The 288,358-nt window shown below is 44.3% G+C and overlaps 2 protein-coding genes and 1 long non-coding RNA gene across 10 annotated transcripts; 2 read left to right on the top strand and 1 right to left on the bottom strand.

Annotated features, from left to right (window-relative positions):
• Positions 1 to 77,428: 77,428 nt before the first annotated feature.
• CTPS2 (CTP synthase 2) lies at positions 77,429 to 256,407 on the bottom strand. Of its 8 annotated transcripts, none has more exons than XM_075914163.1 (21): positions 256,319 to 256,407; positions 250,713 to 250,897; positions 250,069 to 250,107; positions 245,911 to 245,973; positions 244,452 to 244,657; positions 235,221 to 235,391; positions 231,879 to 231,979; positions 219,432 to 219,548; positions 218,041 to 218,124; positions 210,917 to 210,997; positions 205,834 to 205,985; positions 205,440 to 205,572; positions 183,612 to 183,700; positions 181,412 to 181,506; positions 180,664 to 180,726; positions 179,475 to 179,518; positions 105,629 to 105,725; positions 98,144 to 98,199; positions 95,131 to 95,227; positions 90,638 to 90,782; positions 77,429 to 77,540 (listed from the first exon to the last, which is right to left on the bottom strand). In XM_075914163.1, exons 4-21 carry the CDS (start codon positions 245,952 to 245,954, stop codon positions 77,471 to 77,473), a joined length of 1,845 nt encoding a protein of 614 aa, XP_075770278.1. In that variant the 5' UTR covers positions 245,955 to 245,973; positions 250,069 to 250,107; positions 250,713 to 250,897; positions 256,319 to 256,407; the 3' UTR covers positions 77,429 to 77,470. The 8 variants fall into 8 exon arrangements, with proteins under 8 accessions (XP_075770278.1, XP_075770286.1, XP_075770261.1 ...); XM_075914171.1 differs by lacking the exon at positions 256,319 to 256,407 and adding an exon at positions 254,930 to 254,950; XM_075914146.1 differs by lacking the exon at positions 256,319 to 256,407 and adding an exon at positions 254,632 to 254,870.
• LOC112545742 (uncharacterized) lies at positions 122,118 to 129,802 on the top strand. The gene is made up of 3 exons (XR_003089288.2): positions 122,118 to 122,200; positions 126,585 to 126,819; positions 129,527 to 129,802. It is a non-coding gene; the product is annotated as an uncharacterized LOC112545742 (long non-coding RNA).
• A 6-nt stretch (positions 256,408 to 256,413) lies between the features above and the next one.
• Positions 256,414 to 288,014, top strand: SYAP1 (synapse associated protein 1). The gene is made up of 9 exons (XM_075914210.1): positions 256,414 to 256,753; positions 261,417 to 261,535; positions 269,941 to 270,007; positions 272,083 to 272,156; positions 272,512 to 272,651; positions 277,701 to 277,846; positions 283,997 to 284,055; positions 285,152 to 285,299; positions 286,987 to 288,014. Exons 1-9 carry the CDS (start codon positions 256,555 to 256,557, stop codon positions 287,112 to 287,114), a joined length of 1,080 nt encoding a protein of 359 aa, XP_075770325.1. The 5' UTR covers positions 256,414 to 256,554; the 3' UTR covers positions 287,115 to 288,014.
• Positions 288,015 to 288,358: the final 344 nt, after the last annotated feature.

The raw sequence follows: 288,358 nt of genomic DNA, 5'->3' as shown, positions 1-288,358 counted from the left end.
TGCCCACTGTCAGAAGAAAGGATACCGGGCTAGATGGTCCTTTAGTCTGATCCAATATGGCTGTTCTTATGTTCTTATTCCTTCTTCATTAATATATCTATAATTGTGGCATCGGTTACCCCGTATTTTATTAAAGGGGAGCTTGATAACTTGTGAATGTTGTGGTCTCTTCTATCATTCTGCATGTGCACCTAGAGTTTCCAGACCAAATTATATTTCTAATGTGGATTCTCACTTGGATAGTACTAATACTGCAGCCTTTAGTGAGCACCAATCTTTGACCCAGGTCATTATGGTTTAAGATACCATTGGTAATATCAACCCATCATTTGTTCAAAATTACCCTTTTGAACAAATGTGATTTTTGTAGAAGGCTGATTTTCCCAGATCCTTAAGACTAGTCATTTACGCAACCGAGTTGGTCTGTTAAAATATGTCTTGCGTGAGGTACAAATGAGATGATCAAAGATGCATGATAGCATCATTTATCACATTGCACTGCAATTTATTGTGTAGCTATCACCAAAGAGGTTGACATTTTTAAATACACATAAAGGAATTGAGTGTCTCATTCCCATTCAAATTCCTAGGAACAGAGTATCCATATGAAATAGGTGGTTTGAAAACCTCAGCCACGGACTTCTCTCTCACACACACAAGCACACACACAAACACACATACACATGTGTATGCACTCTTGAATTCTCAAAGTACAAAAAAACAAAAGCATCTAAAACTAGTAATCATCTCTCTTTTTCACTTGCCTAATTTAACACATAGTTTCCCGATCTTTTTAAAATGCTGACCTTGTATACTACTTTTCTGCTAGAATTTTTATGGCTACATTATGTAACCTGGTGAAATAGGACTTTCTAATTAATAATCTGAATTTATTCAGATTTGCCCTGAATTTTTACATCCACAACATTTCCACATTCACTGGAGCCAGAATGTTAACCAAAGCAAAAACTCTGGCAACTCATTTCTGTACAGGTGATAAAAACATTGATGAAACTCTAAACTTGTGTGCAAGAATGCCCGTTCAGTCCACATGACCTTCTGTTATTGCATGCCAATATACTCTAGTAAAAGTCAAAAATCTTGCTTAGATCATTAGAAACGTAAGGAAAGAAAATATATTTGTAAAGATATACTGAACTTTATTTGCAAAATTTGCTCAATGACATAAGTGTGAACTCACATTCATATCACCCAACTATTTTTTGGAGATTCCTAGCATGTCAAAATTGGGAAAAAGTAAATGGTATGCATTTCAAACTGGTATTATTTTAACAAGTGAATTAAAAAAACTATGAACAAGTTAAAATATTCCTAGATTCAGAAGCACAATACATAGTACTTGATTTGGGTGGCACCTTATAGACTAAGGGTATGTCTACACAGCAAAGTTATTTTGAAATAACAGCCGTTATTTTGAAATAACTTTCCTAGAGTCTACACAGCCAAACCGCTATTTCAAAGTTAATTCAAAATAGCGGAGCACTTATTTTGAATTTGTAAACCTCATTCCACGAGGAATAATGCCAAATTCAAAATAGCTATTTCAAAATAAGTGCTGTGTAGACACTTATATCGAAATAGGGGGCCTACAGCCTTCCCAGGGTGCCCTGGTGGCCACTCCAGTCTCAACCAAGAACACTTCTCTTCTTCCCCCCTCCCTGGAGCCCTTAAAGGGATTGATTTTGGTCATAGTGCCTGTGCCAGATCCAGGCCTGCCAGCCCAGAGCCAGCAGTCACTGCCCCTGACCCAGTGGCCCCAAAACATGAGCCAGCAAGCCACTGACACCCAGCCCTCCACCACTCCCCAGGAGCAGTCTGCCAGCTCCCAGGAGCCTGCCAGGGCCCAGAGAAAGTGGGCGCCTTCCTGGTCCAGGGTGGAGATCATGGACCTTATTCAGGTTTGGGAGGGATGCCCCCAACATCCATGATCTCTGCACTAGACAGAGGAACGCAGCTGTCTATGGCAGGATAGCTGCCAGCCTGGCCACCAAAGACCACATGCGAACCCAGGAGCAGGTTTGCATGACAATCAAGTTGGTCTGGCGAGACCCCTAACCCTGAGCCCTGAGCTGCTCCTCCCCCTTCTTTCCCTTGCTTCCCCCTTCCAGCTCCTTCCTCCCAGGCTTCCCTCTCCCCTCTCCCACCTTCTTTTCTCCCCTTTCCCACCTCCTTTCCCCAGTGTCACTAGAGTTTCATTCTCCCCCCCCACACCCACAGTTTTGTTAAATAAAGAGAGTTTGAGTCCATGAAAATACATGTATTTTATTTGACATCAGGAAGGGGGGTTAGGGAGGCGTAAGTGAAAGGACGTGAGGGAGAAATGAGGCACAAGCCCCCAGTGGGGCGGACCAGGGAGGCTCTTAGTGCTCCTCAGGGTGGAAGCTCTCCTGCAGGGCCTTCTGGATACTGACAGCCCCCCAATGGACCTCCTTGATGGCAGTCTGCAGAATGTGCAGCCAGGCTCACAGCAACGCATCCACAAGAAGCACCAGAGTGCCCAGAGGCAGCTCTGGCTCCATGTTGCAGAGTGCTGTGGTGTCCCTAGTGAGGGCAACCAGAGCATGCAGAAACAAAATGCTTTGCTGTCCCTCATCGAGGTAGGCAAGCAAGCAGGGAAAGCTGACAACTGGGTATCCGGGTGGGTTCCATTAAGCACAGGTCTCAGATAGCCTCAGGCAGCAGCCACACAAAGTAACTCCTGGCCTGATACCCTGCCGGACCTGGTTCCAGCCGGCCTTAAATGTTATTCAGTGTCCACTCAGTGTGGACGTGCTATTTCAAAATAGCAAAACGCTATTTTGAAATGCATTTTGTGTGTAGACATGTTCTTTCGAAATAGTGCTGTAGTGTAGACATACCCTTACAGATTTATTGGAGCATAAGCTTTCGTGGGCAAAGACCCACTTCATCAGATATGGGTCTTTGCCCACGAAAGCTTATGCTTTGATAAATCTGTTAGTCTATAAGTTGCAACATGACTTCTCGTTCTTGCAGATTCAGACTAACATGGCTACCCCTCTGGTACAGAAACTATGATGGTAAAAACAATGCTGAAAGATTCATATAATCGTATCAACCATTGTCTTGAAATAAAAACAGTCTGATGCTGGAATACCAGTATCATTCATCTGGACTCCAACTGACCCTAGTATCTTTTGACTAACATTTTTCATTATACCAAAACTACAACAAGTATACAGACAAAACCAATGCTAACAGGTTGTTCTCATCATAGTTTGAGAACATTTAAAGAAAGAAGCAACAAATGGTTTGTTGATAATGTGTGATTTACATTTTTATATATATTTGGGTACAAGAGACACCCCCCAAAGACCTTGGAACTGTGCTTTCTTTTTCCCCACTGACTAACACTGAGGCATCTTCTGGGCCCATTACCTCTTTCGTGCCTTTTTTCTACACAAAACTCACAACAAGTAGAATGGTAAAGCTACTGCACAAAGATTGACCTCATCCTCGTCAGAGAACACAATGTATGAGGGTGCACAGGTTTGGCATGAAAAAATGTATTTACATTGTTATGAATGTTGGGGGTCAGATAGAAGGGTTACGCTAAGTTATTCCTGGTAGGACAAAATAGTCTGGACATAATTGCTCCATTCTCAGTTTGCATGTCTGGCTTTTGCAGCGACAATTGAAGTCTAAAGAAATGAGGGCAGATTTCCAGGTCCTGCTTGGTCTAGATCCAAGCAACTTTATTTACCAAGTGATAGCAATGTTCCTCATAGGGAGAAACATTTGACTTGCACCAGATGCAAACATTGATTAACAAAGTTGTTCATCCCACAGGGAATTTTTTCTGATTTTGGTGATACTTCAATGGAGATGAAAAAACTTTATTTAGCTTTATGCACAGCTATTTTTTTTTATTCTGCAGTCAGTCAGCTACATCCCTGCTTCCATCAATTTTGGAAGCTACCTAGTAATAAATAAATGTAAGATAAAAAACATTCTATTAAACCACAGATATCTCTACTATATGGAATTATTTCTTGGGACGCCACTTGGCAAAGTACCAAATTGATCTTTTATCTTTTCTGCACCTTCTACTATGCTTCAGAGCTTCTCTCTCTAATGCTAATGTATATTATAGGAAGCAGAACCATCATGTAAGCAGTTTTAAAGGGGAATTCATTCAACTATAAATAACCCCCCCAAAATCTGTTTTAAAGAGAATCATCTTTTGTCTGATAGCACGTTCTAAAATACTGTGATATGAAAACAAGCTTGCTTTAGAGTGGCCCTATCAATATATAGCCTTTTGCCTCTGATGTTATTTAACCTCTGTGGTGTTTTTGTTTGGAGCTGAAAAATCTCAAATTAAAAGTTTCAGAGAGGTAGCCAAGTTAGTCTGTAACAGTAAAAACTTAAAAACAAATAGACCAGTAGCACCTTGAAGACTAACAAAACATGTAGCTGGTATCATGAGCTTTCATGGGCACAGAAGTGGGATGTGCCAACAAAAGCTCAGGATGCCATCTAAATGTTTTGTTAGACTTTAAGGTGCTACTAGTCTATTTGTTGTTTTTAAAATTTTTCCCTCAGATTAGTGAGAGAAGAATAGTATTAAATATAGCACATTATCTTTTGTCCTACAGAAAAATATAAACATAAGAGTCCTTAAAATTTCAGTCCAGTGTTCCACTATACTACCAAATTCAAGATCAAAGCATCATCGTATTTCAGCGACAATGGACATTTAATCTGACGTGTGAGAAATAAAATTGAGCAAACATGATGAAGACACAAAAAGTTGCACAAAGGGAGAAATCAGCACTGTTTTTATTGAGATCCTCTGAGTCTCAGAATTAAAGTTTATCCTTCCCTTTAAGTTTTGTGTTTAAATATTCCTCAGAAATTTTTTGTCTCTTGAAATAGAAAGTCAGACTAGTAACTAACGGAGCAGGAAAGGATCATTCTTCTCGACAGTGGGGTGTCTCTATTCTCCAAAGAGATGGCACAGGTAGAGCTGCAAACCAGCAGGCAGGCCCACTTGAGCTGTGTGGATGAGATGCAAACTTTGTGCTTTGGCAATTGTCACCTATGCAGAGCCTGTGATAGGACGGGGGCCTCAGTGAGTTTAAGGAGAAATTTCAAAAGACATTAAAAGGCAGTTAGACACCTAATTCCTATTGCCTTTCGGCATGCCTTAGAAAATCTCCCCCACATTCTCCAGGCTGGCTGCGACAGAAGCTTTGAGGAGGCTGCATTTAAGTACAGTTATAAATAGGTACTGCACCCGTAGATTCCTGGGGTATGGTTAGGTTCAGGACATATTTTATATCTCTGTATTTGAATACTGAAGTAGCTGATGTTATAAGTATGCCTTATTGTGCTGTTTATAAAACTGGACCATGTAGGCATAGTATGATTCTACATTGGACTCAGGGGGCTATGCACACAGTAGTGACAGCTGCCCAGAAAGATGGTACAGGTTGAAAACTCCCAAATCCAGGACTCTTTGGTCCAGCAGGGCCATAGATGTTGTTTGACCAAAGAGCACTGGCTGGGGAGGTCAGGCTGGACCAGCAGTGGCTGCACCAGACAGCAGCTAGGGAGCCCTGACCTGGCCAGAGAATCCCTGACATCAACAGGATCAGGCATGACTGGGGTGCTCCCACCCTGGCAAGGGAATCCTCGGCATCCTATGGGCCAGGTGGCTGGGGAGTCCCGGCCCAACCGAGGAGCCGCTGGCTGCAGAGGGGCTGCTGGTGGTGGGAGGCCCAGCCAGAGAACCTCCGGCAGCACCATGGCCAGCGGCAGCCAGGCAGCCCCTGCCAGAGTCCTGGGAAACCCCAGTGGCAGCGAAGCCGGGGTGACTGGGCAGCACTGGTAGAGAACGCCCCCGCTGGGGAACCCCAGGGAATCGCCGGCCACAGCGGGATCAGCCCTAGCAGAGGGGTGGAGTGATCTGCGGCCCCTTGCAGGGAACCCCGGGAACACCCTGCAGCAGCGGGGCCACAGCAGCCAGGCAGTTCCAGCTGGGAACCCCAGGCAATACTGAGATACCGGGCAGCAGTGTAAGGAACCCCTCCCGGGCCGGCATTAGAGGGGTCAGGGCAGGAGAGGGAGACCCAAGGAGAGGAGCTTGGGAGTGGGCAGCCAGCAGGAGAGCACTGCCCTCCCCTAAATGGCATAATCCCTGGTTCAGGACAGCTCAGGTCACGAGTTTGCTGGACAAGGGAGGTCCAACCTATACTCAGTTAAGTCTTCTACCCAGAGGAAAAGTGTCACGGTCACAAACTCTACAATGGAAGGCAAACCAAATGTGTTATGTGAAAAGAAAGAAAGACAAAGTCATCTTTGCAGGCTGAAAACTCTTTGGTACAACACCTCACATACCAGGACCTCCCTGACAAGAGCAAGCAAAGTGAACTGTAATATTTTAGGGTGCAGGAATTGGCTAAAGGGGAATCATGGACTGAAGAGACTTTTTAGTGAAGTTCCTCAAGGATCAGTTTTGGAACCAATCTTATTCAATAGTTTCATGCATGACTTTAGCACAGCAGGAGTGTGCTGATGAAATTTGCTGATCATACAAAGTTGGGAGGCATCAGTGCAAAGGAGGGGAATATTACACAGGAAGATATGAGTGGTCTTGAAGAATGGAGTGACAGAAATTCAATAGTACCAAGTGCAAAATCATGCACCCAGGCCTACCGACAGAGAGGAAAAGGGGGCAATTGCCCCAGGGCCCAGCATTTCAAAAGGGCCTGAGGCTCCGGGCTGCTGCTACTGATAAACTCTCATTAGCCTGTGTCCAATAAAGACGGATTTAAAAATTGCAATCTATTCAAAGAAGAGCTACTGAGGTGATCAAAAGAATAGATAACTTATCTTAGGAAAGGAGCCTGGAGGGTCCTGACTTGTTTAGTCTCACCAAAAAAAAGAGGACTGAGAAGGACTATGAATGCTCCCTATAAATATATTAGGGTATGTCTACACTACAGTGCTAATTTGAACTAACTTATTTCAAATTAGTTCATTCGAAATAAGCTAATTCGAAATAACGCATCTAAACCCAAAAACTAATTCGAATTAGCGTTTTGCTAATTCGAACTAGCGCGTCCACACTGATTGGATGCAGGGTCGCATTTAAGGGCGGCTGAAACCGGTTCCAGCAGGGCATCGGGTCAGTAGTTTCTTTGTGTGGCTGCTGTCTGAGGCTATCTGAGGCTCGTGCTTAAAAGGACCCCCCGGACAGCCGGTTCTCAGCTTTTTCGCTTGCTTGCCTGCCTCGCCGAGGGACAGCAAAGCGTTTTCCTCCCTGCCTGCCTGTGTTGATGGTTCCCATTGGGGACACCGCCGCAGTTGGCAACATGGAGCCAGAGATCGCTCTGGGCATCCTGCTCCAGTTTTTGGACTTGCTGCTGCAAGCCTGCCAGCAATGGGTGGAGGTTGCCTTGCACCACCTGGTGTATGTCAGCCCCCTACCTCTCCCCCTGGCCTCCCCGGGGGCCGTGGAGAAGCTGCAGCAGTGCCCGGACACCAGTGTGTCCTACTACATCTGGCATCTGGACACCAGCAGCAACTCGTGGGACCGCATCATCCTGGAGCGCTGGGGAGACAGACAGTGGACCCAGAACTTCAGGATGAAGAAGGACACTTTCCTGGAGCTCTGCAAGTGGCTCGCCCCTGCTCTGCGGCGACAAGACACTGACGAGGCCCGTCATCCCCACACCGGACAGCTACCGATCCGTCAGGAACCAGTTCAGCGTAGGGAGATCCACTGTCGGAGCAGTGCTCATGCAGGTACAGCATTCACCAGCCACTGAGCCGGAGAGGGGAGGGGGGCTGCAATGAGGGGATGGGCTGCCCCAGGGAAAACGGACGGGGAGGAGGCGAAAGTGCCCCGCACGGGAGGGTTCGGTCTGTTCCGTCCATTTTACATGCTGCCCGCGGCGGCCAGGATCGCAGCGGGGATGGCTTCTGGGAGTGGGGCGTGGGGCAGTGCCAGGGAATGAACACTCCCAGCCACCCCAGTGATTCGTGGTTTGGTGTGTCTCTCTGCAGGTGGTAAAGGCCATCATCAGGGTGCTTCTCCGCAAGGTGGTCCACCTCACCAACCCAGACGCAGTCATCCAGGGGTTCGGCACCCTCGGCTTCCCCAACTGTGGTGGAGCCATCGACGGGACGCACATCCCCATCCGTGCCCCAGAACACCAGGCCTCCCAGTATATCAACCACAAAGGGTACTTCTCCGTCCTCCTGCAGGCCGTGCCTGACCACCGGGGCCAATTCCCAGACATTAATGTGGGCAGGTCCAGCAAGGCACATGATGCTAGGGTGTTCCGCAACTCCTCCGTGTGCCAGAGGCTGCAGGCCGGGACCTTCTTCCCTGACTGCCACATCAGAGTTGGGGACGTGGACATGCCCGTCTGCCTGGTGGGGGTTGTGGCCTACCCTCTACAGCCCTGGCTAATGAAGCCCTACACGGGACACCTCAACCCCTCCCACCAGGCCTTCAATGCCAGGCTCACCAGGGCCTGCATCGTGGTGGAGGGGGCCTTCAGACACCTGAAAGCACGGCTTAGGTGACTCTGCAACCTCGCCGAGCACAATATCCCTCCCGTGGTGGCAGCATGTTGTGTGCTGCACAATGTATGTGAGCAGAAGGGGGAAGCTTTCCTGCCAGCCTGGATGGTGGAGGTTGACCGTATAGCTGGCCAGTACGCGCAGCCCCACACCATTGCCATCCGGGAGACCCAGCGGAGAGCTTCCTGGTGGAGGAGGACTGAACTCTCCCTGAATGCCCCACTGGGGCCTTCTTCCACCCTCCCTTCCTTCTCCTTTCCCCTGCCTAACCCCCCTTCCTAATGTCAAATAAAGACACCTGTTTTGGCAAAAAAAAATCTCTTTTTATTTTACATAACGGGGTTGGGGAAAGGGAGGAATGAAGGTGGGAGAGGGGAGAGGGAAACCTGGGAGGAAGGAGCTGGAAAGGGGAGGAAGGGAAGAGAAGGGAAAGCTCAGGGTTCGGGTTCTTGCTGCCTCTCCCGTCTTGGGGGCGTCACGGGGGAGTGGGTGTGGAGGGCGGGGCAGGAGGGATGGGGGGTGTGGAGGAAGCAGGAGGGGGAGCAGGGGTGGGAGGAGGAGCGAGAGCTGGGGCGGCCGCAGGGGCTGGAGCAGGAGGAGGCAGGAACCTGTCCACCAGGGTCTGGAGGGGACCTCGGAGGGTACGGCCCTGCTCCTCCAATGCCTCCAAGCTCCACTCCTGCAGCCGCAGGTCCTTCTGGACCCAGTGCTCCTGGGTGCAGAGCTGCTGCCCCAGTAGCAGCCAGTGCCGCTGCTGGTAGTCCTCCAGGTTGTGGATGCGCCTGCTGGCCCGGATGCAGGTAGCTGTGGCAGGCAGGGTGATGAGCCCTGCAGGCCCAGGTGCTGTGGCTGTGGTGAAACAAGAACAGTGGCCAGTTCTCCCTGGGGACACAGTGGGTGAAACCCAGCCCCCCTCTGCAAGGCGAGGTCGGCGTGCGGTGAATGGGCCAAGGCCCCTGCATGACACCCAGCTGCTGATCCATGGTGGGCAATGCCCAGGCGCATGGTTCCTGGGCTCCCTCTCCACCCCTTCTCCCCCGCCATACACATAAGGGGAGCATGATGGCACTCACATGTGGAGCCCTCCCTGGCCTTGGACGGCACAGAAGATTTGCTCTGTGGGATGACTTGGGGGTCCTGGATCCTGGGCAGGCTCCCTGCAGCCTTCTGCGGCTCCTGGCTCTCGGCGTCCTCCTCTTCCTCTGTTTCTGCCCCGGGGTCGATCACCACCCGGCGGGCATGGACTGCGTGAGCCTCCAGGATGCGGTCCAGGGCCTCAAAGTGGGGGCCGGCCTCTGGGTCGGCCCCTGTCTGGGAGGCCCTGGAGTAGGCCTGCCACAGGTCCTTAATTTTGTAGCGGACCTGCCACTGGGTCCGCATGTGGCCTCTGGTGGCCAGGCTGGCAGCCATGCGGCTGTAGACAGCTGCATTCCTGTGGCTAGTGAGGAGTTTGTGGATGTTGGAGGCCTCCCCCCAAACCTCGATGAGGTCCACAATCTCCACACTAGACCAGGTGGGCACCCGCCTCTTGCGGCCCCGGGCAGGCTCCTGGGAGCAGCCAGCCTGGTCCTGGGAAGAGACGGAGAGCTGGGTGGCAGCGGGTGGCTGGCTCATTCTGTGCCAGGTGCAGGGTCTGCTGGCTGGACGCTGGTAGGCTTGCAACTGGCACAGGCACTATTGCCAGACCATGCCCTTTTAAGGGCTCCAGTGTTGGGAGGGGGGCAAAAGAGTTTCCCTGGTTTGGCCCAGAGTGGCCATCAGGGCAACCTGGGAAGGACTAGCCTCCAGCTAGTTCGAATTAAGTGGCTACGCAGACCTTAATTCAAACTACTTAATTCGAACTAGGCGTCGAATGAGGTTTACCTCGTAGAATGAGGTTTACCTACTTCAAATTAAGCGCTCCACTATTTCGAATTAAATTTGATATAGCGGTTTGCATGTATAGCCTCTATTAAAGATAATTCGAACTAACGGCTGTTAGTTCGAATTAACTTTGTAGTGTAGACATACCCTTAGAGGGTAAATACCAGGGAGGATAAAGAGCTTCACCTGCTAAAACAATGCTGGCACAAGAACAAAAGGATATAAACGGGTAAAGAACAAACTCAGGATGGAAATAAGAAAACATTTCTAACCATCAGCGGGGTGAGGTTTTGGAACATCCTGTTTAGGAGTTGCTAAGCAAACACCTTAATTAGTTTTCAGAGAGATCTGGATACATTTACAAGTGCAATTGTATGACAGGGTTTCTTTTAATATTAAGAGGCAGGGTTCAACAACACAAAAGCTCACTTCCAGTTTGTCTTCTTTTCCTAAAACTACATGCTTCCGGATTTCAGCTGGATTTCAGCTGGCCAGAGGTCAGGAAGGGAAACGATGTATTCTAGTTTCTTGTTTTTGTTTGGTTGGTTGGTTTTGTTTGTTTAGTTGATTGGTTGGTTGGTTGGTTTTATCAGAGCTTTTCTCTGGAGAATCAGGGATGGCTATGGCTGGAGATAGGGCAATGGACGGTGACGACTAGGGCTCTGAGTTAGTGCTAAGCAGGGTTTCCCTCTTAGGTGCTTGGCTGACTGGTTCTTGCTCACATGCTCAGTGTCACTATATGTGGTGTCAGGAAGGAAAGAATTTTCCCTTGGTTATACTGGCAGTGACACTGGAGTGTTTTTCACCTTCCTTTGCTGATAACTTGCCAGGATTAGCTACTTCGTTTTTCCTCTGTAGCTCTTCCGTTCAGGAAGCCCTGCATTTTATCAGCCACTACAGAGCAATACAAAACACATTATCTTCCTGAATGTGTGCCAGATTCAAGATGCTCCTTGTCTTTGCCAAATAGAGAAGCAAGAACCATAGCTCTGTGTAAGAAACTAGGTCAATTACCTGGCACTTAGAGATAATTCTGGGGCAACACTCAAGCTTGCATCTATAATTTGGTCCAGTGTGATGTATGTCCCATGCACATTGCTCTTGACAGCACATAAATAAAAGACCTCAGTGTTCAGTATTAGTAGTCCTTTAGAACAACTAGTAGATATAAATTCTGATGCTTAATAGCACTGAACTTTGGGGGAAATTGAGGCTTCAGCTGTATAAGCTCAGACCAATCTGTAATTTAAGAGAAAACTTCTTCACCTTTTTTTTTTTTTTGCTAAGTTTTTTTTTGGGGGGAGGGGTTCTCTAAGACACTAGAGCCTGAGATTTTTTTATGCTGTGTGAATTAGTATGCCATGTGGTACCTCCTGCCCAGAATACCTTAATTAGGTATTTGTTTTACTGTGTCATCATTATTATGACAGCAGTGCTAGCTGTGAAAGAAATCAGGCCTGGCTTCATTGCTGTAAGAAAAGTACAACATGAAGCCCAAGACTGCAGAACACTTTGACAGCCTTCATAGTACTGACACTACACACGCATATTCCAACCAGTGCCGTGATGAAGGGGGCGGGGCTCTTGGAGGCTCACATGAGACTCTAGTTAAAAACCCTTCATCAGGGCTTTGGAACTATTCCCCTGTCTCTGAAGGAGTCTATGCCATCTCTAAATTCTGTAAAAACATTCCTTGAAGAGATGCAGCCTCGTGTACTTAAGGACATTGGCACATATATATGGATTTTGAAGTACCCTACTTACCTCCAAGTCTTTAATATATTCTATATCTATGTACATTTTAAAGATACTTCAAGTGTTTGTAACTATTTTATATGCAAGCCCTTTTTTCAAAATAACTTTTCTGAAGCAATCACATCCATTCAACTGTCCTGGATTCTGTTTGGCCCCGGAACCCACTTTCCCAGCTTGTGAGCTCCAGGCTCTGACTGCTAGCTGGCAAGGCTTTTTTCTGTTGGCGCTGCTGTTCTGCCATCCAGAAAGGATAATGGCCGGACCCCCTTCACTCCTGATTTGTCACCATAACCCAGCAGCGGGGAGACTCATGAATAAGTCCCTACCAAAGTCATGACTGTTACAAAAACGGCATGAACCATTACATTTGGTCTACCTATAAAATGTGCAAGTGAGGGGCAGTGCTTGGGGCAACTGAACTAAGGCTTCTACTATGCACCAGGTTCCAGCTACTAGTGGGACAGCACTTCCTCCTCTTCCGCATGAGCTGCTCCTGGTCTGGGTAGAACCCACCTCCAGAAGTCTCCCCAGGATGCAGGAAGTGTTACACCCTGCCCCACTCTCTGCTCCATCTCTCCCCAGACACAGAAGAGGGGTCACTGCACAGGGAGCAGTCCAAGGGAATGTTCCTGGAGGTGGGTGTGACCTGGCCAAGGCAGCAGTGTCTGCAGGAGCAGAAGAAGACCTGTTCCTCCCAAGCCCAGCAGGCCTAGTAACTGAAGCCTGGCACATGATAGGAGTCCCTAGCTGCAGCATCTCCAGCCAATGGCACTGGTATAGGGGAGGCCAAATGGTCATAGTTTGGTGGAGGGGAGTAGAGGGTGGCATTGCCCCTCCAAAACTGCAAGCCTTGGGCAGACCTGGAGAAGCACCAGAAGGGCCCTGCATGTACTTCTAAAGAGGTTCTGGCACCTTTGCTCCCAGCCCAGTCCCAGCCTAGCAGCTATGGGACACTTGTTCATAGCCTCTGGGGAAATCACAAATTATAAGGCCCCCTGTTTAGATAATTTACTGCAGTAACAGCTCTGTTGTGGACCAATGCCCAACGAAAAGATAGATAAGCTAATTCTCATAATATAGGAATTGATAGTACTTGTAATTGCGCTTTAAGTTGCACCTACATGGCATGCCGTCACAGAAGTGAGTCCTTTTTATCAGTGCTTAGGCAATACTGTACAGATGACAACTTTTTTTTTCTATTGGAATGCATCAGATTGCACGAAATAGCAAGTCTTATTAAAAAAATCTAGAAGTGGGTTCCTAAGAAAATTCTCTCTTTTACACATACACTTACGTGAGTGGACTCAACTACATTCAAGCATAATGCTGTGCCAAATATTTCAATATGTGTAGCTCATACTTTGTTTCTGGAAAATATTAAAATGTCCATTAAGTGCATTTAATATAGGCTTGTTTGTCAAATAATTTCCTGGGTATAGATATGAGAAAATGTTTATATTTAAATAGGAAAACAAGGGCCTGATTCATAGCTGATTAAAGAAAAGCTGTTGACTTTTGTAGGCTGAGTATCAGGCCCCACTTGAGTAATCTCTTCAGTATCTCCTCTGGTGTACAGGTGAGAGGGGAGAAGAATGTTTGTCAGAACCCTACTGGCAGCACATCACAGAGTTTAATTGAGCCCTGTCAAAAATAAAAGCCTATCCAGATGTACAATGGCTTTTGTAAGAATTGGAAAAAAGAACAGCTGAAACTGTAAATAAAGCTGCAGTCATAAAAATTCAGAGTTGCTATGACTGAGTCTTTCATGAGGAAACAGAAAAATCATACCAAGTTGCAAGAGATTTAGTTTTAACATTCTGACATTTATTTGTGTGAATAAACCAATTTTCTTTTAAAAAAATAAAATATTTCTAAACTGGACATTGACTGCACTGACAATATATTGGTCATGCATTCTCACTGATTGTAGCCAGACAGCCCCCCCCCATCTCATCCATCTTATTTTGCCTCTCTGAGGTTCCTGAAGCATACAGGACAGAGAAGGAGTGATAAAATCAGCATAGTCTATGCTAGCTCATCTGATCCTGAGAAGCTGAAAACATAGATATGAGGAGAGAGCGATTAAGGCAATAAGCTGGCCTCGAGGCTGCGAGAAGTACCTGACTGGCACCCATGTTGATACAAACACACAGTCCCTGGGGGTATGTCTACACTACCCCGCTAGTTCGAACTAGCGGGGTAATGTAGGCATACCGCACTTGCTAATGAAGCCCGGGATTTGAATTTCCCGGGCTTCATTAGCATAAGCGGGGAGCCGCCATTTTTAAATCCCCGCTGCTTCGAACCCCGTGTAGCGTAGCTACACGGGGCTCGAACTAGGTAGTTCGGACTAGGTAGTTCACGAGGAGTAACGGTAGTTCGGAATAGGCACCCTAGTCCGAACTACCTAGTTCGAGCCCCGTGTAGCCACGCTACACGGGGTTCGAAGCAGCGGGGATTTAAAAATGGCGGCTCCCCGCTTATGCTAATGAAGCCCGGGAAATTCAAATCCCGGGCTTCATTAGCAAGTGCGGTATGCATACATTACCCTCCTAGTTCGAACTAGGAGGGTAGTGTAGACATACCCTGGGAGAGGAGTCCCCCACTGAGAAAAGAATGCCCAGTACTTCCAATTTAGTTATCTCTCTTACAAGTGTAAATTAAGTTCACAACTCCCTTGTAAGAACTGGTCTCACAAAAGACAGACCAGCATCATTTGGCATCACAGATAAAAAAGAGAAATACGTGACACAATGGGTATAAAGGTGGGTACAGCAGCACACTCACTTTTGAGTGTCATTCTACCCTCTACCTGCTGGTCGGGTTAGGTGTTTGACCTCCCGAGGATCTATGGGGACGCCCACCTCGTATTTTCGTCATTCCTAGGAATTGAGGGACCGGCCCTGGCCTGACACGCTGGAGTCGAGAGGCACAGAAGGGGGAAAAATTGTACCTGGATGTGGTCCTCTGTCTTAAGTGTACACAGACTTACAGCTCTTTAAAGATTAAGCTGTTACTTGGTACTATTATTTCTGTTTTTCCTATCCTTATCTTCTTTGTAACCATTTTTAAGATCTATATTTTGCTAGCAGTTAAGAAATAGAACAAGAGCCATTGCAACCATATGATTTATAAGCTTCCTCAATAAACCTGTAACTGTTTAAGCTTTAACCTGACTCCTTCAGTTGCTGTAACAGAACCAGGCAGAATTTAAAAGAACTTCAGCCGGTCTTAAGGGACAGATATAGGGAGAGCTTGGGCGTTTGGATTTGTGTCACTCCCAGGTGGCAGATCCGTTGGGGCACTTCTCAGCCTCACCCAGGCTGCCTGCTGCGAAGGAATCACAGATTTTAGCAGCTAAAATCTGAAGTGTAATAAGCTCTCCCTGCAAACTTATTGGGGCGCTCGTCAACCTCCTCCAGGTTGCCCGCTGCAAGGGACCCCGGTCTCAGCAGTTGAAGTCTCGGGTGTATAGCACACACACACACCACTCACTGCCCTGACCGTCAGCTGACACTGATGTTCAAAGGAGGCAAAGTTCAAAGCACGGGGCATTTAACTTGAACTAAAATCTAAAGCTACTTATGTGATATGAATGTATATTTTATCCTACTATAAGTGAATTGTGAAATAATGAGAGCGTATGACTTCCTCATGTATGGTACAGCTTGTGTTAATTCAAACTGTAATTTACAGTAGAAAAATTAGGTGCTTCATGGTTTACAATATGATTGACATAGAAATTGGTGGGAAATAAGAGAAACTTCAGCTTTAAGTACTCTGAGCTTTAATTAAGTCACACTACTATCTAAACTTTGCCTGGGAAGAAGCATTAGCTAACCAGCCCATGAGCAGTTGGAGACTAAAGAAATAACAGCTTAGGTAAATAATGGAATTGTATCCCAGTAGATTTTTCTTATAAGAAGAGAGTATCTTGCTAAATAAAGTAAGATATGTAAGAACTGAAGGAACAAAAGGTGCTTCGTAATGATGGCACCATTATTCATTCAACCTTGTGTTGCCTCATAACTTGGGAACACAGCTCTGATTACAAAGGATATTAAAGGCGCTTTCTGTCCCTGGTTATTCCCATTGTATCTCAGATGTTTTATTAGTGTACCTCAGGTTTTCATAAAGTTGTCACTGACCTTCGCAGTTTTGCATAGTTGCAGTTTTCACACACAGACAAATTGTCCTTGGGTGGTTTTTTTTCCCCAACAAGCACAGACATAGTTCAAATGTCAGAGTGCCATGTCTTTGCTTTCATTCTAGGAATTTTAAGCTTCAGTCCCCCTGGGTATGTCTACACTACAGCGCTAATTGAAACTAACTTAGTTCGAATTAGTTAATTTGAACTAAGCTAATTCGAACTAACGCATCCAGACTAAAAAACTAGTTCGAATTAGCGTTTTGCTAATTCGAACTAGCATGTCCACACAGAGAGGAACCTGAACCGGGGTTAAGGCTGGCCAGAAGCAGTGCCGGCAGGGCATCAGATGAGGACTTAGAGCATGGAGCTGCTATCTCAGGCTAGCCGAGGGCTGTGCTTAAAGGGACCCGACCCCCAGCCCAGACAGACAGTTCTCAGGGGTGCCCCACTTGCAAAGCAGTCCTGGCTTGGATTGCCCGGAGGACCCACACTGGGCACATCACAGCACTCGGCCATCAGACCGGCTGCACTTGCCGCAGGCTGCCATCTGGGGAAAGGGGGCAATTAGGAGGCTGCAGGAGAGGTTCCACCCCCAGAAGCCCTCAGAGCCAGCCCAGTCCTCCCCATCAGGGGCTCGTACCCCATTCCTCCCTCACCTCCTTCCACTTACCCTTCCCTAGCCCCCCTTCCTGATGTACAAAATAAAGGACAATTGTGTTCAAAAATAGAATCTCTCTTTATTGAACAAAACTGGGGGAGACTGGGAAAAGGAGGTGGGAGAGGGGAAGAGAGAGGGTGGGAGAGGGGAGGGCAACTACAATGATGAGGGGTTTGGAACAGGTCCCACATGAAGAGAGGCTAAAGAGACTGGGACTTTTCAGCTTAGAAAAGAGGAGATGGGGGGGTATGATAGAGGTCTATAAAAGCACAAGTGGGGTGGAGAGGGTGCATACAGAAAAGTTCTTCATTAGTTCCCATAATAGAAGGACTAGAGGACACTAAAGGAAAGGAATGGGTAGCAGGCTTCAAACTAACAACAGAAAGTTCTTCTTCACAAAGCAAAGAGTCAACCTGTGGAACTCCTTGCTGCAGGTGGCTGTGAAGGCTAGAACTAGAACAGAGTTTAAAGAGAAGTGAGATCAATTCATGGAGGTTGGGTCCATGGAGTGGTATTAGCCAGGGGGTAGGAGTGGTGTCCCTGCCCGAAGTTTGTGGAAGGCTGGAGAGAGATGGCACGAGACAAATGGCTTGGTCACTGTCTTTGGTCCATCCCCTCCAGGGTCCCTAGGGTTGGCCGCTGTCGGCAGTCAGGCTACTGGGCTAGATGGACCTTTGGTCTGACCCAGTACGGCCATTGTAAGCTCAGGGCTCAGGGTCGGGGGTCTCACTGGACCACCTTGATTTTCATGCAAACCTGCTCCTGGGTGGCCAGGCTGGCAGCTCTCCTGCCCTAGATGGCCGCTTTCCTGTGCCTAGTGCAGAGGTCGTGGACGAGGTCCACGATGTCTGCACTGGACCAGGCGGGTGCCCGCCTCTTGCAGTCCTGGGCAAGCTCCCGGAAACCGCCAGCCTGGTCCCGGGAAGAGGGGGAGGGCTGGGGGGCATCGGGTGGCTGGCTCGAGCCGTGCCAGGTACAGGGTCTGCTGGCTGGGTGCTGGCAGGCTTGCACCTGGCATGGGCACCGTAGCCAGCCCGTGCCCCTTTAAGTGGTCCGGGGCCGGGAGGGGGGCAATAGAGTTTCCCTGGTGTTGGCCAGAGTGGCCACCAGGGAAAGCTGGGGAGGGCTAGCCTCCCACTAGTTCGAATTAAGGGGCTACACAGCCCTTAATTCGAAATAGTAAGTTCAAACTAGGCTTAGTCCTCATACAATGAGGTTTACCTAGTTCGAACTAAGCGCTCCGCTAGTTCGAATTAAGTTTGAACTAGCGGAGCGCTAGTGTAGCGCCTATCAAAGTTAATTCGAACTAACGGACGTTAGTTCGAATTAACTTTGTAGTGTAGACATACCCTCTTTTCTTTATTTACAGGCTTATGATGAAATTTAGGGATTTGTTTCACAATCTCCCTTTTAGCTTTTGCTGTTTCCAAGCAGTTGGCAAAGTTTGCTGCTCTTCTGCATGAGTAGTTAATTTTTGCAGGAGTTGGGGAAATTCGGTTACTTTCATCCTGGCATGTACAGTTCCAGACTGTGTCAGCTGTCCCGAGAGTACAGAAGCCAAACATAAATTCAGGCATCAAAAGTGGCCGCAACAAGAATTTTAACTCATGTACAGTAGATGCTGCTTTTCCTTTTCCCTAGTGATTCTATGCATTAATCACAGCAGCAGACTGATTCGGTGGAAAAAAGTTGTGAGAAGTACACATTGTGCATTCAAATATTCAGTGTTCAATATAGTGATTAAAAAGTAAATTTGCTTTTCATGTGTGGTATCTCCATTCCATACACATCACCCAACACATCCTGGAAGTCAGTTTTTGCACAAGTGTGGTATTTTATTAATTCTTTGAGTTCTGATAAACCTGCTCTGCTATATACTTCAAAAACTTTCTTCCAAGTTATAGAACTCAGCTTTTAAGGATTGCAGAAAAAGATTAAAAAGCTCTTTTATCACCTCCAAATTGGTTAGAAATTACTCAGCAAGCCAGCCTTATACAGAATCGTACACAATATTTCAATAAAACATTCAGAATCTATGTAAAAAGTTAGAACTCGGAGAAGACACATTGCCAAGCTAAGCTGCTTAGATTGCTACATGATATACTGCTGCATGAAATTCCTCTAATCCTTTGGAAACTGCAGCTCTTACAGAATTATTTCTATACAAGTGTCTCACCTGTCATTTGGGAAAGCTCAATGTTTTGAAGATTAAAATTGATTAATAAGTTCCCTTGTACAAAAAATAGCCTCTATACAGAATGATATTGATTTCCACCATCTTCCAATAAACCCCTAAGCTTCAGAATCAAAACACTATAATGAAGGCCATGCTGTCATGGATTTTTTGCGTCACACACACACACACACACACACACACACACACGTACCTATCTTGTCATTTAGCTTTCCACGCATTATTAATGGCAACATATAGGCCATACGTAGGAAATTGAAATTTGCTTCAATATAATTTGGCAGTCACTCATCTAGAAAAGGGGAAAGCATAAGGGAATAGAAACAAATGATGCTTGGATTACCCTAAGCCACTGCAGGCCAGATCCTTGGAGCTATGGAATCTGGAGGATTTACACCCGCTGAAGATCCATATAAGGAAGTGTTGGGGTTTGATACACCAGCACAAAAGTGACATTACTGTTTGAGCAATAGCTGTAGTAGCTGCTGTCCTGTGTACCATATACACATCTCTGAACATCTTTCTGATCCAGATATCTTTTTAACGGTTAATTCATCTGATGAAATTTGAAATGCAGTTTATCACATTGAAAACTAAATGCAAAATCTCAGATTTTACCTGCTTGAGGACTGTGTAAAAACTGAGTAAGGGCATCAGGATGCAGCCCTTGGAGCTAAGTAGAACTATCAGCTGTGCCTCCAGGTATAATCCAACAGATTTCAATCAGGCTGTAACATCTGCCAATCACATCCCCTATGGAAGAGAGGGCAGGAAAGGCACATGGTCAGAGTGTATTTATGCTCTAAATACCTCTGGTGCTAGAATGGCCACACGGCATTGTGCCAATAGGGCATGAGGTACTGGAGTTCTGAAGCTGAACTGATTTACACTATGAATCAAATTGAGCCTCAGCTTGCCCCAGAGTTGTGGAGCCACAAAAGTGAAATCACCTTCCCCTTGGATTCCGTGCTAAATGCAGCTCAGTCCGACCCAAGAATCCAGCTCACTTGCTATTTTCTCTCCACACAAACACACCCTCCCAGAGAACATAAGGCTGAGGAGCAGGTGAGGAAAGTGTGCACAGTGATTCTCAACCAGAAAAGCTGGTGCCTAACTGAAGGTCTCTTCAGAGTGCTTGAGTGGGTGCTGGTGGGGACAAACCTTGCAGGTTGAACCTCTCTGGTCCAGCACCCTCAGGATCTGTCCTGTCCCAAATGAAGGAATTTGCCAGATATGGGGAGGTCCCCGGCTACTTGCCCTCCAGCCCACCTCCCTTTCCCTCTGCCAGCCCTAGCCACCACCCCGCACCCAGCTGCCGTGCTTCTGAGGCCCTGGAAGCCTGGACTGCTGCATCCCCAGCCTTGCTACCAGGGCTGCCGCAGCCCCAGCTGTGCTACCTGGGCCACCAGCTCTCTTGCCACTGGGCTCCCAGGCAGGACTCCCTGGTCCAGGAACATCTGTGGTCCTACTGGACCACGGATGTTGCCAGACGAGGGAGTCATGGTTTTTGGAAGTCCAACCTGTAAAACCACCCATGTCAGCTAACATGCCATGCTATGCTTTTAAAGAAAAACTGAAGCATTTTATTTAGCAGATCATCCCAAATGTTTTTGGCACTCTGTGTGATGATTAGCACTTGTCAGCATGCAGAAACTGTGATATGTAAAATTTCAGCTTTTAATTAAAACTGGCACTGATGAAAAGGTTTGGGTTTTTTTTCTGAAAGGTAGATTATGGCTTAGTAGTTCAGGAAGCCAGTGGTAAGCTACTGTTTATACATTTAAAATTTTGATACACACACGCACATACACACACATACATCACTTTGCCTGGGCCTTAATAAATAATCAGGAAATTAACCTTGTATAGATATATTTTGCCTGAAGATTGAAAGCAGTGAGGCACAGCTGTTTCTTTAAGAAATAAAAATGAATGTACCTGAACACAATATGCTGATCTGCACAACAGTATCTAGGGCTTGTTCCACAAACGGCAGTTGAGTTCCAATGAACATTTTCTGCGGTTCCAGTCCACAACATTTCGCTACTGCTGAGTCTAATTACAAGTTTGGGAGTTATTCAAACCAAAAATAGCACAGCTTTGAAACTTAGTGTAAAATGGGCATTTTGTAAGGCTACCATAATCTTTTTCTGTGTACTTATGAGTTTTCCCTAGATTTAAGTCACCTAAACACACAAACATGAAAAGTGGGACTAGACTAGAAGATGTGCGAACTGAATCCTCTTAGTGTTGCCACAAGGTTTGATGGTTCAGTGCAGCGCACACTGCCCATGCTTAACAGCAGAAGCTGAGAATTTTTTCTTCCCCTTCATTATTATTTACAGCACACAAGTTTGGCATCAGAGCTCAGTGACCCATAGTCAGACATTTCATCCGTTTATACAGGATTTAAGAGTCTTTAAACCCAAGCTTCTAGCCCATGTGATCGTGAAAAGAGAATTCTTGGGTCTTTAAGCCAACACTGAAATTGTAGCTCTAGTCTGGAAAGTGGCAAACAGCCACCACTCAGAATGTTAAAGTGGTGGTATTGCCTGATCTTTTCAGATATTAATAATATTTGCATTAAAAATAATTTTGCACTTGTTTGTGCAGTCATTTTCACCAGTGCAAACATGTAGTGCAGTGCAGAATCAACCTTGCATCACTCCATTAGCTCTGTAGCATTTGGTCTGCTAAGTTCTTCTAGCAGTAACAGTTCTAATTTTCATGCCAACTTCTGTTGCATGTTTGTATTTGTTTTTATATTTTTCTAATTAAAGAGCCTAACAGAGATCTATTGTTTTAGTGGCTGTGGCAGTAGGCAGAATAAATATTAATAAAATGAACTGAGTGGCAGGGGTATAAAAATGACGTAGAGACCCATTGAGAATAGAACTGGTAAAATGTGAGGTGGGTGTTTATAGACCTATTTCCTGTGCTAGAAACCATGGTAAGAGGCACAGAGGCTCAGATTGCTGCATCTTGCAGAGATTCCTATAATTGATAATTACCCTGACATCCTGAATTGGAGATGTGTGGGTGGACACAGTCAGCATGTGAAATCCAAAACAAAACAAAACCCAACCAATTATTCATAAATATTAAGCTTTAAAAATACCAGAAAGTAGAGCCAGTTAATGTGGGCTTTTCTCTTGTACAACTGTAATGTATTGGTTTTTTTCCTGAAGGATGGTACAACCTCAATACTCTGCTGGACTCATCCATTAAGAATAAACTTCCGTTGGTCCTGGAGCTAGAGGGCAAACTTGGGTACTCTAAAAGGCTTCCTATTAAAGATATTTTGACACCAGAAAAAAATGAATGGGCTGTTGATATCTCTTTCAGCCTGTATTTCACTGGAGATAAATAGTCCATGTCTAGTAAGACATCTGCACTGTAAACTTTGAGTAAAAATACATCAGCGTGCTTGTTTGTATTTGTGATGGTCTGTTGAGGACAATCAGCATCATGAGCCACAAGCTAAGTAAATTACAAGTTAGGGCCTCAGATTATGAGGGGCCTCTAAATACAAAAAAAATCTAAATTTTCATTTTTTGGGTAATGATATGGGGCCTCTTAAACTTGGCGTTGCTTAGGGTCTCAGCATACCTTAATCCAGCACGGCAATGAGTTCCTCTTCTTCCTCAGCAAGCTCAAGTTTTGTTGCTGCTCAGCTGTAGATCAGCTTCCTAACTCACCACCCTGTTTGTCTTCTCAGCAAACCCTTCAAGACTCTGCCAACTTCAACTCTATCTTTCAAGTAACAGTCAGTGAGCCCTAGTTCCTGAGGCTCCCCAGAGACATTAAGGCTGCGTCTATACTGCGGCGCTATTTCGGGATCCTGGAAGTATCCTGAAATAGCTATTCCACATATTTTGAGTGCTCCTGTTATTTCTATGCTATTCTGGCATCCCTGTAACCCTCGTTCCACAAAACCCTAAAAGCAAAGAAATGAAAAGCTAAGGCATCTAACAGGCTTTCCTCCCCCCAAAGACATCATGCCCCACCTGAACCAGACCATACTTCCCTTCTGCTATCCTTTCTACACAGGTCTGGGGAGGAAAAGCACACTTGCTCGTGTTTGAGGAACAAACAACCTAACAGCTGACATGAGGAATATGGCAGTAGCACAAAAAGCTCATTTGTCACAAATGTGTTTCACCTCACAACTTCCCTCTGGAAGGCCATTAAGTGCCTTCTCTGTTGAGCTTTAAGCACCCAAGAGCTAAGATTTCTTACAGGGTCGGACTAAGGGGTGGGCAAGTCGGGCAGCTGCCCAGGGCACCAACCGATGGGAGGCACCTGATGGCAGCTGTAAGGGGCATGCGGCGTCCCTTAGAGCTGCCATCAGGTGCTGTGTGCCCTGATCCCGCAGCGCCGGCCCCGCGGCACTGGCCAGCAGTGCCCTTCACCCATGGCCGCGGGGCCCTGCACGGCCCGGCACGCGCACCATTAGCAATGGCCGGACTGGGCTGGGCAGCGCATGTGCCATGAGCTCCGGGGGCAGGCCCATGCACTCTAGGGGGGGCGGGCCTGCATATCACGGGTGGGCCCACGCATGCGCCATACGCCATGCGCCCGGCGGGTGGTGCCACGTGTCAGGGCCCGGGGCGCCAAAATGGCTTGGTCCGGCCCTGATTTCTTCAATAGTCTCTCAATGCATACCCCTTCCCAACCCCACACACCCTAACTGAAGGGTCTCTGACTTTATATTTCAGACTTCTATATTCCTACTCTATAGGTCAGTGGGCATTTTTCTTACAGATATCTAAAGGAACTGCAGCAGCCCCTGTCCCTGCATCTTTCATATTAATGAGGTTAACACTGCTTTAATGCCTGCTTTGGAGGACAGCTTTTAGAATGGTCTCATTCTCAGAGATGTAAGTGGTTTGTAGGTGTCCTCACGTGCATAGCAGCAAGTTGGGCTGCATCATTTACCATCCAAGACATTCCGTGCATTTGATATAATTCTTTAATCCCCAAACAAAAACACTTGGGGCAATGATGGTATAGATCAGAAAGAGAGAGAGGCTACATCTAGACAGCAAACCTCTTTCAAAAGAGGCTTTTTTGATACTTTCGAAAAAGAGCATCTAGACTACAATCAGTACCTTCGAAAAAGCATGCCGCTAATTTAAGAGAGAGCACCCCGACAGTCTGGATGCTCTCTTTCGAAAAAGCACAGCTTGCATTACAGAGCGCCTTTTTTCGAAAGAGCACTTTCGAAAAAAAGCATTCTTCCTTGTAAAATGAGATTTTCCATGGTTGAAAAACCTGCCGCGTTCTTTCAATTTACTTTTGAAAAAACGCGGCAGCAGTCTAGACGCAGGGGAAGTTTTTTCAAAAAAATCCTGTAGTCTAGACACACCCAGCGAGAAAGAGAGAGAAAGAGACAGAGAGGGGGGGGGGGGGGGGAGCATGCACACCTGACCCCTAGGAAAGATTGGAATCAGCCAGGACTGGCAGCAGACTTACCAGGGCTCTGGACTATGTGTTGGTGGGAGAGGCGTAGGCAGAAGGGGCAGGGCTATGGGCTAGCCTCCCCCACCCAGCCCTCAGTGTCACATGGACCGTGCTGCCCAGGGCTTCAGCAGCAATTTAAAGGGCCTGGAGCTCCAGCTATTGCTCTCTTGCAGTATTTGTGGTGGCGGCCGGGATCCCTGGGCCTTAAGGCAGCTGCCTCTTTGACCCTCTCTTTCTAACCTGGTTAGAACTTTCATGTGAGCAGCCCTTCAGGTCCAGGCGCAGGAAAAATCAAAGCTGTCTCCCCTCTTTTGTGTATAAAGATTCTTTGTTACAGTTCACTTCAGATTACGCCATGGGTAAGGCCTCATCTACACTAGGATCCTGGCACCGGTGCTTGAAGTGTGCCTAGTTTAAAGAGGTCAGAGTCCCCTCCAGACAAATGAAATGTCCATAACTGGATAAGAGTGGCTATGGAGTGTGTATTTAAGCGCTGTCTGAGGAACCCTCCTATGACTGCCTGCAGTCTCCACCACCAGGGAAAAGTAGCCAATCAGGGCTCTATCCCATCCCTCAGGGGATTATACCATTCTCTCAGAAGGGCAAGAAGAAAATGGACCAGCATCTAATGGTGGCTCCATTTCCTCCATCTTTCCTATGAGTAATGGGTTGGCTCCTCTGCTCCTCCCCCACTGTCTTCCCTCTTCCTGCAGTATCCAGCTTGAAATGCCACTGCAGCCCCTCTAGGCCTGGCAGGGGTGAGATGAAGAACCCCTAGAACTGCAGAACAGCTGTTGGGGGAGAGCTTATGGAGAGTGCCTGGAAGAACAGATATGGGGCAGAAGTGACGTCACATCCACTTCTGTAGAAAGTGAGACATCCCCCACTCACTTAATTTCAGAGCATTTTAAGCACTGATTTGCATCACTGGGTCTTCACTGATGTAGCTGCACAGCTGTAAACTCCTAATGTATATGTTTTCCAGCTGTGTAAAATGTAATGAGTAGCACGGAGTGGGCAATAAGTGGTCAACGGGCCAGACACAGTTTGCCAAGGTTACCCTCTGGTGGGTCACTGGATGCTCTATTTACCTGTGCATCCACAGGAATGGCCTCTCTTAGCTCCCATGGTTCCCCGTTCTCAGCCAGTGGCAGCTACCGGAAGTGGTAACCCAGCCCACACTGCTTCTGCAGCTCCCAGTGACTGGCAACAGTGAACCTTAGCCAATGAGAGCTGTACCTTCAGAAACGTAGGTAAATAAAGTGTCCAGCAGCCCACCAGGGGCTAACCCAGGAAAACTACATCTGCTTATTGCACACCCCTGTTGTAGCAGCTTCAAACCAGGGTAAACTGCATTGGTGCAGTGTAACTGTATAGAGCAGGCATGTCCAAAGTCCGGCCCGCAGGCCAATTGCGGCCCGTGTTCCGGTTTAATACGTCCCCACAGGTAATTTGGCAATATCTATCTTTTATGGCCCCCAACGAATCCATATGTATTGAGATGAATACATTGTAAAATCTCAGTTAATGTCAGTTGGTCTAAATCAGTTATAAATATATTTGGACACAACATGTATACTTGGTGTTAAGTTCCTGTTCATATTTTTTGAACTTAAAAGTTGACAGACAACCTTTATTACCAATAATATGTAATGTACTTTACAATGTTCCTGACATATATTTCAGCTTCCGGGATTTTTTTTCATCTGGCCTTCAGATATGAAAGGCAGAGTGATTTAACACCTGTTTAGATTTGTCATCCATGTGACGAAATGAAAAGTATGCCGTTTGCAATAAACTTTGCATAAAATAGTTAATTTGCGTTTAATTTTAATGGTTCAAAGAATGTCAGGCAAAATGGTCGGCCCTCACGCATGTTCACTTCATAAAATCTGGCCCTCTTTGAAAAAAGTTTGGATGCCCCTGGTATAGAGGGTTGCACTGAGGCAAATACAGCTGTTTAAAATCTTCCAGTTTGGGCACAAAGGTTGTCCTGCTCTGATTCCACTGCCTTATGCAACTTGTTTTAGCAGAGTAATAAGATCTCAGTGGCTCAGGGGCCCTGTTACCGTTACCCAAAAGAGACACAGTAATGTGAATTAATTGCTTAATTTACTATAGTACTGTACATTTAAGCAGCATGACAAGGGAACTATTAGAAGGAATACTTGCTGATAATCTAAACAAACCTGGCTGATCACCACATGCTGGTTCTCTTTGTCTCTAGCTGCCAAATTGTGTTAAGAGGTAGAAAAGTGCTTTAGACATGCTTAGCTAATAATTTTCTATGTAAAACAATGGCAGTAGCTGTTCACTTTAATGTTACATGAACCACAGGTAGGAAAAGAGATCTAAGTTACCACAAATTGTAAGGGAGATAATCTCTTTATTAACATGTGGTCCAAACTACAAAAGAATGAGAACCACCTGCTTTATAGTCATAAGGTGTGTCTACATTGCATTTCTCCTTTGAGAGAGGAATACAAATGCAGACAAATGAAATTGCAGATGAAGCGTGGGAAATTCAAATTTGCGCTTCATTTGCAATTTCGTTTGTCTGCATTTGCATTCCTCTCTCAAAGGAAAAATGCATTGTAGACATACCCTTAATGAAACAGCCACCTTTACAGAAAAATATTTTAAAATGGGATTTTAGAAAAGAATGAAACCAAAAGAATTCAATAGACATGCAGCTGTGTTGTTTAGAAATACATAGATCTTATTATAGAACTTTATCCTTCCTCTAACTTCTTAAAATCATTGTACAGAATTGTATAGCAGAGAGATAATTCTCTACGATGTTGCTGTCTAATGGTTATAGCTTTCTATTCAACTGTCTAGGATTTTCCAAAGGGAATTCATGAACATTGAAATTTCAAATATGTCAATAGTAAAGATCTCTGTGCTTTATAGCCATGTATTAATATTCAAAACTAATGCTATGCTGGATTCCCAAAACAATTTGGCAAGAGAACCAACCAATTATTTTTCTCAACCAAATTTTTGTCTTCCCTTCAGGTAAAAGGAATTAATGTACTGTCAATATATATAACTAATTCCAGGGAAATACAGAATTTGAATTATTCTCTGTATTTTAATCACCAAAGTTTGTTAACACAAACACATTAATTTACAAAGAACCAAGGGAAATGGATTTAGCTACAAATGTTGCTTTGTAACTGGCAAGCACAGGACTGTTAATTTTCTTGGCTCAAGCCCCTGGACCACATATCTCTGTGCTGGACTGATGAATTTTTAATGAAGTGTCACAAAAGTTTGGGATGGATTATTTCATATTGCATATTGACTTTGTGAACCAACTCACTTAGTGGCCAAATAAGTATTATCTATGATTTATATTTCTCTACGGAATAATGAACTATTTATATTCCTGAATTACTGTTTTATGGTCAGTACTGTAAAATCTCGAGTATAATGCGCACCTATGTATAATGCGCATCTGCCTTTTAAAGGTCAAAATTCTTGAATAAACTAAACTCTTATCTATAATACGCACCCCCATTATACATGAGATTTTAAGGTATGCATAGGAAGGAAGGGGCTCGCGCCTGCCGCCAAACCCCCTGCCCAGCTGAGCTCGTGCCTGTCGGGGGAGCCTCCCCCGCCCAGCTGCTGGTGTGCCAAGCTCGCGCCTGCCGGCCCCCGCTGCCCCAGCCCCGCCCAGCTCGTGCCTGCCGAGGGTGAGTTTAAAACTTTTTTTAAAAACCTCTTATGGATAATGCACACCCCAACTTTGACGTTAAAAAAACGGGAAAAAGGTACGCACTATAATCGCGACTTTACGGTAATTTTTGGAGGCACTGATTTTCAATTGGTTAAGTTATTATTTAGGTTGTTCCAGCTTTGAAGCTTACACACCAAGAAAGAGAACCAAAAAAAAAAGATTCTCTTGTGTTATTGAAAACAGGTTGATATTTATTATATGGGTTGAGTTAGCTGCACAGTCTCATTTTAGAGAGTTCTTTCAACGTTTCCTTTAACTTCACCTTCCTTTCCCCTTATTTGTTTGGCCATCCTGTAACTCATCTGCAGCATCTGAGGATGTGCTGATTTTTGTTGGCTGTCACTTAGGCTATGTCTACACGACAAGGTTATTTTGAAATAATAACTCCTGAAATAACTATTTCGAAATAACAATTCCCCATCAAAATAGCACAGAGCTATACCGAAATAGTGTGTCCACACTCATTGGAGCCTGATTCACATTTAAAGCACTCCGGGCAGGGCATCTGGGCAGCAGTCACTTCCTGTAGCTGCTGCCTAAGGCTATCTGAGGCTTGAGCTTAAAGGGGCTCACTTCTACAGCCACGTCTCAGAATGTTTTCCTTTGCCTCCCTCCTTGAGAGATAGCAAACACCACACCGCATGCTCTGGTTGCCTTAGCAGATGCCACAGCACTGCCACCATGGAGCTGGACCTGCTTCAAAACACTGTCCGGCTCTTAGGCCTACTGCTGCAACTCCTGGTGCAGTTTATGCAGGCTGCCTCATGGCACTGCTTGAGGATGATGACCAGCCTGGACCAAGGGACCCCTCACCCAGGCCTGTGTGCTCCTAATACACCAAATTCCCTCCCATCCCACCCCACGGACACTGTGCACCGCCACTTCTGGCACCGGGACACCAGTTCCAACTGGAGGGACTGGATCGTCATGGAGCTGTGGGATGACTAGCAGTGGCTCCAGAACTTTCCCATGTGGAAGGACACCTTCCTGCATCTGTACGAGTGGCTCGCCCCTGCCTTCCAGTGATAGGACACCTGCATACGACCTGCCATCCCCCTCCAGAAGCTCGCTGCACCAGACAGCAACCGTTCTGTCGGGAACCAGTTTGGCATGAGGATATTGACTGCCAGGACCATGCTCATGCAGGTATAACTCTCTAGCTTTTGTGGAGGCTGGTGGAGAATCACTAAGGAAGGAGGAGTGGAATCACCCTCCTTGGAGGTTTTTCGTTCCCGGCTTCACAAAGCCCTGTCTGGGATGGGATAGTTGGGGTTGCTCCTGCTGTGGGAAGGGGTTTGGACTTGGGGAACTCTTGAGGGCTCTGTCAACCCTGTGATTCCATGATTCTATCATTCTATAGGTGGTGAGGGTCATCAATGCCATCCTACTGCAGAGGGTCATCCTCCTGGGAGATGTGGACTCCATCATCGCCAGCTTTGCCAGCATGGGCTTTCCCAACTGTGGGGAGACTATTGATGGCACCCACATCCCCATCTAGGCCCTCAATTAGAAGGGGTACTTTTTCATGGTCCTACAAGCCCATGTGAACCACCGAGACCACTTCACCAACATTAACATTGGGTGGTTGGGGAAGGTGCACAATACTCACAATCCAGCCTGTTCCAGAAAACACACACCAGCACTTTTTCCCCAGACTGCACCATCAGGGTCAAGGACACAGACATGCCCATGTGCATCATGGGTGGTGCAGTCTACCCCTTGTTCCACTGGCTTATGAAGCCCTACACAGGATACCTGGACACCATCAAGGAATGGTTCAATGCCAGGCTCAGCAGGAGCTGGTGGAGTGCTCCTTTGGCCACCTCAGAGAGGAGGTTCCGGTGTCTCCTCACCTGCCTGGCCCTCAGCACTGGAACATTGCCCGGATGGTGGTATCCTGCTGGATCTCCACAACCTTTGTGAGAACAATGTGAAGACCCCTTGCTAGGGTAGGGGGCAGAGGCCGAGCAGCTCACAAGGGCTTCTGAGCAGCCACACACCACTGCCATCTGGTAAGCCCACCGGGGGCTGTGTGCAGCCAAGAGGTCTTGAGGGAGATTTTCAGCCAAGGCCACCTGTGACACTCTTCCCCAGGCCTCCCCACAAGGAGCCTCTGCATAGCCCCTGTGTGCCTTTCCTCCACCACCCCTTCCTTCCCCTGCCCTCCCTTCCTACCTCCCCCACTCTCCTTCCCTGCAGATCAAATAAAAAAAGACTTTTGTTTGAAACAATAAACTCTGTTATATTTATTTGGGGAATATATAAGTGGGGTGGGACTGGAGAAAGAACCTGTGAGGGGAGGAAGAGGGAGCGGAGGGGCTCAAGGATGGGGCTGGGACTGGTGCCTGCCTCAGAGGTGTGAGGATGCTTCTGCTGCCCGAGAGGTCCCACCATCTTGTGTGCGCGGCCCTCAGAGGTTCCAGAAGGGGCTAGGAGGAGAAGCCATGGGGGGCTGGGGCAAGGGCACGTGTGGGTGTTGGAGGGTCTTGGAGAGGAGTGCGTGCTGGAGGGACTTGGAGGTGGCTGCTGAACCACTCAATGGTGGCTGCCAGGCACTTGATAGTGTTAGTATATGAAACGCATATCATCTTCTGGTGCTGGGACTTCCAAGCCTTTCAAGGCTGCAGGGGAAGGGAAACTATAGAGTTTTGAGGGGTATGGACAGAGTGGCCACCAGAGCAGCTGTGAGATGCCCTGAAGGCCAATTATTTCAAAATAAGCACGGCTGCGCCACCCATATTTCAAAATAGGTATTATTCCTCATGAAATGAGGGTTTATTATTTCAGAATAAGAAGCCCATTATTTCAAAATAATGTGCTTGCTGTGTGGATGCTTGCCTTGTTATTTTGAAATAATGTGAGTTATTTCAAAATAACTCTGTAGTGTAGACGTGTAGGCATTCAAACTTGCAAATGAAGCCCAGGAGGAATAATGGTAGTTCGAATTAGGCGCTTTAATTTGAGCTACCTAGTCCATGCCGCGTGTAACTGCGGGCAGGTAGTTCGAACTACAGGGCATTTAAAAATGGCGGCTCCCGGGAACATGAAAATGAAGCACAGGATATTTAAATCCTGGGCTTCATTTGCAAGTGAGAATGGAGAATGGAGAATAAAACAATGTGTCTACATCCTTTAAAAACCAGCCAAAGTAAAGTCAGTGGAGTTAGTCCGGATTTCCACCTTCAGGTGGCAGATCTGCGCATACGTTAGTTCATCAGGGATGGATATTTCACTACCTTTGGGTAAGATCATGCTTTGTAGGGTAAGCCCTGATTGGCGGTAGTGCCGAACTGTTCACAGTGTGTTCTAGAGCTCCCAGATCTGCAAGACCAGAGATATAACTACCTTTTTAGGAAGGTACTGCAAGTGGCTCTCTCCACAGCTGCTCAGTTCTGTTAGGGACAGTGCAGACAAAATATTGAACTATGGCTCCCCCTAATCCCAGACCTACCTGGTTGGTGGTGCCTAGTGTCACACAGCACTAACCACACATAGGCTGTGTCTACACTGGTGCAATCTTGCGCCAAAGCGGCCACTCTTGCGAAAAAACTTGCTGCCTGTCTACACTGGCCGTGTGTTCTTGCACAAGTAAATTGACGTTCTACTGTATAAAATCAGTGCTTCTTGCGCAAGAACTATGATGCTCCCGCTCAGGAATAAGCCCTCTTGTGCAACTGTTCTTGCACAAGAGGCCAGTGTAGACAGGCAACATGAATTTCTTGTGCAAGAAAACCCTATGGTTAAAATGGCCATCGGAGCTTTCTTGCGCAAGAAAGAGTCTACACTGCCATGGATGCTCTTGCGCAAAAGCACATGCCAGTGTAGACGCTCTCTTCTGGAAGAGTTTTTGCACAAGAACTCTTCCACAAAAGAGTTCTTGTGCAAGAAGCTGCCAGTGTAGACATAGCCATAGACCCTGTCCAAAACCTATTGAAATCAATGGGTGTTTTTATTCCACTGGGCTGTCAGGTGTATATTCCTTAAGCTCAGCTCACATCTATTGGTGTCAGCTGGGTCCGACCCCTTTCAAAGGGATGCAGTACTCTGGCACGCTCCCCATTGTGAACTCAGACAGAAGAAGATGGCAATATAGCCATTGTTGCTACTTGTCCTTTGGCTGATGTCATTGTTTCTCTCTGTCACTGGTAGAAGTATAGCTGAAATTAACACAGTCACTTTCCCTTCAAGGCAGTAAGCAATTCTGCTTTGATTGCATCAGTATACAGCATAATGTAAAGGTTTACATGTTAGATGAGTACATTCAGATGTAATATAAATCCTAACATTTTATATATATATATATATATATATATATATATATATATATTCTTCGCTAAGTGAGTACCATGAGATTTTTCTCCTAGATGGTACATTTTCCCCATACGCACCTGCTATGGTACTGGATGTGCAAACCACTATAAGCAGTTTTATTCTAGAAGTGAGTGTCTCATAACTCCATACAACAGCTGCGGTTGATTAACACAAAATAATAAACTGAACCTGCTAAATTGCATCCTGTTTACTTCCGTGCCGCACTCCTGGGAACACCAGTACATATCTGTTCTGTGACTTTAAACTAGTCTCCATTCACATCCAGCAGGGTGTCTGACCCTTGAAATATATTATTCATGCATACTAACACAAAGCATCCCTTTTGTTGCTTCTAGCATGTGAGAATAATAAATTGAATGTGCGGATTATATAGAAAAGTAATAATTACTCAGAAAACAACCCATGTTCCCTTGGTGATGGCATCTCATTAATTTGGCCAAATCCTCTCCCTAAATTATAGCAAAGAATGCTGCTGTCATTTTTTCTTTTATGAACAAATATTAATAAAAAATAAGAAGATAGATGCCCTGTTGCCTTTTTGGAACCTCTAAAGTGTTCATATGCAAAGGAGATGGGTACAGCAGAAGTACCGTGACTGACAGATTACACAGCAGTTGGATTTGCTACAGCTGCTATGAGAAGAATTGCCATTCAAAAACAATCCCAATCCTCCACATTTACAATATCATAAGCTTCCTGCCTCTCATCATCTCTTAGCATTAATTGGCTCAAATCAAAGGTTTAAATAATTTCATTACACTCTTCCCCCTTGTTTTTCAGTGTGGTTGTCTTTGCCATCCTAAGACCCTAGCATGTTAATACTCATCTTTTAAACAAACATCATGGAAGGAAATTTCTGGAGTTCTGACGTATCTGACTTATAGCACCTCACAGGTTTCATCAGATATAGAATAATGTTTTACATTTTTTGAAACAGCTTCTGCCTTATGTTTCCACTGTACAAGCAACTTTTGGAAGATACATTCAGAACTATCACAAAGAATAAAAAGTCTCATAGGGATAGATGTGTTAATCTGCAACTTCAGAAACAATGAGTAGTCCTGTGGCAACTTAAGGTACATCTACACAGCAGTGTTATTTCAGAATAACTGATGTTATTTCAAAATAACAAAAGAGCACATCTACACAGCAAGCCATTATTTCAAAATAATGGCGAGCTGAAGAACTTCTTACTCCTACTCCTGTAACCGTCATTTGATGAGGAGTAAGGGAAGTCGAAGAAAGTACACTCTTCCTTCAATTTCCTGCTGCATAGACAGCACCAAAAGCTGAATTCAGCTATTTTGACTTCAGCAACGCAATTGACATAACTCAAGTTGTGTAGCTTAATTCAGCTTTTGCCCTGCTGTATAGACATGCCCTTAGAGACTACCAAATATATATTTAACAAACTAATATATATTGTTTGTCTCTAAGGCTATGTCTACACTGCCTGCCTATTTCAAAATAAGCTATTTCAAAATAGGCGTTATTCCTTGTAAAACTCAGCAGTTTTGTCGACGTATGTAAACCTCATTCTACGAGGAATAACGCCTTTTGTCGACAGAGTTCTGTCGATAGAAGGCATTATTGCATCTACACTGTCCTTTGCGTCCACACTGTTATGTTGACAAAGTGGCTTGCTTTGTCAACAGACCTGGATGTAGTCTAGACGCTCTTTGTCGACAGAAGCTTTGTCGACAGTATCTGTCGACAAAACTTCTGTTGACAAAACTCTGTAGTCTAGACATACCCTATATGACTAGTTATTGTGCTCATTCATAGCAAGCTGAAGGTCACAGGAGCTCAATATTTTCACTTCCCCTTTAGTCTACTAGCTGAGGTGAACAGCTGTTGCTATGCAGCTATCATGAACATAAACTCCTGTCACCTGTCAATACATAGCTCTAACTGACATGATCTTTCATCCACATTCTTAGAAGATCATAGCCAAAGTTCAGCGAGAGATGAAGTTATAATAATTTCATTTGCAAAATCCTGGCTAATAAACTGCCCTGAAACAATGTACATGCTTGCTTAGGACAATTTTCAAATGTGGGTGGTCTACTATTCAGAGGTGCTAAGCACCCAGAACGTTAGGTTGGTAATTTTTCCAGATAATTTTTAGCATAGAACATTTTGCTACTGTAAATGACAAACTTTGAGTCCTGGATGGATCTTGAAGAGGAACTTTTACACTGAAGCAACTATGAAAAAAGACTCTTTATTAAAAAGTAATTTCCTTTGCCACATATTTGCTGAATTCCCATTTCTATTGTTTTAAGGTCTCCTTCATAAACCAGCTTCTACTTTCTCCTGCAGAGGTTATACACCTTTGCTTGTTCTGCTATTGTTTGTTGCTATGGGAATGACTGAGATGTGAAACATAGCATTATGATTTTTTTTTATTGCAGCAAATGTAATTTGTACAGTGCCATGCACGGAGCTTGAGACAAATCTGACAATAACCTTGCCCTTTAAGTGCTTACAACTGAAGTAATATACAGCAAAGAGAATGTGATGTGGGGGAAATGAGAACAGTATAAAGGTCACGAATTATGTGAAAGTGTAAAGTACTAATCTGTGGTCCACTTTATTAAAGCCAGCCTCCCCTTGAGTTTTGGAGAGCAGGAGGTTGCATCACCCACAGGATCAGAGCATTCACTGTAGGCTCAGTACATAGTGTAGGAGCAAGTGCAGAGGCCTTTGGGGAATAAGTACAAGAAAGGGGTAAAGGGCAGAGGCAGGTTGGGGCGTGATGAGAGATGAGCTGTATCAGCATAGGAATTAAAAGCATTAGATTAGATGAGGAGTACAGGCTTTGCCATGCGGTGCTTGAGACCTATGTATGGGAATCCCGGATGAGATGTGGGGAAAGGGTTGCAGATGTGAGACTGAGCAGAGCAGGGGAGGAGTCTAAGGAGGGGCATTCATTAAATAATCTAAGATGAGAGTCTCAAACTTCATTGCACCACAACCCCATTCTGACCCAAGGAGGGCGGGACTAAAGCCTGACCCTGCCCAAGTCCCACTGCCCCCGGGTGGGAGGCAAAGCCTGAGCCTCACTGGTGTGAGCAGGGGGTCTAAAACTGGAGCTCAAGGGTTTCAGCCCCAGGTAGGGGGCCTGCAACCTGATTCCTACCACTCAGGGTTCACGCTTTGGGTTCAGTCATGGGCAGTGGGACTTGGGCTTCAGACTGCAGGTCCCACCAAATCTAAGCCAGTCCTGGCAGCCCCATTCAAAAGGATCCTGACCCACAATTTGAGATCCACTGACTAAGATAATGATCAAATGCAGTGTCCCTAACTAGAAACATGTGATAATGAACAATGGCAGGAAGTAACAATAGATACGATAGAAGAATTATATCCCTATGATTGGTAAGATTTTTAAGTGTTCCCCAGCGAATATCTAGCTTCACTGAAGTCAGATAGCTTGTGTTAGATTATCAGCTGGTGTAAATCAGTTATTGAAGGCAATGGAACTTCATGATTTTATACCAGCTCATGATCTGGATTCTGGTTTCCACCTTCTCTTGAATACTGTAGAATCTACACTAACCATTCCATTCCTGATGAAAAACTTCTGCTCTAACTTTAATGTCCTACTCAGCAAATACTTAAGTATGGGGCCAGAAGTGTCCCTTCTAGGAGAGCGTATTCCTGATGGATGACATTACAGTATAGTCAGGTCAGTCAATAGACTTGTATTTGGGAGACATCTAAATCTTGAAGATCACAGACATCTTCTTTGAGGGGAGAACTATCACCTACCCTAGCATGACCACACAAGGGAATAAGGGACGCTTTCTAGCATGAACATGACACTTTCTAGCATGAAGCCTTTTAGAAGTTAGACAACTAGATCTAAAATGGTTTATTTGACTATTTTTTTAGTAAAGTATATGTGTAACCACCACCACCAGGTGGATTTGAACCTGGGACCTCTGGACCTTAGTAGAGGAGTGTAATGGGCTGGACTAGGCCCCAGCATCCCCTACAAGTGGTTAGCAGTCTTGCTGCACCCTATCCCAGCAAGAGGAGAGAAGAAGAGGTCCTCCAGACACTATAGAGTGGCTGTCTCTGCAGTAGCCAATCAAGACCCAACAGAGGGGTATAAAAGAGGCTGCGAGGCTAGAGCCTGGTAGGGTATGTCTACACTACAGCACTAATTCGAACTAACTTAATTTGAATTAGTTAATTCAAACTAAGCTAATTCGAGCTAGTGCATCTAGACCTAAAAACTAGTTTGAATTAGCGTTTTGCTAATTCGAACTAGCATGTCCACATTGAGAGGACCCTGAACCAGGGTTAAGGATGGCCAGAAGCAGTGCCGGCAGGGCATCAGATTAGGACTTAGAGCGTGGAGCTGCTATCTCAGGCTAGCCGAGGGCTGTGCTTAAAGGGACCCAACCCCCACCCCGGACAGACAGTTCTCAGGGGTTCCCCGCTTGCAAAGCAGTCCTGGCTTGGAGTGCCCTGAATGCCCAGACTCGGCACATCACAGCACTCAGCCATCAGCCCGGCTGCACTTGCCGCAGGCTGCCATCTGGGGAGAGGGTCAATCGGAGGGCTGCAGGAGAGCTTCCACCCCGAGTAGCCCGCAGAGCCACCCCAGTCCTCCCCATCAGGGGCTCGTACCCCATTCCTCACTCATCTCCTTCCACTTACCCCTTCCTAATCCCCCTTCCTGATGTACAAAATAAAGGACACGTGTTCAAAAATAGAAACTCTCTTTATTGAACAAAACTCGGGGAGACTGGGAAAAGGAGGTGGGAGAGGGGAAGAGAGAGGCTGGGAGAGGGGAGGGCAACTAAAATGATCAGGGGTTTGGAACAGGTCCCATATGAAGAGAGGCTAAAGAGACTGGGACTTTTCAGCTTAGAAAAGAGGAGACCGAGGGGGGATATGATAGAGGTCTATAAAAGCATGAGTGGTGTGGAGAGGGTGCATAAAGAAAAGTTCTTCATTAGTTCCCATAATAGAAGGACTAGAGGACACCAAATGAAATGAATTGGTAGCCGGCTTCAAACTAATAACAGATTGTTCTTCTTCACAAAGCAAATAGTCAACCTGTGGAACTCCTTGCTGCAGGAGGCTGTGACGGCTAGAACTAGAACAGAGTTTAAAGAGAAGTTAGATACATTCATGGAGGCTGGGTCCATAGAGTGGTATTAGCCAGGGGATAGAAACGGTGTCCCTGGCCTCTGTTTTGGAAGGCTAGCGATGGATGGCACGAGACAAATGGCTTGGTCATTGTCTTCGGTCCATCCCCTCCAGGGTACCTTGTGTTGGCCGCTGTCGGCAGACAGGCTACTGGGCTAGATGGACCTTTGGTCTGACCCAGGATGGCCGTTCTAAGCTCAGGGCTCAGGGTCGGGGGTCTCACTGGACCACCTTGATTTTCATGCAAACCTGCTCCCGGGTGGCCAGGCTGGCAGCTCTCCTGCCCTAGACGGCCACTTTCCTGTGCCTAGTGCGGAGGTCGTGGATGAGGTCCACGATGTCCGCACTAGACCAGGCGGGCGCCCACCTCTTGCGGCCCCGGGCAGGCTCCTGGGAGCCGCCAGCCTGGTCCCGGGAAGAGGCAGAGGGCTGGGTGGCAGCAGGTGGCTGGTTCGTGCCATGCCAGGTGCAGGGTCTGCTGGCTGGGTGCTGGCAGGCTTGCACCTGGCACGGGCACTGTAGCCAGACCGTGCCCCTTTAAGGTCTCCAGGGCCGGGAGGGGGGCAGAAGAGTTTCCCTGGTGCTGCCCAGAGTGGCCACCAGGGAAAGCTGGGAAGGGCTAGCCTCCCACTAGTTCGAATTGGCCCTTAATTCGAACTACTTAATTCGAACTAGGCGTTAGACCTCGTAGAATGAGGTTTACCTAGTTCGAATTAAGCGCTCTGCTAGTTCGAATTAAGTTCGAACTAGCGATTTGTATGTGTAGCGCCTATCAAAGTTAATTCGAACTAACATCTGTTAGTTCGAATTAACTTTGTAGTGTAGACATACCCGTAGTTCCTTTCAGGAGCTTGACCCAGCCAGGTCTATACCCTTACTGGGAGATCAGCACTATGGCCAGCTCCCAGTGTGAGCTGAACCTAGATCTGGGTAAGGCCCAAATCCAGTGGCTGAAGACTGGCCACAAGCACACTACAGAGACTCATTAGCACTGTGGACAAGGCTAGTCAGATCCTTGTTTCAGGACTTTGAAGGTGACTGGATGACCAGGCAAGGACCTTGCATGGAGCCACTTGACCGCAGCGGGGCACTCACCAGCGGGTGGACCCGTTTTAAGGAGCCTCTACCCTTTGAGCTAAAAGCCAGCTGGCTCTCAGTCCATGCTGTAGTGGTCTCTTGTTCTTATCTGTCGCTGAGGTCTAGGTGCCACTGCATGGGACAGTGAACCACACTAGGACTACATCTACACTGCAGAGTTTTTGCACAAAAACTCGCAGAGCGTCCACACTGCAAGCACGTTCTTGGGCAAGAAAAAGTACAGTTAATCGTAAGAACACAGGGCTTTTTGTGCAAGAGTTATTCCTCTTTCTACGATGAATAAGCCTTTTTGCACAAGAGCTCTTGTGCAAAAAGGCATGTGTGGACAGGCAACAGGGGTTTCTTGTGCAAGAAACTCCTATGGCTAAAATGGCCATCAGAGCTTTCTTGTGGAAGAGAGTGTTCACACTGCCATGGACGCTCTTGCGCAAAAGCACATCTCTTGCACAAAAGCACATGGCAGTGTGGATGCGCTCTTGCATAAGAACTTTTTGCACAAGAACTCGAGCAAAAAGTTCTTGCGCAAGAAGCCTGCAGTGTAGACGTAGGCTAGGTGTATGGATTACATATGCACTGCAAAGTTATCAAGTCCTCCAACCACCCCAGACCATTGCAATAAGATTCAAATAAAGATACACTGGGTCAGATTCCTCTCTCACACCTGAGAGACTCAGAAATGGCTACATCTAGCTCAGAAGAGTGAGAGTAGTGTATAATTGGTGTGAACAAGAGGTGACTCATGCCTTTCATCTTGGAATTAGACACAGCTACTCTCAGAAAGTTGCTTATCTATCTCCTTATGCATTACATTGAAAAGACACCTCATTGTGCTGATGTATAGAAAAAAGGAACAAAATAAAAGATATGGAATAATGAGAAGACTGTCACCACAATAGATGAGACAGGAGCTAGCTCCTATGGAACATTTTCAATTTATTTACTAATGCAATCTTACCAGCTATTACCTTTTCATTTCCATTTTTCTTCCTTCATTCCCTCCTCCATATTTTCTTGTTTGCTGTGATTACTTTTTGCCTACCATCACGCCCTTGCATTTCCCCCTAGCCACCCAAAAAATGAACCAGACAGGGGCTGGTTTTTAATTTGTATTTCCTTCTCTTTCTGAAAAAAAATTGATGCAGAATGCAATTTAACTAACAGAGAACAAACAGGTATAATTTTTTCCATTGACAAAAGTTAAAAAATATTGCTAGCTGTTTATCTCATGCATGAGGCAGTTCAGGGAAATGGCTTGCAAGATGAATATGTTCTCTGACAGACCATTTTTAATGGAACTGCTGGTCAGTGGACTCCTGGCTATTTATATTCAGCTAACTAAGAAAATGCATGCCTATATAAAGCTTTAGACTGGAGCTCTGTAGAGAAAACTAAACCCGTTCCATGAAGGATTTAAATATTTTACAATTAGGGGCTTTTTTCCAATTATGAACAATACCCAAACATTTATCTGAGAAAGAAGGTTCATGACACCTGGACAGCCTCTCAAACTGGCTCGCTGCCCTTGAGCCATGGACCCGGGAAGCACTGAGGACCCCAGCCCCATGACAGCCTGAGTGGCTGGCAGTTTTTATTAGAACCCTTCCTACTTCTTGAGGAACTTGAGCTAAAATTGAACCATCTGTGTGGAACTTTTCAATTTCAACATTTGTAAATTCCAACAAAAAAAATCTATTTTATTGGTATTTCTTCCCAGCTGTACATTAGGTGCCCTGGTACATAATTAATACTATAATGAAACCCCATTGGCTCCTTCATTGTCTTCCTTCAAACTCTTGTTTTGCCTGCAAAAATCTGACAATGGTTGGGCAGCTGATTGCTAGGAACAGTGAACCTCAAGACACAACAGTGTCTTGTCTTATTGTTCCATTGTGCTTATGGGTCTGTCTGTCATATCCACCTGTTGTCTCTTGGCTAATGCATAGACTGCAACATCTTTGGGTCAAGAACTGTCTTTTTGCTTTATGTTTCTATGGTGCCTACCACAACTCGGACCTGGTTTGTGACTGGGGATGAGAGGCACTACAATAATCTATACTTTCTACTATAAAAGTAAAGGCATCTGTCACGCTGTCTGTCACAGAGAACATTTGAGAAGACCTGAGAAGTTTCTAGGGGGAGGCAGGCCCCCAGCCCTACTTACACCCCCACCCTCTCCACTGAGGCCTTGCCCCCACCATGGGGAGGGGAAGAGGAGGAGCAGTGTATCAGGACAGCAGGAGGGAGGAGGCCATGTGTCTGTCTCCTGTCACAACAGGACAGATAATGCTAGTAAAAAGAATACATAGAATAAAAGCTAATCACCTACAAAAAAGCTTCTTTCACACTTTCTTTTAGGATGCTCTCTGAGAAACTTCAAATAGATGGCCATCATGGCATTCCCACATGTTCCCAAATTTGAGCTATTTTAGATCATGACAATTGAATTTAACCTAAGTCTTGTGTCCAGTTTTCATTCTCCATGGCAAGAGATAAGTAGCATCTCCCTCTTTAGTTTGCTGGACAAGTTTTATTATTGCATTTAATGCTGTTCAGACATGTTCCTGGATAGCTACTGTCAAGGTAATTTTCTGACTATAAAAATGATTAATTTTCAGCTCTCTTTATGTGCGTTGTATCTGCATACCATTCCCATCTTATACCGATTTCTTCTGTAGGAAGCATTTCTGTTAGAACACTATAGCTGTGTCTACATTGGCATGATTTTGCACAAAGGAGGCCGCTTTTGCACAAAAACATGCTGCCTGTCTACACTAGCGGGGAGTACTTGCACAAGGACACTGACGTTCTAATGTGTGAAATCAGAGCTTCTTGCACAAGAACTATGATGCTCCCGCTCAGGAATAAGCCCTCTTGTGCAACTGTTCTTGCACAAGAGGCCAGTGTAGACAGGAAACATGAATTTCTTGCGCAAGAAAGCCTGATGGCTAAAATGGCCATTGGAGCTTTCTTGCGCAAGAGAGCATCTACACTGGCACGATGCTTTTGTGCAAAAGCACATCTATGCGCAAAAGCACATGCCAGTGTAGACACTCTCTTGCACAAATACGTTGACGCAAAAACTCTTGCGTTAAAAGTATTTGTGCAAAATCTTGCCAATGTAGATGTAGCCTATAAGTATGAATCTTAGAGGCTTGGCAGCGGCCCAGTTCCTGAAGGCTTTAGCTCCTGCCTGGGACACTACATTACATTTGCTGTCTTCAGTGAGAGGGAGAAAAAGGCAAACAGCTATTTCAGTATTTGTTCCCCTGGATCAATGGAAACTCTTCCTCACCCTTGTTGAATTATGCAGCCATTAAACAACATCCTGCCCTCCAGAAAATCTTCAGAGATTGAATGAACAATGGCGCATACTCATTGCTCTGCAATCCCTAGGCAAACCGAAAAACTTGAAAGAAGAAATAACACCCACCACACCCTGAAGATTATTCAAGAGGGAGAAACTGTGTATGTTTGTGTCTTAATGTATAACACTAGCAGGAAGGAAAGTCCTGGAAAGTCTACCTTCCAACAGGAATACAGTTAAGATCAAGGGGATCCCAGAGCTTGTGGCTTCATTATTGTCCCAGACACCAAGCCTGACCTTGCCAACACAAAGGTTTATCTTTCCAATAATATTCCATATTGTATCATGGAAGCTGCACTCTCCCAACCTCCCCTGAGTTTAAGTTAACACTAAGATTAGGTCTACACTAGACCCGAAAGCTTGGCTTAAGGTACGCAACTCCGCTACGTAGAATACATGGACATTTACATTCTTTTCACATGGGAGTTTGGATCAACTGACCGAAAAAATCAGTGCGCTACAGAATATTTTTGAAGCAACAGGCACTCTGTTTTGTATTAACATTTTTGTTGGTTCATGCATTTTTAATAGTGCTAATCAATTCTCTCTCTCTAGCAATTTTTAAACCAAATTGGATACTTTTTAAAAAGATATATAGTAGAACATCAGAGTTATAGGACGATTTGTTTGTTTCTTTTTATAACTCTAAAATGTCCATAACTTTGAACAAAACATTAAGGGTGCATCTACACAGTACCCTAAACTTGAAATAAAATACGCAAATCTTTTTTGAAACAGCTTATTTTGAAATTTGGTGCGTCTTCACGGAGACAAATTTTGAAATAACGCGCTTTGAAGTGTCATTAGAGGAGGTTTTGGAACAAATAGAAAAACTTAATGTTAACAGATCTCCGGGACCAGATGGCATTCATCTAAGGGTGCTAAAAGAACTCAAATGGGAAATTGCTGAACTATTATCTGTGGTTTGTAACCTATCCTTTAAACCGGCTTCCGTACCTAATGACTGGAAGGTAGCCAACGGGACACCAATATTTTAAAAGGGCAATCCTGGCAATTACAGACCAGTAACTCTAACTTCAAATTAGTCGAAACAATAGTAAAGAATTAAATTGTGAGGCATGTAGAAGAACATAATTTGTTGGACAAAAGTCAGCATGGTTTCTGTAAAGGGAAATCCTGTCTTACTAATCTATTAGGGTATGTCTACACTACCCCGCTAGTTCGAACTAGCGGGGTAATGTAGGCATACCGCACTTGCTAATGAAGCCCGGGATTTGAATTTCCCGGGCTTCATTAGCATAAGCGGGGAGCCGCCATTTTTAAATCCCCGAAACGAGGAGTACCGGTAGTTCGGAATAGGCACCCTAGTCTGAACTACCTAGTTCGAGCCCCGTGTAGCCGCGCTACACGGGGTTCGAAGCAGCGGGGATTTAAAAATGGCGGCTCCCCGCTTATGCTAATGAAGCCCGGGAAATTCAAATCCCGGGCTTCATTAGCAAGTGCGGTATGCCTACATTACCCTCCTAGTTCGAACTAGGAGGGTAGTGTAGACATACCCTTAGAGTTCTTTGAAGGGGTTAACAAACATGTGGACAAGGGGGATCCAGTAGATATAGTATACTTAGATTTTCAGAAAGCCTTTGACAAGGTCCCTCACCAAAGACTCTTGTGTAAATTACATTGCCATGGGATAAGAGGGAAGGTCCTTTCTTGGACTGAGAACTGGTTAAAAGACAGGAAACAAAGGGTAGGAATAAATGGTAAATTTTCAGAATATAGAGGGGTTACTAGTGATGTCCCCCAAGGGTCAGTCCTGGGACCAATCCTTTTCAACTTATTCATAAACGATCTAGAGAAAGGGGTAAGCAGTGAGGTGGTAAAGTTTGCGGATGATACCAAACTGTTTAGGATAGTCAAGACAGAATCAGACTGTGAGGGACTCCAAAAAGATCTCACCAAACTGAGTGACTGGGCAACAAAATGGCAAATGAAATTTAATGTGGATAAGTGTAAAGTAATGCACATCGGGAAAAATAACCCCAACTATACGTACGGTATGATGGGGGCTAATTTGGCTATGACAAATCAGGAAAGAGATATTGGAGTATCGTGGATAGTTCTGTGAAAACTTCCACACAGTGTGCAGCGGCAGTCAAAAAGGCAAATAGGATGTTAGGAATTATTAAGAAAGGGATAGAAAATAAGACCCATAATATCTTACTGCCCTTGTATAAAACTATGTTACTGTGTACAGATGTGGTCTCCTCACCTCAAAAAAGATATTTTGGCCTTGGAAAGGGTTCAGAAAAGGGCAATTAAAATGATTAGGGGTTTGGAACGGGTCCTATATGAAGAGAGGTTAAAGCGACTGGGACTTTTTAGTTTAGAAAAGAGGAGACTGAGGGGGGATATGATAGAGGTCTATAAAATCATGAGTGGTGTGGAGAGGGCAGATAAAGAAAAGTTATTCATTAGTTCCCATAATAGAAGAACTAGAGGACACCAAATGAAATTAATGGGTAGCAGGTTTAGAACTAATAAAAGAAAGTTCTTCTTCACATAGCGTGTAGTCAACCTGTGGAACTCCTTGCCAGAGGAGGCTGTGAAGGCTAGGACTATAACAGAGTTTACAGAGAAGCTAGATAATTTCATGGAGGTTAGGTCCATAAAAGGCTATTAGCCAGGGGATAGAAGTTGTGTCCCTGGCCTCTGTTCATCAGAGGCTGGAGAAGGATGGCAGGAGACAAATTGCAGATCATTGTCTTCGGTCCACCCTCTCTGGGGTACCTGGTACTGGCCACTGTCGGCAGACAGGCTACTGGGCTAGATGGACCTTTGGTCTGACCCAGTACGGCCGTTCTTATGTACTTATTTTGAGCCATCTCTTATCCCTCGTGCAACAAGGTTTACCAGGATGTCAAAATAGCATGCCCGTTACTTCGAAAAATATTTCAAAATAATTGGTGGCTTGTGTGGATGCAGGATAGCTATTTCCGGATACCTCCAGTATCCCAAAGTAGCCGTGCAGTGTTGATGTACCCTAAGGTTGTTCTCTGAAAAGTTTGCAACTGGACATCGACTTAATACACCTTTGAATTTAAAAAAAATTTTTTAGTAGTTTACATTTAAGACAGTATTGTCCTTCACAGTGCTGCTTTTTGTTTGGTTTGGCTTGGTTTGGTTGTTGTCTCTGCTGCTGCCTGCTTGCAGTTTGTAACTCTGGTGTGCACAACTCTGAGTTCTGCTGTACTCTGGTTCAAATAGGAATTGACTCAGTGACGTCTATGGCCTGTGTTATACAAGAGCTCGGAACAGATGATCACAATAGTCATTTGCATTCATAAAATCAATGTACTCTTTCTTACAGAAGAAAGACTATTTAGATTAACTCATGTCTTGCAGTGAATGTAAAAAAGTGCATATTCAAATGGGAAGAAACTGTTGCCTTTCATGTTATGAAATGAAATCAGATATTCTCGTATGAGGTGCTACAAACATTGGATATTTTTTATTTTTCTTGAATTTAAAAATATTGTGATATTTTGTGAGAGCATTGTTCAGTGTGATCATTTCTTTTTGCACAAAGACATGTTAGAGTCGTAGTTCTTTTGAATCCATATACTGAGTCTTTGGAATTCATGCTAAGAGTCAGATTTTGAATTATCAGGTACAGTCTTTTTCAAGTTTTCTGATTCAGATACACCTGCATGGTTAAAAAGAAAGTTAGAAATGTTTTCACAATTTAATACTTGGTTTTTAAATGGTTAGGCTTTCTTAATCCATATATTATTCACTATAATTTTACACGCTATCTAGTTTCCTGGGGAACACTTAACTTGGAGGTTAAGAAAAGGAACATATTCATTATCAAAGCAAAAATCTGATTCAGGATTTTTTTCCCCCAAATACTACAAGAAGAGTAATTACTGATACAGATGATCATTCACATGGAACAGTTCTGTGACAGCTCTATTAAATATGGCTCCCTGAAGTATAATTAATTCTTTTGTTGTTCAATGTAGACTAATCGCTAATCATAATGTCTTCTTGATATTCATGTGGGTATAATATATAAATCTAGAGGAATGCAATTTAGCAATAATTGTCTACTTTAAGTAATGGCTGTTTGTCTTTTTGTGTTTATTTCCTGTCACTCTATTAAGTAAGGTTTTCATAATGCAGCTTTTGTTGTGATTCCAAGCCCATGGCAGAAATGACACAAAACCTCTTGTTGAGTGCTTAAGGACTGCAACAGCACCATGTACCTCGTAAGAGCCATTGCCATCAATAATGCTTAATAAATGAAAAGTCCTTTCCTTTCCTTTCATTGTGCCAGTATTTCATTTTGTAAACTATACAACTGTTCACAAGCAACCTTTCAAGAACAAGTGGCAGGTTCATAAACGAGCTGTTTTTAACAGAGCTTTTGTCAAGCACTGAGTAATAATAGCGTCATTGTATTTGCATCCTGCTGCTGTTTAGAAAAGCGACTATAATTCTTTTTGGCAATTAAGCAAACCTTTTGTATACTCACAAACATTTTGCTTATGAAGTGGCCCCATTGGCTCATTCATATTCTCCCACTGAATTTTGAAGATGTACTTCCTATTACAGAGCTTAATCCCTTTACAATCATTGCTGTTGCAAAAATGCGTCCCAACCAAAAAAAAAAAAAGGCATTACAAAAACCGGTGTTGACTCTTCATCCCATTGGCCAACATACACAGTCAGGATTTCCTAGAATGTATGCTGGATAGTCATACAACTCCAGCTCTGGTACAGATAATGTATAGGTTTGCTAAATTTAAAGTCTATTATGCTCCTTTCTTTGTACAGTAATAAAGAACAAAACATTATACTGTGAAAGCTTTGTTATACAGCACTCTATTAACCAGAAAACTTTCTTAACCAGCATTGCCCCCAGCCACAATACTGTCACATCTTCAGGTACACAGCTCTTGCTTGGTTTACCACAATTGGCTTAACAATTTTTTATTTAAGAAGTACTAATCATCTTTAACTCAAAATAGAAATGTGAGACCAACTGCCTCACACTACAAATCTACGAATATTAAAAACTTGAGTTTTACTATTATTGTCCATTGGGTTTTGGTAGGTTGATGGGACCCTCAGATAACTGGAATTTTTAGATAACCAGAACGCCCTAATCCCTGAGCATGCCAGATAACACTGGTTTTACTGTAAATTTAAACATACTTTGTTGATTGAAATGCATCAATTCAGACATACTTTGTTTATTGAAATGACTGAATATTCTCTATGCATTTCACATCAAATATATTCTGATTTCATTCTAGTTTGAAAATATTTAAGAATAAATGACCATGCTTGGATGTAAGATTTTTATGCCTCTAACATTAGCAATATTTTTCCTTTTCTTGTGGAAGATAATATGAGAGAGAACTGATTCTCCATTACTTGAAATCTCTCAGCAAGACTGGATGACTGAATCTAGACTGGCATGATTTTGCAGAAATACTTTTAAAGGAAAAGTTTTTCCGTTAAAAGTATTTCCACAAAAGCACATCTAGATTGGCATGGATACTTTTGCACAAAAAGTGCTTTTGCACAAAAGCATCCGTGACCAGTCTAGATGCGATTTTGTGCAAGAAAGCCCCGATCACCATTTTAGCCATCGGGGCTTTTTTGCGCAAAACAGTTCTTCCCTGTCTACACTGGCCCTCTTGAGCAAGTATTCTTGCGCAAGAGGGCTTTTTCCGGAGTGGGAGCATGAAAGTATTGCGCAAGAAGCACTGATTTTGAACATTACTAAGTCAGTGCTCTTGAGCAAATTCAAGTGGCCAATGTAGACAGTGGCAACTGCTTTTGCGCAAAATCTTGCCAGTCTAGATGCACTCGATATCTTTCTAAAAGTGCTACGGGTTGAACAAAAGTTATGCTTGAAGAGACATTACTGGTGAGGTTCTGTAGCCTGCAAGTATCAGATTTCATTATCTGAATGGTCCTATCTAGCCTTTAAGCCTATGAAATATTGAATTCAGTACTTTACCTAGCTTGCTAGTTTGTAAACTGGATTTTTTTCTCAGATTTTTGAGTGTTAACACATTTAAAATGTACTCAAGCTATGCAAGCAATGGGAAACACTTATCCCAAAGCCTGCCTGCAAATAATTTTGGGGTAAATCTGCACTGCATTATTGCATATTTGCTTTTGTATAGCAACTAAGTACAAGGTCATTTTTGCTATAGAAGTTTACTCTTTCTTACCAATATTTTCATGATCATTTCAACCTTGTGGGATTTACTGGTGTTTTCTGGTATGGCAAGACAACTCATATAAATAGATTGGTACATCTGGGCTGTGTCCAGACTCAGGGGTTTTTTCGAAAAAAGTAGCCTTTTTTCGAAAAAACTTCACCTGCGTCTAGACTGCAGCCACGTTCTTTCGAAATTAAATCGAAAGAACGCGGCTTTTCTTTCGACGGCGGTAAACCTCATTTCACGAGGAAGAACGCCTTCTTTCGAAAGTGCTTCTTTTGAAAGAAGGCGTTCTTGAATGTAAATAGGGCTTCTTCGAAAGAGAGCATCCAGACTCACTGGGTGCTTTCTTTCAAAAAAGCTGCTTGCTCTTTCGAAAGTTCCGCGTGCAGTCTAGACGCTCTCTTTCGAAAGAGGCTTGCAGTCTAGACATAGCCTTAGAGAGACCAAATACTGACAAAGAGGGGGATAGTGGAGGTCGTTGAGGACAGGTCATTTTCAGAGTTCTGGGAAGAAGTTTATACTATATTTATCTGCACCATGCTTGAATCATTCCAGTGCTGTCTCCCTTGCATAAGCACTGGAACTCACTTCAGTCATAAACATAGAATATGGAATTCTAATGACACTTCATCTCTTAAATATGCAGCTCATATACTATGAGTAATAAAAAAGCTAAACATTTTATCTGGCTTTCAACTCATTGTCTGTCTTACAAAGAGAGCTTTAAGTCTAAAAGCAATTACACTATTTCAATCAATGGAAGGAGGGGAACTTGTCTTTAATAAGTTAAACTGCATAGATGGTACAGTACTGCTCTCCTGCCATCTTTCAAGTCAGACTGAAAAAGTGCTGTCTGAGCCTTAATATTTCATAAGGCACAGAATAGAGTTTGGCTACTTTTCCACGAGATCTTTTAACTTTATAATGATCAGATTTACTACTCAGTTTCAACGAGATCAATACAGATACTTAGAGCAACGTACACAGGAAAACTGCTCAGGAGAAAATAGCTTTCAGTGTCACGCTTTGAACTGTGTAAAGCAGGATTTGCAAAACCCTTTTTATCCCAGCTCCAAATATTCTGAACTATACTCTGAAGGGGCAACATCTTTCACTGACAAAGAAAGAGAAACAGGAAAAAAGAAGGAAAAAATTCAGAGCATGATGGAGCAATATGCTATAAAAGATGTGACTCTCGGGGGAAAGCAGATAAATAGTTGACTCACAAGGATATCCTAGTCATATTAAAATTTTCATTGAAAATTAATCCTAAACCTAAGGGAAGGAGGTTATAGCTGACTGGATTCTGTCTTATGGCCAAACTCTGCTCATGCAGGAGAAAGTAGAAGGCATCAGAGAGCCAGTAACTGCTCCTCCATTATGAGGGTCAGTCTGTGTCACCTCTGGCATGAGTTAGAACAGTCAAAGTTGTGGATCACTGTAACCCAGCACACCTTGGTCCCAACCCTCCCCCACCCCTGATATGTCCTCTCCTTCAGCTCACCCCCTGTGCCGGGTAATGTCAATCACTGATGCAGGAATAAGCTTTATGTGCTAGTGGAGAGTTCCTCTCTGCAAAGGGAATTCTCTACTGGACAGCTATAGAACTAGTTGCCACGGAGTACACATTTCTTGAATGTTCTAGGTTTCTGCAGGACCAAGGAAAAGCCAACAATATTTGCTGACAAATGCCTTTGAATGCTGATAATTTAAAGCTTCCCACAAAAGGCACATGGTGTCAGAAATATAGGATAAAGTCCAGTGAGAAAACAGTGAACTACTAATTTGCTATTAGAATAGTCTCATGATCTGTCATTTTGTCTCATCATGGGTGGCTGGTGTGCTAGACTGTAGCCTGTATGGCTGTGTACCTCACAGGAAAGGTTACTTTTAGCTATTAAAGCAAAAGATTTGAAGAACAGCATGAAAAGGAGGACATGCTGTTTTAATAAAAACAAAAAAGGTGGTGCCAAAGGTATGAAATGTTGTGCTCTGAGACCTACGCAAGAAAGTTTAAGCCAGACCCTGACTATGATTCCACACAAAAAAATGGGTAGGGAGTAGCCATTGCCTAAACAGGTGTTACCTAAACTTTTGGAAAAAGGATTTAACAAACTTTTGCAGGACTTTCTCTTTTAAGATCCCCTACTGTTATACATCATGGATTCTGGATTGACTTCTGTCCTGTCTTGGTAAACCCAACTAGTTGTCTAAAACCCATAAAGCTCCCACCCTACAGGCACAGAGGGACAAAAGTTAGTTTTGTGGCCCAGCAGATAAGGCATAGCGATGGCAGGCAGAAAAATATGTTCCTTTGCAGGCTTTTCCAAAGATTCCTTGTACCACTTGGGCAAACCATTGAGTCTCTTGTTTTCCTAAGATTACGAGCCCTCTCTTTGTAAAGTTATATATTTTTAAACAGAAGTTTTCTTAAAAAAAGAGATATGGATGAATGGGTTTGGACAGAGTCCAGTTAATATCCCTCCTGTCTAAAAACACTCTTTATAAAAATTGTATCTTTAATAAACCCAAACTTGAACTTTTGTGGGATCCACTCAGTTCCCCAATGCCTTATTATAATCCACCTGATTTATATCACATCCCAAACTTTGCCTTACCTTTGTAAAGATACATAAGAAGTTCAGAATAACAAACCACTAAGGGTGTGTCTAGACTACAGAGTTTTGTCGACAAAACGATACCTGCGTCCACACTACCGCTGAGTTCTGTCGACATAACGTCGACAGAACTCAGCAGTTTTGTCGACGCTGGTAAACCTCATTTTACGAGGCATAACGCCTTCTGTCGACAAAGTTTCTGTCGACAGAAGGTGTTATTGCATGTAAACTGTCCTTTGCGTCTACACTACCATGTCGACAAAGCATTTTGCTTTGTCGACAGAACTCAATGTAGTCTAGACGCTCTTTGTCGACAGAAGTTTTGTCGACAGTATCTGTTGACAAAACTTCTGTCAACAGAAGCCTGTAGTCTAGACGTACCCTAAGAGATTATTACATATCATTACATATTCAAATTTGGGATTCACAGGACAGAAGCTTTTCTTTGACATATCTTATCAGGCCTACCTACACAGACTTTCCTTCTATGGTTCTCTGTATTTCTGCATACCTCCCAGTTTCCTTCATTTCCCATGATGTTCATAGGTTGTCCCAAATTCTGGTTGTCCCCAGAACCCATTGTCTCAGTTTGAAAGCTTCAGTGCCTGAAGCTGCCGGGGCTTCCCCTCTCCCCTCAGGCAATGTAGCCCTGATTCCAAGTCCAGGCAATATATTTCTGATTGTGTTTCAGGAGAAGAAAGGTGGACAGCCATACACAACTTCCTCTTGCATCTCATTTTATCTTTATCCTAAAGAGCCCCTCAGTCAAAACATTTTCCTGCCTACATATGTGTGAGTGCAACATTGTACACTATACAAAGGAATGAATCTAATTCAGTGCTGCCAACACACAAAAATACAGCAGTCATGAGTTCAATAATTGCATTAAAATGATGGTTTATGGACTGTCAGTCTGAATTGTCCACTCAAGATCATCTCATTTGAAGAAGTAGGTTTTGCCCACAAAAAGCTCATGATAATATATATATTTTAGTTAGTCTCTAAGTTGCCACAAGTCTACTCATTGTTTTTAAAAGTCTGAATTATTGTATTAGAGCTGAAGTATGTTCAAATGTTAAATGTCTATGCAATGTGAATGTGTTATAAAACTTAAACCCCATCCATCCGGATTGTTCTAGAATTTATCTTTGTATCCTTTGTCTTGTATAAACATCCTTTGTAGTCTCTTGGCTTGTTAGAATGAGTGCCTGGGTATTGTATGACCCCTACGCACTCTTAATACAATATGCAAAATATCATAATATGATCTTGTTGGTGAGTGCCTGCAAAAGAATAAATATATCTTTGCAAGTAATTCCCAGCACCAATCTTGGAAATAGTACAGTACACTACTTAGACATTGGCTTAGGTACAGAACTAAAATACCATCAAGCTATAAAAAGACAGGCCAGTTTGTGAGAACTTTAATTTCATAGTTAAATGGCATCTGGAGATGCACAAGGCTGCACTATCATAGGAAGTACTATCATAGACATGCACTACCATGGAAATACTATCATAGACAGGGCTTGACATACCCCGGTGAGAGCTACTCACCAGTCCCGCACCGCACATGCACCAGACTGACACAGAGCATGCATGAAGTGCCGGTGAATGGGGTGTATGGAACGACCAGCTGAAATCCACTCGCCACGGGCGAGTAGATTCAGCAGTTTGTCGAGCCCTGAACATAGACATGGATTATCATGGAAGTACTATCATAGACATGTATGCAGGATTCCTAACATATGGCATAGTCACCTTGACTAAGAGTGAGTTAACGTTCAGTTCCAGTAGGCAGCCAAATTGTCTTTCTACAACCAAACAAGATAATCTATAACATTGATTAACTTAATTAAGTCACAACAAATAATTTATACTTTTCCCAGTGTTGCTCAGGTTCTTATTTCAATTAATTTTTGGTTTTTGGAAAATAAAACAAAAATGTACATGCATCCTTTAAACCATTGCTCTGGGTTGGGGCTGGGGATGAGGGATTCAGTATTCAGGCTGCCCCAGGGAGAGAAGGCTACCCCAACCCTATCTTATCACAGCAGCTTGGGGCCAGGTGAGAAGTGCCTCTCCATGGCCACTGCAGCTCCAGCGGGCACAGCCAGGGCATGTCTGCCAGCTGGAGTAGGTCTGGGTTCATCTGCCACCTGAGCTCCCCACCGAGAGCAAGGGACGCAGGAAACTGTGCACTTTTCCCTCACTCCCTGATGAAGAGAGGCCCTTCCGCCCTTCCTGGAGCATGGGAGGCTCAGCATTGGGGCAGTCCTGGACACAATCAAACCTCTTATCAGAGAAAAGTTATCATACCAAATTGGGTGGTTCTTGCTCTTACCGTTTAGGAGTTCTTGAACAAACAGACAGATTGATGGACAGACAGACACTCACAGACAGACAAACTCTCTCTAAGGTATAGTGGATTTAAGGGAGTGCTGGTAGACTGGGGGAGGTGAGAAACTGGGATTTTTCAGAATAAGGAGAATGGGGTTGTGAGGTGGTGGGGCGGGGAAGCTGAAAATCGTTGGGCAAGGTGACTGAGCTGGTGAGGAGTACGGGAAGCCAGATGGCTGGGGTGGAAGGGTGGGGTGGAATATACATTAATTTCTGACAAGGACCTGGAAGAATGTGAGAAAACTTGGATTTGGAACCAGCAGGAAGGGAGAACTGTGGGAAAGGGAGAAGGGAGTTCTGACCAGGATCCAGGTTACGGGGGATGACTGGGCCTGGCTAGCTAAAGAGGTGGATATGAAGAGTCAGGTAGAGGAGACACTGGGACAAGGAGCTTTGAAGAGAGGAGGAAGATAACAGAGTGGATGAGGAGCCAAAGCGAGGAATTTAGGATGGGGAGCCAATGCAGAGGGGAGGTGAGACAGAGACAGATTGAATGTGGAGACTAACAGGGGAGACTAGGACAGGCTGTGCACAGTGACTCGGGGCGAGATAAGATGCCTGAGGAGTAGAAAGTGGGGCCGAGTAAGCAAGGAGAATGGGACAAGGACCCAGGGTTATGGGAAAAGCAGAACCCAGACAGGCTAGAGGGGGTGGGGCAGAAAGGTTCTAGCTTGGCGGGGAACTGGAAGAGTCGGTGCCAACTAGACTAAAGCACATTCCCCTCCAGAACCCAACATTCTTGAGCCTCATCATTCCACAGCGGCCATCAAGTGCCTCTGAAACCCACTGGCAGAGAGTGTGTGTCTCCTCCCTCTTTAGGGCTGGTCTACATAAAGGATTATTCCTTACTACTGCTAACAGTTACTCAGGGGCTACAATACTGAGCACTGTAGAAAGGACAGTGAGTAAATTCACAAACTTGTCTTCAGAGCAGAGTTTCAATGATGGGGTATATAAGACATGGGGCTGTACTTTGAACTCTGAGATAACAAAGTATTGCATAGCAGCTCATTAAGGGTGTGTCTAAACTATATGCCTCCGTCGACGGAGGCATGTAGATTAGACAGATCAGCAGAGGGAAATGAAGCCGCGATTAAAATAATCGCGGCTTCATTTAAATTTAAATGGCTGCCCCGCTCTGCCGATCAGCTGTTTGTCGGCAGATCAGGGCAGTCTGGACGCGCCGCGTCAACAAAGAAGCCTTTCTCGATCGGCACAGGTAAACCTGGTTTCACGAGGCATACCTGTGCCGATCAAGAAAGGTTTCTTTGTCGGCGCGGCGCATCCAGACTGCCCCGATCTGCTGACAAACAGCTGATCGGCAGAGCGGGGCAGCCATTTAAATTTAAATGAAGCCGCGGTTATTTTAATCGCGGCTTCATTTCCCTCTGCCGATCTGTCTAATCTACATGCCTCCGTCGACGGAGGCATGTAGTTTAGACACACCCTAAGTGTGCCCTGTCCATCCTGTGCACGGATTGAGAAGTTCTGCTGAAGGAATACTATGTGACCATGTAAGTAGGGACTATATCATAATGCATCTCCACAAGGGGGAGACACGAAGATTGCACAGGCAACTCTAATAACCCCTGAGCGCTTGACATTGCAACCATAACATTGTTAGTTGAATGTACCATTGTGTATAGGTAATGTTTTACATCCAGACACACACACTTACTTCCCTGGAACTGAAACTAGGGCCCTGATAACTATATGGCAGCTATCTGTAATAACAGCAAGAGTCATGACTTTCATGCTCTTGCGAGAGTTCAATAAAAGTGAAAAATAGAACAAACAAAAGCATCTACTGGAATTAATCACAGAAACTTTCCAATCACATTTCTAACAATACATCACCATTATTTCGGCTCTTGCGGGTGTTCTCAAATCTAATTCCAAATGTTGTTGTAAATCGACTAAGACAAAATCAGTCCTCTTACATGATAATGATGGAATATTCCTGAGAACAAAACAAATGTGCCAAAGTGCCTTGAGAAACATATTAGGTCATCATGAGAAAATTGCTGTGGCTAATCTTTATTAATCTTATTGCCCTTGCAATACATTTGCTGGTTACCCTGGTCTCCCAGGCATGATATAATAGCATGTGGCCGTTATTCTATTGCTGAATAGATTCATTACTCACTCCCTCGGTGAACGCTGGAAAGAATTCTTTACTGAACAGCATAATTCCCCAATGAATTTGGAGAAACATGTTGGAGCCCAGACAGCTGTGTGTGCTTTCATTCCTTTCATCCAGAATGGTCCAGTTGGGGAAAAAAATGGTCACCTATTGTTTCATAACTGTTGTTCTTTGAGTGTTCGCACAGATCCACTCTGATTTAGCTGTGTGAGTGCCCTGTGCACAGCTGTCAGAGATTTTCCCACCACCAAGCCCGCACTCATCAGAGTTTTTAACCAAGCTCTCCAAGAGAAGGGGCAGTGAACAGGTCTTGGAATAGGCATGTGCAACATGCATAGGTAACTGTTTTTTCTTCTTTGAGTGCTTGTACATGGCCATTCCGATTTAGATGGCTAGGAAATAGCAGTTATGGTGGTGGGCTTGGAGATTAAAAACAAGCCAACCGTAGAACCGCTCGTCTGAAGTAGGTGTCAACTCTTACCTGCTGAGTGATAGCAGAGTGCATCGAACAAGTATGCACTGAAAACTAGGTCGTTGCTCTTCACATATCCTGGATTGGGAACCTGCACAAGGAAGGCTGCCAAGGAGGCTTGGGACCTCTTGGAATGAGCCATTAAGTTCAAAGGAGGAGAATCACCTGCAAGGTCACAGCACATGTGTAGGCGGGATATGATTCAGTGGCTAAGCTGCTTCTGCATCAACAGGCAGAGAGGGCTTGTTCTCCTCCATCCCTACGTCAAGAAGCAGTCCATCCATAACTGTCCCCAGTGTCCCTTAATCTTGTGCCTAGGAGAATCCAGAGGTGACAGGGGTAGCACTGAGTGCCTCTAACCCCATCCCTGGGGAAGCCCTGGAGGCCTCTGATCCCATCCCCAGCAGAAGCTGGTGCAGCAGAGGAAGCCCCCAGCACCTTTCAAACCCATCCCCAGCAGAAGTGCTGGATGGGGCATGAGAAGACCCAAAACTGGGACCCATGCTTCAGCCCCAGGATTGGAGGGGATCTTTCTAGCTGCCATAGCTTCAGGTCTGGGAAAGCTCTCAGTACCTGCTATAGCCCAGGGCTATGGCAGGGGGATAGAGCTTCTCTGGTCTTGGGGCCACAGTGTGGTGAAGCAGAAAGTAGCAAATGGGTTGCAGGGCTGCAGTGGGAGGTCAGGGGTAGAACAGGGGTGGGGCTCAGAGAAGGGGCAGAAAAGGATAGTGCTGTGAGAAGGGCTGCAGGCAGAACTGGGATGGGGCCACAGGTGGAAAGAGTGCAGAGAGGCCCCCCTACTTCTTCTGGCTCAGGTCCCCAGGAAACCTTAACCCATCACTGTGTTGATGTCATACATGGCTGTGAGGATTGAGACCATTTTGTTTGCAAGGTACGGTAATAACACCTAGCATGTCAATTGCACAACCTTGAGCTCCCTGATGTTGATATGGAGCAATAGGTGCTCCATGGACCAGGAATCCTAGGGGAGCGCCCCTAGGTGGGCTCCCCAGCCCAGTTCTGAGGCATCGGAAACTAGGTAAGCCGAGATTTTGTGAAGGGAAACTTTTCACAGGCTTCCCAGTGAGCCAACCACAATGACCGGGATCCAAGGATATTCCGTAGCCAGCCAGGTTTGGAGAGGTCTGAATCTCAGCCTCACATGATGAATGACGCATATGCACAAAGCCATGTGACCAAAAAGGTGGTTGTTTGTGGCTGCATGTGACGTATCAGGTCTGTGGGACCACCTGGAAATGATCTTCTGGAAGAATGGCCTTCACCCATTGAAAGTCATGAACAGCCCCAATGAACTCTACTCTCTCCATGGACGTCAGGGCGATTTCTGAATATTGATGAGAAGTCTCAAAGCCCAGAAGGTTGACTGGATGAGGTTGACATCCAACTGCACTTGTGCTCAAGACCTGCCCTTCATGATCCCATTGTTGAAATATGGGAATACACGAATGCCTTTCCTCCTGAGAGACATTGCTATCATTGGCATGCATTGAGTGTAGACTCTGGGGGACACCAACAGACCAAACAGTGGGGCTGCAAATGGGTAATGTCCTTATTTTGTCAATAAAATACTTTGCTCAGGGCAAAGAAGGGCAACTCATGGGCAGTAAGAAGGAAATGCGGGCTTGGCAGAGAGAAGAGGCCAGCGCTCTGAGCATATGACCCTGGGGGGGGGGGGTGCCAGAGCCAACAGATACCACTAGGGGAAAAATCTCTGACAGCTGTGCGCAGGGCAATTGCACACCTAAATCATGATAGACATGTGCAAGAACTCAAAGAACAAGTAGAACTTGCTGCATTCAAAAAACAATGAGTAGTGCTGTGGCACCCTAGAGACTAACAAATAGAGAGAGAGAGAGTATGATGAGCTTTTGTGGACAAAAACACTTCCTCAGATGAGCTTGAGTGCATTCAGTTCGCTCCAAATTTTATTTTTCATCTAAGAATGTTAGCACCCTAAATACCCATTCCGTCCTTCATCATCAACAGGCTTTGGATCTGGCCTAATTTAGCCCAATTGCTACTACACCGGGGTGGGCCCAATACAGCCCCTGGGCCAGATCCATCGCACCAAGCCATTTGATCTGGTCCACAGCCCACCCTGGAAGAGGGGACAGGAGTGAGAGACTTTGTGTGCTCCCCCACCTCCAGGCCCCAATTGGCCCCAATTGACCTGGGGGTGGGGAGCATTCAAAGTCTCATCTCCTACCCACTCCCCCACCCCGTTGTCAGGGGTGTGCAGTGGATAGAGGGAGCTGCCGTTCCATTTAGGTGCTGAGTGGCCCTGGTGAGGGGCAAGAGAGTTCACATACTCCTTTGCCCCCCCCACCCCAGCCCTGTTCCCAGCTGCAATGATTGGCCTGGGAGTGGGGGAGCACAAACAAGCCTCTCACCCCCCAGAGATGCATGGCCCTGAGCAACATATGGAGGGTGGCTGGGGCTGCTGCAGGAGGGACTTGCCTCAGGGACCCTATTGGGCTGCTGGCCGAGAGCCACCTAAAGGGAAGTGCCTTCCAGCCAGCGCCTGCTTCTGGACCCCAACTCTTCCCACTTCCTAACTCCTTGCCCCAGGTCGCCACTCCCTCCTGCCCTAGGTCACCACCCAAAACCTCTGCACACACATTCTGCCTCAGGTCACAATTCCCTCCCAGACCCTGCACTCCCTGCTACATCCCTCCCCCGGGGCAAAATTCACTCCTACACACCTACTCCCTCCTGGACCCAGCACCCTCATCCCCTGCCCCAGGGCACAACCCCCTCCTTCACCCAAACTCCCTCTCAGACCCCACCGTCTCCTCAACCCCAGTCCCTGAGCCCAAGCTCCCTTCTGTACCCAACCTCCATCCCAAATTCTACACCCCATCCTGAGTGCGGCCCTTGACCATTTTACAAAATCCTGGAGTACACCCCACCCCATTAAAAATTATTTCCCAACCCCATGCTACATGGTGTACCTCAGATGAGTGAAATCAGAGTTTCTGCTGAGCACTGATTTAGTCCAAGCTTCATACCCCTAAGCTACTACCTACAGATCACCACACTTCAGGGCAGGCAACTGTAGAAGGGAAGAGCAGGATCATCCAGGTGCTGAATTCTGCAATAATCTTACAGAGCACTGAGTTGTCAAGACGGTAATCATTGCGAGAGCAGTGGATGAGTAGAGTAATTCAGGGCCTGATTCTGCAACTCTTACCCACAGGATTCCCTCAGACATTGGCACTAATGGGGGCCATGTATCTGGGCCCAGACTACTTGCGAGTATGGAATCAATTCAGGTTCCTGTGTCTCTCCTAATGTGAGTCTGAAAGCTAAATAAGAAAACAGAATGATCGGGGTAAGTGCTCAGAGTTCTTTAGGCCAATAGAAAATGATTAAGAGACACCTCTCTTTCAGTTCCACGCTGGAAGAACTTGCCCACAAATGTATTAATAAATGCATTCCAATTTGCAGCATTGTATCTCCAGGTGTGACTAGTTCGAAGTTGGAAAGCAGATAGCAATCCAGCCGGACACCTCACCTCTCCCAAGCAGGTTGGTTAGTAGTTCTCTATCAGCACACTTGTTAAGAGACACTTGTTAGTCATACATATACAATACCCCTTTTGAGCTTCTCTTTTCATGCTGGGGTAAAAGGAGTTCTGGGACATGTAGATACTCCTTTCACATTTAAGGCTTTAATTTCCTCCGAGGAGGCTAAAATGGAAAAGGTCTGTCACTGTACTCTGGGCACTGGGTTTCCCTATTTTGGACGCCGCTTAATTGATCTATATGTTGCAGGAGACTCTGTGGGCTGGTAGGGTTGCCAGATGTCAGGTTTTTTACCAGAACACCCCAATGAAAATGGATCCTGGTGACTCTAGTCAGCATCTCTCACAGAGCTGTTAAAAGTCTGGGCATTGGTCCAGCAGGGCTACGGTAGGCTCCCTGCCTGTCGTGGCTCTGTATGGCTCCCAGAAACAGAGACACATCCCAGTGGCTCCTAGGTGGAGGGACAATCAGGGAAGCTCCACACACTGCCCCTACCTCTAGTATCGTTGTTTAGCGAATATACCCCGCACCCGAGAATAATCCGCACCCAAATATACCCCTCAGTTTTTGCAGTTTGAGTAAAAAAAATCTTGTATACCCCGTGCACGAGTATAACCCACAGGGTATACAAGACTTTTTTTCAAACTGTGCGGGAGAAGGGGGCTTCTACAGGTGGGAGGCGAGGGAGGAATTAGCCACCTTCTGGGCAGAGGAGCACTCACCCCGCCTGGTTCCCGCACGGCCGCACAACCTCCAAGCGGGGGAATGAGAGTGCTCCCCCACCCCTTCCTGTGGCTGCGCAGCCTCCAGCCTCCGAGCGGGGGATCACTCATCTCCTGGTTCCTGCACAGCCGCAGGAAAGGGCAGGGGGAGCGCTCCTGCGCAGGAACTGGGAGATGAGCGCTCCCCCGCCCGGAGGCTGGCAGCTGTGCAGCGGGAGAAGAGGCGGGGGAGCACGCCACTCACCACCAGGTGAGTACAAACATTTTTGTATACCCCACCAAGTCTCCATTACTCCAATCATAGTTCTTTGACTGGGCCAGGGCTTCTAATTCTTCCTGTTTCTTTCCCTGGCTTCTTGTACAAACACCTTAGATAACTAGTTGATTGCCCTACCTTCTCCGTTCAAATCAGGGGCGATCCTATGTTGCGCCTTCCTTCTTGTGTTTCTTCCCGATATCCCACTTCCCCACTTACCTCAGGGCTTAGGTCACCATCCCGCAACAAACCTAGTTTAAAGCCCTCCTCACTAGATTTGCAAGCCTGCCCACAAAGATGCTCTTTCCTCTCTTGGTTAGGTGGATCCCATCTCTTCCTAGCAATCCTTGTGACCAGAACAGAGTCCCATGGTTGAAGAAACCAAAGCCCTCTCTCCAACATCACCTGCGCAACCACGCATTTACTTCCATGATTTGACTATCCCTACCTGGATCTTTTCCTTCAATAGGGAGGAAGAACGAGAACACCACTTGATCTTCAAATTTCTTGATCCTTGTTCCCAACACTACATAACCTGCAGTGACCCTCTCAAGGTCATTCTTGGCCATATTGTTAGTTCCTACATGGAGAAGTGGGAAGGGGTCTGAAGGTTTGATCAGTTTTGGAAGACTCTAGGTCAATCCTGAATTCTAGCTTCTGGTAAGCAGCATACTTCTCGAGATTCCAAGTCTGGAGGGCAGACAGATGATTCTGTCCCTCTTAGGAGGAAGTCCCTGACCACCACCACCTGTCTTCTTCTCTTGGGGGTGGTGGTCATGGAATCCCCATCCCTAGGACTACGCATCCTATGCCTTACGGTAGATGGGGTCTCCTTCTGATCTCTTCCCTGAGAGGTCCCTGCCAAAGTATTCTCCACATTAGTGCCTTTGCAGAGAGCCTGAAAGCGGTTACTTACCTCTAGTGGAGTTGGGGATACCTGAATTGGCTTTCTTCTCCTGGAGGTTACATGCTGCCAGTTTTCTTCCTTGTTCTGTACTGCCCTCACTGGCTCTTCAGCCTGCTGTGCCTGCAGTATTAAATGCTGCCTTCTATCAAGGAAGTCTTCACCTTCTCTGATGGAACGTAGGATTCATACTTGGGCCTCAAGTCCTCTAATTTTTTCTTCCAAAATGCAACCAGCTTGCACTTAGTGCAGATGAAATCCCTTCTATCTTCTGGGAGGAAGACAAACATGGCACATGCAGTGCAGGTAACTACAGCAGACCTATCACTATCCATACCTGCCTTCCTTCAGAGAGATTCCTCGGATGTTTTTAAATGCCCCCTTGAAGGGCAGGACAGAAACAAAATTAAAAAAAAAAATCTATGGGGCTCCCCCCAGCCAAACTCCCCTGTTGGCTGCTCACTGCATTCTCTCTGGCTGCTTTTTTACAAGGCTGCTGGCTAGGCCTGTCTCAAAGCCTTGCCTCTAATCCAATTAGTCCTTGAAAGCCCACATGGAACAAAGCACTCCCGATTCTCACTTTTCAAACTGCCGCTTTTTTCAAACCACCAAACACACAGTCAAACAAAGGTTCACAGACAGACAAACACTTTGATACTCACCCCACCAGCTTGCAACACAGCCCCCCAAAAGCCACACTTATCTGAGCTCCTCTCAGACATTTCCCAGGCAAACTCTCCTGTTGGCTGCTGTCCTGTTCGCTGCTTCCTATAATGCAATCTCAGCTATGGCCTGTAGATGGTTGATAGAATGCTACTGCTACCTAGGATTCCCCCTAAAACATGGGGCCCTGATTCTGAGTGGGTTTCTTGGTGCTACAAAATAATAATAAAAAAACAACCAGCATTGTCACATCTGATCACATTTAGTTTCAAACTTCATGAGTTTCACATTTCCATATGTCATCATGCTTCGGACCCAATGCATCCAAAACCAGACGACGTTTTGTTTTAAAGTCTAAAATCCACTAAATTTAGCTGAAAATTATCAGATTTCTGGGAAAAGTTCTTTGTTCAAGGTTTAATATAGAACATGCTGATATGCTACTGGCTGTTGATACCATTGCTCACAGGTAGCGAGGTTGTATTACTCACATCCATTCTTTTAAGTACATTGCAAGAGAGGATAAAAGCAATCATCATCTGAAGTACCCATTATTCACTTTTGTAGGTCTGAACAACAAGTCCCTATTAATTTAAAGATACTGGTGAAAGAGATAATTACTTATGTTCCCTTGAGTTGCTTCTTCATCCAGCTATGCTGTGAGCAAAATAAATCGATCACAAGATGTTCTCATGCTGCTGGAAGTTGCGAGTTTGCAGTATTATTATTTATTCCTTGTTTAACAGTGTAATGTACAAGACAGGAAGATTAAATTTTATGTTAATATAAAGCTAGATGCATGGAATGAACTCTGGCCTTCCACACCCACCACCTCTAAAGTAAAGTAAGGAAAATGCATTCTAATATAGATTTTTATATCTACATCATTCTGCTCCCTTGAAAGCCCGCCCATTTTATATTCATCCAGGACATATCGCTTGGGACTAAAAAAGTAATAAAACAATGGGACATAAATGTTGTTCATTAGACGTGTTTGCCAATTAAAAAGAAGAGTGTGTGTTAATATAGTTTCACCAGATCTTCACTTTCTCTATTCTCACTTTATTTTCACACAATGAAATAAACTTATTCTTTTCCTTAAGTATCAGAATGATGTATCTGAAGCAAAATGCAGGACTATGTAGCACTTTAAAGACTAACAAGATGGTTTATTAGATGATGAGCTTTCGTGGGCCAGACCCACTTCCTAGGAAGTGGGTCTGGCCCACGAAAGCTCATCATCTAATAAACCATCTTGTTAGTCTTTAAAGTGCTACATAGTCCTGCATTTTGCTTCAGCTATCCCAGACTAACACAGCTACATTTCTATCAATGATGTATCTGGTTGTGCTAATAGGCCACAAAGATCCTTGCCATCAGGATCTTTGGTTGTCATTCGTTTTTATCAAGAATAAGTGTGTGTATGTGAGGAGAAAGTAGAAAGTTCTCTAAATCAGCACAGGCTAGCCTGAGAAATGATCTTTCTGTTCTGAGAAGGATGGCTTGCTAGACCCTGTCTTTAAAATGGGGAATCCCACTCATAATAGAATTCATATTGATGGAATTTTGGGGGATTTTTTCAGTTTTACTTAACATTGACTACAGCAGAGGAGGGCTATGTTGACTAGGTTTAAGCAGGGGTTCAGCTTCAACGTCAAATCAGGGCTTTAGATTGAGTTCAGTGGCAGAATTTTTGCAAGATCGGGGTTTTCCAGGAGATTTCCACTTTACCTGAATCAACACTGGAAATGAGTTCTCTTTGTCTTGCACAGTAAGATGGAATCAAAATTGTAGGAATGGGTTTGGGTCTGATTTCTCAGGATGGACCTACTCTAGAAATACAGAAGGCTTTGGATGTGAGGATCTTGTGTCACCTCTCTCTAGAATATTCTAAAAAGTGGGATGAAACCAGAAGAGGTGCTGTGGGATGTCTTGCCCTTACAAACATACATGTATTTCAGATAAATCACATCACTGTGAGAGCAAAGAGACTAAATAACAGCTGCTTGCAAATGTGGTTAACTGGATGGAGGCAAGGATGTGCTCGGTTTGAGGTCTAGCCTATCTTGGATTTTTCCCAGAAGTAATAGGACTATCATACATAATATTAAAAGAGCTTGGTCCCAGAGGTGAACTCAATTAGTATATTAAATAGAATAAATAATTAAGATTGCTGAGAAAATAGTGAAATGTAAGAATTCAGTGAAAATATATGTAGGGATTTTTCCCAGAAATATATGTAGGGTACAGAATGTGGGCTTTTAAGTGAACTGATGCAATGTCATTCTAAAATATATTTTTAAGTATGACAGAAAAAAGCATTCATTTCAGTTCAGAGTCATGCAGTATTTCAAAGAAAGCTTAGCCTATGCTCTTTTATATTAGAGTTTTGCTTTTAATTTCGCCATAGCATACTAATCTTGAATTGGAGTTCATTTGTGATAACTGACTGTAAGACAAATACGCCTTTAATGCCACAGTAACAAATTTCCCTTAACCTTTTTTGCTTAACTAAAAATAAAGGGCTTCATTTTGCCCTCTGGACACATTAATGCAAGTTACAGAACTAAAAGAATAAACTTTATTTGATATTAGAAGGTACATATTCTTATCAAAAAATGCCATATTTCAATAATATCTGAATCTGTTATCTGAAATGTAGATTAGCTCCATCAACGAACTTCCTTAAAGAAGAGAATAATAATACTTTCCTCTTAGGCTATGTCTAGCCAACATGTTTTTTTCCAAAAAAGTAGCCTTTTTTTGAAAAAACTTCACCTGCATCTAGACTGCAGCCGTGTTCTTTTGAAAGTAAATCGAAAGAACCCAGCAGTTTTTTTGATCGCGGTAAACCTCATTTTACGAGTAATAATGCCTTTTTTCGAAAGTTCTCTTTTGAAAAAAGGCCTTATTGAATACAAACTGCTTTTTTGAAAGAGAGCATCTAGACTCTCTTTCGAAAAATCTGCGTGTAGTCTAGACGCTCTCTTTTGAAAGAGGCTTTTCTGAAAGATTCTTTCAAAAAAGGCTTGTAATCTAGACGCAGCCTTACACTCAGGGCACCCATGTGTCCCCAATACACACTTGCTGGCCAAGAGTGGAATGTCTATGGACAAGCACTCAGAGAAGCACTCCCCACACTACTAACTAGGATCTCTGCACTGAAAATACCAAACAACTAAATTTGTCAGCTTTAGCCCAACCCAGTGCTGTCTGCAAGGTGCAAAGTATGAAGAAGAAATGCTCAGACAACTCTGGGGGAGAGCACCAGCTAAGTAGTAGAGTCTGCTACTTGGTTCCTCCCCAAGAGTCTCCAGAAGTTTTTCCATGCAAATTCTACAAGGTCGAGGTGAGCAAGGTTTTCCAGGTCGAGTTAGAGGCTGCTGCTCTCCAGGTTGTGCTGCCCTGACCAAGCCAGAGATTTCGCAGGGTGAAAGCTGTTCAAGAATGAATGTTATTCTGAGTAACAGTACCGTCTATCACCCTCCTCCCATCATCCCTGCAGGGAGTAATTGAATTGGCATGCCTGCCTCCGGTGTCTGCAAGCACCCGCTCCTCTCCTGTCCAGTATTGTGAGCTGCAAGATGAAGAACCAAAACTTAACAGGATGCCACTGAAGCGGAGACATGTGTCAGCATCCCCAGTCTCTGCATTTCAATTTATCTAAAACACATCAGCAACGGGCTGGATGACATGACAGAAACAAACTGCTACCTCCTCATTGGCTGGAGCTGCTGCCAAGCCATGCTGCGGAGTTTGTTTCAGCCTGACAGCAGAAGTAGTGATGTACCACACCAGTGCATCCTGGCTGGGGGGAGACGGGGGAACTGGACAAGCCACATGGGGGCAGTTCCTCATGGCCCTACTCTGCCTCCACTGCACAGGAAATGCTCTAAGTTGGGCTTTACATTTCATGCAGGAGGAAGGAGACACCTCCCCTTCACAGATCCCCAAAATCCAGCCTGTGAATAGACAAACAAAAATACACCTGTTTCATTGCCAGGGAAACTGACTCAGTCAGATTTGTACCTTAGCACAAGAATCACTTTCTGTGGCTATGCCAAATGCTGGCCATCTCAGACTTGATAATAACCAAAGATAAATGTAACCAAACATATGCTTATGCAAGCCAGAAATTAATCATTTATCAGCTAATCATAGGCTTAGAAGAGATATGCAGGATTTGTTGTGTCTAAACCATCTAAGACCGTCTCCTTGTAAAAAAACTTCAGGTGAAGGATCTTCCAGGTACCTCCAAGGCAATCTGTTCCATTGCTCACTGTTTTTCCTAAGATTTAATCTAAATCTATTCTGTTGTCATTTGAACCCATTCCCTTTTGTCCAGCCTTCTGAGGCAAGAGAGAACTTTTTTCCATCTTTTTTATGGCATGCAAGAACGAATGCCTTACTCCACAAATACACAATTTGGCACACCTTATAATGAAGCAGCAGGGACAATGCCAGGACAGAAGTGGTGCTGCAAGCTCCAGCTACTAAAGAGAAATGCCCCTCTAAAAACTTCACTTCATATCCCAGGTTTCTGGTTTCTGCTGCTTGACAGTAGCTTATCTGCTTACCTGAAGGTAAATGATGGGTTTGAAGACAAACCTGCCAGCAGCCTACATATAATTAAAAGAGAAATCTGGGTGGTTAAGACAAAACAGGGGAAATGAGGCCAGCTGTCCATCCCTTGAAAACATTGGAACTCAACCCCCTTAAACATTTACTTTAGTTCTCAGTGTAGAACCCACCATGTTCAAATGAGCAGCAGAACTACCTCACTATCACTCAAACTGAAGAGCGACTGGACAGTTTTAACCTCTAAGTTACTCCTAGAAGTCCTGCAGGAGTTATCGGGTGAGGTTCTTTGGCTTGTGGTATACAGCTGGTCAGACTAGACAATCACCTTAACATGTATGAAAAGGTTCGGTGTGGGTTTGAATCAAGTTTGGGGCCAATATTTGAGTCAGTTCTTATGTTGTCCAAACAATTTTCCTGTAATTGCCCTTCCAGTGCAGCCTGTTCAGGTACAAATGGCAGAAATCTAACCTCACAAATGAACTCCTGCAGCACAGAATGTTGTTTACAGTGCCGGGAGAACTATTTTTCTAGGACCTGATTCCAAAGGTGTGAAAGGATGTAAGCAGGGGTTGACAAGGCAATCAGTCTTCTGCACTGCACTGAGAATGTATTCCAAGATAAAGCACCACATGCACAAACAATACTGAAAAGCATAAGTATAAAGGTATGTGGCAAGGCAACTTGAGTTTTGCTCAACAAACTTTATTCCACCAGAAAGTTCCCTCTGGCTGGGCAGAGTTTTGCCGTTTGCTTCTGCAGTGTTTGAGCCATTTTAACAGAGCTATTTAAACAATCAATAGTGCAGTGTGTGGTTCACTACTTAGTAGGCGTGCAATGCTTTAATCTAAAGAAACCAGACAGTGTTTATATAAGAGATGATCCACTTGTGCAAGAACATAAGGAACAGCTGTGTTGAATTAATTCTTCCATCAGTGGGAGAGTTTTTGTGTTGGATGAGCTCCATAAACATGAATTGGCATTAAAAAATGGATTTAAAACTATTATAGACTCAGTAAAGAGACTGAAAATTCAGTACCTTTAGAACTACTCCTGAGAATTAACTTCAAATGGAGGGAATAGTCGAGCTGCCTTCAGATAAGTGCTAGATGTTTGTGAAGAAAGACTCTGAATAAATACAAAGAAATTACCCTAGTCCCTTGTGTAGAGTCTTTTTTCCTTATTTTAGATGAATCTTTCATTAAGAGTCCCCAGTCATGTCACAGAAGATGCTGGGCAAGTGTTTTGCCTATGCTGCCACTCTGTGCAGGAAGCTGCAGCCACCCTGCTACTTAGGGCAGGTCTGAATGACTAGAGAGCCTAGGGGAAGGATTCACATTGGAAGAGAAGATGGAGGAAGGGCTGTGGCCTTTGAGATTAGGAGTGAAGAACTGTTACATTTGTTTGAACTGGGCTGCTATTCTGGAAGCCGGGGGCTTTTATGTAACTTAGTCCTATCTGCAACTGAGCTGCACTAATGGCAACAGACTCCTCAGAGATGGTGAGAAACTGAGGCAGCAGGTGAGCCCACACCCAGATTGGATAGGTCCAGTTACACCAGGGTTCCCCTAATTTTTGTCAGAGCACTGGCCACATCGTAGTGGAGAAAGTGTTTTGCATATGCCTCCTCTCCCATTTGTGATCTGATAATATCCCTGTGGCAACAACATTGTTTCCACACAATAGTTAAGTTAGGAAGATATACGTTCTTCCACTTTCTGCCCTAGCACACGCTTCCCTGCTGCTTGACTCTCCTCACCCTGACTCCACAGGTACCCTCTATTTTCCTGTTGCTCTGGAAGTACTGCCTCACTCCTTTCTCTCCTGACCTTTTGTTTCCTCTCCTTTCATCCAGTGCATTTCATCCTGGATTCTCCTGTGCATTCCATGCTGCTTTTCAAAACCTCAGGTTTCTTTCTTGCAGTTAAAATCATGGGCACATGGAGGAGAGCCCAGGAGAAGATTCAGTAGCATGTGAGCACAGATACGGTTTTGGGAACCACTGTACTAAGTATATCCACAAGTCATCCCTATTCAGTGTTGCTCTCTTCATAGAGCAAATTCTGTTTTGACTTAATGCAAGCCCCATGGGCTTCAGTCAAGTGGCACAAGATGCAAGTCAGTGCAGGATTTGACCCACTTTGTCTACACAGAGATCTCTAGCAATGAACTGTAAATCTAGAAAGGAGCCCTTACCTAGTTCAAATTACCTAGTTAAAAATAGAGCTAGATAGATTCATGGAGGTTAGGTCCATGTGGTGTCTGGTTGGTGAATCTTGCCCACATGCTCAGGGTTCAGCTGATCCCCATACTTGGGGTCGGGAAGGAATTTTCCTCCAGGGTAGATTGGCAGAGGCCCTGGAGGCTTTTTGCTTTCCTTTGTAGCATGGGGCACGGGTCACTTGTGGGAGGATTCTCTGTATCTTGGGGTCTTTAAACCATCGTTTGAGGACTTTAATATCTGAGATATAGGTGAGAGGATTATTCTAGGAGGGGTGGGTGAGATTCTGTGGCCTTCATTGTGCAGGGGGTCAGACTAGATGATCATAATGGCCCCTTCTGACCTTAAAGTCTATGAGCTCTCAATGGCTATTAGCCAGGATGGGTGGAATGGAGTCTCTAGCCTCTGTTTGCAAGAAGCTACGAATGGGTGATGGGGGAAAGATCACTTGATGATTCCCTGTTCTGTTCACTCCCTCTGGGGCACCTGGCATTGGCCACTGTCAGCAGACAGGATACTAGGATAGATGAACCTTTGGTCTGACCCAGTATGACCATTCTTGTGTTCTCTTAGGGCCTGATCCAAATCCCTTTGACTTCAACGGGAGGCTTTCCATGAACGGCAGCTGGCTTGGCACAACCCCTCAGTCTCCAAGCAAATTCGCCTTTTTGCCACTCCATTAGTTACGAAGCTCAGTCTGTTCCCAGATTATTACCACTCTGGTAACTGAAATAAGGCATTGTCTGCACTGAAAGCAGAGGTGTGATAGCTTCATTCTAGCTGGTGCCAGCACTGATGGCTGTGATGCCACAGAGGCATGGGCTTCTATGTGGGATGGTTACCTGAGTACATACTTAGGGCCCTAGAATGCTAGGATAGTCTGTGCTGCTTCACTGTTATTGGTGCCTGAGCTAGGTTGGGTATGCCTGTGTGTGCCACCATCACATCCCAATTGCCACGTAGACATCTCCTAAGTGTGGTATGTAAACAAGGAGTAAAATCGTGGCTTCACTGAAGTTAACAGGGCAACTCTTATTTACTTCAGTGGAGACAGGAGTTCACTGAAGGTTTTCTTTTATCTATCAAAAACTTTCTAATTCTTCTTTATACGTTTACAGCCATTCAGTGTTGGCCACAAGTTTACTGCCTATGTTCAATTTATATTTGCTTTACCTGTCAGATTGATGAACTAGCATTGGAGCCCGGTTTCACTGTAATTCAAAATAATTACGGAGAAAAATGGGTGCCTCGTATTGTTCAGATTATGTCAGCATCACCTTCCTTACCCAAAAGCTTATTTTACAGCCCTACACAGTGTATTGTTTATTATGCCAGATGTACTGGATGCTAAATCACACTGTTTAGCTTGCTTCAACTTTATGAAGCCATCTGTGAAATCAGATTATTTCCCAAAGAAGTATACACCCCATGGATGAAAACACAAGATGCTCACCATCCTCAAGCTTCAGCTGACTTCAGTAGGCGCTGAGGAGCTCAGCAGCTCTCAGGAGGCACTTGGCAACACACAAAACAGGCCTGAAAGTTGTTTGCTTTCAAGTTATTATGCTGCGTCTTTTTCATGTGAAGTGTTTTAGACAATAAAGCTGGACAGGAAATAGTTTAGACCTGTTCTATAAAGACGCAATAGTGATGCAACCAAGTGGCAAATTGCTGATAAATGCTTAAATGGATAAGTTAAACAAGACACAACTTAGCTTATTAGCTAGCCTGCTCTCCAGTTCAGCGCTCCAGTATATATGAACCCAAAGAGCACAACCTGGAAGGAGGAGGACTTCAGAGTTCAATCAGTCACAAAACCCCTTCTGTATCTATAACAGATACTTTAAACAAATTGCTTTGTTTCACGGTAACCCCCTGCAAGATCTGAAATTATCTTTTACTAAAATGCAAATCAGATAAGCAACCCTCCTATAAGCTTTGTTGCATATGTCTTTCTGATTTCTCCATCTTGCCACAGAGATCAATGTTTCACTGAAAGAAAATGTTGAATTGAATATGAACATACAAATGGAAATTAAATAAACTTTCCTTCTCCCTCTTGGAATGGGATGGTCAGTCTGAAAATACAGCAATAGAATGTTTCGTTAATAATCACTCACCTTTCTTCTCAAAGGGATAGACTAACAAATTAGGCCCAGCCATATATAAAGGCTGAAGAAGCACAAAAGAGTCAATTTCATCTGACTCAAAGTCTCTTCATTTGTGGCAATTTATGGATCAATCTAGTGTACAATTTGGATTCTCAAATGTATGTTTCCCTTCTCTTTCCTTGAGGATATGCCTGTCATCTGGCCCAAAAGAGATGGATGAGATATAGGTAACGTACATCAATTTCAAATACTGGATGCATTCAGAAATTGGATGGTTTTAAAAATAGTACATATTTTCAGAGACAGTAAGTGTTAAAGAATATGTCTTGTGGATATACCATGATGTGAATTTGATCCAGTGGATTTAAACATTAGTATTAGTCTATGCTGTAATATATTAATCTTTACAGATATCACACTGGGTAGAAGAAAATAGGTGAAAGAAAGTTAAATATAATTTAGTAGGGAATACTTAATTCCTCTGTTTGCAATATGCACTTGCATGTCAGTGAGTTGATTATTTTTAAGATGCTCAAAAATGTGATACGTCTTCCTGAATATATACAAGAAATGGTCCCTACCTGAAAATTTTACCATCTACTTTCAGATATGGATGTACAAGTGCTTATGAAACATGAGACATGATGGAGTCCCCTTTTTGGACAAATTTTAAATCAAGATGAAATATGTTTCCAAAAGATAGGCTTTCACAATTATTCTGGTGAAGCTCCGTGACTTGTGTTATACAGGATGACAGACTAGATGATCACAATGGTCCCTTCTGGCCTTAGAATCTATGTGGTTAGGGAGGAAGGAAGGACAGGGGTATAGTACGTAGGTTATGAGCACATCTTCTTAGTTTAAAGGGTTCCATTTCATTTACAAGTGGTGTGTATTATCTATCTTGTTTCAACTTCATGAGACCATCTGTGAAATTAGATTATTTCCAAATGCAGTATACGCCCAGTGGATGATAACACAAGTCTCTGTGGATTGAGTGAAAGAGATGAGCTGGAAGAAGGCAGAGAATGTGAACGTAGGTGAGTATCAAGGGAAAGACAGGATGGGGTCTTTCCTGTATGGGGTCAGGAGGCTTGTCAGTGCTGGAGAAGTTCCTGAGGAATATATACAGAACATGGGACCCTGACTTCAGGATGATTCTCTGTGACAGAATACCAGCAGGCCAGTTAAATTGGAGGAGGCTGCTGCTGTACATCATGAAGCCCATTTCCCTGTTCTCTGGCCCTTTCTAAAAAGTAGGGTCCTTTAAAAGACACCCTTGGACATGTTCTGCTGCTGCTTCTGGCAAGGGAGAGACTCCTCCTGGAGGTGGTGGGGTAAGCCTCCAGGATGTAGATTCCTGGAGCCAGCTCCCCAGTACAGTCTGGAGAGGGAGGAGACAGGTTGAGGGAGCTGGGCAATCCAGATGCTATTCTCAGCTTCAACTTTTTTTTAAAACAAATCACAATGTCTCTGTGCCTTAGATATTCTCCCACTTTTCTGAGTGGGGGAACTAGCTACTGAGGTATTGTCACGATTAATTTTGTTTAATGAATTAGGATAGATTGTCAGGATACGGCTGCATTGGTAGCCCATACTGCATTGAAGAAGACTTTGCATATTGCCTATCTCAGTGCTGTCACAGGAAACAACAGTGTGAGCTATATTCTGGACATAATACAAAAGACTATAAACATTTTCTCTAATATAATTTAATGCAATTGATCATACATTTAAAAGTTACAGACAGTCTTAAAAATACAACATGTTCTAGATCACAGACACATGTAGCAATATCAATTCCAACAATACCTGTTATTTCCAAGGCATACATCTACAAACCACCCCAAAACAATCACATATTTGGATCTTATTTTATCATCCCAGTTTGTCTTACTGAACAAATATGTTGGTTGCAGAAACTGGGTTTTTCTAAAGCAATTTTAAGAAAATGAAAATTAAAAACCCCTCGTACTTAAAAATTGAATATTACAAAGTTATTTAAGAGGCAAATCACTTTTTGTAGATTACTTTCCAGGCACAGGATGTCACTTGCCAGTGTACCAGGGTAAAAACTAATCTATTAATTCATAAAATTAAAATGCAAAGCTTGAGGACTTCATTTCAGAACTTTTTAAAAAAAGGTTATTTTAGCCATTGGGGTTATGCTAGTTTTAGGGTGCTAATCCACTTTCTGGGCCAGATCCTTGGATGGTCACACAGCTGGTGGAATCTGATCCTAGAGACATCTTAAATAACCGTGGACTCATCTGTTGCCCTTGAGCTGCTCAGATAGTAGGTAGAAGGTAGAGTATGGCCAAGACCCACCCCCATTAGGGAGTGATTACTGGCTGCAGTTTCAGTAGCTCTGCAGTGTTCAAATCTGCCATAAATTAGAATAGCACAGAGGCTATTCTAAAGGGGTGCAGGGAGACAAGCTCTGTGTAGAGGGGCCCTCAAATCATAAGACTATGACGATGAGTTTTAATCCATCTTTGTACCCATTTCCAGACATATGCTATGTGCAATTCATATTTTATGCTCTGCCCCTCTTAAATTCAGTTTAGCTTACAGCTGACTAGATTACATTTTATTGTGAATCCATTTGTTTCAATACTCTTAGGCATCTAATAAATTCAAAACTTCTACAATCCCATTTAGAATTCAGTAGATTAACATTATGTTCAGTATTATCAGCTTTTCAAAAATACTACTGTTTAGATGAAAGCAAGAAGCAGACAAATTGTAGAAGATGCATGGTGACACTGAACGTGTAGAAACAAAATGAAAAGACATGCATATTCAACATCAAAACTGTGAAAACAACAGATGAACATAATTCCTTGTTTGCATGTTTATAGCAAAGGAATAAACATTTGTTCAACAGGCTTAACACTGAAACTATTCTCCACTGCTCGCATATAAGGTCAACTGTTTTTAATTCATTCCCACCTTTGAACACACACACTGCCCGCACACACAAAATACGTTTTGCTGTCTAATGCTACAGCATTTTTCCAGCATTTTATTTTATTTTAAAAATAATACCAAATCTTCCTGCACATCAAGATTGCTACAGATAAAGAACTAAGGCAGATTCATCTATGATCATTCAAAAATCATAGGCCAAGAAAAATTACTGTGACAGACAGCAAAAATTTGATGGTCCTTTGTCCAGTATTTAGCTTGAGAACTACTTCTGTACAGGGCATCATCTGGAAAATGATAACTGAAATATCACTTGCAGCCATAGCAGGGAGAGAAATGCCTCTGTTAGGAAGTTAAAACTCTGTAATTGCTTTAAAGTCTATATTGTAAGCTATTTATATCATGTATGGAAAAGCAAAACTGTACAAAAATGATGCAACCAATTAACATGTGTATTTCCTTCCATTCGATTTTGTTTTGTCTTTCTAAAAAAAAAAAAAAAAGAAGAAGAATTAGTGTATGTACAAGCCTGCACTGCAGATCCATTTAGCATTTTTATAGTTAGCAATCCTTTAACTCAGTGTATATGATGATCAACTTAAACATAATTTTACAGTAGATACTCCAAGTGGGTAAAGTTTATCTAGATTCAACAGAGTATTAGTGAACCAAAGCAAATGTAGTCTACATGTGTATCCATCTTTGATTAATAAAAATCATGCCTCTTTTAAAAATCTTAATATTGTAATAAACTGTGTGCTATTTGCTCATGTAATGTAATTCTACAGAATGTAATTAGCACCTGCTTGTGAAACATCAAAATAAAAATGTAGATTCATCAGTTGGAAACCCTGCTGGTAAAATAGCTTAAAGCATCACAGAAATACATTTATGCAACCAGTTTGCATCTGAACAGTCACAGCTCTGTGCAGCAACTGAAACTAAATTAATGGCATGTTAGGATTTGCCCTCATGCGCTCTGTTGTGAAACCCATAGTCAAAGCTAAAGTGGATCTCATAAATGTGGTGTCAGTTATAGACTATACAACACATATAGTCTTGCTCTTGCAGGCTGATCAGAAGGCAGGGTAAGAAGTGTTTTATTTCTTTACTGACTTTTTTAAGATGCTCATCCACATCACATATGAGAACCTCCTATACATTAAGTCTCAACAGCCATCTGATGTAGGAAAGTGTCATTATCTCCATTTTACAGATGGGGAACTGAGGCAGATAAAAGGTGGGATTCACAAGTGGGGCATAAGCACCTGTTATGGAGTGGAATTCACAGCCCTGAATTAGGTGCCCAGGCTCTCTATGCTATGCATGTTGTGGGTGTTGGCACCTAAGAATGGAATTCACAAAAGCCATCATGCTGAGCAGGTTGCTGTTTAAGCTAGCCAACAAAGGAACAGGTTTAAGCCATGCACCTTTCAGGAGTTAGGTAATGTCCATCTTGACTCAGGAGTCACAGTTGTGAAAGCTTTGCTATAGTTAGTTGCCTAAGCTCCATCAGCTGTTTTCAAGAAAAATGAGGACACCCGCAGGCACCACCCATTTTACAACTTTTATCCAACTGGTTAGCGAACATGCCCAGCCTGGGGAAACCCAGGTGCAATTCCGCCCTCTGCCTGATGTGGCAAAAGGATTTGAACATGAGCCTGCCTTCCAGGAGGGGCCCAGAGGAACTGACTGTTAGGACATTTTGGGGCAGGGTGCTCTCAGTCTCTCCTGGTGAAGCTGTTCCACTGTATATTAATACTTAAATATGCATTAGGCCAAAGACAGAGTAATAACTATAACCCAATGAATATTTAGGCCACTCACGTGGGATGTGGGGGACCCAGATTTCAGTCTGCCTACACCTATTTAATTAGGCACAGTGGAAGAGTTTCAACAGGAGAGATGGAGAAACAGCTATCCAGGCATAAGCCTTAGTCCACTGGCTAGGACACCTCTCTGGAAGGTCAACAACCCAAGTTCAAATCCCTGTTTCAGAAGTAGGAACTGAACCTGTGTAGGTTGTTTAACTACTGGATTAAAAGTTCTAAAGGGGACACACTACTACCCCCTCCTGTATTGTGTGTGTTCATTTGCACTCACACTCTGCAGGCAAGACAGAAGTTCATTAATCCTTCTGAGGCGTAAGTGTGAGTCAGGCCCCAAGTGATACCAGGACTTACACAATTATGAACATGCTCAGCTGATGAAATTTAGGCAGTTGGGGACTTTAGTGGTGGAAACATGGGCTTGAGGGTCTTCAGGTACCTGCAAGGTTAGGCAGCAGCTTTGTGGTTTGCACCTGTATCTAAACTTTGGGCTTGGGCACCTAATTCTACCTTTTGAGTATCACTCAACGTGACTTCCTCAAAGTCACAGAAGGAATATGTGGTTGAGCTAAGAGCAGAACTCACATCTCCCAAGCCTCAGTCTATCATATTTATATGCAGCCTTCATCACCAATCTGGCCTAGCAGTCAGGTGCTAACTAGTTATGTCATGTGAAGGAGAGCATTAAACTGGGAAAATGAAAACTTAAGAACTGCATATAACAATATTCAAGAATACCACATAATGGTTCAGAATGAAGGGATGAAAAAGACTCTCACAATGGCCACGATCTTGAAGGCTTTGCATAGCTTAAGTCACAATGGTTAAAGTAAGTTTGCAGGTCAAATGCCTCAGAGGAAATACAAATTCAGGTAACTGTGGAGAGTCTCACTGTTATAGTTTAAAAAGCAAACAACTAGAAGTAACAGGACTTTAGCAAAGTATATTAGCCACCAAAGGACCAATTTTAAAATATTAGCTTTCTGAATCCCCATTCCCAAGATCTGTCATGAAGTCCCTGCACTGTCCTAAAGCCAACTGTCCATCTTTGGTAGAAATATGAGAACAGAAAATAAAGCACAAAGAAATGGTTCAAAGGAGCAAAACTAAAATCAAGCTGACATGGCAAAATCAAACTCATTTAGAGTTGCATACTAAAGTAACAAGCGATTAAAGAAAACAATTTCTGCAAAGATTATAAAAGTACAATTATAAAATAGCCTTTCAAACACTAACAGAATTTGATTTTGTATGGTATCTTTCACACAAACTGTGCCCAAAACACACTGCAGCCCTTAGTAATACAATTACAAAGCTAAGCAACAGACGGGGAAAAAATGCTGTGGGTGAGGGAAAAAAGATAAGCTCTCAGAGGGGACTTGGACACGAGGGAGAACCAAGATAAATCTGTTTCTTGCAGTAAGTCAGAAAGAAATAAAGGTTGTAAAGAAGTATTAAAACAACCCTATTTACCTCAGTTGCATTCTCCAATTCTCTGCTCTTCGTGCAAGGGGCTCAGCTTGTTTCTGAATCAGAAGGTTGTTTTTCTGGAGAACTGTCATCACTGAGGTCACTGTAGCTATCACTAGCAAGAAGGGACAGATGGTGAGAGTGGTGCAGAAGAAACAATTTCTTTGTCTAAAGCCCCACAACCACAATGACCCACACTAAGGCACTAAGCCTTCCTAACCAGGAAAACACATACGCACAGGCTTGTCTTTAATGCCATTGTAGTGTGTCTTCCTCAATGGGATTTAAGCACATACATAAGTGCTTTTCTAAACTGAGGCCTAACTAACTGATGAGACCCAGTACGCCATAAAGATGACATAATATTCTTTTATTTGGTACCATGTCTTAACACATAACAGAGGGCCGAGTGACTGCAGCCACCACTGATGTCACTGAGAGTACCAAGTTCTCAGCACAAAACTAGAAAAGAAATGTTCTAATTTACAGCAGAAAGCACGAAGAAATGGTTCAAAGCATGTTACATTTGTTTTCACACTGAGAAACATTTAGAGTAGAGTGGAATGAGAATTTTTCATTGAATGATTTTCCAACAAAAGTGCCCTTTTCACAAAATCAAAATTACCCACAAGAAATTTCAATACAGGCAGTCCCCGGGTTACATGGATCCAACTTACATCGGATCCCTACTTACAAATGGGGTAAGGCAACCCCGCACTAGCTGCTTCCCCCCAGCAGACCAGGGAGATGCGAAGCTAGCGCCCCCCTTCCCACCAGCAGATCAGGGAGATGCGAAGCTACTGCCTCCCCACCCCCTCCCCGAGCAGACCAGGAAGACGCGGAGCGGCTTTTTTCAGCAGACACCTCAGCTTGAGAATAAAGGACTAAGGGAAGTGAGGTGTGGGAGAATAAAACTGAGCTCTGGAGATATGTTTGGCTAGAGTTTCCCCTACACTATGTACCAGTTCCGACTTACATACAAATTCAACTTAAGAACAAACCTACAGTCCCTATCTTGTACGTAACCTGGGGACTGCCTGTATAGCAAAAAAAAAAAAAATTGATTTTCTGTCAGGCATATCAAAATGATGGCTTCTCAGTTGCCTTCTAGAAGGTCAAACTGACTAAAGCCTTCCCAAGGACTGACATGGCTGAGCATCCAGAATCTTCCTTCTTGGATCTACCACCTGCCTGCCTTCCCCTCAAGCAGCAGAGAGGAAAAGCGTCCAAGCACTCAGCCTTCCTGCCTCCTCCTAGCTCTGGGGCTGAAGAGACAGAGTACCCCAGGCTTTGTGCTTCTCTAGCCTCATTGATGAGGGGAAGCTAAGAAAAAAAATGGCGTATTAGTGAGTGAGAGAGCCCAGGTCAAGTGCCTCAGCCTTGCAGGGCTCATGCTATGGAGCTAAACATAGCAGAGCAGACTGCTTAGGGTAGAGCCCATGCTCTCAGATCCTTCCCTTTTGTGGGGGTCTCAAAGCACTGCCATTTTATAGCCTTGCAGCCGAAGTCTTGTGAGCGCAAGTCCAGTCCAGCCACAGCCATGCTGGGGATCTTTTATTGCCATGTGGACATTTTTCATGGGAAAGGATTTTCATTTTCTAACTAGGCCCATTTGTATGTATTTGTCTTGACCAAAATCTTAATTTAGATTTAAATTAAAATTCTGCTATTTCACAATCACATCCTCAAAACAAGATCATTACCAATGCACCCAAACACTGTTAACAGCTTTCCCTTTCATCTCCTGTTTCCTATAAAGATACATTTGTTTACTATCAGATACAAGCTAGTGGGCTAGTGATCATTTTATCAGTGAACAGAACAAGGAAGTGGTGATGGTGAAGAATTCATAGCAGCAGTGATCAGCTGAAGGAACATCAAACAGGCCACAGCAGTCATGATTAAACTGACTGAATTCTCTTCAGAAGAGCTCAGATGGACAGCTCCTTGCCCAGCCTATTGTAGAGGATGGGTACCTGGACTGGCAAGCTCATAGTCTCAATCACAGCTTTCTGTATGCCCACGATCATGCTCCGGGTGGATCCTTGGCCCTCTGCTTTGGTGTGCTCCCTCCCTTCCCCTCCTCCCCCAGCTGCTTTAGCACCCTGGCTACGTCTACACTGGCCCCTTTTCCGGAAGGGGCATGTAAATTTCACGAGTCGTCGTAGGGAAATCCGCGGGGGATTTAAATATCCCCCGCGGCATTTAAATAAAAATGTCCGACGCTTTTTTCCGGCTTTTAAAAAAGCCGGAAAAGAGCGTCTAGAGTGGCCCCGATCCTCCGGAAAAAGTGCCCTTTTCCGGAGGCTCTTATTCTTACTTCAAAGTAAGAATAAGAGCCTCCGGAAAAGGGCACTTTTTCCGGAGGATCGGGGCCACTCTAGACGCTCTTTTCCGGCTTTTTTAAAAGCCGGAAAAAAGCGTCGGACATTTTTATTTAAATGCCGCGGGGGATATTTAAATCCCCCGCGGATTTCCCTACGACGACTCGTGAAATTTACATGCCCCTTCCGGAAAAGGGGCCAGTGTAGACGTAGCCCCTGTGATCACTGTGGTGTGGTGAAAGAGCAAAGAATCAGTGGTCTCCTCTGACAGGTAGTGAGCTGGTGAGCTGACTGACAACCTCATTGGACTGCAGTTCAGGTAACTGAGAAAAGCCATTAAACTGCTATAAATTTTGCTGAGGGCTCAATGGAGGTAAACTCCATTTGCCAGTTGGCAAATTTGCAGGATGCTGGATTTAACCTTAATATCATCTTGTTTGTGTTATACTCATAGCCTAATTAAAACACAAAAATTGTAGACATATAGGATAGGGGTCTATGATAGCAAAATTGTCTGATTTAATTTCAGCCTTTCACTGCTAGGGGAAATCTGCAACAATGTAATTAATTATGTTCCTGGAAGACAGAGAATGTGGTCAGAATGAGTTCCTCTGCTGAGGCAGAAACACTGAAGGATATTAGATATGCTGACGGAAGCCTTCTTTTTTCAGCATAGTTGCAGCTACAGTGGGGGCTTTGTCAGAATTGCTCCATCACTAGAGGTTTTATTTTTTCATATTCTTGAGAGCTATAGCTATGCTGGTATATGTTTTAAGCGTAGACCGACCCACGGTTGCTTTCACATTTACTAAGTCTTAATGTACAGCTTTCTGTATTTATTTTGAGTTATGTATATGTGGCTGATTAACCATGTTAAAACAGTGGGTCACATAGGACTAACTACACGAACAATGTGAGGATTTTAATATGTGGGAAACTATTACCAACATGCACCAGCTATTGTGAAGGAAAATATTGCTAACAACATGATCAAGCATGCCAAATGCACACAGACACACACAGTTTCATCAGAGCATCATTGCCACTATACTTACTTCTTTCTGAATGTGCCCAAGGAAGCATGGAATAAAAACTTTGTATTATTAAAACAGTTATGTGTTTAATAGAGTATTACACAGAAATATTTCAAGTACAGTAGCTAATTGCAGTGTTTTTCTACGTTGTGTTAACACTAATTAAAAAAATAGCCTTTAAGTTTTCTATCAGTACTTACAAAATTGAAATTTTTATTAGTTTGAAGAAACTTGCCCCATCTTTGTGTTTTTCCATCCAGAATATATACCTTTAATTTTAAAAAAGCTGAAAAATTTTTGTCTTGTTTCATAAAAGAGTTAAAAATTTCCAGGCCGCTTCTGCTACCATTGCAAACCAATATCTATGTCAAGTTTATAAGATTTATTATAATATTAAATGTATTATACTGGAAAAAATCTGAGAAGCCTCAGAGTTGTATTATCCAACAAAGAGAATTCTCTTTTCTCTTTGGAACAAACATGTATTTCCTTCAAATTGCATTGAAATGCTGCACAGATATTACACATAAAGATTAAATAGTTATTTTGTGCTAGGAGGTGGCTAGTACTAAATACATTATATAAAACTCATTGAAGTGTGCTGGCTAAGAAAATGGTGGAAAAGTATCTTATTTCTTTCTTGGTTTTTCTGTTAATAAACTTTTGTCCTCTGAGGGTGTGTCTAGACTACATGCCTCCTTCGACGGAGGCATGTAGATTAGCCAGATCGGAAGAGGGAAATGAAGCCGCGATTAAAATAATCGCGGCTTCATTTAAATTTAAATGGCTGCCCCGATCTGCCGATCAGCTGTTTGTCGGCAGATCGGGGGAGTCTGGACGCGATGCCCCGACAAAGAAGCCTTTCTTCATCGACACAGGTAAGCCTCGTGAAACCAGGCTTACCTGTGTCGATGAAGAAAGGCTTCTTTGTCGGGGCATCGCGTCCAGACTCCCCCGATCTGCCGACAAACAGCTGATCGGCAGATCGGGGCAGCCATTTAAATTTAAATGAAGCCGCGATTATTTTAATCGCGGCTTCATTTCCCTCTTCCGATCTGGCTAATCTACATGCCTCCGTCGAAGGAGGCATGTAGTCTAGACACACCCTGAGAGTGATCCCTCACTGGAAAAAACCCAAAACTGTCTTCATTTCTTTCTGTGGGTTTTCTTTCAGCTTGTGTGTCCTGAACCACTGTTCAGTTGATTTGTGTTGGTTTGGCATCACCAGATTCCCACAACTGAGTGGAATAGACAGGTGGTAAAGGGTCGCTATAGTGGCTTCTGCGCAACCCTCCTTTGCGCATCCATAGCGAGAAGGCAAGGTCAAGAAAAAATGGAAGAGCATATGGTGTCTCTCTACCTTGTCAAACTCCAGCTCTCAGAGCAGACCCATTGAGCCTTGGAAATAATAATGGTGAAGACTCTCTCAGACACTTTGGCCCCAATTTAACTCCCACAGGAGTTAAAGAAAACAATTTAATGGATTTAAGAGAGTTGGATCAGGCCTTTTATGGCTTTAAGTAATTGTTTAAAAAGTACAGATTTCTTGGAATGAAATGATGCTATTAGCTTTGCAAAAGAACGTTTCCTCGGAGCCCTTCTGACACTAACACATCCGTGTTATATTTATCTACTCCGTCTTATCCTGCCTGCTGGATGTGAATGTTAAGACTCAAATGATCTTTTGGGATTGACTGTGCAGGAGTAATTTACGGTAAAATTTGGCTGCGTCTACACTGCACTGTAGTTTGAAATAAGATACGCAAGTTGAGCTATGCAACCTGCGTATCTTATTTTGAAATAGCTTATTTCATAATTTGGCACTGTCTACAAGGTGCCAAATTTCAAAATTACCAAGTATTCCAGAATGTCCTTTATGCCTTGTGAAATGAGGTTTACAGGGATGTTGGAATAGCAAACCCATTATATTTTGAAATAATGGGCACACTCAAAAGATGCAGAATAGCTATTTCGGGATACCTCCAGTATCCTGAAATAACATTGCAGTTTAGATGTAGCCTTTGACTTTTAATAAAACCATGAGTGAATTGTAATAAAATGAAATATCACTTGGGGCAAGAACAGATAGTCCCATACTGTAGCAAGCAGAAACATTCTTATGTAGGAGCAGTTTTTTACAGAGACTTTTATACAGCTGCATTCAGCCTCATACTCCTCTCCCAGCACTCAAACAAGAGTTCCATTAGTATCAAATTAATCTACATTTAGCACTCGGGGTGTCCCCATCTGTTTAGTCACTAGTTACTGTACCTCTCTTTTCTTTTTGTACACCATCATATATCAATGTAGTACCTAGGCGCAGCTAAGAGGAGAGGATTTCCTGTCTGTGTCTGGAAATCATCTGATGTGGTGATGGGGCATGAACGTGAGTTGCAGTGTGATTCCACTACTAATGTATCTCAGCTCCTACAGGGACAGGAAGTTAAAATCATGCCTAAACCTATGTTTCTTGCTGGCCACCCACTATCACTGAGCTGTCCGTTCTTAATTTTTTAAGCTTTAGGGAGCAGCCAAGCCAGACCATTTGTTGTTTCTTAATGTTTCTATTAAGAAATAAAAACAATAGGTAGTAGTAGTAATATGCCCCATTAGTATGGGTTGGAAAATTCTGATTAGCATTCAAACGGGCAGTGCGCCTTATGTACAGAAAAAGTAATTTTTTTGACAGACAGCTTCAGAGCTTTATATCTTTTTAATATATAATTGAGAAAAAGCCCATCTCTGGAGAGGTGAATAAGCTGAATTCAATTGCTATGGCAATTTTATTTCCTGTAGGAGGAAGAGGTAAGCTAATTTGATGAAGCAATGGTAGATGCACATTCACCAATAACTGAGTGCTAAGCAGGTACAGTAAGTTTAATACTAAAACTTCCCATGCTGATTTAAACATTTATTTTTAAGGAAATGATTCAATTTTTGGAAATCCGTGGACTAAGAGATGTAAATATTAAATTAGAAATGCATGATCTTTACTAAATATTCAGCACAAAGTGAAACACTTATTTCACTGCAGCTTTGTTCGTGAGATGTAATTAAATCTAAGTGATAATATTAAGAAGTTGTTGAATAAAAGGCTTGGCGAGAGAAGGATATATTTTATAAGCAGTGAATAAAATGGGAGCAGGACATGATGCCATAGTAACAGGCATAAATCTCAGAATGGATTGGGAGGATACAAGCCAAAAATGTCCTTTCAGCCTCAGGTAGTACGTAATATACACTGCCATGGAGGAGGAACTGTCCCCATTTACTAGATGAGCCTTTCCTATGCAAGTTAGACAGGATGCACTTAGATTTAATGCAAACCATGACTTCTAAAAACAAAGTAATGATACAGCTCAGTACTACCACTTTTTTCTTTTAACACCCAACAATACCTAATCAATACCTAATGGTGCAGATCAAATTTAAGTCAGCTGGAGATTCTCCTGCTGAATTCCCCCTGGTTATGTCTAGATTGCATCCCTTTTTCGTAAAAGGGATGCAAATTAGACGTATTGCAATTGCTAATGAAGCGGGGATTTAAATCTCCCCCACTTCATTAGCATAAAAATGGCTGCTGCTTTTTTTTGGCACGGAGCTTTGCCGGAAAAAAGCTCCAGTCTAGACGCGGATCTTTCGGAAAATAAAGCCTTTTCCGAAAGATCCCTTATCCCTTATTTTAAGAGGATCACTTATGTCCCAACTCACAAGGATTAGGAAGGAACTTCTCCTATCAGTTTTCCCATAATTGTCCACTTTCAGGGTCTCTTGCATCTTCCTTTGAAGCATCTGGTGCTGCCACTGGTAGAGGTAGGGTACTAGACTGACCATTGATCTGAACTGATACAGCAGTTTATAATTGGCGGGTGGGAGGGGGAGGGGAGTATTCACCACCAGAGCATCACTAAAGTCAGGACTTGTCACTGCAAGGGCACTCCCTCTGGCACTCCCTAGTGTCTGCGGCTTCCTCAGCTCAGCCAGTTCAGTCCCCCTCTGGTGTTATAAAATTTCAGCTGAAAATTCAAATAAACATCCAAACAAATGGATGCCTCTTCGGGTTACTGTGGCATTCTCTGCACTTCATCCCTATACCCAGGCTCTGCAGAGTTCTTCTTTACGTCTTAAACTAAGCATTGTCCTCCACAGCTTTCTCCCTGGTGGCTTTTTTCCTCTTAGCAGATTTCCCACTACTTCTTCTCTGCGGGGACTCTGGCAGTTTCTCCCAGCAACCTCCCTGCTTCTTAAAGACCTGACCCCACGGCCTTTCACATAGCACTCTCTGTCACTGGATTTTAAGAGGATCAGATAGGTCACTGCTGCACTCAAGGGGGGGAGGCATGTTTGCCCCAAAGTCTGTACAAAGGGGGCCATGTGAGATGTCAAATGAAAGCTTATGTTCTACTGATTCTATGTATGCTATTCATGTACTTGTGTGATATCTGTATGTGGAGTTAAAAATATGTACTCTGTGTTGATGCTGGAAGATTCTCTGAGACAGAGCAATGGGCCAGGAATGTTCAGTCAGTGACGATGCTAATTAGCAAGGCTCCAGGGACAAAGCTCTGAGGGTATGTCTACACTACCCCGCTAGTTCGAACTAGGAGGGTAATGTAGGCATACCGCACTTGCAAATGAAGCCCGGGATTTGAATTTCCCGGGCTTCATTTGCATAAGTGGGGAGCCGCCATTTTTAAAACCCCGCTGGTTCGAACCCCGTGCAGCGCGGCTACACGGGGCACGAACTAGGTAGTTCGAACTAGGCTTCCTAGTTCGAACTACCGTTACTCCTCGTGGAATGAGGAGTAATGGTAGTTCGAACTAGGAAGCCTAGTTCGAACTACCTAGTTCGTGCCCCGTGTAGCCGCGCGGCACGGGGTTCGAACGAGCGGGGATTTAAAAATGGCGGAGCCCCGCTTATGCAAATGAAGCCCGGGAAATTCAAATCCCGGGCTTCATTTGCAATTGCGGTATGCCTACATTACCATCCTATTTCGAATTAGGAGGGTAGTATAGACATACCCTAAGTAATTCCTTCCCATTCACATGGCTGCCCAAGAAAGGAGGGAGGCAAAATTGGCAGTTTGTCTGGGCTCTGCTTGAGAGGGCCCCAAACTGAATAGTACTATGACCCCACATGTGAACTCACAACACCTGGAGTGGGGAGCTGTACCTAGCCCCAAGAGACAGGCACTCCTTCTGTGAGACAGACACTCTCCAAAAAAAAAAAAAAAGCAGGCTTCCCCTCAGGGGTCATTTTTAGAAGGGTGAAAAGATCTCTGTCCCATTCATATTTGCACTCCTCACATATTCAGATATTGTATCCCTTCCTTATGTATCATATAGCTAAACTCTTTTCTCTTCTCTCAATCCCTCTAACTTGCCAATTTTCTTCTTGTTAATGCAGTGCCCAAAATGTAATGGAATACTTCAGAACTTGGTAGAGGACAGTTAGGCTAGGTCTAAACTACGCTAGACTTTTGAAAGAGGATATGCAAATTCCCGGGGAATCTCACTTTCAAAAGTGGTACTTCTTTCAAGCTCACTTTCGTTTATCGACAAGCCGCGTAAATCTCATTTTTTAAGGAAAAGAGGCTTGTTGACAAACGGAAGGGTTCACTGACAAAACCACGTCTAGATTACTTTCACTTTTGAAAGTGAGCTCAAAAAAGATATGCAAATTCCTGCAGAATTTGCATATCCTCTTTTGAAAGTCTAGCGTAGTCTAGACATACCCTTACTTCCCTGTTCTGCATTTTCTCAAGTGGAATCTCATTTCATTCTTTTTGACTCCTGTTTTTAAACTCTCCAAATCCTTTTGTATCATTCTTGTGCCCTAACTGGTGTTTCCAAATCTTCCTAAATTAGTATTGTTTGCAAATGTCATTCATATATTGTAACGCCCTTCTTCCAGAAGTTGGGGAAGACTAGGTCTCTGATTTCCCATAGGACACCTCTCATCTTTATATGGTGCTGCTTTTAAAAAAAGTTGTTTACTGTACTTCAGCAGCTTTACTATCACCATGACAGTGTTCTTATCTAAGCTAATTTCTATTCATTTTTCAAGCAAAATTTCAAAAGACCCAGTACCAAATTCTTTACTAAAATTCAAATATATTATATCTGAAGTTCCCTCTTTATCCACAAGCTATAGAATCAAATCTTTTCTCTGGAAATATTTATTTTTTATAAACCCATAGTGCTTATTGCCCCTTTCGGGTATGTATACAAAGTAATGACAATTGCTTAGCTTATTTCAAAATAGCTTATTTCAAAATTTGGTGCGGTCCACACTGCTAATTTCAAAATAAATCACTATTCCAGTACGTTCCTTAATTGTCATGCAACGAGGTTTACAGGAAGCCAGAATAAGAAATCTATTATTTCAAATGTATTTAATAAGAACATAACACAAGAACATAAGAACAACCATACTGTGTCAGACCAAAGGTCCATTGAGCCCAGTATCCTGTCTGCTAACAGTGGACAATGTCAGATGCCCCAGAGGGAAGGACCACCACAGATAATCCTCACATGATCCCTCCCTTATCACCCACCTCCAGAGAAACAGAGGCTAGGGACACCATTCCTACCCATCCTGGCTAATAGCCATTGATGGACCTAACCTCCATGAATCTATCTAGCACTTTTTTGAACCCTGTTAAAGTTCTAGCCTTCACCGCATCTTCTGGCAAGGAGTTTCACAGGTTGACTGTGCGCTGCAAGAAGAAAAACTTCATTCTGTTTGTGTTAAACCTGTTGCCTATTAATTTTATTTGTTGACCCTAGTTCTTTTATTTTGGGAACAAGTAAATAACTTGTCCTTATTCACTTTTTCCACACCAGTCATGATTTTATTGACCTCTATCATATCCCGCCTTAGTCTCCTCTTTTCTAAGATGAAAAGACCAAGTCTTTTAAATTTCTCTTCATATGGGACCCATACCAAACCCCTAATCATTTTTCTTGCCCCTTTCTGTACCTTTTCCAATGCCAATATATCTTTTCTGAAGTGAGGCAACCACATCTGTATGCAGATTTCAAGATGTGGACGTACTATGGTTTTATATAGGGGCAATAAGATATTTTCTGTCTTATTCTCTATCCCTTTTTTAATGACTCCTAACATTCTGTTTGCCTTTTTTTTTTTTTTTTTTTTTGACTGCCGCTGTGCACCGAGTGGATGTTTTCAGAGAACTATCCACAATGACTCCAAGATCTTTCTCGTGAGTAGCTGTAGACAAATAAGTCCTCATCATGTTGTATACATAGTTGGGATTATTTTTCCAATTGCATTACTTGACATTTATCAACATTACATTTCATTTGCCATTTTGTTGCCCAATTACTTAGTTTAGTGAGATCTTTTTGAAGCACTTCACAGTCTGCTTTGGTCTTAACTATCTTGAGCAGTTTGGCATCATCTGCAAATTTTGCCACCTCACTGTTTACCCCTTGCTCTAAAGTTATCAAGAAATTTTATCTCTGCATCCTGTCCTGAGATGACGTGTATCCAATCAATATAGGGATAGTTGAAATCCCCCACAATTATCGAGTTTTTTTAATTTGACAGCCTCTCTAATCTCCCTTAGCATTTCATAGTAACTATCACTGTCCTGATCAGGTGATCGATAATATATCCCTTCTGCTATATTCTTATTATTGGAGCATGGAATTACTATCCATAGAGATTCTATGGAAAATTTTGGCTCATTTAAGATTTTGACTTGATTTGATTCTACATTTTCTTTCACGCATAGTGCCACTCCCCCGCCAGCATGACCTGTTCTGTCCTTCTGATATATTTTGTACCCTGGTATGGTTGCATCCCATTGATTGTCCTCGTTCCACCAAGTTTCTGCGGTGCCTATTATATCAATATCTTCCTTTAAAACTAGGCACTCTAGTTCATCCATTTTATTATTTAGACTTCTAGCATTTGTTTATAAGCACTTCAATAATTTGTCAGTATTTATCTGTCTGCCATTTCTTGATGTGTTAGACTCTTTTTCATTTGATTGTGTCTCATCTGATCTGACCCATACTTCCATCCTCTCCTCCTGCCTAGAACACAGAGCATCTCTGTTAAGACATGTAGAACGCTATTTTGAGATAATGGATGTTACCCTGAAATAGTGCGACTGTGTAGACATACTCTTTTTGATTTAGAGGCCAGAGTTGCTATAAACCGGCATAGTTGCACTGAGGCCAATGGATATACACCAATTTGCACCAGCTGAGGATCTAGCCCTAGATGTTTAGTGATTTCTTTTACTTAATCATTGCTATATTACTTTACTAAGGAGAGAAAATATGTGTCTAGGATTGTAATTGTCAAAAATCACATTTGTTTTCTATTTTCAGAATTGACTGTTTTTCTCCCTAACAAATATACTTTACTAACAAATATACTTAATACACCCTAGGATAACCAATAATTGGAACGATTTTGAATTTTAAATGATCTTTTACCATGCCAGAAACATACTCTGCATACATATTCATTGAGAACAAAGAAGCACTTAAAGAAATTTCGAAAAGAAATTTCATTCAGAACCAATGAAATCGTTCTTCCTTTTGCCGTTTATAGTTTACCCATGTAATCCACTACTACAGGGGGCCATCAATTCTAAATTTGAAAATGGGATAGATAATGTTATGACCCACACCTCTAACAACTTTTGTAGCACTGGTTATGGATAATATTTGAATGTTATGATTTATAAGAGATGACCTTTAGAAGTCAGGAAGATGTTTGTTAAGTATGTACATCATCATAAAATGGCCAGGACCTTTAGAGTTGAGGTTCATTTGCATCTGAAAAAGCTACTGTAAACTCTAAGAACCACAATATTAGCAGTTTAATTTGACTTGGTAACTTTCATGTTCCTACTGAGTCTTCAGAAAAATTCCTTCCCATTGCTCTTCAATATGAGAATACATTTCAGAATTATTTAAAAGCAATGCCTGGGGAAAAAAACAAAACTGGTAAGTTTTGCATTTTACTTTCAGGATGGCAGAGCACTTCAAAGTTGGAGCTAAGAAAGTTCTTTTAGGTTGTTCTGGCTTCTCAGTAGCTTTGCCATTTCAACCTTAGTTCCCCCTTCCTCCAGTGCTCTTGTAATTATTACTATTAACAGGGCATATTTGATCATTAAAGTGTTTTATAAATATGAATTAATTAACACAGGCTGAAAAAAAATGCTATAAAAAAGTAATGTCCCAGGAACTTTACCTTGGTTATAGATATAGAGCTGGGTCTCTTTGCAATCAAGACACTTGGTTTGGCTCAGCCACAAAATTCTGACTTGGGTTCAAACCCTCCCCAGATCTGACAGATACTCAGTCTGGGTTTTCTGCTAAGTCCTCGTCTACTTGTTCAATATAATTACCTCACTGCAACTTAATAACCTTGACATTTACTGTTTCATTGCTATGGTCAGTCACCTTCAGATAGGATATGAACTTCACTTAACTGCATGAACACCCAGCAGACCTTTTTCCTGGTAAAATAACCACTAACTCAGCTTAAGTTGAGGGCCAGACACCTCCTGTGAGTTGAGAAATAATTTTCCTAGAACTGACTGCAGGGAGCTGGGATACTTATTTACATTTCATTACTGTAGTACTTATTGTTTCTGATCCTACTATTGTCAGTCTGTGAGAAAAGAGGAAAGAGGAAAAATACCACATGTGGCTCTTCAAATAACTGTTTTCTGCCAATCATGAGCCAAGATTTTTCTTTTGAACATAATAAAAATCAATATAAAAGCCCCCTTCCCTGCCCAATTTACTGTATCAATAAAGGATAGTCCTGCTAAAACTGTAGGCAAACAAGCAAATAATAAGGTTACCTTGGAGACAGTTTACATCCACGTTGCAAGTGTGCACTGAGTGTCCCAGTTGCTGCAAGCAAGAGACCAAGGTATGGAGGTGAAGGCTTCATAGGTCTCGAGGAAAACTCTGGGTGGAACTGGACACCAACAAAATATGGGTGATCTAAAATCCAACGGAAATAAAGAAAATGCTAGAAGCTAGGAAATAGAAAAGAGTTCTTAATGAAGCTAAATTTAATGGAGATTGCCTATCTCCTTAGAACTGGAAGGGACCTTGAAAGCTACTGTATAAGTAAAAAGATTTAACATGGGGCATTAAAGTTTCATGAATAACTCTCCAAATCTTATAATTTCATATGAATTTAATAGAGAAAAAGATCTTAATATTCTTCTATTAAATATAAAAAGTGTGTTTAGGTTTATCTTTCGTATTTACACTGTAGTTTCCGCACATTTTGTGTGCATATACAGAACATTTGTGTGCATATACAGATCCTGCAAGCTGCTGACTGTCTTCAACTCTCACTGAAATAAGTAAGCATCAAGATCACTTTCCTTCTGGTGGGCCTTTCCCTGTAAAGAGATACCATTAGAGGAGGGAGAAAAAGTTCGTTTGGTTTTATTTTGACTTGGAACACAAAATACTGAAATTATGCATACGAGGGAATGGAACCTGGCTCTGGTGTAGTCTGTATTGTAGGCTGCAGGGTGGAAGCCCTGGTGTCCCTAACTCCAAAACAGACTATGTGATCAGCTGTCCCAAAAGCTGGGGAGACCCTGGAGCCCTGGAAACACCTGGTCTACTGAGGATTTGGCCCACAGAGTTCCTTAGCTCTTGGCTGCCCATCAGCCTGCTGTGGAGTCAGGTAGACAATCGAGCAGGAAATCATCTCTGTGAAATGTTTTGATTTCACCAACCAATGTTTTGTTAGAATTTTCGTGACTCACTCCAGAGAATATATTTGCTCAATCTTTTCAAGAAGGACAAAGGAGATGATCCCAGCTGTGTGTACAACTGTATTGTAATCTTTGGTATAAACTATCATGGAACACAATACAAGAAATAATAGCAATGTGTAGGGTCACTACTAAGGAAGCAGAAGGCTTTTTGCCCCTCTAAGAGAATTCTGTTTTTTCCTGATGGGGAATTCTGACTGGTGAATGGAAATTGCACAATCTTAATTCATCCATCCCATGTGTATGCAGTACGATAAAGTCTTTAATTATATGATTGCATATTGCTTTTTCACAGTCAGGGATGGACCTGCTCTGGGAGTGAATCATGGTTGTATAGTGAAAGAGGTTGTTGTTTATAAGGCTCCTGAGTCATTGGTCTCCTGGGTAGGACAGCTGAATGCTTACATGTGTCTATCATCTTTGTATATGAAGTTATGAATATGTGCTAAGTATTTGTATCTCAAACATGTGTAGTGTTCCTGGCTGACGCTCTGCCGACAAATTTACATTCAGGTTGATGGACCATTCATGTGGTGATAGGCCATTGATAGGAATCAGCTCTTCATGAAGATGCCTCAGACAGTGTGGAGCCAATGGCTGCCTCTATGATTCAGCAAATATGTAAGAACATATGATGAGGACATGTGAACTAAGGCTCCATCTTTTACCAATAACTTTCCATACTCTTGTGATCCTGGGCTTCATATTGGTCAGCAACTTTCTGTGCACATGAGCTGAGCTATAAATTGCAAGCTGTGACATCACTATTTTGTCTTCATTCCTGCTTCTTGTATCTGGACTGTGATTTTCTAAGGAAGCTTTGGACACAGGACTGAATGACCCCTAACCTGGGTGAACCAGAGAGATTTTTTACAAGATTTAATATCACTGTTATCATCCTGATCTATAGTCTCTGAAAATCACTGGTACTGTATTTGATTCTCTTAAGCATTTAAGAACCCTCTTTTCTTTTTATGTTATTAAACCTTTAATTTTTAGCCACTAATGGCATCAGCCTGATGTTTGGGTAAGATCTGAGTTATATACTGACAAAGGGAAGGTGGCTTATCCTTTGAAATTGGAAAAACGTTATATACAATGAACATGGTTTTCAGTAACCTCTCATCATAATGACCAGATAGATATCTGGGTGGTGATAAGGACTGGTTGTCTAAGGGGCCTGTGTTATAAGTTTCTTGTTAACCAGTGTGATGCTACAGAACCTCAGTATGTTACTGGTTTGGTGAATCTAATGTTACAATAGCCACTAGTTTGGGGTGTGTCTGTCCTATTATTGTCAATCTGTCCTGAATTTGGCATTCTCAGCTGAGACCCACACTAGGCACCAGTTGACAAGGCAGTTACAGGAAAAGCATGTTTTCCTATAACAAAAAAAATCTGGTATTTTTATGTTTTTAAAGGAATCTAATTCCATTATTTACTTCTTTTATCATGGTTCTCTAAAACTTCAAAACAAGATGATGGCACAACATCAAAATACTACTTAGGGGGATATTCTTATGATATGTTTTGCCAACATTATTTGGTAGAATATATTTTTGTTTCCAGTCTCTAACTCCCTTGAGAAGCTTGTTTTCCCCTTCAATGATCCTCTTGCAAACCATTGTTTTATTGCCATTCTTATTCCTCTCTGGCAGCATACCATTTAAAAACCCTGTACTAATTATGCTCCCTACATAATTTTTTATAAAAGGCAAATGAAATAGCCTTCTAATAACAATTGTCAGCAGTTGTAGTGGGAACAAACTAAACAAAAACCACCATGAGAGTTATTTGTTTTTGAATTCTGATGTACTCCTTAGTGGCAATCTATACTGCAGATGTTTACATGACAGAAATGCATCTTCATCCAAACTCTGGTTCAGAATTAAAGCTTTGTTCTTTGACAGAAATTATAACAGAAAGATAACTTTGTGTTTTAGCAGTATAAAATATCCCACATACAAGATATATTGGAAGTCTAATTAACACATTAGGGTGTGTAAAATTTATTGTCTCCAGAGAATCCTTTTAGAAACAAGTTACCTTTAACTTTGATTCTGTATATTATGGCTGAAATTTAGCTAATAGTTAACATTTATTAGCCATTGTGATTTTAAAAGAGGGATGAATCAGCAAGGGGCTCAGAAGAAAAGAACTGCTGGCAATTCTATCTAAAAATTAAATAAAGTCAATCTGCAGAATATGTTCTCCTTTATGTTTTGTGGAGCTCCTTAGCCATAGGGAGAAGGTAAATTGTATTTGGTGTAACAAATCCAAATCTACTTGGTATTCAAATTTCTAAATCCCATCTATTAGAAATGAAATCTTTTTACTTCAATGTGAAGAAATTGAGCTTGCCTTATAGATGGTGGTTCTCCTTCAATTCAGGGAAGGGACACTAAAAGATATATGTGTTTTGTTGAGGGTTAAAAGTAGAATGGTACCAAGAATCCCATCTGGCACTCCTTTTATGGATTCTATTCCATCTTCCTCTTGTGGAGATATTTTATCTTCAGAGTTATATGAACAATTAATAGCCATAAAAAGGTCTTCAGTAATGGCAATAATCCCTTCTAGACTTACCTGTTTGAGGGGAAGTTCTTTAGCCTTTCTGGCACTACCTTAGCTACTAGTTTGGCAAACACCTGAGTATTCCGATGTTTTCATGAGTTGTTGAATCTTGCATAGGCAGGTGATCCGTCTTGTGGTTGTACTTTTACATAGCAAGAACAACGGGATTCTCTCTACATGGCAGAAGATATAAAAGGTTCTGGGAAACCTCTTCATTTGATCTTGAATCCTGCTTCTTACCTCTGGAAAACTTTGCTACCAACTAAAGCTTTAAAGAAAGGACTAAATGACTTATCCAACCTGCAGATGTACTCCAGAGACTTGATTTAAGCGAGCAGTTTATTTCATCTCTGCTACAATCTTGAACCAAAAATTTTGCAATTGTTTATTTTGCAAGCTGTATACTTGATTCCTTTAACAAATTTAAATCTCACCCTTTCTTTTATGAATAAACCTTTAGATTTTAGATACTAAAGGACTGAGACGGTGTGGGTTTGGGATGAGATTTTAAGTTATCTATTGACCTGGGCAAGTAGCTGGTCCTTTGGGGTTAGAAGAATCTTTTTTTTTTTAATGAGATTGGTTTTCATAACCTCTCATCTGTATAAGGAGTGCTACTGGTGGTGATACAGGAAAATTGGAGTATGACTTCCTGTTAGCTCATGTGGTGAAACAGAAATTCTCTTTTTGAGTGATTTGGTGTGCTTTGTGGTGGAGGAACCCTAGTTTTGGGCTGAAAGCAGCCTGATTTCTGAACAGTTTGCTTTGAATTGGTACTCTCAGTAGTGTTCCCTGACAGCATCTCTTGTTACAGTGGTTCCTAACATATTCTGTTTGGCACCTCATCTCTTTGTACTAGAGCAGTCAGCCCATGGGACCTCATAGGATACGAGAGTCATTTTGGATTTAATCAATAATGTTTTTATATATAGTTCATTCTGATTATACAGAATGTGTTACAAAAAAACAGAGATACTTACTTTCTAGCTCAATGATCTCCATTCTATTCCCTTCTGTGTCTTGGCCAACAAATTTCAAACCTTTCTCTTCAAAGCAGACAGTCAGTTCTGGATTTACCTGGAACATTGAAAAATACAGGTAGTAATTACTGTAGTATTTACACAAACTTAACAAAGATAGGTGAGTTTTAACTTTAAACACGCACACACACAAAAGCAGGTGAGGCCCATCGGTGACCAGGCAAAGTCATTTTGCATAGATTACATGTATAAAAAAGTTCAAGAAATGAAATACATGTAATAGAATTTTTTATTCATGTGCTTGCAAAAGGGAAGTAAAAGATCAGTTTTAAACGTGTAGGATTTCAACTTCAAACGTTATTCATTTTACTAAGTAATTATCATACGTAGTAAATTTGAATCACAAACCCAAAGATTCTATTACTTTTTCTGTAATGAATTGAATTATTTTGTGATTTGTAACAGGACGAATTTTCTTTGCACTAAAATGACAATTGACTAAGCGACTCAATTTTAATTTTGTTAGCAAATATTTTTTAGATTTTTCCTGCGGGATGACAGTGTGATGTCATCACATCACTCTGCATCCCACAGGCTCCTCTTTCCCATGGCCACCCTGCTCCAGACACTGTCTGGGGACACCAAAGATGCCTGGCAGCCTGGCATGGGCAGATTCCACCTCCTGAAAGTCCGCAGCCAGAGCTAAGCAGGCAGGACCCTTGGGAGGTGGAATCTGCCCAGGCTGGGCTGCCAGGCAGCTTTGCTGTTCCCAAACTGTGTCTGGGGCAGGAAGCAATTCCGTCCAGGATGTGGGCGCCTATCTGGATCAGCCTGCTGCAGGCAATGGAGCTGTGGCAGTATCGCTGCATTTGTTCAGAGGGGAAATCCCAGATAGAAGCTCCGGGGTGGCTAGACTTGGAGATGTTGGGGCCTTCCCAGCAGCTAGAGGGCCTAAGGAGCCGTGCAGCAACAGGCCCACAGAGAAAACGGTGCAGGGCCTCATGGCTAAGGGGAGGCACTGGCTGTGTGCTGGGCCGGCCCTGGTGGCCCCCTGCTTGGGGGAAGCAACCACTGTGCCATGTTCCCTTCTGGCAGCTGCCTGTGGTGCGTGACCACGTGCGTGGGGCGGGCTGAGCTTTGGCTCACTGCCCGCAGACAGGGGCTGCAAAACTGTGCTCCTCCCAGGCAAGGCTCTCAGTCCGCCCCTCCCCTCCCCTGGCCCAGGGGGCTGCTTCAACTGGTGCAAGGCCCAGAGGGTGGCCCACTGATGCCAGGAATGGAGGCAGACTCCATGTCCTGCATCCCCAGACACTTCCCCATCCTCCGCTGCAGTCCAAGCTGCCGCACCAGTGCTGAGCCGCCCCAGTGGAAACCACTGTTGCAGTCTGACAGCCCCTGAGGCATCACAGAGGGGAGGCCCAGCAGCGTTCGGATTGGCTGCCAACACAGCCGAGTGGGGGCAGGCTAGCCTGAGGGGAGAAGCGCCTGCCTCTGCATAGTGGTGCCTGGAGACCACCCCCTCACTGCATGGCTCCCCAGTCCTCTTTCCATCCTCCACGTGTATTCTCAGACTCTCTCGTGCCCCCTCACTGACTCCCATCCCCCCCTTCTCAAACTGGCATCCCAAAGGACCCCCTGCTCTCTGCCCCTCCCTCCAGCCTCTTTCTCTGCCTCCTTTGCATTTCCTCTGCTCACAGACATCCCCCTTTCCCACTTCACAGCACCCCAGCAATGCCACCTTTCCTGCCCCTTCTCTCCAGGCAGCTGCCAAGATCCTGCTGTCACACCACCTGGAGCAGCCCCCCACAGAAATTCCTGCATATGGGCCTCGTGCCTTTTCTTTGCTGGTTAGGTTGCCTGTTCATGGGAGGGGGCAGGGTGTGCGTAGGAAGGGAGGAAAGGGGTTAAGAGTGTATGTGAGGCTGGGTGGTATGGTAAGGTGGGATGGTGGAGGTAAGGGGGATATAGGAATGGAGGAAGGGGGATGGGCAGTGTGGGACGGTGGACAGGGAGGAGTTAGGGAAGGATGGGGGTGTAGGAATATGGAGGAAGGAGGTGGGAGTAGGGATCGGCAGTGTGGGGTGGGGAGGCAGAGGGTTTATGGAGGATGGGTAGGTGTAGGAACGGAGGTAGAGGTACGAATGGAAAGGGGGGTGAAGAAGGGGGTCAGGGAGGATTGTGGGGGTTGGAATGGAGTCTAAGCCAGCCACCACCCCCTTTGAAAACCAGGAGGTCCAAAGAAGGCCTGCTCTATGTGACTCAGGAATTGACTGTTCATTTGGACTATAGGGGCATGCCTCAAATTGAAGGATCTACATGCAGAGCAGCCACTTAGGCTGTGTCTAGACTACATGCCTCTGTCGGCAGAGGCATGTAGATTAGACAGATCAGCAAAGGCAAATGAAGCCGCGATTTAAATGATCGCGGCTTCATTTACATTTACATGGCTGCCGCGCTGAGCCGACAAACAGCTGATCAGCTGTTTGTCGGCTCGCGCGCTAGTCTGGACGTTCCCCCTGTCGACATCAAAGCCCTTTGTCGGCAGCCCCGTTATTCCTCGTGGAACCTAATCAGCTATTTGTCGGCTCAGCGCGGCAGCCATGTAAATGTAAATGAAGCCGCGATCATTTAAATCGCGGCTTCATTTGCCTTTGCTGAACAAACAAATCTACATGCCTCTGCCGACAGAGGCATGTAGTTTAGATGTACCCTTAGAGAAGACTCTGCTGATGTCACTTTCCCACAGGTCCCCCTACCATGTTTCCTAAGACCTCACACTTTGTCATGGGTGGAAAACCAAAGATCCTCAGCTTAAGGTCTGGAAAAGATACCTCTGCTGCTCTGACAGCGGCAAGGGCCTGGACTTGGATACACTAAATAAATAGTACCTACTTTAGCTCAAACTCCTACAGTCCTACTTAACCCTTATTTAGGAAAACTTCCACTGCCTTCAAATTTTTTTGTGGTTTGCTATATATTCTCAATATTAGAAAGTATATTAGCAATGCCTTACCTCATACCGATGCCTGTGTCGTTCCTCTACAAAATCTTCATCACCATAAAGTTTCCCTGAAAAGAACACAAGGGAAATGATTAATAGGAAAGGGTTGATTCTGTCAAACATTTCCAGAAAGCAGAAGATAGCGCTCTTACAATGTGCACAGTGTTTCTAATGTTATTTTTTTAGTTCATGATGTCCCCCACATGCTCTATGAAATCTAAATTCCAAGAAATGTCTTACACATCAACAACTAATGCTATTCACTATGTCCCTAACAAATCTCTTCTTTTGTTTTTCTGTCTCACTACTTTTCTGTTCCTCTTAATTTTTAAATACATGACACACATAATGTTAACTTATACAGTTGTTTCCGTGTTGTTGTAGCCCTGTCCATTCCAGGCTATTAGAGAAACGGGGGGGGGGGGGGGGGGAGTGAAGTATCATATTTATTGGACCAAATTTTAATGGTGAAAGGACAAATTTTCAAGTTTATAAAGAGCTCTTCAGATGTAGTTGGCCCAACAAAAGATGCTATCTTACCCACCTTGTCTCTCTAATTGCCAGTGACTGTCAATTTCCCCAGATTAGATTATGAATAACTTGTACACAATATGGAGCTTTCACGCCAAACTTAAATGACTCTCCAGGGATTATAAAGCCCATTCACAGAAAATGGGCTAGAAAATGGGCTAAACTATATGAAAGCTTTATAGGGATATTCAGTGCCCCTTATGCACTGATAATAGGCCTCTGAAAGAGATTTCAGACTAAAGCAGAGGTGGGAAAATTCCAGTCTGCGGGCCGGATCTGGTCCACAGGGTTAATCCCTGGCAGGCTCCCACCTCCATGTTTACCTGCGCCTTCACAGGTATCGGGGGATCTCAGCTGTGGTTGGCCATGAATTGCATTTGTGGCCAATGCGAGCAGTGGGAAGCAGTGCCCAGCTCTGTGGTACTTCCTGCCATTTGCACTGGCCGCAAACAGCGATTCGCAGCCAACCAGAGCTCTGATACCTACTAAGGTGCAGGTAAACATAGTGGCAGTAGACTGCCAGAGATTAACCATGAAGGCTGCAGTTTTTTTACTGCCCAGCCCTGGACTAAAGGAAGCGGAGTTTGCCACCCAAACCTTTTATTAGGTCAATTTTAAAGGACCAAGCCCAGTTTACATAATACGTGCAACAACAAAAATAGAAATTCATACTCTATTCTTTTTTTCTTCTTTTTGTGCTTCCATCCTGCCACCTTCTCCTCTTCCATCTAATAACTTCTAAAGCCCATCAGGCTTAAGTGGAAAAATCAGCATGATAATGTAAAACTGATGAGGTTTAAGACACATTGACTAAACTAAGAAAATAGGAACGGCCATGCTGGGTCAGACCAATGGCCTATCTAGCCCAGTATCCTGTCTTCTGACAGTGGCCAATGCCACAAACATTCCCTCTCCCCCCTTGTTATCTAGTCCTAGCTTTTGGCAGACAGAGGTTTAGGGACACTCAGTTCAGGGGGCTGCATTTCTGGTCATTTTTTGAATTGTTATTTTGTTATACAATTCTTTTTTGAACTATTATACTTTTGATTTTCACAACATCCTATGGCAAAGAGTTTCACAGGCTGACTGTACACTGTGTGAAGAAACACTTCCTTTTGTTTGTTTTAAATCAGCTGCCTATTAATTTCATTTGGTTCTTCTGTTATGAGGGGTAAGTAGCACTTTCTTATTTACCTTCTCCACCCCAGTCATGATTTTATAGACCTCTATCATATCCCTCCTTAGTCACCTCATTTCCAAGCTGAAAAGTCCCTGTCATATTAATCTCTCCTAATACAGAAGCTATTCTACACCCCTAATATTTTTTGTTGTCCTATTTTGTATCTTTTCTGATTCCAATATATCTTTTTTTGATAGGGTGACATTAGTTCGAATTAACTTTGATAGGCGCTACACATACAAACCGCTTGTTCGAACTTAATTCGAACTAGCTGAGTGCTTAATTCGAACTAGGTAAACCTCATTCTACGAGGACTAACGCCTAGTTCGAATTAAGTAGTTCAAATTAAGGGCTGTGTAGCCCCTTAATTCGAACTAGTGGGAGGCTAGCCCTCCCCAGCTTTCCCTGGTGGCCACTCTGGGCACCACCAGGGAAACTCTTCTGCCCCGCTCCCGGCCCCGGAGCCCTTAAAGGGGCATGGTCTGGCTACGGTGCCCGTGCCAGGTGCAAGCCTGCCAGCACCCAGCCAGCAGACCCTGCACCTGGCATGGCACGAACCAGCCACCTGCTGCCACCCAGCCCTTTGCCTCTTCCCGGGACCAGGCTGGCGGATCCCAGGAGCCTGCCCAGGGCCATAAGAGGTGGGCGTCCGCTTGGTCTAGTGCGGAGATCGTGGACCTCGTCCACGACCTCCGCACTAGGCACAGGAAAGTGGCCATCTAGGGCAGGATAGCTGCCAGCCTGGCCACCCAGGAGCAGGTTTGCATGAAAATCAAGGTGGTCCAGTGAGACCCCCGACCCAGAGCCCTGAGCTTAGAATGGCCGTACTGGGTCAGACCAAAGGTCCATCTAGCCCAGTAGCCTGTTTGCCGACAGCAGCCAACACCAGCTATCCCGGAGGGGATGGACCGAAGACAATGACCAAGCCATTTGTCTCGTGCTATCCATCTCCAGCCTTCCAAAACAGAGGCCAGGGACACCATTTCTATCCCCTGGCTAATACCACTCCATGGACCCAGCCTCCATTAATTTATGTAACTTCTCTTTAAACTCTGTTATAATTCTAGCCTTCACAGCCTCCTGCGGCAAGGAGTTCCACAGGTTAACTATTTGCTTTGTGAAGAAGAACTTTCTGTTATTAGTTTGAAGCCTGCTACCCATTCATTTCATTTGGTGTCCTCTAGTCCTTCTATTATGGGGATTAATGAAGAACTTTTCTTGATGCACCCTCTCCACACCACTCGTGCTTTTACAGACCTCTATCATATCCCCCCTCAGTCTCCTCTTTTCTAAGCTGAGAAGTCCAGTCTCTTTAGCCTCTCTTCATATGGGACCTGTTCCAAACCCCTGATCATTTTAGTTGCCCTCCCGTCTCCCACCCTCTCTCTTTCCCTCTCCCACCTCCTTTTCCCAGTCTCCCCCAGTTTTGTTCAATAAATAGAGTTTCTATTTTTAAACACACGTGTCCTTTATTTTGTACATCAGGAAGGGGGGCTAGGGAGGGGTAAGTGGAAGGAGGTGAGGAAGGAATGGGGTACGAGCCCCCGATGGGGAGGACTGGGGTAGCTCTGCGGGCTCCTCAGAGTGGAAGCTCTCCTGCAGTCCCCCGATTGACACCCCCCCCCCCGTATGGCAGCCTGCGGCAAGTGCAGCCGGGCTGATGGCCGAGTGCTGTGATGTGCCAAGTTTGGGCATTCAGGGCACTCCAAGCCAGGACTGCTTTGCTGTCCCTCATCGAGTTAGACAAGCGAGCGGGGAACCCCTGAGAACTGTCAGGGTCCACTCAATGCGGACATGCTAGTTCGAATTAGCAAAACGCTAATTCGAACTAGTTTTTAGGTCTAGATGCACTAGTTCGAATTAGCTTAGTTCGAATTAACTAATTCGAATTAAGTTAGTTCGAATTAGTGCTGTTGTGTAGACATACCCTGAGTCAGTTGCTCTCCAGATACTGAGGGGGACAGACAACATGTCCCTCTCCAAGAAAAGACACTTCACCATCTGTAAGTAGGGAAAAGCCTAGATAAATCCATTAGGTTTTATTGTTTTATGGTTTGGGAATGGGAATCTGATGTCTCTGCATTTAGAAATGGGTTTTCCTCTCTTTTGTAACTAAGTTTTGTTCCCATGGGAAAATTCCCCATAAGTTTATTAATTGGTGGATTTTACCATCTAGCCAATCCAACTATGCTTGTAACAGGAGTATTGTGATAATAAAGGTTCTTTCTTTTTTATTAACCTAGTATTGGTTAATTTTTGTGTCCTGGTTTTACCTTAGGGCTGAGATTTCCCAAGTGATCTCTTCCCTGGTTTTCTTACCATTACTTGGGTGGTGGCAGAGGATTTTTATCCCCAAAATCTAGGTTTTTAGGATTTTGGGGGGAAGTTTTTTACCAATGCCTGGCGAGATAAGGTTTTGGGGTACTTTTGTGGGCCCTTACTTCTGCATTCAGCATGCCAGAGTGGGGAATCAGCCATGACAAGGGGTTACAAGAGTTAATCGTAAGAGAACCTTTAAAACCCCCATATTTTCCTTCTAGTTGTGATTTATAAGGAGTGGGAACAAGATTTCCTTTTCCAGTACAGATTATCAAAGCTTTATGCATTCCTTTGACACATATGACCATCAGAGCTACTCAGGATGATGGCACACATTTACAACAGATTGCTGCACCTTAGCATTAACCTTTCTATCAGCAGATAATAAGGACCACATAATAACTGCAGTATAGCATCAGGAAAATATTATACATGATGAAGTGTGTAAGGTGTTATGTAGGCCATGCAGCTCATTGTCAAAAAGCCATTATCTAGAAAAGCAGGTTTTCTTTTAAATGACTACATATGCAGCACTTTCATTTCCTGCCAAATTACACACGATCTTAAAAACTCAAAGGGGTACTTTCTACAAATCTGAGACAGTTAAACATTGTTTCATATCCCAGATCAATGCCACAGAGAGAAAAGATGTATAGGATGATAATGTAGCAAGTGTGACTGAATCTGCTGATGGACAAACAATTGCATTGTGTCAATGTTTTATCATCACTTACTTTTCCTTTGTAATTGCGACCTGCTAATAGGTGACCTACATTAAGTATTACTGCAACTTTTGAAATAAGTGGCTGAAACTGAATCCCTGATGTAGTATTTTTTTTTGCTTACCAATTGGGGCTGGCAGGAGTCTCAGGACTACGATTAGGGCACCGTTGACAGCCCAAATCCCTTTTGGACCCAGACTTAACCCTTACAGTGGGCTACTTGCTGACACAAAACCTAGCTCTTGCCCAGGATCTCATGCCAGCACAGACTAACACAAGTCCAAGGATGCATGCCAGCCTCCACCCTAACTCTTGCCTGGCATGTGCTGCTGGCTCCAACTTTAAAATGGGACCAACAGCAGTGTTCCCTGTAAGCTGCCTGAGCAAAAATTGCACCTCCAGAAATAATGGGCATCTGAACTACTCATTAGAAATAAATATGTCTATTTTGTAGTATTCTTTTGTTCCTGACCAATCCCACTTTATCATCAACAAGTAATCTCATGTATATTGTTGGGGACTTTATAACATATCTAGGTACAAAATCAGTTGGGGGAAAAGAATGAAGTATTCTTCTGTATTATCTGGAAGGAATGTCTCTCACAGCATAGAATATTTATCATTCTGAAAAAGGGTCCATTAGTTTACTTAATGGGTAATTTCTCTGTGTGACAGATAACATTAAGAGGTAGTTGAACTTCTTGTCTATTAAATGGAATGAAGCATTTAGGGAAGAATTCAAATTCCCTATGGCTACGTCTACACTGGCCCCTTTTCCGTAAGGGGCATGTAAATTTCACCTATCGTCGTAGGGAAATCCGCGGGGGATTTAAATATCCCCCGCGGCATTTAAATAAAAATGGCTGCCGCTTTTTTCCGGCTTTTAAAAAAGCCGGAAAAGAGCGTCTAGACTGGCCCCGATCCTCCGGAAAAAGCGCCCTTTTCCGGAGGGTCTTATTCTTATTCAAAGTAAGAATAAGACCCTCCGGAAAAGGGCGCTTTTTCCGGAGGATCGGGGCCAGTCTAGACGCTCTTTTCCGGCTTTTTTAAAAGCCGGAAAAAAGCGGCAGCCATTTTTATTTAAATGCCGCGGGGGATATTTAAATCCCCCGCGGATTTCCCTACGACGATAGGTGAAATTTACATGCCCCTTACGGAAAAGGGGCCAGTGTAGACGTAGCCTATGTGTTTTGGGCATTTATTCCTTTTCTCGATTTTTTCACCTGCTATGTAAAAGTAAGAGAGAAGAATTTGCACTATGCTTTGGTTGTTTCCTCCAGAAGTGGACAATGGAAATTCACACAGACACACATCCTTTAAGTCAATCACAAGGAACAAATCGGAAGAGAGAAGGTAAGCTGTGTTTGTTTGCCCTAGAACTCAGGCTAGAATGAACAGGACTTGATTAAATCCACGCTCAGAGCATTGGAAATGGATGTGGAGCATGTTGGCTACCACACATCCAAGTATGCTTCAGCTTCCAAGGCAGTAAATATAGGGGAGTCGGTATTGGCTGTGAGATGCAAGCCTGGACAAATAACTTTTGTTAAGCATCAAAGAAATATAATGTCAGGGATCTTAATGGTGTAAATGCCCATTAGTAAAAATGTGGACTATTATTCCAGGAAGGGCAACAATTGATTACATTGAACTTATGAATTACTAATATTTATTTTAAAGGAATAATGATGCAGAAGTTCCCAAGTGATCTTTTTTCTTGCCACCCTCTGGGGAGGGTAGTATATGACAAATAAATCTATGGCTCAAGCTCTACCCTTAGAATTTCATTCACTATTTCTATTGGCTTCAGTGGAGCTGCAAGCCAGAATCCAAGGGTAGATTTGGCCTCAATATTTTGTTTTCCCCTCTTTGTGCTTCTGGTAAGCTGACCACAGAAATAGACAGGGTTATTACTGTAAGAGGCAAGGACGATCATCAGTCCACAGTTTAAGAAGTGGCTGGAAACACCGATGCCACATTCTGAAAACCTGAAGTTCATGTTGCATAATTAACCAAACTTAATTAAAAAAATAAAATTGCAAAAACGAGGAGGTTTTATGTCTTTCTTAGTGACCAATCCATTTTTTATGCTGGAAGTCCCAGCTTGCGGACAGAGTTCCATGGGTGTATCATCACAAAAGACAGGCAGTAGCAGCTGCCTGTGCTGTACAGTGAGGAACGCTTGTGTCCTTGCAAAGAATCTGGCAGGGGGAGGGTATCTAGGGTAGCCCATCCTTCTGGAGAGAGAAGCACACTTGGAGAGCAAACATGCTGAAGGCAGCCTAGAGCACTGAGCTTTCTATCCTTCCACTGCTGCCTGCAGAGCCGCCAGTCTGTGCCAGCTCCTCTCACTGTGACCATTTAATTTGGTGCTTAGAGGAGAGAAAAGAAAGTGGGAAGAGAGTGAGAAGATGTGTATCTGCCCCACAGATGCTCTCTGCTAGTGGGTGGTTCATCAAGCATGCCCTTCAAATAGGCAGAGAGGGCAGAAAGGGCCGTTAATCTGTTTTTAGTAGATGCTGTTTATAGATATTAAAAAGATGCACCCCGGGAACTAATCAGATGAATAAAAAATGCCATTTGTGACAGTTGCTTTTCAGGGTAGGAAACATTTTAAATGTGGACTGCATGGTGTGTAAGGAGAGGCAAGAACATGTTTGGCACAATTCTATTTAGGCCTTTAAATATGAGACAGATGGCATTTTTTATCCTCAGAGAAAATCAAACAGTAAAGAAGAAACTTACTTAAGACAGAGTCTTCTGTTTTGAAAATAGTCCTCCTTTTCCCCAGTCTCATTGTTCCTCCCATATCTCCAGGATTGTGTTCAGGCATGTCAATGACCTTACAAGAGAAAATATGTAAGTGGTGAGAAAAATAAAATATTAATGATTGTATTTACAGTATTTCATACAGTCCAACATATTATTAGGATGGAAGACCTAATCATGGAGGTTAGGTCCATCAATGGGTATTAGCCAGGATAGGTAAGAATGGTGTCCCTAGCCTCTGTTTGTCAGAGGCTGGAAATGGGTGACAAAAAGATCACTTGATTCCCTGTTCTGGTCACTCCCTTTGGGGCATCTGGTATTGGCCACTGTTAGCAGACAGGATACTGGTCAAGCTGGACCTTTGGTCTGACCCAGTATGGCCGTTCTTATGTAAGACCCACAGGTTTCAAAGCATGTTTACCAAAGAACATTGCTACACAGCTGGCAGTCACAGAAGTTTTGGTAGTGTAATAAGACTGCAACGACGGACACAAACTACATATCCAGCCAGACTACATTATGGACCTTGATCGGGGTGTCAGACTTACTGACCCTCTGAGCTACAAATCACAGTTGTCAGATGCTCAAAAGCCAGAGCACACCTGCTGGGTCTCAGGACTTCAGCCCCATGGGAGGTGCCAGATGAGGCATGGGGTTTCAGCTCCTGCTTAAGCCCCAAACCCCAGCAGGTATACACCCTGGGGCTGAAGCTCTGAGGACCGCCCTCCTCCTTGCTGGGCATAGGCGCCTACCATGCCACTATGCTGCAAGGAAGAGTTCACCAGCTCCTCCTCACTCCTAGTTTGGTAGGTGGAAAATGGGAGATTCATTGGAGAGACTCTTCATGTCACACTTTAATGATTAAAAGAGCCATATATGGCTTGAGAGCCACAGTTTGGCCACCCCAATCTAAACACAGACTGATTCATGGGGCACTCATCTGCAAGGAGTCTACATCCTCATGAGAATCCCCGTGATGATGAGACATGCAACCCACATTAGGATACCATCCTACAGCAAGACATTTTTTGGGCCCAAAAGGTGTCATGCTATCACTTCAACTCTTTGATTTTATGTACCACACATTCAGTGTGTAATATGATGGGGACTAATTTAGCTACAACTGCTCAGGAGAGAGATCTTGGAGTCATTGTGGATAGTTCTCTGAAAACATCCACTCAGTGCGCAGCGGCAGTCAAAAAAAGCAAACAGAATGTTAGGTGTCGTTTAAAAGGGGATAGAGAATAAGACAGAGAACATCTTATTGCCTCTATATAAAACCATGGTGCGCTCACATTTTAAATACTGTGTATAGATGTGGTCACCTTATCTCAAAAAATGTATATTGGCATTGGAAAAGGTTTAGAAAAGGGCAACAAAAATGGAACGGGTCACATATGAAGAAAGATTAAAAAGACTGGGACTTTTCATCTTAGAAAAGAGGAAACTAAGGGGGATATGATAGATGTCTATAAAATCATGACTGATGTGGAAAAAGTGAATAAGGAAAAATTATTTACTTGTTCTCATAACATAAGAAATAGGAAACACCAAATGAAATTAATAGGTAGCAGGTTTAAAACAAACAAAAGGAAGTTTTTCTTCTAACAGTGCACAGTCAACCTGTGGAACTCCTTGCCAGATGATATTGTGGAGACCAGGACTTAAACAGGGTTCAAAAAAGAACTAGTTAAATTCATGGAGGTTAGGTCCATCAATGGCTATTAGCCAGGATGCACAGGAATGGTGTTCCTAGCCTCTCTTTGTCAGAGGCTGGAAATGGATGACAGAAGAGGGATCACATGATGATTGACTGTTCTGTTCATTCCCTCTGGGGCATCTTGCACTGGCCACTGTTGGAAGACAGGATAGTGGGTTGATGGACCTATGGCCATTCTTACGTTCTTATGTTAATTCTTTGGAACCATACTCTCATCACAACTAGCTCACATGGTGCTGAACATGATTGGTCCTGGTCTATACTGACCATCGGTCATAATCATTGTGATTTAAGTTAACTCAACTCTTCACAAACATGTTTGACTACAATAAGATTTTGAAAGCAGACATGCTCTTGATTTCAAGAATGAAATTTGAAATGTAAAATAGACATACCCTAAGTTATCCCTGAGGGTATGTCTACACTACAAAGTTAGTTCGAACTAACGTCCGTTAGTTCGAACTAACTTTCCTAGGCGCTACACTAGCGCTCCGTTAGTTCGAACTTAATTCGAACTAACGGAGCGCTTAGTTCGAACTAGGTAAACCTCATTTTACGAGGATTAAGCCTAGTTCGAACTAGCTAGTTCGAATTAAGGGCTGTGTAGACCCTTAATTCGAACTAGTGGGAGGCTAGCCCTCCCCAGGTTTCCCTGGTGGCCACTCTGGCCAACACCAGGGAAACTCTATGCCCCCCTCCCGGCCCCAGACCCCTTAAAGGGGCACGGGCTGGCTACGGTGCCCGTGCCAGGTGCAAGCCTGCCAGCACCCAGCCAGCAGACCTTGCACCTGGCACGGCACAGAGCCACCCACCCGATCTCCCCCAGCCCACCCCCTCTTCCCGGGACCAGGCTGGCGGCTCCCGGGAGCTTGCTCTGGACCGCAAGAGGCAGGCACCTTCCTGGGCTAGTGTGGACATCGTGGACCTCGTCCACGATCTCCGCACTAGGCACAGGAAAGTGGACGGCTAGGGCAGGAGAGCTGCCAGCCTGGCCACCCAGGAGCAGGTGTGCATGAAAATCAAGGGGGTCCACTGAGACCCCCGACCCTGAGCCCTGAGCTTACAATGGCCATCCTGGGTCAGACCAAAGGTCCATCTAGCCCAGTAGCCTGTCTGCCGACAGTGGCCAACCCTAGGGACCCTGGAGGGGATGGACCGGAGACAGTGACCAAGCCATTTGTCTCGTGCCATCCCTCTCCAGCCTTCCACAAACTTTGGGCAGGGACACCACTCCTACCCCCTGGCTAAGACTACTCCATGGACCCAACCTCCATGACTTGATCTCACTTCCCTTTAAACTCTGTTCTAGTTGTAGCCTTCACAGCCTCCTGCAGCAAGGAGTTCCACGGGTTAACTATTTGCTTTGGCAACAACAACTTTCTCTTACTAGTTTCAAGCCTGCTACCCATTCCTTTCCTTTGGTGTCCTCTAGTCCTTCTTTAGGGGAACTCATGAAGAACTTTTCTGAATGCACCCTCTCCACCCAACTCCTGCTTTTAGAGACCTCTATCCTGTCCCCCCTCCGTCTCCTCTTGTCTAAGCTGAACAGTCCCAGTCTCTTTAGCCTCTCTTCATATGGGACCTGTTCCCAACCCCTGATCATGTTAGTTGCCCTCCCCTCTCCCAGCCTTTCTCTTCCCCTCTCCCACCTCCTTTTCCCAGTCTCCCCCAGTTTTGTTCAATAAAGACAGAGTCAATGTTGGAAGAAACGTTATCTTTATTTTGTACATCAATAAGAAGGGGGGCTAGGGAAGGGTAAGTGGAAGGAGGTGAGGGAGGAATGGGGTATGAGCCCCCGATGGGGAGAACTGGGCTGGCTCTGCGGGCTTCTGGGGTGGAAGCTCTCCTGCAGCCCCCCGATTGCCCCCTCTCCCCAGATGGCAGCCTGCGGCAAGTGCAGCCGGTCTGATGGCCGAGTGGTGTGATGTGCCCAGTGTGGGTACTCCGGGCACTCCAAGGCAGGACTGGTTTTCAAATGGGGCACCCCTGAGAACTGTCTGTCCGGGGTGGGGGTTGGGACCCTTTAAGCACAGCCCTCGGCTAGCCTGAGACAGCATCTCCACGCTCTAAGTCCTCCTCTGATGCCCTGCCGGCACTGCTTCCGGCCATCCTTAAGCCCTGTTCAGAGTCCACTCAATGTGGACATGCTAGTTCGAATTAGCAAAACGCTAATTCGAACTAGTTTTTAGTTCTAGACGCGTTAGTTCGAATTAGCTTAGTTCGAATTAACTAATTCGAACTAAGTTAGTTCGAACTAGCGCTGTAGTGTAGACATACCCTGACTTCTTGAGTCTTTAGACATCCTGGCACATTGGCTGAAAAAGGTGTGAGCTGCTCTTGTCATGTTAATGGGATATAGATTCTGAATTCTATTAATATCAACATTGTTAACAGTTTTACTACAGATAACAGAAAAAAAACATTACAAAGAAGGGGTATGAAGTTCTGCATAATCTCCTGTGAGTAGCATCTCTTACAGCTATCATAAGTAGAGTGGCTTGGTTTGTGGGCAGAACTTGAGACAATATCATCACTTTCCCCAACACAGCATGACCCCTGAATGAAGTACTTTAAGATAACTCTTTGTTTCCCATTCACATAATGAATTTTGCTGACTGTCACATGAAGAACAAGAAGCAGCTGAAACTGCATTCTGCCCACAGCAGGATTCTTATGCTGCTGAACAAAATATACCTTTATTTCTGGCATTTTTTGTCACCTGAACATGCTATTCAACTGAATTTTTTTTTTTTTTTTTTTTTTTTGCAATGATTGTGATTAGCTGCAAGGAATGAAACAGAGATTATACTTAAAGTTTTGCCCTGCTTGCCTGGTTCTTCTGGAACAAGCCATTATATCTAAAGAAAATCCCTCTCACAGGGTAAAATCTTTCAAAATCGTAGAAACACCAAATGTAGGTATCCATCTCCCTCTCTCTCATATATATAGATATAGATATAGATGCACACACCAAGGAGTGAGACTACTCAAGAAGGCTTCAGAAAATAAAAAATAGTTGTGGTGAGTGGTTATCAGAAGCAGTATTTAATTACCTTTAATTTGCCCTTCTGGAGCAATAAAAACATTCCATGAGAGCCATAATGCATTTCATAAAGTGACACTATACAATTCAGAAGGGATGGTGGAAGGTTCTTGGCCTTTGGCTCTGTGCCAATGTAATTCAGATGTGTAATTATCTCTGCATAACCTCATATCTTTCAAATGTTATTTATGGTCTATACACTTGTTGCAAAGTATCATAAATAAAAGCTGTAATCAAACTGGTTGAAGATTACAAACCCTCTAATTACTTCCCAAGCAACATGAATGTGGGGGTTATGCAGTTTCTTCAGCCAAAGCACCTCCCTACTCCACATATTTTTAAATCAATTATACTCTTCTGAATTCTATTTACCATTTTATTTGCAGTACACACTTGAAATGCTGGGCAATTACATAATCAAAACATATAACATCAGAAACAGATTGTACAAAATACACAGGATGAAATTATGCTTGAAGTCAATGGCAAAACTTTAATGGGAAGTTGTTTGCTTGCCTCTATAACAGTGGAAGGGTGGCCTTTCCCATGGGTACAATGGTTCTTGTAGATGACTGGGTGGGTAGGGTTGCCAGGTGTCCGGTATTGACCCAGACAGTCCGGTATTTTCAGCTCCTGTCCAGTAAAAAACTTCAGAAAATACCGGACACCTACAATATCTGGTATTTTCTGATTTTTTTTCCTGGCCAGGAGGCCAAAATTACCAGACACCTGGCAACCCTACAAACACTCAGCATCCGGCCTCCCACTGCGGCCCCCAACACCCCCAGCCCCCCGACCCCATGCTTACCTGGTTCCGCAGGGAAGCTAAGTTCTAAGAACACAAAATGGCTGCTGACAAAAAGACCAAGGGGAAGCAATGCCTCCCCTGGGTCTTAGTGCTCAACCACTCCCCTGTACCTATCCCTATTCTGGCTGCACTCACTCTGAAAGGGGCCATGCTGCTTTAATATTTAATTTTTTTTTCTTAATAAGTCTTGGGAGTCCTTTTTGTTTATTGCTCAACAACTTTGGTCTCCCCGCCCACCCCCCCTGTTTTTTTTCTTCAACAGAATTTTTTACCCGGTGGTTTTTTTTGGGGGGGGGAGAGGGGTTTCAGTATTTTTGATTCAACCATCTGGCAACTCTAACAGTAATAAGCAATCATTCATCCTCTCTAATGGTTACCCAATATAGGACTGTGAGCCAGAGTTCCCTGTAAGGTGCATGCCAGCATGGGCACACACCAAGAATTTCATTCCCACCCACCTCCAGAGCAGAGCCGTACAGCTGTAACCCCAGCTGCTCCCAGGGCTGGGGCCACCCCAGGAGCAGCTGGGCAGTCACTACGCAGCTTGCATGGCAGCTGCCAGAGCTGGAGCCTGAGCTGTGGTACTAAAAATAGCATCATGGCTCAGCTTCAATCCCAGCAAATAGGGCAGCCACCTGCCATGTGATCCAGCCCCTGGGAGCAGCTGGGGTCGCAGCTGCATGGTGGTAGGACCACAGTACTAAAAATAGCACTGCAGCTCCAGCTCGCGTCCTAGCACACAGAGCATGCTGCCCTGTGTGCTGGGACTGGAACCAGGACCACCGTGATATTTTTAGTACTGCAGTCCTGGCCCCAGCAGCTCCCAGGGCTGGGCTGCATGGCAGGTGGCTGCCCCGTGTGCCAGGACTAGAGTCGGGACATGGAGAAGTTGCTCCTGGGCCAGGGTAGCACCACAGCCCTGGCTTCAGCCCTAGCACACTGGGTAGCCGCTCACCATGCTGCCTAGGTGTCAGGATGGCAGAAGGGAAGGGAAGGGGCAGGGGGATAACTAAAGGGAAGGTGGGGGTAAGGAGAGGAAGAGGCTTGTACTGAGGGAAGAGGGGGATGCAGAGCAGGAGAAGAAAGGGAAAGGCACCAATGGGCAGGGTGGAGGAGAGACAAATGCCAGGGGGCCAAGAGGAGGCAATGAGGGGAAAGGGCAGGAGGAGTGGGAGTGAGGAGAATGGGAAGGTGTCAGTGGGAGTGCAAGAGGGGAGGGGTAATGCGGGGGCAAGAGAGAGGAAGGGGAGAGAGGAGGAGTGGGTGCCGGGAGAAGAGGCAGTAAAGGGGGGTGGGCATGAGGAAAGCAGGGGGTGGAGCAAATCATGTGTGAGGGTGCAGAGGGGTGTGAGGAGAACTGGGGCAGAGGGTGGTGAGGGGGTGGCATCAGGGAGGAAGAGGGCAAGGGGGCAGGTGTTGGAAGGGCAGAGGCAGTGAGGGAAGGGGGAGGCACCAGGAAGGTGCAGGGGGTAAGGGAAGGTGCTGGTGCCAGGGGAGTTGTGGGGGTGAAGTTGAAGGACAGATACAGAGAGAGGAATGGAGAGGAGGGATAAGCACCAGAGGGCCGAAGAGAGAGGCAGGGCAGATGAGTAGAGAGAAGTGTTAGGAGAGGGGATGGGAAATGGGGCTAGAGGAGGGGTGAGCACAGGAAGGAAAGAGAAGGGCAGGGGCAGGGGTCAGAGAGGATGGAGAGGGGAGCAAGTCCCAGGAGAGCTGAGGGGAGTGAGAACGGCAGGAGCCAGGACAGCAGAGCAGGGTAAGGGGTGGAGGGCAGCAGGCACCAAGGGAGCAGATTGGGCGAGGGGAGGGTGGGAGACGTGGCAGCAGAGGTGAAAAAGGAGAGGTTTATAAGATATTTATAAATAACTTGGGTGCCATGGTGGCACACATCCAAACAAGTGCACAAGACCTCAATACTGGCACACAAGACAAAACTCACTCTACTCATAGATGGAAAATTTTAGAGGGAACACTGCTGTGAGGGATCCATGTGGTTTTTTTCCTGTTTATGTGTATTTTAGGTTACTGAAGAAGCTTATGAGGGGTCAAGACAGTTATCTATTGTTACCTGAATGTTGATGATTATACACAGCTATATTTTAATATTCCCACTTCAAATCTTGACTTTGAAATCTCTTTGCCTTCTTATTATCTGGCCAAGATATGATCTTCCATGAATATGAATTCAAAATATCCTGAAATTAATGCTTCCTATTTACTAAGTGAGAACGTAAATAGGAAAATGTTAAGATTTTGCTCTGAACTGTAAGAATGTTTCTTTTCTGCCTCCAGGTGGAAAGCAAAGTGCTAATCTCTAAAACTCTAAAAATGGACACTCTATCTATGAAACCACATATTTTCCTATGCCCCTCTACAGTCATTATGCAGAGACAAAATCAGAAAGGCTAAGGCACAAAATAAGTTAAATCTAGCAAAAGACATAAAAGACAATAAGAAGTTATTCTATAAATACATCAGGGACAAGAGAAAGCGGAAGGAAAGTGTAGGTCCTCTACTTAGTTAGGAATTAGCTTATAACTGATGAGCTCAAGAAGGCTGAGATGTTTAATGCTTACTTTGCGACATTCTTCACTGAAAAGATAAACATAACCCAACACTTAACACCATTAATATTAACAATAAGGAGGAAGGAATACAAGCCAAAACAGTGAAAGACTAGATTAAAGTGTGTTTTTAGATACTAAGGATGTTAAGTATTGAGTAAATGACTAATTGTGCACTCAATATGATTTGTATCGAGTGCACAATTAGTTGATAAGGGGCCGCTGAATCTCTACAGTTTAAATATAGTAGGAGCCGGGCATGCAGGCAGCCCAGTTCCTAAGACATTTAAACTACAGAGCTGCACTGTGAGTAGGTCTGGGACCTGGCGCAATCCCGTGATGCACCTCTGTGTCTCCTCTCCTCCCCTGCACCACGAAGATGGTGCTTCAGCACCAGCTCCTGCTCCCCCCTCCCTTGTTGCCTCTGATATAGAGGCAGCAAGGAGGAAAAATGCAAGTAGTTGACTCGACTGCCCGATCAGATATGTCATCATGACCTGGTGAAATCTGTCCTGGTGTATTTAAGGAACTAGCTGACGCAATCTCAGAACCCTTAAAATTGTCTTTAAGAACTTGAGAAGGCCAAACTTAGAATCTATCTTTACGCAGAGAAACAAAGAGGACACAAGGAATTACAGACAAATCAGCCTAACTCTGATACTGGAAAAATACTGGAACCAATTATTAAACAACCTATTTGTAGGTCTCCAGAGGATAATAGGATTATAAGAAATAGCCAGCACATATTTGCCATGAACAAGCCATGACAAATCTCAACCTTATTTCCTTCTTTGACAGGGTTACTGGACTCCTGGATAGGAAGGAAGCAGTAGATATATCGATTTTAGTATGGCTTTTGACACAGTCTCATATGACATTCTCATAAGCCAAACACAGTCTAAGATCAGGGGCACATGGGCTGTATCTGGCCCGCCAACACTTTTAATCTGGCATGCCACCAGCCTCTGCGGCAGGAGCAGCACCATTCAAAGCAGCAGGCTCCTCCCTGTGCCTCTCTGCACCACGGGGAAGGGGTTTACGGCCAACAGGAGCTGAGAGAGTTTGCTGGGAGCGGGAGCAGCACATGAAGCCTCCCCCGTAGCACAGAGTGCTATATGGGACAGAGTGGTCTGGGGCTGCTGAGAAGCCTGCCTGAAAGTGCTGCTGGCTGGGAGCTGGTTAGGTAAGTACCTCCCAGCTAGAACCTGTCTCTGGCACCCACCCCCTCCTATATCCTGCACTCCCTCCTACACTCCTCTCCTAGGCCAGGATCCTCTCCTGCACCCATATCCCTTCCCAGACCCTTCACCCCAGTCCCTGGACCCAGGTCACCATTCAAACACTCTGCATCCTCCTTCTCCTGCCCCAGGTCACAACTCCCTCCCAGGCCCTGTACCCCCTCATACACCTCTTCCCTAGGCCAGAATCCTCTCCTTCACTCATTCCCCTTCCTGGTCCTTGCACCTCTGTCTCAGGTCAAAACCCCCTCCTTCTGCAAAACCCCCTCTTGGATCCCACATCCTCTCCTGAACCCCAATTTCCTACCCCAAGCTCCCTTTTGCACCCAACTTCAGTCTCAAATCCCATGCCCCCTCTATAGAAAAATGCAGCCTTTCACTGCTTATCAAAATCTTGGAGTGCCCCCCCCCCAAAAAAAATTATTCCCCATCTCTGGTCTAGATGATTTTACTATAAGGTGGGTGTACAATTATTTGAAAGACTCTACTCAAAAAGTAGTTATCAATTGTTTGCTGTCAAACTGGAATAACTAGTGGGGTGCCACAGGGCTCAGTCCTGGGTCTGGTACTATTCAATAGAATGTTGAATATTCTTATAAAATTTTCAGAGGACACCAAGCTCAGAGGGGTTGCAAGCAAGCACTTTGGAGGGCAGGCTTAGAATTCAACAGGAGCTTGACAAATTGGAGAATTGGTCTGAAGTCAACAAAAAAGTTCAACAGAGACAAATATAAAGTATCTTACTTTGGAAGCAAAAATTAAATGCACAACTACAAAATGCAGAATAACTGGCTATGCAGCAGTACTGCTGAAAAGGAGCTGGGCTCATAGTGAATCACAAATGAAATTGACAATGTGATGCAGTTGCTTAAAAGTTTAACAACATTCTGGGGTGTATTAATAGGAGTGGCAGAGTAAACAAGGAAAGTAATACTAGCCTTCTATTAAGCCCTGGGGAGGCATCACATGGAGTACTGTGACCAATTCTGAGCACCAAACTTGAGGAAAGATGTGAACAAACAGGAGAGAGTTCAGAAGAGAACTACAAGAATGCTAAAAAGTTTACAAAACCTGATCTATGAGGAAAGGGTTTAAAAAACTGGGAATGGTTAGTTTGGGGGGAGGTGGTAAAAAAGACTGAGGGGGGATCCAATAGCAGTCTTCAAATATGCTGGATGCTGTTACAAAGATGATGATCAATTGTTTTCAGTGTTCACTTAAGGCAGGGTAAGAAGCTTAATCTACAGCCAGGGAGATTTAGCTAATCAAATCTAATCTAATCTCATCTAGAGTATGTCTGTCTGTGTGTCTGTCTGCAAGTCTGTCTGTTCAAGAACTCCTCCTAAACGGTAAGAACTATGGCCATCAAACATTGTACAAAGCTTCTTCTCCTAATTTAAAGCAAGGTCAGGGTTTGGTTGTGCCAGAAGAATCAGACGCTCCGGGAAAAGGACAGTTTTCCATAACACACAAAGGGAGGGGCTACTGCTCAGAGGGACACGATACAAGAGTGGCCACTGGAGGCAGATGCACCACTAAGGGAATGGCCAACAGGCTGGGGCTCCGCCACCTTACCTGCCAGCACAATGAGTAAGTGGCCTCCTGCCCCAAAATCCTTCCTCCACAGCCGTTGGCCTCAGCACCAGAGTGGGGAGAAAAAAGGCCCCTGGCAGCTGGGAGGTGGAGGGGAAAAGACCCCCAGTGTCTGGGGAGGTTGGGGGGCAAAAAAGGCTGCTAGCAGTTGAGGAGGTTTCGGGAGGAGAGAACAGAGCCCTGGCAAGGACCTGGGGGCAAAGAGAGAACAGGCCCCTGGCTGGGGTTGGGAGGGTGGGGGAGGAGAGAATAGGCCTTGGCGGGTGGTCTTCCCCATCATGAGACCCTCCTCACCCCCCCAATTCTCACTTTCACGGCGTCCCTTAAGGGCCCTGGCAACACTGGGTAAGTGAGCTAGTGGAAACAAATTCTAACTATAAAAGCATTTAAGCCAGAAATAGACTTCTGAGGAAGGCTGTGGAAGCCCCATCGTTAGGGGGTTTTAAGAATCAACCAGAGACAATCTAGGTCAGTGTTTCTTAAACTTTTTAAGACCGAGGAGCACCAAACAATACATTTTTTATGAGGAACACCAAGGATTTTTTGTTGCGTAAATAAAAAAAAAATGCTGCTTGCCCCTTTAAGGGTGGCCATTTTGAACTCTGTTGTTCTCCACGGCACACCTCCGACTGCCTTGCAGGACACAGTTTAAGAAACACTGATCTAGGTTAACTTGGTTCTGCCTCAGCACAGTGGGCAGCACTTGATGACTTTTTGAGTGCTGAGGTTTCTTCCAGCCCTAAACTTCTTCTTATTCTATTTCAAATGCTTGCTGGTTCTGCAGTTAAATTTTCAATGTGGACAGCAGCACATTGTTGGTAGATGGCCCAGTTCCTGTAACTCCCATCTACTTAAAAAGTCTACATAAGTTAAGGGGCCTGTAAGAATAAATACATGATTCAGCTGTTTAATCTTGTTTCTAATAAGCAGACGATTTTCTCTCAGGGAGCAGTGGTCTAAAATGGGGAACAGTCTATTATATATGGCCACATTATTTTTATTTTTGTGCTTACTTATTCATTCTTTGATAGGCACATTATAAACTAATCCTCTAGTGCTTTCCCCAATTTTTAGAGGTTCTTGAACTGTGAGGGCTTTCCAGTTTAACTGAAAAGGGCTCTGATTACTAATTCTTTGTGTGGTTGGATGAGGAAAGGAGGTGTTTATAAAAGTTAATTCCTCATGTTGGACCTCAACCTGGGATCTTCATTTCCAGATAACCTCTACTGCTGTCTACTCCCTTGCAGGCTGTTTGAGACAGCCATCAATGCTTACTTGTTCCATTACTTAGGGAATGTCTATACTACAGTGCTGCAGCTATCCCATTGCAGTGAGGTAGACACCACAGCAATGGAAAAGGTTTTTTTTCCCCATAATTGTAGTAAATCCACCCCTTTGAGAGGAGAAAGCTAGATCAATGGAAGAAAAAAATCAGCAGTCAGATGAGGATGTTGCAGAGATCACATGTATATTGGACCAGGCAGCCCAAATGAAACACTGATAATGGATGAATCTGGCATAACACAACATATATTTTTAGGTAATAGTATAGTCTGATTGGTATTAAATCACAATGATGAATGACTTTAAATACCCATAAAGTTCAATATTTGCTAGTAATTTTCTGTTTGGAGTATTTCATTAGTATTAGGACATTTATAAACACAAATGAGAAAACTGTCAGACTCAGGTAGTTAATGCACAAGCCTCAACCGATGGAAGTGGCACCACTTATCATATTAAGCATTTCCCTTCTGGCAAAATTATTTTCTGGTGGGGCAAATTATCAACTAGTCTAATTTTCCCAGGACCATCAGGATTTGGAAAAGATTGCCTCACACCCCACAATACTAGCTTGGAGAATCAATAAAACTTAGTATTTAGAACAGGGGTGGGTAATACAATGGAGGTGGCTGTATTTACCTGCGCCTCCACAGGTACGGGCAATTACAGATCCCATTGGGCATAGATTTCTGTTCCTGGCCAATCAGAGCCATTGGCTGGGATCAGTGATCCACAGCCAACGGGAGCTGCGATCACCAGTAGTTGAGGAGGCACAGGTAAATATAGCATCGGCAGCCCACCAGGGCTAATGCTGGTGAACCAAATCCAGCCTGCAGCCTGCCCACCCCTGATTTACAGAGGATACAATTTTTTAAACTCCAAAATCTTTCATTTTTGTTTCAGGCTGCCATCTGTAAATGTGGCTTCTTAAGAGCTCTGTAACTGCAGACAACTGGTGTGCAGAGAATCTCATTTAACAACAAATCACAATGTTCCATTTACATCCAGAATACTGTGTTATACTCTACAATACAGAGAAAGCAGAAGTCCTCACAAAGCAAAGCAAATAAATTAACTATGCAACTTTATTTGTACAGATAACTCCACATCTGCAAAATGCTATGTCATACCCTTGAATTGATATAATTTGATTTGAAAGACTCTTCGGAAAATCAGTTAAAACTTCAGTTTTGTCTACCATTTTAATCCTCTCCTGTTTAAGGAACAAATGCTTTGTCATTGTGGAAAGCATTCAACATTAATATAAGTGCTGATCAAAATGCCAGGAGAAAGAATGACTATAGAGATTAGCTAAACACTGAAAGGCACTCAAAGGATACAGTAACCTACATGTGCAGAGAGGAAAGCAGATGGAAGCATGAAATGAAGCAGCAGGTGCTCATGAATACTAATATCTACAGGTTATGATTAAGAACAGCCCAGCAATGTAAACCAACAACTCCCCTTAAAATACCCCGGGCATCCTTTCCTTTACTGCTGTGCAGGGATAACAGTGTTTTCTAGATTCAGATTGGTCTGTTTCAGTGAAGATATATATATATATATATATATATATATATATATATATATATATATATATATTGTTCAGCAGACCCAACCAATCGGAAAGCAGTAATGTTAAACTGATACACTGGAAATTTTAAAAATTACAAATAAAGAAGGCCCATTTTAAGTGAGCGGTAATCAGCTATAGTTGGAAAACTGGCACTGAACACTTCCAAGTGTAAACATGAATATAGGAAACTTCATCCCTATTTTTTTGAAAAGAGGACTTTTCAAATGGTAGTTATTGGCGGAGGATGCAGACTATGAAAATTCTATGGCCAATACTAAGCATATGAAAACATTAAACACAACAAAATATATTTATAGTTTTGCCACAAAGAATACTGAATTCCAAGAAAACAAATTTTTTATTAGCTTGTTACCCACATCTAAAATATTCTAAAACACAGAGCTGTCACTCAGATGCTAAATTCTTCTATTTTTTCTCATATTACAGTACATCAATTTTCTACAAAGCAATTATTGCCACCTGTAAGCTTAGAAATGAAAATTATCATTGGCCAATCATGCATCCCTTACTCACATGAATAATTGTTTTGAAAGATAAGGCTCATTATTTTTCTTCACTAGATTGTAGTGCAGTGCCCCAAAATCCCTCCATAGACCAGTCTAGCAAACTGACCCACATGATTTCAGGCCTAAAAATATTGGGTTCTTTCTGAGGTTTTTGGCATTTTTTAAATCCTTGCAAATTCTTATCTACACTCAGGAGGTAAAATAACTTCAGTCATTTTCCATTCTCAACACTCCTCCTGAGTTTTGTCACTTCCTTTTTTTTTTAAATTAAGTCATTGCCCTTATGCATTTATTTAATCAAGTCTACAAATCCTCTGAGAATGACTCCACTTGGCAAAGCAGAAATTGTAGTATATAATTCTACCTGAAATAATCTTACATAGTGCATAAAAAGAGTTCCTTTTTCAAACAATGATTTATCATTCATAACCCACTGTAATTTTAAAGCTAATGGGAACACATATATCAAAAGCCCACAAAGGCATTATTTACTACATTTTAGTGCTAGCTTAAATACATTCAAATTTTCCTCAATATTCATACTATACCAAAATCTTCTTTATGTTTTTGTTTGGATATTTAGCATTACTAGAATTTGATTTCAGAATATTTCTAGTATTTCATACATATGGTATTTCTGGCATTGAAATAAAGATAAATAAAGATCATAATATTTTAAGCATGGCTACTCGCCATTTAAATAGATTATAAAAACAAAAGAACATACAGCAAATAAAACTATCAAATAAAGCAGAAAAAAATCACTAGTAGAAATGAGATTAGGCACTTGAAAGCCCAAATGTTTCCTAAAACTACAGTTAACAAACTCCTATCAACAACATGTAGCATGAATTGGCAGCCATTTGCAATTTGTAATAAAAACTGGATACAGTTTCCATGTGGAGTTACACAAAGGGTCTTAATCAAAACTCTGCATCTTAATACCCCTGGACTTCAGAGGGGTTCAAAAACCCTTCTCTGATGAGTTCTGACCAGTCCCTCCCAACTTGGATTCAGCGAAAGAAGTGGAGGTCTAGAAGCCAGGACACGCTGAGTTACCTCACGCTACATCTACACAGTGGAGATATTTCAGGATACCAAGGTAGCTACCCCATGTCTTAGAAATGTGCCTGCACAAGGGTTAAGGGATGGCTCAAAATAGCATATTATTTCAAAATTAGCTATGCAATTTGAATAATGCAAATTGAATGTCTTATTTCACGTTTAAGGTGCTGTGTAGATGAACCCTCACTGTCCTTAACAACACTTTCTACTCACAGAGCTTTGCAAACTGAATGTATTGTCCCCATCTTATTGGTGGGGAAACTTAGTGTATAAGAAGTTAAGTGATTTGGCTGCCTAGAAGTCAGGAAGCCTTTCTAATCTTGGTTCAGACAATAACTTGCTGAGTCCTTGGGAAAGTCACTGAACCTCATAGCACTTCCATTTGTCGGAAGTATACTTATAGGAATTTTTTTAGTTTATGAAATAAAATGCAATAGATTGTCAAGACCATTGATCAGAGATAAACTCAATCCCTTCAGGTTCCAAATCTTGTCTTTAATCCAGTTGACCCTAATGACTGCTAGGGAAAACTGCTGCCATACATTTTTGCATGGTGCCTTTGCAAAATGTCAAGTAAAAAAAGCTATGTGGGTTTTCACCTGCCTCGCTGCAGATCTTCTTGTCTCCTGAAAACAACATTTTTTGGAGTCCAAAATTCCAAGTAAATATACTAATGAAAAATTGAAGACATGTTTTCATGATAAACTGCTTCCATCAATTTTGCTCTGTAAGGGTATTACTGCTTTATGAATAAAATCATTTGTAACTGTATCTGTATGCACAATCTCTACTAATGCCAGCTATATATTTTTTCCAAATACACAATTATGGCACATAAAATGAAATCCATAAATAAATATTTTAAAACAGAATGTGTCAAACTGATTACTTTAATTTTTTTCCAATATATATCATAAGAACATTTCCCTTCAGGCTTTACTGGAATCACAGAAATATTTCAAGCAAATTCCAAACAGAACTTTAAAAAATTCTAAATCTTTATGATGCAAAAATGGGCAATCCTGGCCAGCTGTTCCAAAGTGAACTGAAACACCAGACTTATTGAAGCAAAATGCAAGTGTAAGCTGGGTCAAGATAAGCTCTACCCTGACATCTGGTGGTGAATTGTGGTGAGTGGTGCAAAAAGACTTCAGGGTCTGATCTCATGTGCATAGGCACACCAACCCCGCCTAGACAAGGGGTATGGGTTCCAAACCCAGTCAAGTTGAGAAAGGCTGGGGACAGGTCTTTGTACCTGGTGGTGGGGCCCTGCCTGAGGGCCTAAACGACACCGATTGCGCAAGGGAGCGTCTACACTGGCATGTGCCTTAGCGCAAGAGATGTGTTTTTGAGCAAGAGCATCTGTGCCAGTGTAGACACTCTCTTGCACAAGAAAGCTCCGATGGCCATTTTAACCATCGGGCATTCTTGAGCAAGAAATTCACGTTGCCTGTTTACACTGGCCTCTTCCGCAAGAACAGTTGCGCAAGAGGGCTTATTCCTGAGTAGGAGCATCATAGTTCTTGCGCAAGAAGCACTGATTAGAACGCCAGTGTAGACAGGTTGCATGTTTTTGCGCAAAAGCAGCTTCTTTTGTGCAAAACCATGCCAATGCAGACACAACCTTGCTGTGGGGAGCCTGACGCTATACTGCTGATCTAACAGCAGAGCGGTTTGTGGGGATGACTGGCGGGTGCAGGTGGCCAGCAGAGCAGCTGGCGAGGATGACCTGTGGGCAGCTGGTAGTAGCAGCAGCAGGCAGCCAGTGGAGCAGCTGCAAGAGCAACCAGCTGGTGGCCAGGGGCGTGGACCAGGACAGCTGGAGGAGCAGAGCAGTTCGTGGGATGGCTGAGGCGGCTCATGGGACAGCAGGTGGAGTGTGGCGAGTGACTCGCGTTGACAGCAGCCGCAGAACCCTACGGAGAGGCGGAGCCATTGGCGGACCACGTAAGGTGTATCAACCTCCACCCTCCTCCAAGTTGGGGTGGTAAAACCCTGCCAGGTGAACTTTTGAACCCTGAGGCAGTACTGACCTGGGGGAGAGACTTTTGTGGTGTTGGACTTTTGGGGACTTTGGGTGATTCGCGGCTGGGGGGTGGGTCTTTGCTCATGTGTGGTCTATGAATCCGAGTTGTGGTGTTTTCCCAGTTTAATGCTGAGGTCAGTTACCTCATGTTATTAAAGATTTGCTGCTATACCAAGGCTCTGTGCTCGCGAGAGGGGAAGAATTGCCTCTTTGAGGCTCCCAGGGGTATATGTAAGATTTCCCAGATCACTGGGTGGGGGCTCGAGCCAGTGTTGTATTACCTTGTTGGGAGGAGACCCTTAGATACTGAACTCGGCCCTGCTGCTATTAACTCGGCCTGACAGAAGTGTTACACAAGCAAGGGAGCTGAATACAGTCAGTACTGTGCATGGAATGCATACGGATAAGTACAGTTAAACTGGGATGTGGCGTTGATGTGGTAATATTTGCTAAGCGCTTAAATTTAACTAGAAGTGAATGGAACAAACTTCCAGCATTTTGGGCCTGATCCAGTTCCCATTACACTCAGTAACACAGTATTGAACTATTCCTGACTTACAAGAATCCAGCCATCATCATTTCACATCCATCACTCACACCACATCTATTCATTCTCTTAACCTCGTCATGGTCCCCTGGGAGACTTCTCCAACTCAGGCTGTTAGGGTGTTTCTCGCTTTTATATCTTTGTTAGGATAAACTTCTGCTCCTTCTGAAGTGACTTAAATGCAGCTAAATTATATCAGGATTGGGAGGCTAATCCGGGGATCAAAAAGAAAAAGGATGTCATAGGACTAGCTAAACTTGTGGAGGATAAATGTGATTATGTAGCTCCCCTGACCAAAACTCTCACCAGTGGGGAGCTTTCTATAGGTTGGAGTTCTCTAAGAAGATTCTACAGAATCCTCCTCCATCTGTGCTGCTGCAGTCTCAGGAATGCACCATAACTCTTGCCACTATCTGACATTTAACTGCACATTTTAAAGGGGGAAAGGATTTGACCTTCAAACCCTTGGGTGCTCCTGTCTCCAACCTCATCTCTGTTTATTCTTTTTTCAGTATTTCATTATTTCTTTTCCCAAACTCTAGAATAAAGATGGGGGAAATCTTTATAAAGATCTGTGAGGTATACATTTTGCAAAATAGATAAGAAGGGTATTCATTTTACATGCAATTATACCTTAACTTACTTAATGGAAAAATCAATGGAAATTTTTATCTTGGACAGTCCACCAGATACTTTCTTAATAACATGTCAGGTCATATGCTGATTTAGCCTCATGGAAGAAAAACACAAATTTGTCTTTGTACTACCCCAAAAATCCCAGTAAATCTTTTTTTATTTTTAATTTAATCAGTGCTTTACATATTTCATGATATTTTTATCATTTGCCATGTTTATAAAACAGGTACCTGGCTTGCCACTGAAACAGATGAATCCAAATCAGGACAGCAAATATAATAAACATATTTGTCACGTGAAATCAACAGAAGAAAAGTGTTGGTTTGAGTGCTCTGAACCAACTAGTTGCATAATCCTAATCTGGATCACACTCCTGGATTGAAGATTTAGCAATTTAGGCAAACTGCATCTACAGGGCCTGTTCCAGAACTCACAGGAGTAAATGGAACCCCTCCAATAACTTCAACAGGCTCCTAGTTGAGAAAAGTTAGCCATTCCCAGAGTAAATTGACAAAAACTGATACACAAACAATGTTAGTAGCAGGACTACTTCATAGTAACAGCAGGTTGGAAACTAGATATATCATTGGCAGTCCTCTTACCAGGGGAAATTAATTATAAAAATTAATATTACACATTTTAAACTTTTTGTTTATTAATCCCCACAGGATTTATCTATTATATATTTTGAAGAATTTGTTTGTTTGTGGATTTGTTTGTGCAAAATAAAGTCATACTTCAGGATTACCTACAGATACCACATTTTGCATAAACAATCCTGCCACTTAAATTAGCTGAATGCACAACTTTATATACTGGAGTATGCTGGGTGAAAGATTTAAAAAATTATTTTTGTTTTTCATCAGAAAAAAGTCATGACTATTATGGTTAGAGTTCATAAAAAATTTGTGCTAACAAAATTAAAATCAAGTCACCTATTCAACTTTCATTTTAGTGCAAAGAAAATTTTTACTGTTACAAACCACAAAATAATTCAAATTAGTTACAGAAAAAGTAATGGAAGCTTTACAAATTCCTGATTCAAATGTATTACGTATGGTAATTATTCAATAAAATGAATAAAGTTTGAAGTTGAAATCCTACAAATTTTAAACTGTTCTTTTATTTGCCTTTTGCAAGCACTTTAATAAAAAATTCTATTACATATATTTCATTTCTTGAACTTCCCTATGTGTCATCTATGCAAAATGACTTTGCCCAGTCAATGATGGGCCTCGCTTGCTAGTCTATCATATTTAAAGAGATAGATAAAAGTAGTAATGGAGAAGTCAGTTCGGAGGAATCTGCTATGTTAGACAAGCTGAAAGGGTCTGGCCCAGGCCTTGGCAAAATACGGCCCACCAAACCACCAGATCTGGCCCACAGAGGCAGTGGGGAGCTGCAGGCAGGCTTCCCTGCATGCCACTCAGAAACGTGGCTCCGTGCCCTGTTTCTGTTTCAAAACTAATTCCAGAGGGGAGGGAGAAAAGCTTCGGGAGCTGTCTTCCACCCCCCAGCACAATCCTATTGGCCGGTTTCTGGCCAGAAACTGGCCAATGGGAGCTGCCTGTTTGAATAACAGTCAGCCAAGAAGAACCATGCCTCCTCCCCTCAGCTCAGTTATTCACACAAGCACATGGCCAGGTTGGCAGGCTGGCTGGCTGGGAAAGGTTTTAAGCTCTACAAACTTTTAGCCCTGCAGGCAGGCAGGCTGGTTTGGCTGCTGGCTGGTAACTCTCCTGGCCAGAGCCTGCCTCTGGCATCCCAGTCCCTCCCTTTCGCAACCCTCTGTCCCCCCACTCAACATACCCAAACCCTCTGCCCCTATCTTACACCCATCCCGCCTCCCAGATCTGGCATCCCGAACTCCTGCCCCAGATCACAATCCCCTCCTGCCTTAGGTCACATCTCGAACCCATGCACTCCAGTCCCCTGCCCTCGGTCACAACCGCCTGCTTTACCCAAACTCCCTCCCAGACTCCATTCTCCCTCCTGCACCCCAATCCCTTACCCTAAGCTCCTTTCTGCACCCAATCTCCATCCCAGACCTGCATCTCCTCCATTAATATCATGGATATAAATTATATCCACTTTACAAAATCTTAGTGCCCCTCATTAGAAATTATTGCTCACCCCTGGTCTCGCCAGTAAAATATTCCACAATATTCTGTCAGTGATTCAGGGTCAAAGAATGCATTTTAACTTATTGTAACAAAGACTGTTCAGCTGAGATGGGTAGATTTATCAATTTGAAGGTGAATTTTCTGATTATTGGTAGATGTTATTGCTTCTATTTTATACCCAGCTAACTTGAGATTTCAAACTGAAGAGAAAATCTATCACTTTACTGGGTAAGATGATCCCATGACTTACAATTTGGAGCAAATAAACCAACAAAGATGGAAGAAGACGTTCTATTGCACAAGCTGAGCCAAGTGTCCAGGAAACTTTCTTTGGTGCACATCCTCATTATCAACCTACCCACTCTCCTAACAAGGCCAGTCTCAGTGACCTGCACAAGATGCACAAGTTTACAAAGGGTAAGCAATGTGTGGCAGTGCATAAAAATAACCCCTCTTATTAGCTTGTGGTGACTTTTCTCACAATAATAACTTTAGAAACTTATTTTTGAGGCAGTTCATGTTGTTTCCTTTCTTGTAGTTGTGAAGACCCTAGACCTTCAGATATGCCCACAAGTACTTGAGTTAAGAGACTATCTTCATTAGCTAGATGCTTTGGTAGAATCTTAATCTGTTATGCACTTCAGCCATTATAGCAGACAAAAAAGCCATTATACTACATACAAAACAAACTCAGTTGTCACTGTGAGTCAGCATACTATGAGATATGTGGCACACATATTCTGAAGATGGGATGGAAAAGGAAAAGCAGGTAAACATAACACAAAGTAATGCAAAGACACTTCAAAATGAACACGTAAGTTAAAATTGTGATGTAATTTGTGTTGAGCTGACACTTTAAGGCAGGCGTGGGGAACCTAACACCTGGAGGCTGAATGTAGCCCCCAGCTTGCCTGGATCTGCCCCTTTTCCCCCTGCCCTGCATTGTGGAGCCCGTGGGGCTGGAACACACAAAATCTACTAGGCTGGGTCCCCCTAGCACCTTGCATGTTGAAGGTGGGGCGTGTCTTTTTCCTTCTGTCGGGGCCCACATCAGTGAGGATTGTTTTTGTTTTGTTTCTCACTTGTGTGCCGCCCCCAATTGATTTTTCTGTGGGTCAGTGGCCCCCAACTCAAAAAAGGTTCCCCACCCCTGCGTTAAGGCTATGTATTATCATATCTCACAAAAACCTCAGAGTCCCAGAATACGGAGGATCACACAGGTCATTGTAAAGATAAACAGCAAACTCAGTCCTGTTGCCCTACCATGCTACACACAATCCTATATGTTTCACAAGCTGTTCAGCTGTGAGTCCACGCTGTCAGAACTACAGAGTAAACAAGTCAAACTACCTGTAATAGTTAGAATGCTGATCAATGTAAACTATTCTAATGAATGACCCTACTTCCCACCCATTCTTCTTTAATATTTAATACTTGCTGTTAAAATACAGCACAGTCTGACTTTCAAAAAATAGACTCACAGACTTTCACGTCAAAAGGGACCATCGTGATTATCTAGTCTGGGTGTGGGGGACCTAGGGCCTGTGGGCCGGATCCAGCCTGCTGCTTCATTTCATCTGGTCTGTGGCCAGTCTTCATGCCATGGGCCAGAAGCCCCAAGCTAACCCTGTGGACCTAAGGTGCTATCAGGGAAGCTCCATGCACTGCCCCCACCCTCAGTGGCTGAGAACTGTAGCCAATGGGAACTGCAAGGGTCTATGCCTACAGATGTAGTCAATACACACCACGCAGAGCTGCCTGGCCCCGCCACCTAAGGACCCGACATGCCAGTTGCTTCAGGGAGCTGCACGGGGCCAGAGCAGGCAGGGAGCTTGCCTTGGCCCTGTTGCATCACTGCAAGGCAAATCACACCATTCCCTGTGCTCCAAACCCTCTCCTGCATTCTAACCCCCTGCCCTAGCTCAGAACAATTTCCACACCCTAACTCCTTTAGAGACCCGACACCCACACCCGATCTCCTTTGCAGAGCCTATACCCTTGAACCTCCTCCAGCACTCGAACTCCCTGCCCCAGCCCTGAGCTCCTGCCCACACCCTGAACCCTTTGTTTCTGACCCAACCCCAGAGCCATGGGGAAGCCCTGAGCTTCCATGTCCCCCATAGGATTGTGTGTGGCCAGCAACTGATTTTTTTGGTGTGTCAATGGCTCCAATAGAAAAAAAGGTTCCCCACCCTGATCTATTGTGACCTCCTGCACATTTCTTGCCACAGAACCTCACTCATCCATTCCTGGATAACCCAAAGTCTCAGCAAAGCTCAGATAATTTTCATCCCTAGTCACCATGCATCACATTCCTTCATTTGGTTAGTTTTTTGACTCCCAAAAGACCACTGGAATGTTTTCGGAGGACAAAGGGACCACCTCACTGACTTCTTAAAGTGCTTTTTAAATACCCATGATCAGGTATTTTTAGGGTATTGCTTTGTTGTTGTATTTGTTTTCTTCCTTTCCTCCCTCCTCCCTATTTTGGTATAGTCTGGTTTAGTTTCTTGCCTATTACATACCTCTACCTCCATTTGCCAGTACAGATTGTATCTCCCTAAACCAGGACTCTCTGGTCTGGCAACATCCATGGTCCAGCAGGAAGGCCAGCGGCTGGGAGCCCTGCTGAGGGGGGAGCCTGGCAGAGCTGGCAGAAGCCCAGCAGTGGAGCCAGGGCCGAGACCATGGCAGCCCAGCAGGGGGACCGGAGCCGCGGCAGCCCAGCAGCCAGACAAGCTGGGGCCAGTGGCAGTGACCGGCAGGGGCCAGAAGCAGAGCTGGCAACAGGCTGGGGGGCTGGTAGCAAAGGACCTCCCTGATCCAACAAATTCATTCATTTGGGACTGGTCAGGTCCCAAGGGTACTGGATCAGGGAGGACCAATCTGTACCTCACCCTTCAATTAAAAGTACACAAAACTGAACTAAAACTGTACAATTGCAACTTACCAGTTCCACCACAGGATGGCAATATTACTTAGCAAATTAGCCGCAGAAACAGATCTAACAAGGATTCCCTTAAGAATCCCCATCAGGGTTGGTTGCAAAGAATTATGAGAATCTACACATAATCTGTTTGTAGTATAGTCACAAGAGCCTGTAGTTACTATTACTCTCTTTCAGGGACAGTCTCCAGCTCAAGAAGAGATACACAAGTTGCTGAAAGCGTCTCGCCTGAAATAGTATGTTTGCCAAGAAGGCTAATGGTATATTGAGCTGCATTATTAGGAGCATTGCCATCAGATTGAAGGAAGTAATTATTTCTCTCTATTCGGCACTGGTAAGGCCACATCTGGGGTGCTGTCCCCTCCCCGCCTCCCCCCTCCCACACACACACTACAGAAAGGATGTGGACAAATTGGTGAGTCCAGCAAAGGAAAAAAACAAACATTATTAGGGGGTTGGAGCACATGACTTATGAGCAGAAGCTGAGGGAACTGGGCTTATTTAGTCTGCAGAACAGGGGCTTTTGGTATTCTAGGCAGGGGGAGGCATTGCCTTTCCAGACCACCAGCCTGGCCCTGCCTACACTCCTCCCCCCTTGCTACCTCCGAGCACCTGCCCTACCCTGGTGCTCCTGGCCAGGGAGGCTGGAGCCACATGCCCTCTACTTTCCCAGTGCCCCAGAGCCAGGGAAACTAAGGCATGCACTCACCCTCCTCCTCTCCCCATGGTGAGGGGTGGGACCTCAGCAGAAGGGGCAGGGCTGGGAGTGGGATGGAGGCTTGCCTCCCCCAGCCCTATCTTCACCAACCACCCATGCTGCAGAAGAGAAGAGTGAGGCGTGAGATTTGATAGCAGCCTTCAACTAACTGAAGGAGGGTCCCAAAGAGGATGGGACTCCATCAGTCAAGCTGTTCCATCAGTCAAGCTGTTCTCAATGGTGGCTCCATCAGTCAAGCTGTTCTCAATGGTGGCAGATTACAGAACATGGCTCAATGGTCTCAAGTTGCAGTGGGAAGGTCTGGATTGGGTATTAGGAAAAAACATTTCACTAGGAGAGTGGTGATGCACTGGAATGGGTTACCTAGGGAGGTGATGGAAACTCCATCCTTAGGGGCTTTTAAGTCCTGGCTTGACAAAGCCCTGGCTGGGTTGAATTATTTGGGATTGGTCCTGCTTTGGGCAGGGGGCTGGACTTGATGACTCCTGAGGTCTCTTCCAGCCCTAGGATTCTATGAAACATGGGTAAACCCAATCCAGGGGAAGGCACCTCAGGTAAGTGCATTTTCCCTCACAGTGTTTAGAAACAAATATGGCACTTAGCCCATCCCAAGTTACCCAAGACACAAGTATCAACTTTTAACTGTCTTTCTCTTACAGGAAGAGGAAGCAATACAAACCCAGAGGTAGAATTGTTCTCTGCTTTTCATTCCCCTGCAGGATTAGGTGGGGGACAGAGGGCATGTGGCAAACCATGTTGATTTATATTAGGACGTCCCTTGTACGCTCCTGAAAGATCTTGACGAACCTTTCATGGCGTATTCTGCAGTCCTTTTTCTAAGGGTTCTAGGAAGGGCTGCCTTATTTCTTTTGCTGTGGCAGGGCATTTTCCCACAACGCTCAGCAATGAGGTCTGCTGATTCCACTGCAGTGAACAGGCTAGCAACATATAGGCCCAGCAGCAATGGCACAGTGCAGGCAGCAGCTGTGTCTCTGTGGTGACTCCCAGGTGTGAGATATCAACTAGAATCACTGCTGCCTATGGAAAATAATGCCACTGCTTAGTGCCATTACCTGACATGCATTCTCCCCCCCCTCCAAAATAGAGACCAAATTGTTTCATGCAACCAGAAGTGTTAATGTCCCCCCCTTCGCTATCAGCCCTCGCTCCCTTCCCTCCCGGCCTCTCATGGATGATATTCTCCATGGCGGGAGCAGGAGAGTAGTGCTAGGCAGAGACACTCCACAGCTGAAGTGTCAGTAAACACCTTACTACAAATAATGATGGAACTGAGGAAAGGGAGTTTAAAAGAGAGAAGGCAGATGAAGTAATATTTTTTATTGGACCAATTTCTGCTGGCAAGACAAACTGTCAAGTGGCACTGAGCACAAAACAGAAAGGGAGTTTTGAAACTTATCTTTCACTTTTTGTTGTGACTGTAAATGCAATGATACAGCTGTCTTTTTTATCTATGTGTGCTGCTATTGTGGCCTGTAGGGGTGGCTCCTCCACACACACAGCATGCCTGACACTGATGCCCAGTGAGTTCCTGCAAGCCAGGGCTGCATCAGACTGCAAGCAAAGGGCCTGGCTAGCCAACATGACATGTCAATAAGAGGCACAGAGAGGATAGGAGAAAATGGAGAATGACCTGAGAATTGCACCAGAAAAGGAGAGGGAGAGTGCAGTTCCCCAGGCTATAATGGGAATCTTCAGGCAGCAATCATAAATGCTGCATCCTCTAGTTCAGTGTTTCTCAATCTTTTTTTTATAAAGTACCCCTTTTTCAAAAAAAAAATATAAGTACCCCCAGTACCTATAGTTTTCAGACACACAACATTTTTTTCTACCATTGCAACACATTTGTTTAAATAACTTAATCGTAGCAGGGCGGGTGATGAAATTTTTGGGTGTAAAAAGTACAAAAATAATAAAGCGCTATAAAACTTAAAACAAAAATTCAGTTTTCTCCAAATTTCAGTTGTGTTGACGTACCCCCAGACTTCTCTCAAGTACGCCTAAGGATACTTGTACCACTGGTTGAGAAACACTGCTCTAGTTGACTGAAAGGCCTAACAATCACAGACTCACCGCTCTTAGCAATTTCTGGAGAACTCCACGGTGGCAGCACCTTACACCCTGCAACAGTCTACTTAACACCACAGGTCAAATCCCTATTACTCCACAGAGACAGTTTCACATACACTGACCTAGGAGAGGCAGAGCTGGTGTCAGGGTAGCCAAAATGGACTGCATTTCTGCATTGAATGGACCAATCTGTGTGCTACCATTCTAGATAATTCATGTTTGAAGTTTGTATTGTACTATCCTTTTTTCATTTGCACATTTTTCCCCTGCTACTTTTGTCAGACAATACAATTCCATTTTTTGAAAATAAATTCATCTTTATTTGTTCTCCAACCACAGAGCAGAATGCATGGTAGGACTCAAAGCATCCTGCACTTGTAAGTGTACAGAGCTGCAGAATTTGTATGTTCAAGACCACAACAACTCGTATCAGTATAGGTATAGCAAGCAGTGCATATGTCATAGTTTCAGTGAAAAACCATGTAAATTATAACTGCACAGGATAACATGGTAATTCATAGCTTCATTATAAGATATGTTATATGTATACATATTCATCAAACATGGCACAATTTCTAACAACCTGAAAAATTACATGTCCAAGGCACAGACAGCTGCTCCACTCTGACGGCAGCTTTCCCTCCCTTGTCTCTCATATATTATGTAGGACACAACATTTGACTACACTTATTGGGAATTTTTTCTCACTGGAATCCAAACTAGCAAGTAAACACTATCAGTGTCCTATCAAATCTACCAAAAGCACATTCAACTGTCCTTCTGCACCTGCTGAGCTAGAAGGTGAATCTTTCTGTAGTGCTGTCAAAGTGCCCAGTGGATAGTTTCAAAAGCCAGAGAAGCAAAGGATAAGCTGTGTTCCCCAGGATCATAATTAGCATTTCATCACCACCAGCAGTAATCCACTAGTTGGGAAAGAATGCCCCTGCCTGCAGCTTTATGAACATTCCTGTGTTTTTAAATAAGCAAGTGTTATGCATCTTCCCTGACCAGCCACACTGGAAGGTAGAGCGTCCCTGGTGATCCGCCAAGGATTGCATAACCATAGAAAAATCAGCCCTTTCTGTTGCTGTACTATGTAGCAAGGTGGGCTGGTGCCAAAATAGGGATATATACACAGTCTATTGCCCCACCATAGTTTGGAAACAACACTGCAAATCCATCCCCTATGTCCTACACATTTCTGAGAGTCACAGTCCTGTGTAGTAGGAGATGATTAATGGCCCTATACTCTTATATGACAATGGTCTCCTCTGTGGATTTTCCAAATCCAAAATGATTTCCTTCCGACAGATAGCAATGCGGCATTGCAAGTTTTCACAGTGCAGTCTCCACTCATTTCTCCACGCATTTCTCTCAGTGCATCTCTCATTCTAATGTCAATATGCTGGAGGGTTAGGACAAGCTTGGCATACACATTCAAGAATATGACCTTTCCCATCTAAAAGTTCTATAGTCCTTGCTTGACTTCCCCAACCTGCATTATGATAAGTTCAATCAGTGCTTGTTTCTCAGGGCCAGAAGTGGCACTCCAATATTCAAAGGTGCTCCAGGAACAAAGGCACCATTTTGGGAGAGTGGGGGGAGGGGCAGCAGCCGCATGTACCAAGACGCAGCTTGCTTTTCTTCCTGTTCCCCTGACTATCAGGGAGCAAGTGGAAAGTATTGGATTCTGAAAATTACTCCTTTGCCCCCTCCCGTCACCAGCCAGGAGTGAGAGACATGCAGTGAATGCAAGTGTTTTCCCCGTGCTCCCTGATACTCTGAGGAACAGGAACAAAAGCAAGCCACATCCTGGAGAGCATGGCTGCTGCCTCCACTGCTCTCCCAAAATGGCACCCTTCTCCATGAATGCCAGCAACCGGGAACTGTTTTTCATTATGTCTCTAAGCAATCTGTGGTTCTGATCATATCTGAAAAATATGCAACCTATATTTGTAACATCCATGACAAGTGTACAGAGCTGTGCTGAATCTATGCTTCTTGTTTGGAGGGTAGACACCAAACAATGCTACATGGGTTTCTGGGACCTTGAAGAAAGATGCAAAAATTATGGAATAAGGATGGCATTCTGGAATGGAGAAAATTGTGCACTGGGAACTTGATGCCTAGCTGCCAGAGTGTCCCACATCACCAGGAGTTTGTTGTCTTCCCACCCTCCTGCCCCCAGACCTCCCCAGCTACCAGGGGCCTGTTCTCTCCCCACAGAACCCCACAAGGCATTAAGGACCTTCTTCTCCCCCTCCTTGGTGCAGTGACCAAGAGCTGGGAGTGGGGAAAGGGTTTGGAGCAGGGGGGCTACTTACTGGTGTACTGCCAAGCAAGATGGCAGAACCCCAGCTCTGCTAGCCACTCCATTTGTAGTACAGCTGCCCAGCTGCCCCCAGTAGACACAGCAGGGTAGCTCTCGCCTTTTCCCATGGCTTCTCGTTGTCCTGGCACAACCAAACCCTGACCTTGCTTTAAATTAGGGTAAGAGGAAGCTGTGTAGCAAATTTGGTGGCCCTACCTCTTACCGTTTAGGAGGAGTTTTTGAACAAATGGACTCGCAGACAGACAGACTCTAAAATATATACAGATGATACACTCTTTAGTTATATCCAGAAGTGACTGTGAAATATTTGGTATATATAACTTATCATTATCAGCTTCAGAGGGGTAGCCAAGTTAGTTTGTAACTAAAAAACTATGAAGAGTCTTGCAGCACCTTAAAGACTAACAAAACATGTAGATGGTATCCTGAGCTTCATCTGAAGAAGTGGCTTGTGCCCATGAAAGCTTATGACGCCATCTACATGTTTTGTTAGTCTCTAAGGTGCTGCAGGACTATTGGTTGTTTTTTATCTTTATCGGGTATTCTTAAAACTTAAATGCCCACCTGATGAGGTGAAGAAACAGACTGACAGAGCCAGAAGAGGACCCAGGAATCTGCTTCTTCAAGACAGGCCCAACAAGGAAAATAACAGAACACTACTAGTCACCACCTACAGCCCCCAACTTGCAGCACCTTAAAGACTAACAAAACATGTAGATGGTATCATGAGCCTCCAGTGCATCATTCACAATCTACAACCTATCCTGGAAAATGATCCCTCACTCTCACAGGCCTTGGGAGACAGGCCAATCTTCGCCTACGGACAACCCCACAATCTGAAGCTAATTCTTTCCAGCAGCCACACGTCACACCTCAGACACACTCATCCAAGAGCCTACCCTTGTAATAAACTTCATTGCCAACTCTGTCCACATATCTATACAAGCAACACAATCATACAACCTAACCATATAAGCCACAACATCAGAGGCTCATACAACTGCACATCCACTCATGTGATATATACCATCAAGTGCCAGCAATGCCCCTTTGCCATGTATATTGGCCAAACTGGACAGTCTTTACAACGAAGGATAAAATGGACACAAGTCAGATATCAGAAATAACAACATACATAAATCTTAGAGGAACATTTTAAGTTGCCTGGGCACTCATTATTGGATTTAAAAGCAGCCATTCTACAAAGAAGTGTCACCAGCCAATTACAGAGAGAGAATGTGGAATTGACATACATTTGCAAATTTGACACTGTTTTCCTGTGCTTGAACAAGCCATTAACTGGATATCACATTATAAAGCCAGCCTTCCCTGCATTTAATATCTCTTTTACATAAAAAGATAATGGAACGCTTCCAGCCCACTCAGTTAGCCTCATTAGCACTGGTCCTACAATTGACAGGTATTCCCCGCCCCCTACTCTTCTGTTGTAAATTCTGGGTTTTTATTATTTCCACTCCAGCTCATCTGATGAAGTGGGTTTTGCCCACGAAAGCTCATGATACTATTAAGACATATTTGGTAGTTTCTAAGGTGCCAAAGGAGTACTCATAGTTTGTAAAACTACAGACTAACATGGCTACCCCTCTGAGACTTTATAACTTAGCCAGTGTCACACAGAAACTTGGTGACAAAGGTGGAATAGAATCCCAAATCTCCAGAAAGGCATTCATCTGGTCTAACCATTAGGCCATCCTGTCTTATCTATCTCTTCCTGCAGTCCTCTGCTTCATTCACCTTCCAGCTTCCTACATATAATAGCATCCTTCATTACACAATCCTTCTTTATCCCCGGATCAGATCCATCCAGTGCACTGAATGAGCCAGATGTCCTATATTAAAAGTAATATTGGCTCATGGAATTAAAAGCTGTATTATAAATAATGCATATACACAAGAGGAATTAATTAAAGACAACATTCTATTCTGGAATTTCCTAAATTAACAGTGTTTGATTTTGATCTTTTTTAAACAGTTAACTTTATATTTCCTAATTTTTTATGGTTCAGTTTTACTGATGAGAACAACCTTACCTAACGTTTATCAAAGTTTTTTGTTTAATACTTTCCTTAGTTTTATAATGTGTGTTACTTAAATAATAAAGCATTTGCAGATCTGTTCAAGATGTTAAGTTTTCACAGCACAAGAGGAAAACAACAGATACAGTACATCTCACTTCAACATCTATACAACTAAAAAAAACCATGAGATGCTTGTGTCTCTATGTTCTTGCTTTCTGGGAAAGGCAAATATTCAAAAAGCTAAAGCTCTCCCCATCTGCAAACAGTATCTAAACAATATTAATGAATATAATATAAAATATATCATGTCCTATCATGTATATAATATCCTATTTGGAAAAATATATTTCCAAGTTGCAGAGAAGAAAGAGTACGTGTGAGCATGCATGGGCAATGTTGACCAACAGGCTAGAGCAGAAAAGAAAATATCTTCATATTGTATCTCACTTATCATTAAACTGGAGGAATCCACAAGAAATGGGGGAGGGGGAATCTATCACCCCCCCATATTCCTTCAAAGCTATAAAAGTTTCAGAATCAAACCACCTGTCAATCACCTGACAAATACTAATTAATTAGTGATACTCACCTCAAATGCACACACCAAGCATAATCTACACTCTCTCTGTGAAACGTGGGTAATTAGATGCAGAAGATAAGCTAAGTGGATAGGGTGATGATGCACTCATCAGTATATGAAGAAGTGAATGCTAGGCAACCAACAACAAAGACAGACAATTTTCACAATACAAATAAACACTGGTTAAGTGTCAGCATTTAACAATGCCATCAATACCCGGTAACCAAGACAACAGTTGGTTCTTCCCTTGAGTTCAGCAAAGCAGAGATTTTATGGGTTGGCAAAGGCAAAATATCCTAATCTTATTGTTTCCATAAAAAATCCCTTTTGGCTATTGCTTGTCTCTTTAATTCTCTCCTGAAGTAGGCCCTCAGCACCATAGTGTGAACCTGGATATTAAATTGCCATAAGAACTGAAAACACAGTTAACATTTAGCTTGTGATAGCCTGGCCTGCCTAAGCCACCCCAATGAAAGGATAGAGAATTGGTGGTAAGCTATGGGGAAAGGGTAGAGAACACAAGGAGGAGAGACATGCAGGGAAAGCCCCAGGACCGATAGTGTTGATCATCTGACCTGAGCTTTTTTTGATACTGACATTTGTGGGAAATGCTTGGGGATTCTGTTGCATACAGAATAAATTATGTGTCCTACATATAATTTGGTAATGGCAAATATGACTGTTCTAATGTAATCAATTTAGTCATATTAACAGCTTAAGATTTCACATTCAGGGACTGTTTACCTCATTGGCAAAACTCACATTACTTTAACGGGAACCTGACTGCATGCTAAACATTATTTAATTATTCTATTGTAATGTGGCTACAAGAAGTTATACTATTCTGTATATATACACATTACACTGGATGTGTTGAAATATACATTGACTTATCAATGGCTCACACAGTGACTATATCTGTGGTAAGTATCACAAACCTGAGAAGATTGGAAATGATGCAGTAAGTCATATTTCTATCAACATCAACAGAACAAGCTCAAGTTGCTTTAGGTGACATGAAGACAAAAGTGTGACAAGGTTGAAACCATGTTTTCCAAGTTTAAATCCTTTATAAAAGTATGCACTTATCAGGACTACCATATTGCTGTACATCACACACACAGAGAAAGCCATGCACATGTTGTCATATGTGCAAAGGTGCTTGCATCATGGAAAAGTGTACAGTTCATCATGTAAAGTGGAGCTACGATGATTTAACATAACCAGCAGATTAGCATGCTTTATAGAAAAATGCAGTCTATATAAAATACATGCTGTGAGTATATCCATGTCACAATAACTGAGCCACCACTAGTAGAGGGGCTGACAGTGGTAACAGGGCATAAGTGAGGAAAGTGAAACATCTGAGTCAGTTTCTGCAATCAACATCAATTTCTCAACATATACAACTGGATATATCATTCATGGCATGTAAACCTAATGTTCCTACTCTGTTATATACTATTTGACAGTCTCCAGCGGAGAGCAGGTCAAAAATATGCATCATTAGTGTTCTTTCTACCACAGTGACAGATATTAAAACACTAGATTAAGAACTGTTGCTGCTGGCCAAATGTAAGAACAAGTCATAAATAACACTGGTCTACAATTTTTTAGAAGTTGTCTGCTTCAGAGATAAAATGTGCTATTTATGTATTTTGATGTGCTGAATTCAAATATGTCAATTAAAACAACTGATTGGCTATTGTTTCCAAGATATTTAAGTTTTTACATTTTACGTCTATGTATATTGTGTAGATAGTAGAGTTTTAATCATAAATTGTAAACCTAGGTCTTTTCATGTGTTTATGGTTGCTTTACATGATAATATTTCACCTGTCCAGTTTATGTAACACTTTAAAAATCAGCAAAAGGGTTATATAAATAAAATTTATTATGAAACAAAAGGCAAAAAACTATTATGTACATAGTTTAGTCCTATTCAGTGTCTACTCGGCGCTTCTTGGCTTGTCTCTTGTATTCATTAAATGGAGCATCTCTTGTCACTGTCCAGCAATAGTCTGCAAGCATTGATGGGATCCATTTGCCCTGATAGCGTTTCTCCATTGTTGCAATGTCCTGGTGAAATCGCTCGCCGTGCTCGTCGCTCACTGCTCCGCAGTTCGGTGGAAAAAAATCTAGATGAGAGTGCAAAAAATATATCTTTAGTGACATGTTGCAACCAAGGGTTTTGTATGCCTTGAGGAGGTTTTCCACCAACAACCTGTAGTTCTTTGCCTTGTTGTTTCTGAGAAAATTTATTGCCACTAACTGGAATGCTTTCCATGCCATCTTTTCCTTGCCACGTAGTGCATGGTCAAATGCATCATCTCAAAGAAGTTCACAAATCTGAGGACCAACAAAGATACCTTCCTTTATCTTAGCTTCACTTAACCTTGGAAATTTTCCACAGAGGTACTTGAAAGCTGCTTGTGTTTTGTCCATGGCCTTGACAAAGTTCTTCATCAGACCCAGCTTGATGTGTAAGGGTGGTAACAAAATCTTCCTTGATTCAACAAGTGGTGGATGCTGAACACTTTTCCTCCCAGGCTCCAATGACTGTCGGAGTGGCCAATCTATCTTGATGTAGTGGGAATCTCTTGCACGACTATCCCATTCGCAGAGAAAACAGCAGTACTTTGTATATCCAGGCTGCAGACCAAGCAAGAGAGCAACAACCTTCAAATCGCCACAAAGCTGCCACTGATGTTGGTCATAGTTTATGCACCTCAAAAGTTGTTTCATGTTGTCATAGGTTTCCTTCATATGGACTGCCTGACCCACTGGAATTGATGGCAAAACATTGCCATTATGCAGCAAAACAGCTTTAAGAGTCGTCTTCGATGAATCAATGAACAGTCTCCACTCATCTGGATCGTGAATGATGTTGAGGGCTGCCATCACACCATCGATGTTGTTGCAGGTTACAAGATCACCTTCCATGAAGAAGAATGGGATAAGATCCTTGTGATGGTCACAGAACATGGAAACCCTAACATCACCTGCCAGGAGATTCCACTGCTATAGTCTGGAGCCCAACAGCTCTGCCTTACTCTTGGGTAGTTCCAAATCCCTGACAAGGTCATTCAGTTCACCTTGTGTTATGAGGTGTGGTTCAGAGGAGGAGGATGGGAGAAAATGTGGGTCCTGTGACATTGATGGTTCAGGACCAGAAGTTTCATCCTCTTCCTCTTCCTCGTCTGACTCAAGTGAGAATGATTCTGGTGCATCAGGAACCGGCAGTCCTTCTCCGTGGGGTACTGGGCCTATAGCTGATGGAATGTTTGGATAACGCACAGTCCGCTTTTTCTTCTTTCACACGCCTTTCCCAACTGGAGGCACCATGCAGAAGTAACAATTGCTGGTATGATCTGTTGGCTCTCTCCAAGTCATTGGTACTGCAAAAGGCATAGATTTCCTTTTCCTGTTCAACCACTGGCGAAGATTTGTTGCACAAGTGTTGCAGCATATGTGTGGGGCCCACCTCTTGTCCTGATCTTCAATTTTGCAGCCAAAATAAAGGTGATAGGCTTTCTTAACCATAGTGGTTATACTGCGTGTGATGGACCGGGCTGTGTCTGGGCACAGCTGAGGGTGTCCGCTCAGGGCAAATTGCTCAAATCCAGGGCTCCTTACAGCCCCCAGACTAGACCTCTCCAAATTGGCCACAAACCAGTCTCACAGAGCGCTTCAGCTGCCTGCCTGAAGCCTCACGAGCAAAACCCCTCCAACACCCCAGCAATATCCGTGCCCCAGATGGCCCCGGGCCTCATACACAGGTGGGGGGGGGTCCTAGCACCCAATCCCACCTACCCTGAACAAGTTCTGTCCGGTTCCAAGAAACCAGCCACAGATCCCTGGTCAATTTACCCTCTGGACCTTACCCACAAATCACGCTGGGCCAATCCTTTAGAATCTATATCTAAAGGTTTATTATTACAATAAAGAAGAGCATGAGAGAAAGGTTATTAAAGTACAGTACGTTACATGCACCGAATCTCCCAGTTCTCGATGCAGGCTCTAGCAGAGATGTTGCAGCTGCTGGTTTAAAAGTTCTTATTGCACATCCTAAGATCAGGATGGGTTCACAGGTCTTCCGGGCTCTTCGATCCCTGCAATGCTGCCTCTGGGATGAAGTGCTGAGCTGAGAACAAAATGGCATCGACCACATGGCCTCTTTATACCTCCTTCCTGGCCTCTTCTTGTATGCAGCAAGTCACCTGGTCAGAGGCCAATCTCTATGTTCCCTGCTGGCTGCTCTCAGGTGACAGCCCCCATTCTTTGGGTGTGTCCATAGCCCATTGAGAGCCATTGTTCCACAGGGCTTCGCTACTCAGCCTGTCCATAGCAATGCTTAACCACATTCAGAGAAATATTCAGCTTCCACACAGATTACAGATTCCTATCTACACACATAGACATTATATACTCACATAAATAGTGTACATAAGATCAACAAACAATAAGCTCCCATTCAATACCCCACATGGCTCCATTTTATGCCAATTTCTGGGGCCAACACCCCCACCTACGGGTGCAGCAGCGATCTGGCTGCTTCCCTCCAATTCGGTAATGTGACACTGCGCTTTTGTGATGCAAAAGTCACTTCACCACAAACATAGCAGAAGTTATCTGCACTGTTCACACAAGTACGAGGCATCTCTGCTCACTTTGGCTAAACAGAAATGTGTTCCTTTTCAAAATCAAACACTGACAAATAAGAGAGCACGACACTGTATGATTTCTGGAGCTGATATAGGGCAATTTGTTCAGCAGAGTGATGTAAGCTTCGTTATGACTGCATCATCCATGACTTCTAGGAATAACACGATGCAATTCATATCATGTATGACACAATACCAGCTTCAGATTGCATCATTCACTGTTTTGCCTAAAAAGCAAGTACTGTCCAAACCCAGTCATAGATTTATTCATAGATCCAATCAAAGATGTATTTTAGTCATTTCTGGTTTAAATTGAGATCCCTTCCCTTTATAACTCACTTATCCTCCGCCATTCGCAAGTCAAGGGTCGTATATACTGACCCAATAGCATATCTTGAAAACTAGAGCCAATCAACAATTTTAAGCATCATTTTCATTCTCAATGAACCAGAATTAGTTTGACTACATTTATTTCAGAAGCATTTTGGCTATAGAGCAGTGTAATAGTTCATGTAACAATCATAGGCCCAGGAATTCACTGTCAGGTTGGTTGTAGATGCAAATCCATGGGCAGGTACATTCCTGGACAGCGTGGGATACGCTATGACACACATCTCTTGGAAGAGAAACAGAGAAACAGACAATAATAATCACTTATACCTCCATGAAATTTTGTATATGAGGCTCTTTAAGTACTTTACAAAGGTCATGACTAACAGATAACTAAGACTATAATGTATTGTGCAGTACAGGGGAACCATAGGGAAGTAAAATACTTGTAACATAAAGGAAAACTTATGAAAAATAGCATTATAGATAAATGCTTATTGGTTGTCATTTAAAACTCCATTGTATAAAGGGGGACATATCTCAGATCACTTAGCTCACACTAAATTATCTCCCCGGTGGAATTACAAAGATGATCTGGACTTCCTACTGCTCATCCTGTCTCTCTTTTATGCCAGTAGGAACTGCCCACAATTCTTATTCTCTTTTACTTGAAGCTTACAAGGCTGTTATAATAAAATGATGATCAGACTCAATGAACAGACAGAGCCTCTCCTCTGCAGACATCAAAGCCTTTGGAAGATAACCATTTGTTGTAATTATTTCCTGTCTAGAGCTGAGAAAATTAAGTCCCAAACAGGGTAAGTAATTTGCCAAGGTTTTATGAGAGTCAGTGACACAGTTGGGAATAGAAGCCAGGATGCTTCCATTACATATCCTCAATTAGGGTAGGTCTAGACTGCAACATTCTTGAAGAAAAAGCTATGCAAAATGGGCTCCGCATTTTGTGTAGCTTTTTCCACTTTTTTTTCGGAAGAGGCTTTTCCACCATTTGGCCTCATCTAGATAAGGCCAAATGGCGGAAAAGCCTCCTCTTTCAGAGGAGCCCTTATTCCTCATGAAATGAGGAATACAGGGCTCCCCGAAAGAGCACATTGCTCTTCCGCAAAAAAAGTGGAAGAGCAAACGTGTTCCCTGGACACGGCGGGGGTTTTCCGGAATACCTGCGGTGTGAAGACATAGCTTTAGCTGCCTTGAATACATGCCCCTGAGTTAGATCACCTATGACTGATGTCAAACTTCCAATTGTAGGGAAAACATGGAACTGAAATTCCTCATTTCCAATGTGAATTTATGAGGTTTTCCCCATACATTACTCAGCACACAGCTAAAACTCCAACTTCTATCACTCCTCCCTACTTGTTTTTAGCATTGTTTTCTATTTCATAGGGCACAACCATAACGTTATGCCAAATGCCTATTTCTTTTGTATCATTCATTTTTCTATTTGGAAATATGGCTGCTGTGTCCAGCTATGACCCACCATCGACATTTTGCATTGTCTCTGTGCAACCAGGTAGGGAACAATGGTCAGTTAACATTCTAAAGTCTCAACCATATTGGCATGACTAGAAGCCACAGCACTTAGTTTATCTTTTGAGGAAATAACTTCCTGTTTTATATTTTGTCACTGAAGTTCTTCCCCCTGTCATACACCTGTCTAAATGCCTGCTCTAACCTACAATTCAGTGCCTTATGCCCCACACACTTTTGAGTGGAGTTTTTTGTACGAATACTGATAACCTGCAGGGCTTTTTCTTACAAGTTTTAAAAGCAGTCCTCTCCCAACCCCCTTTGTCTCTCCACATCAGCTTCACAAGATGAGTGAGGTAAGATCTCTCATTTGCAGAGAGAGACTAGTTCTGGAATTTACGCAGAGCTCTTCTTCAGGTCTGGCCTTGTCAGTCTGTCATAATTTCCTCTTAGTTCAGGCAGGCAGAGTTGTAACTGTTTATGTCAACACATACAGTCTCCAAGAAAGCCCTTTCTAATGGGTGTGTACCAATCTCAGAGCATCCACTTTGGCTAGCTTCAGTTTAAATTTGGCCCCACCCTACCTTGTGTATTAAATTCAATACCCAGGCCATGATAAGTGTGACTATGTTCTGCTCTAGCAAACAGGTCCGCTTGCAAATGCCTTACAAGAGACTCAACTGCACCAATGCTTTGTCAGCACTATATTTAGCCCCCCTTTGGAAAGCAAGTGTGTTCTTCATACTCAAAAGAAACACCAGCAATTTAGCTGCCAAATACACCTACCAGAACTTATTTATTAGGTCAATAATTAACAGCCCCACTTGTTCAGTAAACTGTCACAAGCACTGAATATGAGTCAACTGCCACTATTCAGTTTACAACTATCTACACACATTGTGTGGTCGTAATTTAGAAATTTACCCTACCAGCAAGGATCAATGGCTGGCTGAAGGTTTAAAGTGCAGTTCTACTCTTTGAAGTGACACTGTAACATGTTCCAGAGTTACACCATGCTATAGTAAGTGTACTCCGTTTACTAGAAACTGTTTTTTAAACTACCAATCCTGAAAGCTCATCGTGTGCTCAGAGACAAGCTGGGTTCTTTTTTTCTAACTCAACATCGCTGTGACGGGGAAGCCGATCCCCGCACTCAACCCGGCGGGCTGGCGGGTGTCGGCGGGTGTGACGGGGAAGCCGATCCCCGCAGGCAGTCCGGCCGGCGGGCAGGCGCCGGCAGGGAGGAAGGGCCGGAAACGGCCAGAATGAGCGCCCAGGGGGCCGCGGGGGAGAGCCGGGTCTCGACCATACCTGGCCGCCCTCCTGGGGCCGCTCAGAGCGAGGGCGCCACGGGCACCGCGGACAGCCCCGCGCCAACCGCCTGTGCAGCCATAGATGGCCGGGAGGCAAGGCGGGCGGGCACTACGACTCAGCAGGCAGGCTCGGACGGAAGGGGCGGAGGAGGGCGGGACGCCGCCCAGGACGCCCAAAAGGGCAAGCGCGGGAGCCAGGGAGGGGGGAGAGAGCGGGGACTGCCTGTGCTCTCGAACCCCACAGGCGGCGGCGAGACGCTTGGAGGAGGGACGGCTTGGCAGCCTCCAGCCTCCCAAAGCGAAACCGCGGCCAGCAGCGGACAGAGCAGAAGCAACTGACGGAGCCGTGCGGCAACCGGCGCCCGACCCGGACGAGCCCGAAGCAGGTTGCAGCGGAGCCCGGAAGCCCCAGGAGAGGCCGGCGGAGCGACCGGCGAGCGGAGGAAGGCTAGCGTGAGCCGTGAACGGATAGTGAGGGACTGAGCAAGTGGGGGCGCAGGAGGACGGGGCGGTCCCCTCCCCTGCTACACTCGCCCATAATAAATGTTCTACCATCTAAATTAAATCTTGAGTGATACCTGTGAAACCTACTCCAGGGACTTCAATGGCTTTGCAAGATGTAGCTGATTAGAACTTCTACTATATAGAGACTCTGTCTGTTTGTTTTTCTGCTTGTTCAGTAACTCCTCCTGAACAGTAAGAGCGAGGATCACCAAATTTTCTTCTTATCATGACTTAAACTAACACAAGGGTTTGGTTGTGCCAGAAAAGTGGGATGTGCCTGGGGAAGGAACATCAGCTGAGTGACCTTAGTTACCTGACACAGACAGGATGGAGGTGGTGGGTGGCGAGGGGCTGGGGCATGCTCCTCAGTCGGCCTTCCCAGCCTGGGGATCGCGCTGCAGTCCATGCATGTGGATGCCCGTACAGTGCCAGTCTGGGCCACACAGCCCCAGGAGGCTGCACCAGAGCACCCCTGGGCTCAAACGGTCTGGGGAGGCTGGCCACACTTCTGACACCTGTGTGGCACACCTTCTCACCACAAGCCACAACAAGGAGGAGGATGGGGACATGGCCGCACACACACACATTCTCTCTCTCTCTCTCTCTCTCTCTCTCTCTCTCTCTCTCTCTCTCAGGAGTGCCGCACACAGCACACAGGCATGCCTGCACGCTCGAGGCAGCACCCGCTCCTTGGGACAGTGCTGCCAGGAGCAGGAGCATCTGCTGCTCACACACACACTTCCCTCCCCACACCCTGACCTCATCTCCTCCAGTGGCCAGGGACACAAGTCCTCTTCCCTGCGGACACCACCACTGCCAGACCCGGTGTATAAATGGCACCGAGGCAAGCCCAGCTGGCTCGAGGCCCCCGTTCTGCCCATAGGATCCCAGTGTAGCCAGCAACTTCCCATGCCTGCTTGTCCCTGGGACGTGGGGATGGGGAGGCTCTCCACCCACGGGTACATCTGGGCCTCTGTAGAAAAAGGCCCACTGTCCAGACCACAGATCACCTTGCTCCCAGTACATCACTTTCAGCTGACCCAAGAACGGTCAGTCCCGGCCCACAGATGAGAGCAAGGCTTCAGGTACAGTGTCTCCAGGGATGAATGACCATCTTTTCTCCTTAGCCAGACCAGCTGCAAGAGGGGGGACAGGCAACGCCACCTGGGGCAGCCACCCAACACCAAGGGACTTGCAGGCACCAGGAACTGCAGGAGGAACTGCTGCGGAAGCACATCTCTGTGCTCCTGGCCCTGCATGAGCTGCTGGAGCAGAGGCTCCGGGAGGACATGCAATTGCAGAAAGAGACCTTGAGGGAGTTGCTGCAGCAGGGCTGCACCATGTGCGCAGCTGCCCAGTCTCTCCTCATGGGCACAGAGCCAGCTCCTGCTCCTGCCCCAGCCCCTACCCCCCCTCCCATACCAGTCCCATCCCACCTTCTATGTGTGACCCTGTTTCAGCTCCACCTCCTGCTTCTCCCCCTAGCCTCACCCCCTACCTCCATGGCTGCCAAGGTCCCTACACATGAGGCAGTGGAACCAACCAAGCCAGGCGCCACTTCCAGCCCTGAGCCTCTCCTCACCCCTCGAAGGTTCTCATCCCTCTGCTCCCCCCCACCACTCTCCTCTCCCAGGTTCTTTCCCCAGTCCCTCCTCAGTTACTTGGATCCCAAATAAAAACCACCCCCAGTTATTGTTTCAAAAAAATGTGAATTTTATTGTCTCTGCAAGGGAAGGAGGGAAGGGAGGCAAGGGTGGGGTGAGGGAGGAAAGGCAAAGAGAGGCAAGGCACAGGCCCCTAGTGGGGAAGCCCCAGGGAGAGTGTCGCTGAGGTCCTTATGAGAAACTCTCCCTCGGGGCCTCCCAGATGCGCACACCATCCTGATGAGCCTGCTGGATGGCAGCTGTGCGTGGCTGTTCAAAGGCCCTGCCAACCTGGCCTGCCGTTGCCCCCCACCCAGGAAGGAACGTCTCCCCTTTCTGCTCACAAATATTATGGAGCACACAACACGCGGACACCACTCGGGGGATGTTCCACTCCCCAACGTCCAGACGGGTGAGGAGGCATCTGAACCTCACCTTGAGACACCCATGCGGGCCCATGGCATTGAAGCATTCCTTGCTGGGGTCAAGGTGTCCAGTATAAGGCTTCATGAACCAGGGTAAGAGAGGGTAGACCACAACCCCCACGATGCATAGTGGCATGTCTACATCCCGATCCCTAAGGGTGCGCTCAAGGAACAAAGTGCTGGCCTCCAGCTTCTGAAAGACGTTGGAGTTGCAGAACATGCGGGGGTTGTGAGCCTTCCTTGACCAGCCAACGAAGATGTCGACAAGGGCCTGCAGGACCATGAAGAAGTACCCCTTGAGGTTTATATACACAGATGCCCGGTGGTCGGGGGCCTACATGGAGATGTGGGTGCGGCCAATATCCCCCCTGCAGTTGGGGAAGGCTACGGCAGCAAAGCTAGCAATGATGGGGTCCACATTGACAAGATGGATGACCCCGAGCAGCAAGACAGCGTTGATGGCCAGCACCATCTGCAGAAGGAGACAAACAGAGAATCACTGGGGTGCCAGACCCTCAGGAAATCCCCATTCCCACCCCCTCTTTCCTTCCACACATACACCAAGAGCCACCCCCTACATAGCCCATTCCTCGACAGGGCTGTGAGAAGGTGGGACTGAAAAACCGCCTGGGGAAGGTGGCTCTCCCACCCCCAACTTTCCCTTTCTCTAGGGTTCCCCATTCCAGTACTTCATGTACATTCTCCTAGGACTCTAGCCTGAGAGCATCATACCTGCATGACAAGGGCCCCGAGGGTTGACTTCCCCACGACAAACTGGTTGCAGATGGATCGGTAGCTGTCTAGCGTGATGAGCTTCCACACAGCAATGGTGACCCGCTTCTCCAGGGGGACGGTAGGTTGCATGTGTGTGCCCTGTTGCACGAGGGTAGGGGTGAACAAGCCACACAGCTTCAGAAAGGTCTCCTTCTGCATGTGGAAATTCTGGAGATCCTGCTGGTTGTTCCATCACTCCATGACTAGCCTGTTCTACCACTCAGAGCTGGTGTCCAATTGCCAGAAGCGGCGGTGCACAGTGGGGAGCAGCTGGAAGAGCTGTGCTTCCCACACAGATGGTGAGGGTCTCCTCAATCAGTTGTGGGTTGCATTCCTGCAGGGCCAGGGCAGCCTGCAGAAACTTCAACCTGACAGATGGGAGCTGTCACGTGCCCAGAAGCAGCTCCGGCTCCATGGCTGGAAAGCTGAGGTGTCCACAAGAGCAACCACAGAGTCAAAGCAAAAACTGAGCTGTCGCTCAAGGAGGTAGGTAAAGGAGAAGAAACTGAGAAATGGCTGTACAGTGGGCTCCCTTTAAGCACAAGTCTCAGCCTTAGGCAGTAGCTCTGGAAGTAACTGTGTCCTGATGCCCTGCGTGAAGTGGTTCCGGGTGGCCTTAAATGCGATTCAGCAGCCAATCAGTGTGGACACGCATTCCAAAATAGCTAAGCGCTATTTCAATGATCTTTTTACATGTAGATGTTCTATTCGAAAATAAGCTGTTTTGGAATGTTTCTTCCAAAATTGCTTATTTCAAAATAAGCGTGCAATATAGACGTAACCTAAAAGAACTTGGGGGAAATAAACTTCTTTAGGCAGGACAATAACCTTTTAGTTAAGTCTCTAGAAAACACGAGGGTTTTGTTTTACCTGTAACCATTTGTTTTCAATATTCTTACTCAAGATTACTAGAATACCTGTTGTTTCAGAACCAGTTTATTCTTGTTTTTATAATAAATATCTAAAGGTATGTCTACACTACAGCACTAATTCGAACTAACTTAATTCGAATTAGTTAATTCGAACTAAGCTAATTCGAACTAGTGCATCTAGACCTAAAAACTAGTTTGAATTAGCATTTTGCGAATTCGAACTAGCATGTTCACATTGAGTGGACCCTGAACCAAAATTAAGGCTGGCTGGAAGCAGTGCCAGCAGGGCATCAGGTTAGGACTTAGAGCGTGGAGCTGCTGTCTCAGGCTAGCTGAGGGCTGTGCTTAAAGGGACCCAACTCCCACCCCGGACAGACAGTTCTCAGGGATTCCCCGCTTGCCTGTCTAACTCGATGAGGGACAGCAAAGCAGTCCTGGCTTGGAGTGCCCTGAATGCCCATCACAGCACTCGGCCATCAGCCCGGCTGCACTTGCCGCAGGCTGCCATCCGGGGGGGGGGGGGGGGTCAATCGGAGGGCTGCAGGAGAGCTTACACCCCGAGGAGCCCACAGAGCCACCCCAGTCCTCCCCATCAGGGGCTCGTACCCCATTCCTCCCTCACCTCCTTCCACTTACCCCTCCCTAGCCCCGCTTCCTGATGTACAAAATAAAGAACACGTGTGTTCAAAAATAGAAACTCTCTTTATTTAACAAAACTGGGGGGGGGGGGAGGGATTAACCTCTGGGGAGACTGGGAAAAAGAGGTGGGAGAGGGGAAGACAGAGGGTGGGAGAGGGGAGGGGGAAACCTGGGGGGAGGGAGCTAGAAGGGGGAAGCCAGGGGAAGAAGGAGGAGGGGAAGTATCAAACTATGGTACGCCATATCTTCAGTACTGTGTACAGATGTGAACTACTCACCCCAGAAAAGATGTTTTGGCCTTGGAAAGGGTTCAGAAACGGGCAACTAAAATGATCAGGGGTTTGGAACAGGTCTCATATGAAGAGAGGCTAAAGAGACTGGGACTTTTCAGCTTAGAAAAGAGGAGACTGAGGGGGGATATGATAGAGGTCTATAAAAGCACAAGTGGGGTGGAGAGGCAGCATAAAGAAAAGTTCTTCATTGGTTCCCATAATATAAGGACTAGAGGACACCAAATGAAATGAATTGGTAGCAGGCTTCAAACTAACAACAGAAAGTTGTTCTTCACAAAGCAAAGAGTCAACCTGTGGAACTCCTTGCCGCAGGAGGCTGTGACGGCTAGAACTATAACAGAGTTTAAAGAGAAGTTAGATAAAGTCATGGAGGTTGGGTCCATGGAGTGGTATTAGCCAGGGAATAGAAATGGTGTCCCTGGCTTCTGTTTGTGGAAGGCTGGAGATGGATGGCACGAGACAAATGGCTTGGTCATTATCTTCGGTCCATCCCCTCCAGGGTACCTAGTGTGGGCCGCTGTCGGCAGACAGGCTACTGGGCTAGATGGACCTTTGGTCTGACCCAGTACGGCCATTCTTATGTTCTTATGTTCTAAACTCAGGGCTCAGGTTCGGGGGTCTCACTGGACCACCTTGATTTTCATGCAAACCTGCTCCTGGGTTTTCATGTGGCCTTTGGTGGCCAGGCTGGCAGCTATCCTGCCCTAGACGACCACTTTCCTGTGCCTAGTGCAGAGGTCGTGGATGTTGGAGGCCTCCCCCCAAACCTGGATGAAGTCAACGATCTCCGCACTAGACCAGGTGGGCACCCACCTCTTGCGGCCCCGGGCAGGCTCCTAGGAGCCGCCAGCCTGGACCCGGGAAGAGGCGGAGGGCTGGGGGCAGCGGGTGGCTGGCTCGTGCCGTGTCAGGTGCAGGGTCTGCTGGCTGGGTGCTGGCAGGCTTGCACTTGGCATGGGCACCGTAGCCAGACCGTGCCCCTTTAAGGGCTCCGGGACCGGGATGGGGGCAGATGAGTTTCCCTGGTTTGGCCCAGAGTGGCCACCAGGGAAAGCTGGGAAGGGCTAGCCTCCCACTAGTTCGAATTAAGTGGCTACACAGCCCTTAATTCGAACTACTTAATTCGAACTAGGCATTAGTCCTCATAGAATGAGGTTTACCTAGCTTGAATTAAGTGCTCCACTAGTTCGAATTAAGTTCGAACTAGCGGTTTGCCTGTGTAGCGCCTATGAAAGTTAATTCGAACTAACAGCTGTTAGTTCGAATTAACTTTGTAGTGCAGACATACCCTAACTGCTGTGTGCTAAGCAAAATGGTGATCCTGAGTGAAATGTTACTGGCTGGCATGCCCTTTTCCTTTGGGAACAGTGAGCCTGGTAATTCTGTGAGTGTTCAATGGATGAGGGGTTGGGCCCTGCAAGGAATGTTCCAAGGATTTGGGAGTTGCTGTGTGCTTGTCTCTGCATGTCTAGAGAGAGTGAGGACTGTGGGAGGTCTGGAAGGTAGAGTTTCTTCTGCCAGAGGCTGGTGGAGTCAGGGAGCTGATCCACAGCCAGCAAAGACAAGGCTCTCCCACGTGAAGGGCAGGTGGTGGTGAGGTGCCTCAACCTGAGATATCCCTGGGGAGCATCAGAAGTTCCCATTTATCCTTGAACTGCCAGGTGGGACTCTGTTGATCTGACCTAACTTGATTTTGATTAGATTCTATGTTGCTCAATTCTTCGTTTAGTTGTGTTAAAAATAGTTTCCTTTTAGCCATCTGCCTGCTTGATTTCGTTTGTTGACTTATTAACTTGAATACAATTAATAGAAGTATACAGAGCCATATTTCTTTCAATGAGTAATGTGGGCCAGAACCATTTAGAATCTAGGTGGGTACTAGCCAAAGGTGCTGAATCTGTGGGTGCTCTGGGGGTAGAGTACCCATGGAAAAAATAGTGGGTGCTGCACCCACTGGCAGCTGCACAGGTCAGTATTTCCCCTCCCCCTACAGATCAGCTGTTCCACGGTATTCAGTAGGTGCTGGGGGAGGGAAAAGAGTGGGGACATGTAAAGGTGGAGGAGGGGTGGAAAGAGGCAAGTCAGGGAAGAGATGGGGCAGGGACTTAGAAGGGAAAGAAGGGATAGGGCATGGAACAGAGCAGAGGTTGAGCACCCTCTGGGATCTGAGTAAGTCAGCACCCGGGGCCCCAGCTCATCCATTTAGGAGACTAATTGGTTTGGCTGGTAACACAGCAACTACCATCTCTTGCTACTTCTATAGGTTGAACCTCTCTTATCTGGAACCCCCAAGACCTGACCAGTACCGAACCAGGGAATTTGCTGAACCACAGAAAGTCAGTATTGTCTAGCAGCATCACCGACACCAACTGCTTACGGGGCTCTTAGAAGACATTTAGGGGTAAATTAGAGCTAAATAACAGCACAGAACACTGAGAGCCAGGACTGGCAGCTGTAAACAAACTTTATGGGATCACGGGAAACTTGGCCACAACCATAACAACATCTGGCTCGCTAAAATCATGACGGACCACAGATGTCGCTGGACCAGAGACTACCAGATTCAAGAGGTTCAACCTATATTTGTTCAGACTGTAATGATTAAAATGACTAATATCAAATTATTTACTGAATTACTAATTACTGTTTACTGTCTCTGGAGACAGATCAATGAATATCTATAGATCAGTGGTTCCAAAACTTTTTATGTCAGGCCTCCCTTTACCTATAATATAATCTGTTCCCCCAGGGAGCCTGGGCCTGAAGCTGATGCTGTGGATGGGGGCTGCAATTAGGGGCAGAGCTTCAGCCAGGAGCAAAGGCTGCAGCAGGAACATCCAGAAAGCTGGGAGTAGGAGCCATAGCCAGGACTGGGAGCTAAGCCATGGTCAAGGACAGGAGCCAAAGCCAGGGGGGCAGAGCAGAGCTGAGTTATACTTCCTCCCCATCTGCCATGGGGACTGACCTGAACCCTCTTGTGCCCACTCTATGCCCCCTGGGGGGCAGGCCCCATACTTTGGAGATACTGCTATAGATATAGATCATATATAAACAACAATACATAGCTGCTAACAGACAGAGTTCTGGGTGTGAAAGGTGAGGCCATGACTTCTGTGCTTATAATTTCCATTATTCTTCATTTCACACGAGTAACGGAAATACCCAGAAGCGTTCCATCAGAACCTTAACAATCTGCATTAATGTGGGCCAGCCCAGGCATGAACTAATGAGGACTAAAAATTAGTGCCTGAATGTGGCCACTGAGAATGATGCCATGCTTCCTATGAGCCAACAGTGAGCCCAGGTTAGCCCTGCCTAGTTCTTGGCACCCTCTAATCTCCAAGGCAGGGCAATTTACTTCTGCTGCTGCTTTTCCTTCTCAGCGACAGAGCTTTTCTGCTCCTGAGTCTGACAATATCAGGGAGGTTAGGCTAGGCTCTGGTTGGTCTCCTGGCAGCTCCAACAAAGCTGCCATGGAGATGGAAAAGGAGCTGAGCAGGTGGGTTCAGAACAGGGGTGTGCAAATACTGCTCTGCAGACTAGATCTGGTCTGCGAGAGTTAGCCCCTGGCAGTCCCCCAAACTCCCGTATTTACCTGCACCTCTGCATTTACAGGGGAACACAGCTCCCCTTGGCCATGAATCACCATTCCCGGCCAATGGGAGCTGCGATCGGAGAAGCAGGTAAATATAGTGGCGGCAGCTCACCAGGGGCAACATAATCTCCTGGATCTCTACTTACCCCTGCAGCAAATACAGTACAGCTGCTCAGGAAGCATTGGGACCCAGATTACGAATGGTATTAAATCACTGCTCGCTTAGTGTCACAAGGCTTAAGTAACTTAGATGGGTAAGCCCCATGTTCAAAAGTGATTTAGACACTTAGGAACCTAATTTTCATTTAAAATCAATGGGTTACAGCACCTTACTCAGTCTCCCTCCAGGAATCCCACTCTCACAAGTGCCAGCATTTGAAAGGGGGAAATATGGTGGCAACACCCTCACATCCCATATGAAGTTTACTGGCATGATTCCAGGTCAGCAACAAAACCTCACTGGAAATAAAAGGAAATATTTATTTGCACAACTCAAAGTCAACCTGTGGAACTTCCTGCGAGAGGATGTTATGAAGGCCAAAACTTTAACAGGACTTTAAAAAGAACTAGAGATAGAGTCATGCAGGATAGGTGTTTCAATGGCTATTAGTCAGGATGGGCACGGATGGTGTCTCAAGCCTCAAGATTGGGAATGGGTGATGGAATGGATCATTTGATGATTACTTATTCTGTTAATTCCCATTGGCCACTGTCTGAAGACAGGATACTGGCCTAGATGGACCTTTGATCTGAGCCAATATGGTCGTTCTTATGTTCTTATGAGTCTGTGTCTTACCAAAATGCAGATTAATGAAGTCTGCAGTTCTTTAGAGAGATGATTCTTTGAAAGGATTCTATAAAACAGGTTTGAGAACAAAGGGGTTTACTTTTTAGCCAATTGTAGCAGCAGTGGGGTAGCAAATTTATTATATTGCAGCAAGATCATGGTCTCAGGAAGTGCTATGATACTTTTTGATACATTCTCTTCTCCAGGATTGTGTCTCATGGAGTATGGGTCCATGCTCCATTTAGAGAACTTTGTTGTAGTAAAATCTGGCACGGGTGTACACTCATAGGCAACTGACTTACATGCAGCACTCTAGGTAGCATATCATGGAATAAAGTCATCAACTAACTAAGCTTCTACTGAATTGTTCATCACAGTAGCAACCACACCTGATTCTATGAAGGAGACACCTTGTACATACCATTACATGAGCATCACAACATAATAAGGGAGCACCTAGAAGAAACTGCATCTGTAGATTAGGATAGCCAACCAGGACATTATTCAGAAATTTCTATTCTACAGGATGAGCCATAAAGAACCCTCACACATAAGGATAGATTTTACAGACACCAGAGAGTGTAACAACAGAAGCACATCACCTGTTCTGCTTATGGACTAAATGCAGCAAGCTGCTGTCATCTCCTTTCCCTCCCGCCCAACATTGTCACCACAACAGTTCCACATCTAGGAGTGCTCCACCTTCTCTTCACTGTCTTTACATACAATTCTCCGAGTGAGGTCCCCACCCATAGTCAGGGTTATCTGATGATGTTTGGGCAATCTGCTCCTCTCTGGATGCTTCCTATCATCCCATTTATACTTGTGTACTGATCTCATAAATTATTCAAGAAGTTGACAGGTAATTATTTTGCCCCACATCTTCCATTTGTGGGTGAGAGTTAATTTCTCATATTCATCAACCTATGTCTGGAAAAAGGCTGTGTAGCACCAGGCTGAATATCAGTGTGCACTCACCTTTAATTCTTTTTTTCATTTTGCAGAGCACCACATCCTAAGGGATGTTGGAGTCAGAGACATCACATGCCATCTGTGCATCCCTTTCATCTGTACAGCATACTGCAGATTGTGTGTAACACACAGCAAGCAAAGTTTGTTCCACTCCAAAAATATCAGCATACTTAGGATTTTACATACACACACACACACACACACACACACACACACACTTCAAGTTTGTTGGCCTGCAACCAAACTGATTTGCCTATCAGACACATCTCTCCCTCTGACCAGAGGATCAATATGGTAGTTTCATTAGTCAAGATTGAGTGCTGTCCCACAGCACAGTGGCGGTAGCCTGTAGTTGTTGCTAGTGACATGCTCATGAGGGAATGATTAGTGCTGATATCAACCAACAGGATATAAGCACTGCTGTACTTCATGAGCTGTGATGGATGCTGACAGTCAGAGGAGAGACACTCCAGCCCAGCTTTCATCCTAACTTTTGCCATCTTGTGTACCCACAATCAGCATTTATTTCATTTGCTGGTTACTATATTCAGTGGCACAATCTGATTCAAAGCAGTACAACCTTCTTGATGACCTGTATTTATATGTGTCCCTTTATTTTATCCCAGATGTTGCATTAGACATGTTCTGCACGCCACATAGCAAAGATTTCATAGTCTGTAGACATTTCCAGTTCAGAGTAAGAATTTACGTTTCCCTCCACTGTGCTTATTCATTAAAACAGCAGCTCATTTGAGGTATTTGCAATGTGTGTGTTCTGTGACCTGTATGTGTCAGAAACGGAGGATCATCATTTATACCATCTATTCTGAGACACCTGGTCTACTCTATAATTTCTCCCTCTGTGCCAGAGCATGCAGAATTAAAGAGAGATTTTACTAGATGACTAGATCCCTAATGCTCTGGAAACTAATGATTAAACACACGTTGTATACAAATAAAAATAAGAAGTGGGTTGTGCCCACGAAAGTTCACGATACCATCTACATTTTTGTTAGTCTTTAAGGTGCTGCAAGACTATTAGTTGATTTTTAAGTTTACCCCCCAAAAAAGTTTGTTCACACTTATTCACATTTATAATCCAATTCATTTTGATTGTTCCCCACACCTTTTATGTTTGCAAATATTTTAAGAAACAAGTTTACAGAGGAGAATATTCACAGAAACAGCCAGTTTTAAGGGAATTGTGACTTTGTAAACATGGCCATGGAAAGCAACACTGTCCTTGTGGCACTTATGCGTGAGCTTGTAGACAAACAGATTGAAAACACATTACCTGTCCAGCTCAAGCGTGCCCTCTCTACGCAATCAAAAAATGCCACTGCCAGAGAAGATATTTAGACTAAATGCTTATGGATGACATGGTTTCTCTGCCACAGAGAAGTCATGACAGACCCATGGTGAATTGCATTATAAATTACAGACACAAAACATATCCATTATAAACTAGGGGCATATAACTAGATATGGCTACTATAATGTGAGTGCATAACTGATTGGATAGCCAGAGAGTAGTTATCAATGGTTTACAGTTATGCTGGAAGGGCACTACAACAGGGGTTTCACAGGAAACATTTCTGGATCTGATTCTGTTCAATATTTTTATTGGTGATTTAAATAAGGGTGATATAAATTTTGCAGAATATATTTGCAAAATTTTCTTATGATACCAAGGTGGGAGGGGTTGCAAGTATTTTGGAGAACAGGATTATAAGCCAAAATGATCTGGACAAACTGGAAAAATGGCCTGAGGTAAATCAGATGAAATTCAACGAGGACAAATGCAAAGTACTCTATTTAAGAAGGAATAATCAGTTGCACACATACAAAATTGGAAATAACTCCCTACAAAGGAGTATAACAGAAAGAGATCTAGCAATCATAGCGGAACGCAAACTAAATATGAGTCAACAGTGTGACACTGTTGCAAAAAAAGCAAAAGTCATTCTGGGCTGTATTAGCAAGATTATTGTAAGCAACAAACAAGAAGTAATTCTTCCTCTCTTCTTTGCGCTACTTAGGCCTAACTGTGGATAAATTGGGGCAAAAAAGTACAAGAGAGAGGAACAAAAGTGACTAAAGGTCTAGAAAACATGACTTATTAAAGTATATTTAAAAAAAACTAGATTTGTTTAGTGTGGAAAAGAGAAGACCAAGAAGGCACATGTAACAGTTTTAAAATACCTAAAAGGAATTTTAAGGAAGAGAGAGGAAAATGATTCTCTTTAATGTCTGATGATAGCACAAGAAGCAATGAGCTTAAATTGCAGCAAGGGAGACATTGGACATTAAGAAAAAATGCCTACTGAGTCTCTGGAATCTTCATCACTGAAGGTTTTTAAGAGCAGGTTAGACAAACACCTGTCCTTTTATCACCAAATCCTCAAGGAAGGATACAGAAGTATATAAATCTAAGACCATATGGAAGGAATGATATATATATTTCCCCAATACTGTGTTATTCCTATCTGTGTATGTGGTTTGGAGCTTTTCTGTCTCTAGTACAGATTTTAATTTAAAATAAAAAACAGTTACCTTTCTCCCCCAGTGGATATGGCAGGTGTTAAAACTAAAACACAAAATTTGCAGGGGGAAAATACCCACAGAAAAGCGAAACCTCACCTAAATGGGTGGGTAGGACTTTATGATGCCCCTTCAGTTGTAAAGCTATTTTCCTTAAGTCTTTTTGCTAACGTATGTAAAATCACTGATAATTGGAGCTACAAGGTTAAATTAGTGCACTGTTTTTAATGACAAAAGAAAAATTTCATAATCAGGGCGGAGTGGGAATGTGCATACTATAAAAGTTGTGACAACCCCACAATTCTCACTCCTGCAAGATTCTGTTAGTTGTTCTGTGTTTCGTGAAGCAGGTAAGTACAATTTGAATTTATTACACATGTTTAAAATCTCTTAAATTAATTTGGCATTTTATTTTGGAAGTGGGTTGAACCCAATATATTGAAGAAACAGTCTGCTGTACCTGTGGGTTAACAATTAAGTATAACTTATTCACTGCTGAGACATTAGTGGGAACAGAATTGTAATCTCAATAGCCACAAATATGAAACTCTGGTAGATTAACATTTTCACCTATTAACTGTTTGGTTAACCTAATAATTTCTAATTCAAAAACTGCATTATAACAAGCACTCATTTTTATACCAACTGTTTCCCCTCTTCACCCAAAACAGACTCCTGCAGCCTGGAATGAAATCCATCACTGATTTTTTTCTCTTTAAACATTCAAATGTAGGGTTTTGTTTTGTTTTCACAGTTATTCAAGAATATAATCAAAACATGGAGAATCTACTCAACTCTGATCTTATAAAACAATTCACTCAACATGCTTTGATGGAGGGTAGTCCAGGCTCGCTGAGCATTGCTGGAGTGAAAAGCCTGATTCAAGCTCAATTTTTAAACATGATTAAGGTAAGTGTAGTCCAAGCATCAATTTACTCTCTGTAGAGGGAGTGCAAAAATATTAATATCATTCCTGAGCCTGCAGGACAGAGCCATTTGCTCCCATTGACTTTGATAATTGAACCCACCACTCACCTTTGTGAGCAGTTAGTCACAATGGACATTTATGTGAAGAGGAGTTCACAACTTGGCACTATGAAAGAAATATTTTTATGTATTTTATAAAGTGTTCTGAAGTCAAAGTTCCACCAACTAGATCACATAAAAGCCCCCCCCCCACACACACACACTCCCCAGTCTACATACCTTATGTTGATTAATTTCAGAGGCCATTTAGACTTTGACTACTAGGTAAATGAGGTGTGTGGTAATTATTTAATTCTGAAAACAGTAGTATCAGAACTGAGGTGAGAAGTCTGAAGCTTCTGGTAAACAGTTGAAGTGCCTGCTGTAATGGAAATGCACATAGTAATTCTCCATGATTTCAATAAAAGTGCAAAGGCAAAAAGTCACCAGCAACATCTGATCTTTAATAAAGTCCATATGACACGAAGAATGATCAGAATTTTGAAAGATTAAACAGAGTTGGATTCTGACTTTAGTAGGACTCCAAATAGTTTCCTTGGCTGGAATGAACACTTAGATGTTAAATGTTAGTGTATTGAATCAATGTTGGTACATTTTATTAAAGACCTGAACTCAGTAGAAATGTCAGTATTTTGTGAACAACAAGAATCACTTTACTCTTTTTGCTACAATTTGTTGATTGAAGAAATATCTTTTACATTGTCTAGTATATACAGTTAGGTCTGTGGAAAAATAGCTAATTCAGCTTGGGAGGAAAATAATTTTTCAGATTTGAGTGAACATTCCATTTTACCTGTCTAATCGATGACTCTGTTTACAATTTGGATAGTAGATTTTTCTAGTATTTGCTCTGTTTGTAAAGCTTTAGGCTGCGTCTAGACTGGCATGATTTTGCGGAAATACTTTTAACGGAAACGTTTTTCTGTTAAAAGTATTTCCACAAATGAGCATCTAGATTGGCACGGATGCTTTTGCGCAAAAAGTGTTTTTGTGCAAAAGCATCTGTACTCAGTATAGACGCGCTTTTGCGCAAGAAAGCTCTAATGGCCATTTTAGCCATCGGGCTTTCTTGCGCAAAAAATCAAGGTGCCTGTCTACACTGGCCCTCTTGCGCAAGTATTCTTGAGCAAGAGGGCTTATCCCTGAGCGGGAGCATCAAAGTATTTGCGCAAGAAGTACTGATTTTGTACATTAGAACGTCAGTGCTCTTGCGCAAATTCAAGCGGCCAGTGTAGACAGCTGGCAAGTTTTTGCACAAAAGCAGCCACTTTTGCACAAAATCTTGCCAGTCTAGACGCACTCAAAGTATAATAAAACATAAGAAGAGCAGCTTGAAGTCTTTAAATCATAATCAAAACTAGGAGAAGGATACAGACTAACACACCTACTTCTCTGAATCAAAACATTGCCCCACTTTACAAACTTGACTAATTACCAAGAATGTTTTCAGAAAATTAACTGCACTTTCTGCCATATACACTTTCTTAATACACCCTGAACTGAAAGGAGTTAATGAAAGGAGTTCTTAGCTAGATTTACCATGTTTTGCTAACACAATACAGAGTATTCTAAATACTGGGGGAAATAGTCCTGTCTCAGGGTATCATGATCCAAAGTCAACTGATGTGAAAGGGATACTTTAACTGATGTAAGTGGGCTCTGGGTCAGCACTATGTGTAAATATTGACTTTTAATGGCGATCACTGTGCTTCAGTGAGTCTATGCTACTGCTTTCTCACCTGTCTTTCTCTCCCCATCTTTGTGATGTAGTCCAAACTCAATTTACCTACATCAGAATGAAAGCCTAGTCAAAATGAAACCCTGCTGTAGTAACATGGTTCAAGAACCTTTGTTGTATTTGGTTGCACTTGGGTCCATTGGCTCTTGCACTTGGAGATATTTTCTTTTCTTGATTGTCTCTGACTGAGATGTCAACTATTTCTTAGGAATGCTCTTCTACAGTGACAGATGAAAGGCAAACGATTACTCACATTGTTCAAAGGACTGATATGTCATTGACAACAAATGTTAGCAGACTCTGGGCACTGCTTTTCTAGGATAGCAAATGTAACAATCTTCCCCTCCCCAATCCCTGTACTTATTAGTACATCTCATATTAGCAGCAACACTTCCCTCGTAACATTAGTTGTTAGCCTATATTATGGGCTATGTTTCTTCTCAGGAAGTGTCTGTGATCATTAATTTTTTTACTTTTTTTTTATATCTTTTATATTATTTCCCTATTAAAAACAGAAAGAATTCTCTATTGAGAATGTAACTAAAATGATGGATAAAAATAATGATGGAAGAGTCAACCTTGATGACTTTTTATCCGTTATGAAGAGTGTCATGAAGACAAACCAGTAAGACAAAAGGAGGCGGATCACCACCGGCAAAGGAAGAGAGAAAAATCTTAACATTTATAAAAAGTATATATATATATATATTTCTATAGATTTACTATTGTGATAACATTATCAGCAGATAATAAAAATTTTCTTTAGTATAAAAGGACTGGTCTCCTTGTACTTGGTCTCCTAGCAATGGTCTCCAATACACTGTTAATCAGTACATTCTAAGCAGGTCCACTTTCCAGTTAATTTAGAATAAATTATTTTTATTTCATGCTCCAAAAACATGATGTAAGGAAACAACCTTTACATAGCTCCTGCTTTAAGTGGGGATTGTACTTTGACACACTGGACAATTTAAATTTATGTTTTTGGAAGGAATGGCCATACACATTAAGGACACTCCTAAAGTACAATAATCAATTCAATTTAAGTCAGGAGAAACATCTGATTCCCTGTATTACAGTAGAACCTCCGATTTATGAACACTTCTGGAATGTAGGCTGTTCGTAACTCTGAAATGTTTATAGCTCTGAACAAAGCGTCATGGATGTTCTTTCAAAAGTTTACAACTGAATATGGACTTAATACAGGTTTGAAACTTTACTACGCAGAAGAAAAATGCTACTTTTAAACATCTTAATTTAAATGAAAGGATCACGGAAATAGTTTCTTTACTTTGTCAAATCTTTTTTTAAAACTTCCCCTTTATTTTTGATAGTAGTTTACATTTAACACAGAACTATACAGCATTTTTTCTCTTTGCTACCTGATTGTGCACCCTCTCATTCCAAATGAGGTATTTGGTTTACTGGTGACTCCATAACTCTGGGTATGTCTACACTACAAAGTTAGTTCGAACTAACGGACGTTAGTTTGAACTAACTTTCATAGGCGCTACACTAGCGCTCCGTTAGTTCGAACTTAATTCGAACTAACGGAGCGCTTAGTTCGAACTAGGTAAACCTCATTTTACGAGGACTAACACCTAGTTCGAACTAGCTAGTTCGAATTAAGGGCTGTGTAGACCCTTAATTCGAACTAGTGGGAGGCTAAGGCTTCCCAGGTTTCCCTGGTGGCCACTCTGGCCAACACCAGGGAAACTCTATTGCCCCCCTCCCGGCCCCGGAGCCCTTAAAGGGCCACGGGCTGGCTACTCACTTTGTGCCAGTTGCAAGGCTGCAAGCACCCGTGCCTGCACAGCCTGCACCTGCCACACCATGAGCCAGCCATCCGAGGGCTCCCAGCCCTCCACTGCTCCCCAGGACCAGCCTGGCGGCTCCCAGGAGCCTGCCCGGGGGCGCAAAAGGCGGGCGCCCGCCTGGTCAAGTGCGGAGATCGTGGACCTCATCGAGGTTTGGGGGGAAGCCTCCAATGTCCACGATCTCTGCACTAGCCACCGGATCGCGGCCGTCTACGGACGCATGGCTGCCAGCCTGGCCGCCAGGGGCCACCAGCGCAGCCGGGAGCAGGTGCGCTGCAAAATAAAGGACTTGCAGCAGTCCTACTCCCGGGCCTGCCTGCCAGGGGCCGACCCGGAGGCCTGCCCCCACTTCCATGCTCCGGACCGCATCCTGGGGGCTCATGTCGTCCCTGCCCCCCGGGACGTGATTGACCCCGGGGCAGAGGGACCACTCCTGGACACCGAGGAGGAGGAAGAGGGCTCTGAGAGCCAGGAGCCTGCCGCAAGCCTGCCCAGGACCCGGGACCCCCGAGGCACGCCACAGACCCGCTCGCCTTTGTCGTCTGAGGCCGGGGAGGCGTCCACCTGTGAGTACCCTCGTGTTCCCCTTATGTGTACGGGGGGCTGGGGCGAGAGGGAGCCCCGGGACCGTGCGCCTGGGCCTTGCCCACCACGGAGCAGTAGCTGGGGATCCTGCAGGGGCCCTGACCTTGCACAGGGGAGCTGGGTTTCACACACCTGGGCCCCTGGGGAAATTGACCGCTGGTCTTCTTGCACCACAGCTGCAGCACCTGGGCCTGCAGGGTGCACCACACCGCCTGCAGCAGCCGCCAGCGCCCGGGCAAGCAGGACAGCCAGGAACCAGGAGGACTACCAGAGGCGGCACCTCCGGTTCCTGGACCGACAGCTCCGTCTCCAGGACCACTGGGTCCAGGAGGACCTCAGGCTGCGCCGGAGGAGTCTGGAGGCCCTGGAGGAGCAGGGCCGTGCTCTGCGAGGCCACCTCCAGAGCCTGCTGGACCGCTTTCCATTTCCTCCTCCCCCTGCTCCCTCTCTTGCTCCCCCTCTTGCTCCCCCTGCTCCCCCTGCTCCCACTCCTGCTTCCGCTCCTGCTTCCTCCACACCCCCTGTCCCCTCTGCCCCCCCCTCCACAACCATTCCCCACCGACGCCCCCGGACCCGCAGTGTGGCGAGACGGGAGAGGCAGCCGGACTCCCACCCCTGAGCTTTCCTTTCCCTTCCTCCCTTCCCTCCCCTCCCCTTCCAGCTCCCTCGTCCCAGGTTTCCCCCTCCCTTCTCCCACCTTCATTCCTCCCTCCCCCCACCCCAGTTCTGTGAAATAAACAGACGTTTTTGTTTGAAAAACAGGTGTCTTTATTTGACAGTAGGTAGGGAGGGGAAAGGGGAAGGGGGGGGGTAGGGTGGAAGAAGGCCCCAGTGGGGCATGCAAGGGAGAGGTCAGTCCTCCTCCTCCTCCACCTGGAAGCTCTCCCGCAGGGCTTCCCGGATCCGGATGGCCCCCCACTGGGCTTCCCGGACGGCGGCGGTGCGGGGCTGACCGTAGTGTCTAGCCATGCGGTCAGCCTCAGCAATACAGGCTGGCAGGAAAGCCTCCCCCTTCCGCTCACACAAATTGTGGAGCACACAACATGCCGCCACCACGGGAGGGATGTTGTGCTCGGCCAGGTCCAGACGGGTGAGGAGGCATCGAAAGCGGGCTTTCAGTCGCCCGAAGGCCCCCTCCACCACGATGCGGGCCCTGGTCAGCCTGGCATTAAAGGCCTGGCGGGAGGGATTGAGGTGCCCCGTGTAGGGCTTCATGAGCCACGGCTGCAGTGGGTAGGCGGCATCCCCCACCAGGCACACGGGCATGTCCACGTCCCCGACCCTGATGTGGCGGTCGGGGAAGAAGGTCCCATCCTGCAGCCGCTGGCACACGGAGGAGTTGCGGTATACCCGTGCGTCGTGTGCTTTGCCGGACCAGCCCACATTAATGTCTGTGAACTGTCCCCGGTGGTCACACACGGCCTGCAGGATCACGGAGAAGTACCCCTTTCTGTTGACGTACCGGGACGCCTGGTGTTCCGGGGCACGGATGGGAATGTGCGTCCCGTTGATGGCCCCCCCGCAGTTGGGGAAGCCGAGGGCGCCGAATCCCCGGATGACAGCATCCGGGTCGGCGAGGCGGACCACCCTGCGGAGCAGGACCCGGTTGATGGCCTTGATCACCTGCGGAGAGAGACACAGCAAAGCGCCAATCAGTGGGGCGCCCGGGTGGCTGGGAGCGTGCGTGTCCTGGCAGTGCCCCGCGCCCCACTCCCGGAAGCAACCCCCCTGGCGGCGTGTAGTACGGCCGGGACAGCCCGACCCCTCCGGCGCGGGGCGCTTTCGCCTCCTCCCGACCCCCCCCTTTGTCCCTGGGGCGGCCCATCCCCTCCTCGCAGCTCCCCTCCCCCCAAGCTCGGTGGCCGACGAGCGCCGTACCTGCATGAGCACCGCTCCGACGGTGGATCTCCCCACGCCGAACTGGTTCCCGACGGATTGGTAGCTGTCCGGCGTGGAGAGCTTCCAGAGGGCGATGGCCACCCGCTTCTGGAGGGGGATGGCGGGTCTCATGCGAGTGTCCCTTCTTTGCAGGGCAGGGGCGAGCCACTCGCAGAGCTCCAGGAAGGTGTCCCTCCTCATCCTAAAGTTCTGGGTCCACTGTCGGTCGTCCCAGCGCTCCAGGACGATGCGGTCCCACCAGTCGCTGCTGGTGTTCAGACGCCAGACGCGGCGGGGCACGCCGGTGCCGGGGCGCCGCCGCGGCTCCTCCACGGCCCCCAGGGCGGCCAGGCGGAGAGGCAGGGGGCTGACGTTCCCCAGGTGGTGCCAGGCAGCCTCGATCCATTGGTGGCAGGCTTGCAGCAGCAAGTCCAGAAAGTGCACCAGAAGGTGCAGGGCGAGCCGTGGCTCCATGTTGCCACCTGCGGCGGTCCCCCCCGAAGGGAAGCACTGACACAGACGGGCACAGAGACCGACGCTTTGCTGTCCCTCGGCGAGGTTGGCAAGCAATCAGGAAAAGCTGAGAACCGGCTGTCCCGGGGGGTCCCTTTAAGCACGAGCCTCAGATAGCCTCAGACAGCAGCCACACAAAGCAACTACTGACCTGATGCCCTGCCAGAACCGGTTTCAGCTGCCCTTAAATGCCCCCCTGCGTCCAATCAGTGTGGACGCGCTAGTTCGAATTAGCAAAACGCTAATTCGAACTAGTTTTTTAGTCTAGATCCGTTAGTTCGAATTAACGTTGTAGTGTAGACGTACCCTCTGATATTCATAACTTTGCAGTTCTACTGTATCACATATGTCTCTGTGACCTCTCAACTGATGTCATAGGTTCTAACAGGGTATTTTCATTAAACCATTATGAAAGAACAGAAGAATCTCGTAACTGTGATTCTTCGAAATGTGTTGCTCATGTCTATTCCAATATAGGTGTGTGTGCACAGCGTGCACGCACCAGTGGAGACTTTTCTCTCAGCAGTACCCTTAGGGCCAGCAGGGAGCTCCCTGGAGTGGCGCCGAAATATTGGCCCATATTTACCCCTGTTGGCCACCTCACCCACTCTGTTCCTTCTTACCGGCATATTCCAGATAAAGGGCAGTGGGCGGGGATTTGGAATGGACATGAGCAACACATCTTGACGAATTACAGTTACAAGTGTGGCAAGGGCCCCTCTTCCCCAAGCCACCACTGGGTAGGTCTCCTCCTCTTAGCCCCCGAGTTTGGGGTTTTTCATCAGGTCTCAATGGTAGGGAGCCCAGCCAGGTGCCCTCAGGCTCCCTCCCTAGCTGCCTTTACCTAGTGCTTGGCCAAAATTGTTCTCTCCGATTTCTTCCTCTCTGTCTCTCCACCACCTTCCTTTCGTCCTCTCACTCTCCCTCCCCAGCCTCTAACTGCTGAGGCTTTTAAAGGCCTTCAGACAGCAGAGGAGTCAGCTGGCCCCAATTTGCCTGAGCCAGCTCCCTCCCAGCTGCATCTAACTGGGCTACAGTTCTCTGCTTCTTCTCACAGGGTTTTTTCCCCTTTTGGGCTGCCTTTTCCCTTCTCTGCAGCAGCTCCCTGGCCTAACCGTGTCACACAAGGTAAGTAACCGTTCTTTCTTCTTTGAGTGATTGCTCGTGTGCATTCCAATATAGGTGACTCCAAAGCAGAACCTAACTAGGTGGACGGCTGGATGTCGAGACCAAGGAGGAGTTAAGGACCGCCCTACCTAGGGCAGCATCCTCTCTGGCCTGATGGGACAGTGCATAATGGTTAGCAAACATGTGGACCGAGGACCATGTGGCAGCCCTACAGATGTCCAGGATGGGAACCTGCACTGCAAAAGCGGTGGAAGCTACCACAGCTCTCGTTGAGTGAGCTCTAAGTGTCGGGGCTGAAATGCCCGCTAGAGAGTAGCACTCCCTGATACAGGTGGTTATCCATGAGGCGATCCACTGAGTGGATACAGGTTGGCCTCTCATGCATTCTGCGATGGCTACAAAAAGTTGTGGTGATTTTCAGAACAGTTTGGTCCTATCCAAATAAAAGGCTAACACCCTACAGACATCTAACATGTGTAAAGCTTGTTCTTTCCCAGATGCATGCGGTTTTGGGTAAAACACTAGTAGAAAATATCCTGGGAAATGTGGAATACAGAAACTACCTTCGGCAAAAAAGATGGGTGAGGGCGGAGCCGGACCTTGTCTTTAAAAAATTCTGTGTAGGGGGGCTCTGATGGCAAAGCCCTGAGCTCAAACACCCGCCTCGCAGATTTGATTGCCAGTAGGAGGGACACCACGTATGAGGCGAAGGAGGCTGCATGTGGCTAGCGGTTCGAATGGGGTCCCCATAAGTTTGGATAGTACCAGGTTTAGGTCCCACTGGGGAATGGGTTGCCGGACATGCGGATAGAGTCTGTCCAGTCCTTATAGGAAGAGGAAGAGAGATGCTGGAGCCTAAAGTCCAACAGGTAATCCAGGATCAAGGGGACTGGTGCCTACCTCGGGTGTACCCCCTTCTGAGAATTCCAACAGAAGAACCACTTCCACTTAGCGAGGTACGTAGTTCTAGTGGAAGGTTTTCTGCTACCCAGAAGCACTTCTTGGACTCGTTGAGAGCACTGGAGCTTCTCTGCAGTTAACCATGGAGCTTCCATGCTGTCAAGTGGAGGGACTGTAGGTCTGGGTGGTGAAGCCTGCCCAAGTCCTGGGATATCAGGCCCGGGACTAATGGGAGGGTTACAGGCCTCTTGCATGAGAGGTCGAAGAGGGTCGAAAACCAATGCTGTCTGGGCCACGCTGGGGAAATTAGAATTAATGATGCCCATAACTCCCGCACTTTCAACAGGACTCTGTGAACTAGTGGGAAGGGCGGGAAGGCGTACTGCAGGCTTTGCAGCCAGTGGAGGAGGAGACCGTCCCCTTGGAACCCCCATCCCTGTCTCATGAGGGAGCAGTAGTGGGGGCACTTCATGTTCTGCCCTGTGGCAAACAGATCCAGATGGGGAAACCCCCACATGCAGAAGATGGATCGGGCAACGTCCCAACGCAGGGACCACTCGTGGCTCGCAAACAATTTGCTCAATCTGTCCGCTAGGACGTTCTGTGAGGGAGATATGAGGCCATCGGGAGGATATCCACCCTGAGGCAGAGTTCCCATAAGCTGATCACCTCTGAGCACAGGTGAGGTGAACGAGCCCCGCCCTGATTGATTATATAGGCCATCACTGTTATGTTGTCTGACAGGATGAGGACAGTCTTGCCCCTCAAGTGGGGAAGGAAAATCGCACAAGCCAGTCGGACCGCCCTGAGTTCCCTGACGTTGAGATGCAGGGAGGTTTCGCTGGAGGACCACATACCTTGAGTGTGCAGCTCTCCCAGGTGGGCTCCCCAACCCGTGTCTGACGCGTCTGTGATCAGTCGGATGGACGGGACTGGCCGGGAGCCCTGCACAGACTTCCGCTTGATGGGTCCACCACTCTAGTGTGAGGAGGACAGGGGTGGAGATGGTTAACATTCTGTCCCAGGAGTGGACAGCTGGGTTATGGACTCGCGATAGGCACATCTGAAGCGGGCGCATGTGCAGTCTGGTGTGTTGCATTACATAAGTGCAGGCAGCCATGGGGCCCAATAGACGCATGCAAACCCAGGCGGTGGTCACTGGAAAGTTCTGGAGTGACCTGTCCACTGACTGTAGCATAAGAAAGCGGGAGCTGGGTAGAGAGGCTCTCTGAGACCGGGAATCCAGAGTCGCACCCACAAATTCTATTGTCTGAGTAGGAGTTAAGGTGGATTTGTCCAGGTTTAAAAGAAGACCCAGATCTTGAAAAAGTTCACGGACTATGGCGATGCGATCTCTCACCTGGGTTACCTCGGAGGAGCCAGTCATCCAAATAAGGGAACACTTGGACTCCCCTTTTTCTGAGTTTGGCAGCCACCATCGCCATACATTTGGTGAAGACCCGGGGGGCCGTAGAAATACCAAAGGAAAGGTCAGTGAATTGGCAGTGGTCCTGGCCCACAGTGAATCGCAGGAACCTTTGGTGGAAGGGTGCAATTGAAACATGAAAATAAGAGTCTTTTAAGTCGAGGGCAGCGTACCAGTCTCCAGGGGTTAGGGAATGATGGACACAAGAGTCACCATTTTGAATTCTGTCTTGACGATGAAGAGGTTTAGAGCTCTGAGGTCCAGGTTTGGGTGAAGGCCCCCTTTTGCTTTTGGAACCAGAAAATAGCAGGAATAAAATTCTCTGTTTAGAAAATCATGGGGAACTCGTTCTACCGCCCCCAATGTGAGAAGGTGGCGAGCCTCCTCCTGTAACAGAGGCTCGTGAGAGGGGTCCCTGAAAAGGGATGGGGTAGGGGGTTGGGAAGGAGGGGGCGAGTGGAAGGGGATTACATAACCCATTTCCACTATCTCCAGAACCCATCGGTCAGAAGTAATAGACCGCCAGGCATGGAGGAAACGAGATAAACAGTCCCAGAAGGGTAACAGGGAGACTGGTAAGAAGCCCTCTGGGGTCCCATCAAAAGCCCTGTCAGGGTCCGGGGGGCATGTTGGGGGGCCCCTGGTTAGAATCCGGGGATGGGCAAGGGCAATGACTATTGTTCCTGCTATTATTACCCCTGACCCTACAACGGGTAAAATCAGGGTGTGGGCCCTGTGGAGGCATTCTAGGGGTGTTCCTATTAGTATATGAACGCCTCTGGGAGGCGGTGTGTGAAGGCCTAAGGACGTTAATGTGGCTCTCGTGTCCTTCAGGCCATGGAGCTGCTGGTCAGTTTGCTCGGAAAAGAGCAACATGCCTTCGAAAGGGAGGCCCTGCAATGTGTTTTAGACTTCCGGCGGCACTCCGCAGCCCTGAAGCCACAAACTGCGATGCAGGATCACCCCGGTGGCCATGACTCGAGAAGCTGCATCAGCCACATTGAGTGCTGCTTGTAGCACAGTTCGGGAAATTACTCTCCCCTCCTCCTGAAGGGCGTTATACTCCGCACGGGAGTGTCTGGGGAGCAAGTCTGTAAACTTGTCCATTGACGCCCAGATGTTGTAGGCATACGTGGACAGAAAGACTTGTTGGTTGGCAATTCGGTATTGGATGCCCCCAGTTGCGTAGAGTTTTCTACCCAGTAAGGAGGTCTTTTTAGCCTCCCTGTTCTTAGGGGTGGCCGTGGGCTGTCCGTGCCTCTCCCTCTGGTTGACTGCCTGAACTAGTAAAGAACCTGGGGGAGGGTGGGAGAAGAAGTGTTCATTACCCTCCAGAGGGACAAAGTACCTCTGTTTTGCACGCTTATCAGTGGGTGGGATGGACGCTGGGGTTTGCCACAAGGCTGCTGAGATCTGGGCTACCGTCTTGTTGATCAGCAACGCCACGCGAGAGTGTCTGTGTACAAAATGTCGACGGTTGGGTCCAAGTCCTCAGAGACCTTGTCTGCCTGGACTCCCAGACTTTGGGTCAGACGGTGGAGGAGGTCTTGGTGGGCCCTAGCATCCATGGAGGGCATGGAGGGCGCAGAGTTGGCCAGAGCCTCGTCTGCTGAGGAGGACAATGACCCCTTTGCCATATCGCCTACAGGGGCATCTGTATGGCCTGGTTCATCCGAAGTGGCCACGGAGGGAGGGGGAAGAGGTTGGCTCACCAGAGCTGCGCTCTCCCCTGGGCCTGGGAACGACTTGCCTGGAGGTAGCAAGTGGGCCGACGTGGGGGACCGGACCAAAGGAATCGCTGATGGAGGGACTCATGGACCTGGTGTGACAGAAGCCAATCTACGAGGACCGTTTCGCCAGGCACCCTAGGAGGGGAGCAGTACCGGGCATCCCCGTGCCATCTTGAGGGTGCCAGAGTTGGCAGAGGGGAGGGAAAAGAGTCTATAAGGACCCTTGCTACCTCCAAAGCCTCCGGGGTGGACGGGTCCGGGAAATCCTCTGAAGGACTCACATCCCTCCGGTGGGAAGAGTAGTCACCTGACCTAGAAGGCCCAGGCTCTGGACTGGCTGGTGCCATGTGCCCCACTGTAGAGCGCACAGAGGGCATGTGCCTGGGCGGGGACCAACCCTTATTAGGCCTCCTCTTCCATATCGGTACCGGCGACTGGAGAGACGTCTAGCCCTGTGCGGTACCAGGGAGGCATGGTGTGCGGAGCTGTCACACACCGAGGCTGGTGTGCTGTTGGAGTTTGATGCCGAGTCCTGTGCCAGTACCGGAGCCAGAGCCGGTGCCGGTGCCAGAGTGCTGCCTCCATCAGGAGTGCCTTGAGCTGCAACTTGCTCTCTCGTTTGGTCCTGGACTTAAATGCCTTACAAATCTTGCATGCATCTGTAATGTGCAATTCTCCCAGGAACTTCAAACACGATGAGTGTGGGTTACCACATGGCATAGAATTGTAGCACTTCTTGCAGGGCTTAAAGCCTTGCGGGCCGGGCATGCCATGCCACAGGCGCATGGTGCACTGCGGCGGAGTGAAAAGAAAACTACAAATGAACGTCTTTAACTAAATTAACAGGTACTTAACAGATGATTGCTAACGAAGGAGAAGAACAGTGAAGAGAACAACTTGAAGACGAGTTGAGGGTTCTTCCAACGACTGTCACGGCGGTAAGAAGGAACTGAGTGGGTGAGGGGGCCAGCAGGGGTATATATGGGCCGATATATCGGTGCCACTCCAGGGGGCTCCCTGCTGGCCCTAAGGGTACTGCTGAGGGGAAAAGTCTCCGACAGTGCGTGCACGCTGCACGCGCACACCTATATTGGAATGCACATGAGCAATCACTTGAAGAAGAAAATAAGGTTTAGATACCTTCATTATAAATCAGCTTTTGCATATTCTTGCTATTGACATCGAAAATGCCTTTTATATCCATTGACTATAACAACTTTAAGGTACATTTAATAACTAATTTGAAAAGAACATTATTCAGATTAGAAAATCAAGCACTCGATGTTTGAAAATGTCAGAATTAAGGTTGTTTATTTAACCTTAATTTGTCCTGCTTGTACATATCCATTCTGGTAGAGCATTTAATTCCATGATTACATTCTATTTATTTTTCAGAGGACCCTGAAAAAAATCAACTGATGATGAATTAGATGGATGATTGTTACACTAAAGTAAATAACTACAAGCAGAGCATCCACCATTCTCTTTACTGACATCACATTCTGCCTTATGACAGACTGCTCAAAGAAAAAAATGTTCCAAAAATTTACTTCACTGTTTACATTTTTTAACGATAACACTTTGCTCTTTTCAGGAGCCTTTTAGCAAGCAACATTGTCCACAGTTATGAGAGATAGGCTTGGATAGCAGTCGGTGGAACGATGTATCTATTTCCGTGAAAATCATTTTACCTGTAAAGCCAGCTATAACACCAGTTCCCATTTTAGAGGAGGTTTTGTTTTTGTTTTTGTTTTGATAAAATGAAACTTGCAAATACCTTTTCTTAAAGGCAGATCCGATCCCTTTTATGGTCCAATCCTGAAATGTGCAAAGTGTCTTTGACTCCCACTAAAGAAAATGGATGTTGAAAGTGCTACACACCATATTTCACACCACATTGGGATCAATTTATGTGACAACATAGCTGCAAAGGGCAGAGGAGACATATCTCTGTTGGTTCAGATCCTAATTCCTGTCAGCCTTACAGAAGGGGCATTTTATATACATTTAAAAAGAATGCACTTGAGGATGCCCTGAAAATATTCTAAAAGAGCGTACTCAAATGTAGATTTCACTCTTTCACAAAAATGATAAAACATTTTCTGATTTGGTTGTACATGTACAAATTCTGAGGTTTTTTTTAATTATATAGATAATTAAATTACAATGTATGCATAATAATAACATCCTCTTTCAATAAATTATTAGGAGCTAAGACGCTGACTTCAAGGAAGTGTAGAATTTGTTTTTTAATAAATATTTAGGCATATTCATTCCTCTTTTCAACACAAGCCCAATTAGCCTCGCAGCATCAGTCCTCTCTATTGCCCCATACAGATTTATAGCTATCTTTGGGAGGAGTATGATCAGATCCACATCAGAGGAAGTTACTTTTACACATTAAAACATCTGCCATAATTTTAGATACTCCTTTTAATCTTTTCAGCACATGACCTACATCAGACAATTCTAGCATCATCGTTGTTATAATTTGTATTATTACTTATCTTATGGAGAAGAAAGTAATGAAACATAAGGAAATGAAATTAAAAGTAAGGTAGCTCTGTAAGAAGAAGGACAGGCCATTGGTTTGGGCACTCGCCTAGGACTGGGGAAATTTGTGTTCAAGTCCCTACTCTACCACAGATGTCTTCTGTAACCTTGGGCAATTCACTTAACCTCTCTGTACCTCAATTCCCCACCGGTAAAACAGGGATAAGAGCACTTTACTACTTCAAAGAGATATTGGAGAGGCTAAATTAAAGATTGTGAGGTAAAATAAAGTACCTAAAATAGATTAGTGTGTACACTTAAATTAATGTGTAGCTAGTGTTTCTTGGAGAAAAATTTGTATTTTTGGGTAATCATTTTCGGCCAAATATAAAGCATTTTCATGCAACTTGTTTTTATTTCAATTCTGACCATGGGCCCAACCCCGGAAATATTTATGTACATGAGCAACTTTATGCATGCAAGTAATCATACACAATTAAACAGCATTACACATTTGCAACTCATGACAGAAACTCATAAACCACTGTTTTCTATTCAGAAACTATCAAATGGCTCCTCAGCACTGAAATATCAACTGTGCACTATGGCTCCAGTCCTGCATCACTTACAGACTAACTTATCTCCTTACCCACGGAGCTCAACAGGAGTGCTTACGTGCATAAAGTTCCTGGGTGTGTCAGTAGGATCAATGCCAAGTAATGCTTTGTAATCACACTGAACTATGCAACAAGATGAAACATATGAATAATAGTTGAACTGATATAGATCAACAACTCGGTAAGAAACTCCCTTACTGTTTAAATATGCATTCGTTACTCTTCAAACAAGTCAAGTCATAACATTTATCTCTTCAACTTTAGAATTAAAAGCCAAAATCTCAAAAGAAAATCTTCACAGTGTTAAAAACCTTTGATTAAACAGGCTCTGTACATTCTATTAAAGCAATATCACTTGGGCCATTATAATTGAAAGGACACAGTTAATTAATAGTGATGTCAATTATTCTGATTTTTTTATGATTTTTGTGATATTTTGTTCTTTTCTTAGCCAAAGTTCCTTTAGTCAGGGGATTGTGTACAAATCTTGCCTTTCAGTTTTTCTTTTTATTGCAGTAAGTTTCTAGCCTTCTTGGTTGGAGAGAAAAGTGAAAAACACACTCTTATAAGCTCAAATCTCAAATGCCAAATAAAAAATATCCCAAATGCATTAATTATTTTTAAAAATGTAATTAGTATTAAGCCTATCTCACAATTTCTGGGGTTCAACCCATGATTTCTGAACACCTGAAGTTGTCAATACTATTGTGTAGTACAATAAAAAGAGTTACAAGAAATTTCAGATTCCACACCTGCCCCGAGAGCCTTTGCCTATTGGCATGGTCCTATTTTTTACTAAAAAAAGAAAAACAAGCAAAACACAACTGTTACTTGATTATCAGTGTTTCACCACCACTATTCCTCAGGAGCAACTTTTGGAGAAGCAGTAGCCAGCACAAGGAAGAGGAGCACAATAAGCCTAGGTCTGCACTAGACCAGGCAGGTTGGCTTATGATACACCATCAGCCATGCAAAATGTGTAGCTGGAATCCACTTAACTTAAGCTGAGCCTACCCTGCAGGAGGCCAACAGGGGCACGTGCTCCTGTCGGCTTCCCTTACTCCTTCCAGAATGAGTACAGGACGTTGGTGGGGGCTGCTCTCAATGTTTGATTTGGGGGTCTGCACTCGACCTGCTAAATTGAATTCTAGAAGATCGACCTCCTGATGGTCGATCTTCTCCATAGTGTAAACATACCCTAAATTTTCTACTTCTGTTTCAACCCTTACTGAGTTACTGCGGGTGCTACCATGGGAGTCACATGGTGTTCCCTCATCAGCTCTTAGGGTATGTCTAGACTACAAACATCTTTTGAAAGAGATCGTCTAGACAGCCATAACACTTTCGAAAAAACTGGACGCTCTCTTTCGAAAAAGCCCTGTTTGCATTCAGGACCTCCTTTTTTTGAAAGAGCTCTTTACAAGGCGATCTTCCTTGTAAAATTAGGTTTACTGCTGCTGAAAAAACCACCGCATTCTTTCAATTTAATTTAGAAAGAACGTGACTGCAGTCTAGACGCAGGTGAAGTTTTTTCGAAAAAAGGTCACTTTTTTTTGAAAAAATTCTGTATAGAATCATAGAATTCGAGGACTGGAAGGGACCTCGAGAGGTCATCGAGTCCAGTCCCCTGCCCTCATGGCAGGACCAAATACTGTCTAGACCATCCCTGATAGACATTTATCTAACCTACTCTTAAATATCTCCACAGATGGAGATTCCACAACCTCCCTGGGCAATTTATTCTAGTGTTTGACTACCCTGATAGTTAGGAACTTTTTCCTAATGTCCAACCTAAACCTCCCTTACTGCAGTTTAAGCCCATTGCTTCTTGTTCTATCCCCAGAGGCCAAGATGAACAAGTTCTCTCCCTCCTCCTTATGACACCCTTTTAGATATCTGAAAACTGCTATCATGTCCCCCCTCAATCTTCTCTTTTCTAAACTAAACAAACCTAATTCCATCAGCCTTCCCTTATAGGTCATGTTCTCTAGTCCTTTAATCATTCTCGTTGCTCTTCTCTGAACCCTTCCAATTTCTCCACATCTTTCTTGAAATGCGGTGCCCAGAACTGGATATAATACTCCAATTGAGACCTAACCAGCGCAGAGTAGAGCGGAAGAATGACTTCTCGTGTCTTACTCACAACACACCTGTTTATGCATCCCAGAATCATGTTTGCTTTCTTTGCAACAGCATCACACTGCTAACTCATATTCAACTTGTGGTCCACTATAACCCCTAGATCCCTTTCTGCCGTACTCCTTCCCAGACAATCGCTTCCCATTCTAGTCTAGACATAGCCCTTATAGAGCAAGAAATCTACTGTATTGCCTCAATAATCCACAAACCTCACTAATCTGCTCCTCCTTCAATTACTTCTGTCCATTACTATAAACTATATCAAAATATTTTTAACGCAGTACAGGCTCTGCTAAACTAAGACTTTACCTTTATAAGTGTTAATATGGTAAGATGCCCAGTTGAAACAATTTAAGTTTCTCTTTGCCTCACTCAGAGTTCAGCTGTCAAATAACAGTATTCCTGCTATACAGATTGAGTCAAATATGTGTTGCAGAGTAGCTGTGATGCACATCATACACAAACTGTTGAGACTGCATTAATTACATTAATTTTTTATGACATTCAGATTTTACATTTATCCCATTATTTTCTTTATTTTTTCATATAAACTATACTTGAATGCATGTCTTGCTTCTCCTTCAGTACAGTCAAAATGTTGCAGATCACCCAGCGATTCGTGGTATGTCTGTACACCAGCCACGTGTTGTTGTAAGTATGAGCTTCAATTCACTTCTAAATGCCTTTTCCCATTTGTACGGTGTCAAAGGCACTCACAAGCCTTTACCATGCCGTCTGGTCTATGGCACAGGTTCCGAGGTCTTGGAGTTCCAAGTCCTTTTCTCTTTGATTTTCTCTTGATAGTTTTTCCATCACATATTCTCTTACACATTCTTTCTTGCTGGTCCTCTTCTTCCCATTCTTACTTTGCAAGTCATTTTTCTCCCATTCTTATCACTTGTCCTCCCACTTGAAATGTACATCTCCAGCCTATTTATTACTGAGAGTCCCAAGTTCACCCTCCCCTTAATTTCTTCCGTGCATGCTCTGCCCTCCATTTCCCTGTCATTCTCCTCAATATATTTATTACTTGTTACTCCCTGTATTGTAGAATCATAGAAAATCTTTTCTTCCATAGGTGTAAGACCCTGGCATTTCCAAATCACAGAGCAGTCAGGGAGAACACATGCAGCATATATTTCTTCTTTTAGTTTGTTACGTAACTGAGCTCCTACAGTTCTCTTTCTATCTTTTTCACTGTTGCCTTTTACTCTGGGCTCTTCTTTTCAACTCTCCAGATCTCTCTCTGATAGCACTAAAGTCTGTCTACACTCTAGTTAGCCACCTGCAGCTGGCCCACGCCAGCTGACTCGGGCTAAGGGGCTGTTTAATTGTGGGTTAGGCATTGCAGTTCAGATCGCAGCATGAGCTCTGGGCTCCTAGCCCCTCACAGAATATCCTAGAGGTTGGCCTCAGGTTCATCTACACCACAATTAAACTGCCCCTTCGATGAAGGGACAGGAGCCAGTGGCCCAGACCAGCTGCATGTTTTTAATTGCAGTGCAGATGTACCTGCAGTGTACTTCCCAAATACACAGATTCTTTCTTCTCTCCTGAAGTGTCAATCAACAGCTCTTTTCCCACCCTTTCCACCTGCAAACTTCAGGTCTCTTTCTATTTATCTTCAAACTGGGGTCTTCAACGCAAATGCCCACTTGCTATTGTTCTAACATTCAGGACTGCTATTGCACTATCACATAATACTGCTGTTAGAGTTGAAGTACGGATATGAACAGGCTAAAAACATCTTAGTTAGAATGCAGCAATAATGCCTCACAAAAGGCAACAACACAAACAGAAACTGGTTACTATAACACTATAATAATCAGCAGCTCCCTCTCTGATCATTGATAAAAGAATACGGCACATAAAGTAAAAAATAACAATGAGCCAAGCTGGCATGTTTAAATCCTGATTCTGACCTGGATCAAAATTAACTGAAAGTATGGGGCATTCACATCTAAAGTATGAGTTCAGGTCCATCTTTAGTGAGAACTAAGGGATGTTAAAAGGATACAAATAATCCATAGTGCTTCAATGGCATGTTACAAAGATCACTTAACAAGCAAAGAAACACAGCAACATCTGGATAATTAAAATGAAATTATTGACAAGAATATTTGGAACGGGATGAATGTCACCTCCAACAAGGTTTAGTAAGTGAAATACAGAAAAGAAAGGAACAGTAATGGAAAGATAGGAAGAAATTCTGTGGGTGCCAATTTCCAGGGACAAGCATTCAATGTGTCCTAAGATCACAATCTTCCCTTTAGGCTAGCCTTTCTGCAGCTAAACACCCACCAAACAGACTTAATATAATTTTGATAATATTCTCAGTTTCAAGAGTATATTGACTTGTGGAGTTCATCAGGATCCATTTTTCTTAGATTCAAAAGAAGTGTGTAAGTAAAATGTGACTTTTTAAACTATATTTGATGCAATGTTTGATTTTCCACTTGTTTACATCTGAGTAAATTTTCAAAGCTCACACTGATTTCAACCAAAGGCATGCAGACAAATTCTGGACAGCACTCTGACAATTTACCTTACCCCTGTCAATATTCATATTTCAGGATCAATTAAGAAAAAAACAAAAAACAAAAAATCACATTTTGCAGATGTGCATTTTAACATTTCAGGCTATAATCGTAAGAACATCCATATTGGGTCAGACCAAAGGTCCAACTAGCCCAGTATCCTGTCTGCCAACCATGGCCAACGCCAGATGTTCCAGAGGGAGGAAACACAACAGGTAATTATCACATGATCCCTTTCCTGTCACCCAATTCCAGACAAAATCCAACACATCTGGAGTAAGATGGACACTGGAGCAGCAGTTTAACATCTAGCAATCTATTAATTCAATATATATGTCTAAAACATTTATCTTGTATTATCTTTTTCATATTCTAAAAATCCCCATATTTCAAGTCATCAGTGACCTTTTCTGTTATAAGAATATCACATGCCCTCCTCAGAGGTGAGATATTATAAGCGACTCCATTCCAAGATTTTGCCAGAGCATACTTGGATGGTGTGAGTGCAACTTTATGTTATCAAGTCTAGAGAACTCTCTGTCTTGAACACCCCAAATCAATACTACTGGAACCATTTGTACTTTCACTTTTATTAAATCCACCATGATATTTTTAAATCCTTGGCCAATTTTTCTCTGCTTTGGGATGATCCTATCAAAGACAGCATAGAAAACTGTCCCAAAGGACTTTTTCTTTGTGACACTAGAACCAATTAAAAAAAACAACAATCACATAAAAACGTTATATTGGTACTTTTCTTTATTCTTCCTGCAATTTTATTGCAAAAATTTGTCTTTTGTAACTTCTTATGTTTTATTCTGAAACAAACCTTATCCATGGAAATGGCTCTGATATAAAAATCAGCACCGTATTTTCATTATAGTGCTGAGTTTCTATTCAAGCAATAAATATTCTGAATATGGACAACAGGCATCTCTTCATGTTACAACACATGAAAATGATACACCACCTTTCATCTAGCCAAGGCAAACAAGAGATATTAAGAAAACACACAGCAGAGACAAATCAGTACTTACCACAGGGAATTTTGTGTTTGGGTCGAATTCTGTAGAATTTGCATCTGGAACATAAAAAATTTAGAATAACCATCATACACTTTCATCATCTTAAATCTGCACTGTCACCCCGTTGTCACAATAAAAATCACTACACGATCCGGGGGGGAGGGGCTGATTAAAGCCTGAGCCCACCTAAGCCTTGATGCTCTGGAGCAAAAACCAAAGGCTTCAGCCCTAGGTGGGGCGCAGGTCCTGTAACTCAAATCCTGCCCCCTAAGATTGAAGCTCTTAGGCTTTGGCCCTGTATGGTGGATCTTGGGCTTGAGTCCTGGCTCCAGCAAGTCTAATGCCAGGCCTGGCAACCCCATTAAACTAGGGTAGTGACCCCCATTTTGGTATCTTACGCATCAGTTTTGTTGGCTTGAACCCCTATGCACAGTCTTCAAAAGGAATGTGTGTAAAGTGCAGCGCCCTTGGAGCAGTTGCTGGGCAAGACTATATGTTGAAAAGGGATGTGATTCCCAGCTTAGGAAAACATATCTGTCCTACCACTGAGTAGCGAGACAGGGTAGTTGCCCCAACCCAAGCACATACCTAAGATCTCCATCAGCTATGTATTCAATGTGGCTAGCCTCTCTTCTTGCATTCGTGCTGCAACCACACTCTATATTTAGCATGCCAGCCATATCAGAGCTAGTGTGGTATGTCTTGGTGAACTGGGAATTATAACCCCAGCTAGAAATGTAGACATTTTAGTAAACACTCACCGGTCTCACTTTCTCCCCTGTTACCTACTTGTTTCTGAGAGTAACAATTTACTGCTGGCCTAAACCAAGAACTAAAGCACTAAATTACTACCCTCCTTGCACTTATTTGGCTACTTTGATCACTGAGTAGGGGGTGCAGTCAACACTTCTCCAATTCCCCACCACTACCTACCCACCTGCTCGAGGGAGAGAGTATAGCGATGAGCTACCCAGTTTATTCCTATGCTCCTGAAACCAAGATCGGAGTAGTCTGCACAGGAATGGAAAGGGAGTTCTTACTCATAGGCATGCAGTCCAATTCACAGTCTAGCTGTCTAGCTCTTAGAATTTGTTCAAATTGAACTAAATGCTTAATACTATGATCTGAATAATATAAAGTTCATATAAAGAATAAGCTTTCTTCAAAGTGAGCCAAATCTATACTAGGATTGTAAAATCACCTTTCCACTTTAAACAGTTTCTTGCAAACTCCACCACTGCCAGCTGCATCCCCAAGCAAACTCCTGCAAAAAAGAGAAGAGAACAGTATCACAGAATAGAAAGCAGAATTTACAAAGTAGTCTCGATTCAGCCTTTGGAATACCCCCTGTTTTGATTTCTGGCTGCCCCATTTCTAAATACAAACCCATGGACAATTTCCATTATGGTAATCCTAAAGACTGATTGACTAAAATTATGGACAATAAATTTAAAGGTGACTTTAGATTATTCAGAATAATAATGTCCTCAGAGTCCTACTCAATAACTTTTATTTCATTTTAAATATTATGTGCCTACTAGGGATAATCTACAGCTGAAAGTTTGGGTAGGTTCACTTCCAAGATTTTGGCTGGGCTCATCCCTAGGATCTAGTCAAAGAAATCACCATGCGGCTTAGATTGTAAGTATCACAAGGTCACCTTTCGATGTGTCTGCATACCTGGCTAAGCTCTTAATTGGACACTACTCTAATAGAAATGTGCAGTTAAAAGAAATAAGCAATACAGAGATGATCAGATATAACAAACATGTTGAATCGTATATGTTCTTCCTATACCTTGAGATAAAATTATAATGTTGCTCATTTATTACTCTTAAAAAATCAAAATGTAAAATCTATGAATTAATTAAAGTTAATTATGATAATTAACCACCTTCCTCTACATATCTTCAGCATTCATTCATATTTCCTTAGTTGAAAGATCTTACCAAGAAAAGGTTTTTTCTTTTTTCTTGCCCAAGATATTGCTCGAAGTTTGCCTTCTGTTCCCCTAAATCCAAACCCTCCTGGGACCAAAATGCCACTGTAATAAAATACATAAATAAAATGATTGGGATGCAGAATAAAGACCAAAAAAAAGTCTCTGAGTGTCAGCTAAAGGATAGACATGTTAGGTTAAAATTAAATAAACATGGTGATCAGAAGCACCATATTTTACATAATCAGTGATCTTTAATGAGAAATACACCTCATCAACATTGGACTTATTTCAAATTTTGAAACTATGTATTAGTGTTCTAGCCAAATTCTAAAGCAAGTAATTACATCCTTTCTACTTAAATTCCTATTGATTTAATAAGTTAAAAAATTCTTCTTCGCTTCTTGACCCTAAACTGTTGGGTGGTATTGCTGATGCCTTTACAATAACTGATGAGTAAAACTAAACAGATACCTCATGGTTGTGGATGAGCAGATAAAGTAAAATGTTCTCTCTAATTAAACAGGGTGAACTACTTGTCCTAATGACATCAATCGCAAAATGTCTATTGATTTCCATGTGGTCGCTGACAGTTTAATAATTTAGCAAACTGAGTTGATAGGTATAAAAACAGAATTACAAAAAAAATCATGAACATTTAGAAGCCTGTGTGCAACATTTACGTATTCATTTTTTATTATGATGTTTAATAGCAAAAATAAACTATTGATCTTTTAGTCACATGAGAAAAGACAGCATTTCTGAAAATGCCTAACTCTTCAAATATATCTAAGCACTAGGGCCCGTTAAATCCCACCCAACAGGTCAGAGAAGGGGTTGAAGTTCTGGCGCAATGTTTTTTTCCTTACTACAGGCAGTCCCCGGGTTACGTACAAGATAGGGACTGTAGGTTTGTTCTTAAGTTGAATTTGTATGTAAGTCAGAACTGGTACATATTGTAGGGGAAACTCTAGCCAAACATTTGTTTTAGTTTTGGATAGCATAGGGAAAGGTTAACTCCCCTCTAATGTTTGTTTTGCTGTCTGTTCCCCTGTTCAGAAGATTTCACATCTATTTCTGTCCCTGTGACAAACTCAGGACTAAAGGAGTAACTCATCAAATACCAAACAGCTCTGCACCATGCTTTGAGCTAATAGCTTTATTTCCACACACCACCCAGGGTTCTAGGAGGAGGGTCCTTTTTTTGCTAACACAATGAGGCCAGCACTTTGTTTGTTTTGGTGGAGTCTTTGTTTGCCCAGGGAGCCCAGCATGTATAGGGGGAGGAGGGGCGGAGAGGCTGCTTTTGTCTGCTGTTCGGCAGCCTGTTGCTCAGGGGAGGGGGCAGCCTGTTGCTGGCAGGGGGGGAGGGGGGAGGCGTGCAGGATGCGAGGCCGCAGGGGGGGGGGCAGCGGGCGTGGGGAGGCACTTTTCCTCTGCCCGGCAGCTCTGCGGGATCCCTGTCCCTGTGGCCAGCTGCTGCAGGCAGAGGCCAGTTGGAGCCGGCCGAAGAGGAGGAGAAAGTGGATTCTAGGACCCAGGTGAGCGAGCCCCGGGGACGCTGCTGCGCTCCGGGAGCCCGGCATGTATAGAGGGGAGGAGAGGCAGAGAGGCTGCTTTTGTCTGTTCGGCAGCCTGTTGCTCAGGAGAGGGGGCAGCCTGTTGCTGGCAGGGGGGTGGGGGGGGCACTTTTCCTCTGCCCGGCAGCTCTGTGGGACCCCAGTCAGAGCCGGCCCGAGGAGGAGGAGGATCCTAGGACCCAGGTGAGCGAGCCCCGGGAATGCTGCTGCGCATGTGCGGGAGTTGCCTCACCCCGTTCGTATCTAGGGATCCGACGTAAGTCGGATCCACGTAAGTCGGGGACTGCCTGTATCTCCTTTAGTATAGCTCCTTCTGGTCACAAACCAACATGCAGCTATTTCTTTTTGTCAGGAACCAACCTAAATTCCTAAAAAAAGTCTAGCTCGTATACCCTAGCTGTCATTTGAAATGCACTTCAGAATTAGTGTAATATTTTTACATAAAATAAAATATCTTTTCCATCATGTTTTTTACAAGGCAAAGTGTTGAGTTGAAAAAGAAAGATAAGATGGTATAGGATATTGAAATTATACAACAGCCTGGAAAAATCAGGGAAAAATTTACATTAAACAAAACAACAAATCACCAAACTCTTCCACTTTGTATACAAAATATTTGATGGCACTTACTCTGCTTTGCATAATTTTTGCCATGCTTGGTGGTATTTCACTGGGTTCTCAACCTCTGTAGAATTCTCAAGATCTATTGAATCTATATACTAAGAAAGAATAATTTATGAGAAAACATTACTTCATTCTACAGAAAAAGCAACAAAATGTTAAACAGTAGAAAGAACGGTTACTTACCTTGTAACTGTTGTTCTACGAGATGTGTTGCTCATGTCCACTCCATGAAGGTGTGTGCACACAGCAAGCACACATTGCCATAAATTTTTTCCTTAGCAGTACCCATTGGGCCAGCAGGGGTGACACACTATACTGGCCAATATATACCCCTGCTGGCCCTCCACCTCCTCAGTTCCTTCTTACTGAACTACTCCAAGGAAGAGGAGGCAGGCGGAATTTGGAATGGACATGAGCAACACATCTCGAAGAACAGTTACGAGGTGAGTAACCGTTCTTTCTTCTTGGAGTGATTGCTCATGTCCATTCCATGTAGATCACTCCAAAGCAGAAACCCCAGGAGGCGGGATCGGAGTAGAGGACAGCCCTTCTCAGGGCAGCATCCTCCCTTGCCTGATGTTTCAGTGTGTAATGGTTAGCCTAGGTGTGGACGGAGGACCACGTGGAGGCCTTGTAGATGTCCAGGATCGGGACCTGAGCCACAAAGGCTGTGGAGGAGGCCTGCGCTCTAATCGAGTGGGCCAATAGGGGAGGAGCTGGGATGCCCTGCCAGCCCATAGCATTCCCTAATACATGCCGTGATCCAGGAGATCCTCTGAGCGGAGACTGGCTGACCCTTCAGCCTTTCTGCAATGGCAACAAGGAGCTGAGGTGACTTGTGGAAAGGCTTTGTTCTTTCTAAATAAAAGGCTAAAATCCTCCTAACATCCAAAGTGTGTAGCGCCTGTTCTTTACCCAATGCGTGGGGTTTGGGGTAAAAGACTGGCAAGAAAATGTCCCAAGACACATGGAAATTCGACACCACCTTAGGTAGGAAGGCGGGGTGGGGGCGTAACCTGACCTATTTCTTAAAGAAAACTGTGTAAGGGGGGTCCGAAGTGAGAGCCCTCAGCTCGGACACGCCCCTGGCTGATGTGATGGCAACCAGCGGGGATACCTTGTAGGACGGGTATAGCAGTGAACCCATCACCAGGGGTTCAAATGGAGGTCCCATAAATCACCAAGTTAAAATTCCACTGGGGAACAGGCTGCCAAACATGCGGATAAAGCCTGTCCAGGCCCTTCAAAAACCTGTTCACCATCAGGTCTGCAAAGAGGGTCTTATGCCCAGCACCCAGGTGAAAGGCGGAGATAGCCACTAGGTGGACCTTAGTCGAGGAGCAGGAGAACCCCTGCAGCCTACGATCCAGAAGGTAGTCTAGGACCATGGGGACCGGGGTGACCATAGAGGGCACCCCCCTCTGACTAGACCAGATATAAAACAACTTCAGCTTGGCCAGATAAGTAGCCCTGGTGGAAGATTTCTTGCTCCTCAGCAACATCCCCTGCATATGGGCCAAACTCTGAAGCTCCGCTGCTGTCAGCCAGGGAGCTTCCACGCCATCAGGTGCAGAGACCTCAGGTCTGGATGGTGAAGCCTGCCAGAGTCCTGTGTGATCAGGTCTGGGATTAGCAGAAGCACAACCGGCCTGTCACATGACAGACTCAGAAGGGTGGAAAACCAGTTTTGCTTGGGCCATGCGGGCGCGAGGATGATCAGAGATGCCCTGAATTCCTGCACCCACAGGAGTACCGGGTGGATCAGCGGGAATGAAATTAATGGGTAGCAGGTTTAAAACTAATAAAAGAAGGGCCTCCAGTCAGGTGCAGTAAGGAGCCCTGAATTTGAGCAATTCACCCTGAGCCCGGTCTGTCACAGGGACTTCCCGGAGACTTCGACCCATGGTGGGTCCTTAACACTAGAAAACAGTACTTAACAACTACTCAGAGAATTGATAAGAACAGTGTTGAAACTAGAACAAAGAACTTTAGAAATGAGTGACTGCTAAAGGGCGCTTGCTAGGGAGAGCAAGAACATGTTCCAATGACCATCACAAGCAGTAAGAAGGAACTGAGGGGGTAGAGGGCCAGCTGGGTATATATTGACCAGTATAGTGGGGCCTCTCAAGGGGGCTCCCCTGCTGGTCCAACAGGTACTACTAAAGGAAAAAATTTCTGACGACACATGCACACTGCACGCATACACCTACATGGGCATGAGCAATTACTTGAAGTTGAACAAACATTTATAGCATAAAACCAGCCTGCAGGCGTTGTCAATGATCCTCATAATAAATATGCATGTGAAAAATACTGGCTAAATATCCAATCCTGCAAGCACCACTGGCTTGAAATAATAACAACAATAATCAAATACAAGGTAGGTTTCCATCGTCAGCAATCCCATTACAAAAATTATTCCAGCACCCCTAGTCCTAAGTCCAGATGCAGAGGTTTGTCTGTAAGGAATTCTTTGTAGGGTTGTGTCTATCATGGATTGTGTAGCCTTCTCAGTGTCTCATTTATATGTACTTTCCTCCCTCTAAATTGGTTCAAGACAGCAACAGTTCCAGATTGAGTCAGACACACTGAGATTCTGGACCAGATCCTCAAATGATGTAAATGAGGATCCAATGAAGTCAACAGGGAAAAGAAGGATAATTGTGGCATTGGACTGGGACCCAAAAGATCTTGGCTCAAAAGTTCATGGCTCTGCCACAGACTAACTTCTGTGATATTGGGCAAATCACCTAATCTCTGTCTCAATTCTTCCTCTATAAAAATAGGTTAAAATTTTCCATTTCTATTTTCAGTTACTCAGGGAAAAGACTGTCCATTACTGTATCCATAGACTGGGGTGGCCAAGAGGCTATCAGTGGGCCAGATCCAGCCCATCAAGCTACCGGATCCAGCTCGTGGCCACCTTGCTGGAACTCTTAGGCAGAGAACAGCTCACACTTTAAACAGCCATCTGCTCTGGATGGCTGGGAAGGGAGGAGGGAATCTACGTATGCTGCCCCCACGCCCCTTCAGCAAAATCTCTCAGCTCCCATTCGTCAGTTTCCAGCCAATAAGAGCTGAGAAATTTTGCTGGGGGGCAGGAGCAGGGTGGGAAGCCCTCTGCCCCCCATGCCAGGAACAGAGCATGAGGAGCAGCCAGCAGCCTCTGACTGCAGCATTCTGCCTCAGGTTTATGCAGGGCTGCTGGCTGGGAGCAGCCTAGGTAAGCGCCTCCCAGTGAGAGCCTGCCTCTGGCACCCCACTCTCCCTCTCTCTCCTCTGACTACATGCTCTACCCCACCTCTGTGCCCTTTTTTTCCCCTTCTCCCAGGTCACAACTCCTTCCCAGACCTTCCACCCCCTCCTACGCCCCTCCCCCAGTCCAGAATCCTCTCCTGCACCCCATTCCCCTGCCCCAGGTCACCACCCAAACCCTCTGCTTCTCCTTCACCCAGGTCACAACTCCCTCCCAGACCATGCACCCCCTCCTAGAGCCTCTCTCCCAGGTCAGAATCTTCTCCTTCACCTTTACCTCCATCCTGGACCATGCATCCCAAGCCCCTTCCCCAGATCTCGGCCCCCTCCTTCACCCAAACTCCCTCTCAGACCCCTCACCCCCTCCCTTACCGCAGTCTCCTACCCCAAGCTCCCTTCTGCACCTAACTTCTGTTCCAGACCCCACACCCCCGTCCACAGAAGTGCGGCCCTTGATCACTTGCCAAAATCTTGGAGTGGCCCCCCATTAAAAATTATTGCTCACCTCTGGCATAGATTGTGCCTAACACAATGGAGGTCTCAATTTTAATTACTGATACACATAATAATTAATAATACTGCAATTTACACCATCTGAATATCTGGTCCATAATATTTGTTTGCCATTTTCTTTCATCTAAAATAAAATCATCCACTTTAGAAGTTTACTTTTAAACATACCAATGGTGAATGACAGGATTGTTTGAGGTTTGTTTGACTGGGAGTTTTGAGGTGTGAGAATTACCATCTACTAACATTTTCTTCTGTTCCAAAAGATGCAACAGAAAATATTTATGCATATTGTTATTATGCACAAATAGCATGCTGTATTTTTTCGTATTTTTGAGAAGAGAAGCTAGATAATTGAACGTTTAAAATTAATTCTGCTTACACTATCAAATACACAATCAGCACATTTATAACTATCTGAACGTTATAGGTTATCACTCAAATATGCAAATGTTGCATGATGAGTTAGGTATCACAATGTTCTATTAAAAGACTGCTTCAGCCCACAGGCTGGATCACAGGTGTTTTGCAAGAGCTTTTAAAGTGGAATTAGCTCTAGGGAAGATTTGTCACTGGTCTTGGCTTACACCATGTAACTGCCTACATACATGCTTAAATGTAGGCACGCAAGCAGATCCACTGAATCTCAGTCTCCTTGTGCATGTTGCACAAGGGTTAAGGGATGGCTCGAAATAGCACATTATTTCAAAATTTGGTGCTGTGTAGATGTGCTAAATTTCAAAATAGATTTGAGATAAGATATGCAATTTGCATAGCGCAAATTGTGTATCTTATTTAGAGTTTAGGGTGCTGTGTAGATGCACCCCCTCATTAATAGAGGGCTCTAACATTATTTGCCCTCTCCCCCTGCATCCCTCCAGTTTTCAGTGTCATTTGGCAGAAGGGACGGTGCAAACAGCAAGTGCACACAGACTGAAGAATCTTCCAGGAAGAAAAACAACTTAAGCAGCAAAGCTGTATCTGGCATGACAATGACAATACTTAAATAAATCCTACACTGTTCCAGCAAAACTTTGGAACCAAAGGAGAGCATGCTGTGCCATAGGATTTCTGATCTCTATCGTGTCTGTCAGAACATTGTCTCTCGCTAAGGCTGCTTGCTCGGTCTCTCCCAAATTAATTGAAGAACAGAATAGTGGATGTGTCTTAAGGCAATTGTTGTCAATTAAAACCAATTCATTAGAGTTTCTTGGGGTGATGCTCCACTCAAAAAAATGAGAAAATAAAGACAGACCTCATCCATTAACATACCCTTATCCCTAATGTCATGTGCCATTCCTTGTCAATGTACAGCTCTTTCCAAATGAAGGGTCTTTCTGGTGCAAATGGTCAGTTGCCCCAGTCTGCATAATTCACATACGCATATTTCAGCAGAGGCTCCAAAGCAAAAGGAAGGTTTAGAGTGGCAGCCAAGGAATGGCACTAACAGGCAAGTGACAAACAGATATACATTTAGGGAAAGTAGAGTGCCCTACCGAAAATTCTGACTGAGAGTAGTTACTGACATTTTGTACTAAAACAGCTGGCTTATTACTAGTCTCTATCAAAAATACTACGTGGGAGCCAGCACAGTTAAAGTCAGGAGTTCAGGGTTAGTTCTTGGCTCTAACACTGACTCTAGATCCAGGCTCCAGTACCAGTACTGTGCCTCAGTTTCCTTCTTTGTGAATGGAGGTTAACAGCAGTTATCTTCTGTAATTCACAGGTATGTTGTGGGTCTTAATTTATTATTTGTAAAGTAATGTGAGATCCTCAGATGAAAGTGTTAGGTCCGAGCCAAGTGCTATTATCATTATTATTATTATTATATCCAAGAAAGAGTAATACAGTTATAGGTAGAACATGCCACGCTTGATTCAACCAGTGGTCCATCTAGTCTAGTATCCCATCACCAATAGTAGCTTGTACCCGGCCTCCACAAGGAAAATTTCCTCCTAACCTCCAATAGCTAAGGGTAAGCTTAAGCTCTGAAGTATGAAGAATTTATTTCTTTTGAAACACTAATATTTTTATCATTATAATAATAGATATTCTTGTAAAACTTATAGAGATAGTCTAGGTTTACTTGGTTCTAGTGCAGCATAAGGAGCTGGGACTTCATGACTTCTGAAGATCCTTTCCAGCCCTCTGAGTCTATTATATGTCTAATTCTTTCCTGCATCCTGCTAAGTTCTCACATAGATATCTTGTGGCAGTGAGTTCCAAAGGTTAAGTCAGCATTATGTGAAAAAGAATCTCTTTAGCTCTGAATGTGTCATATTTCAATTTCTGTGTAAGTCACCTTCTTGAAAAATGACACAGGGACGACAGAAACTCTTGATTCACTATCTCTATGTTATTTTGTATGTGTATGTTTATCTTGATCTTCTCCACAGCTGCTTATTTGTCTCCTTTATAAAATAACTAACAGCTCCAATCTTTTCAACATCTCTTTATATAGATGAGTTTTATCATTCTTGTTGTTCATCTCTGATCCCACCCTCCCTCTTACTAGCTGTAAAGAAGTCTTGCAGTAAACATAATTTGGGTCGGTTTGGGAGGGAATTAAAAGTGGATACTTTTCAAAAGGCTTCAGGAAGAAAAGTATGACAGAAAGCAAAAAGAAAGGCTTGCTGCTACTTGACCTGGTCTGCCTGCAGCAGATTGAAACTGGGAGAAATTCAGGATGATATCAAAAGCCAGCGGCAAGAGAAGATATGCCAAAAAATCTTCCACTATCACAGGCTGCCACTGCTATCTTACATGACTTGACTCGCAACCCAGAAGACTGGATGGGGTGATGTGAGAACACAGAAAGTATTTGAATATAAGAGTATGATGCCCAATCCTGTTCCTACTGAAGTTAGTGGAAATTTTGACATCTCTCTTTAACTGGAGTAGGATTAAATCTTTGACAGTATTCTACAAATATTTCTTTTCCAATCGTTTTTAGATTCAAACAAAATATTTGTAGCGTTCCTCCTATGTATAAATATCAATAACATTAATTTATTCCCAAATACTTCTAATTACTTTGACAAAAACAGTCCTTCTGAAATCGTGAAGAAGAGAAGATATTTGGGCTCTGCCTAAAGAGTTCTAAAAATGCTTTAACTTTCCTTTTCCCACTGTTTAAGGACAGAATTAGATTCCACTGAGAGTCAGTTATTTGGTTCAGTGATCACCATCGCAGATTCATTGGGGGGGAGGGATAGCTCAGTGGTTTGGGCATTAGCAAAGACCCAGGCTTTGTCTACATTGTCACGATCTTGCGCAAAAGTGGCTGCTTTTGCACAAGATCGCGCCAATGTAGACACAGCCTGGGTCTTTGCTAATCCAGGACAGCCAACTGTGAATGGGATGCAGGAGAGGGGGAGATGATATATTAAAGTAAGGATACTCAACTTTGGAAGCCCCAGGGGCCACAATGATTCTCAGACTCACAGCATATGCCAAGGCCCACAACTTAAGTGTGGTTGCATGTACATGCAAATAGCTTCTTTCACACAATGCCCTGGCATTCTCGGCACCTCCTCCCTGGCAGCTAGAAATGCTGACACCCTACACCCGTCTGTTCCAGCCAGAAACACTGACACCCTATACCCGTCTGTTCCAGCCAGCCTATCCACTTGCGTCTTTCAGTGTTCACCCCACCTGGACGATGCCTCGCTGCTGTGGAGCATGTTCCCAGTGGAGGCCATGTTCAAAGGATCACACTCATGGGTCACATGTTGAGTCCTGCGTAAACCCAAACTGCACTGCGGGCCGCAAACAAAAGGGCTATGAGCCGCGTGTTGAGTAGCCCTGTATTAAAGGGTATGTCTACACTACAAAGTTACTTCGAACTAACGAACGTTAGTTCGAACTAACTTTCATAGGTGCTACACTAGCGCTCCGTTAGTTCGAATTTAATTCGAACTAGCGGAGCGCTTAGTTCGAACTAGGTAAACCTCATTCCACGAGAATTAAGCCTAGTTCGAATTTACTAGTTCGAATTAAGGGCTGTGTAGACCCTTAATTCGAACTAGTGGGAGGCTAGCCCTTCCCAGGTTCCCCCTGTGGCCTCTCTGGGCACAACCAGGAAAACTCTTCTCCTCTCCCCCAGCCCCGGGCCCTTAAAGGGGTAGACTCTGGCCAGACGGCACTGGAGACAGACAGCCCTGCCAGCAGTGTCTACCCCTGACTGAGTGGCCCCACCATGAGCCAGGCAGCCAGTGGCAGCGAGCCGTCCCCTGCCCAGTCCCCGAGCACCCAGGGGCCAGCCAGGGGCCGTAGACGGAGCGCAGCCCCCTGGACTAGTGCGGAGGTCATGGACCTCATTGAGATTTGGGGGCAGGCCCCCAATCTCCAAGATCTCCGCACTAGGAGGAGGAACGCGGCCGTCTACGGCCGCATAGCGACTGCCATGGCCCGCAAGGGACACAGGCGCTCCCGGGAGCAGGTGCGCATTAAAGTGAAGCAGCTGCTGCAGGGGTACGCCAGGGCCACCAGGGGCGGCGCCGCTGCAGGGGATGACACCTGCCCCTACTTCCCCGCCCTCCACCAACTCTTGGGGGGCAGGGCGGTCCGCACCAGCCCAGGAGGCAGCGAGCCGGGACCAGAGGGCCCTGACCCGGGCACACCGGAGGGGCCACCGCAGGATGTCCAGCGTCCAGGGAGACCGTACCGGGTAAGTAGTTCGAATTAAGTAGTTCGGGGGGGAGGCGGGAGGGAGACCAGAGACCACACGCATGGGCCATGCCTTCCACGGATCACGCAGACACCTGTGCACGTGCGAGCACGTGCAATGCCACCCTTGGGCAGGTGGCTCCAGCTGCGTGACACCCAGGGGCCATGGCCCAATAGGCACATGCTTGTGCAAAAAGACCTGACATGCTCCCAACCGCGGGGCAGGACCCAGCAGGATGCTTTCCCTTCACATGTCCCCTCTACATGGAGGCGGGGAGATGTCCCCCTCCCGCCCGCCGCCCCGGCCACACTATACATGGCACAGGGACATGGGTGTGGTCTTGGGGCAGCTCCCAGTCCCGGGGAGAGCCAGACATCCTGAACATGGCCTCTGTACAAGCACAGCGGCTCTGACGGTGCAGGACATGGTCACCCTCACGTTGCGGGGTGGGGGAGGGGGCTGGGCATCATCCTCTGTGTCCCCAGGGAGAACTGACCACTTCTCTTCTTTCTCTACAGCTGCACCAGCTGCTCGTGCAGGGCGCACCACCCCGCCCGGGACATGCTCCCGCACCCGTGGCCTGCTCCGGACCGCCACCACGGAGCAGGAGTATTGGGACCAGCACCTGGGGGCCCTGCGAGCCGTGCACCACACACTGCAGGCCTGGATGCAGGAAGACCTGCAGCCCCGCCACGAGCTGCTGGCTGAGGTCCGAGGGCTGAGCACAAACCTGCAGCTTCTGCTGCAGAGCATGGTGCCTCGTGCTGGTCCTGCGCCTGCTGCCTCCCCAACTGCTGTCCCTCCTCCCACTCCTTGCCCCCCTCCCACCTCTTCCTCCTCAACCCCCACACCTTCTTCCTCAACGTCCACTCCCCCCACCTCAACCTCCGCACCCTCCACCCCATCCCCCCGGGAACGCCGAGGCCCCCTCCCTTGCCGTACTGGGAGGCGGTTGGCCCGGCGAGACCCCCACCCCTGATCCTTGAGTTTCCCCACCCCCTCCTTTCCCTTGCTTCCCCCTTCCAGCTCCCTCCTCCCAGTTTTCCCCCTCCCCTCTCCCAGCCTCTCTCTTCCCCTCTCCCACCTCCTTTTCCCAGTTTCCCCCAGGCTGTGTCCAGACTCAGGGGTTTTTCCGGGAAAAGTAGCCTTTTCCTGAAAAAACTTCCCCTGCGTCCAGACTCAAGCCGCGTTCTTTCGAAATTAATTCAAAAGAACGCGGCTTTTCTTTCGATGGCGGTAAACCTCAATTTACGAGGAAGAATGCCTTCTTTCGAAAGTTGGCGTTCTTCAATGTAAATAGGGCTTCTTCGAAAGAGAGCATCCAGACTCACTGGATGCTTTCTTTCGAAAAAGCAAGCCGCTTTTTCGAAATTTCTCCGTGCAGTCTAGATGCTCTCTTTCGAAAGAGGCTTGCAGTCTAGACATAGCCCCAGTTTTGTTCAGTAAAGAGAGTTTCTATTTTTGACCACACGTGTCCTTTATTTTGTACATGAGGAAGGAGGTGAGGGTGGAATGGGGTACGAGCCCCCGATGGGGAGGACTGGGCTGGCTCTGCAGGTTCCTCGGAGTGGAAGCTCCCCTGCAGCCCCCCGATTGCCCACTCTCCCCAAATGGCAGCCTGTGGCAAGTGCAGCGGGCTGATGTCTGAGTGCTGTGATGCGCCGAGTGTGGGCACTCAGGGCACTCCAAGCCAGGACTGCTTTGCAAGCGGGGCACCCCTGAGAGTCGGGTCCCTTTAAGCACAGCCCTCGGCTAGCCTGAGACAGCATCTCCAGGCTCTAAGTCCTCCTCTGATGCCCTGCCGGCACTGCTTCCGGCCATCCTTAAACCCGGTTCAGGGTCTACTTAATGTGGACATGCTAGTTCGAATTAGCAAAATGCTAATTCAAACTAGTTTTTTAGTCTGGATCCGTTAGTTCGAATTAGCTTAGTTCGAATTAACTAATTCGAACTAAATTAGTTCGAATTAACGTTGTAGTGTAGACGTACCCAAAGGGATAATTGTTCATCTGATTGTCTCAGCATAGGGTGGGAAGCTGAAACAAAGAGTGCTATGGGGTTGGGGTCCCTTATGGTCACATGCTTTTGAATGCGTGTGACAGGGCGGCAAGCACGGGGGGAAGGGTGAAGAGACAAAGCCCCTGGAAGAAGCCGGGGGACCACCAGCCCTTGAAGTTAAGGGGAACCGAAGGGAGAACAGAAGGTGGTTTGGACCCAGGTGAAACCAATAAGCAAGGGAGCTCAGGCTGGAATCCCTCCCAGAGGTCGTACGGGCCGGAACCAACAGGACCCCGGCAAGCCGGCGACGCCCATACCAAGGGTGTGTATGGCCAGGTGATGGCCGCGGACCTCCGGGCGAGACCACAGGATAGGACAAAGATTACCCTACAGGTAAGGCTAGAGGGAAAGCCAGTAACCACCCTGGTGGACTCGGGGTGCAGCCAGAAAATGGTACGGACAGAGCTGGTCCCAGAGTGGGAGGCAGCCGGGGGAAACATCGCCATGCAATGCATACATGGAGATGTCAGGACCTACCCCACGGGGTGGGTTCACCTGTCAGACGGGGGAGACGAGGTGATCTGCTGGCCCCGAAACTAGTATACCCAGTATTACTGGGCCGGGACTGGCCGGGTTTCAGACGCATCCTGCGGAACTGGGATGAGAAAGGGCAACCGCCAACAGCAGGAACGGAGGGCTGGAAAGGTGGAACATCCCGAGGCCCAGAAGAGGAGCCCGATCCAGAGAGAACCCTCGCTTCAGAGGAAGTAGGAGGGGATGAGGACTTACCAAGAAAACAGCGAGGAGACCCAGCCTTAACCCATGCCTGGGAACAGGTGGCAGGAGAGACTGGGGACCCCGAGGTGAGAGCAGAGGCTCGACCAACCCCGCAATTCGAGGTAAGAAGTGACCAATTATATCGGATTGCCTGGTCGGCCGATGGACAGACGGAGGTTAGCCAGTTGTTGGTCCCCGCAAGGTACCGGAGGCAGGTATTAGATCTTGCTCACGCGAATCCCTGGGCAGGACATTTGGGGCGGGAGAAGACCCTACAACGCCTAACGCAAAGATTCTTTTGGCCAGGGATTTATAAGGAGGTCAGAGACTTCTGTGAGTCCTGCCCTGAGTGCCAAAGGACAGGGCAGGGAGGGGTTCCAAAAGCCCCCTGAGTTCCTCTCCCCGTGGTAGAAGTGCCATTCGACCGGGTGGCTTTAGACCTAGTGGGACCCCTGGAGAGATCCCGAAGAGGACACCAGTATATACTGGTCATAATTGACTATGCCACCCGATACCCCGAGGCCGTCCCACTTAAGAATACGACAGCGTCAACGCTGGCACAGGAGTTGGTGCAAGTATTCTCCCGGGTGGGAATCCCGAGGGAGATACTCACGGACCAAGGGACCAATGTGACTTCCAAACTGATGGCAGACCTTTGCCGCCTATTAAACATTAAGACATTGCGTACCTCAGTTTACCACCTGCAAACAGATGGACTTGTTGAACGCTTCAATAAGACACTAAAAGGCATGCTGCGGCGTTTTGTTGAGCTAGACCCAAAGGACTGGGACCGGTTACTACCGGCCTTATTATTCGCAGTGTGGGAGGTGCCCCAGGCCTCAACGGGATTTGCCCCATTTGAATTGCTTTATGGCCGACAACCCAGGAGGATATTGGACTTGGTGCAGGAGACATGGGAGGAACAGGACTCAAGGGTGAAGGGTACAGTACTGTATATTTTGGACTTACAAGAACGACTCCGGACCGTAGGCGAACTGGCTAAAGAGAACCTTCTCCAGGCCCAAAATAGGCAGGCCCAATATTATAATCGAGGGGCCAAATCCAGAACGTTTCAACCAGGCGACAGGGTACTCCTGCTGTTACCAGCACCAGACTCTAAATTATTGGCCAAGTGGCAAGGGCCCTTTGAGGTCATACGGCAGGTAGGACCAGTTGATTATGAAATCAAATTGTCAGGAAAACGGAAGGACAAATTTATCATGTCAATTTACTAAAGAAGTGGAACGCCCAAGAGGGTATGTTTATCACCTTACAGCCACCAGAACCGGAACTGGGACCCTGGGGAGGCGATTTGAAGGCAGAAGGGACAGCGCACATCAGGGCAGAGTTGACAGAGGAACAGCTATAAGAGCTGAACTCCCTCCTTCGGAATTTCGAACAGGTCCTAACGACACAACCGGGTAAGACCTCCCTTATGAGTCACCATATCTCGACAACCCCAGGTAAGAAGATCCGTGATCACATACGACCCCTCCCACGGAAAATGTGGGGGCCAGTTCAGGAGGAGCTGCAGTGGATGCTGCAAATGGGGGTGATCAGAGAATCTAAAAGTGAGTGGCATAGCCCCATTGTGTTGGTGCCTAAACCCGACGGCACGATACGATTTTGCATAGACTTTTGAAAGATCAACGCAATCTCGCGATTTGATGCGTATCCTATACCACGAGTAAACGAACTGCTGGAGCGGTTGGGCAAGGCCCACTACATATCTACGCTCGACCTCACCAAAGGCTATTGGCAGATTCCCCTGACACCAGCCTCGGAGAGCAAGACCGCGTTTGCCACACCACTTGGCCTGTTCCAATTCATCACCATGCCTTTTGGATTGAATGGGGCGGCAGCGACATTCCAGAGGCTAATGGACAAGGTACTACAGGAACATCGTGAGTATGCGGCTGCATATATTGACGACATTGTCATTTTTAGTGAAACCTGGACGGAACATCTGCAGCATTTGAAGGCGGTCCTCGGGGCGCTGGCCGCTGCCAAGCTCACGGCTAACCCAAGTAAGTGCCATTTTGGACAAAGAAAGGTGTCCTATTTAGGCTACCGGGTGGGACGGGGAAGGATAAAACCCCAGGTGGACAAGGTGGAAGCCCTGCGAAATTATAAAGCTCCCACCACAAAAAGGCAAGTCCGCCAGTTCCTGGGTCTAGCCGGTTACTACCGGCAATTCATACCCAATTTCGCCACGATTGCAGCACCCTTGACAGATCTGACCCAAAATACAAGACCCCAAAGGGTCCAGTGGACCCCGCAGTGCGAAAATGCGTTCAAAGCATTAAAGCACCAACTGACGCAGACACCGGTTCTCCATCAACCCGATTTTACAAAACCGTTTATAGTACAGACAGATGCGTCAGACAGAGGTCTAGGAGCCGTCCTCTCGCAAGAGCAGGAAGGGGAGGAACACCCAATCCTGTATTTAAGCAGGAAATTACTACCGCGGGAGCAACAGTATGCCACGATCGAGAAGGAGGCCCTGGCAGCTAAGTGGGCAATAGAGGCACTATGCTATTACCTGCTAGGGGGAACATTCACACTGATAACGGACCATGCGCCATTATGATGGCTTCAGACAATGAAGGAGACCAACCCTAGGATTATGAGATGGTATTTGGCCTTACAGCCTTACAAATTTGAGGTCTGCCACAGGCCGGGGAGAGCCCATAACAATGCAGATTTTTTTTCTAGGTCCATAGCTAACAACAAAATGGCGGAAGGGGATGGAGTCCTGGAAAGGGGGTTGAGTGAGGGGGCAGGGTTGCCCCACACTGACATCGGTGGGGTGACCCTCTGGGGAGCACGCCTGCCAACCCGCCGACATTGTGGGGCATGCTCAGAGGCAGCCAGGGCAGACCTGATGGTAGCTAAGGCCAGGGGGAGAAACCAGATCCCGAGGGAAGGCATAGGAGAGGCCTGGCTGGGGGCCGGCCGAAGAAGGGAAGCTCAATCCGAAGGGGAAGGTGTGTGACAGGGCGTCTGCTCTGCACTGGCCCTTTAAGACCAGGACTCAGGCCCTGAGCCGGGGCTGGAAACAGAGGCCAGCTGAAGCTGTTTGAGCTAGGGAGAGCCCAGCTGGCAATTATCTAGGGTAGCACAAGTGGCTTGTAGAAGCCAGCTGAAACCATTAGGGCGAGTGAAAGCCCAGCTGGCAGGTATATAGAGAAGCACAGTTTGCTTAGGAGGAGGCCAGTGGAGGGCTGACTACGGAGGAAGCAGGAGCTCCTTGGAGGTTGACAAGCTGGGGGTAGCCAGCAAAGGCTGGAAGTGGGCCAGCCAAGACTCCCCTTGGTTAGGGGCGGGAGACAAAGCCTCTGGTTTGCGGGCTGATCATGAGGCCGACTAGGTAAGCAGAGCCGTGGAGACAAATGCCAATGATGAGCAACCCATACAGACTGTAACTTGCCCTGAGAGGGGCTATATGGGGGCACTGAGGCACAGTGGGAGGGCTTGCACTCCTGACAATGCGGTTGTGATGTTTTCACATATTAATGCCTGGTTCCCTTTCCCTTTTAATAAAAGTCTCTTTTGTTATCGACAGACTATGATTATGTCGACACTAGCACCTACTGCGGTATAACCTATGTTGCTCACCCCTAAGTGATGTACGCTGACCTAAACACCAGTATAGAAAGCTCTATTCTGATTTGAGAGCTTCTCATGTGGACACAGCCCATCGGGCTGGAGTAGTCAAGTCAGTGGGAGAACTCCCCTCATAGGCTGCCTGGTTACATTAGAGCAGGGGTTCCCAAACTTTTTGACATGGGGACCAGTAAATCTATTCACGAGCTTCTGGAGGACTGGTAACATTCATTTGCATATTCATTAAACACATTATGAATATGCAAATAAGTTATTTCCAGTCCTCCCAAAACCCCCAGTGCTAGCTTTAGCAAAGCTTTTGATACCATCACCCACAATATTCTTGCCAGCAAGTTAAGGGAATATGGATTGGATAAATGGACTGTAAGACAGACAGAAAGCTGGCTAGAGCAGGGTTTCCCAAATTTTTTACTATAGTTGGATCCTGGTTTTTTAGTACAAAAATATAAATGCATATAAAAAAAAAGAAAAATGAACAAATTTTCAATGTTTCACCCGGCTGCATCCTCCACTCCAAACGGGCCAGGGCTTGGGGGACCCAGCGCCGCACTGGCACTCTGGGAGGCGGGAGCAGGAGCAGATTGGGGGTAGGGTATCTGGCTAGGAGGGAGGGTGCAAAGAGGGGACATAGGTAGGAGATGGACCTCCCTGGCCTGGCACCCTCTGGACCTGACTGGTCCCAGATGAGGGATTTTTGGACCGGGGGAGGTCATTTCAGGGCTCCTGGTTCCCCCCCTCCCCACTAGGGTTCTTTGCACCTCCCTCCCCTGCAACCCAACTGAGCTGCCCACCCCTGCTGGTTCCCTGCACCTCCCCCAAAACCATCCCCCACAATCCAAGGGAGTGCAGCACCAGTTCTCTACAGCCCCTCACAGCCCAGCTGAGCTGCCCTTCTGTTCCCTGTGCCTTCCCCCATCCACCTCAGCTCAATTGAGCCCTGCACTGGTTCCCTGCATGCCTCCCCCACAGCACAGCTGAGCCCCATTTCCTTGCACCTCCCCCCAAGCCCCACAGAACTGCTGATCCCAGCTCTGATTTCCTGTCCCTCCCTCCCTCCCTCCCCTTGAGTCTAGCCCCAGGTTCCCTCCTCCTGCAGCCAAACTGAGCTCTGAGCTCCACACCTCCTCCCCTTTCCCCGCAGCCCAGCCCAGCACCCCGCACCTCCCCACTCCCGCAGCCCAGCTCAGCTCAGCATCCCGCACCTCTTCACTCTCGCAGTCCAACTGAGCTGTGTTTCCCTGCGCCTCCCCCCCAAACTGCAGAGACATGCTAAGCCCAGTGCTGATTCCCTGCCCCTCTCCCTCCCCCTCCCTCCCCTTGAGTCCAGCACCGGGTTCCCGGCACCTCCCTTCTCCTGCAGCCCAGATGAGCCCAGTGCCCCGCACCTCCCCCCCAACCCAGCCTGGCGGCCCCTAGCATGGCGCCCGGGGGCTACTGCCCCACCCCCGCTTCCTCTCCTCACTATGCCTCTGCCAGGCGCCCAGAACATCTGGCTGTATCCTCAGCCCAGCCCGGCCCAGGGCTTGGGGGACCTGGCGCCACAGGGACACTCCAGAGCCCAGAACACCCCGACAGCCATGCTGAGGCCCGGTATTTTTTCCCCATGAACCGGTACCGGGCCGCAGCCCATAGTTTGGGAAACACTGCATTAGAGAGCTTACAGCAGTGCAGGTAAATCTCTAATGTAGCCATAGCCTAAGTGCTTGTGAGGGGGCAAGTATTGCCTCTTCGGAGTGGCAATGAGTGGGCGTCTTTTTCTCCCAGATTACTGGGTGGAAGTTCAGGACACTTCTGTATTGTACTGTTAAGAGGAACCTCTAAATACTGAACCCAGTCCTTGTTGTTGCTGACTCCAACAGGCAAACTAACTACAAAGACAGTGTCTCTCTTCCTTTCCAATCCTCAGATGAGCTTGAGTGGAGGAAAAAAAAAGGGAACCCTCGTAATACATCACAAAAAAGGAGGGAGAGGAAAGAAAAAAAATACCTGTAAATTGTAGTGCCAGTGCTACTGAGGATAATTAGGAGAAACAGTTTGATTATCTCTCTCCATGTGTTCAAACTGAAAGCCAAATCAAAGCCATGAAACTTGCAGTTGGTTCTGAATGTGACTAGAGCTTTGGTCATTCTCTCCTGTAACATAAGGTCCAGCTTCTATAACATTTCTGTCTAGTGCGTTCACAAGTCTCCACCTACTGGCTGACAGTTTCAAGGTCCCTGTGGAATGTAGGTCACTGTTGCGCAGGGAGAGATAATCTGTCAAATAGTTAGGTCCAGTTCTAAGGAGGAACTCCTGACTCTTACTCATAAAACTCCTATTCCTGTTCTCTGCAGAGATTGCTAACCATGACACAGTGTCCAGTGTCAGCATCACCAATGGATCTGGGAAACCTGCTGGCTCCAGCACTTTTGTAACACCTGCAAAAGGCCTTAAGTCTACATGGCTCCTGGTATCATTAGAAAGAGTGTGGAGCCAGAGATACACCAGGTGAAATCCAGCCCCACTGAAGCCAATGGCAGTTTTGCCAATGATTTCACTGAAGCTAGAATTTCATCCCACCTGTCCACTAACTTGTGACAACTGCTGTAAGTGACTAGCAATTGTAAAAAGGAGGCCTCTGATTGTACATTTTATATTTACCAAGCTATAAACGATGGATTTAAAAATGTGTACGTGTTCAATACATTTAAGCTAAAACATTTTAGTGTTATCATTTCACTGTGGAGCAAGTTAATTTACAGTAGTTGCTGAGCAAACTCAAAACTGTTGCTTTCACCAGGCTAGACTATGGCTCTGTTCAGGACAGTACTTATGCATGCGCTTCACTTTAAGACTGTTTGGCTTGCTCCAAGAGCCAGTGAGAAGAGATGGAGACATGCCTGTGCTTCATCCTCTCTCCCTTTCATCTGGAAAAGCTTATACTCCTGACAGTACTAGAGAGAACACGAGGACAGTGATTCTACCTGCCCTTACTCCTGTGATTCAAGAGGGAAAGCAATGCTCTTTGCACCCTCCCACCCACACAAGAGCCATGTGCAATCCTGCCCCTGCCTGTTCTAATTTATCTGAAGTTACTTACAGGTCATGTACTAAGGTGGAGTGTGCATTTCCAACACTGTATTTTCTCTACAAACTTAGATTCTTAGTGTTTTGCTAAAACAAAGGCTGTTCAAATTTCATCTGTACTCAAAGTAATATTAACAGACTCCTATACACCACCTTTCCAAGTCAAACATTGCTACCTCCAGAGGTGAAACCAGGCAACAGAAGCAGAACATTTCACCATAAAAACAGTTGGCACCACACTTTTAAGATTAGTTCAACTTCACAGTTTAAAAAGTCAGAACAAGTTTCTGAAATGTTCCTTAAATTAACCGCTTCTTTTAAAGTATGTAAAAAGGGGGCCAAATTATGATAGTCATACTGAATAGGGTCTGGTTCCATGTATAATCCTACTGATATAAATGGGGCTACTCATGGAGTAAAGTATTACTCAGTGTGAGTAGCATATCCTAATCTTGCTTTAAATATTAAACAAAAATACAAGTACTACTTATCAGAGTCATAGAAATGTTGGGCTGGGAGGAACCTTAAGAAATCATCTATTCCAGTCCCCCATGTCCAGACAGGGCCATGTATATGTAAATCACCCCTCACTTGTGTTTTTCTAGTCTGTTCTTAAAAACCTCCAGTGATGGGGATTCCACAGTCTCCCATGGAAGCCCATTCCAATGCTTAACTGTCCCTATAATCAGAAAGCCAAACATTGCTACTTCCAATCTAAATCTGCCTGCTGCAGATTGCTTCTTGTCCTATCTTCAGTGAACATAAAGAAAAAATGTTACTAAATAATTGTTGTTCTTCAAGATTCATTGCTCATGTCCATCCTACATTAGGGCTACGTCTACACTGGTCCCTTTTCCGAAAGGGGCATGCTAATTTTCCAGGTCGTAATAGGGAAATCCGCGGGGGATTTAAATATCCCCCGCGGCATTTAAATAAAAATGTCCGCCGCTTTTTTCCGGCTTTTAGAAAAGCCGGAAAAGAGTGTCTAGACTGGCGCGATCCTCCGGAAAAAAGCCCTTTTCTGGAGGATCTCTTATTCCTATTTCAAAGTAGGAATAAGAGATCCTCCGGAAAAGGGCTTTTTTCCGGAGGATCGGGGCTAGTGTAGATGCTCTTTTCCGGCTTTTTTAAAAGCCGGAAAAAAGCGGCGGACATTTTTATTTAAATGCCGCGGGGGATATTTAAATCCCCCGCGGATTTCCCTATTACGACCTGGAAAATTAGCATGCCCCTTTCGGAAAAGGGGCGAGTGTAGACGTAGCCTAGGTGTGCACATGCCACGTGCACTGTTGTCAGAGATTTTTCCCTCAGTGATATCCACCCCGTGGGTGAAGAGAGCCCCTTGACAACAAGGAGAGGTTTAATTATCTATCTAACAATATTTATAATATAAACACTATACCTACACTTAAGACTAACAAACTGTACAACAGAGTAAGGACCAGAGAGAACACCTTTCCTAAGCAAGAGGAGTTTTTCCAGCAACAAACACAGGTGGTAAGAAGGAACTAGGAGAGTGTGGAACCAGCAGCACCCCTTGTACTGGTACAGAAGTGTATGGCTCCCGGGGGTGCTAGAGCCAGCCTAATGCATATCACTGAAGGAAAAATCTCTAGCAACAGTGCACCAAGTGTGCACACACTTAACATGGAATGGAGATAAGCAAACACCTTAACAAGAACAATCAGTCCTGCTCCTTTCTTTAACAACTCTTAATATATTTGAAGACTGTTATTAGATTCTACCTCAGTCTTCTTTTCTCAAGATTATATGTACAGGCAGTCCCCGACTTACGCGGATCCGACTTACGTCGGATACGCACTTACGAACGGGGCTTTCTCGCCCCGGAGGTCGAGGTAGCGGATTGCTACCTGCGAGCTCCGGGGCGAGAGAGCCCCGTTCGTAAGCTCTCCGGTGCCCCTGGTCTGCTGGACACTGTCTCCAGCAGACCAGGGGCACCGGGTGGGTTCCCCGCGCTTCTGAGGCTTTGCTCTGGCAAAGCCTCGGAAGCGCGGGAACCCGCCCGCTGCTGCCGCTTGAGTCCCAGTGCCTGTGGTCTGCTGGGGACGGTCCCCAGCAGACCACAGGCACCGGGACTGAAGCCGCAGCCGCGGGGAGGGGGGGGGTCCCGCGCCTCTGAGACTTTGCCAGAGCAAAGCCTCAGAGGCGTGGCACCCCGCTGCCGCTGCTGCTCTGCTCCCCGTGTCCCTGGTCTGCTGGGGGGGGGGGGCACGGATAGTGTGCCCCCCCCCCAGCAGACCAGGCTTTTGTTTTGGACCCTGGAGCAGAGCAGCTGGGGCGCTGCGGATTGGTCCTGCAGCACCCGCTCTGGGCACTACTGGACCAACCCGGCAGCACCCCAGCTGCTCTGCCCCAGGCGTCCCCAAGTCAGCCGCTGCTGAAACTGACCAGCGCTGACTACAGGAAGCCCGAGGCAGAGTTGCTCTGCCCCAGGCTTCCTGGAATCAGCGCTCATCAGTTTCAGCAGCGGCTGACTTGGGGAAGCTTGGGGTTCTTAAGTTGAATCTGTATGTAAGTCAGAACTGGCGGTCAGTTTCAGCAGCGGCTGAATCTGGACGCCAGTTCCGACTTACATACAGATTCAACTTAAGAACAAACCTACAGTCCCTATCTTGTACGTAACCCGGGGACTGCCTGTACTGAAGTTTTTAGCCTTTTTTTAATAGGTAGGGTTTTTCAAAACCTTTTATCATTTTTGTTGCTCTCCTCTGGACTCTCTCATTTGTCTACATCTTCCTTAAAGTGTGATGCCCAGAAATGGACATACTACTCCAGCTGAGGCCCCACCAATTGAACAGGACAATTACCTCCCATTTCTTACATATAAAATTCCTGTTGGTATTAGGCTTTTTTTGCAGCTAGACTTCTTGTTGGCTTATTCAGTTTGTGATCCACTATAACCCCCCAGAGGGTTTTCAGCAGTACTACTACCTAAGCAGTTATCCCCATTTTTTATTTGTGCATTTGATTTTTCCTTTCCAAAACATTGTAAAGGTTCTACCTCCCTTAACCAGGACTCTCTGGTCCAGCAACATCTATGATCCAACAAGATCTCGGATGTTCCTGGACCACAGAGCCCAGGTATAGGGAGGTTGGGCTGCGGGGCTGGAGCAGTGAGGGGGTGAGGGAGCTGGCGACTTAGCAAGGAGTTCTGGCCCCCGTAGCCGGGCGGTAGCAGAGGGTCGGCAGTAGCAGCCACAGAGCTCCAGCCCTGGCTGTGGAGCTCTGGGCCTAACAGTGGCAACCATGGAACTCTGACCGTGGGAACAGCAAGGGAGCTCAAGGTCCAGCCTGGGGAGCCACAGCCAGGCTGGCAGCAACAGGGCCAGGCTGGAGCCCTAGCCAGGGGCAACAGGGCAGCACAGGCAATGATGGGAGGGACCTCCCTTGGTCCAGCAAATCCCCTTATTTGAGACTGGTCAGGTCCCGAGGGTGTTGGATGAGGGATGTCCAACCTGTACTCTGCATTCGTCTTTATTGTATTTCATCTTGTTCGTTTCAGAGCAATTCTCCAATTTGCCAAGATCATTTTGAATTTTTTGTGTGTCATATATTTCTGCTTTTGAGCATCATACTGAAAACGCTTACTACAAAGGCTAATGTTTGGTGCTGCAAGTAGTCTTATTAAAATCAACAAGCATTTCCTTTGTTAGTGAGCACTTATGTCCTTTCTTTGTAAAGCAAATCCAATTAGAGGCTATTACTGCAGAGTCCCTTTCAGACACATTTGGTCTAAAATAAAATAAAAATGAAATTTCTCAAACTTCTTAAAAAAGTATTCAGTCATTTTATGTACACACGTGTGTGTTAGTCCTAATTAAGATACACATTAATATTAAATTTGCCTGGGTGATTGAAGCTAACCTTTACATCTTGAAGCATTCCTGAAACTGAAAGAGATTGATCCTCACCGTTAAATTCAGTTTGTGATTAATTGCCAAAGCTGAATGTTCCAAGGCCTTGAAAACAGATGCGTAGCAGTCACTTAGTTTCGTATACTTGCCAACCAGGGCTATGGAGCACATCTTCAGCAACCTTTCATATCTAATAAAAGCAAGGTTTCTAATTATTATGCTCATAATATGTTTCCTATGAAATGTGTCTTTTCTAAAAATAAAATAACTAAATATCCCGTTTTTTAAAAAGCGTACATATTTTTTAAACACAGAAGGCCATAGCCTGAGCTGGCATAAGTCAGCATTGCTACACTGATTACAGTGGTACTATATCACGTTATTGTAATTGATGACCGGAGTCTTATAATGATTTTAAAACTTTAAGAAAACCTAATAGGCGTTACAGTACCTGTCGGCCATTTTCTTCCATTTGAAAAGAAGATCACTTGGTTGGTCATCAATAGGTAGGTTTAATCGCTGTTTAAAATATTTAATAATGCCTTGTTCTTCCAATAGGATTGGCACTCGGTAGGTGGAAGAAACATCATGGATAAATATCACCTAATAAATAAATCGTGATTAGGAACAAAAATGAGCTTCTAAAAACTTGCTTATGAAATGTAAAATTTAAGGATATTCATACCTAGAGAATAAATGTAATTCAATATATACTCTAAAATTAGATAAAGCAACATAATCAATGTTTAATGTACCTCTCAATCACTTATCTGTAAAGAAAAGCTACTTAAATTATAAAGAAGAGGATTCCCTCTCTATTTTCCTTCTTTAGCCTACCAGAGTAATGGATAAGTTATTATTATCGTTTATTACTGGTATTATTATAACACCTAGGAGGCCTAGTCATGGACAAGGATTCTGCTGTGTTAGGTATTGAAGAAAATGGTTCACTGTGGTACAGGCCTCAGTCCTACAAACACATGTGAGTAGTGTTACTGAGGAAAATATTGCTGCTCACATGTCTGAAGAATCTGGATGCACATTGTGCATTCCAGATGTAAACCTTCCTACTGTGTTTTAAAATATTAATTCAAAGATCTGTTTATAGTGAGACCCCACAAAATTTCATGGAGATCAAGCTGATTTTCCCTTTAAAAAAACAACACCGGAGTATATTTATTGTCTGAAGAAAGAATATGAATGAAACCTGCTTTCTATTTGCAAAGAAAAATTCTCTACTGGGGGCCTAAACAGTTCATGGTGTTTCCAATAATGGATGGTTTTCTTATCTAATCTATATAGCCTGCAACCAAATGGTAGACATTCCAATTCAAAAATATATTTATAAATGTACCTTTATCATCAAGTGTGACCAGATTGTCAATACAGGCAGTCCCCGGGTTACATGGATCCGACTTACATCGGATCCCTACTTACAAACGGGGTGAGGCAACCCCGCACTAGCTGCTTCCCCCCAGCAGACCAGGGAGACGCGAAGCTAGCGCCCCCTCCCCCCCCAGCAGACCAGGGAGACGCGAAGCTAGCGTCCCCCCACCCTCAGCAGACCAGGGAGACGCGGAGTGGCTTTTCTCAGCAGACACCTCAGCTTGAGAATAAAGGACTGAGGGAAGTGAGGTGTGAGAGAATAAAACTGAGCTCTGGAGAAATGTTTGGCTAGAGTTTCCCCTACAATATGTACCAGTTCCGACTTACATACAAATTCAACTTAAGAACAAACCTACAGTCCCTATCTTGTACGTAACCCAGGGACTGCCTGTAATTAAGCTCACCACATTTAGCCTGCAGGAAACAGTCAAATCTGAAGTTCCACCCTCTCTTGATATCATGTATGGAGAACTGGTTCATAAGGAATGGCTAACTACCCTACAATAATTGTGGTTCTTTAAGATACTGTAGTCAGTGTAGGATGCATGTGGCTCATGCATAAGATAGCGAGTTTTGTGACTAGCTGTGTTTATCAGGGCTATGCCTGCACCTTGTGCTTTCTTGTGCACCCAGATAAAGATCTAAAATGCTGGGCAATAGTAGCCCCTGGCCACTGACACTGCTGCTGAGTCCAGAGATGCCTTGCCCACCAGGGAACTTACTGCTGTCATGCACCTGCCAGGACTGCCATGGGCCACCTTCCCAGCAGAGGCAGATGATGCTCCACTAATCCAGGTCCACCCAGAGAGAAGAGGAGGAAGTGGATCAGACCCAACCAACCATAGTCTGGCTTCAGCTTTTCCTGAGGCATGGTCAGCATGTTGTGACGGGGATCCCTGCTGATCCAGTGGCAGACCACTCCACCACCAAGAGGGCCTTGGGTCAGATTCTGGTGGAGTAGGGTGGAACCAGATCTCACCTACCACCCCACCTCTGGGATGGCAGCCTCTCCTTGCCAGGTCCAGTGGCCAGCTTTGGTCAGTCACCCACTGGAGCAATACTTCTCTTCTTGCTGGGAGGTGCTCAACCCTCCCCCGCCCCACTCTGCTCTAGGCTCTTCTCCCACGCTACCTCTTCCCTCAAACCTCTGCCCTGCTTCTTCCCACCCCTGCCTTGCCCCTTCCCATCTGTTCCCCCTTCCACCTAGAGCTTGAATGCTGCAAATCAGCTGTTTGCAGTGCTCAAGAAGGGCTGGCAGGGAGAGGAAGGAATCGGTAAGCCTGGAGCTGCTGGTCCATCAGAGGCATAGGAGCAGATGGGGAGATTGGTGTGGACAGGTACTCTGAACCCACTAATTCTCCCCCAGGCTGCTCTAGCCCCAAAGCACCCCACAGAGTGTGCGCCTATGGATCTAGAACACCTGACCACTGGTGTTTACTCTGACTCTGCAATCAATGACCAGAGCTCTTTGACTATGGTGTTTGCTCTGCCTCTGAACCCAGAGACTAGTGCTAACTGACTACTGCTGTGCCCTGTCTCCATTGAGCGACCAGAGCTAATTGATTGCTGGCTTGTTCTGTCTCTGTACTGAAAGACCAGGGATGACTGACACCTGGGGTTGCTCAGGCCCTACAACTGAAGCTCAGATTGCAAATCTCACTTTGTATCTGTCTCCAGATGGCTGAAAGGCCTGGGGCTACTTGTTGTCTATGGGATTCTGATCCCTGCCACAGGGGCACAGAGACCATAAACTAAGCTGTGTGTGCAGCCTCTGCATGGAGGGCCCAAGGGCTAAAAGGCAGCTGACTGCTTAGGCTGTTAGCCCAGTCAGGATGCTATGCCTAATGCTAATTATCCTGAGACTAGATAGTAGCCTGACTACATAGTGAGGTCCTTGAACCTAGAGGGGGAGAATAAGCCTGCCAACAGTACACACTGTAATAAGGTGGCTTGGCCTTTAATGGGCCAAAAAAAGTCACAATGGTTTGGATTCAGCCCAAAAGATTCGATACTGTTAAGGACACTGAGTAAAGCTCTGGATATATCCTATCCTACAGCTTCTTTTATTCCAGAGTTGAATATGGCTTTGAGAAGAAAACAGACAGAGTGACTGGTTCAGGTGAAATTCTAAGACTCCTTTAGGGATGAACCTGGGGTGTAATCTTAACACCACTTTATCACTATGGTGGGATGTGAAAGGCAATCCATCTATGAGGATTTAGAGCTCGCTGACCCCTTGTGCTGAGGAATGGTCATCAGAGACACCATCTTGGTGACAGGTGGTGTAATGAGCAATCCAATGATGGTTTAAAAGCAAAAGAAGGCTCCATGGGATTTTAGGCAGATAATGCTAAGGTCTCACACAGTCATTGGCGTCTAACCAAAGCTTAAGTATCAAGGAAGCCTTGAAGGAATTTAATAGCATCAGATGAGAGAAATTAGAGTATGATGGTACCTGATTACAGTACACCAAGATCACTGCAAGGTGAAAGCTGAGAGTGTAAATGCTTGTCCTGAATATAGTTGAAGATCTTCAGTGCCAGGTCCTCTGTTGGGTCTATATTGTTGTGGGCTTCCCACACACACAACAAATGTTTGCATTACCGGATGTAAATCTTCCTAGTGGAAAGTTTCCAGCTCAGTATGAACATTTCTTAAGGAGCAGTCTCTGCAAGAAGTGCTCCACCAGCCAACCACCAAGCTGTTAGGTGTAATGACTGTGAGTCTGGGTGCGATCTCTGATCTTGGTTCTAAGATGATATACGTTGATAGATTAGGAGTCGGCCATATATCATAGATCTAACACCAGAACTGTCTCATCCAGTAAGAGGCTATTGGGTTAATGACAGTCTTATCACATCTAAACTTGGATATTCCCCTGGGAATCAGAGGAATCAGCAGAAAGGCTACAGAGGTCCTGAAAGCCACCAAAGAATCAAGGCATGTAGTAATGAGCCTGAGCCTATCCCTTCCCTTCTGGAGCAGAAGTCTGGGTCGTGGGTGGTAAGAACAAACTGAAGGAAGGTTGAGGCCACCCTTGCCTTTATGCTCTTGTTCAGGAGCATGAGGCAGCACAGGGCACATGCATGGCTCCAATGGACACTGCTATTCAAACTAACTCCAGTCTCGTATGCATCCAGTACAGGAGCACCTCCAGTGGAAGCCACACAGATGTGCTTAGAGAAGAACTGTGGTGTCGACATAAGCCAAGCATGAATCTATTACACCTGAGAAGATGTAAAAGGTTTAATATTCCAGAAATGTTGGAGAATATTTCCATGTTCATTCTGGTGAGTTGAAGAGCCACTGACAAATTTAGTCACTGTTAAGGGTACCATTATAAAAAGTTTACAAAGGATTGATAATGGATGTGTTATATACCCATTACAGACATAAACAGGATTCCGTACATGCTTATAGATCGGAGTGGGCAGTAAGTGGCCCACTGGCTGGACGCAGTTTGTGAGGGTTAGTCCCTGGTGGGCCACTGGTGCTTTATTTACCTGCAAGTCCGCAGGTATGGCCACGGATCACCATTCCCGGCCATTGGTGCTAGGGGAAGCAGTGTGGACTAGGTCACCGCCCGCTTCCTGACAATTCTCATTGGCCATGAATGGTGATCCATGGCTAACAGGAGATGCAAGCAGCTATACCTGCAGATATGAAGGTAAATAAAGTGCCAGGAGCTAATCCTGGTGAACCACCTCTGGCATATTGCACACCCAGTAAAAGCTGTTATACGTTATTATAACTCATGGTTTCAAACAACCTTCTGAAGTATTGGTCTATCAGTTTATAACAAACAATTAAACATTTACTCAAAAGTTATTATTTCTTAACCCTTTATAAACAATTTATAATTGGATCCTTCATAGTAAGTGTGACCAACTATCAAAGACTATTTGACATACCAAAATTAACATGTAAACAATTTCCAGTACTTTTGAGTAGTTTATATTTTGTATTCTATTTTATATTTCATCGTGTAATTGCTTGCAATTTAAAAATCAGTGGATTACTGAAACAAGTATCTCTTGGTGATTAAAAAAAGAAATACATTCACACATTTAAGATATATTAAACTAGAAAAATCATGTATAGTTTGAAAGAATGTGAGATGATGACCAATGAAGTCTGAAAGTACAAACCTGTTCAGGTTCCACATGGCAAAACATGGAAATCTTTTCCTTCACAGCCATTTCTATAGGCTTTGTACTTCTGCAGACTATCTGTCAAAATACATGTAAATCGTAAATAAGAAGGGTGGAAAACTAAGATAAGCTTCTAAGTAAATGGAAGCTCCTCAACATTAATCACGGGAAAAACTGACTTCTCAAGAAACAATACCATGAACAAATAATTTTTTCCTGGGAGTTCTAGAAAATATCTTAACTGACATAAATGCCACTTAACAAGAGATAGATACATCAGATCTTCACCAACATATCCGTATCTTTAGTCACCTGCTTTGCTGTTTTCTACTTTCTGAATTTCTATTGCTTGCTCTGCTATGCAATGCTACCTCTCTCCCCTTCTTCCTGACACCACGCTTTTTTATTCTCTTGCTCTTTATTCATTTACTCTTCAGATACCATTTAAGTAACGCACCAAATGGCAAAGAATAGGAGAGTCAAAAGTATAATACATTATCACCAAAGAAGAGTATATTTTCTTATCTAACTTTCCAATTCCTTTTTTTTAATGCATTTATTTCTCTGAATGTTTTCTGCTGAAAGTGGGGCATTTGGGAATCTGTAGAAATATTTGCAATTTTTACCAACAAAGAATTTTTCCAGTAGATACTAAGTGATTAATATCTCAGTTATCATTTATATTACTGTAGCACATAGGAACTCTTGTCCCCCTGCTGTTAGGCACTTTACAAACATGGGACTTCTTTCCCCCGTTTTTGATTTGTGTGCAAGTGCTGATCATATTTTAAAAGTCTTTCTGTTCAGAACACTTCGATTTACTCCTTGATCACTTTTGCTAAGTAAAAAAATACATGCCAACTGAATTTTATTTCCCCTACTCTCAAAACAGTCACTCCAGTATGGAAAATATAATGCAAACCATGAAGAAAGAACTAGTGCAAGTTCTACTCATTAAAGGAGAAATATGCAAGTAATTTTTTAATGTGTGTGAATATCCAGTTATGCTTAAAAATCAACTACTGTCTTGGAGAAATGCTTTATCAACCATGACAATGTGTATTCAAAATACTACAGAGAAATCTGCAGTTCTTAGTGGGTGACTCCAAGAGGTGAGGGTTGTCTGCATGATGTGGTAAAATTATTGCTAATGGAGTCATAAAAAATTAAATGCATCAGCAATAGCAGGAAATAGAAAATTATAGTAACAACTGCTGATTTATATTTGTCAAAGTAATAAAATGTAAGTGCACAGAAGAAATTATATAATTCAAGAAGGCAGATTGGCTACAAGACTAGATACTATTTTTCAAGATATCATGGCAGAGTCCCTTACATGTATAGACATTGTGCATGCAAACAGATATTTTTCAAAGTTCTTTAGCCTAGAAGAAAAGACTACTCCCCTCAGTTTTACTGATCAAGGAATGTGAATGGTTAACCGGTTAATGATTACTAGTTATGGTTAACTGGTAATCCGCCTGGGTTGAAGTGCCCTCCCCCCGCCACCCCCACGTTTAAGCAGTTAACAAATTAAACATAACATTTAACCAGTTAACTGATGAAATGGGATTTTACATCTCTAATCAAGGGCTGCAAATAGTAAGAAAAATACTGTTCTTATGCCTGAACTTGGGAAAGTGACTACAATCAATCTGATTTCCTTTCATTCCACACTAAAAAATTAATAGTTTTTAAAAGCCTAATTTTCAAAATATGGCACAATTAGAATACTAGGACTGGAAGGGTCCTTGAAAGGTCATCGAGTCCCTCATGGCAGGACGCACTACTGTCTAGACCATCCCAGACAGACATTTATCTAACCTACTCTTAAATATCTCCAGAGATGGAGATTCCACAACCTCCCTAGGCAACTTATTCCAGTGCTTAACAGTTAGGAAGTTTTTCCTAATGTCCAACCTAAACCTTCCTTGCTGCATTTTGAGCCCATTGTTTCTTGTTCTATCCTCAGAGGCCAAGGAGAACAATTTTTCTCCCTCCTCCTTGTGACACCCTTTTAGATACCTGAAAACCGCTTTCATGTCCCCTCTCAATATTCTCTTTTCCAAACTAAACAAGCCCAATTCTTTTAAGTCTTCCTTCATAGGTCATGTTCTCTAGACCTTTAATCATTCTTGTTGCTCTTCTCTGGAACTTCTCCAATTTTTCCACATCTTTCTTGAAATGTGGTGCCCAGAACTGGACACAATACTCCAACTGAGGCCTAATCAGCACAGAGTAGAGTGGAAGAATGACTTCTCGTGTCTTACTCACAATACACCTGTTAATGTATCCTAGAAGCATGTTTGCTTTTTTTGCCACAGTGTCACACTGTTGGCTCATATTTAGCTTGTGTTCCACTATAAACCCTAGATCCCTTTCTGCTGTACAGGCAGTTCCCGGGTTACGTACAAGATAGGGACTGTAGGTTTGTTCTTAAGTTGAATCTGTATGTAAGTCGGAACTGGCATCAGCCGCTGCTGAAACTGATCAGTTTCAACAGCCGCTGAATCTGGACACCAGTTCCACTTACATACAGATTCAAGATAAGAACACCAGGCGTCCCCAAGTCAGCTGCTGCTGAAACTGATCAGCAGCTGATTCCAGGAAGCCCAGGGCAGAGCAACTCTGCCTTGGGCTTCCTGTAGTCAGCTGCTGGTCAGTTTCAGCAGCGGCTGACTTTGGGACGCCTGGGGCAGAGCAGCTCGGGTGCTGCTGGCTTGGTCCAGTAGCGCGGCTGCTCCTCGGAGCTACTGGACCAACCCAGCAGCACCCCAGCTGCTCTGCCCCAGGCATCCTGATTCAGCCGCTGCTGAAACTGATCAGCAGCTGAATCAGGACGCCTGGGGCAGAGCAGCTGGGGTGCTGCCGGGTTGGTCCAGTAGCGCCAAGAAGCGGTACTGCGGGACCAACCGGCAGTGCCCCACCTGCTCTACCACAGGCCCCCAGCTTTGCTCCATGTCTCCCTGGTCTGCTGGGGGGGGGCACTAGCTGCGTCCCCCCCAGCACACCAGGGAGACGTGGAGCAAAGCTGCGGAGGACCCGGGCCAAACCGTGGCGCTTCCAGATCAGCGCCGTGGTCCGGCCTGGGTCCTCCGGGGCTCTGCGCAGCGTCTCCCTGGTCTGCAGACCAGGGAGACGCTGAACAGAGCGGCGGAGCACCCAGCTGGACCCGCGCCGCTTCCAGATCAGCTGGAAGCGGCGAGGGTCCGGCCCCCGGTGCTCCGCCGCTCTGTTCAGCGTCTGCCTGGTCTGCAGACCAGGGAGACGCTGAACAGAGCGGCTGGACCTGCGCCGCTTCCAGATCAGCTGGAAGCGGCGCGGGTCCGGCCCCCAGTGCTCCGCCGCTTTGTTCAGCGTCTCCCTGGTCTGCAGACCAGGGAGACGCTGCACAGAGCGGCGGAGCACCCGGCAGGACCCGCGCCGCTTCCAGCTGATCTGGAAGCGGCCGCGGGTCCGGCCCCCGGTGCTCCGCCGCTTTGCTCACGTCTCCCTGGTCTGCTGGCTCCGCCAGCAGACCAGGGAGACGGGGAGCAGCTTTTCTCACCCCGGAGAAGGCGGGCGGCGGGACCAGGCGTCCCGTTGCTCTAGTTCTCCGGGGCGAGAATCCCCGTTCATAACTACGGATCCGACATAAGTCGGATCCGTGTAACTCAGGGACTGCCTGTACTCCTTTCTAGACAGTCGCTTCCCATTCTGTATGTGTGAAACTGATTGTTCCTTTCTAAGTGGAGTACTATGCATTTGTCCTTATTAAACTTCATCCTGTTTACTGCAGACCATTTCTCCAAGTTGTCCAGATCATTTTGAATTATGACCCTATCCTCGAAAGCAGTTGCAACCCCTCCCAGCTTGGTATCATCTGCAAACTTAATAAGTATACTCTCTATGCCAATATCAAAATTGTTGATGAAGATATTGAACAGAACCGATCCCAAAACAGATCCCTGCGAAACCCTACTTCTTATACCTTTCCAGCAGGATTGTGAACCGTTAATTACTACTCTCTGAGAATGATTATTCAGCCAGTTATGCACCCACCTCATAGTAGTCCCATCTAAGTTGTATTTCCCTAGTTTATTGATAAGACTATCATGAGAGACCATATCAAATCCTTACTAAAGTCTAGGTAAACCACGTCCACCGCTTCTCCCTTATCCAAAAGACTCGTTATTCTATCAAAGAAAGCTATCAGATTGATTTGACATTGATTTGTCAGATTGATTTGTTCTTAACTTTACTTGTCTTCAGAAATTAGGTGCCTATTTTGTGTCTGAAATTAATTGTATGCAACTGAGTTTGTCTGTAACAGAAAAAAATTAAAAAACAAAAGTTTGCTTAAACTCCATTCATTTGAAGAAGTGGGCTATGCCCACAGAAGCTCATGATACCATCTACATTTTTTGTTAGTCTCTAAGATGCTGCAAGACTATTTGTTGTTTTTTAAATTAAATCACAAAAGTGTGCTCACCTATCATATCCTTTACAAAACTAATGTTGTTGCAGTTATGATGAAGGGATTTTAATAATTGTATTCTAATTCCTGTTAAGACTACTTAGAGTGAAAATATAGGCACTGTATTTTAAATAGTGAAAACTGAAATAAAACAAAGAAATTAGTAGTTCAGATAATAAATCTTAACTAACCTACATGTAGCTACACACATTACAATTATCAAGTGACAGACAATGAAACAACTTTAATGCCAATCTATGAATTGTTTGACTTTATGTATTTTATTAGCTTGATTTCTGTAGCTAAATATTTTCTTTGAATATTTTAAATGAGAAATATTGGTTAATATATTTATCAATGAATTGTAAAACATTCGGTACAGAGCCCATAACTGTTTTTTCTTCATAGTAATGTGTACAGGAAAATAATGTAATGTTGTTAATGTATGATAAAACTAAGTAGGTAGACTTGCTTTAGAGGCTTATTGATATGGATCATTAAAGTGTATGTACAGAATTGTTTCTTTTTCAAAACTGCAAATACCATTTATTTTTCAAGTTTCCTGACAGTGTGGTATTTATTATGAATAAGCATTAAGGCTGTTGGGTGATAATGAAATGGTTATTTCTTTGTTCTTGATAAAAATAATGTATTTGTTTATTATACACAGAAGTACATTCACTGTGAATCATCCCCACTGTTGTTTTTAAAGAATGCTTTCAAAATTTTGGAATTTGCCAGTGTATGTTTTCTTTGATGTTGGTTTGTATTTGCATGGTTTTGATTTTTTCCATCTTACATATCTTCCTTTGTTTCAATAAACAAAGGAATGGGATTTGTAACACACAGTATTCAGTCTTACTACCATTTAAACTATTCACATGATTTATGAGACATCACTTTAAAATATGGTATAGTTATTATGGACAATTGATTATAAAACATCCTACACACAGACACATATGTTAACATTTTTATTATGAACCACCAAAAACATATTTACTTCAACGAGTTATAAAAAAAGATATTCATTTCTTTTATGAGGAAGTCACTGCTGGATAGGAGGCTTCCAATCTGCAGAAATTAAGATAACTGCAATGTCCGTTTTTATTTATTGGATTTTAGAAAAGAAAATTGGCACATTTAACAAGTTTGCCACAAGTACACTATTGATAGTTAGAACATCCCATGGGAGTTCTGTCTGGGAAAAGAATGAAGGGCCAGGCTTTTAAAATGATGGCAGATTGATTAATGCTGCAGAGTTCATTAGTGAAATTATTGACTTACCTATGACAGGAACAAAAGTAAATAACTTAGTTCTGCCAAATAACACATAATTGGTATTTTGAACATGAGAATGTATTTTATGACTGAAACAGTAGATTTTAACTGAAATAACATATGGACTAAAAAGTCATATCTTCTGTAAGGTTCAGAAAAGAGAAAATTTACAAAAAAGGGAGAACACAATGTTTACTTGTGCACATTGTCATTGTATAAGAACATAATTATACCAAACAGCAGAGTTGTGTATCTTGCTAGGGGCTTGATATTGCAACATAGTAGACCCTTCATGGAGTGCTAAGCAGCTTCAATTTCCATCAGAGGTAGTGGGAGTGGGCGAGAATTCAGGACATCAAAAGAATGCTCAGGACCTTGCAGAACTGATCCTTAGAACTATTTTGGTTTTGCCAGGAGCCCCAACCAAAGGACTGCTCCTAAAGCAGACCACAAAGATGACTCTGGTTCAGACCATAGCAATCTGTCTCTCTTCTGCTCTGAAAAAAAAGCACTCTACACTAGACTTATACCTGGTGCAGTGTATTTTATTCAGAGAACAAACATAGCTTTGCTAGGTAGTGTGCTGGCCTCTCCTGCTTACCTGCATGGGGAGGGATACAGTGGTTCTTTGGCGCCTGCTTTCTACCCCACATTTCACCTGTGATATGGGTGGCCAGGAAATAATGTGACACCTTTGCATATTCATTCACACATTTTGTAGTTAAACTATCTGAACATATAATTGGCTACACATTTGCAAATGATGGATTATTTTTCACATTTCATTACCAAAACTGATGATACAGCCTCACATTCCAAGAACTCCTCCCAGAATAGATACATCATTAACCCTAGACGTATAGAGTCATATGTACATTTTGCTGTGCGACTCTTTAATGGAAGCTAGAACCCCCCATGCTATTTTAAGGATTAAAATATATTGACATTCAGTACATTTTTGTAATTTCATTTCTTTAGTTTTTAATGCAGTAATATGGAACAAATTGCTTCCTCCTCCCTCACAAAGGTTTGTCTACACTTGAAAAACCATTGCAACACAGCTACACCACTTCAATGTAGATACCACACATGACAACAGGAAGGATTGTCTCACTGGCATAAGAAATACACCTCCCTGAGAGATGGTAGCTATGTCAACAGAAGAATTCTTCCATTGATATAATACTGTCCGTACTGGGGGTTAAATCAGCTTAAATAGCTTGCTCAGGGGTGTGGGTTTTTCATACCTCTGCAGACCATGCCTAAGACAAGTTCCTTTTCTGAGTAGAAAGAATTGAAGCCTCATGTTTTGTATTATTTTCATGCACCAATATATCTAGATGACCTATAAACACACATTTTTATCATAGCCCTGTGAACTCACCAAATCTGGAGACAATCCTAGTCCTCTCAGCGCTCGAACACTGTTCTGTGTAGGTTTTGTTTTCTGTTCTCCAGTAGCATTAGGCTGGAAACATATATTATAAAGGCTGAAACAGTAACTCAGTTCTAGCATCAAGACAATTATAGTTAAAAACAAAGAAATGTCAATGAAAGTAAGGATACTGACATGGACATAAAAGCATACATTAAAGCAATATCTTATTGCATGCATTAAAACCCTCTGGAACTTCTAGCCAAACAGCACTAATTCAAGCCAACTGCCTCTTTTAGATCAGTATACAGAGAGTATAGGGCTCAGAACTTGGGAAGAGAAATGTCCAAACTTGGATCTTCTAAAATTGTTTGGAAATGCTACAAACAGTGTCATGCCTTCAATGATCTTCCATAAGTGGAACTGTTTGGAATTTAGTACATCATTCTGTCCTCAAATATACACATTCAACTGCCACTGAAATTAATTGTAAATGGGTTTATGTAAATCAGGACAGAATATGTTCCTAGTTATCATTATAGATAATCCAAAAGAAATCCTGGAAAAAATAGTGGTATTGTCAGCTTCCTTCCAAATACTTGCTTATGAATATTCACAACTTTAAAAATAATCTATTTTTGGCATAAAAGTTACAGTTAGATGGAACATAACATTTTCAGCACTGTAAAGCAGATGTTACCTCACAGATGGGTTCTGTGAACACTATGGGCTCGTCTACACTGGCCTCTTTTCCGAAAGGGGCATGTTAATTTCACAGGTCATAATAGGGAAATCCGCGGGGGATTTAAATATCCCCCGCGGCATTTAAATAAAAATGTCCGCCGCTTTTTTCCGGCTTTTAGAAAAGCCGGAAAAGAGCGTCTACACTGGCCCCGATCCTCCGGAAAAAGCGCCCTTTTCCGGAGGATCTTATTCAAAGTAGGAATAAGATCCTCCGGAAAAGGGCACTTTTTCCGGAGGATCGGGGCCAGTGTAGACGCTCTTTTCCGGCTTTTCTAAAAGCCGGAAAAAAGCGGCGGACATTTTTATTTAAATGCCGCGGGGGATATTTAAATCCCCCGCGGATTTCCCTATTACGACCTGTGAAATTAACATGTCCCTTTCGGAAAAGGGGCCAGTGTAGACGTAGCCTATTAGTCTTCACTCAACTACCTGGAATACTAAAAGGGAGACTACGAAAGAATATTGGGTGAAATCCGGGCTCCAGTGAAATCAATGGCAAAACTCCCATTGGTTTCAGTGGAGTAAGGATTTCATCTATTCTCTCTTTAAGTTTTAACACACTGACTCCCTGCACTGTAACCCCTGAAAAAATATAGAATTCAGTACATAGCAAAACTTAACTGAAAATTAAAATATTTTTTATGTTGCTAATTTACCTGTGGTACAAGGCTAACATGGATATTGCAGAAGTTTTCTCTTTTTGCCTTGAACTGGAACTGTCTGAATGCCTCAACAAATGGCATTCCTTCAATGTCTCCGATAGTTCCACCCAGCTGAAAAAGAAGGCCTAGAATTTACAACTGTTCTGATAATTTAAAAAAATATATTTCTACTCTGTCAGCCTTGAAAATTTTAAATGTTCAGCTCAGTTGTGCATGTTGTAAGAGGGAGAATGAATGGCATGTGGTTCTGAAGGCACATCTTGTAAGTAGCCCTTGCATCATTACATCAGCCACTTTCTGCGGAAAACTTTACTCATTTTCAAAGCTAATTTTATTGACTTTTTAATGACGAGGGCACAGTTTTCCACCGGAACAAGTATGTTACCACCAAAATGCATGTTTTACATACAGTTTTCAATATCTTTGGGTATGTCTACCCTACAAAGTTAGTTCGAACTAATGGACGTTAGTTCGAACTAACTTTCCTAGGCGCTACACTAGCGCTCCGTTAGTTCAAACTTAATTCGAACTAACGGAGCGCTTAGTTCGAACTAGGTAAACCTCATTTTACGAGGACTAACGCCTAGTTCGAACTAACTAGTTCGAACTAAGGGCTGTGTAGCCCTTTAGTTCGAACTAGTGGGAGGCTAGCCCTCCCCAGGTTTCCCTGGTGGCCACTCTGGCCAACACCAGGGAAACTCTATGCCCCCCTCCCGGCCCCGGACCCCTTAAAGGGGCACGGGCTGGCTACGGTGCCCGTGCCAGGTGCAAGCCTGCCAGCACCCAGCTAGCAGACCCTGCACCTGGCACGGCACAGAGCCACCCACCCGATGCCCCCCAGCCCACCCCCTCTTGCCGGGACCAGGCTGGCGGCTCCCGGGAGCTTGCCCTGGACCGCAAGAGGCGGGCACCTTCCTGGGCTAGTGCGGACATCGTGGACCTCGTCCACGATCTCCGCACTAGGCACAGGAAAGTGGCCGTCTAGGGCAGGAGAGCTGTCAGCCTGGCCACCCAGGAGCAGGTGTGCATGAAAATCAAGGGGGTCCACTGAGACCCCCGACCCTGAGCTTACAATGGCCGTCCTGGGTCAGACCTAAGGTCCATCTAGCCCAGTAGCCTGTCTGCCAACAGCGGCCAACCCTAGGGACCCTGGAGGGGATGGACCGAAGACAGTGGCCAAGCCATTTGTCTCGTGCCATCCCTCTCCAGCCTTCCACAAACTTTGGGCAGGGACACCACTCCTACCCCCTGGCTAATACCACTCCATGGACCCAACCTCCATGACTTGATCTCACTTCCCTTTCAACTCTGTTCTAGTTGTAGCCTTCACAGCCTCCTGCAGCAAGGAGTTCCGCAGGTTAACTATTTGCTTTGTCAAGAACAACTTTCTCTTACTAGTTTCAAGCCTGCTACCCATTCCTTTCCTTTGGTGTCCTCTAGTCCTTCTTTAGGGGAACTCAGGAAGAACTTTTATGAATGCACCCTCTCCACCCAACCCCTGCTTTTAGAGACCTCTATCCTGTCCCCCCTCCGTCTCCTCTTTTCTAAGCTGAACAGACCCAGTCTCTGTAGCCTTTCTTCATCTGGGACCTGTTCCCAACCCCTGATCATGTTAGTTGCCCTCCCCTCTCCCAGCCTTTCTCTTCCCCTCTCCCACCTCCTTTTCCCAGTCTCCCCCAGTTTTGTTCAATAAAGACAGAGTCAATGTTGGAAGAAACGTTATCTTTATTTTGTACATCAATAAGAAGGGGGGCTAGGGAAGGGTAAGTGGAAAGAGGTGAGGGAGGAATGGGGTACGAGCCCCCGATGGGGACGACTGGGCTGGCTCTGCGGGCTTCTGGGGGTGGAAGCTCTCCTGCAGCCCCCCAATTACCCTCTCTCCCCAGATGGCAGCCTGCGGCAAGTGCAGCCGGGCTGATGGCCGAGTGGTGTGATGTGCCCAGTGTGGGTACTCCGGGCACTCCAAGCCAGAACTTCTTTGCAAGCAGGGCACCCCTTAGAACTGTGTGTCCAGGGTGGGGGTCGGGACCCTTTAAGCGCAGCCCTCGGCTAGCCTGAGACAGCATCTCCATGCTCTAAGTCCTCCTCTGATGCCCTGCCAGCACTGCTTCCAGCCATCCTTAAGCCCTGTTCAGAGTCCACTCAATGTGGACTTGCTAGTTCGAATTAGCAAAACGCTAATTCGAACTAGTTTTTAGTTCTAGATGCGTTAGTTCGAATTAGCTTAGTTCGAATTAACTAATTCGAACTAAGTTAGTTCGAACTAGCGCTGTAGTGTAGACGTACCCTTAGAGACAACTATATTCTTCAATGAAATAGCAAGGATGAAGTTATCAATATATACAGGCAGTCCCCGGGTTACGTACAAGATAGGGACTGTAGGTTTGTTCTTAAGTTGAATTTGTATGTTAGTCGGAACTGGTACATATTGTAGGGGAAACCATAGCCAAACATTTCTCCAGAGCTCAGTTTTATTCTCCCACACCTCACTTCCCTTAGTCCTTTATTCTCAAGATGAGGTGTCTGCTGAGAAAAGCCGCTCCGCATCTCCCTGATCTGCTGGGGAAGGGGCGCTAGCTTCGCGTCTCCCTGGTCTGCTGGGGGGAAGCAGCTAGTGCGGGGTTGCCTCACCCTGTTTGTAAGTAGGGATCTGATGTAAGTCGGATCCATGTAACCCGGGGACTGCCTGTACACTGCATTTTGGTAAACAAGAATAAAACTGTTTTTAGTTTCCTGTTTGCTAAATTAATAATAACTGAAATAAATGTGAGAAGGGCATCTAATACCATTATCGTAGCTCTACAATGGAATAAACTGCACATGGACAGGTTAGCATCCTACTAAAACAGATATAATTAAAACATGTTATTCCACAATAAGATAGAAGGAATAAAATACTCAATAAGTGCTCAGTAATAGCTATGATAGAAAGGTTGAAACTACATAAACAGTCTTCCAACAAGAGACTAAAAGAAAAATTATCTCAGAATGTGGACAGACGTGCCCTCTTGTGGTCTCTGGAATAACTGTACATTTTTGTTCAAGTAAAATTAAAAAAACAGACCTTACTATATTTGACATATATACATATATATATATATATACACACACACAATTTACAATTGATAAATTATACTTATAACCAGAAAGCTTTGAAATTGTATTTGCGTATTTCTTGGTCTCTACAGAAAGTTTCTTGAATTAGAAAAAATAAGCTTTTTAATACCAAGGTTAAGAATCACTAACAGCCTCGTCCCATCTTATGTAAGGATATTCCTGTGCACTTTTTTGTTTATTGCTCTTGGTAAGCTTAAAGGAGATACTGGATACATATTGTACACTTCATAAATATAGTGGAATCTTTATGATCAAGCCAAAACCCAAGGCTAAAATCAAGGCTCGATATCCTTCTAAAAGATATGCTATAATTCAAAAAGAAGTTATAACCTTTATACAGAAATACATAAGCATCCATATCCTGCATTATGCTGAAATGCTGACTAGATTATAATAATAGTCCTTTCCGGCCTTAAAATCCATTTAAAAGGTCTTTCTTCAAATTCCCAGACATGTCTTCTTCAAAAACTTCATTGAAACTGGAATGATAATAAATAGTATCACCAAGCACTTATGTAGTGTTTTTCAACCATACATCTCAAAGTATTTTTATACAGGAGGTACTGTACTGATGTGCAAGACCTTAAAACTAAAATAATTAGCATATGATCTTGATCAAGAAGTACTTACATACATCCTTGAAAGCATGATCATAAACACCACCAAAGGATCTTTGGTTTGAAGATTGCAAGCTATGATCTGAAGATTTCTTCTACTTACTATTAGGGATGCAAAAACTCACCAAAATAGTTAAACAGGTGGGGGACTGCTTCAGACAGGACAATTAAGCCTACTGCTTACTGGTTAATTGATAAAACGGTTAACCTCTTACATTCTCACTGACTATGATACCATGATTTCTGAGATCATCAAGGAAATTAAGTCCCGCTCCTTAATATTGTTAACCCATTGTATGTAGCTGGAATCCATTGTGTATGGTTTATGAATACCCAGAAAAGGTGAAATAAAGACACCAGAACTTTTTTACACCAACTGGTTGCTTTAATCTTATAAGAGAATCAGTTCCTATTTGAATGCTCTACATGAGGATTTAATCACACTAATGGAAGTCAAGGGCATTAATGCCAAAGGCCATACAGTATTTGTGTGTCTCTGTTGTTGTTATCCATATCAACTCAGTTGGACATATAACCAGACAAGAAAGGAAAAGAAAAGAACGGTTACTTACCTCATATCTCTGATTCTTCGAGATGTGTTGCTCATGTCCATTCCAATTAGGTGTGCGTGCACGCGTCGTCAGAAGTTTTTCCCTCGGCAGTACCCTTAGGGCCAGCAGGGAGCCCCCCCTGGAGTGGCACCGGTATATTGGCCCATATATACTGATGGCCCCCTCACCCACTCAGTTCCTTCTTATCGGAATATTCCGGAGAAAGAGCGGCGGGCGGGGATTTGGAACGGACATGAGCAACACATCTCAAAGAATAACAGTTACGAGGTAAGTAACTGTTCTTTCTTCTTCGAGTGATTGCTCATGTGCATTCCAATTAAGTGACTCCAAAGCAGAACCTATGGAGGAGGGCCGGATGTTGAAGCTATAGAGAAGTGGAGGACTGCCCTTGCCCAGGGCAGTGTCTTCCCTGGCTTGATGCGTTATCACATAGGGATTGGTGAAGGTATGGACAGAGGACCATGTCACGGCTCTGCAGATGCCCAGGATGGGAATCTGCATCATGAAAGCGGTGGAGGCTACCACGGCTCTTGTGGAGTGCGCTCTAATGGGTGGAGCCAGTACCCCCGCTAGGGCATAGCACTCCTTGATACAAGCAGTTATCCAGGAGGAGATCCGCTGCGAGAATACGGGTTGACTCCTTGCCCATTCAGCGATGGCCACAAAGAGTTGCGGTGACTTGCTGAATGGTTTTGTCCTTTCTAAGTAAAAAGCTAATGCTCTGCGCACACAGCCTGCGAGCAGTGTGTAAAGCCTGTTCTTTCCCAGATGCGTGCGGCTTGGGGTAAAAAACCAGCAGGAAAATGTGCTGGGAGGTGTGAAAGGAAGACACCACCTTAGGCAGAAAGCCCAGGTGGGGGCAGAGCCTAACCTTGTCTTTAAAAAACACCGGGTAGGGGGATCCGAGATGAGAGCCCTGAGTTCCGATACCCACTTGGCAGATGTGAGAGCAACCAGGAGAGACACCTTATATGACAGATTGGGGGACGGGCTGGAGGACGTGTGGGTAGAGTCTGTCCAACCCTTTCAGAAACCTGTTGACCATTGGGTTAGCAAACAGAGTTTTCCCTCCTTCCCCCGGGTGGAAGGCCGAAATGGCCTCCAAGTGAACCTTGATGGAGGAGGAAGAGAGGCCCTGGAGCCTGAGGTCTAACAGGTAATCCAGGATCAAGGGGATCACAGTTCGCCTTGGGTTTACCCTCTTCTGGGCAGGGTTGCCCTAGCTCATCCCTGACAGGTGTCTGTCTAACCTGGCCTTAAATATCTGCAATTTAAGCCCACTGCTTCTCATCCTAACCTCAGAGGCCAAGCAGAACAATTTTTTTTCTCCTTCTTATGATACTCTTTTAGAGTAGTCTACACTACCACCCTAGTTCGAACTAGGGTGGTAATGTAGGCAACCAGAGTTGCAAATGAAGCCTGGGATTTGAATTTCCCGGGCTCCATTTGCATCTTGCCGGGCGCCGCCATTTTTAAATGTCCGCTAGTGCGGCCTCCGTGCCGCGCAGCTACACGCGGCATGGACTAGGTAGTTCGGACTAGGCTTCCTATTCCAAACTACCATTACTCCTCGTTTCCTACATTACCACCCTAGTTCGAACTAGGGTGGTAGTGTAGACATACCCTTAGATACTTGAAAGCTGCTCTCATGTCCCTTTTCGGTCTTCTCTTTTCCAAGGTAAACAAGGCCAATTTCTTCAGTCTTGCCTCATATCTCATGTTCTCTAGACCTTTCATCATTTGTGTTGATCTTCTCTGGAGTTTCTCCAGTTTCTCCTCATTTCCTGAAAGGTGATACCCAGAACTGGACATGATACTCCAGCTGGGGCCTAATGTAGATGGTTCATTCCCTGTCTAGGGGACCTGAGACTGGGTGGGCTAATTTCCAATCCTATTTATTCTTTTCGTCAGTTAGGAGGGCATAGTAGTTCTGATGGGGGTTGGAGAGGGGATGGAAGCCAGATCCAAGATCAATGAGCCCTGGGAAGTGGGCCCACTGAAAGGAGACTGGACCTGTGGATGCCTTGGGGGTCTGCAACAAGGGTCTGCTTTGGGAAGCCCCCTCTTTGGAGGTGAATGTGGCAGTATTGAGACACCACCCAAAAGCAGGCGCCATAGACACTAACTGCAGATTCATGGGATGGCTCTCAAAGATCTTGCACATGCATAAGATGACAGATATGCGGGGGAGGGCAGTGGCGTAGGGGGTCGGAGGGGTCAGTTGCACTTGGGAGAAAAATAATATAAAATTTAGTTAAAAATAGATGTCACACGTTTTTAAAAGGAATACCATATCTCCTGCCTTTTGTCTATTTTTGTCTCTTTCGGCCCCCAGTTAAAATTTTCAAAAGCACTTGAGTGACGAAAGTCATTTTTGAAAATTGGACTTGGAAATCTAAGTGGATTTTCAAAGGTAATTAAGCGCCTAAAGAGACAGTTGCCAACTCGGATCTTCAAAGATATCTGTCTGATCTTTACACACCTTTGAAAATCTGGTCATAAGTGTCTTAGTCAGTTCTGAACGTGAGATGTAGGAGCCCAGTCCTAATTCCTTCAGACTTTTTTTTTTTTAATTTGAACATTTATCTACACTAATTCCCCTCCTTTCTCTTTCACTATCCAATAAATGCATGGATCAAAATTATAGGTGCTTTGTGAATATGCTGACTTGAGAGTGGAAAGATTTCCTATTGTCATGTATGATTCCTGGTAACCATCTCAAATATGAAAAACTACGTTGATAGCTGTTCATATCAGGAGCTGTTGAATTCAGTTCACCATTTGCAGTATCTCATTATGATGTTTAGTGGAGAAGATATTGTTTTGTTTTTTTCATTTATACTGTGAGCAAAGCATGGGCTCACAAGAATTCCTCCATTGTTTTATCATGAGTTTCAAAACATTTGGTGTTTTTCTAAAGGCCCGGAGTCAATTGATTATGTAGGAATCTCAGCTTTCATTTAAAATAAAGTTCTCTCTACTTCTGGGCCTTACAGCTAAGGAGGAAAGCTTTAAAACATGAACCCTAAATACTCAAGAAACAAAAGGCCGATAAAAATCCAACATGTTTTATTTTTTTAAAAATCTTAAGATTTGTAGACCAGTCTCATAACTTTGTGTAGGTGTTCCTTGTGATTTTTGGGTTGGCAATATTGCTCTTTGATTGGTGAATTTAGAGAGGTCTCTCCCTTCAGTTTTCCTTTCCACCCTCTTTTTTTGTCACAGGTCATCAGAGAATCACAGAGACAATGGAGAGTAGGGTGAGTCCGTGACTATGGTTAATGACTGGTCAGGGTGACTAACTATTTTCAGCCAGTGGTCTGAATGAGCTATCTACTGCCATCTGTTAATCAACTGTAGGAAAAAGCTTCAGGAGTAGGCCTTATTTATATAGACAACTTACTTTGCCACAGAGATCAGTAGACACACTTGCTGTCTCATGGTGATCAATTTTGGCTCTTTTGGGTTGAAATTCACTTAAGACTTGGAGCTGGGAGAATGAAATGTTATCCATATTGTAGGATTAAAAGACCTGAACTTAATATGACCTGGCTTAGGGTCTACCATAACTTGAACACTAAGCAGAGGATAGTGAGTCACATCTAACTGAAAGTCACAGAAGATGGAAACAGGTTTTATTTCTGGTGGTGTAGAGTCTATTTGGAAGTCCTCAATTATATCTGACACTTTACATCCAGTGTTTAAAGGCAGAGCTGACTAGAATCAATAGAGTCCTTGTCTTGTCTCAGTAATCGCTTGAGCAAAAATCATTGATAAAATCTTGTGTAGACTGACCTCGGATTCAACATGCAGGCAGTGTGTTGAAGGGCAGTGCAAAGGAGGCAATGGTGGTGAGGTACCATATTACCTAGTGAAATCATTGGTGCTGAAATCACTAAGGACCATAATTTGACCACTTTTGCTATTTAAAAAGTAAATCAATGTAACAGAAAACTGCAACGCTCTCTGGTAACTTTTTAAAAATCAAACTTTAAACTTTATTGAAAAAATCGGATAGTTTGCAATTGAAAATATTTGACCTACATATAAGGCAACTGATTTAATTTTGTGTAAAATTTTGCATAATAAAGGATTGCATTTTTTTTTTAAATGTTCAGTTATATAGATATACATTTTGATCAGATCTACTTGATGTGATATTTGTGTGTGGTTGTGGGTGTGTGGTTTTTTTTTTTTTTGCTCAACAAAAAAAATCCGGGGGGGGGCAGGGGGGCACCAAAACGGTTCGAATTGGGCCCGGCACTTCCTAAAGCCGGCCCTGCCTGTGGCCAGGGGAGAAGGAGAGCATCTCCCAGTGAGCCCCGTCCCTGTCCCATGAGGGAGCAGAATCGGTGGCACTTCCTGTTCTGCCCTGTAGCGAAGAGGTCCAGATGGGGAGACCCCCACGCATGGAAGACAGATTGGGCTACATCCCATTCAAAGACCATTTGTGTCCTCCAAAGGACCTGCTCAGTTTGTCCGCCAGGATGTTTTGAGAGACCGGGAGGTACAAGGCCTTTGGGTGGATATCCGCCCCGATGGTGAATTGCCTCCAAGCACAGGCTAGGGGAATGAGCCCCACCTCGCTTGTTTATATATGCCAGCACTGTTGTGTTGTCCGATAGGATGACAACAGACTTACCCCTGAGGTGGGGAAGGAAAACCGCACAAGCCAGTCAGACTGCCCAGAGCTCCCTGATGTTGATATGCCGGGAGATCTCATCTGTAGACCACATACCTTGTGTGTGGAGGTCTCCCAGGTGGGCTCCCCAACTGGTGTCTGAGGCATCCGTGACAAGGCGGGCGGACGGTACCGGCCATGCACTTGGTGAAGACCCGAGGGGCCATGGAAGTACCAAATGGTAGGGCCGTGAATTGGTAGTGGTCCAGGCCCACAGAAAATCTGAGGAATTTGCGGTGGTGGGGGGCAAAGGAAATGTGAAAGTAAGCGTCTTTTAAGTCTAGGGCAAGTGAGGGCATTATGGACGCCAATGTTACCATTTTGAACTTTCTTTGGCGATGAAGGAGTTGAGGGCTCTTAGGTCCAGGATGGGACACAGGCCCCCTTTGGCTTTCGGGACCAGAAAGTAGCGGGAATAGAACCCCATCCCTCGAAACTCAGGGGGAACGCGTTCTACTGCCCCTATGATAAGGAGATGTCGGACTTCCTCTTGAAGCAGAGGCTCGTGAGACGGATCTCTGAAAAGGGACAGGATAGGGAATTGGGAAGGGAGTGGAAAGGAATTACATAACCCCTTTCCACTATCTCGAGCACCCAGTGGTCTGAAGTGACCGACCGCCAGGCTGGGGTAAAATGGGATAAACGGTCCCAGAAGAGAAATGGGGAGACTGGAAGGTTGCCCTTGTAGGTCCCATCAAAAGCCCTGATGGGGACTGGAGGGTTTGTTGGAGGGTCCCTGGTTGTGATCAGGGGTCAGGCAAGGGTGACGCCTGTTGTTCCTGCCATTACCGCTTCTACTCCTACAGCGGGAGAAGTCGGTACACGGACCCTGGGGAGGTGCTCTAGAAACATTCCTAATAGGGAGGGGAGCCTCAGGGTAGCCAGGGTGTGCATGCCCAATGATTTTAGGGTAGCATGGGTGTCTTTCAGGCTATGGAGCCTCTGGTCAGTTTGCTCAGAAAAGAGCGAGGGGCCTTCAAAAGGGAGGTCTTGTATGGTGTTCTGGAGCTCTAGGGGAACCTCAGAACCCTGTAGCCAGGAACTGCGGCGTAAGACCACCCCGGAGGCCATTACTTGGGCAGCAGCATCCGCCACGTCTAGAGCCGCCTGGAGAGCCGCCCTGGAAATCGTTCTCCCCTCCTCGTGGAGAGCTTTGAATTCTGCACGGGAGTCTCGGGGAAGTAGATCCATGAATTTGTCTATCGATGCCCAGGTGTTAAAAGCATGCCAGGACAAGAGGATCTGTTGGTTTGTAATGCGGTACTGGATACCACCGGGCGCGTAGACGTTTCAGCCTAGCAGGTCAGTTTTCTTAGCCTCCCTGTTCTTAGGGACAACGGCGGGTTGACCTTGTCTCTCCCTCTGATTCACAGCTTGTACCACAAGAGAGCCCGGTGGAGGGTGGGAAAAAAGATGCTCATTACCTTCCTGGGGAACAAAGTATCTCCGTTCAGCCCACTTATCCGTAGGGGGGATGGACGCGGGAGTCTGCCACAAGGCTTTGGAGATCTTGGCCACAGTTTTGTTAATTGGGAGGGCCACTCTAGAGGGAGCATCCCTGTAGAGGATATCCACTGTGGGATCGGAGTCATAGGACACCCTATCCGTCTGGACTCTCAAACTTTGGGCCAGACATTGGAGGAGGTCTTGGTGGGCCCTGGTGTCCATAGAGGCCATGGATGATCCAGGGTCTCCCAGAGCCTCATCAGGGGAGGAGGACGATGATCCCTTTTGAACTTCTCCGACAGATACCCCTGAAAGTGCCAGATCCTACTGCGTGCCAGTTGTCAAGGGTGGGGGAGGTTGGCTCACCGGAGCCACACTCCCCAAAGGACCAGGAGACTGCTGGGGGGGAGGCAGTGACTGGCCAGAGGTTGGCGATCTGACCAGTGGGGTCACCAAGGGAGGGGCCCGAGGACCTGATTTGACTGAAGCCAACCTGGAAGGAGGATTTCCCTGGGCTTGGTGATACGCCCAAGGAGTCCAAAATGGCCACTGGGCCAGAAGTTTAGGAGGCCACGATTGCTGGAGCACCGGTACCGGGACTGGTTGTGTCCACTGCTGCTGGTATTGACGAGAGGGACTATGGTGCCAGGAGCGGTGCTGCAAACGGGAGCGGTGTCGCAACTGGGACCAGGAGCCCCGAGAAGAGCAGGTGGATTCCGCCTCAGAGTTAGACGTGTACTCCAAGGCAGACCAGGGAGAAGCTGAAGCAGACACCTGTGGAGCGGTTACATGCCTGGCCATAGATTCCGGCTTCCCACGGTGCCAAGACGACAGTGCAGACATCCGGTGCAGAGGTAGGTGCCGGAATGCTGTGAGCTGGTGCCAGGGTATAATACCGCGGTGTATCCGGTGCCACGTCCTGATGGGGCACTGCAGGTAGGGATGCACCACTAGTCGGTACCAGTGGAGCCAGGAGGGGAAGGCAGTGGGCCCACGCCTCCAGTGCCGTGGTCTCAGGCTGTTTGACAGCCGGTGCCAGGACGTCCCACGTTGCCTGGAAGGCATTAGAGTAGGGGGCAGTGAGGGGAAAGAGACTATGAGCACCCTTGCCGCTTCTAAGGCCTCCGGTGTGGAGGGTTCGAGAAAGTCCTCCAAGGGGCTCGGCTCCCTACGCTGGGAGGAAGGTCTGCCCGACCTGGAAGGTCTGGGCTCCAGACTGGCCGGCGCCACGTGCCCCATTGCAGGACGCATGGAGGGCGTGTGCCTAGCAGGGGACCATCCGCTGTTAGGCCTCCTCCTCTTCTGCGGTGCCAGAGACTGAGACCAGTGTCGAGGTCTCTTCAGTTCCAGTGAGGCACTGTGCAGAGGGGAGTCCCACACCGACACTGCCTCCATAAGGATGATCTTAAGACGCAATTCTCTCTCGTGTTTCATTCACGGCTTGAATGCTTTGCAAATTTTGCAGGCTTCAGTGAGGTGCGTCTCTCCCAAGCACTTTAAACACGAGGAATGAGGGTCGCCCTGGGGTATACGTTTGTGGCACTTTTTGCAGGACTTAAAGCCTTGCGGGCCAGGCATTTTCTGCCACAGGTGCACGGCGCACCACAGCGGGAAACAGCAACAAAAACAACAAACAACAACAAAAATGTTTTTAACTTAACTACAAGTACTTAAGCTAACTGAAGAAACAGAGAACAATACAGAAGACAACTATCGCTAAACGAGCTGAGGGTTGTTCCAACGATCGTCACGGCGGTAAGAAGGAACTGAGTGGGTGAGGGCCAGCAGGGGTATATATGGGCCGATATACCGATGCCACTCCAGGGGGCTCCCCGCTGGCCCTAAGGGTACTGCTGAGGGAAAAATTTCCGACAACGCGTGCACGCTGCACACACACACCTAATTGGAATGCACATGAGCAATCACTGGAAGAAGAAGCTCTATTTATTCATAACACATAACCAATCCCATGGATTACACCTGCAATGATGAGAAATGTTTTACTTGCCTCAATGACACATATTTGTGGTTCTTTCTTGTCACCGTCCACAGGAACCTTTGCCTGATTCATCACCCATTCTTGAACAGCATCAGTAATATGTGGAACAACTGCAAGGCAAAATGAGAAAAGAAAGCATTTCATAGTGTAGAACCTCATATTGCTCCCACTTAGAGGAGAAAAAAACTCAGTGCAATAATAGAGCTGGGGAGAGATGAAAAAGGGCAACAGCAGACCCATAGCAAGTTACTCCTTTCTTTGAGTCTGCAGAAGTCCCTCCAGAAGACTGAAGTATGGCTACATCTTGGTGACAAAAAAGAAGGGTTGACTTAAGGCAGCAAAGAGCAGCTGCTCAATGTGGTATGCCCCCTCCAAAATCCGAATTGCCACCACTTCGCAAATTTCAAAGGATGTTCCTGAATATTTATAGATGCAAACACTAGGGCTGTCAATTGACATGAGTTAATGCCTGCGATTAACGCAGTCCAGGATTAACTGTTAAATTTTTTAACGTGTTAATTTCAGGCGTTAATCCTGTGCTGCACCTTTGAAGTGACATTGTAGCACTTCAAAGGGGCAGCACAGCACGGAGCCCAGGCTCAGCTGGGGATTTCCCAGCTGACCCCAGGCTCAACTGCCCCTTTGAAATGCACAGAGATGGAGTTTCAAAGGGGCAGACACCTCACAGCAGAGCTGGGGATCAGCTGTGTGGCGGCATCCTCTTAGAAATGCCGTCTCCACGTGTTTCAAAGGGGCAGTGGAGCCTTGGGTCAGCTGGGAACACCCCAGCTGACCCTGGGTTCTGGGGCAATGCCACGCTGGAGTCCTCCATCAGCGGGGAATCCCCAGCTGACCCCAGGCTCAATGGCTGCCCCTTTGAAACACCGCCTTGGGGTTTCAAAGCAGCAGCGCCACACAACTGTGAGGTGCTGCCACTTTCAATTACCCCTCTCTTCCTCCTTTGCTGCTTCTATTATATATCTAGAGTCAGCAAAAGACGGGGGTGAATCGACTAGTCTTTTCCTACCAGGGATCAGCTGGGCACTCCTACTGTGCTGCTCCTTTGAGGCACCAGGGTGGCGTTTCCAAGACGCAGTGCAACGCGGAGCCCGGGATCAGCTGGGCACTCCAGCTGATCATTGGCTCCGTGTTGTGCTGCCCCTTTGATACACCACCGTGGTGCTTCAAAGGGACAGCGCTGCATAGAGCCCTGGGGCAGCTGGGGACTCCAGCTGACCCCAGGCTCTGCCTTGCACTGCCCCATGGAAACGCTGCCCCCACACTTCAAAGGGGCAGTGCTGCATGGAGCCTGGGGTCAGCTGGGGACTCTAGGTGATCCCAGGCTCCATGCAGTACTACCCCACTGAAACACTGCCACGGCATTTCAAAGGGGAAGAACACATGATTAATCGTGATTAAATTTTGTAATTGCTTGACAGCCCTAGCAAACACATATGCAAGTAATATTTGATTACTGGAATACAAATGGGAAGCAAACTCCGCATGGACTAACTAGAGGACAGAATAATGTGCTCAACTAGAAGACATGGCAGCTTCAGCACACTTTCCTACTGTATTCAAACGGTTCTTGACCTAAATTAAGCTATAATTTCAGTTGGCAATGTACAGGAAGTCCCCGGGTTACGTACAAGATAGGGACTGTAGGTTTGTTCTTAAGTTGAATCTGTATGTAAGTCGGAACTGGCATCCAGATTCAGCCGCTGCTGAAACTGATCAGTTTCAACAGCGGCTGAATCTGGACGCCAGTTCTGACTTACATACAGATTCAACTTAAGAACCCCAGGCATCCCCAAGTCAGCTGCTGCTGAAACTGATCAGCGGCTGATTCCAGGAAGCCCAGGGCAGGGGCTTCCTGTAGTCAGCCACTGGTCAGTTTCAGCAGCGGCTGACTTGGGGACGCCTGGGGCAGAGCAGCTGGGGTGCTGCTGGGTTGGTCCAGTAGCACCGCCGCTCCTCGGCGCTACTGGACCAACCCAGCAGCACCCAAGCTGCTCTGTCCCAGGCGTCCTGATTCAGCCGCTGCTGAATCTGACCAGCAGTGGCTGAATCAGGACGCCTGGGGCAGAACAGCTGGGGTGCTGCCCGGTTGGTCCAGTAGCGCCCACAGCGGCGCTACGGGACCAACTGGCAGCGCCCCAGCTGCCATACCACAGGTGTCCGGAGCAAAGCCATGGAGCACGGGGGCAGCGGGACAGCCCAGACGCGCCGTGGCTGTCCTGCTGCCCTCGGGCTCTGTGGCTTTGCTCTGCTTTGTTCCCCGTCCCTCTGGTCTGCAGACCAGAGGGACGGGGAGCAAAGCCGCGGAACACGCGGGCAGCGGACAGCCCAGACGCGTCTGGGCTGTCCGCTGCCCGTGTGCTCCGCGGCTTTGCTCTGCTTTGCCCCCCCCCCCCCCGCAGACCAGGAGGATGGGGGGGGGGGGCAAAGCAGAGCCAAGCCGCGGAGGACGCGGCCAGCTGACAGCTGTCAGCTGATCGCGCGCTCCGCGGCTTGGCTCTGCTTTGCCCCCCCCCCTCTGCAGACGGGGGGGAGGGGGGCAAAGCAGAGCCAAGCCGCGGAGCACGCTGCCAGCTGACAGCCCAGATGCGTCTGGGCTGTCAGTTGATCGCGCGCTCCGCAGCTTGGCTCTGCCTTGCCCCCCCCCCCCGTCTGCAGACCAGGGGGACGGGGGGGGGGGCAAAGCAGAGCCAAGCCGCGGAGCGCGCGATCAGCTGACAGCCCGGACGTGTCTGGGCTGTCAGCTGGCCGGGCGCTCCGCGGCTTGGCTCTGCTTGGCTCTGCTTTGCCCCCCCCCCGTCCCCCCCCCGTCCCCCTGGTCTGCAGACCAGGGGGAGGGGGGGGAGGCAAGGCAGAGCCAAGCCACGGAGCGCCCGGCCAGCTGACAGCCCAGACGCGTCCGGGCTGTCAGCTGATCGCACGCTCCGCGGCTTGGCTCTGCTTTGCCTCCCCCCCCCTCTCCCTGGTCTGCAGACCAGGGGGAGGGGGGGGGGCAAAGCAGAGCCAAGCCTCGGAGCGCATGGGCAGCGGACAGCCCTGTCCGCTGCCCACGTGTTCCGCCGCTTTGCTTCCTCTCCCTGGTCTGCTGGAGACCAGGGAGAGGAACGCCCCGTTCGTAACTGCGGATCCGACATAAGTCGGATCCGCGTAACTCGGGGACTGCCTGTATCAGCAAAATTGTGATAAATACAGAAAAGTGTGTGAAGTGTGCACCCAATAATGCAAATATATCAATATCCCTCTGAGTGAATAAAAGTTACTTGTGTAATTGTTCTAAATAGTCTTTATTCGACACTCAAAATATTTGCATGAATTTAAATGATATAAAAGCACCTTGAACTGTTTTTCCCAAGTAATCTCCATGTCTTTCTTTATTGATTACATGTTGATAAATCTTTCCAGTAGTGATGTTGTTATCTTTATATAGGTTAATGTCCAAGAATCTTTCATAATTTCCCAAATCTAAGTCAACTTCTCCACCATCATTTAGTACAAAAACTTCACCTGAAAAAGAAAATGAAAAAATAAAATATAAACTGCACTCAGTTTCCTCCTACATTAACACACAGGAAAGCAATGTAATGATTACAAATTCCTAAATAAATGACGGAAATTTTGCAAACATAATAAATACATTTTAGTAAAGGTGCAGTATAAATAAGTACCATGAACTACAGCATGCTGTTTCAGTTATCTTGGGCTCACACTGGGGTAAAATTTGCATGAGTTACTTAATAAGTTTTGAACATTTTAACCCGAGTTTTGATTTATTTGTTTCATCATAAATACCTGGCTCATCCTACTCACAGCTAGAGGCCACGGAAGTCAGTGGACTGTTTCCACTGAAGCCATAGAACTTTGGATCAAGCCCAGTGATATTTTTCTACCTCTAAAGTTGCCTCTTTTAAACAGTAACTTTTATCATTCGGTGAGGGAACCACACCTGTTGCCTCCAATATGGCTCCATATGAAATCTGATAGGAAAGTGCTTTGGCAGAACTGAAAAGTACCTGAGGAAAAGCCTAACTCTTACACATCAATGGCTGGATAATTTAATGGATTCATCTTGCAGAAACGAAGACAGAATCTTCTTAACATAATCTCTTAGGGTGTGCCTAGACTTTTAAAGTGGACTTTTGTCGATAAAACTATACCTGCGTCTACACTACCGCTGAGTTCTGTCAACATAACGTCGACAGAACTCAGCAGTTTTGTCGACGCTGGTAAACCTCATTTTACGAGGCATAACACCTTCTGTCGACAGAGTTCTGTCGACAGAAGGTGTTATTGCCTGTAGGGTTGCGTCTAGACTACAGGGTTTTGTCGACAAAGCAGCTTGCTTTGTCGACAGAACTGAATGTGTCTAGACGCTCTATGTCGACAGAAGTTTTGTCGACAGTATCTGTCGACAAAACTTCCATCAACAAAACCCTGTAGTCTAGACGTACCCTTAGAATGTGTAAATACACAGTTGCAATGTAAAAATGTGCCCATCAGGATATGACAGCCTCTTGGAACAAATAATGAAAGAAAATGCACTGAATAAGAGGGTAGATGATTTACAATCTGATCTTGTGAGGTATTAAATTCCTCCAGTGAGCTATTAATTTGCCATTTAAGAGTCATAGGGAACTGAATATGTTCACCACTGTCAATAACAGACTCTTTGAAAATAAAGAATGAGGAAACTTTGGCTAATCGGGAACCATAAAAAGAGTAATCTGGGAACCCTGACCTGTAGGTTCAGCTAGCTACAATTACATTGCTGACAGTGTTTTGATCAGAGACCTATCCTTCTATGCCTGCCAGGAGGTTACTTGTAAGACTTAATTGATAAAAAAGGCTACTCTGCAAACTCTGAGGAAGACTTGCAATCTGTTATACTGTACTAATGGGGAAAAACTGGCATATTTCCAGACTACACAGACTACTTTTTTAGAAGCTGACTCAATACCTATTCAAATCAGGGAGATTTTTTTCCATTGATCTCAATGAGCATTGGTTCAGACCTTTTAAAGAGAGCAAATGTTTTGGGGATTGAATAAGGTAGTCTATCATATGATCTAAAGCACTGAAATATGCCTTTCTGTCTCTTGTTAGATGACACTGAGACAAGGAAAAAGGACAAATTTATATATTTCAGTCATCTGAAAAAGTCTAAACATTTACTGGAACCACAATGCCATATATAAATTAACCTGGACACACATAAGATGGGAAACAAGAAGCTACATAACTGTTTTAATTCTATTTACATATAAATATATTTAGACATTGTTTTTTACATCCAGTTTTGAATTAATGGCCCATTTTCTTCACTAATGCAAGCTATGAGAAGTAAACCTGAGGAATACTGACTCAAGGCTTAGGCGAATAATACAAGAAGTATAGCTAGGCAGCTCCACTGCATAGGCTAAGCTAAAATGTAGCCTACAAAATCTTAGCCCTGGATCAGGATATTTTTCCTTTTTATTTCTTTTATTTTTCCTTTTTAAATATACTTTTTTACTTCATAAGTTTTTAAAACCATAGGAGTTCATTTTATGTGGATGCTTTTTGTCACCTGTTTAATTCAAATATTAATGTGGTTTAAAATATATATGGCAAGAGATTAGTCCATAAAATAATTGCTGATATTCTAATTACTAATGAATAAAAAATCTAATAATAATTTCTATCTTAATAAATATGAGGGCAAAATTCTACCTTCAGTTAAACTGTACAACATCAGTGCAGGACACAGAATTACATGAACATAATCTAGTGCAAAATCTGGCCCTCTCATTTTAAAATTCACGTACTGAAAATTTACAACAGCTTCCAGTAATATGCTTCAGTAATGCAAACAGGCTTAATTAATGTTTGTAAAGCATTTTGAAGATTGTGAGTGCTATTATATTATTATTATCAGCAACAAGTAAAAAAAATAGACAACTTTTATCTGATAATATGAGCCATTATATGATCTATTGTTAAAACAGTGGTATGTATTTAGGTATTTAGGCACACAATGAAATCTTTATTAAAATATACTAATCCGCATACAGCAAAGGAATTTTTATCATCACCTTTTGTAATAATTTTACTGAACTGCTTGTTATAGTTATAGCTTGTTATATCTGAAACAGGATTTTCTTTTCCTTTATAATGAATGAACACTTGTTTACTTACTTAGCTACTTTTTTATTTAAATGAATATCGCTAGTGAAAATTTCCAGTTAGTCACGTAACAAATAGCACAACTTGATATTTATGAGGTATAAGTTTTCTAGAATTATAGACTAGAAATGCTCACTAAGACTGCTTTAAAGCTAAAGTATAGACTAGCAATATTGTTACTGAATTACCTGAAAAATATCTTGTCAAATATAACATAAAACAAATAACTCCTAGGTCTACACTACAGGCTTTTGCCGGTAGAGAGTATGCTAATGAAGTGCTCATTAGCATTTGTCATGCTGTCATTTGCATATTCTCTGCCGATTTTTTTGTGCAAGACGGACACGTCTACGCTGCTTGTTTTTGCGCAAAACCTCTTGTGCAAAAACCACAGCAAGAGAATATGCAAATGGCAGTGTGACAAATGCTAATGAGCGCTTCATTAGCATACTCTCTACCGGCAAAAGCCTGCAATGTAGACATAGCTTTAGAGTCTTTTGCTTTTCACCCATGAAGATGGCTAAGAGTATCACCAATTTACAAATGAGACACAATTTCTCAAAATTAGCCAAAAATGTGCATCTAAACAAGTGATTTGAATTTCAGAGATGAACAAATAGGGACTTAGATCCAAATTAACGTGAGGTACTCATATTTGAAACGTATTCAAAAACAATTTACTTATAGCCTATAGGTATTAGTAGGTAAGACATAGGCATAAATTAAGGCAGTAATGCAATGTGCCTAAAGCCTCAAGGCCTGCAAGACAATAGCTTAGCTCAGCAATTTTCAAAGAAGGGCAAGGTGGCCATATGCAGCCACAAGTGGATTTTTTTGTGGCCATGACAACCTCCAAAGCATGGGTTGAGATTGGAAAAGAAAAAGCAGCGACCCCTCCTTGCAGCATTCAGATGCTGCTCCTGATTAGCTGTTACCGAGGGCAATGAGATGCACTGCCTTGGTGTCTGCACTAGTGCCACCACCAGGGCTCAGCCCACTGCACCACACAGCCTCCTCATAGGTGCCAAACAGCACCTCTGGAGACATGTGAGACTGGTGTACACAGCGCTGGAGGTGGCTCTTGTCAGTGGAGGCAGCTGCGGTATTAGGTCACTGGAGCACTCCTTTGTAACCTACCTGGCCCAGGCAGGGGCAGTCTAGGACTCCATAAGTGGCCAGTGAGTTCCCAACTCACAGTCCCCAGATCAGGTTCTCACTGAAGAGCCAGGGCAGGCAGAAACAGAGAGATTAGTCAGCGCTTCCCCTGCCTGGGGCCACAACTGACTGTTTACATGAAGTGGGTCTGGCCCACGAAAGCTCATCATCTAATAAACCATCTTGTTAGTCTTTAAAGTGCTACATTGTCCTGCATTTTGCTTCAACTACCCCAGACTAACACGGCTACATTTCTATCACTATTCTACATGTGCTATAGTTATTGCAGTAGCTCAGGGCTGCCTCTAGGCTTGGCAGCTTCCTGACAGGGTGAAGGGCTCCCATTCCATGACACACTCTGAGCACAAAAACAGAAGTGAAGGCTGGGTGCACTGAAGGGGGAGCTCTACTTCCTACTGCCTTCCTACTACATAAATAAATGACAATGGTTTGGAGATGGACGTGTGCATATTTATTTGTTTTTCCTAAAGTTAAATATTTTCATAATACCAGCAAGAATTGATGGCCATACTCTGAGACCACCAAAAATATACTGTGAGACACCCACCCTCTCTGGCTTAGCTAAACCACCCTAGGCCTAAGGTGCAAAAGTGAATCAGGAGTAACCCTAGATCATAAGGTATCACAAGACAGAATGGTGTAATAAGCAAATATGATTAAACCATTGGCAGGTAATCACAAGATGTCCATTTGCACTGGGGCTTTAGATATTTTAAGGAGCATCAGGAGATATCCTTCCACAAGAATGCCATAGTCACTAACTGACGAATATGCTATGTTCAAAGGCCTAGTAACTTATGGAAGAAAAGAAATACAGATAAAATAGGGCTGAGACCCCAACTGAATATGCATTAGGCACAGTGGGAATCAGCTTAACACACAAAAGCTGCACTGCAGCCTGTGTTCCTTGCCAGAGGCCAAGATGATGACTGCTGGTAAAGATGACAATGAGGGTGATGAGGATGATTTTGGGTTGTTTGTCAAGAGACGGTGTAAGCATACGGGATGCTCAGACATTCATTTTATATTATTTTTATCCTCTTTGTTGGGTTTGAAGTGTTTGTGATATTGTTAATAGTGCTAATAAAAATGCAACAAAAGTAGAAGGCCTTTCTGAAGTGTGCATTTCTTTGCTGTGCTCAGCAGGGTTCTCATCATTGTGATAATTCTCATGCTTCTGGGTCTGATCATGAGCCAGGGCCCTCCCAACCCAGAGAACATTACTGGGATTTGTAATAGATCAGTATGATTAATACACAATCATTAGATCAGGCAACATACTTAAAGTCACTCAGTAAGACAATAGAAAAGCTAGGAACATAATCCAGTTCTCCTTAAGTCCCAGTCCTGTTCCTATCTATTGGACTAGGCTGCTTCTTGCATCAGTGTCTCAGCTGTACCTTTTCAAGTATTGCTCTGGTACTCCATAAGTCATATCTCCCTCTGGCTTAAAAAGCAACAGTTCAGTTCTTCAAAGAACCTGCATTCTAGACTTTGAAAGTGACAGGATCCAGTTCTGAATTTGATTCCTGTGGTGAATAAACTCCTTCTTATTTTAAATAGATACCAGAGTACCCTTTAACTTTAAGAACAGCTGGAAATATTTTAGCAATCAATTAGATTTTCTCCAGTTCTCCACTATACTAACCACCCAAAAGACATTCACACCACAGGCTATAACTTCTGAAGCTGTCAGTCTGACAAGAATGGAAGTGGTAAAGGTCTGTCTTATCGTGAAACTGAGAAAGGGTCTGTATAGTTAAGACTATAAATGAGTTTTCTATTATAAACCCAATTTTGACCTTCACCTCTATCTTTCTCAGAAAGACTCCTTTCTGTCTGAAATTTATTACATATGGCCTCCTGCCAGAGAACATTTTAGCAAACTCTTTGAAAATGAGCTCTTGGAAAGGTCTATCATCTTTTTAAAAATGTTGTAATTCAAATATAGGTTGGCCAAGTAACATCACATTTATTCATAGTATCAGAGAAGTTATAGATAAAAAAGCCTGTTAGATCACCAAGCCCATTTTCCAAGCAATGAAATAGTGTGATTTTCAGTATTTTCTGGAAGTCTAGTTATTTCATTCTAGAGTTTATACGGATCAACCAAGATACTCAAAACTGCACTGGATGCATGAGCGACAGCCCTCTCTGTGTGAGAGCATGCACACCGGTAACAAATATTTTAATAATTTCCAACAGCTAATGAAGTCCTCAAAAGCTGATGTGTCTGAAAACTCAATTAGCTCTTGGAAAACTTTACAATTTTTGCAAAAGTCCTACATAGTCTGACCCTGAAGAGGTTACAGGTCTTGTAGGAGCTAGTGCAATTCTTGAGGAAGATTTTTCAAAGGCTCAAATGAGAGTTAAGTTCCCAATTCTTATTGGTCATCAGTGGGAGTTGAGCATCTAACTGCCCTTTGAAAATGTTTCCCTTTTATGCATTGGCTGATTCAGGGGACAGATGCAGTCACTGATGAACCTGACTCCTCGTAGAATCTCTTTTCCCCTCTGGTGCCACAGAGACCATCAGGACCATGGTCAGCTGCACAAGCCCTGCAGCTGGAGGCATGCCTCCCAGCCTGGGTTGACAGAAACATGTCTGCTCCACTTAAGCTAACATTCTAAAAGTAGCAGTGTGACTATTGCAACTCAATTGATGGCACAGGCTAGCCACCCAAGTATGCAAAAGTGGGGACCATGTGGGCTTCTATTCAAATGCCTTGTACTTGTCACTGCCCATGTCACAATGTTCATGCTGCTAGTTTTAGTCCGTTAGCTCAAGCAGAGCTAATGTTTGTCTGTATAACCAGGCTGAGAGGCAAATTCCCCGCTGCAGTGTCAACATACCCAGTGATGCTTGTGCAGCTGACCATGATTCTAATGGAGAGTTCTACCATTCTCCTCTGACATACCCTCCATGCCCCTTTTAGGCCTGAGGTCTCTTTGGTGGGCTACATTTGGTTTGTTGTGGGGTAATTTGGAGCACTGCTCCTTCTTCACTTTGGGAGTAAGGTGGACTTTATCCCTTTTCATCATAGATTTCCCTTTTACCAGGTGCTGGTCAGGAATGGAGTTCAAGTGTCTTTTCCAGCCTCAGATCTCTTTCTCAAATATAGAGCCCATCTCTTCTGACACAAAAATCTTTGTACACACACCCTTCAATGCCCTTCATTTTAGGAGCAAAGAGGAACAACTGAGGATCAACTTTATACTTCTGGGCTCTATTTATTCTCCCAAAGCAAAGGAGCACTGGCCTGCAAAAGAGGAAAATCCTGCAGTGATGGCACTTACGTGGTGTGACAGCTCGGGGGTCCGGACGGTGTGGCACACTCCGTGGCGGCTCCTCCTCTGCACCCTGATCAGGGCACTCTAGTCCCGGCTCGCTGCACTCCAGGGTGGCACAGACCGTCCTGCCCCCCAGGATGCGGTCCAGTGCCTCGAAGTAGGGGCAGGTGTCTGCCTCTGCTGAGGAACTGCCCCGAGTGGCCCTGGCATACCCCTGCCGCAGCTCTTTCATTTTCAGGCGTGCACCTGTGGCCTTTCTGGCCATGGTGGCAGCTATGCGGCCGTAGACGTCTGCGTTCCTCCATCTAGTGCAGAGATTATGAACATTGGGGGCCTTCCCCCAAACCTCAATGAGGTCCATGATCTCCACACTAGTCCAAGACACCTGGCTGGCTCCTGGGTGTTGGGGGACTGGGTGGGGGATTGTTCAAATAGCCTCCAATTTGTTGACAGACACTTGGTACTGAGGTGCTGAGAACAAAATGAATGGTCTCACAAAGTCAGGCTGGACTGTTCAGGAGAGTGTTGGAAGGCAAGTCTGTTAGTCCTAAAATAGTAAAGGCCCTTTTTCCTAAAAGCTGAAAAAGTATTACCTCAGGCCTAAGACTTTTAAAAACTCCCCCTTTGGTGAAAGAGGGGGAGGAGAGACAAGGCTAGGGTCAGTAGGGAGAGAGGTTTCTCCATGTTGAGAGACTGTTCTACTCCCTACAAGGGAAACTACCAAATCTGAGGGACAGTATAGGGGAAGGATTAATACCCCAGGAGGACCAATAAAAGGAAAATCCCCCCAATATCTCCAAAGAGTGGGGTGGCAGGAAAAGGTATTCTCCTCTATTTTGTGTTGATGATTTTGTCTCTTTTGTCTCAAACCTGCCCCAAGACCTACCTTGAAAATATTTATAAACACAGAGTGGGAAGACAAACTATATCCAGAATGGGGCTGATTTACTCCACGCCCCACCACTGTCAAAGAAGGAAGTGCTAAGCTCAGTGAGTCAGAGAAGGTACTTTGGCACAGGGGTCAAATTTTGACCTGTTACACATGTGTAATCCCACTGATTTTGATTTCACATTGTAGCTACTATCTCACCTATGTTAAAGAGTCCTTATCACCTCCGTGATATGATGCCTCTGGCAGAGCAGCCTAAAATTCCATTGGCCACTTTTTGTCACTATACTGCATTATGAAAACATAGCTAACTGAGTTTATGGCATCACCGCTTTCCAGGTGGTTCTCTCCCTCTAAATATGTGTTCAGATTTGTTTCTTGGATTGTACAATAGTTTGTATTTCCAAGCAGATTCTTATATTGTTGTTTCCAAACTCTTTAGATCCTTTTATGTTATTTCTCTGTTTCTGCAGATGTTTGCACCCTTTTCAAATTAAGTAAAATCTGAATTGAATTAATTTTTGTTTAACCTTACCATGTATCATTCACTACTGATGCCAATAAATAAAATCTCATTTAGCAGTAATATTTCCAGCAGACCATAGCTACGTATCCCCATTTTGTGTGTCATTTCATTTTGTTATCTAGCTTTCACTCTGGGTGATAGTGTTCATAAGAAAATGAATATGAATTAGTTTTGCAAACAAAATTTTTGGAGAGCACTTTATCAAATGCCTTACCTATCAAGTTGAGACAAAGATCGGGCAAAGTGAATATCAAGGAAAAATTCCCAACAGTGCAGTCTATTAGATTGTGGAATAATTTACCAGCAAAAGCAGTAGAATCCCTTTCACCTGAGTTATATAAAATAAATGGCAATGCACTTGAAAGTATTAGTAGGAAGCAATACTGCACTGTCACATAGATGAATAAGATAGCATTATAGTAAAGATCTATAATTTTTTAAAAACATTATAAATTTAAATCCTGTTTATGAAAATAAAACTTAATTTAATTTATGCATGCAGAAAGAAACAGCATCACCCTACCATGCTCATATGGTGAGAAGGTTCCAGCATCTATGTTAATATAAGGATCAATTTTGATTGCAGTGACTCGTAGACCACATGATTTCAATATGGTGCCAATGCTGCTTGCAATGATTCCTTTGCCAATGCCAGATATGACACCACCGGTGACCAGGATGTACTTCATTGGGAAATGAGTAGAAGCACATAGGTCTCTAGCTGGAAATCTAACAGTGACAAAAAGCACATTTGGTAAATGTACATGTATCCATAGAAACCACACTAAATCAGCATGCAGAAAAGGAAAGACAAAATGAGCTCCAGAAACCAACTTATCAAAATTAAATATAGTCAGTCACCAGTTTGGACTTTAAATATTATTAAATGTAAAGTGTTTTAATCCCTTCATATATATTCTGCTACCTTTAGTGCAAGGATTTTTCATTTCAATAACATTAACCACAATAAATTTTACCTTTGTCTGACAGTTCTAACTTTAGAGGAAGACACTGAACCTTTGCAGGACTGCCTAAACCAAAGTGCATATGATTGATATTTAAATGCACATATTACAATATATTCACAAATTACACTAAAAATCTGTTATATCTATTATATCAAATTATATGTATTACATTTATTATTATTGTTGTTTTTAATGCAATACTATTTTGTTTCCAGCCCAGGGGAGCAGTGGGAAGTGGGGTAGCATGGGCCACCATTTCCCACAGTCCCCTTGGCTGGAAACAGTGAACTAATGTCAGTGGGAGCCACAAGGCTCCATGGCTACAAAATCTATACAGTAACTAAATAAAGTGGCTTGGGCCCACTAGCAGCTTTCCCAAAGAAGACTCATGGAACGCTTTGAGAAACACTGTTCTAAGCTATAAAATAATACAGGCTTCAAGAACTTATTACAGCGAAAAGTTGAAGACTAATGTATTTGTAATATTTACAAATTAAACACCAAAAAGTCCAAAGACATTGGGGTGCGTCTAGACTGGCAAGATTTTGTGCAAAAGCAGTAGCTTTTGCACAAAATCTTGCCGCCTGTCTACACTGGCCGTGAGTATTTGCGCAAGAACACTGACTTTGTACTATACAAAATCAGTGGTTCTTGCGCAAATACTCCAACGCTCCCGCTCAGGGATAAGCCCTCTTGCGCAAGTATTCTTGCGCAAGAGGGCCAGTGTAGACAGCCAAGTTAATTTCTTGCGCAAGAAAGCCCGATGGCTAAAATGGCCATCGGAGCTTTCTTGCACAAGAGAGCATCTATACTGGCACGGATGCTTTTGTGCAAAAGCAAATCTTTTGCGCAAAGGCACATGCCAGTATAGACGCGCTCTTGCGCAAATACTTTTAATGGAAAAACTTTTCCGTTAAAAGTATTTGCGCAAAATCATGCCAGTCTAGACGCAGCCTTGGATGTGAGATAGTGATCAAAAATATGCAAGAAGCTAAAATAGCTTCAGAAATCTACCTTCTTCCATGTACAGCAGTAAGCAGTGCAGACCTTCCCAACATTACAATGCCACAAATAAGCCTGCAAAACAGACAGTAGGCACTAATGTTTATCCAAATCCAAGATACAAACTGTTTAAAAGACAGTGAGATGCCTTTTCAGAATGGTTCCCATGAATGACAGAGATGTACAGTGCTTGTTAACACAATTCAGAGTTTTGCATCTAATTATTCATACACTGTTCTTACCACTTAAGCGAAGTCTCTACGAGAAGAGAATGTGTGGTGTGAGTTAATTCACAAGAAAAAGCTATACAGTCTGCCCACATTGTGCAGATTAAGGAAACACTAAGCAGTAAAGAAATTCTCTAGTAGAGAAAGACTAACAACAAATTGCGCTATAAAAATATCTAATAATTACACCATGGTTTAAAATACCAGATACCTTCTAACCACAGGCTGATACAAAAATGAAGTGGGAAGTCCACTGACAAAGTTTACCACTCTGTACTAGAACTACCTTGATAAGATATGTAACTCACATTTTAAGCCCCACCTTCACTACTGGAAAGAACGAGGGTGGTAAGTGATGTTCCATAGATTTGTTAATTGTGGATTTTGATAAATTCAAAGCCCTCTCCCAGCATCCTCCTCTGGCTGAGGAATGGGAAGAAAAGCATGCTGTCACTTCACCAACCCAGACTCTCACGTGGTTAGTGTCAAGCCTCCTCATTCCCTGGCCTTCCTGTTGTGAGAGAGTCTGCTATTCTAAACAATTCCCATACTGTCTGACTGTATCAGGGGATTAAAACCTTCACAGGAGTAGCCGAGTTAGTTTGTACAGGATAAACTTAAAAAACAACAAATGGTCTGGTAGCACTTTAAAGACTAACAAAACATGTAGATGGCATCATGAGCTTTCGTTGGCACAGCCCACTTCTTCAGATGACTGGAGTGTTGGATGTCCAGAACCAAATTTAAACAGGGGAAAAGGGAAGCGGGGAGAGAGAAAAAATGAGAGGGGGGGACAAAGAGACAGTGGGTATATAAATATCAAACGGAAAACCAATCAAAGGGAAAACTAGTAGGTAACAATCAAAACTAACAGTCTATAAACACGTAAAAACTGGATAGTTAAAAGAAGCAGATAAGGAACATTAGTGAGCATTTAGAGGGGAAGGAGTTTAAATTCTGCTGCAATCTCCCTCTGCTAGCTTAAATATGAAGAACCTCAACCAAGGCACATGAAAAGTGCAGGAACCCTTTGGTCCTTTCTAAACTTGCAGTCAAATTGTTTTCAGTGCCAATTTCCTAATGTAGAGGTCTCAGGAATGATTTTGCCAACAGCTAACTGGTAACACTGCAATGTAGAGAAGTCCTGGGTTCAAGAACAATCTAATAACTACATGCTAACATCCCTACTGAGAATAGTTGCAAAAGTTGTATAAAATGGTTATGAACCATAGAAGGGAAGCAGGGTGGATACAAATCAATCGTTTTTTTTTAAATATAAAATGGATTTTTATTTAAATCAAATGTTTTTATTTTTTTAAATTGTCAAAATATTAAAGTTCTCTTTTAAAAATACGTTACAATTAAATCTCATCACAAACATGCTACACCTACACTTTTAGTCTCATTCTTCAAGACTCTCTCTCTGTGCCTTTTAGGATAAGAATGATTTGACAAGTACATTCCCAGGTTGTTTGTTGTATTGGATATTGATAGAAAAAAAAAGTTCAGCTTAGCTACACCCATGTATACAGTCCAGAAAGCTGCAGTAAGAGAAATCTAGAGCTGACAACTGCCACTGTCATTATTTTATTAAATATTAGATAATACATGCCTCTTATTTTGAAACAACATGGTCACAGACCATAATGGTGATGCCATAAGTCTATTCTTTATTTTACTGCAGGATAACTCAGTTTTTCCAAGGGAACCCCATTACGTACTTATTTTCTCAATCATGATTTAACTCAATTATTTAAATTAGGGATGTAAGCAACTGATCAACTATCCAATAAGCAGAAGCTTATCAGACAGTCGACTAGTGATGTGACTAGTCGCTTCCCCGCCGTTGCCTTTATCAGAGAGAGGCAGCAAAGGGGGAAGTAGGAGCCCATGCTGGGGGAAGCCAATTTAAAAGCAAGAGAGGGAAGGTAGAGGCACAATGGGAAACAGCACAAGCAGGGACTGAAGCAATCTCGGCTCGTGCCACTTCTGCTGTGACTCTGCTTTTGAAATGTACAAAAGCCCCACCATGGCTCTTGTATATTTCAAAAGCAGAAGCCCTCTGGTCCCTGTGGGGCTTCCTTTTGAAATGTACAAGAGTCCAGCCAGGGCTCTTGTACATTTCAAAGGCTGAGGCACTGCAGGGAGCTCAGGGCCAGCAGGAGAGTCCCCCACTGGTCTCCTGCTCTCTGCAGGACTTCCACTTTTCAACTGCAACAGGAGTCTGGAAAGCTCTTGCTACAGTTCAAAGGCAGGGGTGCCCTTGTAAACTAATCGAATAGTCAATAGAAATCCCATTGACTATTCAATTAGTTAATTAATCTAAATTCAACGTCCCTAATAAATTGCCTTGATTTACATCAATCCACCCTGAAGGGAAGTCATGATGCGATAGTAATTTTCTGGTTCTGAACAATTTGCATTTTTAAAAATCCCCATTTTTAGTGGCAATCTCACTTGCTAATGGGGATGTGACTATGTACAGGCTGTCTTTGCTATAAGTCCAAGATACGTTCCAAAAAACTTGGACTTATAGCACAACTTTAAGTGGGGAATTTTTTTCCCAAGGCTGACTTCCATTTGTGCAAATTGGGAGAGGGGGTTGTACGACTTAAAAGCAGGGAATGGGAGGACCTATAACGCATCAGTTCCTACCAGCATCAATGACTTTAGTGTGGAATGGATGTATACTGGGGTGACTTATAGCAGGGCCATAAGAGAAAATGGTTACCCGATGGTTACCTCCCCCGTGACTCCCACAGAGGCAGTGGGGGGGAAGCCAGTGCTCATGGGGAGCCAGTTTAAAAGTCTGCTCCTCCCCGAGCACTGGTTCTCATGAAGCCACCTCGCCCTCCCCCCGCCTCCCCACACACATCTCCATACTGCTGCCTCTCATAGAGAAGCAGCTGTGCAGGGGAGGGCGGGCAGACAAGCAGGCAGGAGCCAGTACACACGGAGAGCCAGCTTAGAAGCCGGCTCCCTGTGCGTACGGGCTCCCGCCAAGCCGACTGCCTCCCCCCCCCCTCCCCCCCCGCCTATAATACAGAGGCAGCAGGAGGGAGGGAAACATGAGCCAGTGCTTATGAGAGAGCCTGCTGGCTCTCAGCAAGCACCAGCTCCCACCTTCATTCCTCCCCTCCCCTGTGTGTAAACATGTAACGGCTGAAAATTTCAGCAGATACACGTTTACACACATAAATCCATGTTAACATCCCTACTTGCTATGAACACAACTACAGTACTACATTCACAAGAAACAGTGTAAAACTTGAAAACAGTTCCAATAACAAAGCCTGACCCCTACTTGCCTACAGAGCCCCACTGGTATCAATGGTGTTCAGGCTTCTGAGTCCATCCAATTACAGCAACTTGTATGAAATTTCAAAAACTGCACTCATTTGAAAAAGTAGTTAAATCAATTTTACTATACACACACACAAATGTACTGCAATTACATTTTCTCTTTTCAGGTCCCCCCATTCCTTTATCCCTCCTACTTCTGCCAGGGTTCCCCCTTAGCCAAAACACATCATTCCCCTGTTGCTGATCACCATAAGGGGAGTTGGTTTACTGCTAAGCAATGTCTCTTCTAATCTTCTGGAGATGACCAATCAACAAAGTGCAACAATGTAAATAAATAAATATCAATAATAACAGCTGGCTTTTATGTAGACCACAAACACTTGTAAATTTTGAAATTTGCCTTGTATGTGGCAATTTTAAAATGCACAAAATATTTTAAAAGAATGTCACATACTTTAACCTACGTGGATGTTTGCATACAGATTTCTAATAACATTATGAATACTTTAGAGTACATACAGTAGAATGTATACCTGGTTATGGAGCTTATTCGCAAAACTACAAAGGCACTCCATCAGATAAAATGTCATTATTGTAGCAATATTAAAACAAGGGCTTGAAAAAATTAATTGATACGTACTGCCAGAGGATGACACAAAATTCGCCCTTGACCAGTGAGCTGCAAGGAAAACATAAGAAAGGATATACTGGGTCAGACCAAAGGTCCATCTAGCCCAGTATTTTGTCTGCCGACAGTGGCCAATACCAGATGCCCCAGAGGGAGGGAATACAACAGGTAATCATGACGTGATCCCTCCCCTGTAACCCATTTCCAGACAAACAGAGGCTAGTGATATCATTCCTACCCATCCTGGCTAATAGCCATTGATGGACCTAACCTTCAAGAATCTATCTAGCTCTTTTTTGAACTTTGATAAAGTCTTAGGGTACATCTACACTTGCACCCTAGTTCGAACTAGGAATGCAAATGTAGGCGATCGAAATTGCTAATGAAGCAGGGATTTAAATACCCCCCCCCCCCCGTTCGTAACTAGGAGTCCAACTTAAGTCAGACTGACGTAACCCGGGGACTGCCTGTACTTTACATTTACCAACATTATATTTCATTTGCCATTTTTTGCCCAATCTCTTAGTTTGGTTCTTTCAAAAGTTTACAAATGAACAATGACTTAATACAGCTTTGAAATTTTACTATGCAGAAGAAAAATTCTGTTTTTAACCATATTAATTTAAATGAAACAAGCACAGAAGCAATGTCCTTACCTTGTCAAGTCTTTTAGTTAAGTTTTCCCTCTTTTTTTAGTAGATTCATTTTTTATTTATTCTGTTTTGTCTTTGCTGCTGCCTGACTGAATACTTCCAACTCCAAATGAGGTATGCAGATTGACTGGTCAGTTCATAACTCTGGTGTTTGTAACTCTGATGTTCTACTATAGCCTCTGATGCTCCTAAAAAAAAGAGGGGAGGATCTCTGATATTCTACACCTTCCACAGTCTTCTGGTTGCTGCCACAGGGGGAGCAGGAATATCTAATACCCTTCTCATTTCTTTGAATCCATTTGTTGTGTGGGGTCTTCCTCCTTCCATTAACATCTCTATTGTCTGTGCTCATCATAACTTTCCAAATCATCTACAAGGTGAAACTAAACAAATTCTTTTCATCTTCACTTCTTTCCACCTTCTGACAGCAGCAACAAAATAGACCCCAGTCTTATCAGTCAGTTGATCCTTGAGAAAGCTATGAGCAAAGGCACTAGCGTTCTCCTTCTACCGACTTAAGAAAACAGATTACACTGGCTCTCACTTGGAAGATTTTGGAATCTAGGAACTATTTAAAATGAATGGTTAATGCTAGTTATTGAATATATCTTCCTTGCAACTGGCAATCATGTATGTTTTTTCAAACTCTAGTAGTATCCAGAAAAATCATTTAGAACTTCATAGGTTCTACAGTTCAAAGACTTGCAGAATTTACAAGTTTTGTCCCATACAAGAAAGGGAAAATAATCCATATTATTACTAATTTTCCTACTACTCCTACCACTTTGAGGGAGTTTCTTATTTGTTATTTATTTTTAAGATTTTGGTCCCATCTATTTGCATTTTGATTCCTCCTCCAACTGCTGCAATATTCATCGCTCTCTCTGGGAGAAAAAATACTATTTTGGAAATGTTAAACACTTATGAATGTCAACAACTGTAGGCAAGTGAGTAGTCCTGTTTAGTTCAACAGGACTATTCACCTCCCTAAGGGTATGTCTACACTACCCCGCTAGTTCGAACTAGCGGGGGTAATGTAGTCATCCGCAGTTGCAAATGAAGCCCGGGATTTGAATTTCCCGGGCTTCATTTGCATGAAGCCGGCCGGCACCATTTTTAAATGCCGGCTACTTCGGACCCCGTGCCGCGTGTAGCCGCGCAGCACGGGGTCTGAACTAGCCGGCATTTAAAAATGGCGCCGGCCAGCTTCGTGCAAATGAAGCCCGGGAAATTCAAAACCCGGGCTTCATTTGCAACTGCGGATGACTACATTACCCCCGCTAGTTCGAACTAGCGGGGTAGTGTAGACATACCCTAAGAGTTTGTAGGGGCATGAACACTCATCTTGCTCCCAGTGAAGTCAATTAAAAATCTCAAATTAATTTGAGTAGGACTTCATGTTACCCACGAGTTCACATGAACAGCCTTACAATAGAATGAAAAAATTTAAAGGGACCTGACAGGCCACAAATGCTTTTGTAAGTGGCAGCCACGCTTCTATGAGGAGCTATTCAAGCAGTTTCATTTTCTCTTTTGACTCACATGCTTGACATGACTAAGCAGTTCTCTCTGGGCAGTAGTCTTTTACTTTCATTTTTAAAAGCCAAATTAGAAGCATTTAGTGGTTCATGATTTCATTTGTATAAATGAAAGATTTATTTCCAAAGATCTCATGACTCTCAGGTGAACAGAGAAAAGATTTGACAAAAATTAGCTAGGAAAGTGAAACAAAACAAAAAACACTGAAGGTAGTAGGTTGCCATTATGTAAATATACCTGTGACTAACTTTACTCAGGATTAACTGCTTCTATTAACACAAGTTATTTTTGTGAGTAAGAGTTTGCAGGATTGTATCTCAAACCTGCAGCTTTTTACTGAAAATGAATTAATACAGCGGTTCTCAACAGTAGGTCAGGTCCCCTAAGTGGATTGTGACTAGGGATGTTAAATATCGGTTAATTGAATAGTCGAGTAACCTAATGAAATTTTATCAGTTAGTTGACTATTCTATAGTCCCCAGGAGTGGGACCAGCAGCCACTGTATCAGAGGCAGCAGTGCAGGGTGCCAGGTGGGAGCCAGTTTAAAAACCAGCTCCCCTTGCGGACTGGATGCCTGTTGCCTTGTGCTGCTGCTTCTGAGAAAGAGGCAACAGCACAGGGTGGCAGCAGTCCCTGTTTAGGGTGGCTATAAGCTCCTGGACCCGACACGAGTTGGAATTGAGCCGGGCTGCCTGCCCATCGGGCTCTTCATACACTTGAAATGCAGAGCTGAAACTGGGATAGGTCCCGGACCCAGCATGATCTAGGCTGCCTGCCCACCCAGCTCCTAATACATTTTAAATGCAGAGCGGCAGTAGGGGTAGGTCCCAGACCGATCGCAAGTCAGGACTGAGCCAGCCTGCTAAAAAATTTACTGGCAGGGAGAGGGGGAAGAGGGAAATGCATGTAGTCTATAGCATTAACTTATAAACTTTTGTTTATTGGTTATAGGTTATTACATCCCTAGTTGTGACCCCCTTTGAATGGGGTCACCAGGGATGGCTTAAACTCATTGGAGCCCAGGGCTGAAACCAAAGCCTAAGGACTTCAGCCTTGGACAGCAGAAGTCCCAAAGCTCAAAGGCTTTGGCCCCCTTGCCCTGAGCAGTGGGCTCAGGCTCACTCCTCCTTCTCCGCCCCCACCCTCCACCCTACAGTGAGGCTTGGGCAATCTCAGGCTTCAGTCCCTGCTGCTGGGGTTGTGAAGTAATGTTTGGTGTCAAAAGGATTTCAGGAACTTTTTTTTAAATGAATGGTTAAAGTGGTTGGCTAGTGCCGCTTCCAGCCCAATGACTGGGTGTATTTCAATACTTTATTTCTGTTAATGGGACTTCATTCTCATACCTTAGTTTTAGCAAATTTATTAACAACAAAAAGTGGAGGCTTGTAGTTTTCTGTGTGCAGGGTTTATAAGTACCTCCTGACACTCAGGGCACAGATCAGATCTAGGTCCAAATACCTTTCTGGTCAGGGACGTGGCTTATATAGTATATGACCTATTCTGCTGAGGGCTATTTACAGATTTCAACTCAATAACAATGCCAAAGGAAATGTGAAAGCAAATAAATATTCACCAAATTAAGACTCATTTAGGGGTTCTCAAGCTTCACTGCATCTAATGTACAACTTCAAGATGTCTAAATATGAACAAATATTAAGAAGAGCACAAGGAGGAGTAAGGGAGCTAAAGGCCTCATCTACTCTAGGAAAATATATGTTGCTGACAGTATCTAACCACAACACATTTCCTGGCTTCAGTTAGTGCTGAAATGGGCTCCCTTGCTCATGTAGGTAGACCCAAATGGCTTTCAACCCTATCAAATAGCAGAACAGGATCTCTATCAGGAGTTTAACGATGATGTTGAATAAGCTTCCTCCTCTAGGCATACTGCCAGTTAAACTTTCAGCCATGGGTCACTTCCCTAGTGTGCTACCAGGCAATAGGCTGGCAGGGGGGTGACTAGCAGAGGGTTCCGTGTTTACTCCTGTGCCTGGCAAGACTGGCGTGGTGCCGGGGCGTTTACAGGGGAGGGGGCTAGGAGCTGGCACGGCTCACTCAGTAGACGGCCCTGGCGATTCACGTGCAGACAAACAACACGGCCGATGCTGCCCGGCTGAAGGGGCAGGAGCGAACACCCCGGCTCCCTCGTGTCACCCCACTGCCCTCGGGACTTCAGCCCGCCCCTGGGCGAGCCCGAGCGCGGTGACAGACCCCCCGCCCCGCCAGCGGCGAGAGGAAGGAGCCCAAACCCGCCGCTGCTGCTGCTGCTGCTCTAGCACCAGGGCGCCTGAAAGCAGCAGCGCCCCCGGGGGACTCCGCCCGGCCCGGGGAGCCTTTGCCGCAGCCGGTCCCCGGAGGCCGCGCAGGCGGAGGCAGAGTTACCTGAGCGCGGGCTGCGTATCAGCGGCTGTTGCAGGTTCTTCTTCCCCAGCCGCAGGCGGGAGGGAGTCTCCGGGCAGCCGCCAGAGGGAACCCGCGACGCAGCCAGAGCTGAACCCTACCCCAAGCAGGCCCCTAGGTCGGAGGAGGGAGGAGGGCTCGCTGGGGAAGGAGAAGGGTCTGTCCGCCAGACGGTTGCTGGTGAATACTCGCTGCAAACGGTGCCCTTCGCACACACGCACCCGCTCTGCCTCGCAGGCATTTTTGCTCAGATATTTTTACTTGATCTGCAGATACCAACCTGCGACGCTTGGTGCATAGACATTTATCTCCATCGCCCCATACAGGTTTAGGCATAGGTTGCTGGATCTAGGAGTTAGGGGGTGGGAGGTTTGCCGGTTGCAACACCCCCTGGCTTAAAGTAGTTTCCATTATATACAGGATTTACAGTTTGGCTCAGTGGTTCTCAGCACCCCCACTAGAAAAATTGTTCCTGGGACCTGGGGCACTTTTTCCACATTAAACTGCTGATGATGATGATAATAATAGATGCATTTTAATATGAGCATTTTCTGTGACAAGGCCACTAGCTATACTTTTTTAAAATGTTGACTTTGAAAATCTCACCATCTGTAGCTCTAAAAGCCCACTGTTTTTACCATAACATTGCTAGTGTTTTCAAAAGTTTCCATAATATTTAAATTACTAATAAATCCTATGTTTTCTCCATTTTCCAATCCCTTGGGAATTTCTGCTAAAGAATGTGAAGGATACAGACAATGGAGGTAGATGATGTTAGCACACAGATGTTAGTCACAACTCCCTGCATTGGTATGTAAGCCCTGATCATACAGCTAAATTCATGTAGTTGAACCATTGCATCTTTGCAGTGTCCTATTGATTTCATTGATCAGAATCTCATTTTGAAAAGGAATGAAATTTAAATCTAATAAGGTTGCAAAGTCTTTAAGCATTAGTAGACACATGATGCAACTGTTCCTGGTTTGAGGTACTGGAAAACAGGAAATAAAATAGGAAATAACCATTTACATCCCTACTCCAAGCACAAAGCAGAATTGAGCTCTAAAAGACAGGGCACAATAAACTCTTTCCAGTTCTGTGGATTGTTCAGGAATTAGTTTATTTTTGTTAATGTTATTTTATATATATCACAGATGCGAAGTGGGGAATTTAAGGCCCTGGGGGCTGGATGCAGCTGCTCTCTTGCCTGGCTCCTGCTCCTGAGGCTTGGGGCTCCCTCCAGCATTGGAGAGCCCATGCTGGGGAGGGGTGGGTGATTTTGTTTCTCACTTGTGTGCAGCGCCTAACTGATTTTTCTGTGGATCAGTTGCCCAGACCTAAAAAAGGTTCCCCACCCCCGCAATCGATGCTTTTTATGAATTTTAAACATTCTCCTGTATCAGGTAGGGATATGATTCTGTTACTACCTCTGCCCTTTATGTTTACTTCTCAGTTCTCTGTCATGGTGGATTTCCCCCCGCCCCCCCCCTTCCATCCCTGCCTTCCAGAAACAGCGAGGCTGCAATATTTGCACATGCACTTGCCAGGCTTTAATGAACAATCCCACAAGGAAAAACTCTGGGGAGAGCAGGAAACTCCTGTATCCCAAATCCCCCCACTTGCGCCCCCTTCTTTTGCCGCCCCCTCATCTGAAGCTGCCCTCACTCACTCGGTCTGCCCCGCCTCTTCCTGTCTCCTCCCCGTGGAAGAAAGCGAGAGGGGGTATAGAGTGTCTCTCTCTCTCTGTTTCTGGTGACCCACGGAAGTGACGTAACCCGACACGGAAGCCGCTGGTTTCCGGATACACTGTTGTTGTCACTCCTGGCCGCTTCGGTTAGAGCCGTTGGGCACGGCTGTGGAGGCCGGTAACCGGCACCGCGAGTGGCCAAGGCCACCTCCTGCGGGATGCTGCGGGGACTGGGCACCTGGTTCGGGCTGGAGCGGGCGGGCGAGGAGGAGAAGCCGCCGCCCGTTGAGAGCAGCAGCCCCGAGGAGCGGAGCGAAGCCGGAGACGCCGACGAGGACCCGGCCGTGCGGAGCCAGGAACAGGTGGAGCTGCAGGTGGATCAGGACCCGCTCCTAAGCCAGGCCAAGGGATTCGGCAGTGAGTGTCCTACCCAAGGCCGGCAGCGGGAACCGCCTCTTCCCCGGCTGCGGGGCCGCTGCTCTGTAGGGACTTCCCGGCGCGGCAGCCACCACCCCCCCAAGCCCTCTCGTCCCCTCTTGCCCCTAAATTGGTGCTCGCCCCCACCCCGCTGCGCACATGCCAGCCTCATCCCCTGAACGCGCTGCGCCCCTTCCCGCCCACTGACATCCCTGAGTTGAGGCCCCCCGCACTGACAGGCTCCACCGCTGTTTTCCTCCATAATCACACACACACGCACATACTGATACCGACCGGCTCCTTCAGTTCGGACAACGAACTTCCCCTCCGATGCTGATCCATTTCGCCCGCATTGATCTCATCTCTCCCTGACACACCCCCAGCCAACCATGACACATTGTTGAATACTCATCCCGTGGAAGTTGCCCTGCTGCCTTTACACCCTGAGTCACCCAGAGTAGCTTCCTAGCACAAGTTAAAGCTTTTGGGGTATGCCTCATTATGGGATAATATCAAATTAAGATATACAACTTCAGCTACATTAATTGTGTAGCTGAAGTAGAAGTATCTTAACTCGACTTGTGGTGCTGTCCACACTTCAGGAAGTCAAATGGAGAACCCTCTCTCTTGTACTTCCCTTATTCTATGTGGAAACAGAACTATCCACATCGACTGGAGAGCCCCTGTAAATTCGAATTAGCATGTCTTCATGAGACTCACTAATTTAAACCTTGGAAGATCGACAGTGGCAGCTTCGATCTTCTCTGTAGTGTAGACATACGCTTTAAAGGTGTTTGGAGAGAGCAATACAGCTGCTCTTTCAGTCTGGGGCTGGGAGAACTTCCAGCAGCGTTGTGAAAATAGTAAATATCTTAATAAAGAAATAAGGTCAGATCACTGTCTCTGAGTTTATCTGTACACAAAAATTATATCACTTTAAGTAAACTGGTACAACCCCTGGAAGTGTTGATACAGTAATACAGATATAAAATTCCCTTTTACTTGGGTAACTTACCATTAAGAAAGCAGAATAAGCTATACTGCAAAGTCACCTGTTTACTAGTACAGATGCTTCAGATTTTACCAATATAATTAAGTTAAACCTCACTGCCTTAAATGAAACAGTTATTAGTAAAATATCTGCACTTAGTTCAGGAGTGTGGTTTATAATATCAGCAGGAAACAATATTAAAGGTGCTGCACAGTCTATGCTAACTGCCAACTGGTATTTCAAGTAATGTTAGCTGACTTAATTTAAAACCTCTCCTCCCCTCTCCCACCTACACAAGTGAAGACAAGGTCCAGGGCTCTTCAGCTTTCAAGACTCCAATAATTTATTTCACTTGCCTAGGCTTTGCAAATTATGTATGTATTACATTCTGTGGTGTAATTCTGGCATAAGTTTATGATATGTATCAGCTAACATGTGGTATTTCACAAACTTGGGCCTCTCCTTTATTTCATTCAACCTACATGGAACTTTCAAAAGATGCCCATGCAAATAAAGTTGGAAGCTGAACATGAAGTTCCTTTCTATAGTTTTAATTACAAGTTTCCGTATTTTTTTATGTTGATAACTTAGTTATAAAAACTAGAGAATAGAATATATGTGAAGCATGTGTTCTTAACAGTTCTGTGATGTTGCTGTGCACTGTTCAAGGGGCACCATCAAATTTGAAATTTTGACACAATTTTTTAAATGTAGTTTTGGATGCAAGCCTAACCCCAAAATTCTAGTGGCACATTTCCCTACTTTTCAAATGTGTCTATTTCCACTGTTGTTCTGAAAGATTTACTATATAAATTTGCTCTCCACAGTAAAAACAAACTGAAAATATTTTAACAGTATTTTCTGTAATCTTTTCAGTTACAGTGAGTTTTGTTACAAATAATAAATAAGGTGTTTCCCTCAGACAGAGGTTGTCTGTCAATGGTGGGCAACCTCTGGCTTGAGGGCCACATGCAGCCCATTGGAGTTCTATGTGTGGTCTACGAGACATTTGTTTACCATTGCTTATACACAGGGTTGCCAGATTCTGCTGGTTTTTGTCTGCATAGTTTTTTTCCTAATGGTATTACAGAAATGACACATGCTTAAAGCAAGGACACAAGGAGTGAGGTGTGTTCTGATTGCACACAACATCGTAAGAGCCGTGTATTTCCTATGCATCCATTGATTCTATGTCTTTTTCTAAGCCATTATCAAAAGCCTGAGGCTTTATCCAATTTTAACAATTGAAGGGTCAAGAATCTTTGATGAAAAGGGGAGGATAGTGATCCAGCTTCTCAAACTTCTCAAATGAAGTTGAGAATCTCTGGGCCAGATGGACCAATGGTCTGACCCAGTATGGCCGTTCTTCTGTTCATATGAGATGTACTGCTGTGTGTTGTCAGTACATTGTTACCAGTGAACTCTGTAGTGTCTCATTACCCCTCTGAGCTGTCTAATGTAGATACTAAAGAAAACAATAGAGAGCCACTCAACAAGTGAAGGTTTTCAGGAAACATATTTGCACATTAACCTTTTCTGGGTTCTTTGGGAGGTATACATGTATTTGTAATGCTATGCTGTCTACTCCAGACATGTCCACTCATAAAAGTGGAACAGTAGTACATTTTGATAGACTTATTTTGTAACCTGTATAGCAGTTCAGGAATGTTAAATAGGACAAATATGATTGCTATATAAGTAGGTTCTTATACTGCATTGATACCATGATATCTAATCATCCTTCCTGGGGTACATAAATGACATGATTAAAAACTGTCACATTAGGTTATTTTTCATGCATTGTCACAAGGAAAGTCTCATAGTTCTGATGCACATCACAGTTTGAATCCTAATTATAAAGCACGCAAGGTGCTGTCAGATACCATATGTTGAAGTTTTATTGTCATTGCTTTTTAAATAGCTTTTCTTAGGAATGGAGGTTAGATATAGGAATATGATTGGAAAGATCATCTTCATGGGGTAGGTAGGGCTTTTTGAAGATTAGATGGACTATTGATTTTTCATGAGCATAAGTGTCATTTCTCAGGAGATGATGATGTCAATTAGTAGCAGACATTATTCTTTGGTGATTTTCGTCAACAAGGTCAGGGATCCGTTTGACAGTATTCCTAAAAACTTTAAGCATTTTGTGTGTGTTGGAGCCAAACATTTTTTGTGTGGTGGAGTTAATGTAGTCAGCTGGAATAGTCAATATTATCTGGTTCAGATTCTAGCTCTCTTTTTTTGTTGTTGTTGTTGTTGTTTGCTGTTCTTAACTCTTTGTGTCAGGGTAAACAAAACAGACAACTATTTTGCATATAATAATGAGGGTAACAGTTTTGTGTGTGTGTGGTTTTTTTTTAAAGAATTAAGTTGATATTCCTGAAATTTAGATGGTCTTGTGGACCTGAAGTTCTAGAAAGGAAAGAAAGTTTTGGTATTATTTTTGACAGAAAGAGTTAGTAATACCTGAAGTGCCAGTTGTTTCTGAAAGTCAGCAGTTTTTGAATTTTTATCTTGACCTTCCTAGAATGATTAAAATATTTCATTCCTACCCTGTGATGTCCCTTGGATTCTAAATCACACTCTCAATTATTCCTCTTTTGATATGTGCCATTTAATTTAGATCTAAAATTGCTTCTGCCTACAATCATCATATGATTATAGTGTTAAATTGTACCAATTTATTGTTATCAGATCTATTGAATCACAAGTAAGATTGGAGAAAACTTTACACCTGCTAAATTATTGTCTAGAATGCATTCTAGATATTCACATGGCACCATAAGCATAACATCTGAAAGAAGAAACCAATCCCATGCCATTTCAAAGTACCTCAATAATAAGATACTGTTAGTCACACATTTTAAGGCTAGTGGCTTACATTTAATTCTTAGCCTTCCAAGCACTGTATCCTCACTATCAAGTTTAAAAGCAAAAAATATAGGGCCACTGTTTAGCCATATAGTCCTCTTTTTGTCTCCTTTGTCCCTTCCAGTACCATCCTAAAGTAAAAAATATGATTTAGCAATAGTTTCATTAGCACTCTGTTGTGCTCTTCAGGTAATATCTTATTCTGATCTATTCAGAAAAGTAAAGATTGGAGTCATGTTAGCTTAAAGTCTTTTAGAAACACAAGAAATACTGTTTGCGAAGTGGAAAACAGAAAAATTAATAAGGCAGACTTTTATTCAGCTTCTAAAAAGATATTTAATGTTGTACTCATTATTTGATCAGGTATTCATTGTATCCATCTCATGAAATGCTGTGAATTATTTTGCTGATTCAAAAAGTGTGGAATTGTACTGTTTTTTAATTCTCTTGTCAAAGTTCAGCTGAATCTTGGTAAGCTTCTTCATAAGTCAATGTATCATAAATGGAAAGGAGCTTTAAAAGTATAATAGCTTATCTGTTTAAAAAAAAGTTTTAGCTAAACAGTTCTACCCCATAGTGACAAAAATGTTTAAAAAGGATAGAAATGGATGGTTCACCTACGAAGACGCCCTCTAGAGTAGTAAGAAGCCAGTTTACATAATTCTGTTTTAGAGCTTTTGTTAAAAGTAAGACTTTCAGACAGGGTGTCTAAAAATGTATAATGAGAAAAGAAAACATAACTGAAAAATTGGATATGAAGAAATATTTAAATCTCTAATCTCTTTTCATTTGTGAAAGGTTATCTCTTCAATTTTGCAACTGCTGCTACAAAAAAGATATCTGAATCGGTTGCCGAAACTGCACAAACTATAAAGAAGTCTGTAGAAGAAGGCAAAATTGATACTATCATTGATAAGGTATTTCTATATTCTGTGAAACTGATCTGTTATGTATTCCTATTATCTGTTTTATTTCAAATTTTATTCATCAGCATTTGTATAGAGAGTCTGGCCTGTACAATGATCTGCCGTAAACAACCCTCCCCAAAACTGTTTTTATAATTGCATATTTTTAGGTTGAATGAATACATAAATCAGATATTGTTTCAATATTTGACGGATGTGTTTCTGCAGAATGGGCATTTCAAGGAAAATTATTTTATATACATATTACAAAAAAAACTGTTACAGACATTATTGGAAAGTGCTTACTTAATAAGCAGCGACTCAATCTCTTGTTTTCTCCTCAGAATTCAGTGTGTGGCACTAAGCCTTATTTACTGCACAAAAGCCACTTTTATTCTGGCATTTCTGAACTCCTAAGTTCTGAACCTTAATATTCTTTTAAAAATAAGCTGTTAGATGCACAATTTTTTAATGTATTATTATTTTTGAAAAAGCAAACTGAAAAATAAATTCCACCCTGTGGCATCATATTGCCATCTATATTGGTCACCAGCAGAGTTGGAACCTCTAGATCAGGGGTGGGCAATAATTTTTCAAAAGGGGCCACTTTGCGAGTTCTGAAGTGGTTGCATGCTGCCCTGGAATGGGTGGGGTATTGGGCAGAAGGAGGATAAAGACTTCATGCACTCCCCCACCCCCAAGCCAATCAGGGTCTGTGGGAGGGGAGCACTTGAAGTCTCTTGGCCCTGCCCCTTCCTTCAGTTAAGATTAGGAAAGAAAGGAAGCTAGTTTGCTTGCCCCTTAATTTAGGAGGCCCTTCCCAGCCCCTGGGAAAGCCCTGGGGGTGGAGGAGCAAACATAATCTCTGGCACTCCCTCCTAACCCCGCCAGGAACGTGCAGTTCCCTCTGGTGCCATGCACCCCTGCCCAGAGGAGGAAACTTCACACGCTTCTCCGCCCCCATGCCAATCAGGCCTGAGGGCAGGAGAGCGTACAAAGTCTCTTATGTCCCACCACGCTCTGGCAGGGGCACGCGGTTCCCTCCTGGCAGGCTGGGGTAGATAGTGAGAGACTTTGCATGCTCCCTTGCTCCCAGACCCTGATTGTTACTTTGTTACTGAACCTTTTCTTTGTGAGCTGGCGGGGGGAGGAGACTTCGCACACTCCCTCGTTCCCAAGTCCTAATTGACCTGAGGGTGAGGGTGCGACAGAGCAGTCACAGGTGAGATCAACTCACTTGGCGGACTGGATACGGTCCACGGAGGCCTCTTTACCCATCCCTGCTCAAGATTCACCACGTGAACCTTTTCTGTGTGAGCTAACAAAGTAACTGATAGCAATAGTAAGTGGTGTCCTCTGTGCATTACAGTGTGATGGAATAAGAGACTTTTCTAGTGGGTTTTACAGATATGTGCTGACTTCAGAGGGAATGGTGAGAATAAATCTTGGGATGCGTTCTAAGTGCAGGAGGCATAGAATCTTTTTCCCATTCCGCCAGCCCTGACCTCTGTCCTATCGCTTCCAGCCCATGTTCCAGTCCTGACCTTTTTCTAGCCATTGACATTTCATTTAGAGATGTCATCATGTATACGACTACATGATTAACCAATAAGCCTAGACTTGTCAGTTAATCTTGTCAACTACACGCATTCCCCCAGGCTTAAAAGCTGGCTCCCCACAAGCACTGGATCCACCTTCTCTTGCTACCCCCACGGTGCTGTTTCTGATAGAGAGGCAGCAGTGTGGAGGATGAGGGAGATAGACTGGAACCAATACACACTGGGAGCTGACTTTCAACCCAGCTCTTCACATGTGCCAGCTCCGAGGACCCGTCTGCCCCACATTTGTTGCCTCCTACAGAGACAGCGGGAGTGGGGGAAGGAGGAGTCAGTGTTGGGGGGAGCCAGCTTAAAAGCCAGTTCCCCCCAGCACCTGCTGTGTGATGCCACCTTGCTGCTGCCTCTATCAGAGGTGGCAGCATGGGGGGTGAGCCGAGCAGACTTCTGCAAAGCATCCTCTGTCTAGGGAGGGTCCCAAAGCTCCCCTCAGACTGAGGCCAGTCCACATCCCACAGAGCAGCCTCTATCCATGGCAAGCCTGGGCTTGCCATGGACAAAGGCTGCTCCATGGCAGCAGCCCTTGTCTGTCGGGGGATCCCAGCTCCCTGCGGACAGAAGCTGCTCCACAGCAGCAGCCTCTGTCTGCGGGGAGCTTGGAACACTACACAGACAGGGGCTGCTGCTACCCTCTGCTGCTACCTCTTTATCAGAAGCAGCAGCCCAGAGTGGCAGGGAGCTGGACTTTAAACAGAGGCAGCGGCATGGAGTGGCAGGGGGCTCCTCAGAAGTGGGGCCAGGAGCACACTAGCCGCCGGCCCTGCCACCGGGGACTATTGGATAGTTGTGTAACCGCTAAGATTTTATGTGGTTACACAGCCATTCAATTACACAACATCTAACATCCCTACTTTTCATCCCTGTCCCATAGAACCAATCCCAGTCTCTAGTTCTCAGGCTTCTCATCCCAATCTTCTTGTCCCACAAGTCCTAGTCTTACCCCCATACTCTTCTGGATCCTTGTCTTCAGATTCTTAGCCCAAACAGTCCTACCAGCACATCATCCAATATTTCTCCCCTTCCCCACTCTCTTGTTGTCTCCCAATTCCAATCTCCTTCCCTGGGTTTCTCATCCAGTCTAAGTGTCAGTTTCTTGTACCTATCTTTACCCAGCCAGTTCCAGTTCTCCACTTGCATCCCAGCTTTGCATTAGAGCAGTTTTCTCCCATCTTTTCTTCCCTCAGCCCTACTCTCTCTTACCCCCTCCCCCCACCACATCCTTAACTCCCAGTCTCAGTTTCTATCTCTTCTCTCCCTCTCTCCTCCTCCCCTCTCCCTCTTTCCCCAGATTCCTTGTCCCAATCTGTCCTCTTTGCCTTCCCTGCATCCTTGGCTCTTGTACCCTCTGCATTTGAATCGGGCTGCTTCCTCTTCACTGCCTGGGTCATGTGTGTGTGAGCAACTTTGAGAGCACAGGGCAAACAGACTTCCTGGTTTTGGTTCAGGTATTTGAACTTGGCATTGTCCAGTTTAGTGCAGATAGAATCTTTGGATAATTAAAATCTAAATCTCTTCTGAGCATATTCAAACTAAGATTTTTTTTCCAAAGTTTTATAACTTGGCCATATCTAAACAAATGTTCATGTGGATGGCAAAAGACACATCCTTGACACAAAGTTCACCTCCTCCCCCACCCACGTTTGAAGTTCCTGCTCCAAAGCATTCAGACCTTAGAACAGTGGGCCATACACAGTTCATCAGGGTAAGCTGCTGATGGGCCACCAGACAAGTTGTTTATCTTGCATCCTCAGGAACTGCTGCCAACAATTCCCATTGTCCACAGTCACTGTCCAGTCATTGGGAGCTGCAGGAAGTGGTAGTCAGCAAGTCCTGGCAGCCCACACCATTTCCTGCAGCTTCTGTTGGCTGGGAATAGTGAACCATGGAAAATGGTTCTGATGGCCTGCCAGCACTTTACCCTGACAAACTCTGTGTGGGCCGCAAGCTACATGTTTCCGATCATTGCCCTAGAACTTTTCAAAGAAAAGGTTGTCAGAGTTTTTAACAAGGGCACAACAATGTATTTTTCCTTAGCCTCATTATTGAAAATGGCTGGAACGTATTGGTTGACATTTTAAAAAAATAATTGAATTTGGGATAGACACTAGTATGGAAATTATATCCTAGATTAAATTTTGGCAACATTATAAGCAACTTAAAACATTGTTGGGCAGTCTTAACAACTGGCTATGGTACCAGCCTGCCTATAATATTCATCTGGTAAACTTTTCAAGCTATGGGAGGAAAGGATAAGTAAGATTGAGTTTTGTGAATGGTTGCATATAGGGAGATATGAGATGAAGTCTTTGTAGTAACAGTAATACTGGGACAGGTATGTAAAAGGGTGCATAAAACAATGCAAGGAAACAATGAAAATATATACCATTGTCTGTTATCTGGTTTGGTCTGTGATCATAAACCTCAGGTGGCATGAATATCTGTGTCTGTTTTCTGATATTTGTATGCAGTAGGAATTTCTTTTAAATTATCCTCTGGTCTTTCGGTGCAAGGGTTATTCTGTAATTTAAAATTAGTTTTTCTTTATATTACCTTTTATGATTTTGCTATGCATATAGCATGTTTTTTATATTTATATCTTGTCTTTAGGTCATGATAACTACAGGCTTCAAATGTCTCTTACTTATTGCAATGCTTCTGTCATTCCATTTGGGTAACAAATTGTTCTAGCACAAGGATTTTCAAACTTCACTGAACTCCGACCTCTGACAACAAAAATTACAACATGAGCCCAAGATGGGTGACCAAAATCCGAGCCCACCTAAGCCCCTCCACTCCAGGTGGAGGGGGACCAAAGCCTAAGGCTAAGATTTTGCGCAAATACTTTTAACACAAGAGTTTTTGCATTAAAGTATCTGCACAAGAGAGCATCTACACTGGAATGTGCTTTTGCGCAAGAGATGTGCTTTTGCGCAAAAGAATCCGTGCCAGTGTAGAAGCTCACTTGCGCAAGAAAGCTCTGATGGCCATTTTAGCCATCGGACTTTCTTGTGCAAGAAATTCATGTTGCCTGTCCACACTGGCATCTTGCGCAAAAACGATTGCGCAAGAGGGCTTATTCCTGAGCAGGAGCATCATAGTTCTTGCACAAGAAGCACTGATTTCCAACATTAGAATGTCAGTGTTCTAGCGCAAGAACTCTCCGCCAGTGTAGACAGGCAGCATGCTTTTGCGTAAAATCATGCCAATGTAGACACAGCCTAAGGGTTTCAACCCCCCGGCAGGGGCCCTGTAGCCTGAGCCCAACCACCCAGGGCTTCTGCTGTGGCCCTGGGCAGATGGGTAGGGTTGCTAATCATCCAGGATTGGCTTGGAATCTCTAGGAATTAAAGATTAATCTTTAATTAAAGATTTTTCATGTGATGAAATGTCCAGGAATGCATCCAGTCAACATTGGAAACTCTGGCAGTGGGGCTTGAACTTCAACCAAGGGCTCCAGCAAGCCTGAGTCAGCCCTGGCAACCCCATTGAAATGATGTTGAGAGCCATTTTGGGGTCCCAACCCACAGTTTGAGACCCACTGTTCTAGCATAAGTGAGAATACTACCATTTTCTGGGTAAACTTGTTTGTGTTCTTATACAATATTCATAATTATTTTTGGAAATAATGTTTTTATTTTAATTGTAGTCTGCTGGTATCTTCTTTGTGAGCTTGTCTGTCCTTACAAAAGTATGTTGTCGCTATGATTCAGGATATACCGATTCACTTATTTTGTGAATATACTATAGTTTGAATCTTTCATGTGGAAGGAATTTTCAGTAACTATCTGTAGAATCCATGCAAAGGCAACAGTTAAGCTTGGTCTTGAGTATGTCATGAGAACTCTCTGGGACATGATTTACTGTGCATGAGCTTAGTCATAAAACTTTGTCAAATAAAAAATAAAAACGTGTATTGTATTTGGAAGTACCATCTGGAAGGCATTAGATGTAAGAATGGCATAGACATGTATGGGATGGGGGAGTGAGATGTTAGAAAAGGGAAAGATGCATTCAAATTGGAAAATGGAGAGACTAGCCAAAGAAAGAAAGTTGTGCTCTGGATGATTCAAAGCAGTGCATATTTTGGTCTGTGTAATGTTTTGGGTTGGCAGAAAATGTTGTTTTGTTGCCTGGTGTCTCACTTCTCTGTTGGATTCACTAACAGAGCAGCATCCAACTCTAGCCCAGAAGTGATATAGTGCAGGGACTAGATAAGGGAGAGTAAGAGATACAGAAAACTTGTGTAACCCTCTAAATAAAAGCATAGATTCTAGCAGATGTAAAGGCATGGTGGGGGAAGAGGAGGAAAAAAACATTTAAAATACAAATGAAGAGAGGAGAGCCTGAAAAACACAACAGTGAATTACTTCATTGGTGGGGGAGAGACAGAGACAAGAAGCAGTGTAATTAATGGTGGGCTTTTTGGTAACAATAACATTGAAGAAACAATATTACCACTTTAAAATCTTAGATTTCTTTCTTGCCCCACTTGAAAATTTTATGATTAAAGAGTGAAATTCCCTGTTCTCTTTTCTGCTAATAAAAGTGAAATTATACTTCTGTGTTTGAGAACCTTTTCTACTCCATATACCTCTTTGCATTCAGATTTAAAGGAAAAATAAGTAAAGGTATTTGGTTCTTTAATTTAAACAATCAGTGAGATTCGCTCTAGGGTCAAGATTGGAGTGTTTTGAGACATGGAGGCCTTTTGGAGAAATTACCTGAGTTGCTGGCCAGGGGATCTGACTCTAACCTTGAACTTGATTAACTGGGAATAGGGAACACAAGTGTCCAACCTGCCTTTTAAATGTTGCTGAGAAGGAAGAATCAGAATTTTGTAGATTGTATAGATCATTGTATAACAAACCATGACTTCTTTTTAATTCAAGCTAGGAATATGGAAGTGTAACAGTTTACACGGTTAATTGATGAGCCTGTGCTTATCATTAACGTGCACAGTTACACACAGCTCTTCCTTCCCTGTTCTTCTGCCTTTGTATCAGAGGTAGCAGTGGGGGGACTAGTGAGAGCCAGTCCTCCCCCACTCTTCGCACATGTGTCAACGTGTAACTGCTGAAATTTTCAGCTGTTACATGACTACATAATTAATTGCATTTTAACGTCCCTAATTCAAAGCTCCTTGTGTCTCATCTTATATGGAGTTAGAGATGGTTATGCTTTTTTCTTCCAGAATCTACTGATAAAGTGAAACTTGCCATAATAACTTATATGGCAAATTCTGTCTGTAGATACCATTGACCTACACATGAGAGTAGGAATATGGAATCTGAACTAATATAGTTTTGACACATCTGCAATTGTCAGTGCTGTAAAAATAGAAAACAAAATCAGAGAGATTATCTGATGTCTATTAATATCCCAAAAGTAGTAATATTCATAGAAAATTATCCACAGACGACTTTAGTGGCTAGTTTCTTAAGCCTACTATGCCATTCTCTTGTGAGGATACATTAAATTAAACAATTACATTAATTCCCAATTATGGCTGAAATTTTACACAGAAAAACCAGGAAATGCAGTTATAGTTTCAACAGCATCCAGAAACTTTGCCAACTTAGCACATGGAAGTACTATGTATTTACTGTGTAAATGTTAATAGAGTCCTGAAGCAATAGATTTTAAGGCCAGAAGGGTCTACTCTGATCCATCTGTATAACACAACCCATAGAATTCTTCCCATTGATATCTGCATCAATGAGCAAGAACGTATCTTTAAGAAAGGCATGATTTAAAGACTTCAGATGATGGTGGAGTCCTCATCCCTTGGTGATATGTTCCATTGGTTAATAAACTCAATGTTAACATTTGCATCTTACAACAGGTAATATTTTTCTGACTTCAGCTTCTTGCCATTGGAAGCTTTGATGCCCTGGTCTGGTAGACTTAAATAACCTGCTAGGGTTGGATATCTTCTCTGTGTGTTGGTACTTAAGACTATGATCAAATTGCCTCTTAACTTTCTCTTCAATAAACTAAATACCTGTAGATTGAAATTTTTAAGACTTTTGTAGTAAGGTGCATTTTGTAAATTCTAAAATCATGCTTCTAGCTCTTCTCTGCACTTTCTCAATGCTTTTTCAATTTTAACTTTAATTCACAGTACAATACATTCTTGATTATCCAGATTTAACAGAGGACATGTAATAATTTTTCAATAATCAAGGCATTATTCAATATTATACATGGAGGTCTGACTCTGTATTAGGTAAGCATGGTTTCACTGCCAAATATTGGAGCTATTTTTACTTTGGTGACTTGTAAAATAGTACTGCAACATGGTATTTAATATTTTATACTCTGCATTTAATTTCCTCACTTTTTAAAAAAAAAATATGGTCAGGGTGTATTTGAAGGGGTAATACTTTTTTAAACAGATATCTTTATTTAAATGTGTGGATATTCAGGAAATAAATGCATTGTATGTACTAAAGTGGATAACCAAATATTGCATGTGCACAATACACTAATAAGAACTTGATTAAAATTATTTTTTTCAAAGTTAGTAAAGTATGCACATCACTTTGGAAGACAATATACACAAATTTCAGTTCTTAGAGAGAAAACTGAGTTTTGAGTTCATGTAAGGAGCTAGGGTCTGTACAATTAATGTGACCTTTTCTTGCTTAGCTAACTGGCAAAATAGTAAGGTCTCAAATAAGAGACCTTGTCATACCAACTTGAAATGTATTTCATATTATTTTCTCTCTGAATGTTATTAGATAACTATGCAATGTATTCTATTTCCTTTCATTCTTTAAGTGAAATTACCTTTTCTTCTAGACAATTATTGGAGACTTTCAGAAGGAACAAGATAAATTTGTTCAAGAAAAGCACACAAAAAAGTCAGGTATTTAATATTTATTATTAAATATAGCTCTTTTACTAAAGATAGCTAACATATTTCACTACATTTTGATGAAAGCTATATACCGTATTTTCCGGCGTATAAGGCTACTGGGCGTATAAGACGACCCCCTAATTTTTTAGTTAAAAGATAGGTTTTCGTCTTATACTCCAGCGCCCCTCCGCCTCCCCGGCTTTGCTCCCGGTGTCCCTGGTCTGCTGGAGACGGTCCCCAGCAAACCAGAGGCACCGGGAGCAAAGCTGCAGCAGCGGCGGGGTCCCGCGTCTCTGAGGCTTTGCCAGAGAAAAGCCTCAGAAGCGCAGCACCCCGCCGCCGCTTCGGCTTTGCTCCCGGTGCCTCTGGTCTGCTGGGGACCATCTCCAGCAGACCAGGGACACCGGGAGCAAAGCCTCTGAGGACACCCCGGCAGCGGGACAGCTCCGGCGCGCCTGGGCTGCCCCGCCGCCGGAGCCCTTCCGCGGCTTTGCAAAGCCTCGGGGGAAGCCGGCGGCGGGGCATCCCAGGCGCGCCTGGGCTGCCCCGCCGCCTGTATACCTGGCGTATAAGACGACCCCCGATTTTTGGGGGATGTTTTTTACCATCAAAAGTAGTCTTATACGCCGGAAAATACGGTAATTCAGTTTGGTCTCGGTAGATATTAATCCTAATCCTTCTGACAGGAAAAAGTGACCCACGGAAATTCTGTAAAATTTAGGGACACCCAAAGCAAGACATTGCATCCATCTTGGCTAAATCCTCTGTGAGCTTATGGAATTCTTTTTTTGCATAGTTATTACTTTTGATCTTTACAATCTCGCATGGCAACGAATTCCACACATTGGTTGTGCATTGTGTGAATGACTTCCTTATGTTTGTTTTAAACCTGCTGCCTATTAAAGAGTGAGATCAATGGTTGTGCTTATTTGAAGCAGGCAGAATTTGTGCCTACGTTGTTTATACCTTTTTGAAGTATTGCAGGATAAAAAAGTGTATTGCAGTTTGACATTGATCTCTTTTTAACCTTGAATATGGTGCTGGATTCAAATGAATCATACTGAACTTTGTCATATGATTTGCAGTTTTTAATATGTATTTTTAGATGCCATGAAGGCACACAGTGACTCCATATTTACGTATGCATTTACATTCACACCTAGCAATTTAATTTTTGCTTTGTCTCAGTAATAAAGAGAATCCTCCCCAAACTTACTTTTGGACTACCCTTTGAACTTCTCTGAACATTTTATGGTAAATCTGTAAATTGGCATTACGCGTTATTAAACACACCCTCTTATTATGGTGAATCTAATTTTTTGTATCCTCGTACTGTTAAAAAAAAAAAAGTGAAGGTTGGGTTTTTGAAAATTAATTTATACATTATTCCACCTCCCCCAGAAATATGGGTTACTGTTAAAGTTCATCAGCATGTTTTGTATTTATGAACTTTAATCCATAACCATTTATATTTAGACAGTAGTCTTTTTATTCCCTACTAAAACGTTTTGTCAAATTAATCTTATAACATATATTTTACAATGAGTATTGTTATATAATTTTACTTGAATTATTTTCCAACAGCGAACAGGTTGTACAATATGTTTCTGAAGGATAAGTCTCTAATGAGAAACTGAAAAAAAACTTATTTTATCCAAAAGACTTGTTCAGTTCTGCCAGTTATGCACCACACTGTTACACTGAGTGAGCTATATGCAATAGTCCTGTTCAGAACATAGTGGAAAAAGTAATAAAATGTTAATTGAAAATGACTAAATTCTTTGTTTTTATTATTTTTGACCAGCTCTAATAAACAAAGGCTGATTCCCATAACTCATCTCATGTACCTTCAGATCAGTTGTAAAGCAAACAGAAATGTAATTAAGCCCTAGTGAGCACAGTTCTGAAACAACCTGTTTTAAGGATGTCTGCTTTCATTTAATTTTTCAAATGCATGACAGAGACATAGGATACCCAGGGACTCAGCTGTCTTTCTGGACTTCTGTGTTGCTCTGTCTTAATAGAAATATTTTTGTATTTAAATATAATAAAGCTTGAATTACGTTTCCCTTTTTTAATGACAGAAGCAGCAGTGCCTCCTTGGGTAGATAGCAATGAAGAAGAAACCATTCAACAACAAATCTTGGCCTTATCAGCAGTAAGTTTCTTGTTTGTTATTTAAAGCTGTCCTTCATTTTGATTAAAACATATATCTTCAATAACTTAATCGCTTATCAAAAAATTAGACTACATTGTCGATATGCATACAAAATTTAGATACATATATAGTGTTTTTCTGGTTACCAGTCACATGCCTGAAGCAATTGCTTCTGGACCAAAACAAAGATGCAAAAATGTATCCTCTTATGTACACTTTTGTCTTTAATAGAAAATTACATGGCTGTGATGGTAAAAAAACATGTAGGGATTAAGATGCGTTACTGATCTTGTATGTCAAATGTGATATGATTCCTCTAATGTCCGTTATAATAACTATAATATGTTCTTCAAAGGACAAGAGAAATTTTCTGCGTGACCCCCCAGCAGGTGTTCAGTTTAACTTTGACTTTGACCAGATGTATCCTGTCGCTATGGTAATGTTACAGGAAGATGTCCTTCTGAACAGGATGAGATTTGATCTCGTCCCTAAACAGTGAGCATTTTCTCATTATATTTGTGTATTGTCACACTCTTAATTTGTCTTTTTAATTTAGAATCTTAATTTCTGAAATTAGTTATCTTCCATATCTACCTCCCTCAGCTTTCTGTTTTGATTCCTTCTATTACACATGTTGTTTTTAGTAAATACAAGTTATACACAGCTTGTCTTGAATACATGAAATTTTGTGAATGAAATATAAATATATGTTGGTCCATAAATAAGGAATACTGGTATTAAAACTTTTAAAAGAAAATATCTAGTCAATACTATTCTTATTATACGCCAAGGTATTCGCAGTTATAGCCATGTCTTCAATATAGACTTCTCCACTTTAAGTTTCCATCTCTCTGGATTTTATCATCTTAAACCATTTGACTTTTTTTTGGTCATTCTTTTCCCAATTTATTAGGTGTGTTAGACTCTTGATTTTCCTTAATGTTTTGAGTTATTTCCACAATGGTGTGGTAGTTTGGCATAGACCTTTCAAGATACAGGTGATCAAGATTCCCCAATTGCTTCAAAATAGCTTTTGGTATTATCTCTCTAATTCCATGTGTTGTCTTTAGTTTTGTCTTTGTTTTTGTGCTTGGTTTTTAACCACAAGCTTTGTTTTGCACATGTGGTTTGCTTAGAGCCATGCAGAATGTGAAATTCTTACTTCTCTCAACTTCAGCACCAATTTTTCCTGGTCACATCAGTTTCATGTTCTACAGCACCTTCTTATTACTCCATTTACTACTTTGAAAAGTGACTTTTGACTTTTCTATTGAGTTGATACAAATAGCAAAATCCAAAGTTAATTTTATAGAAAGATTAGTTGTTACAGATTGTGGATATTTTTCTTATTGTTCTCATGCTTGTTTTGCTTGAATTGTTTATAATTACAAACACACAAAAGTATAATAAAATAACACTATTAAGATTGTAAAGTCAAACACTCAGAAGATAGGAAATGCCAGCATTGAAGCTGCCTGTGCAACCTGCAGTTAGCCCCATTGTAGAAATATATTACAATAGTTTATGATTGCATAATCCCCTACAGTATCCCTGCTTCATTGACAGGATGGGACAATGCTACCTATGCAATATTTTGCTTTCTCCTCATTGCCCTCCTGAGTGGTGTAGCCTTATGCTTTATTCAAATCCTGCTCTGATGTCAGAATTATTGATTTCTTCATGGACTTTTCTATGGTGTTCTTCACTGTGATATCAGAGTACATCACAAACATTAATTTATTAATTTTCACAACATCCTTATGAGGTTAATGGCTATTCTGTCCATCTGTAAAATAGGGCAGAGGCACAGAAATAAATATCAAAAGTATCCACTAATTCTGGGTTCCTAATTTTATATATCTTGGGTCTGATTTTTCAGAATACTTACTATTACTTAGCCTTGACTACGTTCAAAGCACAGCTCCCATTTACTTAGGTTGCAGCTGTGAGTGCTTAGCTCAGGGCTATTCAACTTTGGAAGCCCTGGGGGCCACAATGATACTCACAGCACATACCGAAGGCCACAACTTAAGTGCGGTTGCATATATATGCAACTAGCTTATTTAACACTGACGGACATGAATACAAAGATTAAGGCAAGACTACACAACCCGCAGCCCCATTTAAATCCGTTCTGCTGATATTAATAAAATTCAATATTTACCATATTTCCACCCATATGACAGCACTTCTAATGAGCAATGACAGTCCAGGAATTTAACTACTAAAAAGCATATCAACAGAAGACCATTATATTCACTAGCCGTTGTGGAACGTGTTCCCAACGAAGGGTGTTCAAAGGATCCACCTGTGGGCTTCATGTTGAGCCCTGGGTAAACCCAAACCGCACCTTGGGCCGCAAACATACAGGCCGCATGTTGAGTAGCCTTGGCTTAGCTCTTTGGTGGAGGCAGGGATAGAATCCAGTCCTTCAGGTCTGCATTCAACTTCTTTACATGTGAGACCATCCTTTTTCTTCCTACAGTTCCCTGCCTCATTCACTACATGTCTTCCAACTTCTGGAGTGCATATGAGGCTGGGTTCTTACAGACAACAGAGCTCTTGATTACACAGATTTATTTATCCACACAATGCCATCCATCCTGTCTACTGAGTGAGACAGGGTTCCTGTATGGGAGGATAGTATGTGATCGTGTAATTTAAAAATGTATTGTATTTTATATGCACAAGGGATGTGTGTGAATTAGGGTTGTCAATTGACATGCATTAACACCTGCAGTTAAGGCAATCCAGGAGTAACACGATAAATTTTTTAATCATTAATTGTAGGCGTTAATGCTGCGCTGCCCTTTTGAAGTGCCGCTGCAGCACTTCAAAGGGGCAGTGCAATGCAGAGCCTGGATTCTGCTGGGGACTCCCCAGTTGACCCCACATTCCTCTCCCCCTTCAAAATGCGCAGAGGCAGCATTTCAAAGGAGCAACCACCTCACAGCTGAGCCGAGGATCAGCTGTGCGGCGGCTGCCCCTTAGAAATGCCGCCTTCGCGTGTTTCAACGGGGCAGCCCTGGAGCCTGGGGTCAGCTGGGAACTCCCCAGCTGATCCCGGGCTCAGTGCTGCATTTCCCCAGAACCCAGGATCAGCTGGGGAGTCCCCAGCTGACCCTGGGATCCGGGGAAGTGCTGCATGAAACCTGGGTTCAGCTGTGGACTCCTCAGCTGACCCCAGGTTCTGGGGAAATGCCGCGCAGAGCTCAGGATCAGCTGGGGACTCCCCAGCTGACCCCAGACTCCAGGGCTGCCCCTTTGAAACGCGCGTGGAGGTGGCATTTTAAAGTGGCGGCAGCAGCACAGCCCAGTTCATTTCCTCAGAACCTGGGGTCAGGTGGGGAGTCCCCAGCTGACCTCAGATTCTTCTGCCATGCTGAGCCCAGGATCAGCTGGGCAGTCCCCCGCTGATCCCGGGCTCCACAGCAGCTGCCTCCTTGAAACGCCAAAAGCAGTGTTTTAAAGGGGCAGCCATGGAGCCTGGGGTTAGCTGATCCCGGGCTCCTAATGTGCTGCCCCTTTGAGGCGCCGGGGCGGTTTCTCCAAAGGGCAGCACAATACGGAGTCCAGGATCAGCTGGGCATTCCAGCTGATCCTGGGCTCCATGTTGCGCTGCCCCTTTGATGCACCACTGAGGCGCTTCAAAGGGGCAGTGCTGCATGGAGCCTGGAGGCTGCTGGGGACTCTAGCTGATCCTGGGTTCCATGTAGCACTGCCCTGTTGAAACGCCGCAGCAGCATTTCAAAGGGGGAGGTCACACTATTAATTGCAATTACATTTTTTAATTGCTTGACAGGCCTAGTATGAATTAAAGTTTCATAAACACTTTAATTCTGGCATTTTTAAACACTTTGAGTGCTTGATTTAGTAACCATTGTTCTTTTAACATCGGGTGGAGGGGTTGTCTGTAATTTCCTAGCTTTTATAAAAGCTAACTGAAGAAATAGAAATGGCATCATATTGACATCCAAATGAATCATCAGCAGGGTTGGAACTTGTAGATCTACCACGCTGATGTTTGCCATTTCAGTTAACAAAGTAACTGATAGCTGTAGTAGGCTATCCTCCTCTGTGGGCCAGCTCTAGACGGTATGAGACACTTTGCCAAATATTTGGTGAGTGCAGATGAATAGCATGACTCAAGAATCTTGCATTTCATTCCAGGAGGCATGCTCTCTACTGGTTACTCATCCGTTGGCCTGTTTCTTCTAAGCTTAACCCCTTTTGAACCATCCCCTCCAGCTTGTTCCAGTCCGGTCTTTCCCCCACTCTTGGCTCTTTAGCTTCTTAAGCTTTTCATCACAGTTCTGGTTATCTAGCCCAGCTAGTCTCCCACTGGATACTCTGCCTCTGAGTCCCAGTCTCTCCACTGTTCCTACTGTTATTGCCTCGTCCATCCCAGTTCCCACCCAGCTTTCAAGCTCTTTATCCAATTCCAGTCCCCCTTCCTCCTACCAACATGTATATCCCTTAGCTGCTTGTCCATGAACTCCTAGTATCTCATCAGATCTGCTCTCCATCTCCTATTCTCTTGCACTGTACTGGTTCCCAGACCTAAATTGCTTTCCAACCAGTCCCAGTCTCTCCAGCTGCTCTTCCAGACTCAGTACCCCATTTTCCTTGGTGGCTCCAATTCCCAATCTGCTTCCTTAAAAAGTCCCAACATTGACCCCAGCCCACTTTGTCTGCCTCTTGTCCTGTCTGCATTCAAGTCAGGCACCTTCTTCTTCAATGCTGTGAGTAGGCATGGGGGTGTCCTTGAGACACAGGAGAGAGTCTTCCTGCTCTCCATGCTGGTGCACAGAATGCAGCAGCCAGAGCTACAATTTCAAGAGAAGTCTTGCTGAATGCTTGGATCCTTGGTCTGGAATATACTAAGTAACTCTGTGGGAGAGAGCACATTCAGTCACACACAGCTTAAGCATAGTCATTGCAGATGGATTCTTTGAAGGTTTTAGCTCTGAAGCTCTAACAAGTCTCTACTTTGTGCAAATTAAAATTTTTCAAAGGCTTGTATCTTGTCCAAATTAGGGTGGATTTTCATAGGAACAGCAAAAGGCACAGCTATGACATAATGGCCACCCCCTATTCAAGTTCCTGCTTCAAAGCGTAGGGATCACTAGAGCTTCTCATTGAAACAGTTGTAAAAAAAATTTAACATTATAAAAAGTGCTTGTTAACTTGCATTTTTCAAAATATTTCAAAATAATGTTGCTGTGTAGACGTACCCTAAGAAAATCTACTGTTAAACTGGAGTTAGGTGGTAAATTTAAGAGACAGGGAGACTACTGTGGTGGGTTTTTTAAACTGTGTGTCCATAAGTCAGGGAACTCTTAAGTGAAAGTTAGATTTCCGAATACTCATATGAGAAGGTGGAAACAAAACTCTGCCCTTACTCCTGTAAGCTGTGGCTATAAGTTTAACTTTATCTCAGTGTTCTTTCTACCTGGCTTGTGATTAGCTGTAAACTTTTCACTAATCAAATGTAGTTGTTAGAGTTATGTAGTCATGAACACTTATATTTGTATGTTCCTTCAGTGTAAAAGAGGAGGTGTTTTGGAGAAATTATTTCTACCGGGTCTCCCTAATTAAACAGTCGGCACAGCTCACTGCTTTGGCTGCTCAACAACAAGTTGTAGGAAAGGAGGAGAACACGAGCAGGAAAGAGGATATTCAGCTGACAGGTACAGAAAGTATATATATATTTTTAATAAGCAGCTTACTATGAAAAATAGAACTACTGTCATACTTCTTAGTATCTGTATGCATCAGATGACCTATACGTTTCTTACGTGTACAATTTACATGTACTGTATAGAGGAGGCTTCTTGTAAAAGAGTTTCAGAAACAGGTCCCTCTTAAAAAATGCAAAACTCTCTAAGTTTATCTAATCTACTGACTCTCTCTCTACTTATATATAGAAATGAGGACAATACTTACAGTGAATGTTTACATCAAATGAGTGCAGTTGTAGAATTTGATCCAAGTATAGATACATCATTAACATGTGCTCAGTTTGAAAAGTTAGCTTGAAGTATTAAACTTCATACTGGAAGGGCATAATAAGTGGGGTTCTTCAGGGTCTGTTTTGGGACCAAGTTCTGTTCAATATCTTCATCAACGATTTAGATGATGGCATAGAGAGAATGCATATTATGTTTGCAGAGGATACGTAGCTGGGAGGGCTTGCAAGTGTTTTAGAGGATAGGGTCATAATTCAAAATGATCTGGACAAACTAGAAAAATGGTCTGAGGTAAACAGGAAGAAGTTTAACAGGGACAAATGCAAAGGAAGTAACAATCTATTTCACACACACAGAATGGGAAGTGACTGTCTAAGAAGGAGTAATGCAGAAAGAGGTCATAGTGGACACAAGCTAAATATAAGTCAACAGTGTGATACAGTTGCAAAAAAAAAAAAAAGCAAGCATGATTCTGGGATCCATTAACAGGAGTGTTGTGAGCAAGACACAAGAAGTAATTCTTCTGCTGTACTCTGCACTGATTAGGCCTCAGTGGAGTATTGTGTCCAGTTCTGGGCATTACATTTCAAGAAAGATATGGAGAAATTGTGGAAGGTCCAGAGAGGAGCAACAAAATGATTAAAGGTCTAGAAAACATGACGTCTGAGGGAAGACTGAAAGAATTGGGCTTGTTTAGTTTAGAAGAGAGAAGACTGAGAGGGGACATGATAGCGCTTTTCAAGTATATAAAAGGATGCTCCAAGGAGGAGGGAGAAAAATTGTTCTCCTTGGCCTCTGATGATAGGACAAAAAGTAATGGGCTTAAATTGCAGCAAGGGAGTTTTAGGTTGGACATTAGGAAAAATTTTCCAACTGTCAGGGTGGTTAAACACTGGTATAAATTGTCTAGGGAGGTTGTGGAATCTCCGTCACTGGAGATATTTAAGAGCTGGTTGGATAGATATCTATCAGGGATGATCTAGACCACAGGTAGGCAATAATTTTTAAAAGGGGGGCCACTTCACAAATTTCTGCAGAGGCCCTGTGCCACCTCTGAAGGTGCATGGCCTCAGATGGAAGGGGCGGAACCTGAAGACTTCAAGTGCTCCCCCACCCACAGACCCTGATTAGCCTTAGGGTGGGGGAGTGCATGATGTCTTGCCCCACTTCCCCCCCCCACCTGGCAGCTAAAGAGAATCACCAACTGTTTTAAAATAGTTGGCTGTTCCCCCTGATGCAGGGCACCCCTGATGGAGGGAGGAGACTTTGTGTGCTCCCACCACCCCCAGTCCAATCAGTCTCTTGCAGCCTGCTCCCGCCATGCCAGGGGCATGCAGTGGCTAGAGAGAGCTGCTGACTGTTCCTTCTGATGCCACTCGCCCCTAGCAGGGGAGAAGACTTCATGCATACTCCCATCCCCAGGTCTTGATTGGCCTGGAGTTGAGGGAGTGGCAGAGTGGCTGCGGGCCGGATCCACCAGCTTGGAGGGCCGGATCTGGTCCACTGAGGCCCCTTTGTCACCCCGATCTAGACAATGCTTGCTCCTGCCATGAGGGCAGGGGACTGGACTTGATAATCTCTCAAGATCCCTTCCAGTTCTAGTGTTCCATGTTCCATATTCCATTCAGTTCTGTTAACTTTGTGGTTTATCAACATATTTTCCTATTTTTAATGGTTTTCCGATTCTGCTGACATTTGCTTTTTTTCAGGAAATACTTTATTTTTGTTTTCAAATTGTTTGATTAAGAAAGGGGTGAACTCAGAGTGTCAAAATATGCAGATGATAGTAGGGATGTAAGAGTGACTCGACTAATCACTTCCCCCCACTCCCACTGATCACTTGAAATCCCCACTGCCTTCATCAGAGGGAGGCAGCAAGGGGAGAGCAGGAGACAATGCTAGGGGACGCTGACTTAAAAGCCGGTTTCCCCCCAGCACCATTTCCATGAGTAGGGGCAGGGGTGCAGCAGAGAACTGGCAGCGCTTCCACCTTTTAAATGTAGCAAGAGCACAGCTATGGGAGCAGGAGGCAAGCGGGACGCTCAAGCAGTCCCCGCTGGTCTGTGCTTCCTGCTTTTGAAATGTACAAGAGCCCCAGAGGGGGCTCTTGTACATTTCAAAAGTAAAGTGCATGCAGGGAGAAGGGGCCAGCAGGGGAACTCCATGTACATTTCAAAAGCAGGAAGCTTGGGGGCAGTGGGGGACTGCTTCAGTCCCTCGTTGGCCCCGTGCTCCCCACAGTGCATCCACCTTTGAAATGTAGCAGGAGCTGGCAAGCAGAGCTGCCCTTATTGACTATTTGATTAATTGATTAATCTAAATGTATCATCCTTATATGATGCTAAACTGCTCAGGATGGTTAAGACCAAAGCAGACTGTGAAGAGCTTTAGAAAGATCTCACAAAATTAAGTGATTAGGCAACAAAATGGCAAATACATTTACCAACATTAAATTTCAAAGTAATGCACATTGGAAAAAATAATCCCAACTATACATACAATATGATGGGGACTAATTGAGCTATAACTATTCTCAAGAGAGAGATCTTTGAGTCATTGTGGATAGTTCTCTGAAAACATCCACTCAGTGCGCAGTGGCAGTCAAAAAAGCAAACAGAATGTTAGGAATCATTAAAAAAGGGGTAGAGAATAAGACAGAGAACATCTTATTGCCTCCATATACAAACATGGTATGCCCATATCTTGAATACTGCATACAGATGTGGTTGCTTCATCGCAAAAAAGATATATTGGCACTGGAGAAAGTTCAGAAAAGGGCAACAAAAATGATTAGGGGTTTGGAATGGGTTCCATATGAAGAGGGATTAAAAAGATTCGGACTTTTCAACTTGGACAAGAGGAGACAAAAGGGGGATATGATTGAAGTTTATAAAATTATGACTGATGTGGAAAAAGTGAATAAGGAAAAGTGGATATTTTCAGAGAACTATCCACAATGACTCAAAGATCTCTCTCTTGAGAATAGGGGTCACCAAATGAAATTAATAGGCAGCAAGTTTAAAACAAACAAAAGGAAGTTTTTTCTTCACTCAGTGCACAGTCAACCTGTGAAACTCCTTGCCAGAAGAGGTTGTGAAGACCAGGACTTTAACAGGGTTCAAGAAAGAACTAGATACATTCATGGCTATTAGCCAGGATGGATAGGGATGGTGTCCCTCGCCTCTGACAGAGGCAGGGAATCAGTGATGGGAGAGGAACTGCTTGAAGATTCCCTGTTCTGTTCATTCCCTTTGGGTCATCTAGCGTTGGCAACTGTCGGAAGACCGGATATTGGGCTAGATGGACCTTTGGTCTGACCCAGTGTCTTATGTGCTAATGTATGGAATATCCCCTTAAATTATTCTGTGAAACTACTGTATTCTTTCATCTTCCTCACATCTCCTTTCTATAATGATGCCTGTTGGAAACTACAACTGATAACAGCTGGGAAGATAGTCTCATAAAAACTTCTAATATGTTGATGATATTTTTTTCAGGTCACAGTTTTATTTTTAAAAAGTTTCAAAACATCTAGCTACAGACCTTGCTGGCTTCCATAAATGTTCATTGTTACTGCTGTCTCTCTTGTCCTGTGTTTCCTTTTCCTTCTCATTATTCTTTACATTCATTTGTTACATTTGGTATTACATTATATTTAGGGTGCCCCCCAAATTCAAGATCCTCTCAGAAAAGGAGACTTTGGATCTTACCTTCTGACTGACCTTGTGATGAAAAGCACCAACCCTGAAGCTTCATCCAGATATTTATCGATTTAGTTGACTTATTTATTGATATGGATTTGTTTAGTTTGACTTGACCAGTGTTTCCTTAGTCTGGAATTCTAAGGATACAATTGCTAACAATTTTATCTTCAATTTTTCTTTAAAATAGAATCAGTGTAGACAAAAACATTACATTATCTGGTTAGTTCTTACTTTGCAAACATTTCACCCGTAACTGACCTTAAAGATTCAAATACTGTATAATGTATCCCCTTAAATACAAAATATCTTTGCATAGTTAATACTTGCATAATTTAAATTAGTTCTGAGGATATTTAAGTATAATAAAATACTAGAGGACTGCACTCCCTGCTTGATGTGCTCGCCAACACCAACCCCCCTCGGGATAGGTGTCTGGCCAGGGGAGAAGGGGCAGGAGTGGGCTGGGGGGTGTGGGGTCTCGGTGGAAGGGATGAGTGAGGGGGTTGGGGGTGAAGGGTCTTGGCTGGCCGAGTATGAGTGAAGGGGATAAGGATGTGGGGTTTTGGCAGGGTAGCGTGTGAGGGAGCGGAGGGTGTGGTATCTCAGCAGGGTGGTGAGTGAGTGGGGTGGGAATGTGGGGTCTCAGCTGGGGGGGTTAGGAGTGAGAGGGCTGGTGGTGCGGGGTCTCAATGGAGAGGGTGACTAAGAGGGTTGGGGGTGCAAGATCTTAGCAGAGCGGTGTGTGAGGGGGCTGGGCTTTGGCGTCTCAGCAGGGTGGAGTATGAGGGGACAAAGGGTGCGGGGTCTTGGCAGGGCAGTGAGTGAGGCAGCTGGGGGTGCAGGATCTCGGCAGGGCGGAATGTGATGGGACTAGAGGTGTGGGGTCTTAGCTTGTGGGGGGTATAAGTAAGCAAACTGGGAATGCAGGGTTTCAGCTGGTGGGGTGGGAGTCACATGCTTGCTTTTGTGCGGCTCTCAGCACCATAGTTGATGCACCGCCTACTGCTGTTTATTAAAATCTAGCTAATTTGTTATGCATTAATCACTTGAGCTAACTACGATTAATTGAGAACCTCAGTTTTCATGCTATTCTATAAGTTGTGAGTTTGCTGTCATCTGCAGTGCTAGCTGTGTTCACTTTTGGTCACCGTACCTCCAAAAATATGTAGCAGACATGGAAAGATTTGCAAGCCAGGCAGTGAAAATTATTAGCCACCCAGAAAGGTTATGTGAAAAGAGAGACTGAACAGATTAGGACTACGTCATGCTGCCAGCAGACAGCCCCCTGGGCATTCCAACTACACACACCAATGAATAAGCAGGCACACATTGGGTTGCCTGTTTCCCATACCTTGACCACATCCTGCTGCAGACACGTTTTAACCCCCCTCCTCCCCCCCCCGGGGCACCCAAGGCAGGAACGGATTCACTGCTGCCCCAGGGCTTGGGTGAGCAGGGTCAGGGTGCAGGAAGCACCATACACAGCAGGGGCATGCATGCCTGTGCTGGGGTTGTAGCAACCCCACCCAGACCTTCACCTTTTCTGGGCAGTCAGGCTCCATCTACCCTCTGCCTCATATGTGGCTCTGCCCTCCCTCATTTCTGAGGTTGACAAGGCTCTGCCCCTCCCCATTCCCAAAGCTTACTGAGCGGGGTCATGCTGCCTTGGCTCCCTATCTGGTGTTTCCGGAGATAGCCAAGGTGTTTCCAGAGTGCCTGAGTAGTTTGGTAGAGCAGCCTTTACAGGATGGACTCTGCTGCTTCTGGGCCCATACAGCCCACTCTGGCACCCTTGCCCTGCCCAGGCCAAGCCCACAGTGCCATCGGGTGATTGCACCAGGCGAGGACCCTCTCACCTGTGTGTGGCTACGGTGGTGGCTCCCTCAGGGGACACAAGGGGGTTGGGCTCAGATGGCGGAAGGGACCCAGCCCCAGCAGCAGCAGCTCCTCCCTGCTGGCACAGCCTCCTGAGGCATGAAGCCAGAGGTGGAGCAGCTTATGCCCAGAGTGGACGGTGCCGAGGCTGGCCACAGCAAGTGGTTTAGGACAGAGGCAGGCGGCGGCAGCATGAGGATGCAGATGACTTCATTCTGTCATGCTGCAGGGAAAAAAAAATTTTTATAGATAAAGACGGACAGCAATTTTCTCTTTTTTTCTCTCTTCCTAGAAACAGTACGGCCTAAAACACCACCTGTTGCAATCAAATCTCAGCTAAAACCTCAAGAGGTAACAGTGGTTATATACTACATCTGAAGTTCAGTGTCTGAAGGTTTTTTTATGTTTAGAGATAGTAGGTTTGCTTCATAAAATATTTGTACATTTATATTTCTGAAGATTGAGGATGTAGGCCAGTGTTGCTTAAACTGTTTTCCGCGGCACACCAGTGTGCCACAAGGCAACCTTTCAACCTTTTTTTTTTTTTTTTTTTTTTTTGCTCAACAAAAAATCCTTGGTGTTCCTCATTTAAAAAAAAAATTGTTTGGTATTCTTCAGTCTTCAAAAGTTTAAGAAACACTGGTATAGCCAGTCTAAATTGCATTATCATTATGACACTGTTTTGTGATTATTTTGCTTGTCACTGCTGAAATCATAAACTTGGATATTTAAAGAAATTATTCTTAATCTTGAATTGTAATATTGGTGCCAGAGAACTCTTTCACACAGAGTTGGACCCATAAATTTGCTAAGCAGTAATAGCATTTAATATACCACTAGTAACATTTATTTTAAATATAGGTTGGTAGTTTTGTAGATATTGTCATATATCTTCATACTGTAGACTAGCTTACTGTACAGATGAATAACCAAAACATTCAATTTTTAACATCAAATTCGGCAGTGCAGCTATAGCTTTTTCTTTATTGTGGTATGGAACGTCAAAGAAATGAGACCAATAAATTCCATTCTGTTAACTAAACCAGGGGAGAGATTTCAAGTGATCAGTCCTACTGTAACTCTCATCCTCTGATGGCTAGTCTTTAATTTTTTTAACTGCCCCTACAATTAATATAAATATTCTTCTTACTACTAAATTACCTTAAGTTTGTTCACTGTTTTTGGATATTACTAAACTGAATTGCTACTCTTAACAGAAAAATAAAGAAATATCACATGTAAAATAGTCACTTCAAAATGTATACTGTATTCTTTTCTGTTTGGAAAGATATGGTAATTGACCAAATAGATTTTTTTCCCCCACTGGTATTGGACAATATTTAGCTACAAAAGAGAAGTTCACAGAGAGTAATTATTATCAAGTGTAATTTCCTTTCTGAATTACCAAAATCTTTTTTTTTTTTTTTTTTTTTTTTTTTTTTTCAAGGATGAAGAAGAGATTTCCACTAGTCCAGGTGTATCAGAATTTGTTAGTGATGCTTTTGATGCATGTAACCTGAACCAGGAAGACCTAAGGAAGGAAATGGAACAATTAGTGCTTGACAAAAAGGAAAAGGAGACTTCCAAAGTAGAAGGTAAAACAAAATGAAAATTAATAAAGTAAATATCTGTTTATATATTTGACTACATTCCTTGTGGGTATTTAAAAATATGTAGACGTTTACTGAACTTCAAAAGGTGATTATAAGGATTTGCTAGACTTGGAGTAACAGAATAATTTGATTTGTGAAATTCTACTCTGAGTAACTTTTGACAGGAAAGTCAAAAAATCATAGTGGGACCATAATACACAGTTGATAAGTACATAGTTTTTCATGGTTATTCATTTCTGGAAGGCCCAGTTACAAAAATATTCTGAAGAAACAAACAACTTTGAGAAGTTCTGTTACGAAAAAATGACTGAAAATGACAGGGGATTCTCATTTTTTTTAAATTCCCATTTCACATACTTAATTGTAAGTAAAAGTTTATGGTGTACTGCAGTTCTGGAAAACCCGAGTGTGGAATCTGAAAGTCAAGCTGCATTTTCCTTATTGTGAATCACTTTCAAAAGTAAAGATTTTACGATCCAGATTATGGCTTCAGTAATACCTGTTCACTAAATAGCATTATGGAAATTTAACTAATCAGAACTTGCTAAATAATTTGATAATGAATAATAGGAAGAAATAGAGTTTGTTTGTCTTAGCATAGCTCTGTTAAGTTAATGGAAGTAAAAAGCAGAAAAGTTCAGTCTTAATAAATAAGACTTTGAATATACCACAATAAAATAATCAACCATTTTTATAGAATTTCTTTTCAGAGTAGAACTGTAGTCCAAGTGTTCATATGCTGTGAATATAAATCTGAAATCACTGTCATTTGCAAGATTATGCTACCCCAAATCTGACTTATCTTCAATAATAGTTTGTAGCTTTAACCTTAAAATTCCACTCCTATACATTTTCCTGAATTGACTGAAATTCTTGCTCAGAAGTTTTAATGGAGCTATCAGTATGTAGTGTATTTAGTAGAAATGCTAACCCACAATACCGGATGAGACTGTGGAATTACCTGCTGTGATATCTGGACTCCAGCACCGGCCAGTACCTGATATTTCAAATGCCACCCTCTACTCCAGCCTCCTTGACTTTACTGACCTCATTAATTTGAAGAGAGGGTAGCAGCACAGGAATGACTTCTGTCTGCACTCTTGCCCTGAAGTATAAGCATTAATTATTTTTATCTCTTATAATATTATACATACTTAGCTGTATATCTTAATGGAAGAAAATTGTCCATCCCATCTTCAATTACCCCTAGTATTGGATTTTGATCTTCGAAGCCAATGAATTCCATAAGCTGATAATACTTGATAATTGGTCAACCTTAATTATAAGGTGTGTAGCATTTTCCAGATAGCACAGGAAAGAAAAAGTTGGAAGGAGCTGATAATAGAGAAGAAGATTTGAATGCACAGTTTATGGATTGTTTAAAAAAGCAGCTTGTCTTTGGTTACAGGTAGACATTTTGGGGTTACACTGAGATGCAGAAAACATCAAATATATTTGTGTATTGTTGTTATATCAATAGTTTATCATCATCAACTCTGGGGGCACCCCTTTTTGTATATTAGTTTTTCATCCACGGTTGTTCCAGAGATTAAACTTCTGAGCTTCCAAACTCTGGAATGCAAGAGAGATACTCAATGAAAATTATCTAGTTATACATAAGCAACATTCTGTACTGCCAAATGTTATATATCATTTGTCTTCCTTGCAGAAGAAGTTGCTGATTGGGAAAAGGAATTACAGCAAGAACTTCAAGAGTATGAAGTGGTGACAGAATCAGAAAAACGGGATGATAACTGGGACAAAGAAATAGAGGAAATGCTGCAAGAAGAAAATTAACCATTTTCCACTACGCCCTATAAACATTTTCTGAAAACTGACATGAGTTTCTGCTTTCATACTCACTTCAAAAATATCTTCAAGAGACACAAACTTAAAATAATTTCATATAGGGATACAGCTAGTATTGCTCTTCTTTGTATGAGCAATTTATGAACATGATCACTCTTCTTAAAATATGACTGCAGACGATACATAATAATCAAAAGTGATAACATTGTCATATGAAATTACTGGTATTTTAATATGTTTTAGTTTCAGTTTTTCGTTAGAGAGCCGAGAAATGTTAAGATATTTGTAAATCTAGTTTACAGTCTTCTGTGCTAAGGTAAAAGTGGAAGTAATTATTTCATCATGTTTGCTTTTTAATTTCTGTATATTTATCGGTGTACCATTTATTAAGTTACTTGTAACTATTTGCTTTCCTTTTATACTTTACTTCTTAAGACCATATGGCACCAAAGAATTCATGGGAAATATTATGAGAATAACTTCTTGATACTAGTTTGTTTTTTAAAAATATATATTTACTAATCCAGACTCCAAAAGAAGCATTGATTTGTACTAATAGAGTATACATGACTTAATATTAAATGGTTAAATATGAAGATAGTTCTTACTTTCCTTTGATCCATGTGGTTTCATGTAAGGTATCTCCTTTCCCCACATGCAGAAATGGTTTAATGGTGCATTTAAGTCTTTTGTCTTCAATAGATAACTAAATTTCATGTCACTGACAGAATTGCAAAGAATTTAAGAGGAAGAAGTTGATTCTGTTCTCTGGATGAGAGCAAATTAAATAATGTATACTTATTCACTTTATTTTAAGTGCTGAACTTAGAGGACATGTGTTGTCTTGGTTTAAGCATCTTTATTAAATATTGTAGATATTTATTAACATTTACTGTTTTATGGCTTGAGTATTGGAATATGATTGACCATGGTTCTATAGCTCAAACCTTTTACAGGTTTCAAAAATATACTTTTCTTTCAGGGGGTCCTAATCATTAAATGCAATCAAAAAGAAAATAGATTATTTTTAAAAACGGAGGTTCCAGATTTGTTCCCATTGCTAGGCACTTGTGTGTCAATTATGGTTTTTATCTTAAACCCAATATTCTGTTTACATAAATAAGAATTTAATATTTAGATTGATTCCTGCCTTGAAAGTAACTGTTGTATAAGGTGTTTTGTCTTTTGAAATTTACTATAATGTTGCCTTTTCTGAAACATTCATGCCATGA

Source organism: Pelodiscus sinensis, chromosome 1 (assembly GCF_049634645.1).
Source record: "Pelodiscus sinensis isolate JC-2024 chromosome 1, ASM4963464v1, whole genome shotgun sequence".
NCBI classification, from domain to species: domain Eukaryota; kingdom Metazoa; phylum Chordata; order Testudines; family Trionychidae; genus Pelodiscus; species Pelodiscus sinensis.
The sequence above is the reverse complement of the archived record's forward strand: the minus strand, read 5'-3'. Positions and strand labels throughout refer to the sequence as shown.

Coding starts and splice junctions, on each gene's coding strand:
- CTPS2 (XM_075914163.1), bottom strand. CDS start 245,954: ATGTTGGGAAGGTCTGCACTGCTTACTGCTGTACATGGAAGAAG. Junction 181,507..183,611: donor CAAAAATTATGCAAAGCAGA/GTAAGTGCCATC, acceptor ATTTTATTACAG/TGGCATTTTGGTCCCAGGAG. Junction 77,541..90,637: donor GGATGTAAACTGTCTCCAAG/GTAACCTTATTA, acceptor CCTTCTTGCTAG/TGATAGCTACAGTGACCTCA.
- SYAP1 (XM_075914210.1), top strand. CDS start 256,555: ATGCTGCGGGGACTGGGCACCTGGTTCGGGCTGGAGCGGGCGGGCGAG. Junction 261,536..269,940: donor TTGATACTATCATTGATAAG/GTATTTCTATAT, acceptor CTTTTCTTCTAG/ACAATTATTGGAGACTTTCA. Junction 270,008..272,082: donor AAAGCACACAAAAAAGTCAG/GTATTTAATATT, acceptor TTTTAATGACAG/AAGCAGCAGTGCCTCCTTGG.